The 239,997-nt window shown below is 50.9% G+C and overlaps 16 protein-coding genes across 36 annotated transcripts; 9 read left to right on the forward strand and 7 right to left on the reverse strand.

Annotated features, from left to right (window-relative positions):
* Positions 1–220: 220 nt before the first annotated feature.
* On the reverse strand, positions 221–42,995 carry BCL7C (BAF chromatin remodeling complex subunit BCL7C). Of its 2 annotated transcripts, none has more exons than XM_055340872.1 (6): positions 42,705–42,995; positions 42,125–42,203; positions 41,715–41,823; positions 41,451–41,612; positions 39,934–40,019; positions 221–8,512 (listed from the first exon to the last, which is right to left on the reverse strand). In XM_055340872.1, exons 1-6 carry the CDS (start codon positions 42,794–42,796, stop codon positions 8,312–8,314), a joined length of 729 nt encoding a protein of 242 aa, XP_055196847.1. In that variant the 5' UTR covers positions 42,797–42,995; the 3' UTR covers positions 221–8,311. The 2 variants fall into 2 exon arrangements, with proteins under 2 accessions (XP_055196847.1, XP_055196848.1); XM_055340873.1 differs by lacking the exon at positions 221–8,512 and adding an exon at positions 39,173–39,367 and having other exon boundaries at positions 42,705–42,968.
* Positions 42,996–45,554: 2,559 nt separating this feature from the next.
* On the forward strand, positions 45,555–48,915 carry CTF1 (cardiotrophin 1). 3 transcript variants are annotated; one of them, XM_055339226.1, is made up of 3 exons: positions 45,555–45,612; positions 46,808–46,926; positions 48,431–48,915. In XM_055339226.1, the coding sequence occupies exons 1-3, from the start codon at positions 45,588–45,590 to the stop codon at positions 48,899–48,901; spliced, it is 615 nt and encodes a 204-aa protein (XP_055195201.1). In that variant the 5' UTR covers positions 45,555–45,587; the 3' UTR covers positions 48,902–48,915. The 3 variants fall into 3 exon arrangements, with proteins under 3 accessions (XP_055195201.1, XP_055195202.1, XP_055195199.1); XM_055339227.1 differs by having other exon boundaries at positions 45,562–45,612; positions 46,811–46,926; XM_055339224.1 differs by lacking the exon at positions 45,555–45,612 and adding an exon at positions 45,632–45,753.
* Positions 48,916–50,311: 1,396 nt separating this feature from the next.
* Positions 50,312–74,985, reverse strand: LOC129519870 (cardiotrophin-2-like). Its single transcript, XM_055340698.1, has 5 exons — positions 74,940–74,985; positions 74,620–74,819; positions 73,813–73,868; positions 52,255–52,351; positions 50,312–50,805 (listed from the first exon to the last, which is right to left on the reverse strand). Exons 1-5 carry the CDS (start codon positions 74,983–74,985, stop codon positions 50,317–50,319), a joined length of 888 nt encoding a protein of 295 aa, XP_055196673.1. The 3' UTR covers positions 50,312–50,316.
* On the forward strand, positions 71,657–92,933 carry FBXL19 (F-box and leucine rich repeat protein 19). Of its 6 annotated transcripts, none has more exons than XM_055341000.1 (12): positions 71,657–71,790; positions 72,296–72,465; positions 76,128–76,328; positions 77,645–77,788; positions 77,892–77,978; positions 78,078–78,296; positions 78,804–78,965; positions 80,089–80,600; positions 87,172–87,335; positions 87,543–87,704; positions 92,146–92,364; positions 92,469–92,933. In XM_055341000.1, the coding sequence occupies exons 3-12, from the start codon at positions 76,152–76,154 to the stop codon at positions 92,645–92,647; spliced, it is 2,025 nt and encodes a 674-aa protein (XP_055196975.1). In that variant the 5' UTR covers positions 71,657–71,790; positions 72,296–72,465; positions 76,128–76,151; the 3' UTR covers positions 92,648–92,933. The 6 variants fall into 6 exon arrangements, with proteins under 6 accessions (XP_055196975.1, XP_055196976.1, XP_055196974.1 ...); XM_055341001.1 differs by having other exon boundaries at positions 72,310–72,465; XM_055340999.1 differs by lacking the exon at positions 71,657–71,790 and adding an exon at positions 72,048–72,211.
* A 1,698-nt stretch (positions 92,934–94,631) lies between these two features.
* On the forward strand, positions 94,632–99,673 carry ORAI3 (ORAI calcium release-activated calcium modulator 3). The gene is made up of 2 exons (XM_055340368.1): positions 94,632–95,085; positions 98,184–99,673. Exons 1-2 carry the CDS (start codon positions 94,858–94,860, stop codon positions 98,841–98,843), a joined length of 888 nt encoding a protein of 295 aa, XP_055196343.1. The 5' UTR covers positions 94,632–94,857; the 3' UTR covers positions 98,844–99,673.
* Positions 99,674–101,304: 1,631 nt separating this feature from the next.
* SETD1A (SET domain containing 1A, histone lysine methyltransferase) lies at positions 101,305–123,751 on the forward strand. Of its 5 annotated transcripts, none has more exons than XM_055341066.1 (19): positions 101,305–101,909; positions 102,694–102,858; positions 103,077–103,172; positions 104,931–105,201; positions 106,315–106,436; positions 106,668–106,897; positions 107,173–108,028; positions 108,183–108,968; positions 109,310–109,486; positions 109,607–109,694; positions 110,405–110,562; positions 110,721–110,808; positions 112,802–113,143; positions 119,026–120,075; positions 120,501–120,673; positions 120,765–120,875; positions 121,057–121,176; positions 122,766–122,903; positions 123,002–123,751. In XM_055341066.1, exons 2-19 carry the CDS (start codon positions 102,709–102,711, stop codon positions 123,173–123,175), a joined length of 5,130 nt encoding a protein of 1,709 aa, XP_055197041.1. In that variant the 5' UTR covers positions 101,305–101,909; positions 102,694–102,708; the 3' UTR covers positions 123,176–123,751. The 5 variants fall into 5 exon arrangements, with proteins under 5 accessions (XP_055197041.1, XP_055197039.1, XP_055197044.1 ...); XM_055341064.1 differs by lacking the exon at positions 101,305–101,909 and adding an exon at positions 101,996–102,114; XM_055341069.1 differs by lacking the exon at positions 101,305–101,909 and adding an exon at positions 101,996–102,114 and having other exon boundaries at positions 112,856–113,143.
* A 496-nt stretch (positions 123,752–124,247) lies between these two features.
* HSD3B7 (hydroxy-delta-5-steroid dehydrogenase, 3 beta- and steroid delta-isomerase 7) lies at positions 124,248–127,856 on the forward strand. 3 transcript variants are annotated; one of them, XM_055339267.1, is made up of 7 exons: positions 124,252–124,383; positions 124,767–124,934; positions 125,150–125,305; positions 125,568–125,676; positions 125,953–126,052; positions 126,227–126,389; positions 126,869–127,856. In XM_055339267.1, the coding sequence occupies exons 1-7, from the start codon at positions 124,263–124,265 to the stop codon at positions 127,282–127,284; spliced, it is 1,233 nt and encodes a 410-aa protein (XP_055195242.1). In that variant the 5' UTR covers positions 124,252–124,262; the 3' UTR covers positions 127,285–127,856. The 3 variants fall into 3 exon arrangements, with proteins under 3 accessions (XP_055195244.1, XP_055195242.1, XP_055195243.1); XM_055339268.1 differs by having other exon boundaries at positions 126,320–126,389; XM_055339269.1 differs by lacking the exon at positions 124,767–124,934 and having other exon boundaries at positions 124,248–124,383.
* Positions 127,857–127,952: 96 nt separating this feature from the next.
* STX1B (syntaxin 1B) lies at positions 127,953–145,788 on the reverse strand. 4 transcript variants are annotated; one of them, XM_055339200.1, is made up of 10 exons: positions 145,553–145,787; positions 137,495–137,569; positions 137,179–137,278; positions 136,981–137,055; positions 134,422–134,495; positions 133,926–134,034; positions 133,707–133,780; positions 131,907–132,044; positions 131,694–131,804; positions 127,953–130,115 (listed from the first exon to the last, which is right to left on the reverse strand). In XM_055339200.1, exons 1-10 carry the CDS (start codon positions 145,580–145,582, stop codon positions 129,963–129,965), a joined length of 939 nt encoding a protein of 312 aa, XP_055195175.1. In that variant the 5' UTR covers positions 145,583–145,787; the 3' UTR covers positions 127,953–129,962. The 4 variants fall into 4 exon arrangements, with proteins under 4 accessions (XP_055195175.1, XP_055195178.1, XP_055195177.1 ...); XM_055339203.1 differs by lacking the exon at positions 145,553–145,787 and adding an exon at positions 139,555–139,635; XM_055339202.1 differs by lacking the exon at positions 145,553–145,787 and adding an exon at positions 138,281–138,331.
* Positions 145,789–158,733: 12,945 nt separating this feature from the next.
* Positions 158,734–164,165, forward strand: STX4 (syntaxin 4). Its single transcript, XM_055341063.1, has 11 exons — positions 158,734–159,010; positions 159,199–159,300; positions 159,412–159,511; positions 159,648–159,722; positions 160,019–160,089; positions 161,958–162,066; positions 162,139–162,215; positions 162,452–162,589; positions 163,510–163,620; positions 163,713–163,811; positions 163,907–164,165. Exons 1-10 carry the CDS (start codon positions 158,981–158,983, stop codon positions 163,791–163,793), a joined length of 894 nt encoding a protein of 297 aa, XP_055197038.1. The 5' UTR covers positions 158,734–158,980; the 3' UTR covers positions 163,794–163,811; positions 163,907–164,165.
* A 17,419-nt stretch (positions 164,166–181,584) lies between these two features.
* On the reverse strand, positions 181,585–189,931 carry ZNF668 (zinc finger protein 668). The gene is given in 4 exon segments (XM_055339621.1): positions 181,585–182,809; positions 182,811–183,018; positions 183,489–184,152; positions 189,898–189,931. Coding segments are annotated over 4 exon segments (1,911 nt in total). The 3' UTR covers positions 181,585–181,804.
* Positions 189,932–191,156: 1,225 nt separating this feature from the next.
* On the forward strand, positions 191,157–199,037 carry ZNF646 (zinc finger protein 646). The gene is made up of 2 exons (XM_055339620.1): positions 191,157–197,319; positions 198,616–199,037. The coding sequence occupies exons 1-2, from the start codon at positions 192,009–192,011 to the stop codon at positions 198,735–198,737; spliced, it is 5,433 nt and encodes a 1,810-aa protein (XP_055195595.1). The 5' UTR covers positions 191,157–192,008; the 3' UTR covers positions 198,738–199,037.
* A 98-nt stretch (positions 199,038–199,135) lies between these two features.
* On the reverse strand, positions 199,136–204,072 carry PRSS53 (serine protease 53). 3 transcript variants are annotated; one of them, XM_055339623.1, is made up of 11 exons: positions 203,940–204,072; positions 202,997–203,017; positions 202,731–202,893; positions 202,374–202,639; positions 202,097–202,251; positions 201,715–201,934; positions 200,815–200,965; positions 200,479–200,723; positions 200,292–200,398; positions 199,804–200,020; positions 199,136–199,525 (listed from the first exon to the last, which is right to left on the reverse strand). In XM_055339623.1, the coding sequence occupies exons 1-11, from the start codon at positions 203,995–203,997 to the stop codon at positions 199,506–199,508; spliced, it is 1,623 nt and encodes a 540-aa protein (XP_055195598.1). In that variant the 5' UTR covers positions 203,998–204,072; the 3' UTR covers positions 199,136–199,505. The 3 variants fall into 3 exon arrangements, with proteins under 3 accessions (XP_055195598.1, XP_055195597.1, XP_055195599.1); XM_055339622.1 differs by having other exon boundaries at positions 200,253–200,398; XM_055339624.1 differs by lacking the exon at positions 199,804–200,020 and having other exon boundaries at positions 200,253–200,398.
* A 1,221-nt stretch (positions 204,073–205,293) lies between these two features.
* Positions 205,294–207,533, reverse strand: VKORC1 (vitamin K epoxide reductase complex subunit 1). Of its 2 annotated transcripts, XM_055339625.1 has the most exons (3): positions 207,286–207,511; positions 206,210–206,319; positions 205,294–205,734 (listed from the first exon to the last, which is right to left on the reverse strand). In XM_055339625.1, exons 1-3 carry the CDS (start codon positions 207,456–207,458, stop codon positions 205,526–205,528), a joined length of 492 nt encoding a protein of 163 aa, XP_055195600.1. In that variant the 5' UTR covers positions 207,459–207,511; the 3' UTR covers positions 205,294–205,525. The 2 variants fall into 2 exon arrangements, with proteins under 2 accessions (XP_055195600.1, XP_055195601.1); XM_055339626.1 differs by lacking the exon at positions 206,210–206,319 and having other exon boundaries at positions 205,629–205,734; positions 207,286–207,533.
* Positions 207,534–214,824: 7,291 nt separating this feature from the next.
* BCKDK (branched chain keto acid dehydrogenase kinase) lies at positions 214,825–219,111 on the forward strand. Its single transcript, XM_055340344.1, has 12 exons — positions 214,825–214,917; positions 215,495–215,876; positions 215,996–216,064; positions 216,156–216,266; positions 216,593–216,640; positions 216,721–216,840; positions 216,923–217,021; positions 217,214–217,287; positions 217,589–217,717; positions 217,807–217,896; positions 218,371–218,529; positions 218,623–219,111. Exons 2-12 carry the CDS (start codon positions 215,682–215,684, stop codon positions 218,765–218,767), a joined length of 1,239 nt encoding a protein of 412 aa, XP_055196319.1. The 5' UTR covers positions 214,825–214,917; positions 215,495–215,681; the 3' UTR covers positions 218,768–219,111.
* A 2,397-nt stretch (positions 219,112–221,508) lies between these two features.
* On the forward strand, positions 221,509–233,261 carry KAT8 (lysine acetyltransferase 8). Its single transcript, XM_055340218.1, has 11 exons — positions 221,509–222,604; positions 223,964–224,038; positions 224,125–224,300; positions 228,599–228,652; positions 228,753–228,917; positions 229,692–229,781; positions 231,941–232,081; positions 232,179–232,272; positions 232,366–232,516; positions 232,656–232,810; positions 233,090–233,261. The coding sequence occupies exons 1-11, from the start codon at positions 222,394–222,396 to the stop codon at positions 233,152–233,154; spliced, it is 1,377 nt and encodes a 458-aa protein (XP_055196193.1). The 5' UTR covers positions 221,509–222,393; the 3' UTR covers positions 233,155–233,261.
* A 72-nt stretch (positions 233,262–233,333) lies between these two features.
* PRSS8 (serine protease 8) lies at positions 233,334–237,516 on the reverse strand. Its single transcript, XM_055340219.1, has 5 exons — positions 237,167–237,516; positions 235,252–235,414; positions 234,668–234,939; positions 234,414–234,580; positions 233,334–234,286 (listed from the first exon to the last, which is right to left on the reverse strand). The coding sequence occupies exons 1-5, from the start codon at positions 237,249–237,251 to the stop codon at positions 233,978–233,980; spliced, it is 996 nt and encodes a 331-aa protein (XP_055196194.1). The 5' UTR covers positions 237,252–237,516; the 3' UTR covers positions 233,334–233,977.
* Positions 237,517–239,997: the final 2,481 nt, after the last annotated feature.

Below are 239,997 nucleotides of genomic sequence, written 5' to 3' on the forward strand. Positions count from 1 at the left end.
AATAAATGATGGAGCTAGGGTTTAAATCCAGGTTGTCTTGACTCCACAATTTAATTAATTTATCATGTGTTAAATAACAAAGATCCACGAAATAAAATATTGAGTAATATTAGGAGAAATAGGAGCACCTGGGTGGCTTAATGGTTGAGTGTCTGCCTTTGGCTCAGGTCATGGTCCCAGGGTCCTGGAATTGAGTCCCACATCCGGTTCCCCTCAGGGAGCCTGCTTCTCCCTCTGCCTATGTCTCTGCCTTTTTGTGTCTCTCATGAATAGATTAAAAAAATATTTTAAAAATATATATTAGGAGAAACATGAGAAACAGTTTTATTGGAAATATTCTAATACATTTTCTGAACAAGAAATCAAAAAATAAATAAGGACATAGCAGATATGAACATCCAAAGTTTTTTAACCTGAAAACAAATAGTGTACCTTCTATTCAAGTTCCATGGACAGTGACAAAATTCAAGAATATTAAGTTACAGAGAATATTTTGGTAAATTTTGAAAAGTGGAAATTCTAAAAGTCAGTCTCTGATCAAAATGCAATACAGCTAACAATAATATAAAACACACCACTTAGAAATGGAAAAACATGAATAGCATATCAAATTACAAGAAGTAAATCAAGAGTAAAAAAACAAACCATTAAAAAATAATTTTAAAAACAGGATACAGTCAAAACTATCTGCAGAGGTAATTAACACCATTAAATGCTTTTAGGGTCAAAAAAAATAAAATGAATGAATTAAGCACATAAGTTGAGATTTTGGAAAAGAGCATAAAAATAGCCTTTCCTCCCCTAAAAAAAATGGAGAAAGGAAATACTTGAAATAGAAAACAGAAAAAAACACACACCCAGAAGCTTAAGAGTAGGAGAGATGTGCCTTCCAGCCTGTTGACAGAGAGGTATATAGCGGCACTCAGCATGAACTTGGTCCTCTGACAGGTGTCCTCAATCCTCCCCCTCCTCACTGTGCATGCTCTGCTTGGTGTGCTATCTACTGCTGAGTTAAGTTACCCCAGTTCTCATTTCTCCAACTAGTAACAATTTCTCTATGTCAGCACCACATCTTGTACACAATGTGCCTGCATGGTGGCATTTTCACATGCTTTACAACAAATTCTCTCCACTGTGATTCCTGTTCTATTAGACTTGCAGTCTTTAGAAGAGGAACTATGTCCTGATCATCACTGTATCCTCAGGACCTGGGACAGGTGAGTCCTTAATAAATGTTTGTTGAATGAAGGAATGAGTGGATGGGCTCAAGCACTGATTCCTGAGTTACATTTGGTCGTGGGTTGCTTCTGTCCCCACTACCCAACCACAGGCTCCAAGCCAATGTCTTGAGGCCTGGAAATGAGTTATTCCAACAGTAAGAGGACAAACCATAACGTAGCTGACTAATGGGATATTTATGTAACTGACAATGATTGTGTGGACAATGTCAATAAAATATGAGGAAAAAGGGCTTTGATTTTTTCCCCTTATTTTTTTCTTCTGCTTGAATGATCAAATGTTTCCTTTGTGAAATGGAAAATAGTCCTCTCTGTCCTCAAGACTTAGTTCAAATGCCACCTTCTCCAGAGAACTTTCTCTCATTTCTCCAACTAGTAATAATCTTGCCATTTCTGGCCTTCCAGAACATCTGCCCCTCCCTCTGGTCTCTTGAAATTCTACCTTTGCTTATTTGTGTCTCCATGGGCTGTGGATATTCTCTAGACAGGATTGTGGGTCTTCTGCACAGCACCACCCCTGATAAGTAAAGGATGCACTAGGATGTTCATCCAGACTCAGCCCATTTTCCTTGGCATGTGCAGGGGTGCAGACAGGACAGCATACTTTGAATGGGTGGTTGGTTGCCTGGCTGACAGACTACACTGAACTCAAAGCATGTGAGGGCACAGAATCACAGTGACCAAACAGACTCCCGCAAACCTCAGGATCAGCTTCCACCTACAATGCACCTGGCTTAGAAAAGATCCCAGAGGGAAGCTGTGCAGCTCCAGCTAGAATGAACCAGGGAGATGAGGGATGCTATCATTACCAGAGGCTGAGAAATAGCACTGAGGCAGATGTGTTGGTCATCTTTTGTGCCCAGGTGGATAAGGAGAGGGCATTCCAGACACAGGGATCCATCTGAACAATCGTCAGTGGCAAGAGGATAGCAAATTTACTTTAGAAAGAACCATAGTGTTAGCCACTGCCATGACTCTCCCTCTTTACTTGGCTGTCAGAACAGTCTTTCTAAATCTCAGATCATACTGTGGCATTCACTCCTCTACTCAGAACTCTTCAGTGGTTCCCCATAGCCCTCAGTATTTGGTCTGACATTATAGGCTTCACACAACCTGGCCCCCCATCTCTCCATTGCCATCTCCTGCTACACACATCATGCCTCCAAACAGTGAACTCCCTTAGGATTCCTAGTCTTGCCTCTCTCTTTCCTCACTATACTTACAGCATTTCATCCAGGACCATGCATTCAAAAATCACCCATACATGGCAACTCCTAAATTGTCCTCTGCTCTGGACTTCTCTCCAGAACAAAACATATCCAATTACTACTTGACATCTTCACCTGAATGTCAAAGACATCTCAAACTCAACTATCTAAAAATACCCATCTCAACTGAATCCCTTACTCTGCTTATCTTCCCCATATCAGTAAATATCTCCACCAACCACCCAGCCTCTTCCTGGTCATTCCCTCTCTGTCCACTTGCACTTTCCCACACCATGAGTTCCCACTGATTCTATAGCCCAAGTTTCTTGAACATCCAAATTCATTCTCTGATCTAAGCCACATATCCCACCTGGACTACACAAGAGCCACCTGCCGGGTCTTCCTGCTTCCTCCTCTGAGCCCCTACAACATATTCTTACACACAGTCAGAGTCTAATACGCAAATTGAACCATGCCACTCTACCAAAGCAGGGTAAAATCCAGGCTTCTAGTTTTAAGAGGCTCCTAAGAGGCCAAATCTGAGATAATTTGAGCACCAAAATAATTAAGGTTAATAACTAAGATTATTGGAAAGCAGTAGGAACCCAAAAGTCCCTGCTAATAATAAATATATAAATAAATAGGCAGAAAAATGTCAAGGGGAGAGAGCGCTGAAGCCATTCTGTAACCCTCCTAACACTGATTTGCTCCAGGCAAGAAGCCTCGTTGGATATTAAATCTCATCTACTTAGTAATCTCTGGAATAGGATATTTGCACATTTGTAACTATCTCCCTGATTGCTTATCAGTGACAAGGGAAAACCAGTAAGTACAGCTTAATCAGACAAAATTTAAATCACCAAGGAGGAGGAGATAGACTGTGTATGCCTTTTGTTGTCTCACCGGGAAAGACACAGTAACATTTCTATTATCTTCCAGCAGGAATGTGTGATGAAGAAATAGAGGACAAATGAGGAACATTCTCTTAATGGGGAAAACTAAATTTTTCCATCATGTCAATGTCATAGAAGACAAAGCCAACTATTCCAGATTAAAGGAGACTAAAGAGAAATAACAATGGAATGCATCACTTCATTTCTGGACTGGATTCTGGACTAGAGGGAAAATGCTATGTAAAGGACATTATTGAGCTAATTGACAAAAAGGTTGGTAAATGAGATATTGTTTTGCATTATAGTTCAAAATAAGGGTCACATATAACACTTCATACAGAGAAAGAATTGGTAATTTTAACAGGTGAATTTGGGACAAAGGACAGACAGATGCCCATTGTACTATTCACCTCTCTTTGTAACTTTGAAATTATTTCCAAATAAAAAGTTAACCCAAAGAATCCAGGCTCCTTAACATGACCCACAAGGCACCTGCCACCCCCTTCCCCCCAGCCAGCCTGTCCAGTCTTATCTTTACCAGTCTTATAACGGCCAGCATACTCGGCTTCATTGATCCATTGACATGGCTGCCTTTCAGGTTCCCCAACATACCAGTTCTTGCTCACCCCTGGGTCTTCATGCGCACACCTACTATTGCCTTTATAAGGACTTCTCTTCCCCCAACTCAGTTCTCAGTGATACAATAATTATCATTTCTCAAAATGGTTTTTGACCCCCACTCTGACCTAATACAGACCTATTATATTCTTTCATAGCTCCTCGACTTTTGCTTCATGATATTTATCACAGTTTGTAATAGTTTATATTTTGGGAGGATTCCTAATGCCATCTTCTCTAGTAGCCTGAAAGCTCCCTAAAGCCAGGGATCCCATTTGTTTCACTCCTGAATGTTGTCCTCCATCCCTGCTACTGGACCTGGCACACTGCCAGGCACTTAGGACACAGCTAATTAAATGATGAATTCCACCCTCCAAGTTCACCTGCAAATTGTTGACAGCTCTCAGAGAACATACCCTACAATCCACATCTAATTCCAGGAATGGATTCATGAGGCTCTGTCTATTCAGGCTTCTTGGATTCCCTATCACTACACCAGTACTTGAAACTAAGAGGCCATGGTAAGGAAGAAGGGGGACTTGGGGGAAGGTGTATGTTAATGGAGAGCTGATGAATTCAGCTGAGAGCCTGGAACCTCAGAGGGGGATGTCAAAGAGGTAGTTGGCTGGATTGAGCTGGTGCTCAGAGGGGCAGTTGGGATTGGAGAGGTGACCCATGGCCAAAGCTGTGGGCATCATCAGGAGGATCCCTCACACACCTGTATGTGCAAAAGAAAGATAAAAGAGTCCAAGGAATGGGGCCTGAAGGACGCAGACTTAAGGGTTACACAGGAAAAATGTCTCTGGAAGCAAAGAAACAGTGTCCAGAAAAGTAGGAGTAATATTGGGAAGGAGAAAGAGAAAGAGCTGTCATAGAAGGCCAGAGAGGAGGCCAGTTAGGCGCTAAACCCCATACATTTGTGTTTCCTTTTTCCTTGTTCAAGCTCAGCATCTGGCATCCCATGAGTTAAGCTGGACTGGTGGGGACTAAGGGCTTGGACTCTTGCCTGAATCTTGACTCGACCACAAATAGGCTGTATGACTTGGGGCCATGGACTTAATTCCCAGACTCCAAGCCCCTGTCTGTAAAACAGAAATTGTGCTAGTATTCACTTTTCAGGGCTGCTGCCAGGATTACATGAGCTCATCTCTGGAGAGCTCTTTGATCCATGTTTGGTTTATAGTCTGGGGAATGAATGAACATCGTAGGTGCACACATGGCAGGAACCGGATGCACGGCCCAGCTAAGAGGATTGTTTCCTAGGATTAGCCAATGACAGGGCTTCAGACAATAGTCAAAGAACCCCCTCACCACCTTCTATCCAGGTCCCCTTCCCCTGATCCAATCCCTATTAAACAAACCTATAGTGAGCAGATTCTATTTAACACAGTCCCTTCTCCAAAGCTTCTTTCTGAAAATTCTTTCCTTCCACCCTCCAAAGCGTGCCCAAGTCAGACGATGCCAGAGTCTGTCCACTTGATTGCAACTAAACCCTGTTTCCCAAGTAACCATGGTGACACCTCTTCCTCAACACAGCCACCTTCTGTGAATATCAGTAACTATTCCCAGGCCTCTTACTCCCAGCTCTAATGTCTGCCAGTAACTTCTGACCATCCCATCTCTGAAGGAAAGAGAAGCATGTGGATACCACTTCACAGCTTAAAAAGCAAACATAACCCTCCTTTCATCCTCACAAAAGCCCTGTGAGGTAGATACAGCAGATGATAACTCCTCTGGCCCACGTTTATTGAGTATTTAGACTGTACCATGCTCTGTGTGAGTCATTTTCATATGTGATCTCATTTAAACTCACCCAAATCCTATGAAGTGGAAGTTTTTCCATTTTACAGAGGAGAAAAATGGGGCTCAGAGTGGCTAGAACTTGGCCCATATCAAAGAGGTAGTAAGTAATGGGTTCAAACCCTCAGACCATCTATTTGACTCTAAAGCCACACTTAACCCTTCGACAGTCTGGCCTCACAAAACAAGTATGTTATTTCCAGGCACCATCCTACCCATTAAATTGAAGCTCAGAGAGGTAAAGTAACTTGCCCAAAGTCTCACACCCAGGAACTAGCATGGAGCTGAGATCCACAATTGGATCTTCTGGCTCTGAGAGCCCTGAAACCAGGGAGCATCAGTGACTGGTCCTGATGATATACTAGGTAATTATTTCTGTAGCCAATTTGCCTTGCCAATCCTGCTCAGCCCAGGATAGTATTTCTATGCAGGAAGTCCTTCCTGATATTTTCTGGGAAATTTGTGTTTTTCTGAATCCCAAGACCAATCAGTCAAGAGACTGGGAAAATAGGAATAAGTGTTCTAATTCTCCTGTGAGAATTCATGCTTAGCAATAAACATAGGGGCATTCCTGGTATGAAAGAATCACTGACATCCAGTAGAAAGCATGAGAAGAAAATGCTGATATACAGAGTCCAAGATTAAGGCAGACGTGTCGGAAACTTGGGTCAGGAGGAGAGAAGTGGGGGTGCCTGGCCGGTTCAGTAAGAGGAGCATGTGACTCTTGATATTGTAAACAGAATATTAATCTGTTTACATGCATCATATATCTCATACAAATTCTATGAATGATGCTCCCAGAAATAAATTTTGGAAACAAGTCTTCAAATTGGCAATTTCAACACATACTTCTGTGTGGTACAGTTATCTTGATGAAGATTTAACATTTTGTTATTAAAATACTACCCAATAATGTTCTTTGATATTTTTTGGTTTTTCAATATTTGCTCTAGCCTACAGTTCTTTGTAACTACTCTCATTTATTTTAAAGAATACAGAAAATTATGAAAAATACAGAATAATATGATTTCAGGAATTCCAAAGAATTGCAATTTCTCATTTCTAAACCCTGAAGATGAGCATCTGTTGGGAAATTAGAAACTTTAGCCCAGAGGAAGTGGATGAGCTTCCAAGCAGCTCCTGGGATGGCAAACTACGAGGCCATCTTTCTTGGTTTTCAGGAAGTCTCTGCATAGGAGCAGATCCAGGAATAGAGCTTCCTTGGCCAATATCCCTCTAAAGGCAAAGATTCTGAGAAGAGGTTACTTCAGGGATCCATGGGCTGAGCCTGAAGTATTGGTCTTAATGTGGGATGTCTGAAGGCTCAAGTTTTATCTCAATCTCATTCCAGAGAGTATCTGCTCATTTTAATACACAAAGTTTTGTGCAATTATCATGAGAAAAATGGATGCTCCATAAATGGATGCCCTGTCAAACCTGCACTTTCACTCTTGTACCCGAAGAAGGGCTACAGCAAGCAGGGTGAGCTGTGGAATCAGGTGGGCAGACCTGGATCTGTATGCTGGTTCTGTGCCACATATGGGCTGTGTGACTTTGGGCAGGTCCTTTAACCTCTCTGAGACTTAGTTTCTCCATCTGTAAAATGTTGATAATGAAAACACCAGTGTCACTGGGATGTTGTGAGGATTAAATGAGATATCGATGTAAATCACAATGCCTAGCACAGAGTAAGCTCTCAATAAACGGGAGACATTATTTGCTAATGTGACAGGCCCAGTGGTGGAGTCCGTGGAAGCCCTTGGAACCACTCAGGGCTCCTGTGCCCCCATCCTTCTGCAGGTGAGGATTTTCCAGGTCTCTGGGCTCTGCCAGAACCCTGGGATACCCCCTCCCAACACACACACACTAGCCCAGGACGCCTTCTCTGGTCCCTGCGGGGCCAGGCTGTGAGGAGAGTGGGCACCAGGGCAGAAAGGCCTCTGTCCCACGTGGTTCCCAGGGGACTGGCGAGGTTGGCACCAGGCGGAAGCTCTTGAAGCATGTCCTCTGGTGCTTGAGGTAACCCTGCCCCAGGCCTGGCATCCATGGGCCCGCCCAGGGTGGAGCTGGGTTTGGGGTTGAGGTGGGGCTGGAGTGGAGGTGGGGGAGGTGGTGTTTGGGGTGGGAGATGGGGGTTCAGTGGGGGCGGGGTGCTGCATGGTTTTCACGTGTGCCCCCCCCGGGGGGGGTGGCTGGCAGTGTCACAGGAGGCTGGAAGCCAGCAGACGCGGGGTGAGCGCGCTGGTGACAGAGGTGGGCATGGCGGAGCCTTCGTGGCCAAGTGTCCTCAGGCGCTGGGTGTGGTCCCAGTTGTGCCCGAGCCCTTTTCACACTTGGGGTGCCAGGGGAACCCGCTCACTGCGCGGGGGTCAGTGGCAAGCAAGATGGGTGCTGTGACCTTAGGTGCGGGGCAGGCTAGGGCAGCTCGCCCCCCGAAGTTCCTGCTGTAGCTGTAGGGTTGGGAGGCTCCTTCCACCCTAGGGCATGGGCAGGTGGCTGGATCTTGGGGCGGCCAAGAGAGACCTAGGGGCCTCACCTTGCCTGGGGAGCCCACTCACCTCCCCTTCCCCTGGGGGATCGTCCTGGGTGCCCTCGGGGTCTTGCTTCCTCCCCCAGGGGCTCTGGTGTCTGGCAGCACCATGGAACCTGGCCGGGCATTTGTCCGGAGGCCTCTTCTGGGAAGGAGCCTCCTGAGGGGCTCTGTCTTCAGACCTTTCTCGTGGAGGGCTCTTCTGGTCATTCTCACTCCTGAATCCTGCAGGAGGAAGAGAAGAATCTGGGTACTTATTGTTTTCTCCTCCCTCCACCCAAGACTAGGAAAATTCTGCCTTGGGAATCTTCAGTGCAGCAACTTGGTGGGAAATCTGCCAAGGACAGAGTTTGGTGTTTCTTTTTTTTTTTAATTTTTTAAAATTATTTATTTATGATAGTCATACAGAGAGAGAGAGAGAGAGAGAGAGAGAGAGACAAGGCAGAGACATAGGCAGAGGGAGAAGCAGGCTCCATGCACCGGGAGCCTGACGTGGGATTCGATCCCAGGGCTCCAGGATCGCGCCTTGGGCCAAAGGCAGGCGCCAAACCGTTGCGCCACCCAGGGATCCCGAGTTTGGTGTTTCTGACAGCAGGTGGAGGTTGAGGTAGGGGTTTGTGGGAACCCAGATCCTGAAATTTGACAGAGCTGGGCCACTCTACACTTTGTTGCCATGTGATTGGAGGCAGGTTACACAACTTCTTACAGTTTCAGTGGGGATAATGGTGAAGGCAGCTTCAAAGGACTGTCAGGGTTCAGGGAGTCCACAGACCCTCAGGAGGGCAGGGCACAATAGTGATACTTTAAATTGGAAAGGTCAAATATAAATCTGTGCCTTAATATTTTTTCCAATTCTGTCGTTACCAGGTGAGGTCCAATATCCCCTCTCCCCCTACAAACTATCATGTATACCCCTAATGCCCAGATATCAGTGTCTTATATTATTTAGCATTAAAATAACTAGGAGTCCTTGGAGAGTAGCTGATTCCATTTCTTTTTTCTTTTTTTTTTCTTTTTTTGCTGATTCCATTTCTTAAACAAGAAAAATCTACAAGCATCTTGTTGATGCCAAAAAAACAAGGATATTTTCAAGCATGTTAGGGTAGTGTTACAAAGACAAATATCCTAATTTTTTTATTTTTAGATTGTATTTATTTATTCATTAGACACACACACACACACACACACAAAGAGAGAGAGAGAGAGAGAGAGAGAGAGAGAGAGAGAGAGAGAGGCAGAGACACAGGCAGAAGCAGGCTCCATGCAGGAAGCCCAATGTGGGACTCGATCTCAGGACTCCAGGATCACGCCCCAAGCCAAAGGCAGATGCTCAACCGCTGAGCAATCCAGGCGTCCTGACAAATATCCTAATAAAATGGACTACCATTTTCAAAGCTATTACGATTTGAGCACCCTAAAATCTATAACAATCATTCTGCACAACTGAAATATCTGGGGAGGGCTGTGAGTCTCTCACCTACTCAAAAGTAGAAAGTTCATATAAAATCTTCAAAAAGGCAATTGTACTACAGGTACACTCTACTATAGGTACTAGGGGTACTCCTCTAAGTAGTTGTACTAGAAAGGTGATGAGAATAGATATATATAATTTTGATGTTTTTTTTATAAATAGAATATCAATATATGGATATATTTGTTAAAGATTTTATTTATTTATGAGAGTCAAAGAGAAAGGGAGAGACACAGGCAGAGGGAGAAGCAGGCTCCCTGCAGGGTGCTCTATGTGGGACTCCATCCCAGGACCCTGGGATCACAACCTGAGCCAAAGGCAGAAGCTCAACCACTGAGCCACCCAGGTGCCCAATATATGATATTTTGGTTCTTCTATTATCCCTCTACTTCTATTTATAAGGCATAAACATGAATTCATTTCTATCTGTGCAAGGAGGGAAGAATAGACCCAGAGAACTGTAAGCCCAGTGACCCTGGGAAGAACAGGTTACCATGACTGTACAGCACTGATAAATACATATAGTAGCCAGGTAGGAGGAGATGTCAACACTGTTCTGAGTTGATGATGTACCCATTTGTCCTGATGAGAACTAACTTCAACATACTTATTACCTTATCTCCTAAGAAAATAGTTTTCAGGGGCATCTGGGTGGCTCAGTGGTTGAGTATCTGCCTTTGGTTCAGGTCATGATCCCGGAGTCCTGGGTTCGAGCCCCGCATCAGGCTCCCCAAAGGGAGCCTGCTTCTCCCTCTGCCTATGTCTCTGCCTCTCTCTGTGTGTCTCTCATGAATAAACAAATAAAATCTTAAAAAAAGAGAGAGAGAGAATAGTCTTCAACCTGAGGAGCTTAAAAAATACTGGGCTACTGGGGATCCCTGGGTGGCTCAGCGGTTTAGCACCTGCCTTTGGCCCAGGGTGCGATTCTGGAGTCCCGGGATCGAGTCCCACGTCAGGCTCCTGGCATGGAGCCTCCTTCTCCCTCCTCCTGTGTCTCTGCCTCTCTCTCTCTCTATGTCTATCATAAATAATAAATAAATAAATATTTAAAAAAATACTGGGCTACAAAAATAAAAAATAAAAAAAACCGAGCTACAGGTCCCATCACAAAAGATCCCCAGAAAAAAAAAAAAGATCCCCAGATTCTATAATAAGGGATTAATATTCAGGATAAAGAACTCTCACAGCTTAACAACCACAAAAGTAACAAACATTAAAAAATGGGCAAAGGACTCGAACAGACATTACTCCAAAGAACACCACAAATGGCTAACAAGCACATGAAAAGATGCTCAACATCGCTATTAGGGAAATGCAAATCAAAACCACAATGAGAAAACCACAAAACCACAAAAATCACACTCATTTGAATGGCTACTATTAAAGAAAACCCCAGAAAATAACAAATGTTGATGAGGGTATGGAGAAATTGAGACATTTGCAGACGGTTGGCAGGAATGTAAAATGGTGCAGCTGTTGTGGAAAACAGTATGGCAGGCCTTCTGAAAAGAGCTGGCAAGGGGATCCCTGGGTGGCGCAGCGGTTTGGCGCCTGCCTTTGGCCCAGGGCGCGATTCTGGAGATCCCGGATTGAATCCCACGTCGGGCTCCTGGTGCATGGAGCCTGCTTCTCCCTCTGCCTATGTCTCTGCCTCTCTCTCTCTCTCTCTCTCTCTTTCTGTGTGACTATCATAAAATAAATAAAAATTAAAAAAAAAAAAAAAAGAGCTGGCAGGGAAGCCCGGGTGGCTCAGTGGTTTAGCGCCGCCTTCAGCCCAGGGCATGACCCTGGAGTCCCGGGATTGAGTCCCGCATCGGGCTCCCTGCATGGAGCCTGCTTCTCCCTCTGCCTGTGTGTGTGTGTCTCTCTCTCCCTGTGTCTCTCATGAGTAAATAAATAAAATCTTAAAAAAAAAAAAAAAAAAAAGACGGGCACTGAGGGGGACACTTGTCGGGATGAGCACTGGGTGTTATTCTGATGTTGGTAAATTGAACACCAATAAAAATTAATTTATTAAAAAAAAAAGAAAAGAAAAGAGCTGGCAATTCCACTGCTGGGTAAACAAAAATAATTGAAAGCAGAGTCTTAAAGAAATGTTTGAACACCTAGTCAAGGGATGGAAGCAACCCAAGTGTCCACTGATGGATGAATGGATAAACAAAACATGGGATATTATATACAATGGAATATTATCCACTCCAAAAAAGGAAGGAACTTCTGACACGGGCTGCAACATCGGTGGATCATGAGGATATTATGTTAAGTGAAATTAAGCCACAAAACAAAACAAGTACTGCATGATTTCATTCATAGGAGGCACCTAGGGTAGTCAAATTCAGAGCCAGAACGTGAAAGAGTGGGGGTCAGAAATTGGGGGGAAAAGGGAAAGAGGAGTTACTGTTTAATGTGTACTGTTTCAGTTTTGCAGGATGAAAAGAGTTCTGGAGATTGATGGTGGTGATGGTTACACAAGATTAATGTACTCAATGCTACAGAATTTTCCACTTAAAAATGGTTAACATGGGGGTGACTGAGTAGCTCAGTTGGTTAAGCAGCTGCCTTTGGCTCAGGTCATGATCCCAAGGGACCTGGGATTAAGCCCCGCATCGGTGTCCCTGCTCAGTGGGGAGCGTGCTTCTCCCTCTCCCTCTGCCTGCTACTCCCCCTGTTTGTGCTCTCTGTCGTCAAATGAATAAATTTAAAAATCTTTTTAAAAAAAGATTTGCCTCAAAATAATACGGGAGGAGAATCAGTAGCCATGAGTTGAAATTGTTTGAGTAGTAGGTGAGACACAAGCTGGGGGAGAAGCTGGCTCCATGCAGGGAGCCTGATGTGGGACTTGATCCCGGGACTCCAGGATCACAGCCAAAGAACACCAAACCGTAGGCAGGCACTAAACCGCTGAGCCACCCAGGGAGCCCTATATTTACCTTTCCATTTGTTTGACATTTCCTTTTTTTTTTTTTTTGTTTGACATTTCCATAAGTGTTTCTTTAAACATACAAAGGAAAGAGAGAGAGAAAAAAGAAAGAAGGAATAAACAAGAAATAAAGACAGGAAAAGAAAGAAACGTAAAAGCTACCCAAGGTAACAAGAAAACTTGATATAAACAGGAACCGGGGCTAAAAGATCCTCAATTTTGAATCTTCATAACTGTGCAACCTGATCCCACGTCTCTGGCCAGAACCTGCATCTTGAGCTTATTCTGAGACAGTTTCCTTTTTCTTTTGGGTCTAGTAGGATTACAAAAACTCTATAATGACTGTAGGATTACTGAAACCCGAGAAAGGTATAAAAATGGGAACCTCAGGAAGGTGTTGGAATTAAGTACAAGAGAGAAGGCTAAATCCATGGTTTTAGCACTTTTATAATCAGTTTTGATGGCCAGGTTTTAATAAATTCTGTAATTACTCCTTGTTTTGGGTTTTTAAAAAGATTCTGTTTACTTATTTGACAGAAAGCGAGAGTGCAAGAGCACAGCATGGGGATCAAAGCAGGGAGAGAAGCTGGCTCCCCACTGAGCAGGGAACCATAAGTGGGGCTCAATCCCAGGATCCTGGGATCATGACCTGAGCTGAAGGCAGGCACTTAGCTGACTGAGCCACCCAGGCACCCCTGCAATTACTCTATTTGTATATGCTTAAAGTATATGAGTAGTCAAAAGAATCCACCATATTAACTTTGTCTTTCTAGTTAAATTATTTAAAATAACTCAATCAGTTAAATTTGTAATCAGACCCTAAGTCCCCTATGGGGGGGAAAATGGCTTTCAATTGTTTCTTTTTGTTCTATAGAGTCTAACAAATTGAGCATATTTCTCTCCATCCCAGAACTCTCAAATATGAAATCATCTATCAGGGGATTCTTACTTCACATTAATGAGCAGATGCAGGTAGGACACTTGGCACAGGGCCTATAGCATAGGATGACCTCAAATCCAGTTCAGATGAGCTCATTTACGGGAAAGGGAAGGGGTGCTGGTAGGGGTGGACATCAGAGAGGCGAAGCACAGAGAGGGGCTCTCACAGACGTGTGTCTGGTTGACTGAGTAGCTGCTCAATCCTTCAGCAAATGCTAACTGCACCAAGAGGGTGCCAGGTGCCAGAGATGTCATAGTTAAAAGGAGAGGCCCACCATTTCTCCTCCTTCCAAATCCCACAGGCCATCCCTGTCTTTCAGCCACAAACATCAACCTACCTTACTTTTTCCCTTTGGGCCACTCTCATGAATACAGCTATGATGTTCCAGGCCACTGAGGAGAAGCCCTGGCTTCTAGTCAAGAGGCAGAGAGTTAAGGTCTCAATTCAGGGCCTGGGAACTTAGCTAATCTCCACCTAAGTGGTTAGAAGCATGGGCTTTGGATCCAATGGCATAGGTGTGAGTGAGTGAGTCCTGACTCAGTTGAACTTTTTGTTTTGGTTTGGGTTTTTGGGCTAGGTGGCTCAGCTTCTTTTATCCTTGACCTCCAGCAAGTAATATAACATCACTAGGCCTGTTTTCTTGCCTACCTCATCAGGGTAATAATCCCTACTCAACAGGGTTCCCAGGAAGATTTTTAAAAAATATTTTATTTATTCATGAGACATAGGGAGGCAGACACATAGGCAGAGGGAGAAGCAGGCTCTCTGTGGGGAGCCCGATGCGGGACTTGATCCCAAGAACCCGGCATCATGACCTGAGCCAAAGGCAGAAGCTCAACCACTGAGCCACCCAGGCACCCCTCCTGGGAGGATTACATGAGTTTATGTATATATGTGATAGTATGTAATAATCTATATCTATATATCTATATATAGATATAAATATATCTGATCTATATCTTTATGTAGGTAGAGATATAAGCACTGAGGAACTTTAGTGGCTGTTATTACTTTAATATTGTTACTTCAAAGTTGGCTCTTTAAAATATCTTTAAAATATCTAATAGATTAGATCAAACCCCTGGCAAAAAGTATTGTTTGTTTTCCTGAGTATTAATTCATCACCCTATTCAGGCCAATTGATGGCTATTCTAGTTTACATTTTCCCCAAATCAACAACAGATAAAAATAGATGAAGAATGTCAGAAAGAAGGTTCTGGGAAAACATGTCTCCAGAGACGACAGTGTGGGCAAGTGGTTGGAATGTAGAGGATGTATCTGATCTCCCTGGGACCAGGGCCACTGCTGAAAGCTTTGCAACCTATGCATGGCACAACTCTGCTTCCTGGTAACCAGAAATCTGTATAGTTATTACAACAGATTTCCAATAGATGGCAGTAGATTGTTTTAAGGAAAGGGTACCTTTTCCTAATTCATGCAATCATGTTAGGAATTTATGAACCATTTGAAGAGTTGATTGTGGTCTGTCCAGATGAGAGGGCATATAACATACTTTACTGCCTTGTGTACCAGGCCAGGATCTAAGAAACCTGTGGCAGAGAGGAACTGCCTTCCCACAAGGTCTAGAGCAAAGATGAGAATTCCTGGTGTGGTAGACAGAATTCTAAAGATAACTCCCTAAAATTCCTGGCTCCTGGTTTTTCAATCAAACACTAAGCTAGGCACTGCTGCGAAGGGATTCTGAGGATATAACTAAAGGTGTAATTAAAGTTCCAAGACAGCTTATGTGAAGATATGGAGATTATTACCCCATCAACTAGTGACTTAAAAGCAGAGTTTTCTCCAGCTGGTAGCAGAAAAAGAAGTCAGAGACTTGAAGCAGACTTGAAGCAGGAGGAAGACTGAGCTACTGCTGGCTTGAAGATGAAGGGAGCCATGGGATGAGGAATGTGACAGCCAGCAAGGAAACATCGAACACAACCCTACACAGCAAGGAATTGAATATGGCCAACCACCTGAACTCCTTTGGAAGTGGATTCTTCCCCCAAGCTTCTAAGTAAGAACCCAGCCCAGCCAACACCTTGACTTTGACCTTAAGAGACTAAGCTGAGAACCTCGTCAAACCAAGACACTGAGCAGAGAACCCAGCAAAGTCCATAGCACCTGTAAAGGGGTGTTGGTTTAAGCTGCTAAATTTGAGGTGATTTTTTATGCAGCCAGATAAGACTAATAGGCTTGGTTTCATGAAAGAGCTCAGTGGAAAGAACATGGGAACAGAACCTCTTCAGGAAAGGACTGCAGCATAACATTGGTGGGGAGGACACATTTTCCCCACTCCCAATATTTCCTTCCACATAGAGGGAGGACAACTGGTCTATACTCCTGCCTTTCCTCATCTCCTGGCTTACTTACGAAGGAGAAATCTATTCATATACCAGTTCCTTCCTCTACTTTCCCTTGAGGGTACACCAGCTGGCTGAAACTTGGGTTCTCTTCTACTCCTCCACCTTCCAAGTTTTACAAGGGGAGAGTGGTCATGGTCCAGTGCTGCCAGTGACAGTAGACAAATAAATCATTCATTCTGGGAATTAATAACATGGCTCAGAACTCAAGAAGGGGGTAAAAATATGGGATCCCTCCTCCTTCCCTGACATGTAACCCTGGCAGAGCCTACCTAACCTGCTCACCCGGAAGGGAGCTCTATGGGTAAACTGCTTACAGTTGACTGTGTGCTGCCTACATAAAAAAACGTATATGCCAAAGTTCTAACCCCTAGTACCTCCAAATGTGACTGTATTTGGAGAGAGGGTGTTTAAAGAGGCAATTAAGTTAAAATAAGGTCATAAGGGAGGGCCCTAAGCCAGCATGACTGGTGTCCTTAATAGGGAGAGATTAAGACACAGACACAAATCATATGCAGACACAGGGAGAAGATGACCATCTATAAGCCAAGGACAAGAGGTCTCAGAAGAAACCAAGACTGCTGACACTTGGATTTCAGACTTCTAGCCCCTAGGACTGTGAGAGAATAAATTTTGTTGCTTCAGTCACCACTGCGGCACTTTGTTATGGTAGTCCTAGCAAACTAATACACTGGCCCCCATACCACTTCCCTGTTGGCAAGGACCTAGTATCCTGTTCTGGCTACTAAGAGTAAAAAAAAATCATGAACAGTTAAAGAAAAGCTAACAGCCCACCTAAAGGGACCATGCCGGACCCCTGGATGAAACAGTTCCAACTGAAATAAAAGGTGTTTGAAAAGGTCTGTTAAAAAAAAAAAAAGGTTACAAGAGTTCAAACTTCCTTGTCACCAGTCTTCTAATCCTATTCCTTCTGAGTCCCAGACTATCCAGCCAAATCATTAGCAACTGCCCCTGAATTAGTATAGTTGTGTACTTCTGGCCCTTTCTCATGCCACACATACTGAACAACCAAAAGCACTGCTTGAAGTTCTGTCCACTGCAAGGACTTTTCTTCACTGCCATCCTTCAGGTTCACCCTAGTCGGGTTGCGGTCCCACAGCTGTCCCTGTCAGGTCACAAGAGCATATCAGATAGACTCATCTGTATAGGCTTGAGTTTTTTCTTCCTCAGTCAGCTGGGAATAAGGGCCACCCCAGCATGTCACAGGTACTGATTGAGGGAGAAAAGATGATGCAACAGGAATCACCTGCTCGTGTAAATGGCTCATGCCATCTGGATCTTTCCAAGCCTGGTCTCTTAGATATCATTTTCACTTGATAATACATTACTGCTGTTCACACCCAACCATACGGTTATATTGGCCAGACAACACTTCATTTGTGATGAGAATCTCAGGTTTCATGGTCACCTGAAGTCACCCAGGTAGGTGTTTGATCCCTACCAAGTCCCAATAGCAAACCAGAAACTGTTCCTCAAAAGAATGGTTGTCTGCGGAAGAGGGCCTCCATTTATCAAATATCCTGTGAGTCTTTGCTTTAATTTTGCTATTAACGAATACTGACTGGTTTCTGCTAAAGGATCCATATGGCATCCCTGTTTGCCATGGACACTTTGGGTGTCACTTGCTCTGCTAGATCAGCACCAAATGATAGGGCAGCATGTACAGCAGCCTCAACTGGTTGTAGGGTCTATTCTTATTCTGGTCCCTAGTCAAAACTGACCCCTCACGGTGACTCTATTGATGAGATGTTATTTCCAAAATCCATGGGCCTACCAACCTTTGTGCATCTTTTGGAGTAACTAGCTGTATAAGGCGCAACTCGTATTTCTCCTTGGAGAAGACATCCTTGCATACTCTAGACCACTGAATTTCTAGACACTTTCCTGAGTTGGTAGGCCCCTGAATTTTTTTGTGGAGTTTATCTCCTACTTTCTAGTTTGCATTTGTCTTACTATGGCAATTAAAGTATTTTTAAAAAATAAAGTATTTGTTACTTCCTGCTCATCAGCTCCAATAATATTGCCAATATAATGGGTCAGGGTCATGTTTTGTGGAATGATAAGGTGATCAAGATCTCTGCATATTATATTATGTAGAACTGACATAGCCCTGAAGATACATGATGGCCCTGCCAGCTAAAAGGAAAGTGCCCTGGTGAACCCTTCACACTGTCACTGAGAGGAAGCCAGGTGATAGCTACATGCCAAATATCCAGGGCTGTGCTGACTTTCCCTGGGAAAGACACTAAATCTGGGACAGTGGCTGCAAATGGTATCATCACCTGACATAAGTTCATGATGGTCCCCAGTCATTCTCCAAGACCCATCTGACTTCTGCACAGGACATACTGTAGATTGAGTGGGTATGTGATAGGTCTCACTACAACTGCTTCTTTCAACTCTTTGACTGAGGCATCTGTGGCATGATGCACTTTTTCCAGGGATGTGGTATTTTTACTGGGTTGTTTTCGTAGGGAGGGGAAATTTCCGAGGCTTTCATTTAGTCCTTCCTACTCTGTTGGTTCCCAGTCTATGGATAAGAGAGCCTATATGGGGATTCTTCTACTATGTCAGTTTTTAATTTATTGCCTCTCATCTCCAAATTCACCCTCCAGTATCTGCCCTGAGATAATCAGTTGGACTATTTACGCATTTCTTGGCGCACTGGACGTGATGTTAAGCTTTGCCAGTAGAGGGCACCCGAGGGCCATTGAACGAGGAAAGGGATGCCCTTCCTGGTTCTAGTTCTGTTGAGGTTTCTGTTTTCTCGTTTTTTGCTGCGCAGTTTTGCTGCATGTATGTGGGCACATCCTTAGATATGTGTCCAGAGTAATGAATCCTTTGGTGGACCCCATAGATCCCAGCTTGCAACCACCTTGCTGCACCTCCTCTTCCCGGACTCAGACACCAAAAGCCGGAGACCACATGCTGCCTTTGCGGTAAGTGGATTCCTTACCTCCTCCTTTTACACACTCACCCACCCGTCTTGACCCTCATACAGCTTTTTCTAGCACTGAAGTTCTGCAGAGCAAGCTCTGTCTGGCCCTTGACTTCTATAGCGATCTGGTTTTCTCCTGCACTGTGCTCTCTCTCTCTCTCTTTTTTTTTTTTTTAAACCAAATGCACTTTCTCTTTGACTCCCGCAATGGCTTGGCTTGCTACAGCGCTGGGCTCCTGTGTTGGCACAGTTTTCTCCAGCACCAGTCTCTTGCATAGTAGTCATGCCCTGGCTCTTGACACCGGTAATGGCATGACTCTCTGCAGTGCTTAATCCCTGCACTAGCAAAGCTCTCTCGCACCCTGGGCTCCTGCAAAACACACTTCCTATAGTCTTAGTTCCAGCAATACCCAGTAATTAACAACTTCACCTGACACTCTAGAGGACAGATTTCCAGAAAGTTCTATTGTGGGGAAAACATTGCTGACTTTCCTGCCATGCCCTTACCTTTTTTTTTTTTTCTAAGTTTCATTTACTTAAGTAGTCTCTATACCCAGCATGGTGCTCAAACTCACAACCCCAAGATCAACAGTTGGATGCTCTTCTGACTAAGCCAGACAGGAGCCCCTCTGCCAAGCCCTTTCAAATAAAGCCTGGATGTTACCTGGTGGAAGAGGACTCTTCTATGGGTGTTCTATCTCAGCCCTAGCGATAGGTAGCTGATCTTTATGCCTGCTACTTCTATATTCTTTAGAATTGTCTTTATTTTATTTTTAAGATTTTATTTATTCATTCATGATAGAGAGAGGCAGAGACACAGGCAGAGGGAGAGGGAGAAGCAGGCTCCCTCCTGGGAGCCTGACATGGGACTCGATTCCGGGACTCCAGGATCGTGCCTTGGACCAAAGGCAGGTGCCAAACCGCTGAGCCACCCAGGGATCCCTAGAATTGTCTTTAGCTCTCAATAGCCTATTCTCTAATATTCCAAGCCCCTATTAATAATTCTTTATGTTAAACATTGTGGCTTCTGTCCCCTGATTGGATCTTGAATGATCTAATAATTGGTACTGGGAGTGGTCCTCGGAGACAGACCCACAAAGATGGGGTTTTGCAATTGATTTGGCCACACCCGGGCTTCAGCAGTGCTGAGTTCTTTGCCAGTGGGAAATGGTATGCTAATATTCCACAGTATGCAGCAGCATCACAGTTAAAGCTGTCACCTGTGGTTGATGGTGGTTGTGATGAAGCACATGCCTTAGGAACCCAAATGACTTCTACCCTTGACTACAATGGCAGTAGTAATGACTAATGACTGTGGAGTGGGACAGATTCTTTTCAGTGCATCTGCATGATCACAGAAAATGACAAGCTCAGGTCTACTAACTCAACACCAGTCTGAGAACCAGGGTGCTTCCATGACAGTCCTAAAACAATCTCTTAATTACATAGATCCAGTGCTAATACTGCTAAAAGTCAAACACAAAATGTGATTGTGCAGGTTGCTGAATTATAATGACAGTTGAATGCAGTATTATCAAATTTGTAATGGGAAAACTAGGGCATTGATCAGGAAAGAATAGGATCTAGAAATCTGGAATAGGGGGCAGCCCTGGTGGCTCAGAGGTTTAGCGCCACCTTCAGCCTAGGGCATGATCCTGGAGACCTGGAATAGAGTCCCTGCATGGAGCCTGCTTCTCCCTCTGCCTGTGTCTCTGCCTCTCTCTCTCATTCTGTGTCTCTCATGAATAAATAAATAAAATCTTAAAAAAAAAGAATAGGAATCTGGAATGGTGCATCTGGTTGGACCCAAATGAAGTGGACAGTATTGGGCAGCCTGGGTAGCTCAGCGGTTTAGCACCCCCTTCAGCTCAGGGTGTGATCCTGGAGAGCGAGTCCCATGTCTGGCTCCCTGCATGGAGCCTGCTTCTCCCTCTGCCTGTGTCTCTGCCTGTGTCTCTCTCTCTCATGAATAAATAAAATTTTTAAAAAATGAAGTGGACAATATTAAACTTCCAAGTCATTTTCCATCTCTCTTGCCGGGGAAATAGCTTACCTTCCTGTCTGAAGAGACCAGCCTTCCTGTCTGAAAACTGTGATAACTTCACTTGAGGCAAGTACCTTAATAAAGGATGCTCATCCCCTCAAAATCTATCACAAGTTCCCTGTTGCCATCAGACCTTTAACAAGACCTTTAACAAGGATCAAATCTTAGTATGTTCCAGGAGGAGAGGTACACACTACAGTCCAGGAGAAAACAGTTAATATACCAAAAAGAATTGCAATATGTTGCTGATATGTTGGCAGAAACCTGGGAAGTGTGTGAAAATGGATTCTCGGGGTCTTAGACCAATGAGAGTAGAGCACTAAATAGGGCCAAATGCATCAATATGGGTGTATTTACTAGGGATTCCAGACTTTTTATTTTATGTATTTATTTATGAGACATAGAGAGGCAGAGACACAGAGGGAAAAGCAGGCTCCTGGCGGGGAACCTGATGCAGGGCTCAATCCCAGCAACATAGGATCACAAACTGAGCCAAAGGAAGATGTTCAACCACTGAGCCACTCTGGCATCCCACCTTTGTATTTTCTGATAAGAAGTCAAGTGTATAGGCTCCCTGCTCACTGGGGAGTCTGCTTTGTCTTCTCCCTCTGCATGGTTGCTCTCTCTCTCTCGTTCTCAAATCAATCATTTTTTTTAAAGTCAGCTGTTAATCTTATCGAGGAGCCCTTGTACATGATGAATTACTTTTTTCTCTCGCTGCATTCAATATTCTCTGTCTTTTAAAGTTTGGCTATGATATGTTTAGATATGAAACTCAGTTTATCCTATTTTGAGCTTCTTGGATATGTAGATTTTTTAAATCAAAATTGGGAGGGTTTTATCTATTATTTCTTCAAATATTCTTTCTATCTCGTTCTCTCCTCCCCTCTGGGACTCTCATTATATGTATGTTAATACACTTGATGTTGTCCCACAAATCTGTGGGGTGCTATTCATTTTTATTCATTCTTATTTCTTTATGTTCCTCAGACTGAATAATCTCAGTTGACTTGTCTTGAAGTTTGCTGATTCTCCTGCTAGGTCAGATATGCTACTGAGCCTTAGTGAATTGTTCATTCCAATTATTGTACTTTTTAACTCCAGAATTTTCATTTTACATATATATAATTTATATTATTATTTTTATTATATACAGACTGTACATATGTAATTTTATCCACTTATTAATATTCTCTATTTGATAAGACATCCTTATACTTAAAATTTTTGAGACATGATTTTAGTTCTTTGAATATATTTATAATAGCTGATTTAAAGAATTTTTCTAGTAACTTCAATGTCTAGACTTCCACTAGGACAGTTTCTTTTTACTGTTTTTTACCTTTGCATGGGACACACTTTCCTGTTTCTTTGCATGTCATAATTTTTTGTTGAAAGTGACATCTTAAATATTTTGATGTGGCAACTCTGCAAATCAGATTCCACCCCTCCCCAGACTTTATTGTTGTTGCTGTTTGGTTGTTTAGTGATTTTCCTAGAGTAATTCTGTAAAAAACTGTATTCTTTGCTGTGTGGCCACTTAAGTCTCTATTCAATTAGCTTAGTGATCAGCTAATGGTCGGACAGAGATTTCCTTAAATGCCTTCAACCAAGAAGTCTCCTGTGGGGCCTTGTGTGTCTGTGTGTGCAGTACTGCTTTAATCTTCACTTCTTGCTTGTACAAGACCCTCAAGGTTAGCTAGAGGTAAGAGCTTAGGATCTCCTCAGGTTTTTTCTGGGTATGCACACAACCCTACATTTGCTTATGAATGTCTAGGAATTTCCAGTAATATGACAAAGCTTTCAAGGGCCTACATATCTCTCTCATTCCTTTTAAGTTGTTTGGTCAGCTTCTTGTGACCACAAACTGGTACCAGTCACCTTAGGCAGCTGAAATGTTAAACAATTGCCACTGATTGTTTTCTACACGTGCCCCAGAGTTATGGTCATTAGCATAGATAGAATTCTGATTTAGGTCAAATAAAGACAAACTCTGAGAATAGGCTTTCTGGAGAGCTAACAGGTCAAATAGTGGCACTTCTCTGAGGAAGGAGCTGTTGGAAAGCTCCAAACCTGTTCTGTCTTCTCTGGTGGCTGCTAAGCCATTGGTTTTCACAGCTCCCTTAGTTATAAGGCTTTTAGTTTTCAAGGTTTCTGTGGACCTGGAGAGAGGAGAATGGGACTAGGGCAAGTTAAAATTTCACAGAGTTCAGTGCTCTCATTAGAATACAGCTATTTTTCTTAAATAAACATTCCTTCAATTGGAGCTAACCTTTGGTTCATTTCCAGAGTTCTGAAAAAGCTTATTTTGACAATGTTTTTGCAGAGTTCTTGTTGCTTTTATGGAGGAGTAGATTTTTGGAAGTCTTTACTCCACTATTCTGGAAGTGTTTCTCTCCTGCTTGATCTGTCTATACAATAGGAGAAATCATAGGTCTGGCAGCCAAAATACGAAGTGGAGAGTCACAGCCTCTTACCAGTTCCCAGACACAAGTCAATCATAGACCGAGAGCGCCTTGATTGAAGGTGATGCTAAGTCTCCTAGAGGAAGGAACCTGCATCACTGCTGCAAGTACTTATCATAAACCTTCTTCCCAGCCTTCCCCAGAAGGACCTACAGCTATTTAGTAGGGTATCTATGCACTGGGGAAAGAAAAATCCCAGATATTTCTGGGATTATTAGACATTTGGCTCTAAATAATAAGTATTCCTGGAGACCTAAAATGCCACTGTGGTCCACCATTCAAAGTAGGGGCTTACTGCAATCAGGTGATAGATGGAGTCTTTTTACTCCAGGCCAATTAGTAGGCCCAGGTGGCTCATGGGTCGGCCCATGCTGTGGTTATTTCCTCAATGCCTGAATTTATAATTAGAATAGATACACTTGGTAATTGACACAGACACAAATGAGAGACTCAAAGATGCTGGAAGAAATCTTACAACACCTCAGACATATAAAGGAAAGGAAATCATGTCATTACATGTAAATTTTAAGGACAAATCCAAAAGACCTAACATGCAAATAGGAGTCCCCTAAGAAGAGAAAAGTAACGGAAGGAAAGGGAGATTTGAGCCTAGGGATTAAAAGGAATCACATGAATAAAGATAAGTATCTAGACATTGCCTGATGAAATTCCTGAACTTCAGAAATAGAAAAAACAATAACAACAAAAAACTCACAAGCTTCTGGACTAGGTTATTTAAAAAAGGAATGAGAATCAGACTAGTTTTAAAGCCACCCATCTGCAATACTATGAGCTAGAAGACAGTAGAATACAGACTCTAGGAGAAAAGAACATAAGCCAAGAATCAAAAATGGCAATCATATCATTACCCAGCCAGGGCAAAAGAAGGACATCTAGCATACAAGATTCAGTGCATATATCATGTGCATGACCTTTCTGAGGGAAGTGCTCAAGAGATCCTCAGTAATGATGGAGAGCTCGAGAAATGACAGATGAAGAAGTGAAGTAGCAGAGGTGAACAATGAATCTTGCAATACATACATACATACATATAAATATAGTTCAGCTTAAATGTTAGCAGTAGAATGCGAATTTGTGCTTTTTTAAGTGTTAAATAAGGATTCTTTTGCATAAGTGATTAACTTTAATGAAGAACCTAATAATAGATGAGGACAAAAAAAATTGTAAAGTATCTTAGTAGTACTCTAGGAGAGTGAGGAAGGTCAAAGCATTCTAGAACTATCATCTTTTTGGGGGTTTGTGAAAGAGAGGGCAAGTAAAATACTTGATGAAGGAGAAAGATTATGACCATGCACTGATAAAACAGTTTAAAAACAATTATGATTGGGATGCCTGGGTGGCTCAGTGTTTGAGTGTCTGCCTTTGGCTCAGGGCGTGATCCCAGAGTCCTGGGAGCAAGTCCTGCATCAGGCTGCCTGCAGGGAGTCTGCTTCTCCCTCTGCCTATGTCTCTTTCTGTGTCTCTCATGAATAAAATAAATAAAATCTTTAAGAAAAATAAAAACAATATTATCATTGGGAAAAAGAAGATAAACACTAGCAGGTTCACAAAGAGGGGGAAAGGTTAGTAAATAGAAAATTGACCAAACCCATAAAAGTTTTTTTTAAGCAAACAGGGAAACATTAATGAAAAAATGAATAGTAAATATAAAATAAAGTGGCATGAAAAAAGTATGTAGATTAATTCAATAAACAGGAACACACTGAATTACTATCATGAAAGAACTTGTCAGACTAAGTTACTTTTAAGATCTGCTATAAGCAGAAAAAAAAGTTAAAAATTCCTTTAATCTGCTATAAACAATTTATATGAAACATACATAAAACAAAAGTGAAACAATATCTCAAATAAATAGATGGACAAAACAATTTCAGGCAAATGCAAACAGAAAACATGATTACGTAGGGGGTTTGCTGAGATTCTGGCAATGTTTATTTCTTGGTTTGGACAATGGTGGGTAGGTTACTTTAATAATATTATGCTAAAATGTGTATTTTCCTATGAATGTTTATGCATGTGGATGATATTTCATAACAGCAATAGGCAGAATAATCGCCCTTGCTCTAATTCCTAAAATGCCCATGTCCCAAACCCCAGGACCGGAGAATGTGTTACTTTACATGGCATAAGGGACTTTGCAGATGTGATTAAGTTAAAGACCTTGAGATAGGGAGATTATCCTGGATTATTCAGGTGGCTCAGTATAATCACAAGGGTCCTTAAAATCAGAACATTTTCTGGCTATGGACAAAGGGAGATGTGACAGTGGAAGTAGGGTCACAGGGAAGTGACATTGCTGCTCTGAAGATGGGGGAAGAGGACGATAAGCCAAGGACTGTGGGTGGCTTCTGGAAACTGGAAAAGGCAAGGGAGTGGATTCTCTCCTAGACTGTCAGAAGGAACATAGCCTGGCCCACATCTTGACTTCTGAACTACAGAATTATAAGATAATAAATTTGTTGTTTTAAGGCACTAAATTTGTAGTAATTTGTTACAACAATAAAATACTAATCCCACAACAAAAAAAGATTTATTTTTTTTAAGATTTATTTATTTATTCATGAGAGATACAGAGAAAGAGAGGCAGAGACACAGGCAGAGGGAGAAGCAGGCTCCCTGCAGGGAGCCTGATATGGGACTCGATCCCAGATCCTGGGATCAAGCTCTGAGCAGGAGGCAGATGCTCAACTGCTGAGCCACCCAGGTGTCCCCAAAAAACGATTTAAAAATTTTGCCTTCCTGGGTAGCTCAATAGGTTGAGCAACGGACTCTTGGTTTTGGATCAGGTCCTGATCAGGGTCTGCTTCTCTCTCTTCCTCTGCCCCTCCTGCTCATGCTCTCTCTCTCTGAAATAAATAAATCTTTTAAAAAATTATCTTCTTGGGGCAGCCCGAGTGGCTCAGTGGTTTAGCGCCGCCTCAGCCCAGGGCCTGATCCTGGAGACCAGGGATGGAGTCCCACGTCGGGCTCCCTAGCAGGGAGCCTGCTTCTCCTTCTGCCTGTGTCTCTGCCTCTCTCTCTCTCATGAATAAATAAATAAAATCTTAAAAAAAAATTATCTTCTTGTTAGGACTTCTGCTTCACCTTCCTTCTCTTCTCAGCATCACTTTTAATTTACAGTTTTCTCATGACTATAGCTTTGTGAGGCAGCAGTCAAGGGGAGAGGACAAGTGGAGAAAGCATCAAACCTGAAGGGGACTTGCTGAGTAACTCAGCCTTTTGCTTTCCCTCTCTGAGCCCATAACTTTTAATTATTTTAATTGGATTTGTAATTAAAAAGTGAACAAAATATTTAGCTAGGCATTGTTCAGGAGTATAATCCTTTCCCAATCACAAAGTCTGCTTACACAAAATTCTTAAATATGTGGCTAACTACATACCTCTAGCATCCTCAGAACTTATGACAATTAAGTCTCCCCTCATAACTTTCCTAATGCTCAGGGCTAGGACCACCTTGTTGAGAATCCTTGCTATGGAAAGTTGGGTTCCTAAGCCTATCGATTTGAGAGAGAAATGGTTCCTTTACTCTGAATGAACTGCAGATGTGGCTGCCCTTTGAATTAAGGAGACACCTAATATAAGGCCTTGACTTCTTTAACTGGGACTTCTCCCACCATGGGGGTTTGGAGGCATGTAATCATTTAAATTGGAGAAAGGGTACTATAATAAGTAGAGGCATTTCTATAAGGAAAGGGAACTGATTTTTATTTCATTATAAAAGCAGTGTACGTGCATTGTAGAAAGTTAAGAAACACAGATAAACAAAAATAAGAGTAACACTATAGTCATACCACCTAGTGATCCCTATTGCTAACACCTGGAATTGGTCTTTTCTAAGAGCCTGCCATGGATACTAGCAGAGATTAGAACCTCCATGACTGGGATCCCTGGGTGGCGCAGCGGTTTGGCGCCTGCCTTTGGCCCAGGGCGCGATCCTGGAGATCCAGGATCGAATCCCACATCGGGCTCCCGGTGCATGGAGCCTGCTTCTCCCTCTGCCTGTGTCTCTGCCTCTCTCTCACTGTATCTCTCATGAATAAATAAACAAAATCTTAAAAAAAAAAAAGAAAGTTGAGAAACTAGAGGCGGGTAAAAAGAGATTTTGCAAATAAGGAAATGGAGCCAGAGAGGGTGAGAGGCTCACTCGGGGCCACAGCCAGTTACCACCTCCCAGGAACCCACTTATGTGGTTCTCAACTCTGTCAGGTCACTAAAGCATGAACAGAGCAGGAGACTCAGAGATGGGCATTCAGGTTCCAATCCTGTTGCTCCATTCACTAGTTGTGTGATCCTGAGCAAGTCACTTGGGCTTCCTAAACCTGTTTGCTTGCCTATAAAATGGGGATAAATCCTTATTGGGCTGTACCAAAGAACAGAGAAATTACACATTTACCCACCCATGTGGACACATAACAGTAACTTGGGTTAGCAGTCTTGAGGCAGGGTGAACACCTTTAGTTAATTTATGCCCAGAGGCAGGAGCTGGGGAGGGAGAAAAGTGTCCTGAGTGAGAGATCCAAGTCTCAAAGTGCTCTGATTCCTCTTTGGGGAGGAGAGTCCTCAATTTTGCTTCCCAGGTAGCTACTTTCCAATATATGGAATACTAAAGTATTGCTGTAAATGATGGAGGAGACAGTCTGACTTCTGAGTATGTGCTCTGTGTTTGAAACCACACACTCTGAAGTCAGATTATGTGGATTGAAACCTGTATTTACTATTTACTACCTCTGGTGCCTGGGACAAAAGACTTAACTTCTCTGTGCCTCAGTTTTCCCATCTGTAAAATGGATACAATAATAGTACTTACCTCACAGAGTTGTTGAAATGATTTTTGTGAGATTATGCATATAGAGCTCTTAGAATAGTACCTGGATCAAAGTTAGTTATCTTGTTTTATAATGGTCAAGAATTACTCTTAGATCTAAGTTGTTTGGGCGTTAGGGCTGAGATTCACTCAAGCTAACAATAGATGGACCTTTGATTGCCTTTGAAGGAGGACAGGGTGTAGTTAACTTCAAGTTTGGGTCCAAGCTGAATTGCACAGCTACAAGATGAGAAGACTGAGTTACAAAGGTGTTGACAGCAGTGTGACAGGACTTGGTTGTTTTGTCTTCTATTTGCTTTTTGCTTAAGTTGAAGTTTAAAAATTAAACTCTCTCTGCCCTTGAGGAAAAGGAAACTAGTTTTATTGGAAATGGGCTTTGAGGGGCACCTAGGTGGCTTAGTCGGTTAAGAAGGTGCCTTTGGCTCAGGGCATGATCCCAGGGTCCTGGTTTTGAGGCCCACATCAGGCTCCCTGCTAGATGGGGAGCCTGCTTCTCCTTCTCCCTGTGTTGTTCCCCCTGCTTGTGCTCTCTCATTCTGTCAAATAAATAAAAATCTTAAAAAATAAAATAAAAAAGGAAAATGGGCTATGAGTTTAATGTGTTATTGAAACCCAGAGTAAAAAAAAAATTGAAGTGGAATAAGAAAGGTATATTAAGGGGAGAGGCAGAGTCCTGGTGCATGCCATGGCTGTGCTCCAGAAAGTAGCCAGTCTTGAGAGCAGATGGCTGCCTGGTATTCCAGGAAACATGGAAACCCTACATATAAGGAGTCTTCGCCCACCCAGAGATTCTGGTGTCCCACACAATATAGGGCAGAAGCCACTATGGGCTTGGATGGTGATTATCAACAGCAATCAAGATGAACCAGAGATTAGAGTCTCCTCAGCACCAAAACATGAGTGCTCAAGCACGCTCTCACACGCACATACCCCTCGTTATCCAGGCAACACCTCCTGGGTTCTGATGTGTCCTTAAGAGAGGAAGAAAGCCCCAACAGTGACTGAGATGGGATTTCTGTTTAATCACAAATTAAGTTACTTTATAGAAATATGTGAATATTTGTTGGGATACCAAGAATAACAGAACCAGCCTGGGGACGCCTGTGTGGCTCAGCGGTTGAACATCTGCCTTTGGCTCAGGGCATGATCCTGCAGTCCTGGGATCGAGTCCCACATTGGGCTCCCTGCATGGAGCCTGCTTCTCCCTCTGCCTCTCTCTCTCTCTCCATTTCTCATGAATAAATTAAATCTTAAAAAAAAAAAAAAGAACCAGCCTGGTTCCCACATATTTTGGTATTTTGGCTAGAATCTTCCCTCAAAGGATCCCTGGTGGCGCAGCGGTTTAGCACCTGCCTTTGGCCCAGGGCACGATCCTGGAGATCCAGGATCGAATCCCACTTCAGGCTCCCGGTGCATGGAGCCTGCTTCTCCCTCTGCCTGTGTCTCTGCCTCTCTCTCTCCGTGTGTGACTATCATTAAATATAAATAAATAAATAGATAGATAGATAGATAGATAGATAGATAGATAGATAGATAGATAGAATCTTCCCTCAAGCCTGCTAATCCATTCTTCTCCCTCAGTTTTAGGTCCAGATTTGATAAGTAGTAGTGTTTGGAATTAAACCTTAGGTTAAGTCTAGGTTCTGTCACTGGTTGGGTGACCTTGGACAGGTTACCATACTAACTTTTCTGCGCCTGTTTCATGAGTAAGATGATGTACTGGAGAACCTCAAATCAATCTGGTGTTTCCCAAACTTCATTCATGTCTTACCTTCCCAACTTTTGGACATAATTGTGTACTATCTCTACTACTATTTATTTAATCTTGTCCTTTAAAAATGTTAACTCACTTTTTTTTGGGAAGCAAATTTATTCAGAAAGGAAATTTCATATCACTATCATAAAAATGAAATACCTATCATTCATCCCAGAGTGATAAAAATAAGTACAACAAAATCAAAGCAAGACTATTCAATTCTAGCTGGGTACGATTACAGGCCAAAGCTCTGAGCTGAGGCCTGGACTTTGTTTAAAAAAAAGATGATCTCAGTCACAAAAGGCCATATATGGCCTTATAGGAAATGGCAAATCTATAGAGATAGAAAGTAAATCAGTGATAGTTTAAGACTGAGGGACAGGAAAGGGGGGGTTGTAATAAAAATGTTCTAGAGTTGACTAGTGATAGCTGCACAATTCTATGAATATACTAAGAACCACTGAACTGTGGTGAACTGTATGATATGTGAACCTTATTTTAACAAAACTGTTATTAAAGGTGTTAAATCTGATTCTTTCACCTTGAGGAAAATGAAGGGATGCAGACACCTGACCCAAGCCCACTATTATTTAACCTGGCCAGGTCTGTGACACTCCCTCCCGCCCCCTTCACCTCTCAGCTTTTGCCCTTTGTGCAAGGATTTGGTCATAAGCCCTCAGTATTCCCCCCGCCCCCCCCAAACAGATCTGCCAGTCAAGGGAGACAAACCTGAGCTTACAGATCTCGCTACTCAGCCACTGACCTGCATCATCATGGCTTTGGAGGAAATCGCTCTGAGCCTCACTTTTCTTACTGGTAAAGGTGGATACAACAGCACCTGCCTCAAGAGGTTGTAAAGAGGATGAGAGGAGATACTCAGGTAGGGCTCCCGACACACAGAGATGTCCTTAGACTCCCCCTGCGGCGGCCTCAGTTTCCTTGACTGTGCGGTAGGAATACAGTGGATCCCGGGCTGCAAGTAATTTGAAGAAACCGACTCTCCTCGGCCTGTCCCGGGCTCCTCACGCCCCGCCTTACAGCAGGGGAAACCAAGGCAGCCCACGGTCGAACACCGCTAGTCCGGAACTCAACTCGGGGGCAGGGAGGCGGGGGCCCGGCCTAAAGGGCCCGGGGGGGAGGCCGCCGCGGGGCGGGCCTCAGAGGCACAGTCCGCCGCCGCGGCGCCGCCGGCCTACGGGGAAACCGCGAGCGCGCGGCGCAGCGCCACAGCCAGCCAGCGTCCTTCCCGAGGCAGCGGCGCGCTGACCAGCCCCTGGGGCGTCCCGCGCCGGAAGTCCGCCCGCGGCCGCTCTAGGACTGGAGCGCGGCGCTCGGTGCCCTTAACCCCCGCGGCGCCGCGGCGGGCTCGCCCGCGCTCGGCCGCTTCGGAGGCACGCGTCCCTCCTTTGTTTCCTCGGAGCTTCACAAAAGGCTGTGAGGGGGGAGAGGGCCTGGGGATCCCATTCTACAGGTGAGGGCACTGAAGTCACACCGCAGCTGAACCAAAGCCCAGGCGCCTTGTTTGGAGCTGTTTTCATTTACACCAACCGCCTCTCTCGGCATCCCTTACAGTATCTTAAAAATATACACATTAAAACCTCAACTGGGGTTATTACAGATTACCACGGGCTTTTACTTTTCTTTGGCACTGAATTTCCTAATTTCCTAGAGTGCCTGCAATCCTACCCGTGATTCTCAAAATTAAAGGTTGGAAATAACTAGTACTTTCCAAAAATTTGGTTTACATACAGCTTCTCTCGTGTGCTGCAATTGGTTCCCACTGTTCCTGACATGTTCGAGGATGCTGGACCCCAAACATGAGGAAAAGATTATTGGCTCCAAGTTTCAGATGAGGCAACTGAGGTCCAGGCGGGGTCGTGACTTGCCCAAGATCACACAAGTTCATGCAAATCAATTGCATCTGAAAAAACCTCCATTCCTATCCTATCCCGACCATCCACTACCCCACAGCTGCCTCTCAGAGCTGATAGGAGGAACAAAGGAAGGGACTGGAAGAAAAGCCACTGGCCAACTGAAAATCAATAAATCGTAAGGGAATGGAAAGTTAGTTATTAGGCTCTACCCTTGTGCTTATCTCCTATGGGGCCTGGGTGGCCAACCGGACACAGCCCTGCCTTCACAGGCATGCAGAGACCCAGTCAACTGATGTGGGGATTCTCCCCATTGCTGAGTATGCCTATTCTAATTATGCATTCTGACACTGAGAAACAACCACAGAATGGGTTTGGGGACCCACTGGATTGTGAGATAGACCTGAGCTTAGTGAGGTTTGGGTCTCCAGGAGAACAGAGTTGAATACTATAGTAGAAGTGCAACCAGAAGGTAGAATTTTGCCAGTGGAGAAAGGAAGATGTGCTTCTTTCCTTCTTATATTCATTTGTCATTGATGAACACCTACTATTTACCAGACACTACACTATTTACCTAGATCCTAGGAGGACAGAGATGAGCAATGTAGCCTTATTCTAGCAAGGGAAGTGGGATGTCAAGCAAAAGAGGAAGTGCAGTGACTAACCAGTGACCTGACCTAGTTCGAGGGTCAGGGAAGTTTCCTGAAGGAGGTGAAATCTAAGCCAAGGCCTAAAAGGTAAGCAGGCATTGGCCAGGAAGAAAGAAAGAAGAGAGGAAGGGGAGAGTTCTCCAGGCAGAGGGAGCTAGCCTGGCCAGCCTCAGTATTAGAAGTTCTGTGTGTTGGATGAATTTGGGAAAGAGGGGAGAGAGGGGTGGCTGTGGGCAAACAGAGCAAGGCCTTGTCTGCCTTGATAAGGAGTTTGGAGGAAGTATTGCATGGGCAAGAGCAGGTGTAGAAAGGTCAGGCAGCCCGTGTGGCTCAGCGGTTTAGCGCCACCTTCGGCCCAGGATGTGATCCTGGAGACCAGGGATCAAGCCCCACATCAGGTTCCCTGCATGGAGCCTGCTTCTCCCTCTGGCTGTGTCTCTGCCTCTCTCTCTGTGTCTCTCATGAATAAATAAAATCTGAAATAAAGAAAAGAAAGAAAGAAAGAGAGAGCGAGCGAGCGAGAGAGAAAGAAAGAAAGAAAGAAAGAAAGAAAGAAAGAAAGAAAGAAAGAAAGAAAGAAAAAGAAAAGAAAGGTCATGGCGGCAAGGCCCATGTGGCTGGAGGGCAGGAAGTGAGATGAGGGTACTGGTACAGTTAGCAAAGAGGCTGTGGAGCCAGGATGTTAGCCTATAGGCCACGCAAAGGAACATAAAGGGAGCAGAGTAAGCACTAGGTAGTGGTGGAGATTGTGGTGATCAGAGAACACATGCTTTGTCTCCAAGAGCAGCAGAGCTCCACACCCCCTGGTGGTTACCATACTTGGAAGCACTCTATGTCTCAGACCTGCTTTGTCAAAAGTAGCTGGGAGTTGGTGGGCCTGGGTGGCTCAGTTGGTTGAGCTTCTGATTGGTCGTTTCAGCTCAGGTCAGGATCTCATGGGTTGTGAGATCGAACCCTGTGCTGTGCCAGGGCTTGGAACTCGGTGCTCAGTGAGGAGTCACTTGGGATTCTCTGTATCCCTCTCCCACTGCCCCTCCCCTGTCATGTGCATGCAAGTGCTTGCTCTCTCTCACTCTCTCTAAAATAAATACATATATCTTTTTTAAAAATGTAGCTAGGAGTCTAGATTTTTCTATGGAATCTTTTGATTTTAAATGTTGACAACATAAGCAAGCAAATCATATCTATAGGCAGGTGGTTCCCAAACTGTGGCATATAAGCATCACCCATGGAGCTTTTGAAACTTTGTTTTGTTTTGTTTTGTTTTGTTTTGTTTTTGAAACTCCTAATGCCCAAGTCACATCCTATACCAATTAAAATGTCTGGAGTAGAAGCCAGGCATCAGAAATCCCCCGGTGGTTCCATTGTGCAGCAAAGTTCGAGAGCCACTGCCATAGGTTCAGTATATCTTTTGGGTTGCCAGGCAAAGCCATGAAGAGCCATGGGAGGTTTTAGAGCAGGGAAGAAGCAGATCAGTTTAGAATTTAAAGACAATCAAAACTTAGGAGGAACAAAGTATAGTCCGGGGTGAGAAAAGGCCTGAGGCCCTAGGGACAGTGGTGGGATCCTGCCAGGACAACCACCCATTGCAGTTTTCCCAGGGATTCCCAGGAACAGGACTTGAAATGCTAAAACTCGGAAAATCCTGGGCAAACCAGGATGCTTGGTCACCCTACATCCTGCTCCTGAAATAGTTCTGTCTCTCCAGATTTCTGGGGGACTGAGGTCATAAACTACATTCTGGAAAGGTCGTGGGGAACAAGCTATCTGTCTTCCTAGGATATAGTCATCCAGTGCTCTGATCCCTAGGCTTGACAGGCTTGTGCAGGGAGCTAGAAACAGGGAGAGGACTTGGACCTATCTGTTCTCCATCCAGCAGAGCATTCCTAGTCAAAGCAAAGCCTATGGGCTATAACCTAGCAATAGAAAAGAGCATGCTATTAATCTAAGCAATGGTACAGATAACTCTCAAAAACATTATGCTGAAAGAAAGCAGATGCTAAGAAGTACATACTGTATAATTCCATGCATATGAAGTTCTAGAACAGGTTAACCTAATTGAAACAAAACCAGAACAGTAATTGCCTCTGGGGAGTTGGGGGTAGGATGAGGGGCAACAGGAAACTTTCCAGGAGGGATAATGATGTATTTGATAAGAGCTTGCATTATGCAGATGTGTGCATTTGTTGAAACTCACTGAATCATACAGTTAATAAGTATGCATTTTGCTACGTGGATATTTTGTTTCAAGGGCAAAGAAAGACAAACCTGTAAGTTAATGACTGGCATACCGAAGTACTTAGAGGGAAGCACACCACTGTCTGCAACTTACTTTGAAATGTATCAAGAAAATACACTAGATGGGGGGATCCCTGGGTGGCGCAGCGGTTTGGAGCCTGCCTTTGGCCCAGGGCGCGATCCTGGAGTCCCGGGATCGAATCCCACGTCAGGCTCCCGGTGCATGGAGCCTGCTTCTCCCTCTGCCTGTGTCTCTGCCTCTCTCTGTGTGTGACTATCATAAATAAATAAAAATTAAAAAAAAAAAAGAAAATACACTAGATGGATGGATGGATGGATTAGGAGATGTGATAAACAGATACAGTAAGATGTTATAGAATCTATGTGGTGGGTATATGAGTGTCACCTTTATAATTCTTCCAACTTTGCTGCATGCTTGAAACTTTTATAAAATATTGGAGGGGGGCATCTAAGTCTGATCATGTCACCCCTCTTCTCAGACCTCTTCAAAGCTCTTCATCTTGCCCAGAATAAAAGCCAAAGTCTTGACAATGGCCTCCAAACAGGATAGCCATACATTCTGGTTATCACAGGTATTAGCTATTATCGGGCATAATTATTAATATATCCTCTTTTATTCTTGAAGTTTGATAGACATGTTATGTACCTGCTCTGCCTATGAGGTCCTACATGACCTGACCTCACTTCCCACTGCTCTCTCCCTTCTTCCCTGTGCCTCAGTCACACTGATCTCATTTCCAGGCACACTCCACCTCAGGACTATTGCACTTGCTATTCCCTCAGCCTGGAATACTCTTCCCCAAGATATCTGTATGGCTCTCTTCCTCATTCCTTCAAGCTTTTCTTCAGATGTTTCCTCAGTAGGGCATCTGATCTCCCTATTTTTTTCCATCTCCCTGACTTGATTTTTTTTTTTATAAAGTAAAAAGTACTTATAACTTCCTAAGATGATATAATTTATTGAAGTTAAACTCCATGAAGGCAAAGATTTTTTTTTCCGTTTTGTTAATACTTTGTTCCCAGGGTCTAGAAGAGTCCCCAGTAAACAGCGCACAATAAATATATATCCCTATGAATAAATGAATTCTCCTGCCTTTGTTGAGCAGGCTATCTGGCACCAAAGATTGAAGCCAACTTGGACCATCACAAGGGAATATCTGATGTTCCAGGAAAAGGCAGAGGTGGAGGCAAAGGAGGAGGCAGGGGTGTGACAAAGGAAATCACCAGGAAACCAAGGTTAGAAAAAAAAAAGAATGCATCTCCAGGTGAAGAGAGGGGCACTCCTGGCAGAGCAAACAGCATTAGGAAAAATCTAGAGGTGAGCACAGCAGAGTGGATTACAAACAGTTCTGGGGGAGCAGGGTGGTATGGGGTGGAAGTGGCAGGGACAGCTCCATCCTGCCGGGAAGGAGGACAGCTATGGGGTTTTCACCCAGGGCAGGCACATGTGGGTTTCTGAGACTGCCCAGCTGCTGGGGCGGGGGGCGGGGGGAGAATGGACTGGAGGTGGGCAAGAGTGAAGCAGAAAACCCACCAGGAGGCATCTAGCAATCGAGAGCACCCTAGAGATAGGGGCAGATGGGAGACATACTCAGGGAAGAGACCTAATGAAACATGGTCACTCACAGGACTCTGACTTCTGGGGGCTCCAATCTGGGCCAACTCCTGGGATTGACAGGCCATTTCTGAGTATAGGCGATGGTAGGGACAGATTGGGAGAAGGAGGAGGCTGAGGGTCTGGACATCCCAGGGGTCTCTGAGTCTAGAGGTGGGGTGCAGCGTTTGGATGCTGAGACTTGGGAGCCATTAATTCAAAGAGTAGGTGGACTTGGCAGGGAGTATTCATGAAGAGAAGAGCTAGGCCAGGACAACATATATTTAAGGGCTCAGGAGGAGGCGAGAGTGACAGAGCAGAAGAGAAGGGGGGAGCACTAGAGGCCAGAGTCTGAGAGCCAGGAGTGGAAGAATTTCCCAAAAGAGAGTATGGACATTGGGAAGGAATGGGAAGAGGGGAGGCAGGGAGGGAGAGGGAAGGTGATGACTAGGGGTGTGGCTATGGAAGAGGTGGATTTTATTTTACTTTATTTTCTAAGTCGTTATTTATTTGACACACAGAAAGAGCGTGCACACAGAAGCAGGGGGAGCAGCAATCAGGAAAAGGAGGCTCCCCACTGAGCAAGGAGCCTGATGCGGGCCTCCAACCCAGGACCCTGGGATCGTGACCTAAGCCAAAGGCAGAGAGCCGCTTAACTGAGCCATCTAGGGGCCCCAGATGAAGAGGTGGATTTTAAACCAGGTTACAGAGTGGATCACAGAGCTGGAGGGGAGAGACTTGGGAGTAGGGACAGATGCCTGGGGTCTGGGGCCAACAGAGGGACAGGAATCAATGGGGGTGACTCAAACTTTAGCCTTTCAAGTGTGCTCAGAAAAGGACTCTTCTTCCCCAATCTCACTGACAGGCAAGTCTCTGGCCTCCATCCCTACACCCTAGTATCCTCACCTGTAAAATGGAGTAATAGGAAAACAGCTGTCATTTATTGAATACTCAATATGTGTCAAGCCAAGGACACTCTCCACATACTTCCTCACATAATCCTTACAACACGCTCACCAGGCTGTTAATATTATCCCCAGTTTACAGATGAGAAAACTGAGGCCTGGAGAGGTTAAGTCCCTTGGCTCAAGGTTATAAGCGAACAAATGGAGATGCTGATATTCAAACCCAGAGCCTGTCGTCTGGGCTTTAACACTGTACTGCTAACCCATACAAGGCACTTACAGTTTACAAAGGACTCCCATCACCTACTGTGGTGGTTGAAGGCAATAATGACCTCCACACCTCGAAAATGCTGAGATTACCATATGTAGTAGGCTGAATAATGGCCCTCTGAAGATGCCCCCGACCTAATCCTCAGAACCTGTGGAAGGAGCCCCAAGTCAAGGAACGTGGGTGGTGTGTAGAAGCTGGAAAGGGCTGGGAAACAGATACTCCCCTACAGCCTTTTGGAGGAACCAGCCCTGCTGATACCTTGACTTTAGCCCACTGAGACTAATTTTGGACCTCTGGCCTCCAGAAGGGTAAGATAATAAATTTGTGTTTCTTTAAGTGACTAAATACATTTATGGTAATCTGTTGCAGGAGCAATGAATATACCATATCACCCTACATCTGGCTCCTCTGGCTAGCCCTGGTTCAACTATTACAACTTCAGCCGCTATCAGTAAACAGCCCTACATTTTAAAATAGTTCTTTAAAGTTCCAGTTTGGTCCCTCTGAACCTCAGTCTCTTTCTTTGTTAGAAATAAAAATAGGGCTAATACACCTAAGACTCTTTGCCAGGCACAGAGTGAACGTACCTTCTATTATTTGAAGGTTTCCACAAACCACTAGGGCGGATAAGGCCTAGTTATTGTCCCCATTGCTCAGATGAACAAACTAAGGCTCAGAGAGGGGGAAAGGCACGCATAGGGCCATACGCCTAGTGAGTAAACAGAGCCAGGATTTGAGCCAGGACTTCTGACTTCATATCTACCACACTGAGGTTCATATCTCACATTCCACTTCCTCAGGGAAGCCTTCCTGGATAGCCTCAGCACATTCATTTACTCATTCATTCACCAAACAGTTGCTATGATTGCTCTATGCCCAGTGTGGTTGCTAGATAAGGCTGGAGACTAAGTTCAGCTGTCAGGAGCCCAAAACCTAGTGGACAAGACAGACACACAAACCAGCCATCCCAAACAGCCTGATAAATGCCAAGACAAAGGGGGAGGAGGCACAGCGGGTGATGGAAGCCCAAAAGAAAGGAAACTGATTGAGCCAGGGGTCAGGGAAGACTTCCTGGAGGAGGTAGTGATTGAGGTGAGGACAAGTAAGTGTGAGAAGGGGTTCCAGTGGAGTAATGGGTAAACGGAGATGGGGGCAGGGGTACAATGTTGTGGCTTCTTGAGGACATGGAACGGGTTGGGTCATCTGAGACCCCAAAGTCCCTCTGGGCCTCTGTGTTCCTGTGTATGAACAGGAATCATGGGCCAGCTTCCCAGAGCTTTGGTAATTGCTGAGCCCAGGGGAGGGCTGAACAGGAAGAAGACGGGTCCTGGGTTTCCTAGAGGAGGAGGGCTGAAGGTCAGGAAGGGTCAAAGGTAAGGGGACAGGGCAGGGTGGAGGGAGTTCTGGAGAGGCAGGGTCCTGGGCTCAAGCTCCCATTCTATGTCTGACTCATGGTATTACAGAAAAGTCCCCTTGGAGCCTCAGTGACTCCATCTGAGAAATGGAGCATGAGACAAAACTGTCTCCAAAGACCCTCCCCAGCCCTGAGGGGGAAATGACATGACACAAAATTACAAAAGGGTCTTTATTTGTAAAAAGCCAAGGGGCCCTTGGGGCAACAGGACAGGCAGGCCGGCTTCTCAGGGGTCAGGGGCATTTGGGCAGATGCGCTTGAGTGGGGGGGCGCCCTCCGAGTCCTCTGTGTCACCCTGGGCTGCCTCGGGGACAGGTGGCACTGGCTCAAAGACGGGGTAAGCTTCGGGGGCCTGGAGAGGAAGGGTGGACAGGCGTGAGCTCCACCCAAACCCAGGAGTGCAGCCTCCTAGCCTCTGCCTTCTCCAAGCCTCCACTCCACTTCCCTTCTGCACCTAGGAGTCTAGCCCAGGGCTAGGGACCCAGGAAGCAGATGAATAGGGCACCGGAAATAACAACACTGTTTTGGGGAAAGAGACTGGCGATACTTGATATTTCTGGAAAATGCCTCAAGGGAGTCCTTGGGAGAAAAGTCAGAAGTTTGTGGGGGACTCTCTTAAGCTAATTTTATAGTTTAGGACTAAAATAAATAAAATAAAAATAAAATACTTGGAGGAGCACCACAATCTTTTCAGGCTTTTAATGGTCTTAAATCAGCCCCGATCCAGCCCACAGGACTTTGTCTTAAAACACCCTTTCCTTTTCAGACCCAAGAACCCAGCCTCTGAGACTTTGAGCTGTGTCTGAGGTCTATATTTCCTGCCTGGACCTCAGGAGTGCAGCCCCCAAGCCTTCAGCTGCCCGAGAGCCCCCCACTGCCTCTGAGACCCAGGGGGCCCAGCCATCTGGCCTCTCTCACCTCAGCCTCCAGCAATTCTGGAACAGGCTCCTCCTTGGTCAGCATTGGGGGTTCATCCGTGCTGCCTGCAGTGATGCCCCCAGGATCTGGAACATCAAGTTAACAGAATTCCCTGAGTGGCTCCTCCATGCCACAGCACAGACCCTGGTTGGGGACACCAAGGAGTGAGCTGGGAACCTTGCTATTGGCCAGAGGAAGACACAGCAAGGACATTTAAGTGGGATCTTGATGGGTGAGTAGGATCTGATCGGGTAGACAAATGGGGAGATGGAGCACATTTTAGGCAGACAGACTATATGTTTAGTGAGAACAGATTCTGAGGTTGAATTCCTCCGGTTCAAATCCTGACCTTGGGCAAGTGACTTAATTCCTCTGGACTTAGTTTCCCCACCTGCAAAGTGGGGATAATGATAGTAATTACCACATGAGACTGTTGTGAGGATGCAATGAGATAATACAGGTAAAGCCCTCAGTACAGTGTCTAGCACATAGAAAGTGCTCAATAAATGCCTGTTGTTTTTGTATTAGTAAAGGTACCCAAGTGCACGGTACAATCTAGACATAGCCCATAGGCCCAAGTCATGGTATTCCTCGAAAGGAACAATGAGACCAGCAGGGATAGTTCACGAAGGGCCGAGAGTGCCAAGTGGAGGAGTCAAAGGCCATAGGAGCCATTGAAGGCTTTGAAGCAGGAAAATGAGCCTGCCATATCTATGCTTTAGAAAAAGTTGCTCTGGCAGCTGTGTAGAGGTGACTAGGGAAGAGGAGACCCACAAGGAGGCTGGAGCCAGGCACAGGTAAGAGATGGCTCTTAGAGGAAGGGAGACACATTTGCAAGGTGGTTCCGACCAGACAAGGGATTGACTATATGGAAGAAAGAGGAGCTAAGGCAAAATTATGCCCAAGATGCTGGCTCATTGGCTATGTGAGCTTGGGAGACTTCTCTGGGTTTCAGCTTCTCATCCACATGTGGGGATTATAACTTTCATAGGGTTATAGTGAGGATTAAATGAAATCAAACATGTTCAGTGCTTAGAATGGTATCTGGCACACAGAGCTCAATAAGTCTTAGCTATCATTATCACTTATTAATCACCCTCAGGAATATCACTATTATTCCTTAACAAATATTTATTGAGTACATTCTATGTGTCCCACATTGTTCTGAGGATCTAGTAATGGACAAGAGCAACATGGGCCCAAAGTTCAGGAAGCCAACATGAGGTGGGAGTGGGGGAAGAAATTTGAGTAGTAAAAAATAAAATTTACATGAAAATCTCAGACAGTGATTAATTACATAAAGACCCAAAGGGGGAAAAAAAAAATACCCAAAGAAGCTGGATGAATGAGACAGTTAGCTACTGGAGGTAGGATGGTGACTTTCTGCAGGAGTCAGGGAAGGCCTCTGGAAGGGGTAACAAGGAGGGGAGCAGGTGTAGGTAGGGGTAAGCTGATGGCTCCAACTCAGCCACCAGCCGACTCAGAAGAGAGGGCTGCAAGGAGGCACCTGGTCCTACCTCTCTCTTGGCCCAGCCGTGGGGGCTGAGCATCCTCTGGGACCCCTTCTGGTGGTCCAGCAGGTGACACAGGGCGGCTGGGCTGGGGGGTACCCCCAGGGCTGGGCTCGGTGCCCTTTTGCAGGGAGCCTTCCGAATGGAAACTCTGGTTACTGTTTTCATCTGTGGGAGCAAAAGCCGAGAGCATTGGGCCTGAGAGCCCCAATCTGCTCCCTCAATTCCCCATCCCACAGCACCCCCCTAAATCCCAGGATCCCTACATACCATTGAGATCCAGCAGGATGAGGGGACCACCCCCTCGGGGACTGGTGCCCCTGCCCCGCCGCTCCCGGCCTCGGGATCTCTCTGTCCCGCCACCTGCCCTCCGTCGTTCCTGGGGGTTAGAGGGATAAGGGTCAGCTCCAGCTTTCCAGTTAGTGCTTGCAAAGCCCCCACTGTCCAAATAAGGAAACTGAGGCACAGAGCAGCAAAAGGCCCTGCAGGAGGCTGGCACAGTGGGTTAGGGCTTGAACTCAGGGGTCTGAAGCAGGAAAAAGGGAGAAGGGGGTGGAGTTGCTAATAATTGTTAACATCTGTCTTGGCTGCTGCATTTGAGGTCTCAGAGCAGGACTGGAGGTGGAGGCTGGGATTGGAAGAGGCTTGCCTGAGGGTGCACAGTGGGGGAGTTTGCTCACCTCCTCCTGGGGGTCCACCACTGGCACCCACTTGAAGATACGAAGGGAAGTGTCGCCCACGGTCACCCAGCGCTTCTCCCTGTGGGAGGGGCGGACTGGGTCAGAATTCTGAGGAGAGAGCTCCCCCCCCAGGAGCTGAACACATCTGGGGAGACCTGTAGACTTGGGGGTGCTGCGGTTTCGCTAATGGGGCATATGGTTAGAAGGAGAAAGAGAGTCCTGCAGACCCCAGGGCATAAACAGGGGTGCCTCTAAGGAGAGAGCACGGTTTGGGGCCATGGCTCTGCAGACCCCTGGGGTATACAAGGGAGCAAGGCTGAGGGCCTGGCTGGGGACCATAGCAATGAAGATCCTGGACATACTTGAGGGAGGAGTGTCAAAGCTTAAGGGGGCGGGGCAAAAATGAGGGTACGGCTTGGGAACACGCTTTGTAGACCCTAGGGTGTAGCCAGAAGGGGGACAGAGCCCTGTAGCTCCCACCTAACACCTTGCGGCCACGGCCGGCGAAGGGGAGGTTAGACGCATTTGGGGGAGGAGTGGTCCCGCCGGGTCCCATCCCTGGCCCCCGGGGAGCGCTCACCATCTCCGGACCTTCTCGATGGTCGCCATCACCTTCTTGATGTCATCTTTGGCCCGGCTCCGGGTCTCGGCCCGCACGGTCCGGCCGGCCATGCTGGCGGGACTGGGGCCGAGGCCGAGCCCGCGGCTGGGCCGCCTCCCGTCCGGCGGGCTCAGGCTCGGCGCCAGACCCGGGCGCCGCTCTCTCGGCCTGCCGTCCCTCCGGGAGTTGGCCGCGCCCTCCCTCGCTCCCCAACGCCTCCGCGAGTCCCCGCCCCGTTTCCTGCTGCCGCGCCCCGCCCCGGCCCGTCCCCGGAGCGGCCGGGCGGTGCGGGCGGCCAAAGCCCAGGCCTGGAAGCCGGCCGGCCCCGCCCCGACCGGGCCCGCCCCCTCGGGGCGCCCCGACGCGCAGCGCCCCCTACCCGCCGCCAAGAGGGAGGGTTGGGGACAGCTTGGCGCCAGGGCGCGCGCGGCCGGGCCGGGGAGGTGCGTTCAGACCACGTGGGCGCGGGGACCAGGAGCGGGCGCGAGAAGGTCACTATCACGGCGAGCTTCTGTGGCGCGGGGGTGGCCCTCGTGCTGCGTGCAGAGCGTGTGTCCAGCCTCCCCTGGCTGTCGCTCCCGCACTGTCCAGCTCTTCCTCAGCCATTCATTCAGCAGTCTATTCAGAGTGCCCATTCCTGGCCAGATGCTGCAAATATGAGTAGGTCTCCACCCACCAGAATGGCTAAAATGAGAACGACAGACCATATCAAGTGTAGACAAAGGAGTAGAGCAACCAGACCTCTCGTGTTCCTGGGGTAGTGAAGATGGATAGAGATGCTTTGGAAAACTGGCAGGTTTTTTAAAAATTATTTATTTATTTATTCATAGAGACACTGAGAGAGAAAGAGAGAGGCAGAGAGACAAGCAGGCACCATGCTGAGAGCCTGACGTGGGACCTGATCTAGGGTCTTCAGGATCACGCCCTAGGCTACAGGCGGCGCTAAACCGCTGTGCCACCGGGACTGCCCAAACTGGCAGTTTTCTAGAGAAGCTGAACTTACACGATACAGCAATGCTACTCTTAGGTCATCGACACTTGAGAGAAATGCATAGGTGTGAGCACCAAGTGATGTGTACTGGAATCTTCATAGCACCGTAGAGAACAGCCTCAAATTGGAAACAGCCCATCAGGAGTTGAGTGGAAAATGAATTGTAGCCTGTTCACACAGTGGACACAGCAGAGAGTGATATCCTGCTACACAGACAACAGGGACAAGTCTCATGAAAGAAATCAGATACAACAGTACGCATTATATGATTCCTTTTATATGAAATTCAAAACAAAACTAATTTGTGGTGTGAGAACTCAGGATAGTGGTCACCCTTGGGAGAGGCCAAAAGGGAGCTCTTGGACTGGTCACATTCAGTTTCTTAATCTGGTAATCTGGTGCTGATCCCCCCCACCACCACCAGTGCATTTACTCTGAATATTCACCGAACTGTACACTTTTCCCTATGTATATTATATGCTTCAATTAAAAGTTTACTTAAAATGTGTGTGTTTTGGTTGATTTTATTTGAATCTGTTTGCCAGTGTGTGTTGCTCTATGTGTGTGTTTCAAGGGTGTGTGGCTCTTGTCTCTGTGTGTTTTGGTGTGATTATGTCCAGAGGGATTAAGGTATAGGAGGGTGATTATGACCAAATTTCTAGAGCCTAACTGCTCCTGGGAAAATCCCAGCTCTTCATGTCCAGTGACCTTGGACAACTCATTTATCTTTATTCCCTCAACTATAACATGAGAGTAAGTTAATATGTAATGCAATTCCTGGAGCAATGCCATGCACATAGTAAATGCCCAATAAATATTCACTGTTAATGACTGTGTGATTGTGGCCTCTACCAACAGTCTGGCTTCAGTTGCACCCACTTCCTCTAGTTAATATCTTCTTTTATTCTGGCAATTGTCTGCTCATGGTCACAGGCCTCCTTCCCAGTCCCTTCACTCATAAACCCCATTACCTGCTGTTGTTTATGGTTGCCTCCATAAGACTGTGGGCCCCTAAGGGGGCCAGAGACCACGTATGGATCATCTCTGGGTCCCAGAGCCCAGGACAAGTAGGTGCTTGGGAGCGTTTAAGTGTGCACAGACCTTTCATCATTTATCTGCACCAGGACAGGGGTTGACATGTCAGTGTGACCCCCTGTACCTGTCTCTGAAGTTTGTTCCTGGGTGAGAATGAAGGTCTATATGCAGTAGATGTGGCTATGTCAGAGGGTTCTCTTACTGCGCCTGGTAAAGTGAGGTGAGCTGATGTATCTCTTTCCCTTTTAAGTGTGACAAGAGAGGGCGAGCAGAAAGTATCTAAAATAGGCCAGGAGGTATTTGTCTGGGCAGGTGTGGCCCAAGCCTGACGGCCCTCCGCGACGTAGCCTCTCTCGCACCCAGCTTCCCCCTTCCCCCTAGACAGGAGGGAGGACCAGCACATTCCGGTCTTGCCAGCTCCACCCTCTCTTATCAAGCCCTCTCCCCCCACCCCCACCCCTACCCCCACCCCCTGCCTGCTTTCTCCAAAAAGAAGCTCGGTCACTAAGCCTTGCCTCAGGTCAGAGCCTGAGCCTCCTCCTCTCGCCGGTACAGGGCTGCCTCCCAGGCCCCAGCACACGCAACCTCAAGGTTTTGAGCCCACTACGCAGACAACCTACCAACCCCCCGCCGGCCCCTTTCCTGACTGGGCAAATCACGGAAGAAGCTGAGCTCAGAGCCAAGGAATCCTGCCTGGGGCGGGCGGTGTGTGTGGGGGGGGATTGTTTGGGGTCTGAGTCCTGATTGGCTGCGCCCGGGCCACGCCCCTACCCCTTTCCCCATCTCCCCCTTCGGAAGGGGGGCGTGGAGGCAACCGGGAGCAGCCTGGGGCCAGCATGAGCCGGAGGGAGGGAAGTCTGGGTAAGGGGCTGAAGGGCGGGATGCCGAGTGCCCGAGGGGAGCAGGGATCAGAGGGGCTGGAAGCTGGGGTCTGGGTCCCCGCCACCCCCGGGTCCGGGAAGGGAGCGGCCCGAGCTGGGGAGAGCAGGGCCCTGGTGTCAGGTAACGAGCCGGTGAGCTATGGGACAGGACAAGCGCCAGAGTTTAGCAGAGGCCTGGGCTGTGACTTCAGGGACTTGGGCTCAGGGTTTAGATCACAGGTTCGAGTACACCCTGAGAGAGAGGACTGGGGTCGCAGCTGGGGCTGGACGCCTGAATCCTCTGAGTATTGAGAAAGAATCCAACTGGGGAACAGAGGAAGGATAGAGTTAGGGAAGGAAGTCTTTGGGCCACAGGAGCTAGTGAGTGACAACAGGAGACGAAAGTCAAGGCTGTTACGAATAGAGCAAGCGGTGGGAAACTCAGGCGCGGGGGCGGGGGGGGGGAGGACGGGGGCGGGGCGGGAGTTGCTGGGCCGGGACTACATTCCCCAGTATGCCTTGGGCACACGCGCTGGGCATCTCGGAAAATGTAGTCATCCTTCCGGGGCTCCACCCCCTAGCTTGCGCTAAGAAAGGCTAGTCATTGATGCTGCAGGTGCCCAGCCCAGCGTCTTGCACAGACGGTCCATCCGGGAGGAAATGGGACTTCAGTCTCCCAATCTGTAGGATGGGCTTAAAGGAGCATTCTGATTTGAAGTTCCGTGCTTCAGTGATGGTAAATTTCACCAAAAATCAGTGAGGTATGGAGATATGTGAAACCTTACCTCAAAGGGCTCCCAGGCTGAAGCAGATGCACCCAGATAAAAGAGCAATTAAAAAAAAAACTACCTTGGGAGTGTGAACAAATGGCCTTAAGTAAAAGGAAAAAGTTAATTTAGGGGAGGGGTGAATCTGGAGGCCACACTGAGAAGGCAATATTTGAATTTGGCTTTAATAGGATTTCAACAGTGATTTGGAGTATACATATCAGGCAGGACAACTGTTTGGCAAATGTCCGGTTTGGTAAATGTTGGCCTCATTTACCATCACTTGAAATGGGACAGAGGCTGCCTGGCTTAAAAGTTGGAGAATTCAAAGCAGAACTTCTGGATTCAGGAAGGAAGAGCTAGCCTGGAAGAAATAGTCAAGGAGCAGGGGTTTGGGCTGCCCTCATTCATCCCCCTTTTCACCACCAGAAGATCCACAGGCTGACTCTTCCATCTCACCCCTTCCCCACTTGGAGGCCAAGATCCATCAGACACACAGCCTCGCCCGCCTCCTCACCAAATATGCTGAGCAGCTGCTCCAGGAATATGTGAGTGGGAATGGGGACGAGGGTGCCAGGGGCCTGAGGAATGGGGAAGTACAGATCACAGAGGTTCCTGACTACCCATTTCTCCAACCTCATTTCCCAGATGCAGAAATTGGGGCTCCTGGCCATACAGCAAACTGGAGGACCCTCTCTGTGCTCCAAATGCCCCTCTCTCTGTCTCAGCTTGGAGGTTCCCCCCACAGTGCCTTAAGGCAGAAGCTGAGAGAGTGAAGAGAATTCTGGTCTGGGAGTCAGGAAACCTAGGTTCCAGGCTCTCTATGATCTTGTCACCTCCCCTCCATGGGCCTTGGTCTCCCCAACTATAAAAGGAGACAGTTTAACAAGATGAGTTGTGAACTCTTCTACCTATGCTATGCAGAGAGACCAAGGAGTTTCAATCTGGAGCAAAAGTTCCAGCCCAAGAGGGGACTTTTACAGAGGAGGAGGATCTGTCAATAGCTTTGGTAAGGCATAGGGCCCTGCCCAAGAAAGGAGAGTATTTCCATCAGTTACTCTGGCGTAATGGAAGAAGGGTGTGGTTTTGAGTCAAATAGACTTGTAGACCTGCTAACTTGCTGTGATGTTGGGTACTAATGATAAAATGAAAAAATAATGATGTAACAATCATGAAAGTGGGATAATAGAACTAGCTTTATAGTTCTATGAACTTTGGTTCAAAATCCAGCACTGTCCTTTCCTAGATGGATGACCTAGGGCAAGTCAATTTACCTCTTCAGCTTCAGTATCCTCGTTTATAAAATCAGCGGCATCATAATCACCATACCCATTATTGGAAAGATTAAGAATAATGTGTTTAAAGCAGCAAGCATGCCTGAACCAGAGACAAGATGTTAGGAAAGAATAAATGGTATTGTTGTAGATTTTTACAAATTACCAATCTCCTTCATCTCTAATTTGTTCATTCATATATCAGTTATTCATTGAGCCCCTACTGTGTGCCAGGCAGGTGCAGAAGTGGTAGCGGATAGGAGGAGAGAGTGAAACAGGTCGAGTTTCTGCAGTATCTGTGTGATTCTCAGGAGATCCCTGATAGAAAGACTGGCTGGGGATCTGATCCCCCATTTTACAGATGACAAGACTGAGACTCAGAGAAGGGAAATGGTTTTGTATGAAACTGCACAGCTAGCAAATGGGGGAGACCGGATTTTCACCCTGATCTGTAAGATAGCATTAATAAAATCGCTAACGTTTGTTGCGCCCTTCCGGTGGGCCAGGATTTGCCTGAACCATTTCAACATGCTCCTAACTATCCTAATGAAGTTCAGACTGTTACCTCCATTTTAGAGATGAGGTTACACAGGCACTGGTGTAAAGCCCACTTATTTTGTGGTTGTTTTGTAGTACCTCAAACACAACAGCTGTGTTGGGAGGAAGGCGTCATTTGAAAGCGGGGAAACTGAGGCTCCAGAGAGATAGAGGAGCGGAGAGCGCAGGGGTTCCGTCGCTCCTCGTGGGGGCTCCCCCCTGACTGCCTGTGTCTCCGCAGGTGCAGCACCAGGGAGACCCCTTCGGGCTGCCCGGCTTCTCGCCCCCGCGGCTGCCGGTGGCGGGCCTCAGCGCCCCGGCTCCGGGCCACGCGGGCCTGCCCGCGGCCGAGCGGCTGCAGCTGGACGCGGGAGCGCTGAGCGCGCTGCCGCCGCTGCTCGACGTGGTGCGGCGCCACCAGGCTGAGCTGAATCCGCGCGCGCTGCGCCTGCTGCGGCGCCTGGAGGACGCGGCGCGCCAGGCCCGGGCTCTGGGCGCCGCGGTGGAGGCCGTGCTGGCCGCGCTGGGCGCCGAGACCCGGGGGCCCCGGCCCGAGCCCGCCGTCGCCGCCGCCGCCGCCGCCGCCGCCGCCACCGACGCGGGTGTCTTCCCTGCCAAGGTGCTGGGGCTCCGCGTGTGCGGCCTCTACCGCGAGTGGGTGAGCCGAACCGAGGGCGACCTGGGCCAGCTGGTGCCCGGGGGCCCGGCCTGAGCGCGGGGCGCGGGGCTGAGCTCGCTGTCCGCTCGGCGGCCGTCTCCGTCTCTCTGTCTCTGTCTCTGTCGTCTCCCTTCGCTTTGTAAGCGCTCGCTCGGTGTCTCCTCCATCGGACCAACTTGCGTTTGTGACTTCTAAGCCCCTGGCTTTCTTGCTTTCTCCCTCCTCTTCCCCGTCGCTTGGGCCTGCCTCCGCCTCTCTTTGACTCCCCCTTCTCTGGGGGGGCCTCTTTGTCTCCCCTTTTATCCATCCTTCGGCTTCCCTGAGGCACCACGTGAGCAGGCGTACCTCTCAGCCTCATCTCCAGGAGGGGACCTCTCATCAGCTCTGTTTCCCTCAGTGCCTCGCTCTGGCCTTTGCAGGCTGGCAGGGGACTTGCCTGCCAGCCCTGGTTGGAGGGCTACTCCAGACAAATTTCAGCCACTTGCCCGCAGCGTCACTCCGCCTGTTGCACCCTGGCTCCCCGATCCATCCGGGCCCCTTGGGTGGGCCCTGCTTGCTTCCCCCTTGGATGCCCTTCCCCTCCTCTGCCCCATCCCTACCCCTCCCCTGCCTCCCCACCCAAGCCAGGTCTATTGAAAGGAAAACCAACACCTTAAAAGAGTTTTATTTCTGAGAATAAATTAATTTTTTGTAAATAAAATGTTTAAAAAGAACACTAAAGTTACCAGTATATATAGTTGTTGATAATGGGGAAACTTTTGAGGAGAATAGGATCCTTGGGGCACAGCTGATGCCCCCGCTATACCCGAAAGCCACAGTATAAATAGGAGATTCACAAATGCCCCCAGGACAAGGATATCAGTCACTCTAGAATAGGAAGTAGATGTGTCCTGAGCAGGAAACATCTACACCAGTCCTTGTTTTTTCAACTGGACTTCCATTGATCAGGAAGTGAAGTCCTTCAAGATGAAAATTGGAACAGTGGCGGTAGTCAGGGAGGTAGACTAGGGGAGGCAATGAACTCCAGCAAGAAGGGAGGCCTCTCTGCTTGGAAAGCCCATAGCTTCATACAGGAAGTGAGGTAGAGACAAGAAGGCAGCCCTTGGACCTCCCAAAAACTTACAGGAAGAGGAAGAAGACCAACTGTCCTCTCCCTGTAGAGTGGGAAGTGAAGCCTCTTCAAAAAGGCACTTTTTTTCCACCCAAGATGTGGAGAACCAGGACCACTGGATTGAGAATCCACAAAATGGTATCTGTAGAGTCCCACCCAGATCTGGATGGGAGGCCATAGGACCTAGGCAGGAAAGGCCAGGGGCAATAGAGACATGAGGCCTGGTTCCTAGGAAATGCTCCCAAAACATGCCCTGTATGCTACACAAGACGTGTCTCCTTTCTAGCCAAGAAGCAAGCCAGAAAAAGAGTAATTGGGAAAGAAGTATTACAGCCTCTGACAGGAAGTCCTGCCTCCTCTATCCAGGGTATTTGGCTTTGAGCAGAGCCAAGTCCCTCACAGCTCTGTCCGTCCACTGGCCGTATTCCCGGGTCACTACATAGCCTCTACATTTCCTCTCAAAGGCTGAGGCCCCAAAGGGGACAACCCCAAGAGTGTCCTCTTCTGGGGGGATGGGCAGGCCCAGGGCAGTCATGATGGCAGCCATGTTGCCCAGCAGGCCTTGGGCCCTGAGTCTTGCTGCCCCAAGCTGAGCCAGCAGGATAGGACTGCCAGGGTTCAGGTCTCTCTGGTCGTCCCCCACGAGCTGGAGGTGCTGGGTCAAGGCCAGGAAGGCCCCCTGAGCATGGCCCAGCCGCTCCTCGTCATCCAGGGCATGCCAGATCTTGAAAGAGACAGCGGCAGGAGGCAGGCTGCTGAGCTGAAGCTCAGGTGCTGAGAAGCCAGGGTCGCTGAAGGGGCTGCCCTGGTACTGGAGCTGTATGAGAGAGACAGACAGGAATGCAGACTAATTCCTGGGGCTCCCCCTGACTTCACATCTGTCTTCTATAAGACTGGCATCTTCCCAGGGAGCGTTGGTGGCCATCTCCTAGCACAGAGCCCGGCCTCTGTTAGGTTCCAGGTTCCTGTACAAGTTGTACAACTTTGAATCACAGCTTCCATAATTCCCATGCATCAGCATTATTGTGCCAGTGATAAGAAGTAATATATATAAGGCACTTAGCACAGCACTTGGCATACAATAAGGCATGATAAGCCACTGTTTATAATATATTAATATCACGATGCTATGATTATATTATTTATTATATACTATTTTCACTCTAGATAATTGACAATGTGGTTATAGTCTATATGGTTCCTTTCTCTTTATAGCATTTAGTCATTTATGTTTATTAATTTTATTATAATATTTAATAAATAATTCTTAATATTATTAAATTTAGTTGAGTGCCTTCTCCATTAAACTTCTTGCTTCCACAAACCTAAACCCATGGAATCTTGGTGCATCCTGATAAATCCCCAAATGAATAGACCACCTGTTCCCATGTCCCTGTTTCACAGGTGTGCCCAAAAGGGTGCCCAAAGCTACCCAAGGAATGGTGGCATCTATGGGACTAGAAACTAGATTTAGTAACTTCACATGGTCCTGGAATATAGTACAGCAGAGGAATCACAAACCCCAGGGCTTCTAGGGGCCAAGCAGATTGTGTAACTTGGGGAAGAAAGCAGAATTAAGATGGGATGAGGAGGGGGGCCAGGAGGGTCCCTGGGCCTGTTGTAGACAGGCCGTCATGTTCATAATTTGAACAAGTATTTCATGGCCCAAACAGAAAACATCTGTGGGTCAGATTCAGCCTGGGCTGCTAGTTTGAACTTCTGGACAGTGTGGGGGGTGGGAGAGGATTGGCATCTAATGCCACAGACCTGGTTTAAGATCCTGGCACTGCCAGTGATGAGCTGTGTGACCTTGAGCAAATTATTCACCCTCTCTAAGACTCAGTTTGCTCGACTGGATTCTAATTCCATCTCTCAGAACTGTTTGAAGAGTCAGCAAGATAACGGGGATGAGTGCCTAGTGCCAGCATGTGGCTCCAGTAAGCACCCGGCACAAGGTGGTTGGGGAAGTCATCATAACCCTGTAAAGTCTTTCTCTGCATGGGCTGTCTTTGAATCTTGTAACAGTCCTGAAAGATGAGCAAATGCAGGATCACAATTCCATTTTGCAGATGAGGAAGCTGAGACGGAGATAGAGAAGGAATGACTAGCTCAAGGTCACCAGCCATCAGTGACAGTGTTTGAGTGAGTCTCTAGTTGACAGAGCTCCTGTACTCTCAAACTCAGAGAAGAGCTTTCTCCTGGCTTTGCTCTGCTTCCCCTACCCGGGGCTGGGCCAGGAGGGCAGTGTCCCTCTCCCCTCAACCCCTGCTGGCGCCGTTTCACTCATGTCACTCACGTAAGTCTGCAGCAGTGTTGATGTATTCTTCTGCATGTAGAGGGCCAGGCTGTAGGCTTGACTGATGGGCTCAGCTGGGGAGATGGGGGCCCCTGACCTGGGAGGTGGCAGCAGCAGGGTCAGCAGGCAGAGCGGGGCTGGCAGAGGGAATCAAAGGTCATATCAAATCCCCGAGCCTGCCTGCTGATTCATTGATTCTTTGTCACAACTCCTCAAATGGGCACAGTCCTTGTGGGCTGTAATGATTTGGTGTATCCAAGTCGGGGCAGCATCACCCTGTAAGTAGATTATTTCCAGACCAGACATTCCCCTGAACTCCAGACCCGATCTGTTCAACTTCCTGCTTGACATTATTGGATATTAATAAGCATCTTAACTCAAAATATCCAATACTCAACTCTGGATTCCCCTTCCACACTCCTCCCACAGTCATCCCCATCTCACACAAGGGTGCTTCCATTCTTCCAGTTGCTCAAAACCTGGGGTCCTCTTTGGTGCCTCATTCTCTCTTGCTCTCCACATTCACCCCCACAGTAAATCCCATCGGCTCTGTCCTTAAAAGGTAACCAGCACAGCTCTGTGTTTTTTGACCTGAGTGCTCATGACATGGATACGATCACTTTGTGAAAATTCATGGAACTGTACACTTTATAAGTTGTGTCCTTTTCTGTTTGTTCTTTTTTTTTTAATTTTTTTAAAATTTATTTATGATAGGCACCCAGTGAGAGAGAGAGGCAGAGACACAGGCAGAGGGAGAAGCAGGCTCCATACACCGGAAGCCCGAAGTGGGATTCGATCCTGGGTCTCCAGGATCGGCCCTGGGCCAAAAGCAGGCGCTAAACCGCTGCACCACCCAGGGATCCCCTGTTTGTTCTTTTTAATGAAAAGTTGTAAAAGTTGAAAAGCTGTATCCAGAATCTACCCACTTCCCCCCTCCTTCCATTGCCATCAACTGAGTCCCAGCCACCAGCCCTCTCACCTGGACTGTTACAGGCAGTAGCCTCCTTGCACCCCATCTCTGCTTCCACCTTTGCGGCCCAACCCCCAACAACTAGATCCCTCCTGTGCCCTAACACTCCCTCTGCTCCCACCTCACACAGAGGAAGTGTGGAAGCCAAAGCCCTCTGGTGGCCTACAAAGGCCTGGCCCCACTAGACTGGACTCCCATCCCATTCCTCCTCAGGCCCTGGCAGGACCAACCCCAGACCTTCCCAAGGCTGGCCCCTTCTTGTACTTCAGGCCTCCACTCAGATAAGCTGTCCTGACCATATATCAAAAACCCCTTCCCCCTCCCTGATTTATAGTCTTCAGAGACTTTTGCTATTTTGTTTATTTATTTATTTGTCTGCTTGTTTGTTACTGTCTCTCCGCCTAGAATGTTGGCTCCAGGAAAGAGGAGACCTCCCATGATTCATTTGTTGCTGGTTCCCCAGCACCTAGCACAGAACTTAATAAATATTTGTTGCATGACTGAATGCTGCCGTAAACAGCCATATCACAGATTCTTTGGGCACTTTTGAAAGTGGGGATATGCCCATTTTAAATTTGAGTAAAGGCTGCGAATTGTTCCCTTACAGGTCAGGGCCAATTATATTCCCAGCGTAAGGCTGGGGGATGGTTACCTAAGGTCACCAGCAGGAAGCAATGGAGATGAGAGGCAAATCTGATGGCCTCCATTGTTCCCCTTTCTACATTTCTGAGTTCCCTAAGTTCAGAACTTAAGAGAAGGCTGACAGTGAAGGCCCATTCATTCATTCCAAAAATTGGCTCGTTCCACTCACCTTCTATCACACTGACACTATATTTCACTTACTTTTAAAAAAGATTTTATTAAAAAAAAATAAAATAAAATAAAAAAGATTTTATTTATTTGGCAGGGGAGAGAAAGAGAGAGGACACAGCCGTGGGGAGGGGCAGAGGGACAGGAAGAAGCAGACTCCCCACTGAGTCCCAATGGGGGACTTGATCCCAGGACCCTGGGATCATGACCTGAGCTGAAGGCAGACGCTTAACCGACTGAGCTGCCCAGGTGCCCTGTAATTTGCTTACTTATGACGATGATGTGTATTGTCTGTCTGCAGAATGAAATCCCCATGAGGCCGTAGATTTTTGTCTGTTTGTTCACTGCTGTATCAAATGTGCATAATAGGTGCTCAGTAATTCTTCTTGAATGAATGAATGAATGAATGAACGAATGAATGAATGAATGAAGAATGAAGCCTTCTGTGTGTAAGGATTTGGAGGTTCCTAGCATTCAAAGATGGCCAGTCACAGGATTTCGAAGGGCCAGAGAACCTAGTGAGTAGCCCCCCTCCTGGTCTCTAGGCTCTGGCACTCCATCCCCCGCACTCACCTAGCTGATAGCTCATGCTCTCTCCTTGGCTCCTTCTTCTCTCCAGGCTCAGGATCCTTCTGGGGCACCTGTCCTCCCACCCCTCAGGTGGCTTTATACCTGAGCTGAGTGCTGAGGCCTCCCAAGGAGGGAAGGAGTCACACCCTAGGGTGTGTGTGTGTGTGTGTGTGTGTGTGTGTGTGTGTGTGTGAGGGGGCACAGGTGCAGAAGTTCCAGAAACAAGGGACAGGCAAGGAAGGGGACACTGAGGTGACACCCTAGTCCCCAACAGTCCCCAAACTCGACCTTAAACCCTGGTTGCTAGGAGGGAGGGGTCAAGGCTGGGAGGGGATTATCGGGGGACAAAGGGGCCGCCCTGCTCCCTGCTGCTCCGCACGTCCTGGGATCCAGTTTCTTGTGAGGAGGCGGCCTCCTGCTCCACCCCACTGGGACCCAGGCATTGGGCCCTGGCTTTCCTAGGAGTTTGGAAAAGGAATGGGAGTGGTGGCATGTGAGCAACATCACCCACAACCAAGGTACGCCCTTAGACACAGCAGCATGCACACGTCTACACACACACACAACACACACACACACAGAGGCATAGACACATACATTGGCACACAGGCACACACCAGACGTGAGCACTTCCCTACCTTAATTCATTTAAGCATTACTGGTGCCTACTATGTGCTGGGCCCTGTTCTAGGTGCTGGGGTAGAACCAAGAACAAGCTAGACAAAAAGCCCTGCCCTCGTGGAGCTGACACCCTCGGGGACTCAGCCTGCACGTGTGTGGAATCACACACACCCTGCCAGGCCTGCACGTGTTACAGAGGCACAGTGCACACGTGTCCCCACTGACACATGCAGACATGCAAACACATAGCCACACCCAGAGGCCCCACCAGAAGTACACGCGTGGAGCAGACACATACATACGTGGGGTGTGCACACATCATGGTCACATGCACACACAGATACACACCTGTGGCTGGAGGTCAGGAATCCTGAGATCTTGCCATGTCTTAGTTCCTGCTATCCTGGAAGATCTTGGGCCAGTGGCTGCCCTCTGCCCAGACACAGCACATACAGACCACAGACACATAACCTAAGGCCCTTTCTACTTGGGGAAGACTTGCGGCAGAGGAGGACATGGGGAGATTGGTGCTGGGTTCTGATCCTTCTTCAAAACTTTGCCAGTCTCTCCATGAGGGGGCAGTTTTGTTCTCAGTCCCTGCCCACTCACTGGGTCAGAGTGCACGGTCAGAGCCCCACCCCACTTCTATCCAGTTGGGGGATGGACTACTGCTCTACCTTCCTCCCTGGTGTGGAGAAAGAAGGCCCACACCCTTCCTGCAAAGGCAGGAGATACATCTGTTCATTCATTCATCCATGTATGCATTCAGTGGGCAGATACTAATGGAACCTCTTCTGTGTGCTGGTACAAGGGTGGATGTAAGATGGGCCGGGTCCTTGCCTCACAAGAGTGCACAGTCCAGAGGGGGAGAGCAATAATAAAGGTGTGACCTGATAAAATCAAAATGTTCTGAAGCAACAAAGTGCTGAGAAGAAGCCAACATAGGTTGCTGTGATTTACTGGGGAAGCAAGGAGATTTAATAAGGAGCTTGAGGCCCAGAGAGGGATAGCTACTTACCTGGAGTCACACAGCAAGGCCAGAACTGATCCTAGACTCCTGCCCCCCAGCTCGGGACCAGATCTGGGGTGTCTCTGATCTGAACTGTGAGCTAAAGGAGGGAAGAGTTTGAAGGAAAGATGGGCTCTGGGGTAGGGGATCCTAAATGAGATCTCTGAGGTGGGGGGGGGGGCTGCCAGGGCTGCCAGGGCTGCCAGAAAGGGCCTGTGCTGGGCAGCGGTGATGTCAGAGGATTAGACTAGGCCCTTTGAGTGGGTGCACTGAGGCGTAGGCCAGGCTAGGTGGTGAAGGGGGAGGTGGTGGAGGAGGAGGAGGGCAGGAAGGGAGGAGGGCAAGAGGGAGGCAGATACTCGATCTGGTGCTATTCACAGGTAGATGGTGGACGTGGGGCTGGGCCTCACCCCAGAGGGCAGGCTTACCCTCACCCAACTCCACTGCCTCCTACCTCTCATGGGGGCTTCACTTTCTCTCTCATTGGATCCCTAGGTGCCCTTCACAGCTGGAGGGATTGGCCCCCAGCCCAGGCCCTGATTTATCCCAAGACATCTGTCTTGGCAAAGGCCATCAGCTCTGCCACCCTGACTGTCCCCACCTCACAGCCCATCTGTCTCCATCTCTGTAGTCTCACCAGAAGCTGATGCTGTTCGTTGCCATCCCCAGATGAAGCTCCTTTGCTCTCCCATTATCTGCACCCCTTTCTGTCCCCAAGGTGGTTGGACACCACAATGACCAAGCAAGACCCACAAATCCACCAGTGTTCTGCCCATATGTCCTAATCCAGTCCCAACTCGGCCCTTTGCAACCTTTGGAATCCAGCCAAACTTGGCCTCTGCTTCCTGAGCAGCCCAAGGCCTGAGGAGGAAGGTCAAGGGAGTAGGTGTAACAAGCCCTGTCTTAGGAGCAGAGGCTTCTGGTAGGTTAGGGTGTTGGATTAAAAACCGGGAGAAAGTGAAGTTAGAGCCAGCAGGGCTGTCCTTTATCCAGAGGTTACACTCTGAATTCTCATTCTGTGACCTGAGCTTCCCAAAGACATAACACATAAACAGAGTCTAATCAAATGAGCAGACTCTACCAAAAAGAAAACTTACCCAGGGTATTGACACCTGGGTGGCTCAGGGGTTGAGCATCTGACTTTGGCACAGGTTGTGATCCTGGGGTCCTGGGATGGAGTCGTGCATCAGGCTCCCCCACAGGGACCCTGCCTCTCCCTCTGCCTGTGTCTCTGCCTCTCTCTCTCTCTCTTTCTCTCTCTCTCTGTCTCTCATGAATAAATAAAATCTTTTAAAAAAGAAAAACTAGGGACACAGAACATAAAGACTTCTAACTCTGGGAAATGAACTAGGGGTGGTGGAAGGGGAGGAGGGCGGGGGGTGGGGGTGAATGGGTGACGGGCACGGAGGGGGACACTTGACGGGATGAGTACTGGGTGTTATTCTGTATGTTGGTAAATTGAACACCAATAAAAATTAATTTATAATAAAAAAATAAAAAAGAAAAACTACCCCAAAACTCTACTATATTAAAACTGTGTGATGGAGATAAGGAACTGGACAAGTAGGTTAATGGAACAGAATAGAATAGAAGAAACTGGAATAGACCCATGTATACATTGCAATTTAGGATGTGATAAAAGGGCCATTTAAAATAAGGGAGGAAAAAAAATAAAAATAAAATAAGGGAGGATAAGGATAAACCATTAAAATAAAAGGCAAGGTGCTGGGATAGCATAGTTCCTTGAGCGTCCAACTCTTGGTTTCGGCTCAGGTCCTTGATCACAGTGTGTGAGGTTGAGCCCAACGCTGGGCAACAAGATCGAGTAGTCTGCTTGAGATTCTCTCTCTCTCCTCCTCTGCCCCTTCAGCTCATGCTCTCTCTCTCAAACAAGTAAATCTTTAAAATGAAATGAAATGAAACAATAAAATAAAAGGTATTAGGACAGCTGGAAAGTTATAGGGAAAAGTTTGAATGAGATCCTGTAATGCATGCAACTGGTGTCCCACTCAGATCCCTTTTCTTTCTTTTTTTTTTTAAGATTTTAAAATGTATTTATTCATGAGAGACACAGAGAGAGAGAGGCACAGACACAGGCAGAGGGAGAAGCAGGCTCCACGCAGGGAGCCTGACGTGGGACTCGATCCCGGGATCACGCCCTGGGCTGAAGGAGGTGCTAAACCGCTGAGCCACCTGGCTGCCCCAGATCCCTTTTCCTAGCAGGGCACCTATCTCCTGGCTGATAGGACTGCAGGCAACCAAGGACTCATAGCTGCCTCCTTCTCTGTCTGACCAAGGGACACATTTACAGTAAGGAAATGCAATGGTGGACACACTGCCATTTGATGTACCATCAAGAAGCTGCTGGCCTCTTAGGATAATGGAACAACCTCTGGAAGGTGAAGCTGAGATGCCAGCATGAAGAGGACACTGCAATATCTTTTAGTATGCAATATATACCTTAAAGCAATGCTGCTTTATGGTGCCGTGCCCCAGAACATAGGTATATGAGTCTGGAAACCTAGGATTGAAAGCAGGAGTGGCCCTGTTTACCATTACTCCCAGTAACTTCCTTAGAAGAATTGTACTGCCAGCCCTCTAACTTTAGGCCCTGTGCGTCTAGAGATCACAATTCCCGGAGTAGGAAGGGACATTTCTGCCAGACCATGGAAAGAGTCCCAATTACTTTTGAGCTACATCTGCCACCTGGTCCGTTTGGTCTCCTTATGCCAACAGACCAGCAGACAAAGAAAGGTCTTGCCGTACTGGCAGGGTTAATAGATCTCGGTCGTCACCAGGAGATAGGACTGCTGCTATGCAGTGTGGTCAGCAAGAATATGTTTAGTGCTCAGGTAATCCACTGGGATATCTCCAGAGAGCCATGCTGAGTTTTAATTGTAAATGGGCAAGTACTATAAGCCATGGCCTGATAGGGCATGGTAACTAGGGACTCAACCCTTCAGATGAGGGCCAGGATCAACCCACCAGGTAGGCTATGGAGACCAGCAGAAATACTAGCTGAAGCCAGGAGTAGAAGGGAAGGGACGGCTAGAATGAGTGAATGTCAGAGGAAGGAGATGATGACTATCGGGAGGTTGTAGAACTAATTCTCCTCTTCTACGTTTACCTAGAAATTGTGACCAATCAGGGACGCCTGGGTGGCTCAGTGGTTGAGCGTCTGCCTTTGGCTCAGGGTGTGATCCTAGGATCCGGGATCGAGTCCCACATCTGGCTCCTTGCGGGGAGCCTGCTTCTCCCTCTGTCTGTGTCTCTGCCTCTCTCTGTGTGTCTGTCATGAATAAATAAATAAAATCTTTATTAAAAAATGAGTGTGGATGTGAATATTAAAAAAAAAAAGAAATTGTGACCAATCAGAATCCTGGAGAAATTGTACCTGCATGGAGTGAACTTTACGGGGAAAGCAAGTAGGTGTGAACGGTGCAAAAGTGAACTGTAGTGCATGCTGTGGGTGCCCCACCAGATCCCTTTACAATAGTACACCCATCGCCCAGCTGCTCCCATCTCTGGATACCTGCCCAGCACTCCTCCTCCTGGCAGACCTTGGTCAATGGCAGACTGGCACAGATGTATGAAAGGCCTCACCTCCAGGTGGAACTAACCTGGTAGTACAATTTGGGCTTCAGAGCTTTCTCCAGGATCAAACCAAAGCTAATAAATAAGTGATTAAATATTTACATGTAAAAGAGATCTCTGAAATTACTAAGCAAAAATATAGAAGAATATTTTAAAAGCTTGGGCTTGAGCATTATTTACAATAGCTAAGACAAGGCAATGACCTAAGTGTCCATATGGATGAATGGATAAAGAAAATGTGGTATGGGCATACAATGGAATACTATTCAACCATAAATGAGACGGAATCCTGATATTTGCAACAACATGGATGGACTTGAAGGGCATTGGCCTAAGTGAGGTAAGTCAGACGAAGAAAGACAAACACTGTATGATCTAATTTATTTGTGAAATCTCAAAAAACTGAACTCATAGAAAAAGAGATCAGGGCAGCCCCGGTGGTACAGAGGTTTAGCGCCACCTTCAGCCCAGGGCGTGATCCTGGAGACCAGGGATGGATGAGTCCTGCGTCCGGCTCCCTGCATAGAACCTGCTTCTCCCTCTGCCTGTGTCTCTGTCTGTCTGTCTCTCTCTCTGTGTGTCTGTCATGAATAAATAAATTAAAAATCTTTAAAAAAGAAGAAAAAGAGATCAGATTTGTGTTGTGAGGTAGGATTTGGGAGGGGGCGGGGGGTGGAGGAATTGTGTGAAGATGGTCGAAAGGTCTAAACTTTGGTTTAGATAAATAAATAGTAAGGATATGATGTAAAACGTGATGACTATAGTTAACACTGCTGTGTGATATATTGGAAAGTTGCTGAGAGAGTAAATTCTAAAAGTTTTCATCACAGGTAAAATTATTTTTGTGTAACTACATGAGGTGATGGATGTTAATTAAACTTATGGTGGTAATCATTTACATAAATATATATATATTTATATGGCGTCTGGGTGGCGCCGTCAGTTAAGTGGTTTCAACTGTTCACGATCTCAGGGTCATGAGATCAAGCCACATCAGCTCAACATCTGCTTGAGATTCTCTCTCTCCCTCAGCCCTTCCCCCTGCTTGCTCTCTCTCTAAAATAAATAAATAAAATCTTTATTATTATTTTTAAAGATTTTATTTATTTATTCATGAGAGACACACAGAGAGAGGCAGAGACACAGGCAGAGGGAGAAGCAGGCTCCATGCAGGCAGCCCAATGTGGGACTCGATCTCAGGACTCCAGGATCATGCCCTGGGCTAAAGGCTCAACCGCTGAGCCACCAAGGCATCCTAATAAATAAAATCTTTAAAATGTATATATATATGTCAAGTCATTGTGCTATACACCTTAAATATATAGATGTCAAGTCATTGTGCTATACACCTTAAAGTTATATGTCAGTAATATCTTAAAACTGGAAGAAAAGGGCAGCCTGGATGGCTCAGCAGTTTAGCGCTGCCTTCAGCCCAGGGCCTGATCCTGGAGACCTGGGATCAAGTCCCATGTCAGGCTCCCTGCATGGAGCCTGCTTCTCCCTCTTCTCCCTCTGCCTCTCTCTCTCTCTCTCTCTCTCTCTGTCTCTCATGAGTAAATAAATAAAAATCTAAAAAAAAAAATGGAAGAAAAAAAATCAAAGAAAAGCTTAGTCTGAGAGAAAGCCTTCTAAATCAAGTCATAAAATGCAACACCCATAATGTAAAAAATAAAAGGTTGATAAATTTAAGCACATCTTTCTTTCTCTCTCTTTTTTGTTTTACTGTCAGTACATCCAAATATTGCTCATAATTACTGACACGCACTGTCTCACAATACAGAAACACTGATGGGTTATGCTTCTACTGATATTTTCGTTCATAAAAAGATTTAAAAATATGTCCATTGGGCAGCCCGGGTGGCTCAGCGGTTTAGCGCCACCTTCACCCCAGGGTGTGATCCTGGAGACCCCGGATCCGAGTCCCATGTCGGGCTCCCTGCGTGGAGTCTGCTTCTCCCTCTGCCTGTGTCTCTGCCTCTTTCTCTCCCTGTGTGTGTCTCTCATGAATAAATAAAATCTTTTAAAAAATAAATAAAAAATAAAAATATGTCCATAAATCCTTTGGTACACCTCCCTTCAAAAGGAGGAAGCTGAATTCTCCCACCCTTGAATGTGCACTTGTTTGAGTGACTCACTAGTAACAACCAGAATGAGGCCGAAGTGCTGGTGTGTGGCTTCTGAGGCTAAGTCATGAGAAATGTCTCTCTGGACACTTGCCCTTAAAACCCAGGCCCCATGTTGTGAGGAAAGCCAGGCCACATGAAAGGCCACAGGTGGGTGACAGCCCTAGGCTAGACCTTCAACCAGCAGCCAGCATTCACAGCCACACGTGTGAGTGAATGAACCTTCAGATGCCTCTAGTCCTCTTGCTTTCAAATCTAGCTGAGACGCCAGACATGGTGGAACAGACACAAGCCATTTCTGTTATGCCCCGACTCAATCGTGACCTGCATGAGATATCATAAAAGATTGTTGTTTTGAAGTCATTAAATTTAGGAAACAATAGAAAACTAAAAGAAGGACTGTGTGAAATATTTGGCATAAAGATGAAGAATAATTGAATGACATAGATTCAGTAGCAGTTTGCAGAAAGAATCCAAAGAAGTTCAAAAAAGGGTGTTTAGGGGCAGCCCGGTGGCTCAGCGGTTTAGCGCCGCCTTGGGTGCAGGGCGGGTTCCTGGAGACCTGGGATCGAGTCCACGCCGGGCGCCCTGTGCAGGGCGCCCTGCATAGGGCCTGCTTCTCCCCCTGCCTGTGTCTCTACCTCTCTCTCTCTCTGTGTGTCTTTCATGAATAAATAAATAAATAATATATATATTTTTAAAAGGGTGTTTAGGGATCCCTGGGTGGCTCAGTGGTTTGGCGCTTGCCTTTGGCCTACGGCAGGATCCTGGGATCCCGGGATCAGTCCCGCATGGGGCTCCCGCCCTGGAGTCTGCTTCTCCCTCTGCCTGTGTCTCTGCCTCTCTCTCTCTTCTCTCTCTCTCTCTCTCATGAATAAATAATTTTTTTAAAAAAAGGTGTTTAACTTTTCAGACTTCCAAGAATTTCTTAAGTCTTCAACAGTTCAAATGCAATTAGGTCTATTTCCCCATAAATAGTGGAAGTTGCCTTAGAACGCAGAAGAAACTTCAGCAAACTGAGAAACCAAATTGGCTCTCCTGTGCAAGGACTTGAGTGTGTACATGTTTACTTGAGTGTGTACATGTTACTCAGTAACACTGAGTGTGTGAACCAGTAACACTGAGCATGTGAGGATGTGTGTGAGAACATCTCTAGGCCCAATTGCCCCACTCTACCTATAACTTATTCCCTTTCTCTCTCATGAAAGAGGGCAAATCTGTGAACCAAGAGAGTAGGAAACGGAACAGCAAGGCACATCCTCCTACAGAGTAAATGCGACGAGGATCCTATCCTGCAGGTGAGGAGACAGAGGTTCAGATGATGAGAGAGGTGAGGCCACACAGTGCCCCACAGGTAGTGTTAAAGCCAAGCCTCCAAACCAACTTTGTCTGATTCCAGCCTTCAGCAGACAAGAGAATCCCCTGGGATGCTCTTAGCAGTAGAGTCCTAGTCCCCTCAGAGATTCAGGAAGTTCCAAGGAGCCCAGGCATCTGTATTTTTAGTATGGGAGCCACTGCCACCCCATCTCCCAGGGGATTCTGGGTCCTGCTTTGAAGGACACTGAATAATACAACTTTGTCTTCCAAACAGGACCAGGCCTGGCAAGAAAAAGACCACAACAGGTAAGTGAACTGTTGTAGATGAAAGAGATTCTGGAGACATCACAACAGGGTTAGTTATCTACTGCTGTGTAACAAGTTACCCCAGAACTTGGTTTAAAATAATATTCATTATTTCCATTTTGGTCAGTCAGGGATCTGGGCTGAGAGGCTCTCACAACCCTGCAAACAATGTCAGGGATGTAGTAGTCATTTCTCTCTTTTTTAAAGAATTTATTTATTTATTTTTGAGAGAGCACAAGTGGGAAGGAGGAGAGGGAGAAGCAGGCTCCCCACTGAGCAGAGAGCCTGAAATAGGCTCCATCCCTGGACCCTGACTTCATGACCTGAGCCAAAGGCAGATGCTTAACCAACTGAGCCACCCAGGTGCCCCTAGGGCTGCAATCATCTCAAGGCGCACACATATCTGCTTCCAAATTCACTTACGTGGTGTTGGCAGGATTCAGTTCTTCAAGGCTTGTTGGTTTAAGGGCCTCAATCTTTCCCTGGCTTTTAGCAGGAGGCTGCTCTCAGTTCATGTGGACCTCTCCATAGGGCAGCTCACATGATGCCTTGCTTTATTTTTTAATTTTTTAAAAAGATTTTCTTAATCATGACAGACACACACACAGAGAGAAAGGCAGAGACACAGGCAGAGGGAGAAGCAGTTTCCATGCAGGGAGGCTGATGTGGGACTCGATTCCGGAACTCCAGGATCACGCCCTGAGCCAAAGGCAGACACTCAACTGCTAAGCCACCCAGGTGTCCCTGATGTCTTGCTGTATCAGAGAAGCAGAGAAGAGCCAAAGAAGAGTGCCAAGATGGAAGTCACAGTCTTTCGTAGCCTTATCTTGGAAGTGTGGTCCATCACTTTTTCTGATTCTATTCATCATACAAGCAAGTCACTAGGTCCAGCCTACAATAAGGGGAGAGGAATACCAGCCAGCAAGGATCATTGGAGCCATGTCAGAAGCTCCCTATTTCTTTTCTTTTTTAAAAAGGATTTTATTTATTTATTCATGAGAGACACAAAGAGAGGCAGAGACATAGGCAGAGGGAGAAGCAGACTCTCCCCGGAGAGCCTGATGTGGGACTCTATCCCAGGACCCCAGGATCAGGACCTGAGCCAAAGGCAGATGCTCAACCATGGAGCCACCCAGGCACCCCAGAATCTCCCTATTTCAACAACCAAATACAATGTGTGAACTTGCTTTGGATTCTGATCTCAATAAACCAATTGTACAGAGACGTTTATGAGATAATCAAAGAAATTTGAACATGGACTATGTATTAGATAATATTAAGGAATTATCATTACTTATTTAGATGTGACAAACTTCTGTGGTCATGTTAAAAAAATTCCTTATGTCTTAGAGATATATCCTGAAGAATATATTTTTAAAGATTTTATTTATTTATTTGAGAAAGAGTATGTGAGCTACAGGGTTGGGGGCACGGGTAGGTACAGAAGGAGAGAAGCAGACTCCCAGCTGAGCTCAATCCCAGGACCCTGGGATCATGACCTGAGCTGAAGGCAGACTAAGCCACCCAGGTGTCCCTATCCTGAAGAACATTATAAAGGAAACGTTATGAAGTGTAGAATTTGCTTTTTTTTTTTAAGATTTTTATTTATTTATTTGACAGAGAAAGATAGCACAAACAAGGGGAGCAACAGGCAGAGGGAGAGGGAGAAGTATGCTCTCCGTGGAGCAGGGAGCCAGAAGATGCTGGCTAGGCTCGATCCCAGGACCCTTGATCCCAGGACCCCAGGATCCTGACTGAGGTGAAGGCAAATGCTTAACTGACTGAGCCACCCAGGCACCCCAGGGATTTGCTTTAAAATAATACAATAGGGGCTGGAGGAGGGGAGGCCTGGGGGTACAGTTGAAACTGGATTTGTCATATGGGGGTAATGGTTACGTGGAATGAGGGGCTGTTATACTGCTCCTACTTTTACATGTGTTCAAAACTTTCCACAGTAAATTATTAAAAATCAAAGTGAATTGAAGCTAAAATTGGTACACGCAAGTTGAAAAAACATATAGGTTCTAAAGCTGTTGCATATTGACTGTATTTTAATTGTTAGAAAAGACAATAACAAAAGAAATATTAGATGACCATAAATATGAAAAGGGAAAAAAAAAAGGAAGAGTGGAAAAAAAGAAAGGAACGATGGAATTAGGCTTGGCAGGTAGCCTGCTATGGAAGGTGGCTGATTCCTGACCTCTGTTTAACCAAAGGAAGTGGGATTCAGGTCATTCTTGTGGAACTGAGAGCTTTAGACTGCACCAAATCCAAGTCCTCAGGGATTTCTAATATCTGTGAAGAACCAACTGGAATTTAGAATTTGCCTTGAGCCTAGAGGGTTGGGGAAGCTGGACTCATTTCAGAAAGGGCATGGAGGCAGGAGGCCCAGTAGCAGCTGGTGGGGAGGTATTACATGGGAGTTCAGGGCTCTTCATAGTGCTTTAGAAGGATGCCATATTATGCAGGAGGTCATGGTCTGTTTTACAGATCTTAGAGTATAGGAGAATAAATCCCAAACTCTCCTCTTTAGACATTCTGAATTAGGTCAGGAATTTTGCATCCTAGCTACCTAGCATGGGGCTTGGCATACAAGATGTGTTTAATATCCATTTATTCAATCCAGTGGTAGTAGTCCTTAACCAGATGGGTACCTCAGAATTTTCCAGAAAGATTGTAACACATTTTGAGTCTTTACAATTGTGTGTGGTTCTTTACAAGGTAATGTAGGTAATGTAATTATTTGGGGACAGGTAGCTCATTTGGTTCAAGATGCAAAAGGGTCAAAAGACATTTGATTAGTACAAGGGTTTCCTCCCACCTCTGCTCCCCAGCCACCCAGTTCCTCTCCCTGGACACAACCAAGGCTACTTGTTTCTTCTGAATACTTTTATGTACTTTTTATGTACTTTTTATGTACTTTTATGTACATGTAATCAAATACATATGTTTGAATTTTCCTTTTTTAAAATTTTTTTTATTTTTTATTTTTTTTTAATTTTTTTTATTTTTTATTTTATGGTAGTCACAGAGAGAGAGAGAGAGGCAGAGACACAGGCAGAGGGAGAAGCAGGCTCCATGCACCAGGAGCCTGATGTGGGATTCAATCCCGGGTCTCCAGGAGCACGCCCTGGGCCAAAGGCAGGCGCCAAACCCCTGAGCCACCCAGGGATCCCCACTTGGAAACTTGTCAAATTTATATTCCAGTCATGTTCACTTTCTTGCAAAAATAGAACAAATAGATAACATTGGTTTATTTTTTTAAGATTTTATTTATTTATTCATGAAAGATACAGAAAGAGAGGCAGAGACACAGGCAGAGGGAGAAGCAGGCTCCATGCAGGGAGCCGGATGTGGGACTCAATCCCGGGACTCCGAGATCACACCCTGAGCTGAAGGCAGTCGCTCAACCGCTGAGCCACTCAGGTGTCCTGATAACATTGGTTTAAAAACAAACAACTAGTATGAGATAATTTTGAGCAGCATTTAAAAATTTTTTGTTTTTAAAAAAATTTGTTTTTAAGTGTTTCTTTTAATTCCAATTAGTTAATATACAGTGTTGTATTAGTTTCACATATAAAATATAGGGATTAAGCAATTCCATACGTCCATACTTTTTTTTTAAAAAAAAGATTTTACTTAGTTATTTGAGAGAGAGAGAGAGAGAGAGAGAGAGAGAGAGAGAGAGAATGAGCAGTAAGGAGGGGTAGAGGGGGAGGGAGACAAGGACACTTCATGCTGGGCAGGGCCCCGACACAGGGCTCAATCCCAGGACCTTAAGATCAGGACCTGAGTGGGAGGCAGACATTTAACTGAGTGAGTCACCCAGGCACCCCTGTAATTACATTCTTAAAAATATACATCTAAAAGCCTAAGGACTTTATCATTTTTGTTCAAGTGATACGTGTTCATCATAAAAATTCAAGCAAACTAGAAAATAACAAAAAAAGAAACCAACCATCCTATTTTAGCACTGAGAAATAGCCATTATTGTACTAACATTCGATGAACATTATTTTAGACATCTCATAGGTTAAAAAAATAGGAAAAAATGATCAATTCATACTATGTTCTATTTTATTTTTATTTTTTTAATTTTTTTTGTTCTATTTTAAAACAAAAACATTACCTTGAACTTTATTTGAATTTTTTTTAATTTTTTATTTATTTATTTATTTATTTATTTATTTATTTATTTATTTATTTATGATAGTCACACACAGAGAGAGAGAGAGAGAGAGGCAGAGACACAGGCAGAGGGAGAGGCAGGCTCCATGCACCAGGAGCCTGACGTGGGACTCGATTCTGGGTCTCCAGGATCGCGCCCTGGGCCAAAGGCAGGCACCAAACCGCTGCGCCACCCAGGGATCCCTTTATTTGAATTTAATAGAAGAAAGAGATCGAAATGAAATTGAAAGAATGGTGGAACTTTAGATAAATGTTTCCTCCTAAAAAAATGACATTTCCTGTAATATTCCTCTGAACTTAAGCAAAAAAGATTTTGAAAAACATGGGAGGATGGACTCATTATTATTAATCACATACTTTCAAGGTAAGCAGGCTAGTTGACTTCCTGCCCCAGTAGCCATTGCCAGTTAATTCCTAATCCTCTATGTCCAAATTTTTGTTAGTTATATTATTATTGTTAGTTTTCTGATATTTATAACATCTATAGTATATTCTATTCTGCAACCTTGATTTCCTTAATTGTTTAGGATTAGACTGATAATTAAATATTTCTTCTCTTTAAAGATTTTATTTATTTATTCATGAGAGACAGAGAGAGAGAGGCAGAGACACAGGCAGAGGGAGAAGCAGGCTCCCTGCAGGGAGCTCACTGTGGGACTCGATCCTAGGACTCTGGGACCACCCCAGAGCCAAAGGCAAATGCCTAACCACTAAGCCACCCTGGCATCTCGATAATTAAATATTTTTTTGGTAACCAACAATTTTTTTTTTTGTGAGTACCTGTCTTGTGGTTTAGCTAGATTTTATCTTCAAATAGCTTTTTTTTTTTTTTTAAAGATTTTATTTAGGAATGCCTGGGTAGCTCAGCAGTTAAGCATCTGCCTTCAGCTCAGGGCGCGATCCTAGAGTCCTTGGATTTAGTCCTGCATCAACCTAGGTGGTTGTTGGTAGAACATGCAACTCTTGATCTCGGGGTCATGAGTTTGAGCCCCACATTGGGGCTCAAACTTAAATTTAAAAATTTTAAAAGAGGGGGGACTTTTACAATGTCCAGAGCCCTTGCTGCAGGAATCCACTTAGAGCACAGATCCTGGCTCCCAAATGGAAAGGTACATCTGCAAAAAGAAATGATATTATGGGGCATCTGGGTGGCTCAGTCGGTTAAGTGGCCAACTCTTGGTTTTGGCTTGTCATGATCTCAGGGTCCTGGGATCAAGCCCTGCATTGGGTGCCTCACTCATCAGGGAGTCTGCTTGTCCCTCTCCTTCTGTTCCTTTCCCCACTCACTCTCTCTCTCTAAAATAAATAAATAAATCTTTAAAAAGTGATATTATCTATATGATAAATTTGAAGAAGTTTAAGCTCATGCTTCCAGTAGAAACTCAGTTTGCTGTTGACATCAGATCCTCTGGGAACACAAGCAGAGCTCTACTGAAGGGTTGTGGGGCCACCTGAAGCCACGCTCATTGCTGAGCATTTCACTTCTGGGATCTTCACTAATCAGATCCAGGCAGCTTTTGCGCACTTTGGTGTTTTGCCCCCCCCCTTTTTTGAAATTTATTTATTTATTTCTTTATTTAGCAGGGGGAGGGATAGAGGAAGAAGGAAAGAGAGAATCTCTAGCAGACTCTGAGCTGAATGTGGAGCCTGACGTGGGGCTCAATCTCATGACCCTGAGCACATGACCGGAGCCAAAACCAAGTTGGATGCTTCACCAGCTGAGTCACCCAGGCACCCCATGGGGCACCTTGCCTTTTGTGATGATTGATCCCAGAGCTGACCATCAACCTCTCACAGAGGGATTTTCCATTATAGTTCAATGTATATCAGATTCCTCTCTACTTTATGTGGATGTCCCCATACCATATGATAACAAAAGAGCTCATTCACTGGGTGTCTCCTAGTGTATGCTTGCCCAGAAAATCCTCTAGATGGTGGCACTTTCTCCTAGGGCCCTTAGGAAGCTGTATTTGTTATTGGGGTTGCTCACAAGTATTCCAATTCTTCTTCCAGGCATGTGGCGAGATCTCTGTTCTGTCCCCTTCTGCAGTTAGGTGAGATTATGTACAGGTTGGTACAATGTGAGCAGAACTGTCACATGGAAGCTCGTATCAAGATGAAGCCTCTCCCCTGAGTGAATAGAATGAGCAGACCATCCCCACTAGCCATGCAGCAGGAGCAAGAAACAGACCTTTGTTGTTATAAGCCACCCAAGCTTGTTGTTATTGCAACTTAACCCAGCCTATCCTGGCTGATACAGAAGCTATGAACGTATACAGAGATCCAGAAGAGATCAAGAAGAGAAGAGTAGCCATTGCTCCTTAGAACTTCCAAGATAAATGGGCTGCTCCAGCTCCTGAATTCAGTGTGCTCATTCCAAGGTTTCAGATAGTTCTTTTTATTTTTTTAAGATTTTATTTATTTATTTGACAGAGAGAGAGAACACAGGCAGAGGGAGGAGAAGCAGGCAGGGAGCCTGATGTGGGGCTCAATCCCAGAACCCTGGGATCATGACCTGAGCCAAAGACAGATGCTTAACCAACTGAGCCACCCAGGCGCCCCAAGATAGTTCTGAAAGTAGGAAGGTACCCTTCATTCCTTTTTAGCGGTTCCTCACTAGAGACTGAGTGGTCTGACCTGTTTCTGAAACTGGTCTTTAGTTATACCACCCAGGCCCTTACAAAGAAAACCACCACCACTGAGTGGTCATAAGCCATCCTTCCAAAGTGTCTTATACAAAATGCATAAATAAGGTTGACAGAAAACAACCATCATTTTTGTACAAATGAAAAGGACTCATGAGTGCCGGATTCCTTGAGTTCACTTATTTTGAGGTCTGTCATTTTCATATTTTAATGTCAACATGGTTGGATTATAGTATTTTCAACTCCTGTAAATGTTAATAATATCTGCTCATGGTAAAAATGTTAAGCTGTAGAGTGGGGTACAAAGTGCAAAGTAAAAGTTTGTTTTTGGTTTTAAGATTTTACTTACTTATTATTCATGAGAGACACAGAGACACAGAGAGAGAGAGGGGCAGAGACATAGGCAGAGGGAGAAGCAGGCTCCACTCAGGGAGCCCAATATGGGACTCGATCCCAGGACAGAGCCAAAGGCAGATGTCTGCTCAACCACTGAACCACCCAGGTGCCCCAAGTAAAAGTTTTTTTATATTATTTATATGCAATTTCATTCTGCCGTCCCCCTAACCACCCAGCTGTGGGTACAGAAATGGGGTCTGGCACAGGGGTGCTATATATACAGCATAAGAAATGGCCTGACCCTCAATAGGCTTATTATGGTTGTCTCAGTTAATGGAGTGGGGCCCATAATGCTTACATTAGAACTAAAGCAAGCTAGTGGGGGTGGGTGGTGGTGGTGGGTGGTGGTGGACCCGACGAACGAACGGTGTTGAACTGGTGAGTACATGTCTTATCCAAAGCGGCAGCCATTTGCTCAGGTCCAGTTGTTTCTTGTCCAAGAAACAGGGGCTCGGTATTGCTAGATTTCAGGATTTCAAGTGAAAGTGGAAATTTCAAGAAATTTGTTGCTGTTGTGTCACATTAAGCACACACATTTGGCTGATCAGTTTGTGGATGTTGCAGTAGTCCTCAGGATGGGTCTGGAGTTCTGGGTTTGAATCCTGGCTCTATCACCCATTTGTTATAGCCCAGTCCATTTATAGCACTCATCTATAAAATGGGATTTCTACATCATAGGATTCTTCTGAGGATCAGATGAGATGTTGAAAACACTGACTTAACATGTGAGGTGGACACCTCATAAAGCTTACAATGTATTGAGTCAGTAAATAAATTTCATCTGGGAATTACAGGAAGACTTCACTGGGACAGTGGCATTTAAACAGAAACATGAAGGATGAAGAGTAGAGAAGTGGGAAGGAGAAGGGGAAGGACCTAACAGGCAGCGGGAAAAGCCCTTGAGAAAGTCCTGATCACGGGAGCCAATGCTAAAGCAGTGAGGACACGGAGGAGACAATCATCTGGGGGCCAAGGATTTCCAGACAAGTAAGGAACTGGAAGGAGCTTCAGTTCAGCCTCAGGCCAGTCCCTACAAACTTAAGACCACATTAAACTGGCCAGCGTTAACTTCCCAGACAGAGAGACCACACCCACCGAGTCTTCCGCAGGGCCCCCTAACCCTCTTCTATCAAACACAGAAGAGAGAGGGGAGCAGGGGTGCTGCCTTGGGGTCAGAAGTGAGTAGTTTTCCAGGCAGAGGAGGAAGATCAAGAAGGCAGGTAAGAAGGCACAAAGGTGGGAAGCATTCCCATTTGCTTTGGCAGCTGAGATGTCTGGAGGGATGCCTCCAAGCCTGGCTGGAGATGAGGCTGGGCAGTACGCAGAACCAACTTCAGGCTGAGGAATCTGACCGGGCTTCAGGACCTCAGTCAAATGGAGAATGGGCGCCCCCTGGGAGCAGTGCTCGGTAGTGGACGCTGGAGGACCCAGATGCGAGGGGAGGGCGGGGGAGGGGGTGCGGTTCAAGATGGGGGTAGATTGCCTGCCACAGTTTTCTTCTCACAGGAGCTAACCCCTTCCGGCGTGATGGATTCCTGGGATCCCAGAAGAGCTGGGCAGGAAGGGAACTCGAAAAAGGAACTACCAACACGTGCCCTGTGTCAGGCCCTGAACTGGGCACTTTCGTGAACACTGTCCTAACACACCTAAATCTACTTGGAGGTAGGTATCCTTATCCCCATTTTTCAGATGAGAAAATTGAGGTTTGGTGACTTCCCGAGGAGGGTAGGGGATTTTGTGTGACTTCAGAGCCTCTTTCCTGGAGTCCTCACGACCTGGAAGGTACCGATTCCATGAGGTTTGGGGGAACAAACGTCGGGTGTGAGGCGCCCAGGGATAGGAGCGTGATGGTACTTTCGGGAAGAACCACGCCTCCCTTGTCGCGACAATACTGATTACTGTTGCTTTCCTTTAAGAGCCTGGCCCTCAAATATGAAATCCTTGCTACACGCGGGGGCGGGCATTATATATATTCCTTAGATCTCCTGGACGTCTTTCTCCCTCACCCGCATTGAACCCCACTGGTGACATAAATTCTCCCTCTCCACTAGCGAGTGAAGGCGTGGGACTACAATTCCCGGCAGGTCGTTCAGAAAGAGGTGGTGGGGAGAGGAGGAAAGAGACTCTCGCTTCCCGTAGGCTCGCAATTTGCCGTGTCGGCGGTGATGCACATTTTAACAGCCCAACGTCTTTTCTCTGGCGAGCTAATGAAGGGACTACGTCCCCCAGCAGGCACTGCCGCAGAGAGCAAGTGATGGGCCGCCATCATTATTGTAGTCCTTTCCCCCGTTTTCCCAAGGGAGCGGCCCTAGTGCGTGGACTACAAATCCCAGATCGCCGCCTCCCCTTCCCTTCGGCCGCCATTTTTGCTGGTTGTCCCCGCCCCTTTCCCCTTCCATTGTCTCCACCAAAGATAATAGAGCGGAGCTGGGAAGACTGCAACTCCCGTCAGGCTCTGCGCCAGCGGGAGGGGGATTTCGATGTTACAGGCGGGCGAGGTGCCCAAGGAGTAGAATGAGGCGACGGGGAGAGGCCAGGTACCCTGCCATCTTTATGGTAGTCTTCTTATTCTCGTGGTTCCGCCATTCTTAAGGCACACTAGAAGGCTAGAAAACTACTATTCCCGTCGCACCTCATAAGACCGACTATTAGGTGTACGCCCCTCTTCCGCCATCTTGCTTGTAGTCCTCGTTCCTTTTCACCTTTCCATTGTTCCCGACCAGTAGAAATGGCAGCGGGAAGGCAGCAGATGGACTGCGACTCCCGTCAGGTACCACACACGCGGAGGGTTGTGGATAGGAGGGCGTGTGAGTGCCTGGGAAGGAGGTCGGGTCCGGGGAGAAGGCCATCTTGTTTGTAGTCATCGTTCCCGCTCCTTCTCTATCCTCTGCAACGGGGAGCCTCGGGGCAACCGGACTATAACTCCCGGCATCCTTGGCTCCCGGCTTGGCACGCCCTCCGCCATCTTGTTTGTAGTCCCCGCTGGCCCCAGCATCCCATTGTTCCCACGGTATCCCCGGCGGCCGCAGGACTACGATTTCCGTCGTGCCCTGCGCGTGTTCGTCCTGGAAAGTGGAGGTGGTGGGGAAAGGAGGGGGCAGGGGGCGGGGTTCCTCTGGGAGAAGGAGGGAGTAAAGAGGAGGAGGAGGAGGGAAGGAGGAGGGAGGGGTGGGGGAAGAGAGGAGGAAGGAGGAAGGAGCTCAGGAGGGATGAGAGAGGCGGCCAGGGCCCCGGGCCGAAGCAGCGCGGGGCCGGGGGACCAGGGGGGCTGAGGCACCCCAATTGCCCCCTCCCCCTTTCCCTGCCCCCTTCCATCCTTTCCTTCCACCCTCCGGCTTGAGGAAGGGGATTTATTCAAATTTTATTTAAATCCCTATCTCTGGAGGGTCGCGCGCTGGGGGGGAGGGGGAAGAGGGCGGGGGCGCGCGCAGGCTGGGGGGGCGGGGCCGGAGCAGCTTCCTTCACCCCCCTCCACTCGCCCCTTAGCCCTAGGGCAGGGGGCCGCAGTCTAGGGGCGGGCCCAGGGGAGGGGGGCAGGTTACAGGGACCCCCCCCTCCCCGGGAACCGGCGGTGGGCGGGGCTTGAACCCCGGAAACTGTGGGGGGCCCAGGCCTGGCCCTGGACCCCTGGGCAGTGGGGGCCGGGAAGGGGCCAGTTAAAGGGCCGGGGGCGCTGGGGAGAGGCGGAGTGGGGGGAGGGGAGCTGTGACTCGGACCCCGGACTGAGTGGGGCCCGGGCAGAAGCTGAGCACCCTGCGCCCGAGGAGCCCCCGTTGGCCTGGGGGGGCTGAGGGACTGAGCCCCCCAGAGCAGGACCTCCCCCTGGAAGGGCCGCGCCGCAGCCCGTGGGAGGGCCTCGCCCCCGGCGCCCCCCATCTCCACTCGCCGCCGTCCCGGCCTCCGCCGGAGGGAGGGGCCGAGCGCCCTCGGGGGGCCGTGGACCCCGGCGTTCTGAGCGTTCCGCGCCCCGCGCCGCCCGGCCCCCCCGCCGCCGATGGCCGCCGACCCGCCGGGAGCTGCCGAGAAGGGAGAGATGGCTCCCGGGACACGTGTGAGGTGGGTTCATGCGGCTCCTCCTCACCCCCAGACCTGGGCAGCTCCCACTCCCATTCATCCTCAACCCGGCCTCTCTCTACCTTCCCCGCCCCCAGCCTCGCCCTCTCCTTGCTCCAAACTCCTCATCTCCAGCCCTCCTTCCTGTTACCTCTCAACCCTGGGGAACTGGCCTTCCTTCCTAGACCCTGCTTCCCCTTGCAGACCCCCATCCCCGCCTGCAGTCGCCGCCCTCCAGGCCCCTCCCCTGGAGCGCTGGAGGGCCCCTTCCCCCCATGGATGGGGCTGGAAGTCCCTGGAAAGGGGGAAGCTAGGGTAAGACTCTGGCCACGAAGAGACCCCTCCAGGCCTGCTGAGTCTGTATGGGATCTTGGAGGATCTGGTTTCCATGGGAAGGGGAGCCCGAGGGATTCTAGACAATTAGGGATGGAAAGTAGCTTGGGAAGCTTGGGGGTGGGGGGGAAGACATGTAGGACTGAGTTCCGTGGAGATGTCAGGGTGGATTCTAGAATCCCAGGGAATCTGGGAGATTGCCCAGGCTGACCTGAGAGATCCAAGAGGAGGGTGTCTTGGGGCAGAAGGAGCTCTGTGGGGAACAAGCAGTTGAGATCTTGAACTGAGGAGGGGCTCTGAAGCAGCATGGGGGGGGGGTGTTTCAGAGCCCTAGGGATGGGGGAGGGCAAGCATCCCATTGGATCTGTTGACAACGTATGGGTTTTGGGGAAAGAGAGATTGGGTGGTAGTTGTGTGTGAGAGTGAGAAAGGAGGGAGGAAGAAAGGTCTGGAGCTTCTACTCGGGAATTTGGGTATCTTGGAGAGAGGTAAGTCTGGGGAATTTTAGGTTGGGAAATGCATGAGGTGTAGTAGATTTGGGTAACGGGGGAAGAGTGGGGCCTCTCTAAGGTAACTGCACAGACAAGGAGCCCTGGATTTCCAAGGAACTTTGGTGTAGGAATGTCAGTGCAGGGGCCCCATTCCCTTCCTCCTCCCTGGGCTAGGCAAGGGGCTGCTGAGGAAGTGTTAGAGTAAAAAGAGTGAGGTCTGGAAGCCAGTTCTCCTGAGGAGCCAGGTGAGCTGCTTTGGGAGAGAGAGGCTTTGAGTAGAGGGACTGGTGCCCCCCCCCCAACCCTCTCCACCCAGGGATGATCTCCTTGTTCCCTGCCTCCCTCAGGAGAGCAAGCTCCGGCTGCCTAGGAATGGGGGGAGCTGCCAGGAGTTTCCAGGCTGGGGCCTCAGTGGGCCCACCTGACCCTGCCACCATTCACCCACAGCCCTCGGCGTTGCTGACGCCCCCAATGTCGTCGAGCAGCCGAGGGCCGGGGGCCGGAGCGCGCCGACGCCGAACCCGCTGCCGCCGCTGCCGGGCCTGTGTGCGAACTGAGTGCGGGGACTGCCACTTCTGCCGAGACATGAAGAAGTTCGGGGGGCCCGGGCGCATGAAGCAGTCGTGCCTGCTCCGGCAGTGCACTGCCGTGAGTTCTGTCCCCAGTGCATCGGATACATTGGGGCTTTGGGTGTCCTTCTGGGGTGGCTGCTTCCTAGCACACTCTGTAGAGTTGCTATTTGTTCACCCGTTCATTCAGTGTTTTGTTCAGATGTTCTCCAGACCCATTTTTGCCTCCATTTCCAAGCTGGGGCCAATGTGAAGGCACCCAGAAGTATCTAATGTAGTGCTTACTTTTGTGTTTTTCCCAGCGTCAGAGGCACAGACTCCTAGAGAGCTTGCCTGTCTCGTACTGTTCCTTAGAGGAATCTGTACACAGGGGCCCACTTCCAGAGCTGGCCCAAGTGAACAGATCTTAGCCTTCTTTGGCCTCATCCTTACCTGCCAGAGTGGTCTTGGATTTGAGGCCAGGCTTACCCTTTGTGTGACCTTGAACAAACATTTTGAACCTTGAGGTGCCTTTTCTGTGAAACATTTTCTTTGCTGAGTTGTAAAGATTCAGCAATAGCACGGATGTCAGTGTGCCCAGCACACAGTAGGTATCGGAGAACAGGAGTTTCTTCCATTGAGCTCTGCAGGGCTCCAGAATGTGGCCCCTTTCCCTCTAGCCCCTCTGCTACCTCGGTACCCCACAACCCCCCTCTTCTCTCCCTTTGTCTCTCAACCCTTGCTTCACTTTCCTGTTCCTCTTTGCCCTACCTCCTTTATCCTTGGGTCTGTCTCCCCACTGTCAGCATCCTTCAGATGATTCTCTATTACCCTGCCCTCCCCAAAGTCCAATTGTCTGAGGGCTGCTCTCCCCCCTAGGACCAGCCAGCTGCCTTTAGTGTTCCCAGGAGTCTTGCCAAAACCTGATTCATTGTAGGGTCCAGTGCAACCCTTGGGCTGCTCCCTGTTTAAACTCAGAATCACCCAGAGCTGCGGCCACATGCCCTGCAGTGCTCTCTCTCTCAACAGTATTGTCCTATTTGCTGTGGTTTTTATCCTTCCCCAAAGCCAGCTACAGTTTCAGGGTCACACACACAGACTCTGATTCCAGCTGCAACATTTTCAACAGTGATAACAACTATGTATCCAGTGTCTCTGGGGCATGATCTCATTCTTCCAAACGTTTTGCAAAGAAAAATGCCTAGCCCCATTTTACAGATGCACAAACAGACAAGAGAAGGTTAAATCACTTGCTCAAGGTCATACTGCCAAAAAGGAACAAATTCAAGATTTGACCTAGTTTGACCCATGGGTTCTGAACCTCATCCAGTGGCTGGCCAGGCTTCCCAGAAGGAAGGGTCTCCCCACCCCTATTGCTTGCTTTCGGGGTCCCTAATACTCCCTCTTCCCCAACAGCCCGTGCTCCCACACACAGCTGTGTGCCTCTTGTGTGGGGAGGCTGGGAAGGAGGACACAGTGGAGGGAGAGGAAGAGAAATTTGGTTTGAGCCTCATGGAGTGTACAATCTGCAATGAGATCGTCCACCCTGGCTGCCTGAAGGTGATGGGCCTGGGGGCCCTGGAGTCTGAAGGTGATGGCCCTGGGGAGCACTGCCTCTGGGTTTACTGGCGCCCTACATGCACTCCCTGCCCTCTGCCTACAGATGGGGAAGGCTGAGGGTGTCATCAATGCGGAGATCCCTAACTGCTGGGAGTGCCCTCGCTGCACCCAGGAAGGCCGGACCAGCAAGGTAGGGGTAGGGGTAGGGGCTGAGCTGGGTGCTGGGTTCTGGGTAGATAGTGGATTGGGGAGCTGGAGAGAACCTCACCCCCAGCTTCCATCTCCCCAGGATTCAGGTGAGGGACCAGGCCGCCGCAGGGCTGACAACGGCGAGGAGGGCGCCAGCCTGGGGAGTGGATGGAAGCTGACGGAGGAGCCGCCGCTTCCACCACCCCCACCCAGGCGCAAGGGCCCCTTACCTGCTGGGCCCCCCCCAGAGGACGTGCCTGGGCCCCCCAAAAGAAAGGAGAGGGAGGCAGGGAATGAGCCCCCCACCCCAAGGAAAAAGGTGAGCAAGGGAGCATGCTCGTGAGGCCCAGCCCAAGGGATTCTGGGAGCAGTAGTCTAGTTCCTTTTTAGGGAGGGTGGGCCTGGGAGGCTGCGCTCTGTGGGTTCCCCAGGGGGTGTTGGGAGATGTAGTTCAAGAGATAGGAGTGGGGGAGGATGGAGCATGCTCAATGGGGAGGAGAGGTACAGGTGAGGGGCAACTGGCACTGGGCAGGGAAGGTTTGGGATTCTTGGGTGCTTCAGGTAGGAGGAAAAGAGCATGCTCAAATTAGCTGCTACAGAAGAGGAAGGAGGGGCTGGAAAGGGCCTGAGGGGGAAGAAAGAGAAGAGGAGAGCATGCTCAGTGAGTCAAGACACTGGTTGGAAGGTGAGCATGCTCAGAGTTCTTCCTGAGATGGGGGCTTCTGGGATTTGTAGTTGAAGAAGACAGCATGGATCTTAGTTTTGTGGACAGTAAGGGGCTAATGGGGTCTCTCCCTTTCCCCATATTTCCCTCTTGCTCTGGTAGGTGAAAGGAGGCCGAGAGAGGCACCTGAAGAAGGTGGGTGGAGACGCCTGCCTCCTCCGAGGATCGGACCCAGGCGGCCCCGGCCTTCTGCCCCCCAGGGTTCTGAATCCGAGCCAGGCTTTCTCGTCCTGCCACCCTGGGCTCCCTCCCGAGAACTGGGAGGTGTGCCGGGGACCTCCTCCCTCCCCCTCCCACCTTTCCTTGCCCCACCCTCCACCCTGGAGAAGAGATCTGTCCCTTCCTACTCACCTTGTCCTGCCCCTGCCCCATTTGGCTACACTGGGCATCTGGACCCCTGGGAAGAGTGGAGGGGGAGGGGTGGGTTGGGGCCAGGCCACAGGACTTTCCAAGAACCCTTGAGGTGTCATCTGACCCATTTGCGTCATCTTTCCAAACTTAAAGGGAAAAGAACTGAGTTCAAATCCCTGCCCACTGACTCCCTGTGTGGTCTTGGCAACTTGTCAGCTGCTCTGAGCCTCGCTTCCTCATCTGTGAAGGAGATGATACTACCTACTTTATCCACCCATTCCACAGAACTGTTTACATCTAATGAAAGTAAATGAGATTTGTGAACTGTGAAATGTACCTAGATTTGAGGAAGACGAGGCCCAGAGAGGTTAAAAGACTTGCCCAAGGTCACACAGCAAAGTTAGAATTCACGTGTCACTTTGCACTGACACGTGAATGCAAGGGTCTGCCTGATTGTGTTCAAATTCTGTTTCTGGCATTGGTCAGTTTGTAACCTTGGGTAAGTCATTTAGTCTGTCTGAACCTCAGTTTCTTTGAGTGTAAGAGTGGCCCAGGTTGCCACTCCGTTGGAGCACTGTGAAGATGTGAGTCTGTGAGTATGAGGTGCTCTGTCACTCTCATGTCGTCACTCTCACGTCGTTGAACAGACACGTGGAATCATCTAGTCCAGTGTTGCGTGTTATAGATGATGAGGCCGGGGCTTCCCAAGGTCCCACAGAGAGTTGATAGCCAAGCTGATACTCAAAACTCCATCTCCAGCTCTTTTCAATATTTGACTGCCTTTGGAGATTCATAAGCTATTGAAACCCATAAGGCTTCTAATTCTTTGAATCAGTGCCTTCATGTGACAGATAAGGAGACTGAGGTCCAGAGAGGGACATGATGATGTGGCTGAGGCCTCACATTGTTCAGGGGCAGAGCTATGGCTAGAACTCGGGACTCTCTTGGGCTGCTCATCCCCTGCTGACTCCTCAGGGCAGGGAGGTGGGAGAGTGTGTGTCAGGCCCTAGAACAGCCTCCCCTTTTCTCCTTGCAGAAACCAAAGCCGCCTTTGGCCTCTGCTGAGGGCCCGGCAGTACCATCCCCATCACCACAGAGGGAGAAGCTAGAGCGTTTCAAGCGCATGTGCCAGCTGCTGGAGCGGGTGCCTGACACCTCCTCGTCCTCCTCGGACTCGGATTCCGACTCTGACTCTTCAGGCACATCGCTGAGTGAGGATGAGGCCCCTGGCGAGGCCCGGAATGGGCGACGGCCAGCCCGGGGCGGCTCGGGCGAGAAGGAGAACCGCGGGGGGCGGCGGGCTGTGCGCCCTGGCAGTGGGGGGCCCCTCCTCAGCTGGCCCCTGGGCCCCGCCCCACCGCCCCGGCCCCCACAGCTGGAGAGGCACGTGGTACGGCCCCCACCTCGAAGCCCTGAGCCCGACACGCTGCCTTTGGCTGCTGGATCCGACCACCCTCTGCCCCGTGCCGCCTGGCTTCGTGTCTTCCAGCACCTCGGGCCCCGAGAGCTGTGTATTTGCATGCGAGTCTGCCGGACTTGGAGCCGCTGGTGAGTGGCCTAGACAGCCCTGGGTTCTCATTTGCTGAATGCCCTGTAACAGCAGGTTATGACCTTTCTGGGTCTTGGTCTTAGGTTGGTAATACTATAGTACGTACACGTTAAAGTCTTCCATATTTGTTGTGCACAAACTACATCTTTGAGCTCGTTTGACCCTCGTAACAACTTTGTCAGGGTAGGTTCCCCTTTAAAGATGAAGCTGAGGTCAAAGTTGTGGAGAGGAGATAGTAGAACTAGGAATTTGAATCCAAGCACTGTGGCTCCAGCACCTTTTCTCTTCATAACCATCATTTATAAGTGTGTGTGTGTCAAGCATAGCACTAAATGCTATGTATGTGTCACCTGATTTGCTTTTCACAGTTCTTCTCCTGAAGACAGTCTTATTAGAGGTCCCATTTTCACATAAGAAAGCTCTCTGGGGAGGTGGCCCCTGCCTTCTCAGAGATAGCCATACATGAGGCCCCTGACCTCCCCCCCCATCACTTCTCTATGCCCCAGAGCCACTGCAAGCTCCCTATGCCTCTCTTCCACTCATCTTCCCACTGCTTCCTGAACCCTATTTGTTCAGAAATGTTGGTCATCCTCTGAAGCCCCTGGTCTTCCTCTTCAATCCTGCCCCCGACATAATCCCTCCCCAGTCCCATCAAACTGCCACAGTACCCTGTCCTCCTCACAGAGCACGTAGAGACCTTCCCCAAGTTGATGAACTTTTACTCATTTATTCATCCTCCCGTTCATATCGCTTGTCAGAGTGGGGCAGATACTGTGTCTTTATTATCTGCATGTTCCTCAGTGTGGGATGAGGGCAGTGTATGTGCCCAAGAAGTATTTTATTAAATGAATACATTCAGGGTTTTTCCCAGGCACTTACTGTGGGGCAGGCATCCCGGTGGACACTTTGTAGATTATTGGCCGACTTTTTCCTCATAATAGCAACTCTGTGAGAGAATGAGGGATGCCTGAAGTCACAGCACACGCTGGTGGCTGAACCCAAACTCCACTCCTTTTCCTTGGGACTCTGGGGCACTATTCACCGCTCTGATCTCTGGAGGCTGGTGAGCTAAGAGCATGGGAGTGCAGGCTCTGGAGGCAAATCTTGTTCTTCCCCTGATAAGCTGATGGCTGCTGGGCTAGTTTCTTAACTTCTCTGTGCTTCAGTTTCTTCCTCTGTTAAGACAGGAGAACTAAAGCATTTACTTGATAGCATCTTTGTGAGCTAACATGTATAAAGAACCAAGGACAGTACCCAAGAAATAGGAACTACTCAGTGGTTTAGCCAGTGTTATTCACTCAGTTGCAAATATTGGCTGGAAGCACAGACTTTACATCCTCAGAACATAGGTCTGGGCCCTTGAGGAGCTCCCAATCAGCCTGCAGTATAGAAGCAAATAGAGCAATTGCCAGAGATTACTGCCTCTGCTCACATAGTGGTTGAGGGCATGTTTGCTGAGGCCTCTTTGAGGCCAGCTCTGTGCTTGGCACATGGGATCCAGAACTGAAGAGGACTTGATTTCTACCTCAAGGAGAGACTTGTGACCAAAAGTGGACGAAGCAGAGAGGCTGGCTTGCACAGTGATTTCTAGCATGGGCCCTGGAGTCTGTCAGCTGTGGGTGTCCTCTGCTGTGACTCCTATACTGCCTGGATGTATGGCCATGGGTAGATAGCTGTACCTTTCAAGGCCTGTTTTCTCGTCTGTGGTCTAGGGTTCATACTAATACCTCGTGAGGCTAAATGAGGTGGTTTTTGCAAGGCACTTAGCACAGTACCTGAAAGGGACTAAACACTCCGTAAAATCATGGTTTTTCCAATAGGGGTGAAGGTAGGGGAAAAAAAAAAAGGATGAAGGTAGGGCAGAGCAGAGCTACAGTGGGAACAGGGAGGAGGCTCTGTCAGACGTAGGGGCAGGAGGGGTAGAGGAGAGGAGGGACTCAGGCTGAGAACTTTTTTTCTTTTTAAAGATTTTGTTTATTTATTCATGAAAGACAGAGAGAGAGAGAGGCAGAGACACAGGCAGAGGGAGAAGCAGGCTCCATGCAGGGAGCCCGACATGGGACTCGATCCCGGGTCTCCGGGATCACGCCCTGGGCTGAAGGTGGTGCTAAACCGCTGAGCCACCAGGGCTGCCCAGGCTGAGAACTTTTTAAGAAGCAGAATGGCTTGGCATTTGGTGACTAAATGGCTATGAGAGCTCCGGGGTATCTCTCAGCTGAGTTTCTGGCCCGTAAGCCTGGGTGGGCAGCAGTGCCATTCCCCAAGCTCAGGAACACCAGAGGAGGACCAGGTACCAGGAAAGCGAAGTGCTCAGATTTGACATGTTTGGTCCAAAAGGCCTGTGGGCCAGTCAGAGCTAGCAGGGCAGCAGATGGGTGTACAAGTCTGACGCTTAAAAGATCCAGCTTTGGAAGTTCTTGCCATATAGGTAGCAGCTTCCAGAAAGGGAGAAGACAAAATGTCAGTATCTGTGAGTTAGAGAAAGAGCAACCAGAGACATGGAGATGGTAGAGGTGTCCTGAAGAAGAGAGATTGAGGAAGGAGTGAATGATAAAGTTTAGGATGTTGGCAGGAGGTCGTGGGAGACCCAGGACCAGAAATGGCAGTTGGATTTGCTACAAGAGGTCTTGGTATCCTTGGGTGTGCTACGTGGGAGTAGGAGACCAAGCCCAGTCTCATGAAGCTAAGGACATCAGCTCCAAGGCAGGGACTTAATCTGTTTGCTGCTGTGTCCCAGGTTCCTAAGATGTAGCCTGGCATACAATAGATTCTAAGACAATACTTGTTGGAGGGATGGATGGATGGATGGATGGATGGATGGATGAATGGATGGATGGATGAATGGATGGAAGTGAGGAAATCAGGACGGAGTGTGGAAAGAGGTAGTGAGGGTGGAGCCAGAGAAATTTGTAGGTGGGAGAGCAGGAAGTTTCAGGCTTTCCTGTCTGGTGGCTTTTATCTCTGTCGGAACTGGGAGGCAAAGTGAACATACCAAGAGTGAAGGGAGGGGGGTGGGCAGAGGAAGCATGACAGAGTTGTTAGTTGTAGAAAAAAGGGTTGGAGCTTGGAGGACTGAGCAGAGAGGGTGACAAGAAAGGGACTGGACCACAGGGTGAGGATCAGTGGATCTGGGAATAAAGGCCTGAAGATGGGTGGATAGGAGGACAGTGGTGGCATCAAGGAACCCAGAGAGCTGAAAATCAAAAACCAGTTTTGGCTGGAGCTCCTTACAGGCACCAGTTGGGCTGCTGCATCTGCATCCCCAAAGGGCCTCTGCAACACAGGCTTAGGCCCAGAATTTCGAATTTTGGAGGCGAGCTTAATAGACAGCTGAGTCAGCTGGGGTGGCTGGAGTCTAGGAAAAAGTGAATGGGTTAGGGAACTCAGACTCGAGCCCTGATGCCCCTGGATGAGGGCATGCCGTGCCTCTTAAGAATTCTTTCTGTTTCTCACCGTAGTCATTCCACAGCTTAGAAAGAACCAATCCATGGTTACCTGCTACCTTCACAGTGAACTCCCACAGCCCTCTTGGACATTTGGACACATACAGTACCTTAGTGAGTGCATTAAATGACAGTCTAGCCTGGCATTACAGCCTGCTGTGACTTGGTGTGCCCACCCTGGGCCTCCTCTGCAGTCCTGTCCCTGCTTCTTCCCCAGACATGGTTCAGGCTCTCAGTCTAGAGCAGCTTGGGTTAAAGCCTGGCTTTGCTGCTACTTAGTAGCTGTGGGACCTGGGACAAGTTTCTTGACCTCCATGGGCCTTGTTTCTCTTAATTTGAAAGAGGAGATTATAGTAACAGTATTTATCTCCTAGGGCTGTTGTGAGGTTAACTGGCTATGCACAGACCAGTACCTGGCACGTAGTAAACCCTGGATAAACACTAGGTATTAATGCCATAGTCAGCCCCATCTTCCTCATTATTAAGGCAAGGGAATGAATTACCCTTTGTTCCTGCTGCCTGGGTTTCTCAGAGTTTTCTGTCTGTGTCCTAGGCCTGGACGCTGGTTCTTCCCCATCTGGAATGTACTCTCTCTTCCCTCCCCTTACGGTCTCCCTAGGAAGCTCTCTGTCAGATCCTATCATTGACTGTTTTGTCCCTTGCTGCTTCAGTTACCGTGGACTGCCTATCTTTCCCTTGTTTCCTGACAGCCCAGTGGAGGCCCCGAGTGGATTGTTGGCCACAACTGAGGTTTAAACCTAGTGTCCTAGTTGTTCAAGGGCAAAGGGACCAATTAGTTCAAGCGAAGAAAAGTCATGGGAGACTTCCTGGAAGAGGAAACACTGGAGCTGAGTGTTGAAAGCTCTGGGTTGGTTGGCATTTGTGGCAGAAGCACAACGTGTGCTAATATATGTTGGCACCAGGCAGCAATGTGTGTCTATAGGCGGGCAGGTGGTTTGGTCTGGCTTTTGTGGAGTATGATACAGAAACACTTGGTGGGGGGGCCTTTGTGGGCCCCTAGGGGGAAGAGTTCCTTTCTAGCCATGGAAGATCCAGGTCTTCTTCAAGGTGGGATAGTGGCAATTGAACTGAGACTCCAAACTGGATTGGAATGGGCAATTCCACTGGATGGAAAGTGGAAACGGGCGGGACCTAGGGACAGAAGCTGGGTTGAGGGTAGGTTGAGTTTTTTTTCCTTTTCTGTTTTTTTTAGGATTTTATTTATTTATTCATGAGAGACAGAAATGTAGTCAGAGGGAGAAGCAGGCTCCCCATGGGGAGCCCAATACGCAACTTGATCCCAGGACCCCAACTCGATCCCAGGACCCCAACTCGATCCCAGGACCCCGGGATTGTGACCTGAGTCAAAGGCAGACCTCAACCACTGAGCCACCCAGGCACCCCTTCCTTTTCTGTTTTATAATCGGAGAGATTTGCAAATGTTAATTGGTTGAGTGGAAGGAACCAGGAGAGGGAGAGGCTAGAATGCCAGAAGAGGCAGGGAAGGGGTAAGAAGCAGCAGGCAGAACAAGAAGTGGATTTGTTGGGATTGAAGCCTTAGTGTTTGTGCCCCCAGTGATTCCCTAAAATGTTGTACAGGGCTCTATGGAGAATGCCTGGCAGTTTCAAGTGGCACAAAACCATGCCTTAATCCTTCTATTAGTTTTGAAAAGGAAGTCTCACCATTGGGTGCTATTGTATCTTTAACACCTCTCTAATACTTATCTCCCTGTTTAACAAAAATAGTCTTCAGGTGGTAGCCTAAAGCCACACCAACACCTGCCTAGAATTTAATAGCCCCAGTGTGTTTTTATTGTATGTATTCCTAAGGTTAACATTTTTATGCGAAACAATACTGGTTTTAAGTGCAAGGAGGGGATCCATTTAAAGATGAATTCATGTTCTGCAGAGAAGGAGATAGCAACTAACTGGAGTTGGTAAGCACTGCTCCAGCCCAGGGCTTCTCAAAGGGGGAACCCTTCAGGATGAGGGGAGGGGTGGGAGGGAGGTGAGACAGCTTCCTGGGCCTTCCTCACCCCTGCTGCTTCTGAAACAGCCCCTCTAGCCCAGTGGGAATTTCCGGACATGCATTGAGAACTGGAAGAGGCTTTTCAAACTAAGTCCCAAGGAGCTTTAGTGGCCACAGGGTATTCACAGATGACCTTGGGAGAGGAGGGGAAGGGGTCCCTGGTGAAATAATTTTGGGAAGCCCATCTCTGGTTTGCTGTACCTCGGACCAGTCAAAGTTGTCAGGGATCAGGAAACCTGTTTAACTTTGTGTAGGCCTCATGTTTCTTTGAAACTTTGATTCTTGGCCCTACCAGGCCTTCCATAAACAGTGAGTGAACAAATGAAAAGCTATAGACGAAGCATATTGTGGGGGAGTGCTCAATGGAAGCTTCAGGGACCTCACATGGGCTTCGCAGCATTCATTCATTCAGCACACGTGCAGTAGATGATCTGCTATGCACCCGGCATGGGCTAGGCACTGGTGCTACCAGAGGGGAAAAGCTATACCTGCCCTTGTTGAGACTGTGCTCTAGTTGGAGGGACATAGCAATCCAAGGGAGGAGATAACAGGGCTGTAAGTCAGGCCTTGGGCAGCTGGCCACCAGAATGGGGCAGATAGGGCTCAGCGGCAGAGATTAATAGGGTAGATGAGAAGTTCCTACGAGTCACCATAACTTAGCCAAGGAGAACTCCAGAAGTGCAAGGTGGGGGGTTTGTGGGGGCTGCTGACAGATCCCTTTGATGTTACATCAAATACAATGTGTAGGGTGCTTGTGTCTTTGGCAAAATGCTTTATGAGCTGTAAGGTCTGTGAACTGCAGTGACCTCATTTGATCTGACAGTAGCCCTGTGGGGCAGGCTGAGTCTGGATCATTATCTTCATTTTACAAATAGAGCGTCTGAGGCTCAGGGAGAGGAATGGACCTGCTTGGGGTCTCGCATCCAGTTAGTGATGAAGTTGAGCCCCAAATCCAGTGCTCTTGGCCTGAGGCCGGGAACTTTCTGCCACCCCTGCTGTCTCTGTGAGCCTCGGCAGAGCTGTGGAGGACCCTTGAAGTAGGGAGTTTGGCAGGCTCCAGAAGAGCTGAGGGCTCTGTCTCCCTCTTGTGGCTGGCAGGTGCTATGACAAGCGTCTGTGGCCTCGAATGGACCTGAGCCGTCGAAAGTCACTGACCCCACCCATGCTCAGTGGTGTGGTTCGTCGCCAGCCCCGAGCCCTGGACCTCAGCTGGACAGGTGTCTCCAAGAAGCAGCTCATGTGGCTTCTGAACCGTTTGCAAGGTAGGGGGTGATGGCAAGGTAGGATAAAGGGGTAAAGGGTAAAGATGGAGATGGTCCTGACCTCCCCACCAACTTCCCGACCTCCCCACCCCCTGTCCGTTTGCAAGGTAGGGGGTGATGGCAAGGTAGGATAAAGGGGTAAAGGGTAAAGAGGGAGATGGTCCTGACCTCCCCACCAACTTCCCGACCTCCCCACCCCCTGTCCAGGCCTGCAGGAGCTGGTGCTCTCCGGCTGCTCCTGGCTCTCTGTCTCTGCCCTGGGCTCTGCCCCACTGCCGGCCCTGCGGCTCCTGGACCTCCGCTGGATTGAGGATGTTAAAGACTCACAGCTCCGCGAGCTGCTGCTGCCTCCGCCAGACACCAAACCAGGTGTGGCCTCTGGTGGCTTATTTGTAAAATGGGTTGGGCAAGGGGCAGGGGGAGGTATGAGGCCTCCACGGTCTCTTCTGACTCATGCTGAATGTTAAGAGATGTCAAGAAAGGGTAGAACACATAAGTTTGGTTAGAAGGCCTTGCTTGGCCACCGTTTGTTCATTTACTCACCTGCTGTGCATTGGGCCCTGTGATAGGAACTGTGAGGGAACAGGGATGAAGGGGATGTAGCTTCTGCCCTCTAGAGGGGAGATGATGATGGGAGGAAACATGGTATAGGACAGGAGAATGACAGAATTCTGGGATAAGCCAGGAGCATGGCCGATGGCAGATGAGAGTAAAGTCATAGGGTATGGTGGGCCTTACTGGGGAGCTTCCTCCAAAGGGAGCAGCATCAGTTGACATGGAAGAGCGCAGGCCCAGTATGGGCAGTCCCTTCCATTTGTCAAGGAGAGCCAGACACGTGGATTTTTCTCTGTAATATCCTTGATTTTATTTTATTATTTGTTTATTCTATTTGAGAAGGGGAGAGCGAGAGAGTGAGTGAGCATGAGCAAGGGGAAAGGCAGAGGGAGAAACAGACACCCTGCTGAGTGGGGTGCCTGAGGTGGGGCTTGATCCCAGGACCTTGAGATCATGACCCAAGCTGACGCTTAACTGACTGAGCCACCCAGGCTCTCTGAAATATCCTTAATTTTAAATGATAGCAGTTAATTTAACATTCTTTTAAAATTCATGTGTGGACCAGTACAAATATGGCTGAGAATAGATTTGGCCCTTCTGCCCCCCTTGCCCTACACTGAAAGGTAAGGGTTTTCCTGAGGGAATGGAGCAGAAAGGCAGAGCCAGTTGCCTTGGAAAGTTGCATAGGGGCGGTGGTGTCCTCTCCCAAGTGAGGCTAGCTACCTCTCTACCCCTGGGTCAGGCCTAGGTACCCTGCCAGGTAGAGACAGCTTTTACTATTGAACACATACTCCGGCCCTGGCCTGCTGGAAGGCCTAGAGACTTCAAACAGCCTTATTCCCTACCCTGTAGAACCCCAATAATGCAGAAAAGAGAGGATCAGAAATAGAAGGTTATGGGATGATATGGTTGAGTCTGTGGTTAGGGGTGGGGGGGACAGTAAGACAATCCCTGCCTGAGGAGATGCTGTTGGAACGGAGTCCTAAAAAGGGTAAGGGTGTCTCAGGGAGTGTGAGGCAGGAGTCAGCACCTCCGTAGGGCATGAGGTCCATACTGGCGGAGGGGCATGCTTGGAGCATAGGCTGGTCACAGGAGGTGCAGGTTTAAGAAGCGCTGAGGCCTAGGGATTCCTTGTCTGGCCAGGAGATGGGATACTCCCAACAGCTTCTCTGGCCCCCACTAGTCTATTTTCCACACTGATGCCAGGAAAACTTCCAGAAAGGCAAATCTTCATGTCACTCCTAGGCTCTAAACTTTCTCATAGCCCCCCAGTACTCTTTGGATAAAGACTGATATTTTTTGGGTAAGGCCTGGCATGGTCTGGCTCCCACTGATCTATGCCATCCCCACATTTCAGCCTCTTCAGCCTCTTTACCAGGGTCCCTCCAGCCTAGGGCCTTTGCTTAGTTCTCTTTGTCTGAATGCTTTACCCCCCTTTGTGTCCTTTGTCTATTTAACATCTAACCATCCTTCAGGCTTCAGCATAAATGCCACTTCCTCCTAGAAGCCCTCCATGATCCTTCCTCCCACTGAGATCAAGCTTCCTTTAGAGCTTTGAGAGCAGTTTTCTCCCAGCTGTCCCTGCATGGTAGTGAAGTGATTTAATGAAAACCCATTTCTTCTCCCTGAGTTCGTAAGCTTTGGGAGGGCAGGGACTGTGCTTAGCCCAGAGCCTTGTTTTCACAGCTCACTTTTCAGTGCCCTTCTTTCCACTCTAGTCCCCTTCACAGCAGCCTTGGAAGGACATAGAGCAACATCTAGGATTTTTACTATCTGGACAAGGCACCAGAGGCTCAGAGGGGTTGACAGCTACAAGTCACATGGGGATAGCTAGGCTGGAGAACTTCCCTGTTGCCTGCTCTTAGTGGAATGGGACTGAGCCAGGAAGATTTAGGTGGAGGTGAGGGTGGGCATTAGGAACCATGGATTCCATGAGGTGAGAAAGTGCTGGTTGGCTGGCACACTGACACCAATTCCTCCTGCCTGATCTACCTCAGGAGCTTACAGAGATGAGCCTTCCAGGCACTTAAGACCAAGATTGCATATAGTGTTGGGACTCTACACTCACCCTCCTTACTTACCTTGGCTCTTTGGCTCTGTGCAGCATTCCTGGAGCAAAACTTAAAGTTCTTCTATTTCCCTGCTTTTGTCCCCACTGCCCTCTGCCTGGCCTGCTCTTAATCTCACTTCTTTGCACATTCAAATCCTTGGAATGCCACCATAAATGCTGGCCCCTTGATGAAATCCTTGAGATGCCCACTTCCCCTGCCCAGGCCAGAAGTGACCTGTCTTTCCTCTGCTTCCCTCTAATGGCTTTTAGCTGTGGCCCAAGATTGAGGGTATCTGCAGATGTATCCCCTTCCAAGGCCCTCAGCTCTTTGAAGGAAAAAACGAGGTGGAATTCAGAGTTTGCCAAGTCAAGTGCCCATGAAGGTGGCCAGGCAGGTGACAGGAGGGATGGGCTTGGTGAATGACTTTAGGGAGTAGCATCTTGCAACCCAGTTTCCATCTAGTCATTTTCAGGTGCAAGGGATAGCCCAGTGGTGACAGATCTTAGAGCTTTTCAGAGAAAAGCTCTATCAAGATTTCTTTATGAAAAAAAAAAAAAGATTTCTTTATGGAAATTAGTCATTAAAAATTTCAGCACTATAAAAATTTCAGATTCCATAAAATACTTCTATAGGCTAGTTTCATGAGTTTGTGATATCTGATCTAGTTTATCTATGGGCTAAGCTCGTGCCTGGGAGGCAGATAGTATTGTGGTATGTTTGGTCTGGTGTCCTACTCTGTTTCTTCGGTCCTGTGACCTTGGACAGCTTGCTTAATGATTGGAGCCTCAGAATTCTCATCTGTAAGCAGGAGTGGTAATCGCACAGCTGTGGTTCTTAAAGCAAGGTCCAGACCAGCAGCATCACCATTACTGGAGAACTTGTTAGAAAAATAAACTCTGAGGCCCTACCTTAGATTCCCTAACCTCTGATGGTGGGACCAGCAACCATCCTAGGCAGCCCTCCAGGGGACATAGAAGAGCTGCTGGCCTAGGAGTAGGTTGCCACTTGGCCCACTTAGCTGGTGCCTGGCCCACACTGAGTGCTCAATTAATGGTGGCTAGTGTACCAGAGGCACTTAGTTTAAAAAAAAAAAACCAACAAAACAAAACATAGGGGCACCTGGGTGGCTCAACCAGTTAAGTGTTTGACTCTTGATTTTGGCTTGGGTGGCTCAGGTGATATCAGGGGAGCCTACTTAAGATTCTTTTTCTCCCTCTGCCCCTACCCCCTCCTCTCAAAACCCCAAAAATGTAATGTAGGAATGTGGTAGACACAATAAAAGAAAAGCAGGCCACATGCCAGATGCTTTGGGTGTAGAGATGAGGGACATGAGCTCTTCTACCCTGGAGATGAGGGAAGAAGAAGTCTCTAAGCTCAAATCTAAAAGCCAGGGACACTGTCAAAGCCCAGGACAGAACATTGATTTCCATGGTCAGAGTCTAAGGGCAGTGTCACCTATGGAATCTGGCCCCAGTGTTTGAGAGTGGGAGGGGAGTTAGAAACTGAGACAGGGATGAGACCTTATAGGAACTGGAATGTTCTAGCCAAGGAGGTGCCCTTAGAGTTTTTAGTAGAGGAGGGATGGCGTCCTACTTGTTTTTGGGCATGACTCAGGAGAGGCTGGACTGAGTGCGGAGGCTGAGGCTGGAGTTCAGGCAAGAGTGGTGGTTGTCCCAGAGCAGTGACCAGGGAATGGAGAGCAAGTGATCCAGCAGGTGATGTTACTAATGGAAGGAGAGGGAAGTAGGAGGGAGCCTGGGGTGGCAGTTCCATTAGGGACAGCACTTGTTGGATGAGTGAATATATATGGAGCACCTCTGTCCCGATTGCTAAGGATAGAGCAAGAGCAAGAGAAGAATTCTTGCCTTTTTGGAATTAACATTCTAGTGGGAAGAGAGGAAAAAATAAGTCACATGTTGAGAGAAGGGGAACCATAATGGCAGGAAAGGGGTAGGACTGTGTGGAATGTTACCATATCAAACAGAGTAATCATGGAGGGTCTCACTGAGGAGGTGATGTGAGCAATGGACAGATTAAAAGAGGTCTGGTTATGGGGGTGTTTGGGAGAAGAACAGGTGGAGGCTCTCTTGTGGGAGCAGGTTTAGGGGGTGGTGAGGACTCAGAGTGTGGAGACAGCTGGTCCGGATGCCTCGGTGCAGGCACAGGAGCAGCCAGGAGTGCTGACCTCTTAACTACCTGCCCAGGGCAAACGGAGAGCCGTGGGCGGCTGCAGGGCGTAGCAGAGCTGCGCCTAGCAGGCCTGGAGCTGACAGATGCCTCCCTGCGGCTCCTGCTGCGCCATGCACCCCAGCTGAGTGCCCTGGACCTGAGCCACTGCGCCCACGTCGGGGACCCCAGTGTCCACCTACTCACAGCCCCCACTTCCCCACTCCGCGAGACCTTGGTGCACCTCAATCTTGCTGGTAAGCATTCTCTGTGTCCATCCCACTAGTGTGTTAAGTCCCCATCACCAGTGTCCACTTCCTACACACCTTCATGGTCTCAGCTCCCACTGCCTCACCTCCAGGGTGCCACCGCCTCACGGACCACTGCCTCCCGCTGTTCCGCCGCTGCCCGCGCCTCCGCCGCCTAGACCTGCGCTCCTGTCGCCAGCTCTCACCTGAAGCTTGTGCCCGGCTGGCAGCCGCTGGGCCTCCTGGCCCCTTCCGCTGCCCAGAGGAGAAGCTACTTCTCAAGGACAGCTAGTTGGGTGCCCCCCACCCTCCCCCAGGACTCATCAGGAGCCTGGACCTCGGGCCTTCATTTTATCCCTGCCAGGAGGCCAGGTTACCCACCTCATGACTTGGGATTCCTGCCCAGGGACTCGAGCCAGCCTCCCCCTTCTCTACCCCCTGCACTGATATCTCTGGGGGTCTCTCCTTCCCATCCCATCTCCCTTCCACCTGCTTCATTGTCCATCCCCTGGGGGGAGTGGGTCAGAGGTACTGGGGGGTGCTGAGCCAAAGGGATGGTGGGAGGGGGGTAAGGTGCAAGTTTGAGGGAGGGAAATGGGAAAAGGGTATCTGCACACAGGATACTGGGAGCCAGGGGGCTGGGGGAGGTGGAAGATGGGCTGGGGGAGGGGGGCAGAAAGCAGACCACCAAGGGTTCAGGGAACCGTGACCAGATACTTGGAGTTGGGGGGTGGGGGTGGGGCCAAAAAGGGAAACGAGAGGAGCAATTGGGGATCCAAGTGTCAGAGATGGGGGGGGGACTTGGGGAACCAGGGGAAAGCTAGGGCTGAGTGAAGGGTGGGGGCAAAGAGCAGGTGTGGGGGCAGTAGTACCCCCTCAGGGGGTCACACCCCTCTCCTTACTCCCTCCCCAGATTTCAGTTCCTCCCCCCCAACCCTGACTCCTTGAACGTCACTGACAATGGCAGCTATTGCGAGGAGTGGGGGCCGCAGGCCTTCCCGCTGTTCAGCGTGGCCCAGGGGAGTGGTGAGGGGTACCCCAGCCCCCTACCTGCCTCCCTGCACAATACTTGAACATTCATCTGTACTGAAGTGTTACTTGAACCGGGGGAACCTCGGACCTGGGGGAGCCGGAGTGAGGGGACTGATTCGCTTGGACTGAGACTGGACTGGTGGGCACCCAGCTTGGACTGCGCCACCCCCAGGCTCTCTCTTGCTTTACTGTATTGAGCAGCTCCACCCCTCCTGACCTGAGGTGGGGGTGGGGGTGGGGTGCCAGCCCAATGATGGGGAAGATGGGACTCCTCCAGCTTGGCTCTTCCCACTCTTTCATCGTCATGGAAACTTGTATCCCATTTGCCCAGGGAACTGCCACTCCTGGTTGCCATGGAAATAGCAGCCAATGGACACCTCCCGAAGCCAGTGCTAAGGCTGGAAAAGGCCCCTCTTAGTTGCCATGGGAACTTAGTAACAGACTCTTGGCCCGCCCCTCCTCCAGGGCGGGGGCGGGGCTTGGGGAGCCGGGGGGGGGAGTTGGGGCCAGATCCCGCCCCTCAGCCCAGGCCTCCCGGGGGAGCCGGGTTGTACCATGTAGGGGAGGGGGGATCTATCCACATACCTCAGGTAATAGGGAGGTGCGAGGGTGGGGGGAGGGACTGGGCGGACCAAAGGCCGGAGGGGAGGGGGTTCTGGGTATTGCGAAAGGCTTGAGGATGGGGCCGCTGGAGGGAGGGGGAGGAGGCAGCCCGGCGGGGTCAAGTGGGGGGTCCCAGCCGGGCTGGGCCCCTGGGCCCGGGTCTGTACAATACGGTTTGCTATAAAACTCAAAATCTTCCAGCCAGGGCCGCCGCGTTCGTGTGTCTCTCTTCGGCGTTGAGGTGTGGGTAGAGCCCAGAGGACCGAGTGCTCATCTTTTGGGCCTCTGGGAGAAGGGGTCTGTTTGGATGCTTCTGGGGGTCCTTAGAACCTCCTACGGCTTCTCGGGACGGAGAATGCCGGACCCCTGGTGTCCCTACAGGTGGATGGATTCACTTTCCTCCGGCTCACTACGGGGAGGGGCTTGGAGGTCTGGGCACCTAGGGGTGTCCGTGTACGCCGAATTGTCCGGGGCCCGGGAACTCCCAGTCACAGGCTGGGACTAGGCGTTCCCCGGGGCGGGGCTCGGGCGCCGGGTTGGTAGTGAAGTGGCCTGGGGTCGTGATCCCTCGGGATCTCTGCCGACGGCGCCCCTTCCCCCCGGCTCCACCCCATCATGTGGCTGCTCGGGCTCCGCCTCCGCCCCAGTTCCGGTTTCGGCCTCTGCGATCCCGCTTCCGCCCCGAGGGCTACCCGCAGACGCCTGCTTTCCTGCTGCGCCCGGGCTCCTCTTCCTGGGCGACCGCATCGCCGCTCGCCCGGCCGGAGGATGGGGCCTTCCGCCGGCCTGGGCCGGCCCTTGTGGGGCTCCCGGGGCGACTCGGCCCCCCCGTGACCCCCCGGCCCGCCCCGTGCTGCGGCCCCCAGGATGAAGGGCGGCGAGGGGGACGCGGGCGAGCAGGCCCCGCTGAACCCGGAGGCCGAGAGCCCCGCGGGCTCGGCCACGTACCGGGAGTTCGTGCACCGTGGCTACTTGGACCTCATGGGGGCCAGTCAGCACTCGCTGCGGGCGCTCAGCTGGCGCCGCCTCTACCTCAGCCGGGCCAAGCTCAAAGCCTCCAGCCGCACGTCTGCCCTGCTCTCGGGCTTCGCCATGGTGAGGGGAGGGAAGGGGCGCACCGGGTGGGGGTGAGGCACATGGGGGCATGGGGTCGTGGGCGAAGTGGACGGGGGCACCCAAGGGAGATGGGACAGAGGAAAGGGAAAGAAGGGTTAAGAGGTGGAGGAGTACAAGCAAGGTCCCAAGGGACCATACAAGTCCCTTTTTATGGGAGTGTGTGCCTGCGCGGGTGCGTGCGTTACAGACCTCTAGAATAAGCTGGACCGTAGGGAGGATAAGCAAGTCCCACAGGTGTCATGAGGGGAGACAAATCACCAAGGGGGAATGCATATGTAAGCGTGGGGCAAAGAGATCCAGAAGGAGCATGGTTCCAGGCAGAAGTCATCATCAGGTTCCCACAAGAGGTTCAAAGAAATCCGAGCCATGTGGGGACTATTAAGCAGGGCTGGGAGAGTCCAAGAAAACTGGTCGCAGTAGTCCCCATAACTGAAGGTGGCCCCATCCCCGGGGCCAGTCCCTAGCAGCCACAGAGTGCTTAGTGGACACTTTGGGCAGAGAGGATGCCTGTGAGGAAGCTGCTGGGGAAAGAGGGTGATTAGGAAGCTGATACATGATTCCTGATCTGATAAACTGCACGTCTGGGAGGATACCAGCTAACGGTCCCAGCAGAGGCCCCATAGGAAATGGGACCAAGGGAGTCCCAGGGTCAGGAGGAATCAGCAGACACAAATCCTGCCTCCTCTGGGCCTGTGGCCAGCTGTGTGACCCTGGTCAGGCTTCCAGCCCCTCGCGGGCCAGTCGGGAACTGTGACATCACAGAGAGTACGCCCTCTGTAGCCTGCAAGTACCCGCCCCAGGAGCTAATTCTTGTCAAACTCTAGATCCCAGCATGTCAGAGCAAGACACATATAAGAGATGGCTCAGGCTACCAGTTTCTTGGGCAGGCATTGGAAACCAAGGCCCAGAATGGGGCAGTGTCTCTGCCAAGAGTGCCCAGCAGATGAAGGTTGCAGAATGAACTAGGACCTTGGATCACTGAACTAATGGCCCAAAGTTTCTCCACCATTATGACAGCAAGGAGAAAGCAAGCTGGAAGGGAGGGGGTCTTCAGAGGAACATATGGAAATGGGGATGGAGGGGCCACAGCAGTAGGTGATTTGGGTTCATCACTGCCCCCGCTCTCTACTACAGCCTCTGTATTTGAATGATGAGAGGAAAAGTCCCTGAGGGTCATCCAGGGTCTATGGTTTTCTAGGTAGGGGCCCAGTATCCACAGGCCAGCCCACTCTTCCTGATGTGGGGCAGCTAGGGACAAGGAAGTGGCTCCCTTTAACCTATACAGACTGCACAGGGAAGGAAGCATCTCCATGGACCTAGCTGAGGGAGATCCCCCACCCCCATCCATCCCACGTTCCCGCCGGTTCCCAAGGGGACAATCCAGCTTGCTGCTGGGCTTGCACGTTGCTGGGGTGACAGCTTAAATGCCAGGACCTTCTCTGCAGGATCAAAAGGCCAGATGAGTAGGTTCTGGGGGCAGGACTGGCCCCAGTCCTACCAGAGGAGAGCAAGGCTGGGTCGGGCTCTGGGAGAAACCAGGCCTGGGCCTGGCCCAGATCTCTCTGGGAAACTGCTAACACTCGCCATGGCCCAATTTCCCAAAATACTTAGCCTTGTCTTCCTACTACCACCCTCCAGGCTCTGTACCTTCTTCTTTCCCCCAGGCCCAGAGCAATCTAATGGATCCTGCAAGAACCAGGCATGGGGAAAGATCCAGATCCTGGTATCTGGGTAGACTGGGTTAGAATAACATTATACAAATTGTATTGCCCTGTCATGCAGTATTAGGTAAGAGCTTAGAGCTTTAATGTGTATCACACTGATTATTCTATGAAGTAGGTACCACTACTATGGCCATTTTACAGATGAGAAAACAGGATCAGAGATGTTAAGACACCTGTCCAGGATCCCACAGCAAATAAGTGGCAGGAATTTGAGCTTAGGTAGTCTGGCTCTAGAATCCGAATTTATACAAGCCTAGAATAGGATCACCAATGCAAATGTCTGCAAGGGACAGGCAGGTATTACAGTTGCCAAGTTGGCTGAGTGGAGACTGTGACTATGAGAAGACCCCATGACCTGTCCAAAGGGAGCAGTCATGACTCGACTCTAGCTGATACCAGACATGTAGGAACGTGACCTGGTGTAACCAGATCTTCCAAATTTTCTTTTTCTTTCCTTTTTTTTTTTTTTTTTTTTATAGATTTTATTTATCCGTGAGAGAGACACACAGAGAGAGGCAGAGACATAGGCAGAAGGAGAAGCAGGCTCCCTGCAAGGAGCCCAATGTGAGACTCAATCCCAGAATCCTGGGATCATGACCTGAACCAAAGGCAGACACTTAACCACTGAGCCACCCAGGGGTCCCCAGATCTTCCAGTTGTTGAGAGGATCTGGAAATTGGGATAATTCATGAAATCTCTTGAGTTTCTAATTCCTCAAAAAATACACCATATAAGCCAAGCAAAACGTGTGCAAAGCTGGCTTGGGTTCATGCCATATCAATTTACAACCTCTGGCTTGGACTTGTGTTCTTAACATTGTTAACAGTTTTAGTAACTGTTACTAACACTAGTGTTATTAGTTATTAACACTAATAGTAACAAACACCTAGCGCTTACTGTGCACCTTACACTATTCTTATCGCTTGGTGTATGTTATCTCATATTTTCACAACAACCCTGTAAGGCAAGTAGGTGCCATTATCAATCCCCACTTTCCAGATGAGGAAATTGAGGCAAGAACTAAGTCACTTGCTCAAGATTCCACAACTTCTAGAGCTGAGAGTGAACCCAGGCAGCCCAGCTCCAGAAACTGCCTTGTAACCCCTATAACAAGGTAAGCTTTTTGGAAATGTGTCAGCTCTCTCGATACCCAGGTGCAGAAGCCAAAGCTAGAAGAGCACAGAGCCTTACCAGGGTTGCCAATTCATTCATTTAGCAGAGACTAAGCACCTTCTGTCAGGCACCCTTCTTCGAGGTCCTAGGGATATACTGGTGACGTATACCAACAGGCAAAACAACCCTTTACTGCCAAAGAGGTTATGGGCACTCAATCCATCTCCTCTGTTCCCACAGGTGGCCATGGTGGAGGTACAGCTGGAGAGCAACCATGAATACCCGCCAGGCCTGCTGGTGGCCTTTAGTGCATGCACCACCGTGCTAGTAGCTGTGCACCTCTTTGCACTCATGGTCTCCACGTGTCTGCTGCCCCACATAGAAGCCGTTAGCAACATCCACAACCTCAACTCTGTCCACCAATCTCCACACCAGCGACTCCACCGCTATGTGGAGCTGGCCTGGGGCTTCTCCACTGCCTTGGGCACCTTCCTCTTCCTCGCTGAAGTTGTCCTGGTTGGCTGGGTCAAGTTTGTGCCCATTGGGACGCCCTTAGCTACACCAGCTCCTGTGGTGCCTGCCTCCCAGGTGCCTGGGACTCTGTTACCACTGACCACCTCCCTTAGTCCAGCTCCCAAGCCATCCTCTACTCCTGTAGCTCCATCGCAGGCTGAGCCAGCTGAGGCCTGCCCACCCTGGCAAGCATGTGTTGGTGGAGGGGCCCATGGACCCGGCTGGCAAGCAGCCATGGCCTCCACGGCAATCATGGTACCTGTGGGGCTTGTATTCGTGGCCTTCGCCCTGCATTTCTACCGCTCCTTGGTGGCGCACAAGACAGACCGCCACAAGCAGGAGCTGGAGGAGCTGAGTCGCCTGCAGGGGGAGCTGCAGGCTGTGTGAGGCTGATGTTAGCCACCATTGCAAACACCCGCCTCCCTCTGGTCTGCGAGAGGACCCAGGTCCACAGACCCCATACCCTGCCCTGGTCTGGAACCACTTCCTGTGGCTGCTCTCAGGTAGAGCCCAGATTCCTGCCTTCAGGGTCCTTTGGGCTGGGCCTTGGGGCAGCTTCCACATTCCCAGGGATTCTCCCTGCCAGTCTATCCCGGTCAATCTACACCTGAGCTGGGAAGAGCAAGGGAGGAAGTAGTATAGTAGGTCTTCAGTCTAAGGATCATAGTAGGTAGAGGGGAGGCAGGGAGACCCTGGTCAGACCTTTGGTGCTGACCCTTAGCCACTTACCCCTGTACAGGCTGTGGAGGTCAGAAGGTTACACACCCACCCAGCTGCCTCAGAAGGCAGCCAACCCTTTATTTTTGTACAATCTACTTTATGGCTGGCATTTGGGGGAAGCTTTTCCCCATCTCCAGATTTTGATGGGTTCCACATTCTTGTTTTAGTTGCTGTAGAGAAGGATTTGGGTGTTTCTATCGCAGACAGAGGTCCAGCCTTTCCTAGGGGGAGCCTTCCTATTTCTGGAGGTTCAAGTGCCTGCCCCACTGCCCTAGACCCACACTTAAGCTTCTATGTCTGGTTCTCACTTTCCTGTGCCAGGGTTGGAGATCTTTGGAGACTGAGGGCTTGTGTGCCCACCTAACTCCCTAGCAAGAGTTATAGGGTGAGGAGGTTTTAAGGTAGAAGGTCCAGTCACTAGCCATTGGAATACAGAGCTATTCTGACACTGAGTTTTTGGTGCACTTTATTTTATATAATAAAATGTGTTTCACAGATGTCCCTGTGGCTATGAATGGGGTGAAGGGGAGGCCTCCTTGGGATCGAGTGATTCATTCGGTGATTTTCTTTTAAGATTTTGAGAGAGGGAGAAGCGGATTCTCCATTGAGCAGGAAGCCTGACATGGGCTCAATCCCAGGACCATGGGATCATGACCTGAGCTAAAGGCAGACGCTTAACCAACTGAGCTGCCCAAGCGCCCCCAGGTGACTTATTCCTAAGAGCCAGGTACAAACAAGTGTACCTGGGGGTGGAGAAGAATGGTTTCATATATGACCCCCTTCTGATGGGCCAGTAGCTCCTGTTTTGGAGATTGAGTTAATCTAAGGCTAAAAATTTTTGCACTCTTGTTCCTGAGCCCAGGCTCTCCATCTCTTCCATTGTGGATTTAGAATAAGTTTCTTTTGGTGTAAGTTTCTTTCTTGAGTGACTCCCCATACTAGAAGCTGGTTATCTTATTTAACTCTCACAACCACCTCAAAGACAAGTTTTAACCGTTTCCATTTGAGAGATAAGGAAACAGGCTTGAGAAAGCTGAGGATCTTGCCCAAAGCCAATGAAAACTTAGACTATTTTTACCATAACATGGGGAATCTCTCTGATATTAGAAAAGAAGCCAATACATTTCAACTGAAAAAGAAATCTGCTCTCCTCACCTATGCTTTCATATAAATTCTTTTTTTAGAGGTTCTAATCCTCCCATCTATTCTTACTGTTTGAGACCTTGGTCAAGTCCCTTTTTTCTTTTCCTATTGCGCAGAACTCTGAATTTGCAGGAACCAGGCCTCAGGGGCCTTTCCTGGAGTGTTCTGACGCCTACAATAGTCCTGCATGTCAGGAATGAACATCTTTTCAGAGGAAGAGTCTTAAGTTTTGAGAGGTCAGTATCTTGCCCAAGGTCACATAGCGAGCGACTAAAGCAGGCCCACTTGTCTGAAAGCTAGGGCATCCTCAGCTCAAGCCGAGGGACCTCCTGGGAGTGCCGTTACCCTAAAACCAATGCCCTTCGTCCCAGCGAAAGAAAAGGGTGCCCAGCCTCGGGGACCTCAGCGCCTGGGCTGATGCTGCCCTCGAGCGGCAGGACCATGTAAGCATAGGGAGCCCCCCCACCCCCAGGCTGAAAACGGAGGGCACTGGGACCTTGATGCTTGGAGAATCGACCAGCCCAGCGCAACCCAGCTCAGGTACATAGTAGTTTATTTTTCACAAGACTTGTTCTAGGGCCTTTAGGCCCCACAAGTCTTATAACATCACTTTGAGGCAGTCTCCGTTTTAGTCACGAATGGTGGGTTGAGTATAGGTAAAATCTTCTTCTGCAGGCCTCAGTCTTCCAATCTGTTAAATGGGCATCTTAAGCAGCTAGAGGCCCAAGGGGCATAGCGACAGGAATACCTTCCCTTCAATATGTGCGACGCCAGGCAAACGGCCTGAGTCACCGCTGTTGGTTGTATTTTTCCACCTCCTGGGCGCCCCTCCCAGCCCGCACGGTTTCGGTGGGTCCTACAGGAAGCGCCCCCGCGACGCCGGGCTTTACACGCCTTGGCCACGCCCTCTGTGCGCGGCGCCTTGGCCCCGCCCACAGGAGGGTCCGCAGATTCGCTAGGCCGGCTCAGAATTACTTGGGCCTCTCTGTACGCGGGCGAAAATTCTCATCGTACTCCGAGGGAGGCTTTGGGCCGTAGCCATCTCCCCAGGGTCGGAGCTGGGCATCCCCTAAGCTGTGCTACTAAGAAAGATCCAGAAAAAGTGGCCAACTCTGCCAACGGGGCTTGGCTAACCAGGCATTATTTTCCTGACTCCACCAAAGCGGGCGAAGGGAGGCGACAACTGAGGCCAGGATCTGTGGCGAATCTGCAGCCTCTTAGGTCTTTGGCCGCGCGAAGAGGCAGGAAAGAGGAGCGAAGGAGCTCGCATTCCGTCCACCGATTCGCCCCGCCCGCCTGACGAATCTGCGCCTGTTCAACGCGCCACTCAAATCTCCCCAGACCTGGCTGGCCTCCTCCCCTCCGCCCCGCCCCCTTTTCCTCAGGGATTAGTCGCTGCTTTCGTCGCCACCGATTCGTCAAGGACCCCAGGCCAGAGCAGAGGGATAGTCTTGGTGAAGCCCACTCTCCGGGGAATGCGGCCAATCTCCAGGCTCCCTGGGCCGCAACTCTCGACCCTTAAACGGTGCCGGCCGAGGCGAAGCCGCTTTCCTCGGCCCCGTGGATCTCCTGGCGGCACCCGTAGCGAAAGTGCGAATGTAGACGCTGTGCCCGCTGGGCCTCGCGCAGGTGGCGGTGGTGTTTGGTGCGCGCGCCGGGGAGGTGGTGGTGGGGGGGCGCCGCCGCCGCCACCGCTGCGGGGCCGGGTCTCGCGCTGCCGCCGCCGCCACCGCCGCCTCGCGCCGCTGAGGTGCCGCGCGGGGTGGGGGGAGGGGGAGCCGCTCGCCACGAGCGGGTGAGTGAGGCCTCGCCGCGCGTGCGCGGAGATGGGGGGGCAGATCGCGCCGGGGCGGGAGGAGAGGGCAGCGGCGCGCGTTCCCCCCACCCCCCCGCCCGGATTCGGGGCCGAAGCCGGGTCTCGGGCTCGGTCTCGCGGTGTTTCCAACGCCCCGAAGAGGTGCCACCTCTTGGCCAGGGGATCGGGGCGCGGGGACGCGAGCGGGTGTGTGGGAGCGAGAGCCGGGCTCGGCCCGGGCCGCTGGCCGGTGAGGAGGCGGGAGGGGGCGGGGCCTGCCAGGGGGCGGGGGAGGGGTCTTGCTCTGAGGCCAAGTGGGGCGCGCGCTAGGCAGAGCGGGAAGGTAGGGGGGCGCGAGATGGGCTTGGGGGCCTGAAGGGAGAGTTGGGAGGTGGAGAGAGAATGGGGTGTTGTGGTGAAAGAGGGTACTTGGGGGAAAATCTAGGGGAGCCACGGGTCATGGTGAGGTGTGGAAACTGGGGTGATAAGAGGACCTGAAGTCTGGGCTAGTCGGTGAGGGGCAGCTAGGGAGTCAGGCCTAAGTCCTGAACACCCTTGCGTATCCCTCTTTCCTAACAGTGTAAATGAGCAAAGATGGATCAGGAAGGTGGGGGAGATGGGCAGAAAGCCCCGAGCTTCCAGTGGCGGAACTACAAGCTCATCGTGGATCCTGCCTTGGACCCTGCCTTGCGCAGGCCTTCTCAAAAGGTGTACCGCTACGATGGAGTCCACTTCAGTGTCAACGTGAGTGCCCCGGGCCTTGCCATCTAGGGAACTCCAAGCCCCATTCTCCTCTGTTACCTCTGTTTAGCACCCTGAACTCCCATACCCTTGGTTTGCCTTCTTAAAAGTAGGCAACCAGAACCCAGCTCTTTTGCATGTGGGACTCCAAATGGGCTTCCTAGAGCTCAACAGCTTGGTTTCACCTTGAGCTGTCTTTCTGTTCCTGCCTTCCTTCCTAGGACTCAAAGTATATACCAGTGGAAGACCTCCAAGACCCCCGTTGCCATGTCAGGTCCAAAAACAGAGACTTTTCCCTCCCAGTCCCTAAGTTTAAGGTATGTATCTGCTAGACTCTTGCTGTGATGGCCCTTGGAGGGGCAGTTGGTACATAGGATCCATTCTGGTAGTTTAGTCTCAAGCTAATAAAAGGGGGAAGGGAGTTCTTCTATAAAAGGGTAACAACCAGGTCTTATAATCTCTGAGGGTGTAAGACTGAGTTGTTCTGTGTTCTGGAGAAGAGTTGTGTTCATCTTCTAGAAAGGTATAGGTGAGGTGTTCCAAACAGGGGTGCTGACTTCTTGAAAGATGAAGTAAAGGCATGCTTGATGCTGTACCCATCATTCTGTACTCCTAGAAATGCACAGCATGGCAGTGCCCTGGTGTGATGCCCATTTCTCAGCAATTAAGAGGACTGACAAGGCCAAGGACTCCATCCTTTGAGTTCTCTACTCTTCTCTCCTCATTTGGCCACTTGATCATCCATCTTGTTTCCTCAGAAGATTCCTATTTCCCTGTCTAGCCTGAATACTCCTCAAAGGCCTTGGACTGGCCTTTGAAAACTGATGGTTCTTGGTTTCCTTCACTAATTCTTTATCTTTCTGCCTTTTTATATAAACCATTTGGAAGGTTTTTCTCACTGCATTTTGTTCGTTTTGTATATTGTTTCCGGATGGTCTTTTTCATGCCCATAATTTTGATTATTACTGAAACATTGGTGATTTCCAAATTTCTGTTTCCAGCCGAAATCAGTCTCTTGAACTCCAGACTTGTATGCCTGGTAGAGGGACAGCTCCATCTGGAGGCCCCACAGACATTGCAGACTCAAGAGATTAAAAACAAGTTATCTTTACTCCTTCTATTTCCGTTTTACTGATGAGGGGTAACACCGTCTATTCAGTTGCACAAACTGGAAACCTGGGAGTTCTCCCGTGATTGTCCTCTTCTTTATTACATAATCTGTCACCAAGTTCTCCTGACTCTTCTTCCTAAATCCATCTCCTTTTTATATTAGTTTTTTTTATTTCTGTTGTTATTGCTATTTTTTTAATGTCTTATATTCATTTTGCCAAGTTTCCTCGTCTGCGTTCTCTTCTCCGATTTCATGATCCACCCTGCCATGTCTTTTTTATTTTACTCCTATTACTTTAGTTGCCAAATCCATGTTTTTGTGCATTGGCACATATGGTTATTGATCTGGCCAAGCCTTGTCTCCCATCTTCAGGTATACACGTGTGTTCTACTCTATTATACATATTGTAGTTTCTAGAAAATGCCAGGTTATTTTATAGTTCCATGTCCCACAAATCCTTATCATCTGTTGAACTCTTGCTACCCAAAAAGCCAAATGGGAACTGACACCATCTTTATGAATTCTTCCATGCCTCCACTCCTTCTCTGGGCTCCTAAACACCCTGTCTGCACTTACATTGACATTGTGCCCTATCGGGACTGTGTGTGTCTGCCTGAATCTGCTTTTCTGAACAGAAGTCTTTTTTTTTTTTCTTTCCATCTTTATATTCCTAGTGCCCTGTCCGTGGCAAAAACTGAACTGTGAGCTGTTCCCTCCAATTGGTTTCTTCCAAGTATGTTTACTTCTTAGTTGTACATTTCTTGTCTTACTTCTTGTGTTATTCTGCAACGAGAAGAACTCAGAGCAGAGAGGGGTTAGACTCCCGTGTCACTTGTTGCAGCACTTCCCTGCATTTCTGTGCCTGTGTTTCCCGGTCCTCTCTCTGTCTGGACCCAAGGTTCCCAAAGGGAACAGTGGTCAGTATGGAGACCCCAACTCAAGACTGCCCCTGTCCTCTCCACAGCTGGATGAGTTCTATATCGGACAGATCCCACTGAAGGAGGTGACCTTCGCAAGGCTGAATGACAATGTGCGGGAGACATTCCTGAAAGACATGTGCCGGAAGTACGGTGAGGTGGAAGAGGTAGAGATCCTTCTTCACCCCCGCACTCGCAAGCACCTGGGCCTGGCCCGCGTGCTTTTCACCAGCACTCGGGGAGCCAAGGAAACGGTCAAAAACCTCCACCTTACCTCCGTCATGGGCAACATCATCCATGCCCAGCTGGACATCAAAGGTGAGGGTTCTCTTGCCTGCTGCCTAAGGTTGAGCTCCAGTAGAGACTGTACATGCAAATGCCTGCCATGGGGCCAGATGAATGATCTAAGTTCATGATTCCTCATCTGAAACTCTTGAGGCCACATGTGTTTCTGAAATTAGAATTTTATAGAGGAATTATGGCTTTTACGCATTTCGCATGTGTATGATCTTTGGCAAGGTTGCGTAGCATCTTTTGGTCTAGCATGCGACTGTATTTGGGAATGTGTGAAGGGTCCCACTAAGTAGGATCAATAAAAACTAACTAGTAAATTGCTTTAGCTTGGGTCAGATTTTGAGATCGAATTTAAAAAATGCTTGTCTGGAGTTTCATGGGGTTTTGAAATTTGGGATGGAGAATCAGGGATCTGTACAGATAAGTGAAGTGGCCTGGGGTTCTGTGAGAAGCAGCTAGGAAGAGTGGGGGGCTTGGGGTATTGTAGAGCACCGTGCCACGGGAAGGAGGCAGCTGTTACTTGGCATTAGCCAGTTTGCAAGTGGGAACGAGGACTCCTGTTGCCAAGGAATGTTTTTTTATTAAGTCAGAAGTCTAGGTTTTTGTGTGCTGTCTCATGTTTTTTAAATGCTGCAATCCCCTTCCCAAAATTTTTAAGAGATTTTATAGGGCGAAGAAGCCACAGACGTGGCTTAGAGTTAGCTCTCAGGCTGTCACTTTGCACCCTTTAGTTTGTAGGCTGAAGAGTGTGATGGGATCTAGCATCAGACCACCTGGGGCTGAGTTCCAGTCTGTCACTGACCAACTTTGTGACTTTGTGCAGGTCAATTTTCTTCGAGTCTGTGAAACAGGGGTACTGATGCTTCTCTCTCCTGGTGATCATCCAACTTCATAGTATAAGTAGAGGCGTTTATTTCTAAGCCGTGAAGTGTCATTTGGTATGTTGTTTATAGTGTCATGAGGTGGAGACGAGGCAGAAGGTCCCAAAGGTAGAGACGAGGTAGAACTGAAATCCCCAGACCCAGGACTTCAAGAAATCATAGGAAGCTTGAGGTCTGAGAAGGAAAGGGGAAAGACCAATCAGGAAGAGGAGTTTCTTCCTTCCGACATTGACACTTCCCACCTCTCTTCCTCCAGGACAACAGCGAATGAAGTACTATGAACTGATAGTCAATGGCTCCTACACCCCTCAGACGGTGCCCACCGGGGGCAAGGCCCTGAGTGAGAAGTTCCAGGGCTCTGGTGCAGCCACTGAGACGGTATGTGGCTGGTGGTTGCCGTAGGCCTAGCCACATGGGCATAGTGCTTGGGTGCCAGGAACACTATTTGGGAGGTTCTGGGCTTCCTTGTTAAGGATAACAAAGCCAAGAAAAGATTGGCTGGGCCTTTTGCTTTCAAAAGGCAGGGGCCCGAGGTTCTTGGTTCAGGGAAGGGCAAGTTGTCAAATGTACTTGATCTTCTTTCCTCCCTGCTCTACTTTTGCCCTCCAGACTGAATCCCGCCGCCGCTCCTCCTCTGACACAGCTGCCTACCCGGCAGGCACCACAGGCGTGGGCACTCCTGGCAATGGCACCCCTTGCTCCCAGGACACGAGCTTCTCCAGCAGCCGACAAGACACCCCATCTTCCTTTGGCCAATTCACCCCTCAGTCCTCCCAAGGAACCCCTTATACATCTCGGGGCAGCACCCCCTACTCTCAGGACTCTGCCTACTCCAGCAGGTACAGAGTAAACACCCTCTGGGGCCCCCAGATTCTGGGAGTGCCACTAGGAAGAAGAAACCTAGAGTCTCTCCAGAAGGGAGCTGGGAGTAATTTGTCTGGTTTCTCTGTGGGTTCAGCCTGTCGTCAGGGAACTCACTGTCTAGCCAGACACCCAGCAGTGTGTAGATTTTCCTATGGGGGCGGTGTTGGGGAGCTTTGGGTACTGAGAACCAGGACGCTAGGGTTTGGTCCTTTGGAGCTGAACCCCACTGACTCCTGCGCTTTTTCTCCAGCACCACTTCGACCTCCTTCAAGCCCCGGCGCTCAGAGAACAGCTACCAAGATTCCTTCTCCCGCCGCCATTTCTCTGCATCCTCAGCCCCCACGACCACCTCCGCAGCTGTCTCAGCCACTACTGCAGCCACTGCCTCGTCCTCGTCCTCGTCCTCCTCCTCCTCGTTGTCCTCATCCTCCTCGTCGTCCTCTTCATCTTCATCCTCTCATTTTCGTGGTACTGACTCAAACTACCCGGCGTATTATGAAAGCTGGAATCGCTACCAGCGCCATGCTTCCTACCCTCCCCGTCGGGCCACGCGGGAAGAGCCCCCTGGGGCATCTTTTGCTGAAAACACAGCTGAGCGCTTCCCACCTTCCTACACTTCCTACCTGCCCCCGGAGCCCAGCCGGCCTGCTGACCAGGACTACCGGCCACCTGCCTCAGAAGCACCACCCCCGGAGCCCCCAGAACCTGGTGGAGGTGGGGGTGGGGGGGGGCCCAGCCCTGAGAGAGAAGAAGCTCGGACCTCCCCCCGCCCAGCTTCACCTGCCCGCTCCGGCTCCCCGGCCCCAGAGACCACCAACGAGAGCGTGCCCTTCGCTCAACATAGCAGCCTGGATTCCCGCATCGAGATGTTGCTGAAGGAGCAGCGCTCCAAGTTCTCTTTCCTGGCGTCTGACACAGAGGAAGAGGAAGAGAGCAGCACCACAGGCCCTAGTTCTAGAGACACAGGGAGCGAGGCGCCTCCTGGGTCTGGTCACGGGCCCTGCACACCTCCTCCAGCCCCTGCTAATTTTGAGGATGTGGCACCCACAGGAAGTGGGGAACCAGGGGCTCCCCGGGAGTCTCCCAAGGCCAACGGACAGAACCAGGTGAGGTTGGGGTCAGCTGGCAGAAGTACCGGGTTCCGGGAGGCAGGGCTGGGCCCGAGGTGGGGGTCAGGAAATTAGACATGAGAGCGGGGATTTGAGGGAAAGCCCTGGAGCAGACAGAGGCTTTCTGTGACCCTCGTCTGCATCCCTACAGGCTTCTCCATGCTCTTCTGGAGAGGACATGGAGATCTCCGATGACGACAGGGGCGGCTCACCCCCTCCGGCCCCAACACCCCCCCAGCAGCCTCCACCCCCTCCTCCTCCCCCCCCTCCTCCTCCTCCATACCTGGCTTCCCTGCCCCTTGCTTATCCTCCCCACCAGCCCGCCTACCTCCTCCCACCGCGCCCTGATGGGCCGCCTCCCCCCGAGTACCCCCCACCTCCTCCACCCCCCCCCCACATTTATGACTTTGTGAACTCCCTAGAGCTCATGGATCGACTTGGGGCTCAGTGGGGGGGGATGCCCATGTCCTTCCAGATGCAAACCCAGATGTTAACTCGACTGCACCAGCTGCGGCAGGGCAAGGGATTGACTGCTGCCTCAGCTGGCCCCCCTGGTGGCGCCTTTGGGGAGGCGTTCCTCCCATTCCCACCCCCCCAGGAGGCAGCCTATGGCCTACCCTATGCTCTGTACACACAAGGGCAAGAAGGCCGGGGGGCATACTCCCGGGAAGCCTACCACCTGCCTCTGCCTGTAGCAGCCGAGCCCCTGCCCTCCTCCTCCGTGTCGGGAGAAGAGGCCCGGCTGCCTCCCAGGGAGGAAGCAGAGCTGGCAGAGGGCAAGGCCTTACCATCAGCAGGCACCGTGGGGCGTGTGCTGGCCACCCTCGTCCAAGAGATGAAGAGCATCATGCAGCGAGACCTCAACCGCAAGATGGTGGAGAATGTGGCCTTTGGAGCCTTTGATCAGTGGTGGGAGAGCAAAGAAGAGAAGGCCAAGGTGAGGGACAATGCCTGGAACTGAGGAACTCTTGGGGCTTTGCTGGAGAGAGTAGATTTCTGGCTTATATGGCCCTCAAGTCTCAATGAGCTTGGATTTTCAACATTTCCGTTTGTAGAATGGGAATGAGAGCTGCTTCGTAAGGTGGGTGGACTGAATGAGTAGACTTTGGAGAAAATGCCTGTACAGGGGCTGGTGCAAGGGAGGTGTGGCATAGATCTGTGTCAAATAGAGGAGTGAGTAGATGCATTTCTGTATTCTTGGGACCTGGGAGTAGTTCTCAGGCAGGAGGCAGGAGGGAGCGCCTAGGTTCTGGGGCTCAGTCCCCCTACTGCCTGCAGCCATTCCAGAACGCAGCCAAACAGCAAGCCAAGGAGGAGGATAAAGAGAAGACAAAACTCAAAGAGCCAGGCCTGCTGTCCCTCGTAGACTGGGCCAAGAGTGGGGGTACCACAGGCATCGAGGCCTTCGCCTTTGGGTCAGGGCTGCGAGGGGCCCTGCGGCTGCCTTCTTTCAAGGTACTCAGAGCTGGTCTCGCCTCATAGGGAGGAGAGGGTGTGGTCTTCCTTGGGGGAGAGGTGGTTGGGATCTGTGACCGTTTGAGTTTGAAACCAGCCCCATCTCTTCCCACACCCCAGGTAAAGCGAAAAGAGCCTTCGGAAATTTCAGAGGCCAGTGAGGAAAAGAGGCCCCGTCCTTCCACTCCAGCTGAGGAAGATGAAGATGGTGAGTGAGGGGTCAGGTGGGAGGAGACAGGAGAGGGTACCTGCTGCTGATAGGAATACAGAAGGCAGGGACAAAGGGGCAAGGTGTCTGGGGGCAAGTAGCCAAGTAGAGAGATAGAAAGTAAAGTGGTGCTGAGAAGTATGAAGAGCTTAAGAGAGAGTCATCCTTGAGTCCTAGTTGTGGTTCTCACTGTGTGCTGATAGAAGTTTCCTGTATTTCATTTTTCCAATGGAAAGTGGAAATGGTTAATTTCAACATCTAGGATCTTAGGGTTTCAAGGTTAAACGGGTCACTTACCCAGGTTTCCCATCCAGTGCTTAAGCTCTTCTCCAGCCTTCCTTCCACTTTTAAGTCTGAGCTGTTGGTTGATGGCTTACATGGCTAGGAAACTTCTTAGTCTGATTGGCTTCCCCAGAGACCCTTGGGCCTTAGTGCTGTTTTCTTGAGGCAGGCTCTCTCTTCCACCTAACCCAGAGAAGGATAAAAGGTTACATGGTTGCAGTGTGGCCAAGCTATAGAACTGTTAGGTAGCTCTGAGGTTTTTGTGTTCTCCTGTGGAACTTTACCTTCTTGTCTGTCAAATGAGGTTTGTCTTGTTGGACTGTTGGGAAGATCAGCAGTGGTGGGTGCAAAGCTCCTTTCAGGCCAGGGGAACAGGAACTGTTACTACTGATGGTAAATTGCCCTAACTGCCACTCCACTGGGTCTAGACCCTGAGCGAGACAAGGAGGCTGGAGAGCCTGGGCGTCCGGGGACCAAGCCCCCAAAGCGAGACGAAGAGCGAAGCAAGACCCAGGGCAAGCACCGCAAGTCCTTTGCTCTGGACAGTGAGGGGGAGGAGGCTTCCCAGGAGTCCTCCTCCGAGAAGGTGAGGGGCCATGATGCCCAGTCCCTGCCAGAAGCCTACTTCCTGAGTTCCCGTCCCCATAGCTGCTTCCTCTCTGGGCTGGAGCCCAGGCAGCGGTGCCTCCTGGAGGACCATTGTCCTTTACTTGTTAGTCCCTATTTTTTGTCCTTTTTTTTAAGGAGGAGGAGGAGGAGGAGGAAGATGAAGAAGATGAAGAACGTGAGGAGGCCATGGACGCTGCAAAGAAGGAGACGGAGGCATCTGATGGTAAGTATAGGCAGGAGGGGAGGATTCTGGCTTGGGGAGGAAGGGATTCCACTGCCTTCCTCGCCCTTTCCTGAGTCCACACAGAAACTTCATGCTGGATTTATTAGCCACCTTTGCTCCTTCCAAAGTAACTGTCTCTCAGCCCCATCTCTTGGAACCCTTGGCCTATTGTAAACAGTTAACTCTGATGCTCAACAGTTCCCTTCTGCTTAGCTTCTGTACTGACATGTGGCTGTCCCCTGAAGACCACCCAGCAGAACTTCCTTACTTTTCCCAACTCCTCAAGACGTGGGGTCCCGAGTTCTCCTGCTACCCCACCCCCCGATACTACCAGACTGTGCCTTTCTGCCTTCAAAGAAGAAGGCCCAGCCACCAAGCCGTGCTTCCCCTTCCTCTCCTCTCCCCTCAGCTGCCATCACCAGATACGACTCCACTCTTCAGTTGAACACCTGTTTGTCCATATGCATCCATTGAGTCTTGAGTACATAGTTTAGTCTTGTTTCTCGTCCATTTGTTCAGAATTAGCTCTTGAGCCCTTACTCGGTACTGGTAACCATTCTGGGTATTGGGGACACATCTTTTATGGGACTTGGGATCAGTTGGAGGGGAGGAGGAGACTTGACAGATGAACAAATAGTAGCACCTCGGATAGAGATACGTAGTTTAAAGAAGAGAAACTAGGTTACTGGGGTAGAATAAACGGGTGGGGGAGCTGGGGAAAGATGGGCTGTTCTAGATCTCTTGGAGAAGGAGCGCCTCTGAGAGGTGCTGTCTCAGCGGAGGCCAGATGGGGAGAGTGATGATCTGAGAGCCTGCCTTTTCAGGAAGGCAGAGGGCAGGGTCAGCTGTTCTAAGGGTGCAGACTGCTGCATGTCTGCTTGGTCACCACTTTCTGACTGTTGCACCACCTCAGTGTTCCTGGGATTTGTTGCCTTCTTTGTTCCTGCTGGCCTTTCTCACTGAGTCTTCTGCAGCAGTTAGACTGACTTCGGTGTCTTTAGTCCCATCCTTCCTCCTCCATTCCAGTCCATTTTCCAGTCTGCTGATGGAATTCTCTTTCCTCCATTGCATACTTGACCCTGTGACTTCCCTCCATAAAGTCTATTTCTAGCTCCCTGTTTTCTAGAAGAAGACTCTTCAGCCCGGTATTGTAGGCCATTTATAACCTAGCTTCTGTTTATCTGTTCAGTTCCCATCCTGCCATTCTCCAGACCCATCCCTGGCCACCCCATCTGTTCTAAATTCATCCAGGTGTGTTCCTCGGACACTTCACGGTTCTTAAAAGTCCTTCTGACATATTGCCATTTCCCAGAGGCATAAAGCCAGAACTTTTTTAAAGCTTACTTTCCCCCAGGAATCTTTTTTATTAGTCTCATCCGGGTAGCATCTCTGAGACCCACCTTGGGAAAAGGTTCAGTGGTTAGAGCAGACCACTTACGGTTTCCAGGTCTCCCATCTCCCTGCACGTCTGACTGCCCTGTTCAGCCTTCACGTCTTCCTCATGTTCTTCTACTTGTCGTTTCTTGATTTCAGCATCTCCCTCACAGGGATCCCTTCCCTAACTGGATCTTCCAGGCAGAATCTAGGACTTCCCTTGGCCAAGCTCCTGTGGTCTTTCTTTTTTTTTTTTTTAAAGCTTTTATTTATTTATTCATGAGAGACGGAGAAAAAGAGGCAGAGACACAGGCAGAGGGAAAAGCAGAGAGCCATGCAGAGAGCCTGATGTGGGACTTGATCCGGGGACTCCAGGATCACGCCCTGGGCTGAAGGCAGGCGCTAAACTGCTGAGCCACCCAGGATCCCCTCCCCTGCTCTTTCATACTGAAATTGGTCTCAACTGTGAACAAAGAGTGTGCTTACCTAACTCCTTGAGGGTTGGACTTCCCAGCACAGAGCGTTACCCATCCGTAGTAGTGAGTCAGTGAATGAATCCATGGCTTGACCAAGTGAGGAGTGTTCCCACCTCGCCTGATTGCCCCTTCTGGATTTCTAGGCGAGGACGGGGAAAGCGATTCGTCCTCCAAATGTTCTCTGTATGCTGACTCAGATGGTGAAAATGATAGCACGTCGGACTCCGAGAGCAGCAGCTCCTCCAGTTCCTCATCTTCCTCCTCATCGTCCTCATCATCCTCATCATCCTCATCATCATCTGAGTCCTCCTCGGAAGAGGAAGAGGAAGAGGAGCTGCCAGCAACTGTACCCTCAGCATCACCTCCCCCCAGAGATGTCCCTGCGCCCCCACCAGCGCCTGCGGAAGAGCCTGAGCCAGAGCGGGTTGCAGGCTCCCCAGCCATGCCTCTCCCCGAACAGGAGAAGTCTCCAGCAAGACCTGCAGGTGGGTACTACGGAGCTGGTGATTTGGTCTCTGTTGATGCTGGTATCTGTCTTTGTGAGAATGGTGGGGTCAGTATTTGTGAATTATGTACAAGTGCAGGGCTTTGTTTGAACGTGTGCAAGTTGGACTGAAGTCACTATCTCCTGTCAGTCCTCCCTTGGAAACATTAACAGCCATTCAAACTGTGCTTCTCTGAGCAGCTCACAGAGCCATAGCAGGGTGTACATCTACTAAGGAAAACGGTGGTCTCACCCCCTACCCCACCCATCCCAGAATGGTCTCTTTGTAAGTTAACTAAGGAGAAAATTCCCAACTTGACAAGTTCCTCCTACTGATTTTTCCTGAGCTTGTGCCTTAATGTGTAGTGTGTGCTTGCAGGTGATTACATGGACAAACAGGTGGAAGATAGGTATTGATAGTATTGGCTCGGAAGTTAAATTTACCTTTGCTTTTCCTTTGTGAGTTTGTTCCTTTGTTGTTTTGTAGTACATACACGTAATTTGTCCTTCTGAGTGAACTGTTCAGGCAGTATGTATTTGTTTACTGAGTACAGTTGACTCTTGAACAATGCGAGGTTTAGGGGTGCTAATCCCCTGTACAGTTGAAAATACGTCTACAACTTTTGATTTCCCAAAAACTTAACTGTTAAATAGCCTACTATTGACTGGAAGTCTTACTGATGACTTAAGTAAGTAGTCGGTTAGCATATTTTCTGTACGTTATATGTATCGTATGCTACGTTCTCACGAGAGAATAAGTGTGAGAAAAAGTCTTTAAAATCTTAAGATACATTTACAAAACTATACTGTATTTGTCAGAAAAAGCATGTGTATAAATAGCCTGCACAGTTCAAACCCATGTTGTTCTGGCATCATCTGTACTTAACAGTAGGTGCAGGGGGCCCCGTTCTCCCCTCCTGAAGCTTATGGTCTATAGAGAGAGAGAGTTGAGTTGAGTAATAAATACCTAAGAAAGTCTGTGATGGCAAACTGTCAAGCACAACAAGAGAAAAGTACAGGGTGCTCTGAAAACCTGAGCACGTCTGCAGGGATGTCTTTGCTGGTCTTTTCTGCTGAAGCCTCATCAGACTGAAATACAGGCAGAGCAGGTAGCCGGGCATGAGTAATACGTACAAAGGCCCAGAGGGCAGAGGAAACAGCATGTTGGAAGACAGAAACCTTATGGATGGTGAGAAGTGAGGGGAAACTGGGATGGCTGAAACTGGAGAGGTGAGCAAGGAGTGGGCCGTTCAAGGTGAATTGGCCATATTAGGAATTTGGTCTTTATTTTGAGGGCATTAAAATGCCATCAGAGGAGTGTGACAGGATCTTATTTGTGTTTTGAGGAGATGCAGTACAGAGAAGACTTGGAGACGGGCTAGAGCCCGTGTGGGCAGCTAGGAGGCTATGGTGGTTGGTGAGGAAGGCACACGATGGCGGGCACTGGGAGTCAGGTGTTCTTAGGTGGTGTCTATCAGTTCTCAGACTGGACGTGGCCTTCCACATAGCCCTCCCAAATGTAACTGAGAATCTGTGGTCTGAAATGAGCAGTGACCACGGGAAGAACCCCCAGCACTGTTGCACTCTTCTGGTGCAGACCTTGCAAGAGGAGTTGAGGCTCTCAGTGATCTAAGATGCCTCTCCTGGCCTCTTTGGGCTCAAAGTTGGCTTTGAGCAGAAGAGCTGATGATCAGAGGGCATCGCTCTCAGGGAGGTAGGAAGAGTAGGGCGTGGTCAATTTTGAATTTTGCCAGAAAGATCATTCTGGTAGGAAGGAGAGGGACTGGAAGAGGTGGGGAAGGAGGTAGGATGACCTATGGGAGAGTTTAAGAGAATGCAGGTGAATGAAGGGCATGAACCCAAGCAAGGCAGGTTACAGTGAGCTGCATGGAGCGGAAGTGGGGATGAGGATTTGAGAGACATTTAGGAGATAGAACCACTTGCTTAAACTACTTCCCAGGAAAGGGAAGATAAAGGAGGAGGAGGAGAAGCAGCATTAGGAAGAAAGCTGATGCACTTCCTTGGGGTTTAGTTTGATATGCCTTTGCGACCTCCAGGTAAGAAACATCCAACAGGCAGTTGGATCAATGGATCTGAGGGTCTGGCAACAACAGCAGGCTGGAAACGAGGTAGGCAGATATTTGAGAGGAGCCCAGGCGTGGGTGTGAGCACATTTACACACCCTAGAACAACTCATGGATCAAGAGAAGGGGCCAGTGCATTGTATCTATAAGAGATAGATGGGCAAAGGGGAGCTGGAGGAGGCCGAGCAGGAGCTATCAGCAGGACAGGAAAGAAAACCAGGGAGCTTGGTTTTCAAAAGGAGGGAATGGTGTGTATCAGCAGGCCAAAAGAGAGATGGTAAGATAGGAAAAGTTTCTGTTGGATTTAGCAGCTAGGGGGTCACTGGTGACCTTATCAATTTCAGTAGAGAAGATCAGATCTGAGGCAAGTTAGGAGTGTTAAAGGAGTGAGGGCAGGTGACAGAGAAAACCAGTCTTCTGGAAGGATAGACTACTCCTGTGAAAGAGTTGAAAGGTTGTGATGAATATTATTAGTTAAGTGCTTGAGTGCTTCCTGTGTGCCAGGCTCTAGGCCTAGCACACTGCAGATTTGTTTTCTCATGTAGTCTTCATACCATCCCTGTTACTCTCATTTTCCAGATAAGGAATTTGAGGTTCAGTGAGATGCTCAAGGTCACCCAGCTGGGATTGGAGAGACAGGAGAAGGCAGGGTTGATGGAGGGTTAGTTTTTGCAAATAGGTGAGGCTTGAGATACAGATATGGGGCAGGAAGAGGGACAGGCAGAGAGTGTAGTACCTGTTGGAGTGGCCTCCCTGGGGGTGCACAGGTGGACTCGAGGTCTGATACACATGTGCCTATAATTGGGGTGGCAGGGAGATGTGGGCTTTCATGCCCAAGGACCCCCTGTTTCACTCTGCAGTAGGAAAGAAGCATATTTTCTCAGCACAAGGGGGTGGGTGGAGGAGGAGCCTTGATGAAGGAAGGAGAATGAGGATGAAAAGGTTTGTGACTCAGATTCCCTGCTTGAGACTGGGGGTTCAGGGGAAAAGGTGGAGAAAATGCAGGTAGGTCGGTTGGGCAGAGTCAGGTCAGGGTTGGGGGTCTCCAGGGTGGCGGCAATGGCTGAAGAATGTGGAAAGTGCTGTGAAAGGAGATGGTAGAGTGAGGGCCCTGTGGGCAGGCACAAGAAGGAAAGCAGCTGGTTTAGAAGGATGGTGACAGGCTAGAGGGAGCCAGGAGGTGGGGTGAACTGAAGGGACCTGGGGAACTGTGATCAGAGGGGAAGCGGTCCCAGTTGGGGCTCTTCCGGGGGTTAAAGAAGTCAGGTGTGTGACTTGGGGGCTAGCTGAGAACGAGTAAAGGAAGGCATGGGAGAAGGGAGAATGAGGGGAACGAGGCAGATGGCAGAGTAGGGAGGAGAGAGGTAGATGGCAGAGTAGGGAGGAGAGAGGAAGGGTAAGGATGTTCATGTTCCATGGATGGAGCTGGAAAGAGGGAAATGTGGCCCGATGACAAGAGAGGGCTTGTGTGGTGGAACCCAGAGATGGGACCTGGATGCCTTTGGGATTTGCCTTTCTTCTGTCTTTGGTCTGATTCATTCCTCTCTCCTGAAGATGGGCTTCCCCTGCTTCTGTCCAACCCTACAGAGAAACCCACTCCTCTCTTAGATCCTTATTTTCACGGAAGTCTCTCGTGACACTGGCTTGGGTCTAGTAGTCATCAGTTAATGAACGCCAGGGGCAGGGAGTGGGGCAGGTCATGTAGTAGAAACCTTGGCTTCTGGGAGATATATAGACTGGGTAGGTACCCCAGAAGTTATGTCCCTAAATGAAAGGCATGGCCAGGTTTCTTTCAGAACAGGAAGCAAAGAGAACTCTGTGTGAAGAAGCTAAGCCAGGAGAGGAATTTGTTCCTAAGAGCCAGGCTTCCAGAGGGCACCGTGGCTAGGTTGGGATGATGGGTCAAAGGCAGGGCTGCCCCAAAACAGAGAAGAGAAGAGGCAAGGAGACTTGGAGAAGCTAGAGGATCTGGGACAAGCACCCAGGGCCTCACTAGCTTCAGAGCGTGGTTCACTGCTGGCTGAGACCCCAGCTGCTGTGCAGTCTTGGGAGTTGGGGCTGAAGGCCTTGCTCAGGGTGCCTGGCTGGGGAGTGTCTGTTAGGGCAGCAGACAAGTGTTGCTCACTGCCTGCTTGGGTCAGACCTGGAGCTGGCCGCCTTTTAGCTCTGGGAGTGCCAGAGCCAGATGTGAAACCACTGACTTTCCACTGCAGGATGTCCAGGGGAGCATGGGGCAGTAGATGGAGCTTGAAATTCAACCCAGCCTGCCTGGGGTGCAGATCTTGTTCTGGCATTTGTGAGCTGTGTGACTTTGGGCAAGCTATTAACATTTCTCTGTCTCAGTTTCCTTCTCTGTAAGCTGGGTTTAATAATAGTACCCACCTCACAGGGTAGTTTTTGAGGAATGAAATGAGTAGTTAACACACGTGAAAGAAAGTCTTGGATTGATGCTTGGCATGAAGTATTAGTTATTAATCTGCTGCTGCCATCCTGAAGACTGGCACTTGAGAGCCGCCGGCCTTCTGGTTCTGAGAGGAAGTCACTACCAGCATAGCCTTCACAAAGATGGCATTGATCTCGGTGAGCTTTTCCAGTAGGCAGGAGGGGAGAGGCACGTGTGAAAGGCCGCAGCTGTTCCAAGTGGTTGAAACCTAGGAGGGGAGAGGGTTAGTCTGCAACACAGGGTCTGCCCCAGAGAAAGGGCAGTGTAGTCTTGAGCTGTATTCAGGCTCCCACATTCAGTACCAGACTTGAGGGCCCCAGTAGAGGGAGGACAGGCTCCCTGTCTGGGGGACTGGGGAGAGAGAATGCCACCTGCTCAAGATGGTGTGTCCCCTCCTCAGACCACTCCCTAACCTTGGGGTCTCACCTTCACCCTCAGCTTCTTTAGGGGAGTCTTCCTGACCCCTCCCCACTTTGGCAAACCCTGGTGCTCCTTGGCAGGTGGTGGCAAGGAAACAAATATTATGCAGTGTTTCAATACAAAGACTCAGTGCTTACATTGTATCTTTACCACCTCACTGAACAGAGAACATTGTTTGTAGTTGAAATAATGGATACTTTAGTTCAGAGAGGGTTAATTGCATCATCATACCAGGCGGTGGTCTTCCTCTGTGCTCCTAGTCCTTGGACAGAATTCAGTCACCACTAGTCTTGGTTAAAAGGATAGAGCTTGGGCAGCCCAGGTGGCTCAGCGCTTTAGCGCCTGCCTTTGGCCCAGGGCGTGATCCTGGAGACCCGGGATCGAGTCCCACGTCAGGCTCCCAGTGCATGGAGCCTGCTTCTCCCTCCCCCTGTGTCTCTGCCTCTCTCTCTCTCTCTCTCTTTCTTTCTCTCTCTCTCTCTCTCTCTCTCTGTGTATGTCTCTCATGAATAAATAAATAAAATCTTGAAAAAAAAAAAGATAGAACTTAAGTGTGTGTCTCCCTAGAGCCCCCACCTCAACTCTCCAGAGTTTGGGCTGGACATTGGTTTCCTGTCACAGTCCCCATTGGACTGTAATCTCTGTGAGGGCTTTGAAAGTGCCCAGCGTGTTGGCCTTGTGCCTGACACACTTGTGCTCAGTGAATGTTTGTCGAATATATGAATGAGCAGGTACAGAACCTCCTGCCAAGGGGAGCCCACAGTGCAGAGGACTTGCTGCAGCTGTGAAGCCTCAGCGTGTTTGCTGGGTGAGCACATGTGTGCCAGAAGCAGAGGAGAGCCTGCAGCCTTGGTGTGGACTCCCCAGTGAGGCGGGCCAGTACCCTGCCTTCAAGCTGCTGACCTTCTCTTTTTCCCTGTGTGCTTCCTTCCCCAGGTTCCACTGAGGAACCACCTCCCAGTGTGCCCCAGCCTCCCCCTGAGCCTCCAGCGGGACCCCTGGCCCCCGTTCCACGCCCTGATGAGCGCCCCTCCTCTCCTATCCCCCTCCTGCCCCCACCCAAGAAACGCCGGAAAACGGTCTCCTTCTCTGCCCTGGAGGAGGTGCCAGCGCCAGAGCCTCCCCCAGCCACCCCGCCACAGATCAAGTCTCCTGGCCCTGTGTCCCGCAAAGTCCCCCGGACTGTGGAGCGGACCATTCGAAACCTGCCCCTGGACCATGCATCTCTGGTCAAGAGTTGGCCTGAGGAGGTGTCCCGAGGAGGTCGGAGCCGGGCTGGAGGCCGAGGCCGTTCTACTGAGGAGGAGGAAGCTGACCCAGGGACCGAAGTGGACCTGGCGGTGCTGGCCGACCTGGCCCTGACCCCAGCCCGTCGTGGGCTGACTGCCCTACCACCGGGTGATGACTCGGAGGCCACAGAGACATCGGATGAGGCCGACCGCCCAGGCCCCCTGCTCAGCCACATCCTCCTGGAACACAACTATGCCTTGGCTGTCAAGCCACCGCCCTCCACTCCAGCCCCTCGGCCTCTGGAGCCAGTTCCTGCCCCTGCGGCCCTCTTCAGCTCTCCAGCAGATGAGGTCCTGGAGGCCCCCGAGGTGGTGGTGGCTGAGGCGGAGGAGCCAAAGCAGCAGCAGCAACAGCAGCAGCAGCAAGAGGAAGGAGAGGAGGAGGAGGAGGAAGAGGAGGAGTCCGAGTCTTCCGAGAGTAGCAGCAGCAGCAGTAGTGACGGGGAGGGCGCTGTCCGGCGGCGCAGCCTCCGCTCCCACACCCGACGCAGGCGGCCACCCCCGCCCCCTCCACCCCCTCCACCCCCTTCCTTCGAACCCCGCAGTGAGTTTGAACAGATGACCATCTTGTATGACATTTGGAACTCGGGCCTGGACTTGGAGGACATGGGCTATCTGCGGCTCACGTACGAGCGGCTGCTGCAGCAGACAAGCGGGGCTGACTGGCTGAATGACACCCACTGGGTCCATCACACCAATATCCTGGGCCCTAGAGGCCAGCTTGCTCCGCACAAGAAGGCAGGCCCCAGGGGTGGGGGCAGGCTGCCCTGGGGTCGCACAGCTAGGGAGCAGCCCTCTCACATCACAGCTAGCGTCTCTGTTTGCCTCCCTCCTTGTTCTCTCTGCCACATTCAGCCTGGCCATTCTCCTCTGGCCCCCAGGCCGTTCTTTTCTCTTTGCCTCTTGCCCCTTCTCTACCTCCCAGAGTTTTTTCTGGCAGAAAAGGTGAGATCTAAGGCTTCCTTCTCTCCATTTTTCTGCCCTCCTCATGCTAAATAATGCTTGGGCCCTCCCGCTAAGGTCAGTCACCCTTTCCATGGGCTGGGACTGGGTGGACCGAGGGGAGAGGGCCCCAGGGATCTGGCCAGCAAGGAACCCATTTTCTTCCTTAACACCCTGCACTCACCAACCTGAGCACTCCAAAACGCAAACGGCGGCCCCAGGATGGGCCCCGTGAGCACCAGACAGGCTCAGCCCGCAGTGAAGGCTATTACCCAATCAGCAAGAAGGAAAAAGACAGGTACCTGGATGTGTGCCCTGTTTCGGCCCGGCAGCTGGAAGGAGCAGACACTCAGGTAAGGCTCTGCCCTCATACCTGGCCCATTGGCGTCACTGCTCACAGTTGCCCCTGTCACTTACCTCCCCCCTGCATCCTGCTTCTCCCAGGGAACTAACCGTGTGCTCTCAGAGCGCCGGTCTGAGCAGCGGCGGTTGCTGAGTGCCATCGGCACCTCCGCCATCATGGACAGTGATCTGCTAAAGCTAAACCAGCTCAAGGTGAGGAGCAGGGACTTAGGGGAAGAGAGGCCCGGTGGGCGGGCAGCATCATGCAGTCTCCTGGGGTTGGGCATGGAGGTGAGTGGCCGAAGCACACTTCTCCCCTTGGAGGACTGCAGCAAAGGCAAGGAGTTAGGTTGAGGGAGGCGCCCAGCAGCACAGCCTGCATTCTGCCCTCTAGTTCCGGAAGAAGAAGCTCCGATTTGGTCGCAGCCGGATCCACGAGTGGGGTCTGTTTGCCATGGAGCCCATTGCAGCTGACGAGATGGTCATCGAATACGTGGGTCAGAACATCCGCCAGGTAAGGCCCTGTACCTGGCTCCCAGTAAGATGGCAGCATAGCAGCTGGCATGAGAAAACACCTCATCTCTGGATAAAGGTCCACATAACCTCGCAGTTCCAAGACATAGTTGGTGAAACCTGCCTGTGTTTCCTTCGACAATTAGTGATGGGTCCTTGTAAACTAGGTGGTGACAATCCAGCAAGGAGGAAGGGCCAGTATTCTCTCTGGCTATGAGGGTCTCATAGTTCAGTGGGGGAAGAGCCACTGCATAAAGAACTGCACAAAGGATGATATTTGGTTGATGGGGAAGAGGAAGCTTGGGGAGGCAGAGGTGGTGGGGCACAATGACGTGTAAGCCGGGAGCTGAAGGATGATGACTCCCCAACTCAGAGGAGGGGAAGGGTGCTCCCAGCCACTGGACAGCATGTGCAGAAGTCCGGAGGCAGGATAGTCTCAGTAGGGCAAGGAAGTCAGGATGGCGAGTTGGAAAAACCAGGACTGGTGGCCACCAAAGAGGCAGATGGAGGCCACACTTCGTGGACCTTAGGAGCTTAGAAGCTGTGTTGTTGAGCTGGGGCCAGCGATAAGGGGAGGGAAGCCATGGCCAAGTGCCCAGCAGTGACAGGCTTTGCAGTCAGTAGGCTCCCTCTGGCTGCAGTGTGAAGGGACAGCCAGAGGCGGGGACCAGTGGGGGTGCGGTCACAGAGATCCCAGCAGAGGCCCAGGGGACCCAGACTAGGCAGTGGCAGCCAAGGTAACAGGAGTCTGTGGGTCCAAGGCAGCTGGCAGGACTGAGCAGCGAGTTGGCTCTGGAGAGTGGGGGAGGGGAAGAGGGGAGGCCATTTCTTGGGCTGCCGGTGAGGGGGGTGAGGAGGAGAAGCAGCTGTGTGGTGGAGAGGAGTTCCAATCAGGGCCTGTGAAGCTGCAGGGCCCCGGGGACATCTAGAAATTGACGCCTAGCAGCTCCATTGAGGTGGATTTTGGCTGGAGATGGAAGTTTGGGAGGAGGCCCCATCACTTATCTGGCAGTTGAAGCCCTGGAAGAGAGTGAGATCACCCCAAGGAGAGAGCGCAGAGGGTTTATCATGCCATGTTCTGGGAAATAGGAATCACTCCTCACACAAGAATGTGGACCTTGAGGGCATCAAGCGGCAGCCTGGTGGTGCCTGTCTTGGACAGAGGGTCCTGGGAGAAGAGACGAATAGGGTTCGGGCCCCAAAATGACCATGTCACATCAGGAACCGGCATGGCTTCACAGGAGGCTGGGGGCTCCACCGTGGGCCAGGCAGAGGCTCCAGGAGGAGCCAGTGGCTGCTGCTCATGCCCACTGAGCCCGGCACATTTTCCTGAGATCCCCTTTGGGAAACTTAAAGTGGCAGCCAAAGGTGTCGGTGTGGGGGGAACCTTGAGGAGGGGGCCCCTGGAAGCAGGTGGTTGACTCCTTGGGTGGGTGGGAGCCAGAGGAGGAAATGCTCACCAAGACAGGTCAATGTGCCCCCCACCCCAGGGTGGTAACTGGAAGGCCAAGCGGGTCCCCTTCACCGGGGCTGGTGGGGTCAGGCCCAGTCTGGCAGGAAGCTGACTGGGACGGCACCCCGTCCTACCAGATGGTGGCCGACATGCGGGAGAAGCGCTACGTGCAGGAGGGTATTGGCAGCAGCTACCTGTTCCGGGTAGACCATGACACCATCATCGACGCTACCAAGTGCGGCAACCTGGCGCGGTTCATCAACCACTGCTGCACGGTGCGCAGGGGGGTGGGAGAACGGGGTGGGAGGTGCTCAGGGTGGGGCGGAGACTCCAGGGCCAAGGGCACAGCTCACATGGCCCTCCCCTCCTACAGCCCAACTGCTATGCCAAGGTGATTACCATCGAGTCCCAGAAGAAGATCGTGATTTACTCCAAGCAGCCGATTGGTGTGGACGAGGAGATCACGTATGACTACAAGTTCCCTCTGGAGGACAACAAGATCCCGTGTCTGTGCGGCACCGAGAGCTGCCGGGGCTCCCTCAACTGAAGTGGGGCGGGACCGGCGCCCACGCCCCTATTTATTTCCCCGGGGTCTGGGGAGCCCTAAGCCCAGTGAGGGAGCCTCAGTCCCCGGAGGTAATTCCTGCCTCCCCTGTCGCCCCTGCCCACCAACCCCCTAACTTTTTTTTCTTTGCGGAGAAGAAGCTGTAAATGTTTTGTAGCTGCCAGCAGCTGTTTCCTGTGGAAACCTGGGGTGCCGGCCTGTACAGATCCTGTTCTTGGGGGGCTGCATAGCCCCCTTGCTTTGTGTTAATGGGGACTCCCCCTTTGTGCCCTGCGTGCACCCCTCCCCAGTTCAGGGGTCTCTAGGGGCAGCGGCCATGTTCTCCCCCTGGGGGGGGCCCTGTGCCCCCAGTCCTAGGGACTCCGTGCCTGGAACCCTGCCTCATCTTTTGTTCCTGCCAGACCCTGTGGGTCACCCTCCCACCCTGGTGCCTGGAAGCTTCTGCTCTGCCAGGCCAGGATGGTGGGGGGTGGGTCCTTCCTATTGGGCTGGATTGTACATATGTTAATAGCGCAAACCCAACGCCACATTTTTATAATTGTGATTAAACTTTATTGTACAAAAGTGCTTGGTCAGTATCTTTGGGGAAGAGTAGGTGGGTGGCGGGGGGTTGGGGGTTCAGGACAGAGGATTGGTTGCAAGTGAAGAGAAGGGGAAATGGGTGGCCTGCAGGTTGGGTGGGTAGACCTGCAGACTCAACCACCATTGCTCTGGGTCACCTATTAGTCTGGAATAGTCATCCAGAAATCCCCCACCAAGGTCAGCCAGAGCTGGGCCAAGGTCAGCCTCCCTTCCCTTCCCAGAACCACAGCCGCTGCTGGGCTTCTGGTATCTTGGGAAATCCAGCAAAGGGGAAGGATTGACGTCATGAGGTGGGAGTGAGGTCATCCCACCTGTCCCATCCTCTGTGCCCACCCAGCGGGTTCTGGCTTCCCCGGGCCGGCCGAATTCCCCAAGTTCTTTGCCGGAAGCAGACGCCCGCGGAGCGCAGAGTGGCCGCCAGGGGGCGCCCTATGGCAAGAGCTCAGGGGACGGAGGGGTGGAGGCTGGGCTGGTGTCTGTTCCTGGAATGGGCCAGGAGGGAGGAGGAGCAAGCGGAAGGGGACGGTGTGTTGGCCGACCGGCTGGGGCTCCGAAAGAAGACGGCCCCTCCGGGGGCCAGTTTGAGTATCTCCGGACCGTGGCTGCAGGTAGGCAGAGGTGATGCCAGGGCTCCCAGGTCCCCTTCCCTAGTCACAGCCCTTCCCATCTCCCTCTCCCTTCCTCTTCAACCCTTCACCTCCTACCCTCCATTTTTGTCTTGGAACCTTCCCCTCCAGCTCAACCCCTGAGCCCTTCCTAAAACGCCAATCCCTCACCCTTCCGGTCGCAGTAGCCGCAGCTGGCAGGGTCAGAAGAAGAAGACAGGTGGGGTAGCCTGGCTGCTGTGCCCACAGCCCCAGCTTTTGGGAGCCACTGTGGCCCGTGTCTCGGCTCCCGTCCCCTATGCCAGAGGCCCCATCTCGGGGTCGCAGGTGTGCTGCTGTCGCTGGATGGGTGGTGGCAGGCAACTCAGGTTCTCTTCCCGAGCCAGGCATGGCAGACTCCACAGAGGTCCGGGAGCTGGTGTACCTAGTCACAGGTGGCTGCGGCTTCCTGGGGGAGCATGTGGTGCGGATGCTTCTGCAGCGGGAACCCCGGCTCTTAGAGCTGCGGGTCTTTGACCTGCACCTGGGTGCCTGGCTGGAGGAGCTGAAGACAGGTGAATCACAGTGGGGAGGGAAGGAGTGGGGTGGGCGGACTCCCTTTGCCGTGGTGGAAAAGATGATGCCTGTTTATAACTTCCAGCGCCCATGGATGGGATGAATGAGTCACTTTGGGAATATGTGGCTCCTAAGGGTGTAGGCTGAACCCAGCAGCTGGCCAGAGGCCCCAGCTCAAGACATTGCTTCTGGCTGCCTCTCCTATCCTTCCCAGGGCCTGTGCAGGTGACTGCCATCCAGGGGGATGTGACCCAAGCCCACGAGGTGGCAGCGGCTGTGGCTGGAGCCCACGTGGTCATCCACACAGCCGGGCTGGTGGATGTGTTTGGGAGGGCCAGCCCTGAGACCATCTATGAGGTCAACGTGCAGGGTGAGGTGGCTATTTGTTCCCTACCCCCTCTTTGACCTTGACTTGTGGGATTCTCTTGTGAAAACCTGTCCTCTGGACACTCCTGCCCCTGTAATGGCAATTTGGCTACCCTCACTGACCTGCTGTAGTTTTCCTTGGACCTGGGGAAGGAAGCCACGGGCCCTCATCCAGAATGATGGGAAAGATGGGGGGTGGGAAAGATGCTGCGAGGGAGGAAGTTTTAGCTTCAGTACACTCTTCCCCTCCCTGCCACCTCTCCCAGGCACAAAGAACGTGATTGAGGCTTGTGTGCAGACTGGAACACGGTTCTTGGTCTACACGAGCAGCATGGAAGTTGTGGGGCCCAACATTAAAGGCCACCACTTCTACAGGTAAGCTGAGTTTCCCCCCAGTACTTGAGAGCCCCATCTCCCCTCCGCATTAAGAATTTTCCTTCTTGGGCAGCCTGGTGGCTCAGCGGTTTAGTGCTGCCTTTAGCCCGGGGCGTGATCCTGGAGCCCTGGGATGGAGTCCCACGTCGGGCTCCCTGCATGGTGCCTGCTTATCCCTCTGCCTGTGTCTCTGCCTCTGTCTCTCTCTCTCTCTGTTTCTCATGAATTAATAAATAAAATCTTAAAAAAAAAAGAATTTTCCTCTTCCTCAACTAGGGGCAATGAGGACACCCCATATGAAGCAGTACACAGGCACCCCTATCCTTGCAGCAAGGCCCAAGCTGAGCGGCTGGTCCTGGAAGCCAATGGAAGGAAGGTGAGATAGGAGGCGAAGAGACAAAGACGTGGTGGGCAGGGCTGCCAGTCAGAGGCAGAGCCAAGGCCAGAGGGACTACTTTACATCCTGCCCCAATCATCGATTTCGGGAGGCCAGGGCAGAGGGCAGGCTGCTGGGTCCTAGGTCTTAGCTATGCCTACCTCTTGCCCCCAGGTCCATGGGGGGCTGCCCCTGGTGACATGTGCCCTGCGTCCCACTGGCATCTATGGTGAAGGCCACCAGATCATGAGGGACTTCTACCACCAGGGCCTTCGTCTGGGGGGTCGACTCTTCCGGACCATCCCCGCCTCTGTGGAGCATGGCCGGGTCTATGTGGGTAAGGCCCAGGCTACACTGGGGGCGGGGGGGTTAAGGCTGAGAACGGGGCAGGACCCACGTGGTCCTGGGTAGGCAGTGTGCGCCCCGGCTAGCAAAGGGAGAGCCACACATGGGCCAGAGTAGCCGGATACTCGGGCATTATCTGCATGGCCACGGAGGACACAGCAGCTGTGTGAGTTGGGAAGGCTAACATAAAATAAAAAACACATCACAGGCCAAGGACAGAACTGGTTATGGGAACAGCATCTCTCCAGGAGAGGTGAGGGGCAGCGTCTACACAGGACCAACAGAAGTAGCAGCATCCACACAGGCTGGCCCAGGAGAGCAAGTGGCCACAGGGCCTGGGGAGGAAGCAGCCACACCTACGTGAGCCCCAAGAAGGGGCAGCTTGGACACTGGCTGGCTCAGGAGAGCACAGGGTCTCCACAACCTCCAGGGACTCAGGGCCACATCTGCCCCCCCTTCCCCTGCTGGCAGGCAATGTGGCCTGGATGCACGTGTTGGTGGCTCGAGAGCTGCAGCAGCGAGCTGCCCTGATGGGCGGCCAGGTGTACTTCTGCTATGACCAGTCGCCCTATAAGAGCTACGAGGACTTCAACATGGAGTTCCTGGGCCCCTGCGGACTGCGGCTGGTGGAGACCCGCCCGCTGGTGCCCTACTGGCTGTTGATGCTTCTGGCTGCTCTCAACGCCCTGCTGCAGTGGCTGCTGCGGCCGCTGCTTCTCTACGCGCCCCTGCTCAACCCCTACACGCTGGCCGTGGCCAACACCGCCTTCACTGTGAACACCGACAAGGCTCAGCGCCACTTCGGCTACGAGCCCCTGTTCTCGTGGGAGGACAGCCGGACCCGCACCATCCGCTGGGTGCAGGCCATGGAGGGCTCGGCCCGGTGACGGTGGAGCAGGGAGAGGAAGCCCCCCCCCCCCCCCCCCCCCCCGAGCCCTCAAACCCTGGGCAAGGAGGGAGGCCTGCCTCCTAGCGCTGGAGGGGCGTCTGGCACCGCACTGACGCACCCACAGCCCTCCACATCTTTAATCCAGCCCGGTGCCTCTGAGTTCTAGGGCAGGGTTTGGCAAATGTCTGATTCCCCTAATGTTCCCACCTGCCCTGTCCCATTTCTGGCTTTTCAAGCAGGAAGTGAAGAGTTCCACGGGCTTCATGCTGGCCTTCTGACGTCCAGGCAGGACCCTTGGGCCTGCATTTGGACTGAAGTTGCTTTGTGGCTCCTCCCACCACCTTTGGCCCTCCTTGGCGGTCAGCATCCCATTATTTTAAGATTTTTATCACCTTCGGACAGCTCTCTTTTCTGTGAAGCCTAAGCAAATCCGTGTACTTTCCCTTCTTCCCACCCGTCCACCCAAATTTGTTCCTATAATATTGTCAGAGCTCTGCCTGAGGGATCTGCCCCAGGAATGCTATACCTGGCCGAGCCCTGGATTAAAGCTCCTTACCCAGCCTGGGTCTATCCACCTGTCCGGCTCTGTCTCCCACCACGTCTCCCCCTCCCCACGGCGCCTGTCCCACGTGGGACAGAAGGAAGTGACCACACAGCACGCCCGCTGTTGGATTGGTTGCTATTTCTCCCGTCCCACGGGGCCCGACCCGGCCCGGGGTGGGGGTGGGGGGCTCTGGGGACAGGACATGCAGGGCGGGGTGGGGGGGGGCAGAATTTTCCTGTGTTTTATCCATTTGCAACTTGGTCACCAATAGAGAGAAATGGGACTCTGAGGGCTAACAGGAGAGGGAGGCCTGGCTCTGGGCCCCCAGCCAGGCCCCAGGAGTCCTGTCCCCTCTGGGAGGAAAAGGAAGGAGCTCTAGAAACCAATGGAGAAACAGAAGGGGCAAGGGCTCATGTCAGCAAACACGGCTACATCACGTGACACGCCAGCGACACGGAAACACACGCCAACGCACACGGCTGCACAGCGGGCAGGGGCAGGGGGAGAAGGGAGCCGGGGGCCACCCATCTTGTCCTCTGCGGGGCGGGCTGGGGGGACAGGGTGAATGCATAGAACACATGTACACACGCTCAAGGCGTGGCAAGAGCGTGCATCGACCCACAGGCACATGGGATGGACACTCAGTGTGCTTCGTGAGAGGCAGGGCTGGGGAAGGCGGGGAGGGGGAGCAGCGAGCCCTGGCCAGGCCCAGGACCACCCACAGGGCACACTCGGGCTTAGTGGGCTTAGTGGTGGTAGGTGTGTGGAGGGGGAGCAGCACACACTCGTCCAAGAACATGCAAAAGACACCGGCCCCCAGACAACGTTCCAGGACATGGGTGGACACAGCGGCCCATGAGCAAATACATCACGGGACACGTGGGACTCAAAAGAGCTGGGGTACAGCGGACCCTCAGGGATCTGGTGCAGCTGAGACCCGGAGAGGGGCAGCTATGGGTCTAAGGCCACCAGAGGAGGCAACGGCATCACTCGGCCATGGCTCTAGCCTCGGCCTTTGTGGCCTCAGGGCTGTGGGAATTCCGGAAACACCTGGGCTGCGAGGGTGTCCTGGCTCGGCAGCAGGAAGGAAAAGGGGTGGGGGTGCTGGGGCCTGTTCTGATGTCCCCAAAGAAGCCTGAGAGGGCAGCAGGAGGGTTGTGATCACAGACCAGGGGCAACTTCCTGTTCTGCAGGACATTCCTGAAAGGGACAGGGAGGTTCCTCTCTGCAAGAAAGCCCACCTGGGGGGTCGTTCCATACACAGGCCTCACACAGGACTCCAACAGCTCAAGTAGGGAAGAAGTCAGCTACATGAGCTGGATGGGAGAGGGAGGGGTACTGTGTTCTGGAAGGCCACATCTGCACTGTCTCCCTGTCTCCGTGTCTCTCTTTCTCTCTCTCTCTCACACACACATGCACACACGCACTCATGCACTTACTTCACATGAGGTGGGACCCTGGAAAACCCTGGAAAACCTCCTGCACACACATACCCAAGTCCTTCACTTTGCACACACGTATGCCCCACCCTGGGTGTTCAGTCCTGTACACATAGGTCCTTTGCTCAGGGACTCCTGCCTGCCACCAACCTCGCAAACCCACCTGTGCATTGTGCGAATGTTGTCTACATGGTGAGCGAGGCGCTGGCCTTTTCCTTGCCTCAGTCTCAACCCTCGGGGTTGGGCAGAGGTGGGGACACCTATCCCAACATCTAGCAGGCGATGTGCCCCGGGGAGAGGGCACAGGACTCAGCTCCCCAGCCCCGCCACATTGGCCATTTCAGGATGCCTGAAATTACCATTCCAGTCCCTGAGGCCGAGCCCAGAGCATCAAATGGGGGTGGTGAAGACAAACGCTAGCCTCTCCCAGCTCTGAGGTAAATGTGTGGAAGGCAAGAATGCCCTAATTCTCAATCTGTCTGGGGCAGCCCTCGACATTCTCTTCATCAATAACATTTCCCACAAATTGACCTTCCGGGGGCATCTACGTGCAAACGAGTGCAGCCTCTGTGGGCACCACGCCCGTGTCAGCATGCACCTGTGCTCCAGCGGACACACATGTGCCTGGGTGGGCCTCCTGCATGAGGCCTCCTCAGCCTGGGCCTGTGTGAGCACACTGAGGTATACCAGCTTTCACAGATGAAGGTCTACCCTCTGCAGAGACACAGAGAAAGACTGGCATGTGGGCCTGTGTGCACAGGGGCTCTGAGACCTGGCAGGGCAGGAAACTCCAGTTGCACAATGTTGGTGAAACGGTGTGTAGCCACACCAGATGTTGGTCGGCAGCTGTAGGGAGAGAGGGAGAGGGCAAATACGTCTGGATAAACAAACCTGGATGGCGCACGTGTCTTTAAAGAACACGTGTGTGCATATAATACACAGGCGGGCAAAAATACACAGCGTAGAAAGCTTCTATACATACACACACTCTCACACAGACATATCTACATAGCACAGAAATATAAATTTTTGTCCAGTGCACAACATGGAAGGTTCTGAGGAAACCTATCAACATTTCAAGCACATCTTTGACACACACACACACACACACACACACACACATTCCTCACATTACCTGCTGGGAGAAATGCACATGTATATACAGGCTGAGCTAGGCTCTTTATACGTGTGTGCTTCCACTTACCTGCTTCCGCTCACCTTGGTTAGACTCCACAGGCTCACAATGCACAACATGCACACACACACACACACACTCCCTGGGGTGGCTAAGCCAGAAAGCTTTGCTCAACATCACACAGGTGTCTGCCGTGGCCTATGTGTATCTGGGCCTACCTGGATCCTCTGAAAACATGAGTGTAAGCATCTGCACACTCCCAACCCGCCTTATCTATAGCAGACGTGGGGACGGCGGGGATCAGCGGAGGAAGTGCTGTTGTATCGGATTCAAATACTCAAACACAAAATTCCACGCACACAAATTGTGTCTGTGGATCCGTGGCCACCCACACATGCGCATGCGTGCGCACACACACATACACACATCTATTCACAGAAGACAGAGGAGGGCTCAGTGGGCTGCTGTGTTACACCTGGCCACAATCTATACACAACAACCCCAGTGAAGGGGGAAACTCAGATGACACAGACTTGAGGTGGGGACCAGAGGGTGATTTGGTGCTTCTACACACATCTACACACATACACACACACGCTGGGGTGTCCACACGTCTTGAGCATGTGCCGGCGGCGGCATGCATGTTGGTGTGCATGTGTAATCACGCCTGCTGCTATCTACGTGCGGGGGCAGGGGTGGTCCATGGTGGGGCGAGGTCCAGGGACTCCAGGGTCTGACAGGAAGGGGGGAAGGGGGGGCTGCCTGGGTCTGTCTTGAGGGTGAGCCTGGAGCAGGGGAGAGTGAAAGGGGTGGTGGGGGTATTGCTCCCAATGTGGTGGGGGAAGGGTCTGGGAGAGAGAGGGGTGAGGAGCCTACAAGCCCAGCGTCCCCCCAATGGATGACGCCAAGACCACCCCCAGCACCACACAGCAAATGATGATCATGATTTTCTTCTGCAGGCAGAAAGGGTGACAGGGAAGAAGGACAAGAGAGTCAGAGAGATAGAGATAGATGGGGGGGGGAACGATGGGGGAGGAGGTGTGAGGAAAAAGGAGGGGAGAGAAAACAGAAAAAGGAAGAGGTCAGAGCCAGAGATAAGGCCTCCCTCTGGATTTCATCACTCACCTCAGCCCTGGCCTGAGCCCAACCCCAAGAGCTCACTCCAGCCCACCTGCCCCGCAGGCTCTCCTGCCCCCCACCAGCCTGCTCCCCACCTCCCCACCTCCTACTCCCCCTAACCACCCCCAACACCAGCCTGTCCCAGAGGCCCATCCAGCCCCCTGGCTCACCCTCCGGGCCTTGCTCTGATATTTCACAGCTTTCTTGGTGTCGGACACAGCTCGCTCCACATAGTCCACAGAATGTTCCACGTTGTACTCAATGCGGTCGATCATCTCACCCTGCAGAGGAGACATGCAGAGGATGAAGTGGGGGCTGGGCTGGAAAAGGGGGAACCCCAGGGACCTACAGAAGGCTCCTAGAATGTGCGGGAGGGGCAGTACCTGGCTTTCCACGAGCATGGCCATGTCCACAAACATGTCATGCAGTTCTCGGATGCTGGTTTCCAGTTTGATGATCTCGTTGTGCCTTGTCTCGATCTCATTCAGTGCCTGCTTCGTCATCTGGGAGTCCATTTTGATCTAGGGCAATGGGGGTGGGGGACAGGGGGAGGAGCTGCAAATTCCCCTCTCACTCCCATAAAAGTTTGGATTCTACAGCCAGAGTGGCTGGGTTCAAATCTGTCATTTACTAGCTCTAACTGTGGGCAAATTGTGCAATGTTTCTGGGCCTCAGTTTCCACACCTAGGAAAGGGGGATGATAGCAGTACCCACTTCCCAAGGTTGTTGTGAACTGAGTTAATGTGAAAAGATGTTTAAGTTACAAGAAATACAATTGTTCTGAGCCCACCACCCAGGGCTTCTTCTCTCACACACGTGCACACACACACACACACGCACACACACCAGGGAAGAGCGAAAAAGGTGCAGAGTCATCACTAGTATTGACTGTTTGGCATTGGCAAGTGGTCCACTCTCCCTTTGTCTAGTGGGCCCTTTGCCCAACTCATTATGTCCAAATGTTCCTTTTTTTTTTTTTTTTTTTTTAATTTACGATAGTCATACAGAGAGAGAGAGAGAGGCAGAGACACAGGCAGAGGGAGAAGCAGGCTCCATGCACTGGGAGCCTGACGTGGGATTCGATCCCGGGTCTCCAGGATCGCGCCCTGGGCCAAAGGCAGGCGCCAAACCGCTGCACCACCCAGGGATCCCATGTTCCTTGTTTCTTAAAGCAGAGCTCAATAGCACTTCTCCCAGGAAGCATTCCCTGATGGCAGTAGTTAACCACTACCTTAGGGCCTGTCGGCAGGGTGCACATCCCTCAGGCAAGACCCCAACCGCCTGCATTGTAATGATGGGTTTCCATTGCAATGATGGTGGGTTCATTGGCAGGGATCAGTTCTATCCTCTTAGAACCCACCAGGCTCCCCTCTATTCTCAGATAGCCAGCCTGGGCAGAGCTGTTTGGGAGGGCTCCAGGCTAACTGGTCCTAATAGATTTGCTCAAAGCTAATTTAACAAAGATCAGTTCTCGAAATAACAATATGCTGAAAACTGCTAGACAGTCACTGAACATACTTGAATTCTGGTCTAGAAATCCTAACCAGAGCCACTCTGCCATCAGAAGCCGAGACAGAACTGGGCAGGCTAAGGCAAAATCTACAAAGAGAAAGAAGAACTATAGTAGGGGAAGCCCATCCACTCACATCTAAGATGACTAGGACAGGGCATAAAACTTTAGCAAAACTAAAACTGGTATTTTGTTTTAATTTCATTACATAGGCAAATTAGTCATCTGGTGAAATGACCTGCTTCAGTAGGGAGTAGTGTGTCTTAGTGCTTTAGAGCCCTGACAGGAGACCATGGATCTGAATCCTGTCTCTGAGGCCTTGGGCTAGGTATTTAACCTCTGCGGAGGTATTTAACCTCTCAATCAGATTTCCTCATTGATGAAATCCGGCTCCCTCAGAGGGTGAGGGTGGTGATGAGGACTAAATGAAGTAGCATTTGGTAAATGTAAATATGTAAAGTGCTTAGTGTCTGGCTGGTTTTTAAAAAAGGCTGGCCATTTTTATGGGAGCGCCTTCCTGCTCTTGTTCCCACGGAAATCCCCAGTTCCAGGTCCTGGCGTCCCACTGTTTTTGATTCCAAGGTGGACTTAGGACTTTAGTTTAACCTCAGCTTGGGGAGGGAGGAGAAGTAAATGTTTTCCAAAGCTAGATCCACCCCCACCAGGGGCTCACATCATCGGTGAAGATGGCCAACTTCCCGCTCTCCAGCATGTCTTCCAGTTCTTCGTTCGTCGTGGTCCTGCCAGCTGTGGGGAGAAAGGCCTCCCGGCTCAGGGACTGGGCCAGTCTGGGGACCTGAGGTGGTGGGACAGGGCAGAGACCCAGGAGCCCACCCTCCCCCACGGAGAGGGCTGGGGCAAGGCTGGGCGCTCTGCAGCGGGGCACACGCACTGATCTCCAGCTGCCGCTGGATCCGGTCCTTGCAGCGGTCCCGGTACTTGGACTGGGTCGCGTTATATTCGGTCATTACTTCCACGAACTTCCGGGAGAGTGTGGAGTGCTAGGGTGGGGGGACAGGCAATTAGGAGGCCGGACGAGGTGGCGAGGTGGCGAGGTGGCGAGGAGGCGAGGAGCCCAGCGGAGGGATGGGGCTGGGAGAGGGGGCGGAGTTGGCCTACGCGCCCAAGCTCAAACAGGTGCTGGGTCCCTGGCCGCCCGCCCCCCAGGCCCCCCATGCCCCCAGCCCCCCACGGAACCCCCCAGCCGGCCGCAGCCCCACGGGCGCCGAGGGCCCTGCTCCGCCCCCGCTAGGACCCCGCCCAGACTCCGCCTTGGCCACGCCCCGCGCCGGCCCGCCCGCTCTCATTTCGCGGCTCCCGCCTCCCCGGGGCTCCTCTCCCGGTCCGTTTCGGTCCGGTTCCCGCCCCGCCAGGCAACTCCTTCCTACCTGGGTCTTGCGGATGCGCAGGTCCGCGGAGGAACGGTTCAGCCCCTCCTCTTGTTCAATGCTTTGCTCGATTGCTGCGGGAGAGAGGGTGCAGTGACCGGCGGGAGACCCGGGGCATGTGGGGCGGGGGTCCGGGACATAGGAGGGGTCGACACCCCGAGGCAGGCCTGGGGCCTGTGAAGAGATGTCACACCCATGGCGAGGGCAGACGGTAAAGCGTCCAGGGTGAGGGGGCAGGAGGCGGGTGAAGAGAGGGACAGACGTTTCAAGGGGTCCGGAAGGCAAGTAGGAGGGGAGGTTGAGGGTTGGTGGGTCACCAGGCAGAAAGGGGCTACTTGTTCTGGTGGAAGGATTGGGTCTTGGCAAGTCCCACCGTGGTAACCCCTGGTTGGTCCCCGGAGGGTCCCCGTTATGTGGGGACCTCGCCACTTCCCACAGCCTCTGGAAAGAGGGCAGGAACCCATCCTGTGGTTTTTCTGGCGGGAGGCAAGCACTTCCAGATGGGTCAGGTTCTAGTGGCCGCCCTTTTCTCAGAAAATTCTAGGGTAAGGGGGTATGTTCCAACAGAAAATAGCTCTCCCCCAGCCCTGCAAGGTGATCTCTGTTTCGGGAATTCCCACTTCTAAAGGTTGTTCTGGAAAAGCTCACAGATTAACTGGGATTCCTGCTTCTGGATCATGCATTCCTGACATCTATCATTCAGATTTTCTAAAAAAGAGCTTGCCAGCGATAAGATCTACAGCGCTCTGAAAATGCGCAGGGATGAATCACCAGGCCCTCCAGACCTGGAAGGGCCTCCAGACCATTCCTGAGAACATCAGTTCTCTGTTCTGCTGGTAGCAGGGAGGTCTGGGACTGAACAGCATACCCCAGCGCTCCCCTGCCAGCAATGGTGGGCACAGTGACAGTGACACCTGTGGCCCACCGGAAAAGCACAGGAACACACAGCACACCCAGGGATGTCGGAACCTCTGGCCCATACGGAGACCCTATCGTCAAACTTAGGGGTGCAGCCGAACCCTGTAGTGAAAGGTCTTTTACAGGGTCTCATTGACTTCTTGTAACAATCCTGAGAGTTCAATGATACCAGCCCATGGATCACATCAGAAACTGAGTTTCGACTGGGTAATACAACACACTTAAGGTCACACACAAAACTCCAAGTTCATGCCACCAAATAGCTGGAGAGAAATGGAGGAGAAAAAAATCTTCCCTTTTTCTGGAGGTCTGGAAGGTCAGCTTCTCTACATCCTGCTACTTTTCCTAGCTTCTTTCTTGCTCTATTCCTGGACTCATAATCCATGGAGCCCACCTCTATGGTCTTACAGAGAGTGTTGAGGTCAGAGTTCAGTGGGCCCAAAGAAGTCTTTAAGCCCAGGGATTTTTTTAACGATGTTCCATGGAACCCTGCTTCTGAGAAAGAACCTCAGGGGCTATTGCTGGGAGTAAAGGGGAGACCAGGTGGGTAGGGCCCTGGGCCACCGAACCCCAGGTCAGCCAGAACAGCTTGTCTTTTACGTGTTGTATATATTGGAGTTCTTTGTAAGATGCCATTTAAGGAAAAAAACATATTTACTATTCCTCCCTCGAAAAAAAGTCGGCTTTGAAATTGCTTCTGTTTTTCTTACTGTACCAGTGAGGAAGCCGAGGGTAGGAATGAGTTGCTGATGGAAGTTGTCCAGAATAGAGCTGATGATGGAAGTTGAACTCCCTCTGCCTGGATTTGGATTTAATGTACTCACAGCTTAAGTCATTTTCCTTTCCAAGACACAAGTGTAAAGGGCTTATTTTTACAGATCAGCATTGGAGGCTCACACATGACCTCCCACTGAGTCCAGGAAGGCATGGAGTCGCTATTCTTGTCTCTCTGGACCAAGGTTAGTCTGTTCAAGGCCAGGCATCTGACATGGCACCTGTCCCCCCATCCCTGCAATGTGCCTCAGACAAAGTAGGTGCTTGGCAAATGTTTTCTGCTACTGAATTACCACATCACGGTAACACTGCTATTCCCCTGGCACCAGCAGACAAGGAGGTTCCCAACCCACAATGCTTTGGGGGAAGGTAGTTATTACCAGCACCCAAGTCCTTAAATTAGAGTGAATACATAAGCATTTGGCAGGTCCCTCCTGAAAGCTTGCCAGCTCCTGATGTCAGCCACACAAGTCCAATCTGTCCTGAGCCGAGGATACCAGTTCAGAAGCATTTGCTGAGCCCACCTACTGGGTGCTTAGCGCTATGCCCGGCACCTGTTCTGGAGAAATAAGGATTTAATGAAACTGAAGCCACTCGGAAGACTATATTTTCTGGTGGACCTTCATGCTGGTGGATCCAGCAAAGCTCAGATGCAACTCGGACAGAAAGTTTCCTCTCCCTCATTTCTTTGTCATGTCTGTTTCTCCAAAGAATCTGGAACAAGGGGGGAAATCTGGGGTTTTGTGCTTTCTCACTGTTTAGGAATCTGGGTCCTGGAAACGTGTAGACATTCCTTATAGAAAGGCATGTTTGGTCCAATGAGGGCAGGGTTGTTTGTCTCCTTAGTCTGGGGATTGCATTCCTCACCTTTCAACTTGGACCGAACCTTGTTGGCCGTCTTCTTGATGTCTGCAGTGAGGTCCTCCAGCTCCTGTTTGGTCTCTGAGGGGACAGCCAAAGTGGATGAGATGTCTGGATGGGAGCCCAGACCCCATCCCTCACCCCCACCCCCCCATACGGCCCAGCCCCACCCCCCCCTTCTAGCCACCCAGCAGCAGTACTCACTCTCATCTGGGTTGGGGGCGGCCAGGATGGCACTATGCTGTTTTTTCACTTGCTCCACATCCTCTGACAGCTTCTCAATGCAGCCTCGGATCTCTTCCACCTGGGCCAGCAAATCAGCTATACCCAGCCAAGTCTCTGAGCCAGGCAAGGGGTCCTGGGGGCTTAGTCAGGGTTCAGGTAAATGGGCCAGAGGTAAGGAAGGGATCAGTAGAAGGTCAAGATGCTCCAGGAGTGGAGAGCAGGGGTGGAACAGGGCAAAGGAAATTGTTGGCTGGGGGTTAGCTCCTGAGTCCAGGAGCATCAGAAGCTCGGTTACCTGTTCAAAGAACTCATCCATGAAGTGGTCCCGATCCACATGGACCACCTCCTCTTCATCATCACTGTCTTTCGCCTGGGAGGCAGAGAAAGGCAGATTCCATGAACAGTCCCTACCCTGAATCGGATGCTCCCAGCTCTGGGTTCAGAGCAGAAATCTTGGGAGGGGTCCTATGCAGGGGGCAGGCCACACACAGGTCAAATGCAAGGGCACCATGCAGTCAGAATGAACCCCCAATATCTTGTAAAACAGGGTCTCAGAGGCCAGGTAACTGAGAGCCCAAAGGACGCCTCGGAGGGAATTAGCAAAAGGCACCCCTTCAAAGGTGGAAGTGGCCCTGTGAAGGCAGTCACCTTGGAGGTGGGTGGTACCCAGGACAGCTGCCATTAACCGGTATCCTCCCGAGCAGCTAAATGTCAGCCTTGCAGGAACTGGCTCTGGGCTCCCAGAAGGGGTCGGGATTAGACACCCAGGAGGCTGACCCTGTCCACTGTCTCCCCAGCCCCTTCTGTCCAGGCCTCACTCTGACCCCCCATCCCTTTCCCTCCAGCTTCCACCCAATCGGTCACGTCCCCTATGCAAGGTCACTTCACGGCCGGGGGCGGGAGCCAAGTTGAGCAAGCACAGTGAAGCCCTGGGAGGGCTGGAGGAGGGACCCAGGCAGCACCCTGAGACCCGGCTCCCCGTGCCCGCCTCTACCCCCTCCGCTGCTCTGCCCCTCTCGCTGCTCTGCCCCTCTCGTGTATTCACTTGCTTTCATCTACCCTCTCCCAACTTCACACCCACCTACTCTCACTTGCTTGGATTTCCCAGTTGCAACCTGCAGCTGCTCAGCCCTCCACCCCCAGGGCTCAGAGACACAAAGGGATTTACCCACCCACACCGCCACCGCCACCGCCACCGCCAGACAGACCAGTGACACAGACAGAAGGGCTGACACACAAGGCACACAGAAATAGGCCCAATGACGCCCACACAGAGATACGCTGCCACGCTGATGCGCACCCACACATGGCCCCACAGTGAAGCCGCTGCTGCCACCCGTGGCCACACAGTCACCCACACCCCTGGGGATGTTCAGGAGGGCCCACTGGGCTCCTTCTCCCAGCCTCCCCGAGCCTCAGGGCGGAACACTCATCCAGAGCCAGGAAAAGAAGATGGGACAGAGTGGGCTCCCCTGTGCTGCAGGCTCCTAACTGGACACACTTCTCTGCTTGGGGCAGAAATCTGAGGATAAAAGCTGAGCCCATCAAGCTTAATTACAGGCGCAGCCCTAAATCAGCCTCAGTGGAAATTGGAACAGAGTTCCCCCTGACTTCCAGAAAGAACCTAGCCCAAACAAGACGGATTCAGACTCCCAGAGTCCAAATGATCTCCAGACAGGACCCCAAAGTGTCTACCTGGAGCACCGCCAGTTGAAACCCAAAGGGAAAGGCTCCCATGGAGCCTCGACAGGGGCCAAGCCGATCGCAGACAGGACCTGATGGAAACCAGACAGGCTCAGACCCAACGAGACTCAGGGCAGACAGATCCCAGACAGCTTGGATCGAACCTAGACAGGGCCAGATGGGACCTGGATGCAACCAAGGCAGCCAAGTAAACTTGCAATCAGCAGAGCCCCGATAGCTCCGGGAGGAACCCCCCGGCTGCACGCCCTTCAGGCCATGCCGGCTTCCTACCCACATGGAACTTGAGGGATTCTCCCCACAGATGCTGGGCCCCACCCCACGGCAGAAAATGTATTTAGCATTTACATTTAATTTCCAGACAATCGCAAACATCTGCTAGGGAAGGGAGGCTCCTCTGTCTCTGCCCACAACTGCCCTCAGAAGGCGAATAGGCACCAGGGGGGGCTTGGGTACTCTCAGAGCACTTCTGGCTTCTCAAGTCTCCGCCAGACCCAGGGCGGACCCAGGGCTACCCGACAGACCCTGGCTCCAATAGGCTCAGCCCCTCTCTGAGGAGCCACCAGCTTCCCCTGATGCCCTGTCCTCAAGCTGGCCACCCTACAGGGTCTCCTGCCCCTGGAGCCAAAGCCATTCCTCCTGCCCCTCCCCTACCTTCTGGCCTCTGCCCCTCTGTACACAGGTCTTGAGGTGTCTCTCTGGTCCAGGTGCCCAGAAGCTTTCCCAGTCTTTGTCTCTTCCCCATGCTGACTTCCCACTTTCTGAAGTCTAATTTCCCTCTCTCCTGTTTGTTCCCAGAGCCAGGTCCCTTAGAGTCTACCCTGGGGCATCCCGAGCTGCCTGTTTACTTGTCCTTGAGAAAGGAAGAAAGGTAGAGACCCAAGTATGACTTATTTGGTATAATAATTACAGGGAGCTGAGAGCTAATAATCCTCTACAGTTCACAAACACTTTTACATCTATAATCCCTTTTGATCCTCACCACACGGCCCTGAAAGAAAGGCTGAGCAAATATCATTGTCCCCATTTCACAGATGAGGGAACAGGAGGTCGGGGGTGGGGGGTGGAAGGGAAGTGACCTGTCCAAGGGCGCCTCGGCTGAATGGGCTGGAAATCATAAGCATCTAAATACACCTCCCCCACAGTCCCTTCTAGGGCTCGAGGCCAGGCCACCTCCTTCCAGCAACTCTGACACTAGCTCTTCTCCCTGTCAGCTCAGCTCCTGCTAAGGCCCAATCTGGTGGGGCTCTGTGCCCTGAAATCCTAGGAAAATATCTTTTAACAGCATCTTCTAAAAAAAAAAAAAAAAAAAAAAAAAAAAAAAAAAACCAGCATCTTCTACGTGGGTCTTACATTCTTGTTATCTCATTGAATCTTTATTTAAACTCTATAAGGACCATTGGCCAGCATAATTATAATTGTGGCAAACCATTTACACAGCATGTTATAGTGAGCTGGGCACCGTTCTATGCCTTTGTGAATATTTGTCTACTTAACTCTTACAAAAGCCTCCTGAGGAAGGTATTATTATAGCTCCCTTTTATAGATGGGGAGACTGAGGCACAGAGAGGGTAGAGAACTTGCCCAGGTTAGCAACTACAAGGCCACATGAGCTTCAGCCTCTGCTGGATGGTAATACATCTGCCCCAAATGCGGGGCAGGTGGAGGCAATGAGACGAGGTGGGGAAAATGCCTAATGCTGCCAGAAGACACAGTGTTTGGTGAGGCTTGGCTAGGACCCCCTGCCCCTCCCATGTTACAGCTGAGGAAACAGGCTCAGAGAGGTTGCCTGACCTGCCGAAGGCTTCACAGCAAAGAAGGCCAGAGGTGGGATGCGACCTGCTAGTGCTTCATCCCAGGCTCCCACCCTGTCCCACTCTGCTTGTCCCCAGCACTGTGGAACTCCTGTGGCCAGGAGAGAAAACCAGGAAGATGGGCTGGGCTGCAGGAAGTGCCCAGATAGGAAGCCAGGCGTCCTACCTCCTCTCACCCTGCTCTGTGATTCGAAGCAAATCGCAGCCCTTCTTGGTGCCCCCGTTCATCTGCAGAAAGGGCAGGCTGGTGCACCAGGGCCCCCGCCCCCGGCTCTGAGGGGTGCATGTTTAATAATGAGCGTGGCCTCCATTTCTGGAAGAAGTTGGCCAGCCTAAAAGAATGCAAGCTGTGGGCAAAGGAGATCACCCAGAAAAAGGTGATCGTAGGTGCATGATCCACTTTATGGACAGTTCAAGCCTCAGTTTATTCATGTGCAAAATGAAGAACATAAGAAATCTAACACATGTGTACTGATTACAGTGAGCTGGGCCCTGTGACCAGTGCTTTGTGTGTCTCGTTTGACCCTTAGAAGCACTCCACGAAGCAGATACTATTCTTATACCCATTTGACAGAGGAGGAAACTGAGGCATGGAGAGGTTAAGCGACTTGCTCAAGATGATACAGCAGGTGCTGTCTGGGGTGGCGGCAGGGTGGCACCTGGGTTGAACCCAGGCCCTCCGCTCTTCCTGCTTACCAATTCCTCGGGCGCTGAAGAGGATTACATGAGAGAGTGCAGAGGGCCCAGGCACCTTGTGGAACTGCCCTGGGCATTGGGGGCCTCAGATCCAGCTTCAGCCTCTTCCCATCAGAGATACCAGGGGCCCCCGTGTGTGTCAGTGTGGGGAGACAACATAGACAGATGTGTGGATGGAAGGAGAGGGACACAGTGAGCCAGCAAGTCAGGGACCAGAGACAGATGGTGAGAAGGTGACTAACACAGAGGCAGAAAGAGCCTGGTGTTGGGTGACAGAAAAGTCATAGAGTGCGCACGCGTGTGTGTAAACACATGTGCACCCATGCACACGGCATACACGTGCATGCTCCTCAGCGGCGCAAGCATCATTTGATCTAGAGGCAGCAGCCTCTCTCCGCTGCACCCCTGCTCCAGTCCATCTGTCTCCTGACTGGGCCCTTCCGCCCTCCCGGCACCCGGCCTTGCCCTCCCCACCACTCCGCCCTCCATCCTGACCCCCCTACTCCCTTCCTCGTCCTCCCTCCGCCCCACGCCCCACTGAGTCATTCATTCACCTAGCGGATATGTCTGAGCCGAGCCAAGTTCTCTGGCTGCTGCTGAGAACACAGTGGTGGACAAGACAGGAAGAAGGTCCTGCCTCCAAGTGGAGGGAGATGAACCCGACGTGAGAGACAGAAACGGCTCTCAGGATGATGAGGGAGGGCCTGTCCAGGGGGTGGGTGACGTTTTAACATTCAATGACACAGAACTTAAGGCGGAGGGAACAGTGGTCCAGGTGGAGAGAAGAGCGCTCAAAACAGGGCAGAGGGAACAGCAAGTGCAAAGGCCTTGAGGCAGGGGTGAACTTGGTGTGTCTGCGCCACAGGAATGAGCCCTGTGCAGCGGGTGACAGCAGCCCTTCGCCGGGCCCTCCTGGGCCCTGCCCACTCACGCTGGGCCGCTCTTCCCTTCTGTCATGCAGGCGTACCCGTACCAGCTCTAGCCCTTTCCGTGCCTATCCCATGCCCAAGCGCTACACAGATGACTCAGTCTCTGCCTTCAGGGTGCGTGGCTTGTCCCCTACCAGCCCCCATGCCCACCCGGACTCAAATTCGGGCCTCACGTTCCCCACCCCCCAGGCCTCCTGCCTTCCCACTCCACGGTCTACAACGCGACCCCACATGCTTCGCTCTCTCACCAGCCCTCCTCTCTGCCTCACTTGCTCTCCCTTCTCTCCTCCTCGTGAGCCCCATCCCTGGCCCCACCACCCCTTGGGCCGTGGGACCCCAGTCTAGCTGATTAACTCCACTCCAGAGCTGGCGCCCAGAGGTGCTGGGTGAACTAGAAAACAGAAAACCTTGGTACCACACCAGCTCTGCCATTACCAGATGTATGACCTTGGTCAGGTTGCCTCTCTGGCCCTCAGTCAACTCCAGAATAAGTTAGGAGTTACATCCTGCCCATCCTGGGGGGCTGAGGTGAGGTTGAAGGGAAATAAGCAAGTCCACGTAGAACAACAAGCACTCACAGAGCACTGCTCTGCCCACGTCTCTTCTAGGCACTTTTTGCATCTTATCTAATTTCAGTCCTTAGGACAACCCTGCGAACAGGTACTATTCTTACTCCCAATTCACATGTGAAGAGGCTGAGGACCAGAGAGGTTAAGAAACGTACCCAAGGTCACACAGGAAGTTGCAAAACTAGGATCTGAACCCAGACAGTCTGGCTCCCAAATCTGTGCCCTCACCGGCTGTGTGATAAACAGATCTGAGAACCCCTTGGGAACACGGAGGTACTGCTGGAAAGATGATCAGGTCCCCTGAGCTGACATCCCCTCCTGCCACTGCCCCCTCATCCCTCTCAGCCTCTCAGAGACCTCTTTACCAGGCCTCTCCCACACTCTGCCCACTCTCCCGCCTCCTAGTCTCCTCGCTTTCAACTCTGGTGGGGAGACCCTTGCACTCCTTGCATCTGGCAGCTTCCCCACCCCCTCCCCAATCTCGTCTCCCTGAGCCCTGACTAACACCAGAGCCATTTACCCAGTTCCCTTTACCTCTCCACACCACCTCCCACCTCCCCCACTGACTGCCCACCCCCTGCAGCCCCAGCAGCCAAGACTCCTTGCCTCTGGGCCGGGGCTCCTTGACCCACTCAGATGAGGACTCCAGGCCGTGCCTCCCCCTCCATCCACATCTTAGAGATTTCCCTCCCTCACTGTAGTTATACCACAATTTCGCCACCACCTCACCTCAACTGCTTTCCGTTTCTCTGGGTTTTGGAGTCATGGAATAGTCTTGGCAGCAGGGGACCTGGGTTCAAATTTGCATTCCTCACTGGAGAGCTGTGTGACCTTGGGCAAGTTATTTAATCACTCCGGGCCTCAGTTTCCTCAGCTATAAGATGAAGTGGTCTCTCAGTCTACATACTTTACCAGGAGGTCAGTGAGGGTCTAGTGAGATTATGGGTGGCAACCTGCTTTAAAAACTGCATGGTGAAAGAAGGGGAGTTTGGAGCACCCATGCTGGAGCCAGCCTGCCAGCCTTTTATTGCCTATGTGACGCTGATCAAGTTACTTCCTCTCTGGGCCTCAATTTCCTTACCTATAAAATGGGTTGCGGCAAGGATCAAAATGAGTAAATATGAATAACACGCTTAGGACAGTATCTGGCACTAGAGGGTTGATTCTTTTTATTATTGTCACTTCACGGTTGCTTGGCCCAATGTTCAGTGAAAGTTGAATACAGAAACCTTTAAAATTCCCTCCTTCAACCACCAGTTTCTCCTTCCTTCCCATTTGTCAGCCCATCTTTCCCAGGAGACAACAGTCACTTTATCTTCGAGCCCCTTCCTCTCAGCTTTGTCGCCTGGTTTCCCACACCCATATCCCAGGGGCTCTCCAAAGACGAGATTTCTACCCGTAGGGTTGAGGCTTCTCTTTCAAAGACCAAAAAAAGCAGAGACACATGTCAATTTGCCAGACTGGAAACCCAGATTCCAGTTGGATCCTCCCACCCACTGGCTTGGTGACCTTGGCCAAGCTCCTGTTATCTCCAGACCTCAGCTTCCTCATCTGTCAAATGGGGAAATAACCCTGGGTGAGGGGAGGCAACCAACAGGCTCCTCCAGGTAAAGACCTAGCGCATCAGGATGCATCCTGGCTGAGGCTAGTGCTTTATTAACAGACCACCAAAGGCCCTGAGCACACAGCAGGCTGTCAGCTCCCAGCACCTCCCTGGCCCCCAGGTCATTTCTACAAATCCCCCAACATTCTCCCTACCCTAGAAACCATCCTCATCAAGCCCCCACTCCCCAGCCCCTCCAAACAGCAGCTTTCACTGCGGACATCCATGCGGCCCTCCTCCCTCTGTCACCCAAACACAAACTGCCTTGGCCAGCCTCCTGGAGCTGGGCCTCCTCAGGCCTGCCAAGCAGGAGGCCACAGCAACCTGCCCCTGACTGTTCAGGATGCCCCAATTCCCCCCAGCAGAACACAGTCCATGTCACACAACCCAATTCCATGGCCCTGTGCATGGAACCTGCTCCCCCCTCCTCTGCATCCTATCTCCCACATCTGGGGTCACCCCATCTCAGGCCCTGGCCCTCTGGCCGGCTCCTGAGGCCACCCCTTCCCTCCTCACCTCTGAGCAGTGCCCCCTCCCCACTGGGAGCAACACACGCGTGCACACACACACACAGACACTTCATTCACTGCCAGGTGTTGGCATCTCTGTCCCAACCTGTGTCCTTCCCCGAGCACCCCCCAAATCTTGGTCCCGCTAGACAGCCTGGCCCAGTAACCACCCCCATCTTTCTAATTCTGCACATCTGCCCAGGGGATGACAGGACCCTCCAATTCTCTGTTGATATTCACTCTCTCCCCTCCCCAGATTAGACCCCAGGGCCCTCCGGGAAGGTGGGTACCCAGAGCCCCTGAAACCTCTCCTGCCCCCTTGAGTCTTCATGGCCTCCAACCTCTTCCAGCCACTGTCCCCAAAATGCAGGTTCACTGGAGACATCAGGTGCCTCCAGATAGCCGGGTGCCCCTACCACCAACCTCCAGTCCCATCATTTGGCCCCATGTCCCAGCGCCTCCCCCACACCACCCCCACGCGCTCCCCCAATATTGGGGTCCCGCCCCCCCATTTCCCCACCCCCAAGCTCACACTCCGCAGCTCCTGAGTCCGATCCTTCATCCTGCGACGGCTCCTCCTCCTCCTCCTCGTCCTCCTGCCTCTGCTGCTGCTCCCTGCCTCCTGCCTCGGTGCTGGAGGCCGGAGTCTGGGGGCGCCGGGGGGCACCGGAGCCGCTGGGGGGGCCCGCGGGCGGGGGCGGGGCCGGGGGCGGCGGGCCGAAGGCCGGGCAGGGGCAGGGGCCTGGGCCGGGCTCGGCTCTGCCGGGGCTGCGGTGGCGATGCGGCTGCGGCACAGGCTCGGATGGAGGGATGCGGGAGCCGAAGCGCGGGGGAGGGGGGCGGAGGGAGGTAAGGAGGAAGGGAGGGAGGGGGGAACCGGGAGGGGGCGGGGAGCAGGGGGCATGCGCAGCGCCCGGGGCTGGGGGCGCCTGGGGGTTGTAGTCCGGGGGAGGGGGGGCCCCCGAGGAGGGGGTGGAGAGGCCTAGAGGCGGGTGGGAAAGGGCAGAGCCGGAGAAGGAGGGAGAGATTCGCAGAAAGACGGAGGAGATGCGGCGGCGGGAGGCAGCGAGCTGCTGGGTGGGGGGTGGGGGGCCGGCAGACAGGGGGTACGCGGGTGAATTCAGGGAATAACCCGGGGAGGGGTGCTGTGCATCCCTTTATACCAGGAGATAGAGGTAGATTTTATGTGTGGTGTCCGCGAGTATCTGTGGGAGCCAGGGCACGACCACCTCTGTGTGTGTGTCCCTGCAGGAGGTTCTTTGGACACTAGAAATAGCAAAACTGACCCTCTAGGTGGCTTTTGTGATGCAAGGAATCAGCCAAGCCTGAGAAGGACAGGGACTTGTTTGTTTTGGGGTTTATTTTGCACAGCCTTCCCCAATCTAACTGTGACAATTTTCTCTAGGCAGCAGTGGGTCTCAGAGCTCTGCTTGTCTACCTCCGAGGACAGGGGGCTCACTACCTTTCCAGAGCCCTTGGCCCATCTTTACATGGCTCTGACTGTTGAAAACGAAATTCGCCCTTATTGGGAGAGGAATGCTGGTGTTTCTGAGGGTCCAAGTACCCCTGTTCTTCCTGATGCCCACCTCTGCTCTCCCCATCTCCATATTTTAACATCATGTCAACTACGCTACCCCTGCAGCGGGGCTTTGGCCCCCGCAGGCCTTGAACCTGCTTTTGCCAACTTACCCGACTACCTCCTTGATGCCAAATCCATCGCCCAGTGGTCAGGCCTGACCCTTCATGATCTTTGAACGACATATGACCCTGATGACCTCTCTTGACTCTCAGCCTGCTTCCTGCCTCCCTTCCCACCAACCCCCCAGCCTCTGAACATTGTTTTCCATCCTCCTTCCAGATCCACCCTTTCTCCCACAACCCCTCTACAACCGGGTTCCCTGGGGACCCACCACCACCACCACCACCACCCCGGGTTCTCTTCTCTGCTTTCTTTACTCTATCACTTCCCAGGGTCAGCTGTACCTACATGCGGCAGTACCCACATCTGCACCTGCAAGCCAGATCCTCCTCCTCAGAGGCAGCACCTACTATGAGCCAGAGACTGAGCTGAGCACCAAGGACACAGGCGATGTCCTCAGAGACATAAGTAGATCCGTAACCGAAGTGAGTGAGGCCAGGGCTTTGATGGAACTTCCGAGACTGTAGTGGCCTGCCTTCTCCTCCCATAGTGTTTCTTCCTGTGTTCTCCATCAGAGATGGCACCTCGGTCAGCCAGCCACTCAAAGCAGAGGGAAAGCTGACCTTGGTTCCCTCCCCCGTCCCCGTAATGCTGCCCTGTCCTGAGTGTCCACTGTGTCCTAGGTGCCAGGCTGAGTGACTCCTAGAATCTTCCTGACCACATAGCTGCTCCTGCCATGATCCCAAGTGCACAGATCAGGAAACTGAGGCTTGGAATGCTCGAATAATGGACCCGAGTTCACAAGGTTAGCAAAGGGCAGGGCTGGGGCTCTCAAGGGCATCTTGATTACAAAGCCTATTCCTGTAAAACCACAGTGTTATCACTCGTCCCTCAACTGCCAAACCCAGAGCTGTCCCCTGGGTCCTCTCCTTGCTCGCCACCTGGGGACAGGCTAAACTCTCACTGGCTTTCACCTGGGGCATCACAACAGCCTTCTCTGTGGTCTTCCCACCTGCAGCCCCTGCCCTGCGCGTCCAGTCTTTTCCCCAGGTGTTAGTGATTGCCCCTTAAAGGGATGTGATAATATCAATCCCCCACCCCAATGACTCCACCCCCACCCCCATCCCCACCCCATGGCCTTCTGTATCACTGCCCTGGTATTTGAATCCCACCACCCTCACCTCCTCTCTCCTACCACTTCCCTCCCTGGGCTGCAGACCCTAAGCTTTAACCACACCAAGGGATCCCGGACCCCAGGCACCTCGGGGTCTTTCCCTCTGCTGTTCCTCCACCTGCTTCTGTTTTGCCCCTTCGTGGATAGTCAGACTTCCCATCCTTCAGGCCTCTCCCAGCAGTCTAGGCAAACAACCTCATGAGGTGTGGGCTGAGTCAGCTTCTCCACTAGACCAGACCAGGCCTGACTCATGTCTGCTTCTCTCCAACAACCAAGGTCAGGTACAAAGCAGATGTTCACTAAAAATCTCAATGAATAAATGAATGAATGAATGAATGTACGGCATATTCCTTCATGCCCCAGGCATAAAGACAAAGGAAATATGAGCGCCCTGATAACTCAGTAGTTGAGTGTCTGCCTTTGGCTCAGGTCATGGTCCTGGGGTCCTGGGATTGAGTCCCGCATCGGGCTCCCTGCATGGAGCCTGCTTCTCCCTCTGCCTGTGTCTCTGCCTCTCTCGACGTGTCTCTCATGAATAAATATATAAAATCTTAAAAAAAAAAAAAAAGGACAAAGGAAATAAGTTCCATGAAGGCAGGGACTTTTGTTTGTTTTGTTCATGGCTGGTTCTCCAGTGGCATGATGGCACCCAGAGCACAGAATGTGCCAAAATATTTGTTAAATAAATGAGTGAGTGAAAGGTTTACATCTTAAATCTGGCTGTGGCTCTAAAAACGGACACAAGAACATACCATGTGGGAACAATCGTAATTCCTCTCATGGTTCAGTGATTCCTTTTTTCTTTTAAGGTTTTATTTATTTATTCATGAGAGACACACAGAGAGAGAGGCAGAGACACAGGCAGAGGGAGAAGCAGGCTCCATGCAGGGAGCCTGACATGGGACTCGATCCTGAATCTCCAGGATCTCGCCCTGGGCTGAAGGCAGGCACTAAACCGCTGAGCCACCGGGGCTGCCCCCCAAGTCTTACTCCTACCCGTCCTTCAAGTTTAGCTGCTCAGTCTTTCTTTCTTAACCCTTCTGAAGTTGGAAAAGAAAGCCTGTTACATACACAGATTACCAGGGTGCTTCCCTGGAAATTCTAATACCGTAGATCTGTGTTGCAGCCCAGGAATCCAGGTTTTTGAGCAACTACCTCTAGAAATTCTTATGTTTGGTCAAATTTGGGAATAACAGTGTATCCAGGCAGTGCCAAGCCTAGGTTACGCTGCATAACAACATCCCCCAACCCTCAGTGATTTAATAGGGCCCAGGCTTATTTTTGCAGTGCGCTTGGGTTACATCCTGTCCTTCAAGGAAGATTCAGTACTTCGGGTGGAGAAATTTATACGTAGCTGACAAGTCCACCCACTGGACTCTGAATCTGAGTGCCTCATGTTCAAGGATGCCACGTGATCAATCTCTGCCTCCCTGTGGTACCTGGCATAGGACCTGTCTATCACACCTGCAGTGCTCAGGAACAGAAGAATGAATACGCGTTTGACCTATTCATCCATTAACCAGTGAGTAGTTATTGAGAACCTTCTCCTTGTGCCAGGACTATGCTGTGGTGCTGCAGATACAGTGATGAGTAAGACAAACATCAGCCTGTGGAGCCAGTGACCTGATATCTCTAAGTCCTAGGTTCCAAATCTGCAAAATGGGCTGTGATATTTGCCACCCCCACCCCACCCTAGCATAGTGTGAGGGTTTATTGAGAAAATGAGCATGGAAGCCATTTGTAACTAGAAAATCTCCAGTGAAGCAGATGTGAAAGAGCATTGTTGTCCTGTTTTTCCATCCCTCATATCCAGCTTTCAAGTTTTATTCATCAGGGCCCTGGAATTTGGCTGCATAAGCCTTCTCCCTATTTCCACAGCCCATTTGAACCATCGTGAACCTGGAAAGTGAATATGTCAATAACCTGAATAATAGTAGTGATGGTAGGAGCTGGGTCTTACATAGTGCTGGTCATGTGCCAAGCCCGGTTCTATGTGTTTTATGTGTATTACTTGATCTTCACAACAACCATCAGAGGTTACTGCCATTATCTCCATTCACAGACAAGGAAACGGAAACATAAGAATTTAAGTAATTTTTTCCAGGCAGGAGCTGGGATCCAGTCCCGGCAGAAATCCTAGACTATTGAAACATTCTCTTAGCCAATTGGTATCTGGCTCCCAGGGGACTTATTCCAGGCCTTCTCACCACCCATACTAGAGTCCACATCATGCAGCAGAGACTGAATCATGGTGCTGACTTTGGAGAAATATTTTGGAAAAACTTATGCCATTACAATATTGAGTCTTCCTGTTCATTTATGTGGTGTATCTACCCACTAATTTTGGATTTCTTTAAAAATCTTTCTTTTTTTTTTCAATACTATTTTTTTTATTTTATTTTTTTTGATAGTCACAGAGAGAGGGAGAGAGGCAGAGACACAGGCAGAGGAAGAAGCAGGCTCCATGCACCGGGAGCCCGACGTGGGATTCGATCCCGGGTCTCCAGAATCGCGCCCTGGGCCAAAGGCAGGCGCCAAACCGCTGCGCCACCCAGGGATCCCTAAAAATCTTTCAATAAAATTTAATATGTTGTGTCATGGGACACCTGGGTGGCTCAGTTGGTTGAGCATCTGACTCTTGAATCAACTCGGCTCATGATCTCAGGGTCATGAGATTGAGCCCCGCATCGGGCTCCCCACTCAGCAGGAGTCTCCTTAAGATGTTCTCTCCCCTCTCGCTCTGCCCCCTCCCCGCTCTCTAAAATAAGTAAATAAAATCTGTTTTTAAAAAGTAAAATGTTCTGTCATAAAAGACATTAACATTTTTTTTTAATTTATTTATTTATGATAGTCACAGAGAGAGAGAGAGAGAGAGGCAGAGACATAGGCAGAGGGAGAAGCAGGCTCCATGCACCGGGAACCCGATATGGGATTCGATCCTGGATCTCCAGAATCGCGCCCTGAGCCAAAGGCAGGCGCCAAACCGCTGCGCCACCCAGGGATCCCGACATTAACATTTTTTTAAAAAATATTTTATTTACTTGTTTGACAGAGAGAGAGAGCACAAGCAGGGGAGCAGCAGGCAGGGGGAGCCTGATGCAGGGCTTGATCCTAGGACCTTGGGATCATGACCCTAGCCAAAGGCAGACCCTAAGTTAGCCAACTGAGCCACCCAGGAGACCCTATTAACATATTTTAAAAAGGTTTATTTAGGCAGTATATATTTCTATAAATAGTATTTTTACATTTCCTAATAGGCAATTTATTTTATTTTTTAAAAGATTTTATTTGTCAGAGAAAGAGAGCATAAGAAGAAGGGGCAGAGAGAGGGAGAGGCAGGCTCCTTGCTGAGCAGGGAGCCTGATGCGGCTCAACCCAGGACCCAGGGATCATGACCTGAGCTAAAGGCAGACACTTAACTGACTGAGCCACCCAGGCGCCCCTATAGGGTGATTTATTTAAATAATTTCTCTTATTTGAGCAAACTTGCCTCCACCTATAGCAAAAGCCAGATATCCAGGAGTGATCTAGGACCCTCTGATTCCCTTACCAATTTTTCCAAACTGTAATAATGTCTGATAGACTCTGTTACTTTAATGGATGCTCCATAACCACCTCATTATAATTTTTAAAGGATTTTATTTATTTATTCATGAGAGACACAGAGAAAAGGCAGACACAGGCAGAGGGAGAAGCAGGCTCCTCACGGGGATCCTGATGTGGGACTTGATCCTGAAACTCCAGGATCATGCCCTGAGTCGAAGGCAGATGCTCAACCGAGCCACCCAGGCATCCCATCACCTCATTATTTTTGGCCAGGGGGTGATTCATAACTGATTTCCCAATCAATCTTCTCCTGACCAGGGCTATTGCCAACCCCTATTGTGCCTTTGTGCAAATAGAAAAAGGCATCCCTTCCTCAAGATGCTCTACCTCCATCTGCCAGACAATTGTAATAAATATTCAAATATGTAGGTGTCTAAGATGTGGCTAGTGCCTCTCTTGTGTGATAGCCCCCATGCGTCCATAGGCACAGCCATCTGTATGGCCCTGCACATGGCCACTGGCAGAGTCCTTGTAAAATGAAAGTTTGATCATAGTATTCTATTATGGGCTGAATGTCTGTGCCCTCCACCCCAAATTCATATGTTGAAGCCCTAATATCCCCCCCCCCCTGCTGTAATGGTATCAGGATGTGGGGCCCTTGGGAGATAATTAGATTTAAGTGAGGTTACAAGGTGGAGATTCTGATGGGATTAGAGATGTTCTAAGAAAAGGAAGAGACCTCAGGGCTTCTTCTTGCAAAGATGCAGCAAGGCAGCCATCTGCAATCCAGGAAGAGACCCCTCTCCAAGAACCGAATCTTCAGGCACCTTGATCTTCTCCTTCCAGCCGCCGGAACCGTGAGAAATAAATGTCTGTTGTTTAAGCCTGCCAGCCTGTGGCATTTTGTTATAGCAGCCCAAGCTGACTAAGACATATTTCTTTGTTTGAAATTATTCAAAGGTACCTTCTTTCTTTGATACGATTATTTAAAATAGGTAATACTTGCACGTGATTAAAAAATCTAAATAATATAAAAGATTTACAGTGAACATTCTTACTTTTGACAACTGTTCTTGCCAGCTTGTTCTCAGGAAACATCTGTAGGGAACCACTTTTATTAGTTTCTTCTGTAACTTTCCAGGATTTAACGATACAAACAAACATACACACATGTGCGCATGAGTGCACACACTGACACATTTTTTTCTTTTTTAAAAAAAAAAAGATTTTATTTATTTATTCATGAGAGACACAGAGAGAGAGAGGCAGAGAGAGAGGAGCAGGCTCCATGCAGGGAGCCCGACATGGGACTCGATCCCGGGTCTCCAGGATTACGCCCTGGGCCGAAGGCAGGCGCCAAACCGGTAAGCCATCCAGGCATCCCCACACTTTTTTTTTTTAATTTATGATAGTCACAGAGAGAGAGAGAGAGAGAGAGAGAGGCAGAGACACAGGCAGAGGGAGAAGCAGGCTCCATGCACCGGGAGCCCGATATGGGATTCGATCCCGGGTCTCCAGGATTGCGCCCTGGGCCAAAGGCAGGCGCCAAACCGCTGCGCCACCCAGGGATCCCCCCACACTTTTTTCTTATACCACAGTAGCATGATATACTCATGCCACATCTTGGTATTTGACTAATGATATTTTAAAGCACTCTCACATTATTTGTGATGAATATCCTCATCCTTTTTGAAAGCTGCCTACCTGCTGATGGACAAATTTGCAAACAATATCCAAAGAATAACACCGATGTATATGTCATTTCCCATAGTGAAATATAGGAAAGATATATAGGGAAATATAGGAAGATATAGTGAATTAAAATTCTGTTTCTCTCCTTTGCAGCTGGCATGGACTTGGGACTTGCTTGAACTCATTGAATATGACAGAAGCAATGTCACACAGCTTCTGAGCAGGGTCTCAAGAGACTTTGCAGCTTCTCCTCTCACCTTTTTGGAACCATGAGGACACTGTGCTAAGAAGAAACTCAGGCTGGGAGACCTGACTGGCTCAGTCAGTAGAGCATGCAACCCTTGATCTCAGGGTTGTGAGTTCAAGCCCCACATGGGGGATAGAGCTTACTTATAAACAAACAATTAAACAAACTCAGGATGAAATACCACATGGAGAGAGTGGCTCAGCCATCCCTTGATTGAGCCATCAGAGCTAAGGTCTCATACTAGTGAGTGACAGCCATCACGGGCCATCTAGCCCCAGCTGAGGTGCCAGCTGACTGCTACCGCTTGAGTAATATAGGGTAAGATCAGCAGAAAAACCATCTGACCATTCTTAGAATCTGGAGAAACAATAAATCATTGTTATTTTATGCCAGTAAGTGTTAAGGTGGTTTCCTGGGAAGCAATAGCTAAGTGATCCAGATAGATTTTCAGATAGATTTTCACAAGTGAGAAAGCTGATTCAAAGTGTACATAAGTTTATAATTTTGATAAATATTGTCTGATTTGTATCATTTTGCATTCCTACCAACAAGTTTCCCATGGTATTGCCAAAAGAGTGTTTTGTCAGACAAATGGGTTAAAATTGCTAATGCAATAAAGGAAAAAATGGTATTTCAGTATTGTCTTTTCATTTCTCTCATTATGTGTGAAAGTGAACATCTGCATATGTGTTTAAGACCTTATGTATTTTCTCTTTTGTGATCTGTCATGTTCTTTTCCCAGTTTTTATTAAATTGTTGGTCTTTCTTATCAATATGAGGAAGCTCTTTAAATAGTAGAAAGATTACCCTTTGTATATGATAAGAATTGCAAATATTTTTTCTTACATTTATTGTTTGTCTTTTGATTTTGCTTTAATGTTTTTTTGCCATGCGGATTTTTTCCAGGTAGACAACTGTATTAATCTTTTATAGCTTTTGAATTTTGAGATGGAGTTGGAAAGGCTTCCTCACTCCAAGTGTTAGAAAGGATTTTTCCCATATTTTCTTCCAGTATTTTTAGGGGAGCTTATCATGACAAATTGTGTGATCCATCACTTTTAAAATGAAGTTCAAGGCCAAGGTTATGGCACACGTGATTGGGAGTAACCCACAGGGAGAGGCAACAGGAGAAACAGAAGCTTGTTTAGGAGAGTCTCAGGGGGGAGACGATGAAACAGGTTGAATTTAAGGTGCCTATGGGACCTCCAGGAGGAGATGTCCAGTAGGCAGATGGAATCAGAAGTCTGGAGCTCAGGAGAAAACTGAGGCCTGGAGACACGAATTTGGGAGCTAGCATATGCATGCCAGTTAAAGTCACAAGAGTGTATGTAGCGTTTGATTAGAAGTTCTCAGGTAGAACTCTAGGGAGTGGTCAAGGTCAGGCCATGAATATAATCACGAAGAGAGAGCTGTGGGGGCTTGGCACAAAACCAGCCTCAGAGACTTGTAGGATAAACGGATGCCCTTTATATGAAACATGCATAGATATCCTTGGCTTCTGGGGACAGAGCAAACAGGGAGATGGGAGAGGACAAACAGCCTCCCCAGCGGTCAGCCCCACCCAGCAGGTATGGAACAGAGACCCTGTGACAGAGGAGGGGAGAAGGCTCAGTCTTGCAGGAAAAGTCTTCCCCCTCCTCCCCACAGATGATGAGCAGGGCATCAATAGGTGGCAGCAAGTTACCAAAGGTAGGTGGACACAGGGAACCCACGTTTTCCTTGGATCATAGTGGAGTGGATAAGAGCTCAAGAGAACCTCACAGAACCCAGAGCTCCACTCTCTGGGTTCAAATCCCAACTCTGTCCTGCACTAATGTGAAGCCTTGGGCAAATGACTTAATACCTCTGTGGGCCAGTTTCCTCCTCTGTAAAATATGGACAATAACAGTACCTATCCCATAGAACTGCTATGAAAACTAAATGAGTTAGTATTTCCAAGGTGCTTATGTTGGTGCTGGGCACATAGTAAATGCTATATAAAAATTAAATTAGAAAGTAATTTCATTCATTCATTCATTCATATTTATTGACCAGCTACCATTTGCCAGGCACTGTTGGACGTACTGGGGACACAGCAGTGAATAATGCAGGTGAAATCCCTGTCCTCACGGAGCTTATATTCTGGAAGGTAGACAGGAAGGGGTGAAGACAGACAATACATAAAATAAATATAAATAATATTTTAAAATATATGGTGTGTCAGATCCAGGGCGAAACAGGAGAGACGTGCAGACCATGGCAAGGCCTCTAGCCTGGTATCTGATGCACAGTCGGGCACAGATGGAAAGTGGAAGAAGAATCTGAACAAGCCACATTGTGGAATCCCTGCGGAGACACTGGCACTGCTGACACCCTCAGGCAACAATCACCATCATCACCACCATATAACAGCAGCAAACACATACATAGCATTTATTCTGTACCATACTCTGTTCTATTCACTTTACACGTATCATCTCATTTAATTTTTCTGGCAATCCTATGAGGTTGGTACTGTTATGGTTCCCATTTCTCAAATGAGGGAACTGAGGCATAGCAAGGTTATGTAACTTGCCTTGGAGAATTGTGTGATGAGGTGAAGGAGCTGGGATTCCAGCCCGGGGCTTCTGGCTCCAGTATAGGTAGGATGTTGGTAGGATGGCCCTGCAGTGGAGAAGACAGGACAGGCCGCCATGCCTCAGGACTGGGTAGGGCCTGACCTTCCTGCACGCTGGAAGGAAAACACACACATCCCTAGTATCTACCCCTCCCAGACCCAGTATGCTTAATACATTCATCAAGGTTGTTCAGAGGGGCCAAGAGGAATAACGCCCAAAACCATGAAACAGAGATAAGGGCTCAGCTCTGGAAGCTCCATCCCCAGAGCTATTCTCCCTGCATGGCCTGTGCTCCCCACTGTCTCTACATACCACTCCATGAGGCTTTAAGCTCAGCCTCCTGCGACCTTAAGCCACCATTCCAAAGCCCTGTGATCCCACCCAGAGACCACAAATACAATAATGAATATTATAGTCCTGGGAAATTTAACAAAGGCACCAACAACTCTAGATCAAAGCTGGGAACCAAGAAGCAAACCATCAAGAGACTAACAGAGAGGCAAGTGGGCCTGGTGGTCCTAGGGATAGCTGGAATCCACGATCATAACAGCCCCGAGAGTGGGCAACCCTTGGTAGTTCATAGGAGCTTTCCAGAGTCTTTCTCACCTCACTTGATATTGTTCAATTCTTTTTTAAGACTTATTTATTTATTCATGAGAGACACAGACTGAGAGAGATAGAGAGGCAGAAACACCCACAGAGGAAGAAGCAGGCTCCCCACAGGGAGCCCAATGCGGACCCAATCCCTGATCCCGGGATCATGACCTGAGCCGAAGGCAGGCACTCAACCTCTGAGCTACCAGGCCTCCTGATACTGTTCAATTCTTACCTTAGAAATCACCAGACCAAGTTGTCAAATGGAGAAACTAATTCCCAGAGAAGAGCAACGAGTTATTCAAGATCAAGATCATTAAGTTATTCAGGACTGGGAGTCCAAGTTCCTAAAGCCCTTCCACTGCCCCCCCGCCCCGAGAGACAGAGTATGAGAGACAGACAGACAGAAAGAAGGAAAGGGAGGCAGGGAGGCAGGGAGGCTGACATTGAAGACCCAAGAGTGGGGAAACCCTTCATGATCTCCAGGAGACCCCAAGGAGCAGGGCTTGACCTCTGGAAAAACCCTCCAACCCTTCATTTCTCCTGAAGGTTGATCAGAGCAGCACACCATTTTCACTCCTTTGTTCCCTACCCCAGGCGAGCTGGGTTCTGAAGGGGACAGAAGGGAAGGGAAGGATCAAAGCCCTTCTAATAGAATCAGACAGCAGTTTATACTTTCCAACCTCATAATCAATGGACTTCAGAGCAGGGAAAGATGATCTAAAGATGATCTCTCCATCTTGCTATGCCATCTATCCTACAGATGGGAGACTGAGGCCCAGAGACAAAGACATGACTTTCCAGAAATCCATAGCAACTCAATCACAGAAATATAGATTTCCTTACCAGGACATACTAGAGAGGGGCCAGTCTTTCTTTTGCTTGAACCTTCATGTAAGTTCTCTGGAAAGAGTCCTGGCATCCAGGAGACCTGATTTTTATTCTGGCTATGCTGAGACTCACTGAGTGGCCTTGGAGACTGCTCTCACATAATGTTTCACAAGTGAAAGGTTTTTGTCAGTTAGGCCTTGATTTATCTCCGACCCCTACAACAGTCTCTGGCCCATAATAAGTGCCCAACAAATGGATATCCCTTGAATGAATGACCATCTAGTGGGCTAGGGCAGTGTCACCATGAGAGGCTGAAGCCCAAAAGACAAGCTTTATCTTCAGATACATGAAAGGTTAAAGTTCTGTCCACAGATATTTATTGAGGGCCCATATGTGATAGGTACTGAAATAGGCCCTGGGGATTCAGGTAAGAACAAGACTGCGTCGCCCTGACCTCAAGAGCCCACGGTCCACTATAATGGGGAATGTGTGCAGATTTTTTTGTGGGCTTCAGAGGGTAGACCCAGATGCTAGGGAGGGAGGGAGTTAGATGTAAGTGGCAGACTCCTCAATGTAATACAGACACTTTTCTCAGCTTTAGTTGCCCTGAAATGGTCTTATGCTCGGAAGGTGGTGAGTGCGGCGGAACTGCAGTGTTCATGCAGGGCGCCAGCCGCCCACCTGTCAGAGGCTGCGCCAGGAGGATGCGGGAGGAGAGATTTCTGCCTTGGGTGAGGTCACTTTCCACCCCCAGATTCTCTGCCTACAAAACCCTGCAATTCTCTGACGCTGGATCTTATTATTTTCTGAATTTCAAGGTCCCATGATGCTGACAGCCCCGAATTCTAAGTTCTCCGTCTGCCCACGTCCCTGGACCCAAAAGAAAATGAAGCCGAATTCAGCGAGGGTCCTACCACCCACTGCCCCGAACGGTCTCTGGGGGTAGTCAGCAGCCCCCGCCCCGCCTCGCGAGGGCTGGAGGGGCGTAGCTTGGGCGCCAGGGTCCCGGAGACGTCGTGGGGAGAAAGGTGCTCCAGAGACGGGGTTGACAGCGCCGGGGCACGTGACAAGCAAAGTGTCACGTTCCGAGGTCCGCGAGGGTGGGACCGGGCTGGTCATGTGACGTGGGGGGGGCACCATGGGGTGATGTGAGATGCAGGGCCTCTGAGATTACGTTTCGATGACGCATTCCCACCCGGTCTGGCAACTAGATTTCCGTTGGTAGATGCGACAGTTCCGGCGAAGGGGGCGGGTTCTCACGTCCTGGCAGCTTTGCTTCCGTTCGGGGCGCCGCAGCTTCCGACCTCAGGCTCCCTCCGGCGAGGAAGAGACGCGACCCAGTGCGCATGCCCCGATCATCCCAGAGGGGCGGGGCCGAGGCTACGGGAACGGGAGGGGGGGAAGAAAAGGGAATTCCAACCTGTGGAATCTTGGGGGGTCCCCGGGGTCGGCTGCTTCCCACTGACTGTGGATGGTGCCCGGGACGGAGCCTCTGGTGGCTCGTGGGGGGGGCCCGGGGGTCCGCAGGGTGAGGGCGGAGGGAAGTGTCAGTGTCAGAGTGTGAGTGGGGTACGGGAGTTCCAAACTTAGTCTCGAGGCCCTCGGGGCTCCGGCGCCGGGAAGAGGGAGCTCGGGCCGCCATGCGCGACCGGACCCACGAACTGAGACAGGTGAGAGGGGGCTGCAGGGCTGGGGGTGGGCGGACGGGCTGGGGTCTGGCTGGCATACAGGACTCCTGGTCTTCGGGACAGGGAGGGGTGGCTGAGGGCTAGGAAGGAAAGACCCGGAAGTCTGTGAGTCCTGCGGGGAGAGAGCAACCGCAAGGAAGTGATGCCAGTGACCACCCCGGCCGTGGCAGGGGGATGACAGTTCGGACGATGAGGACAAGGAGCGGGTCGCGCTGGTGGTACACCCGGGCACGGCACGGCTGGGGAGCCCGGACGAGGAGTTCTTCCAAAAGGTAAGAGGCTAGGGTCTCCGCCTGTCTTCATGAGGCGGCTGGATGATCCGAGGAGCAGCGCGGTCCGGAGTATCCCCCATCTCCCTCAGCCCTCGCGGTCACCTTCCCCAGGTCCGGACAATTCGACAGACTATTGTCAAGCTGGAGAATAAAGTCCGGGAGTTGGAGAAGCAGCAGGTCACCATCCTGGCCACGCCCCTTCCCGAGGAGAGTGAGTGAAACCCCAAGTGCAAACGCTAGCTCAGCCAGAGGGATTGTGGGGATTGTAGTTCCGTGCAGGTGGTGGCCAGGCAGGTTGGTTTGAGGTAGGAGCTGCTGTCTGGGAGTCATGGCTTTCTCTTCTTCAGGTATGAAGCAGGACCTGCAGAACCTGCGTGAGGAGATCAAACAGCTAGGGAGGGAGATCCGAGCACAGCTGAAGGGTGAGCCCCTAGGACCTCAGACAGACCCTTCCCTGTGGTCCTGCCCAGCTCCTGGTATATCTGGGGACTGTGTGGCTCAGTATTGCAAAGAAAAATACACTTGAGCTACTGTCAGAGGCTCATAATTAGTCATTTATGATAAATTATAATTCCCAAAATAATACTGTGGAGATAAGCACCTCTCTATTGTATGGATGGGGTATGGCCCTGACCCTGTATCCTGGTTCCCACATGATTTTCTGAAGCCACACAGATCAAATCTCCTTCCCCACCAATCCCCTTGTGTCTTCCCACAGCCATAGAGCCCCAGAATGAAGAAGCTGATGAGAATTATAACTCAGTCAACACAAGGATGAGAAAAACCCAGGTGGGTTTATTATTCCCAGAACTAAGACATTTTGCAAGGGTTTCATAGACCATTCGGTGGCAAAAGTAAGGAGAAAGGGCCCTTAGAGATTATCAAGTCCAACCTAATGATTTTCAAGTGGGGAAACTGAGGCTGAGAGAAAAAAATCTCACCCAAAGTCTCCTGACTCCCAATCCACCTAACATCCTGTCACCTTCTTCATTCATGAGAAGTTGCTGAATCCCCAGATGTGATCTGGGCTTGGTTGTGGAAGGCATGCTTTCTAGAAACCAACATGGTGAGTCAAGCTTGACTAGATGACAAAGACATTACTCAGGTAGGGTGTGGTAGCTAATATCCCTGCCCAGGGAAGAAGAGGGAAAGGTCATAAATGACAGGGAGCTTTCCTGCCCATATGACAGGGTTATCCTCTGCCCCATGGGCAGAATTCAAGAAATCAAGAAGAGGAACTTCCCTGGAGGGAGAAGGTCACTGAATCAACATCTTAGTGAGGAGATTTGAGATGATCTAACTGCCCTTGTCTGGGTGCCCAGGGAGGAGTAATTTGGAGTTCCTGGAGGTCAGAGTTGGTGTAGGTGGGCCAGAAAGTACCCTGGATTGAAGATAGGGCAGTTTGGGTATCTTGCAATGATGTGGTGAAGGCAGGAGAGCAAATATGTCTCTAAGGAAGGAACTCCAAGGAATGACCACATTGAAGGAAGCAAGAGAATGGACAAGATAAGAGGATGTTTTAGGGGGAAACTGTGGTAGTCATTGGTGTGAGAGGCTGAGGGTCCAGCCGGACCTGTAAGAGCTGGGCAATGGGCTTACCTCCAGGCATACCTTTAGTCTAAGCTGCAAGGCTGGTGTTCAGCAAGCATTCAAAGGTATTTATTGAGTGCCTACTGTGTGCTAGGCCCTTTTCTAGCTGTTTAGGATGCAGCAGTGAACCAAAGAGCCCAATCTTCATGGAACTTATGTTCTGGTGGGGCGAGACACACACCATAATAAATATGCCCACTATTTTAGAACGTAGGTTTTTTTAAAAAATTTATTTATTCATAAGAGACAGAGACAGAGAGAGATGCAGAAACACAGGCAGAGGGAGCAGCAGGCTCCATGCAGGGAGCCCAACGTGGGACTTGATCCTGGGTCCCCAGGATCACACCCTGGGCCAAAGGTGGCGCCAAACCACTGAGCCAGAGCAAACCCAGGCTGCCCAGAACGTAGTTAAGTATTAAGGGAAAAACTGAGGAGAAGAGGATTGAGAGTGACGGGAGAAGGCAGGTTGCGGTTTTAATAAGGTAGAGAAAACTTCATTCAGAAGGTGACATTGGAATAAAGATTTAAAGGCCTCTGTGAGGCATGAGTATTCTAGGCCCAAAGAGCAGTGAATGCCAAAGCCTGAAGTAGGGGTGGCTTTGGTGGGGGTAGGAAGGAGTCCACTGTGGTCAGAGGGTGCGAGTGAGGCAACAGCTGGAGGACATAAAGTCAGAGGGGAAATGGGGAAGGAAAGGTCCAATAGGGCCTTATAAGCCCTAGTAAAGGCTTTGGCTTTGACCTTGAGAGAATGGTGATCAAGGCAGCAGGCTACTAAAACAGCTTATGCTGTTTGCTCCCTATACTTATGGGGATGTTAAGGCCAAATCCTTCCGGGGTGCCCAGCCTATATTTTCTTTTTTTTTTTTTTAAAGATTTATTTATTTATTTATGACAGACAGAGAGAGAGAGAGAGGCAGAGACACAGGAGGAGGGAGAAGCAGGCTCCATGCTGGGAGCCTGATGTGGGACTTGATCCCGGGACTCCAGAATCGCGCCCTGGGCCAAAGGCAGGCACTAAACTGCTGAGCCACCCAGGGATTCCCCCAGCCTATATTTTCTATCATCAGCATGGGGTCCTGTCCCAGCAATTCGTGGAGCTCATCAACAAGTGCAACTTGATGCAGTCCGAGTACCGGGAGAAGAATGTGGAGCGGATTCGGAGGCAGCTGAAGATCAGTGAGTTGTGGTGTCTGGCCTACAGGGTCAGGTAACCTGACCCAGCTCTGAGCCTGACCTTTTCCTTCACAGCAAATGCTGGAATGGTGTCTGATGAGGAGCTGGAGCAGATGCTGGACAGTGGGCAAAGCGAGGTGTTTGTGTCCAATGTGAGTGGTCATGGCTAGCCTCCCTCTTCTGGGACTCTCATCTTAGCTGAGGCCTGGTCCCCTTTGATTGAGGGAATACAGAGGCCTGGAAGGGAATGACTTAGCATGCCTAGGGTTGCTCATCAGGGTCCTGGCCCCAGTTCTAAGCCTGAGGGCTGCCTGAAAGCTCAACATGAACTTTTGATCTGCTGCTGGATTCCCTGTGACCTGTCTGGCCATTCCTATCTGCTCCCCAGATCCTGAAGGACACACAGGTGACTCGACAGGCCCTAAATGAGATCTCAGCCCGGCACAGTGAGATCCAGCAGCTTGAACGCAGCATCCGTGAACTTCATGAGATTTTCACTTTCCTGGCTACAGAAGTGGAGATGCAGGTGGGCAAGACAGCTGGCTGGGCTTGATGTGAGACCATGTTCAGTCAGAAACCCCACTGTGTCTGTCAGTCCATCTCCACTCTCTAGCCTCTCTCCCCGAGGCTTTCATCCCCCTCCAGGCTGGGCCATGCCCCCAGGCTGGCCCTCACTCCCATCTGTAGCTGAGCCCCAGAATTGCTTCCACCTCCACATTACGCAGATGGCCACTCCTCTACACTCACCATCTTACCCTGTCTCCCAGTTGAGCTACCCAGGATGTAGCCCCAACTCTGGCTCCTCCTCCACCAATAGAATCCACCCTTATACCTCTAAGAGTTCTACTCAAAGATGCTCCTTAGGGGGCATGCCTCCACAAATCTGAATGAGGTTGGGGTGGGAGGTGGTGTTCTTCTGCTGCCCCCATTGTGTGGGGTGAGGTAAGCTGCCGGCCTCTAGTGCTGCAGCCAATGCCCTTGTGCAGCTGGGATTCATGGGGAAGGCATTTCATTCAGTAGGAGTACCAGGACCTGAAGGCTGGCAGTGCCATGAGGAGGCAGGGTTGGGGAGGGCTTCACAGCTGTTGAGAAGCAAGCCTAGAAGAATGAGCAAATTCAGACAGATTTACAAAGAGACAGAAGTTCACCCTCTGTGACAAGGTATGAGCTTCTTAAGGCGCTTGGCTCCAAGCCACCACTGCAAATGAAGGTTGTAGGGGGTAAGGGAGCAGGGCAGAAGGGACTACATAATAAAAGGGAGCCTGGAAGCCACCCTCAGGAGTGTGCACTTTGGTCAGATGTGGTCCTACCCCCACACCTTTGTTAGTGCTGTATTTCCCGCCAGTAAATGTCCTTCAGGCCGCTAGTGTGAGCAAGCAGAGGAGCTGATGGGCTCTCCACCCCCAGTCATCCCTACCTGCCTAAACTGACCCCTCCTCTGAGCAGGGGGAGATGATCAACCGGATTGAGAAGAACATCCTGAGCTCAGCAGACTATGTGGAACGCGGGCAGGAACATGTCAAGATTGCCCTGGAGAACCAGAAGAAGGCTCGGAAGGTGAGCCTTGACACCCCTCCCCTCCCCTCTAGTCTGAGGCCCTGGTTGCCTTCCCTCCCCTTCTGAGTTTGTTTCCCTGAACTCTCCCACAGAAGAAAGTCTTGATCGCCATTTGTGTGTCTGTCACTGTCGTCATTCTGGCAGTCATCATTGGTATCGCCACATTGGTTTGAGAGCATTGCACATTCTTGGTGAGCTATTGTGGGCCTGCCCCCTGGCCTGCCTCGTCCTGGGCCCCTGCCTTTCCTCCTCCCCTTAGACCCTCTTCTCCCTCCTTCCCTTACAGGCTCTAAGAACACCGGGGACCCGGGTCTGCCTTCTCTCCCAGCAGCTGAGGGGGGAGGGCAGGACAGAGCCTCCAACTGGACCCCCTTCCTCACACTGGCCCTGTGCAGAGGGGCAGACAGTTCTTCTGGGGTTGGCAGCCACTCATTCATGGGGGCTTCTCCACTCAGCCACAATGCCTGGGGGAAGGCCTGCAGCGTCCTGTTTGGCTGGGACACATGGTTTTGTAAGAAAGTAAAAAAAGACAAACAAAAAAATGAGCTTGGAGACTGCCCCGTGCATGTATGTTCCTGGAAGAGCTGGCCCAGGGCCTCTACGTAGGCGGCCTCTCTTTCCGTGGCCATCTTTGGGGCCAGGCCCATCCGAGGAAGACTCAAATCAGACTGTTCAGGTGCTGTGACCACAGCAGGCTAGCACTGCCCTTCTACTCTCCCTTAGGAACCGGTGGGCAGGGAGGGACTAACACCCACATCTGGCTCAGTATTGTCCTTGGGGAAGGATTACTGTGAGTACCTAACCCCAAAGCAGTGAAGCTGGGCCTGGTAGGCTGGGACATAGGTGAGGTGTGTGTGGGCATCCATTGGCCTTCCTGAGGCCACGAGGCACAGTTGAGTAATGGAGGCTGTTACTCCAGATACAGTGAACAGGGAAAGTCCTGTCTCAGAAAGGGTGACATTTCAGTGGGCTGTTAAATGAGGAGGAGCCAGTTATGAGAAGAAGCAGGGGAGAGGTTGCAGGGCAGAGCCCAGAAAAAGGCATAGCCTTTGACATAAGAGTTTAGCTTAAAGCACTGGGGACTCCAGATCAACACACCTGGCTTCTAGGGGGTTAGGTGGCTGAAGCAGTAGAGGTGACAGAGGAGCCTGACCCTTGGTTTCTAAGAGCTCTGGGCCCCAACTCTAAATTTCTAAGAGTTCCGAGTCCAGAAGCCTAGCTTCCAGAGCTGGGTGTGGCACCTGTCGCCAGACACCTGGTTTCAAGGGGTAAGCTAGTTCCTGGCTCCGAAGCTTGGTTGGAGTGGAGCAGCGCCTGACCCCAATCAAGTCCTGGAGGCCGGGTTCCAGCTGCCGCAGCCCATCCCACTTTCGATCCCACAGGCCCCTGCTGCTGCTGTCGTCGCTGCTACTCCAAGCTGCCCTTGCCTGGGCCGTCGGGCCAAAGTACCACACGTGTGGGTGCTGGGTGACGCGAATCATAGAAGGGGTGGACGCGATGCCCTGGGTGCAGTCTCGGGACCCAGCCCCTGGACCTGCGGGGGGAAGGGCAGGAGCCAGAGGACGGGATTAGGCTCCAGAGACCCCTGCCTGCTTTGCCTCCACCCACCTGGGCGTCCGCCTGCAGCGTCTCCCAGTGGGCTCAGAGTGACCCTCGCCTGGCAGTTGCAAGGCGCCTGCGCCAGGTCCGAGGGTCCGCTTCGCCCCTCGTGTAGGGGGCGTGGCCTGGCCGCAAGTGGAACACGATTGGGCCGCGCTAGTAAACGCCGCCTCTAAGGAGCAGCGGGATTGGTCCCTAGGACGTCCAGGGACCTCCTGGGGGAGTGAGGAGTGGCTATTCAGCCGCAATCAGCCCTGAACTGACGTGGGAGGAGCCTCGGCGAGTCCTCAGTCGCACCCACAAGTGATTGGATCGCAGGGCGAGGCACGACCAAACCTCTAAAGGAGGCGGGGGCGGCACTGGCTTGTGAGAGTCTGGCGGGGGTTGGTGAGTCAGGGACTTCACCGGAGAAGGCGTGGCTGGGTCCCCCTCCCTAGCCGCCCGCTTGGCAGCTGGGAGGGTACCCACGCCTTCGTCACGGGCGTGGGTACCCTGGGATCCTGTGTACAGATGAAGCCCTAGATACCTACAGGAAAGAGCTCCTCATTCTCCCCAGTGTGCAAACACAATCTGGATGTCCGCTCGAGGGGAAAACTGCGGGGCGGCACAGATCCTGCCCCCGTAAAACATTGATTTGAGTCCGGGGCTTCTGGGCTTCCCTGAATCTCCAGCTCTTCCCCCTGCGGCCTGCATCTTCGGCGGAATCCTGTCCTGTAGGTCGCCTTTGTCCACCCCTCACCTTTCTGCCTTCAGAGGAAAACTGCCCCACCCGTGGCACCTACTGGGATCTGATAGAGACTATCAGATGTGTCAGTGTGCGTTATGTGACTTCAGATTGGCTTTGCGGGACGGCGCCACCCCTGAAAACCTGCTTACTTGTCCTCCTTACCCAGGAAGCCGTGTGGAACCTCCTGACAGGAGTATCTAGATGGCCGAGTGAGGCTTCAGATGCCGGGCCCAGTAATTTGAACTTTTCCTGTGGGCTAGGGGACATATGCAAGGTTTTTGAACAGGTGAGTGGCAAGTTTGGGGCAGACCTAGCAGTCAGGTGGACTCATGCATTGGAGTTTTCACAGGTTCCCTTGTGTATACCCTTTCCCTGGGGGAAACTGAACTGAATGAGGAGTTATAGGCAGATTTTGCACTGAAATCCTGTCTTTGCTGTCAGCCCAACTTTCAGGGAACAGGGTCTTGGTTGGGTGTGGCTTTTCCGAATCCATCTTGCATCATAACTTTTCAGCTGTAGCTCCCCCCATTTATTGCCTCATTCATTCAACATTTTGTGGTTCAAGTTACCAGGAAAAGGAACATGGTTGTCTGAGTCAGGCTACTTTGACCAGCCTATAAATTGTCTAATTCAAGTCAAGACTTTAACTTTGATCATGATGTATGTAAAGTGTTTACATGGTACAAAACACTGCAGCAGAGTGTGTATAAAGGAGGAGTAGACGAACTCAATGATATACATTTCTTGTGCAGCCCTGTGATACACTGTATTGTTGTTCCAAATATATACTGTCCTTCCTACTGGACCACTCACTATAGGATAATACACATTCATGCCCCACTTACAGTAGGCTTGGCTATATGATTTGCTTTGGCCAGTGAGATATGAGTAGAGATGTAAAGTATCACTTCCAGATAGAAGCTTTAAGCATCAGTGAGTAGTCTGGTAGCTTGCCTTTTCTTTTCCCACTTGCTGTGAACCGCTGATATTTGGAGACTAGTTGTTGCCACATCAGAATAAGTTTAAACCAACTGTCCCAGAACTAGTACCCAGAAGTGGGGTGCTGCCACACTAAAAATTAACCTGAATTATGTGGCATTGGCTTTGGAGCTGGATGACGGCTGATGAGGAAACCATCAGTGGAAATTGGAAAGATGGTGTTGTGTGTTAGGCAGTGGTGAAGCATTTGGTTAAACTGTAAGCCAGAAATAAGTAAGAATTGTAAATAATGTACAAATGAGCTTGGGGCTTTAGGGGGAAATTTTTTAAAGATTTTATTTATTTATTCATGAGAGACACACACAGAGAGAGAGGCAGAGACAAAGGCAGAGGGAGAAGGAGGCTTTATGCAGAGAGCCCAATGAGGGACTTGATCCCGCGACCTCAGGATCATGCCCTGAGCCAAAGGCTGAAACACCCAGGTGTCCCTAGGGGAACATTTTTTTGAGAAAGAATATTAGTAGCATAACTTGATTGCTTTGGCGGTACATTTGACAAGCTACTGTAAGAAAGAGATGACTCCGAAAATCATTGGCCAGTTTTTAAGCAGAAATGGAAGATATCATAGAAACTCCAGGCAGGTGATCTACATTTTTAACCATACAATTGACATGGCCATTAAGCCACAAAGTTTGAGTAAAACTCATCTTTGTAGCAAGGGCCTTATCAAGTGTATGGCTCTCATGCCTTTTGTAGAAACCTCTGAATTGGTCAAAGTGGTTTCCCTTAAAGCCTTTCATTTAGTCAGGATGATTCAGAAAAGAGAGATTAGGAGTACAACTATCCCAAAGGAGCTGGTAGGCTCCATTTGCTTACAATTAAGTCTAAAGACAGAGGCATATCTGAAAAGAATTGTGGTTTGGCAGTTAGCCCATAGAACTGACTGGAATCAAAGAGATAAGAAGCTTCTTTCCCTCTTCACAAAAAGCCACCAGCTTGGATTTTTAAAAGACCATGAGTGTTCAAGACCTTGAAGGCTCCCAAATTTCTATGAGCATGAAAGAAACAGCTGCTTTGCTTCAGAAGGGCATAACCTCTGGTGTTTTCTCAAGTGTGGCCAAGGAGGATAAATGGGAAAGGATGAGCTACTCTGTGGAACTAGAGAACCAGTCCCAGGAAGCACTCCTACTCCCGGGTAAAGGTGGGGGGCCTTTGCAACATCTGCCCAGGAGGATGTTGCCATTACTATGGACCAGTAAGTGCTGTGTGTCTTCCATTCTTCCTTCTAAATGGGGATGTTTACTGCTGTTATCCTGTCCCTGTTCCATTTCATGTATTGGATGTGTATGAGGAGGTGGGGCAGAGATAACTTGTGATGATGGTGATGATGATGGTGATGATTTTGGTTCATAGGTCTCTGGATCAAGGGATCCCTGGGTGGCGCAGCGGTTTGGCGCCTGCCTTTGGCCCAGGGCGTGATCCTGGAGACCCCGGATCGAATCCCACGTTGGGCTCCCGGTGCATGGAGCCTGCTTCTCCCTCTGCCTGTGTCTCTGCCTCTCTCTCTCTCTCTCTCTCTCTCTGTGTGTGACTATCATAAATAAAATAAAAATTAAAAAAAATTAAAAAAAAAAAGAGAAACCACCTCTGGACCTGATACAGAGACTATTAGTGGTCCTGGACTTGAGCCTGATGCCATGATTAAATGGGTCATTTGAGTGGTCTCCCTTGGGAAGGATATGTATTTATTTTGCATGTGGAAGAAACACAAAGGTTGTATTTGTGACAAAGATGACAGACTAGGAAGATTTCACAATTGTTCAAAAATCCTCATTCATTAACCCTCTCTGTGGGGCACCTCATGCAAAAAGATTATATATCCCTACTCCACCAACATCAGCTTTGGGCATGTGGCTTGCTTTAGGCAATGGAACTCGAGTAGGAGTAACATGTACCACTTCCAAGAAGAAGCTTTAAGAGCGATCATGGGGCCTAACACCTTTCTTCTCTTCTTTGTCTTGAGATTGAGAATTCCAGATTGAGGCTGTTCCTTTAGGTTCTAGAATGAAGATGATGTAGAAAAGACCCATAGCTGTTTCATTGAGGATGTTGTGAACCAAGTGAAATCTGAAACCAGCCCCTGTATGCAGAGGGCAGGGAGAGATTGAAAAAAGAGACAGGCCCCTGCAGATTGGTAGGTGGCAGGGTAAAGAGGCAAGGGGACTCACATGCAATGCTTGTCTTGGACGACCACCAGATGAGTAGATTCTGCACCTCCCACCATATCTCCCATATCACTTATTTTCTTTTTGTATCTCCCATCAATATTAAAAATTTATATAGAAGCCTCAGGGTGCCTGGCTGGTTTGGTCAGTAGAGCACATCAGGGTCATGAGTTCAACCCACATTAGGCATGCAACCTACTTTTTAAAAATGTTTTTAGGGATGCCTGGGTGGCTCAGCAATTGAGTGTCTGTCTTCAGCTCAGGGCCTGATCCTGGAGTCGGGGAATGGAGTCCTGCATCAGGCTCTCTGCAAGGAACCTGCTTCTCTCTCTGTGTGTCTCTCATAAATAAATGAAATCTTAAAAAAAATTTTTTTTATATAGGCCTTAACTAAGCTCACGTATACCATCCTAATGGTCTCAACAACCCATTGCTCTCTCAAGGCTGCATCCTTGGGGCAGCCTCTGGGGGCAGGGAAGGCAAGCCTAGTGTATATCCCAGGGATGGGGGAGGGGTATGAGGAGCCTTTGATTATGAGGGTGCCACTCATAGATCCACTGGTGGTCACATCCTCTTGATGACCTCCCCCAACAGAGGACATGGAATATGAGTGAGAAAAACACATTTGTTGTGAGCCACTGAAATTTTGAGATGGTTGTTACTACAGCATAATTGATCCTAGCTGACTAATAAAGCTCCCTCCATGTTGTAGAGATTCTGTATTCAGTTTTCCTTTCCTATCATCAGGACAGTTGGCATACCCTTAGAGCTGTGGTGGCACTCTGAGGTCTGAGGCTTGCCCCTTGTTTGGAGGTACTTACCCTCAGGTCCAGTGAGCCTTCTTGATTCTATTTTTTTTTTAAAGATTTTATTTATTTATTTGAGAGAAAGAAAGAACATGACCAGGGGGAGGAGCAAAGGGAAAGGGACAAGCAGATTCCTCGCTGAGCAGGGAGTTGGATGCAGGGCTCGATCCCAGGACCTTGAGATCATGACCTGAGTAGAAGGCAGACACTTAACCTACTCAGCCACCCAGGTGCCTGAGCCTTCTTGATTCTTACTGGTTGTTGGCAACTTGTGGTAGCTGTTTACATGGACTGGAAAAACATCTGGGGGGATGGGGTCCCAGACCTTCTAACATCAACTTGGTGCCTAGTAAATGCCAATCTCACATATATTCTAAGACCACAATGGCATTATTACAAAGGACTTGTCCTAAAGGAAAAAAAAAAAAAAGAAAGTAAAACTCAAACTTGCCTTAAATGCATGGATGTCTGCCCTTCCAAGAAGCCCCAATGTCATGGATAGTAAGTGGAAATTCTGTGTTTGTGTATGGGTAGATCTACATGAAACAGAGATCCAAGCTAACCATGGCTTAAACAAGGTAAGAGTTTTATTTATCTCTTACATAAAAGTCCAAAGTAGTATGGTGGGTTTTTGCATGAAGTCATCAGGACCCATGAATAATAAAATAATACTAATAATAATACTTGTATTTCTCTCGTTGCTATTTGATATGGCCCTCACTCACATGGTCTAAGATGGTCCACCACCACTTCCACAGCTTAGCCCTTGTAAAGCAGAAAAGTGAAGGGCATGTCTTGTCCTTTACCCTAAATTGCAGAAGTTGTACCCAGAATTTCTGCTCTAATCCTATTGGCCAGAATGTAGTCACATGGCCAAGAAATAGAATCTTCAACCTGGGCAAGCTTTTTGTCCAGATAAAAGTTCTAGGGGAACAGAGGAACTATTCCCAGGAAACAATCTAACTGTGGAAGAATGAGTACTGGAGGGCCACCAGCAGTTACAGCCATACACCATTGGTGTTAGCCCATCCCAGTTGTAGGAGTTTCCTATTACTGCTGTTACAAATTACCATCAGCATAGTGGCTTAAAACAACATATATTTATTCTTTTATATTCCGGAGATCAGAAATCCAAAATTAGTTTAACTGGACTAAAGGAGTTAGCAGCGCTGGCTCCTTCTGGAGGAAACATTTGCTTGCATTTTTTCAGCTTCTGTTGGATGCTGCATCCCTTGACTAGTGGTCTCATCCTCCATTTCAAAGAACGTTATTCCATCCTCAGCTTCTGTTGTCGCATCACCTTTTGCTCTGATTCTGACCTTCCTGTCTCCCTCTTATTTTTTTTTTAAGATTTTATTTACTTATTCATGAGAGACACAGAGAGAGAGGCAGAGGGAAAAGCACACTCCCTGTGGGGACCCTGATGCGCAACTCTATCCCCAGGGTCCCAGGATCACGACCTGAGCCAAAGGCAGACGCTCAACCACTGAGTCACCCAGGTACGCCCCCTGTCTCCCTCTTATAAGGATGCTTGTGATTACTTTGAGCACACCCAGATACTCCAGGATAACTTCCCATTTTACAATGCTTAATTACATCTGCAAAGTCCCTTTTGTCACATAAAATGATATTCTCAGGTTCCAGGGATTAGGATGTGGACATGTTTAGGAGGTCATTGTTAGCCTACCGTACTGCCTCATTCTACATTTAAGTCATTCATTCACTTATTCATAAAAAGTTTATTGAGCAAGAGTTACGTACTTGGTATTATGGAAAGTGCTGGAGAATCAAAGGTGAAAATACAGACAAGGTCTCTGCCTCTCATGGAGTTATATTTTGGAAGGACAAAGAAATAGCTAAGAGAGACACCTGGGTGGCTCAGTGGTTGAGCATCTGCCTTTGACTCAGAGTGTGATCCTGGAGTCCTGGGATCAAGTCCTACATCAGGCTCCCCACAAGGAGCCTGCTTCTCCCTCTGCCTATGTCTCTGCCTCTCTCTGTGTCTCTCATGAATAAATAAATAAATAAAATCTTTGAAAAAAGGAAAGAAAGAACTAAGGTATCAAAACCATGACATGTGTTATTAAAAATTAAGCAGCATGCTATGACAAAAAATGACAAGGAGTTGGAGATGTCTGTGCTAATAGGTAGTCAGAAATGGTTTCTTAGAGAATGTGACTAATCCAAAGGGCAGACCTGAGAGCTCAGTGCAGAATAGAGCTATGGAGGATTCCTTCTAGGCCTGGAAATGTAAGGGAATTTGCTTAGCTGGATTCTGGAATTGCTTTGGATCAGTGACTCCTTTTTACCTTCCATTTCTCCTAATTTTGAACCAGAATGTCTATATTATCCTATACATGTCCCACCATTGCACAATGGGAGTACATGACTCGTCTCTTTAGTGTCATAGGTCCACAGACAGCAGGAATAGTGCTCCAGGAAGGATTATACCCAGAGCCCTCATCTGCATTTACTTTTAGGTAATGAAATTTAGAACTTTGGGCTTGATAATATTTGTATGGGATTTTTTTGGACTCTGACTTCATACTGTAATAGGATGAGACTATTTTTTTAAGATTTTACTTATTCATGAGAGACAGAGAGAGAGGCAGAGACACACACAGGCAGGGGGAGAAGCAGGCTCCTTATAGGGAGCCCGATGCGGGACTCGATCCCAGACCCCGGGATCATACCCTGAGCCAAAGGCAGATGCTCAATTGCTGAGCCACCCAGGAGTCCCGAGACCTTTTTTTTAAAAACTATTTTTTAAAATTTATTATTCGACAGAGAGAGGAGGTAAAGAACACAAACAGGTGGAGCAGCAGGCAGAGGGAGAGGGAAAAGCAGGCTCCCTGCTGAGCAGGGAGTTGGTTGTGGGGCTCAATCATAGGATGCCGGGATCAGGGATCACAACCTGAGCCAAAGGCAGACACTGAACTGACTGAGCCACCCAGGTGCCCCTGGAATGAAACTTTTAGGGACTTGGGAGGAAGTGAATGTATTTTCCATGTGAAACAGATACAAAGCTTTGAGGGCTAGAGATTGAACTGTAGTAAGGAGAATAATGGCCTCCAAAGATTCCATGCCCTAATCTCCTATGAACATATTACCTTAAATGGCAAAAGGGACTCTGCACATGTAATTGAGTTTACTAATTGGTTAAACTTAAGGAGAGCATCCTGAATTATTCAGGTGGACCCAATGTAATTACATGAACTCTTAAAAGCAGAGAAGCTTCTCCAGCTAGCAACAGAAGAGGAAGACAGAAGTCAGAGAAATTCAAAACAGGAGGATTCGATGTGTCATTGCTAGTTTTGAACCCCCTCCCAAACACACACCAAGTAATGTAGACAGCCTCTAGAAGCTGAGAACACCCTCTGACTGGCAGCCAGCAAAGAAAATAGGGACCTGAGTTCTACAGACAAATGGAGCTGAGTTCAGTGAATAAACTGGATAAGTCTTGAAGTGGACTCTGCGAGAGCCTCCAGATAACAGCCCAGATTGGCCAAGACCTTGACTTTGCCTTTGTGAAACCCTAAGTAGAGGGCCCATCTGAGTCAGCCTACACTACTGACCTTCAGAACTATGAAATAAGCACCTGTGTGGCTCAGTCAGTTAAGTTTCCAACTCCTGATTTCAGCTCAGGTCATGAGCTCAAGGTCTGGGGATCAAGCCCCACGTTGGGCTCTGCACTCAGGGGGAGTCTATTTCTCCCTCTGCCCCCCTTCTGGTGCTCTCTCAAGTAAATAAATGAATCTTTTTTATTTTTTAATTTATTATTATTTTTTTTAAGATTGTATTTATTTATTTGACAGAGAGGTAGAGCACACCAGCAGGGGGAGCTGCAGAGAGGGAGAAGCAGGCTCCCCACTGAGGATGGACCATAGATGGGGGCTCAATCACAGGACTCTGGGATCATGACCTAAGCCAAAGGCAGACACTTAACTGAGTGAGCCACCCAGGGTCCCCAAATAAATAAATCCCAAAAAGGAAAGAAATGGGTGTGTTTTTTTTTTAAAGAGGATTTTATTTATTTATTCATTAGGGACAGAGAGAGAGAGAGAGAGGCAGAGGGAGAAGCAGGCTCCCCCAGGAGCAGGGAGCCCAATGCAGGACTCAGTCCCAGGACCCTGGGATCATGACCTGAGCCAATGGCAGACACTTAACCGACTGAGCCACCTAGATGCCCTGGGTAATGTTCTTAAAATGCTAAGTTTGTAGTTATTTAATATGTAGGAATAGAAACCTAATGCAGTGTGACTGGAGCTGAGACTTGAATGAAGAGAAAGAACATCAGGGATGAGCAAATCTAGGGCAGTGTGTTCTATCCCCAGGGAAGAGCAAGTGCAAAGGCCCCAAGAATGGGAAGAAACAAACAAATTTCTTTGTTTGCTGGAGTCTGCTAAGTAGTAGTAGGTAGGTAGGTCAGAGCAGGGATAGGGGCTGAAAGGAAGGATCCCAGGTGGAAGGATTTCTGTTGAGAGTGGACTATGTGTAGATAATTGAGAACTGGCCTCCAAATTTCCTTGGTTGAATCCAGAATGACTGCCCCACCTACAAAGCTTGATGCCTTCCCCTATTTCCTCCTTGGCTCTGGTACTGGAGCATTCTCTTGTGAGAAGCCTGTAATTCATCCAGCCATTGGGCTGGGAAGGGGATGATGACCGTAGTCCATAATACAGACTGAGAAGTGGTACTACTGCTCCAGCTGCAGGGCATATGATTTTGCATTCCCAAGATATACTCACTACCTGGGACCATCCTGGTAGATAGCCAGGGAGGCAAATGAAGTTAGGACAGAAGAAAAATGAAGGCCAGAAGTCAGACTGGACATTTTCCATATAATAAAACTGGACAAAGACATCACAAGAAAACTACAGATCAATATTTCTTATAAGAATCCTCAACAAAGGGATCCCTGGGTGGCACAGCGGTGTAGCGCCTGCCTTTGGCCCAGGGCGCGATCCTGGAGACCCGGGATCGAATCCCACGTCAGGCTTCCGGTGCATGGAGCCTGCTTCTCCCTCTGCCTATGTCTCTACCTCTCTCTCTCTCTCTCTGTGTGTGTGACTATCATTAAAAAAAAAAAAAAGAATCCTCAACAAAATACTAACAAACCAAATCTATCAATATCTAATAATTATTATACACCATGACCAAGTGGGATTTTTTCCTCAGGAATGCAAAGTTGGTTTAACATCCAAAAATCAATGTGATTTTTTTAAAGTTTTATTTATTTAAATAATCTCTACGCCCAATGTAGGGCTTGAACTCATAACTCTTAGATCAAGAGTTGAATGCTCTTCCAACTGAGCCAGCCAGGCACCCTTCAATTAATGTAATTCTGAATGTTTTTAAAGATTTTATTTATTTATTTATTTATTTATTTGAGAGAGAGAGAACATGAACAGAAGGGAGGAACAGAAGGAGAGGGAGAAGCAGACTCTCTGCTGAGCAGAGAGTCCTACATGGGGCTCAATCCCAGGACCTCAAGATCATGACCTGAGTCAAAGGTAGACACTTAACTGACTGAGCCACTCAGGCACCCCTAATTCTGAATATAATAAAGAACAACATTTGACAGAATCCAACACCCTTTAATTACAAAAATAAAAAGGCTTAAGAAACTAGGAATAATATGAAACTTCCTTAGCTTTCTAGGTATCAAAGGGCATCTATAAGAAATTCATAGTTATTATCATACTTAAATGATGAAAGACTGGATGTTTTCCCCCTGAGATCAGGTTATCTGTTCCCTTTAACATTGTACTGAAAGTTCTAGCTGGAGCAATTAGGCAAGAAAAAGAAATAAAAGACATCCAGATTGGAAAAGAAGAAGTAGATTACCCAGATGACATGATCTTGTATATAGAAAACCCTTAGGAATACACATACAAAAACTATTAGAGCTAATAAGCTAGTTTAGCAAGGTTGCAAAATATAAGTAATGTACAAAAATCTGTCTTACTTCTCATTGCTAGCAATGAAACAATCCAAAAATGAAGTAATAATGCCATTTCTAATAGAAACAGAGGGAATAAAATACTTAGATATAAATTTAACAAAAGGAGTAAGATTTTATACTGAAAATGACAAACACCCTGTGAAAACAAAATTTAAAATTGAAATAGATTTTTTAAATCTCAAGTTCAGGGATCCCTGGGTGGCGCAGCGGTTTGGCGCTTGCCTTTGGCCCAGGGCGCGATCCTGGAGACCCGGGATCGAATCCCACGTCGGGCTCCCGGTGCATGGAGCCTGCTTCTCCCTCTGCCTATGTCTCTGCCTCTCTCTCTCTCTCATTGTGTGACTATCATAAATAAATAAATAATTTAAAAAAAATTAAAAAAAATAAATCTCAAGTTCATGGGTCCTGTGACTCATTAAATGACCCATTTAATATTGTTAAGATGGCAACACTCCTCAAACTGATCTACAGATTCAATGAAATCCCCATCAAAATCCCGGCTTCTTTTTCTTTTTTGAAAAAGTTGGCAAGTAGATCCCCAAATTCTTATGGAAACGCAGGAATCCAGAAAAAAATGAAATGGAAGAATAATTTGGAGGAATCACTTGATAAAACTTACTACAAAGCTACAATAAGCAAAGTAGTATGGTACTAGCATAAAGAAAGCAAAGATATAGATAGGTAGATGATATAGATAGATAGATAGATGATAGATAGATAGATAGATAGATAGATAGATAGATAGATAGATAGATAGATTCATGGAATATAGTTGAGATTCCAGAAATAAACTATGTGTGCAGTTACTTTATCTTCAACAAGGGTATCAAGACCACTCAATGGAGAAAGAACAGTCTTTTTAACTAATAGTGCTGGGACAATTGGATATCCATGTACAAAAGAATGAAATCAGACTCCTCTCAAACACATACAAACATTACCTCAACATGGATCAAAGACCCAAACATAAGAGCTTTTAGCTATAAAACATTTATAGTTTACAAAATATTTTATAATTTTTTAAAAGATTATTTTTAGAGAGAGAGCATGTGTGCACAGGGGGTGTGGGGAGGGACAGGTGGAGAAGGAGAGAATCCTCAAGCTGACTCCTGGAGTTCCATCCCAGGGCTCTGAGATCACGACTTGAGCCAAAATCAAGAGTTGGCTGCTTAACTGACTCAGACACCCAAGTGCCCCAAAACTTTTATAAATTTTTTAAGCTTGTAACTTTATAACTAGATTGTAAACTTTATAAATGTTTCTAACACTCTTTTTTAAAAATTTTTTTTATTTATTTATGATAGTCACAGAGAGAGAGAGAGAGAGAGAGAGAGAGAGAGAGAGAGAGAGGCAGAGACACAGGCAGAGGGAGAAGCAGGCTCCATGCACTGGGAGCCCGACGTGGGATTCGATCCCGGGTCTCCAGGATCGCACCCTGGGCCAAAGGCAGGCGCCAAACCGCTGCGCCACCCAGGGATCCCTGTTTCTAACACTCTTAAATAAAAACATAGGCATAAATCTTCATGATCTTGGGTTAGGAAATGGTTTCTTACATATGGCTCACAAAGCAGAAGCAACAAAAGAAAAAAATAGGTAAATAAGATCTCAAAATTAAAAACATTTGTGCTTCACAGGGCATCCAGAAAGTAAAAGTTGGTTAAGCAGCCAACTGTTGATTTTAGCTCAGGTCATGATCTCAGGGTGGTGAGATCGAGCCTCTTGTTAGACTTAGGTGCTGAGTGTGGAGCCTACTTAAGATTCTATCTCTGTGACCTGGATGGCTCACTAGTTGAACATCTGCCTTTGGCTCAGGTGGTGATCCCGGGGTCCTGGGGTCAAGTCCTACATCCGGCTCCCCGCAGGGAGCCTGCTTCTCCCTCTGCCTATGTCTCTGTCTCTCATGAATAAACAAAAAATCTTTTTAAAAAATCTCTCTCCCCCTTCTTTTGCCCCCCCCAAAATAAATTTAAAAAAATGTATCTTCATGCAATGGACTATTATTTGACAATGAAGAGGAATGGAGTACTGACATATGCTACAGCATGGCTAAACCTTGAGAACATCGTGCTAAGTGAAAGAGGCCGGTTACAAAGACCACATATTGTTTGATTTTGTTTGCATGAAATGTCCACAAGAGGCAACTCTAGAGAGAGAAAAAGTAGATTAGTGATTGACTAGGGCTAAGGGAAAGGAGTTGCGGCGGGGGGAGGTTGGTGATAGGTAGTGACAGCTAATGGATACGGAGTTTCTTTCAAGTGATGGATCTAATTCTAAAATTAGATTGCGATGGTTGCATAATCCCATGAATATACTAAAAACCACTGAGTTGGATAATTTAAATGAGTTAATTGTATGGCATGTTAATTATATCTTAATAAAGCTGCTAAAATAATTTTTTTAAAAAGTCAGATTGAGTCCTTAGAAAGCAGGAACTGGGGCTGGGGTATGGGATGTCTGGGGTATCAGAGAAGGACCAAGGGATGGGTGCGCTGTCTGGTCCCATGAAGGGAGCAGAGGCTGTGGACCCCTTCTAAACATTTCATAGGACCCGGTTCATGCTTCTTTGTAGATACTCATGGGTATATGTTGATCAGGGTATATGGTATCTCCATTCCAACTTTTAAAAAGGTTCCTAATCATTCCCGACATAAATCACACTGCTCAAGGTCACAAAGCAAGTTTGCTAATTAGCAAAATCCCCGTTTCCAATACCCCAGTCCAGTCTGTTTCTGTCCTGGACTCTAGTCAGCCTTTGGGTCCAACCTGGACAGGTAGAAGGCCTGGGGTCAGTGCTTATCCTGCTTTGGGCAGTGAGTGTCCTTGGACAAACTGGTGTCTCTTCATGCAGCCATGACACCCTAGTCCCTGCTCTTGCCATGTGGGCCCTCTGTCCTGCCATGGGGAACAAGAATAAGAACACTTTCTAAAGCTACCGTCTGAGGACTGGGCATGACAACCCTGAGTGAAGTCCCTGACATCAGAGAGATCCTTGATACTTCTGCTCCTGAAAGCCACCTGGTGTTAACAGTCCTGACTCTGCCAGCTGCAAAGTCCCCTATGACTGGCATGTGGGCCTGGAGATGGGCTGTGCACTGGTCACTTCCTGAGGCTGCCACCTTGGTCTAGCGCTGATAAGAGCATGGAAAGGAGGATCTGCTTCACTCTAACCTTTGGCTTCATTTTGGCTTACAAATTGGGAAGGACCTTGTGGCTGAGCTTTATAATCCAAAATCAGTTATTGAGTGTTCTTCTAAAGATACTCTATAGGAATTTGACTACTAATGTGTAATTTGGCCCAGATGGGAGAATACTAACCACCTTATTTTTCTCACTTGACATATTTTTGGGGTATCTTTCAACAATATGGGTTAATAAGTCTCATTTTTTTTTAAACAGCTGCATAATATATTTTAGAGTGGCTAGCCTTCATTAGTCCTTTGCTAATGGACACTTAGGGTATTCCTCGTTATCACAAATTTTGCTGCACTGAACAATGTTCTCTTCAATTTTGCCATGGAAGTGGAAAAAGAACTCTGGTGTAAATTCTTTGACGAGTGCTTGCCGAGTCAAAGGGTATATGCATTTAACTTTTTTTTTTAAGATTTTATTTATTCATGAGAGACACAGAGAGAGAGAAAGAGAGAGAGGCAGAGATGCAGGCAGAGAGAGAAGCAGGCTCCATGCAGGGAGCCCAATGCAAGACTCGATCTCAGGACCCCAGGATGACGCCCTGGGCCAAAGGCAGGTGCTAAACTGCTGAGCCGCCCAGGGATCCCCTGCATTTAACTTTTTTTTTTTTTTTGGCATTTAACTTTTTAATACATGATCAAATCATTTTCCCAAACGGTTGTACCAATTTACACTAAATATGGGGCTTTTTATCTTTAAATAGTTATGTAGCAGTCCAGAAAATGGATAAGATTGTAATTTAACAGTCTACTTTCCCCTACTGATTTGAATAATCATATTTATCATAAACTCCCCAAAATAAGGCTGTTTCTAAATCTTTCCCCCCACTCCATTGGCTAATTTATTCTTGTGCCAATAATAACCTGTTTTAACTTCAGTGTGTTGGTGTTTATCTAGTATGTCAAATACATCACCCCCATTTGTTCTTAAAAATGTATTACATACGAATTTTGGGTGTTCAAGTTGTGTTAAAATACTTTTTTGGGAGTGCCTGGGTGGCTTAGTCCGTTATACCTTCAACTCTTGATTTAGGCTCAGATCACAATCTCAGGGCTGTGGGATTGAGCTCCATGCTCAGTGCAGAGTCTGCTGGAGATTCTCTCCTCTCTCTCTGCCCCTCTTACCCCCTCCCCACTCATGCATGCTCTCTAAAATTAAAAAAAAAAAAAAAGGACACCTCGGTGGCTCAGCGGTTGGGTGGCACCCTTTGGCTTAGTGTGTGATCCCAGATTCCTGGGATTGGGTCCCACATCAGGCTCCTTCCATGGAGCCTGCTTCCCCTCCCTCTGCCTGTGTCTCTGCCTCTCTGTGTCTTTTATGAATAAATGAATCAAATCTTTAAAAATAAAATAAAAACATTAAAAAATCTTTAAAAAAAAACACAAAAAAACCCTTTTTGGATGATACTGAGTTTAAGGATTAAAATTCCTTTTTTAAAAAAAGATTTTATTTATTTATTAATGAGAGGCCCAGAGAGAGAGAGAGAGAGAGAGAGAGAGAGGCAGAGACACAGGTAGAGGGAGAAGCAGGCTCCATGCAGGGAGCTACCTGGGCTGCCTTTTTTAAAAAAAAGATTCTACCCATTTATTTGACAGAGAGAAAGTGAGAGAGCACAAGTGGGGTGAGCTGCAGGCAGAGAAAGAGGCAGAAGCAGGCTCTCCACTGAGTGGGGAGCCTGATGTAGGGCCTGATCCCAAGACCCTGGGATCATGACCCAAGTCAAAGGCAGACACTTAACTGACTGAGCCACCCAGGGACCCCAAAAATCAACATTTTTTGATAAAGTCTTTCCATTCAGGTACATGGTATGTCTCCATTCAGTTAGGACTTAGTGATAGGGGCAGTCCAGGTGGCTCAGTGGTTTAGCGCTGCCATCAGCCAAAGGCATGATCCTGGAGACCCACATCAGGCTCCCTGAATGGAGCCTGCTTCTCCCTCTGCCTGTGTCTCTGCCTCTCTCTGTGTCTCTCATGAATAAATAAATAAAATCTAAAAAAAAAAAAAAAAAAGACTTAGTGATATACATTTCTTCATATGTGTTTTGCATATTTCTTAAAAGGTTTATTTATTCCTTCACCGTTTACGGGTTTTGTTGTCACTATGAATGGAACCCTTTTATCCCACAAGTAGATTACTGCAGTATACAGGAAATGTACTGATTTTGGACCTCAGTGTATTATCTGTAAAAGGACAGAAATACTCAGTAAAAGGTTTCCATGATGAAATAACAATGGACTAAACAAAGATAAGTAGATTTGTTCATTTTTGGACTTATCAGTGACTTTAATACACTTTGGATCATCAATAATCCCCAAGAAGGGCACAGGGAATTTCCTGCACTTCCCTGACCAGGGGACCTTTTGTCAAGATATTCTGAAAATATATGTTGGGAAACATTGCAGCCAAAGACCCTCTAGTTTCTAATCTGTCAATCCAGCAGTCTCACTGAACCTTACCTGATGCCCAAAATCCCACTCCCTTTCCCCCAACTGAAACACAGAAGACAATTCAGTGTCAAAGTAAATGCTTTAATGAATGTTACTCAGAGTGACACGTGTCTCTCAACAGCTGCTGCCCGCCTCCATCGTCCCCAGCTCTTTGTTGGCAAGTAAGAGCTAGCGGCCTGGGAGGGGGGCAAGGATCTGGAGTCTAAAGAGTGAGCTAGGGCAGAGAGGTTCAGGAGGCCTCCTAGGAGGTCTGGGCTTCTGGGAGTGAGGTGTAGGGGACATGGGCCTCAAGCTGGTCCCTCTTCAGGCATTCCTAGCAAAGCCACAAGGGGCTCCAGGGGCGTGGGGGTCCCGATGGACACAGGGTGGGTGCGCTCGTGCTTGCGCAGGTCGCTGGCACTCAAGAAGGCCTTGGGGCAGTGGGGGCAGGTGTAGGGGCGCACAGAGCTATGGGTGCGGCTGTGTTTGCGCAGCCCTGCCCGGTCAGAGAAGCTCTTGCCACACTGGGTGCAGGGAAAGGGCCGGAGCTCTGGGTGTGAGCGCTCATGCCGTCGCAGCAACGTCAGAGTGGAGAATGTCTCCTTGCACTCCCGGCACACAAACTGCGGTGGCTTCTCATCCACCTCCTCGCCCCCCACCTCACCTGCCCCTCCCAAGGGACCAGGAGCCTCCCCAACCCCAGCATCTTGGCACTCCACGTGTTCCACCGTCATGCCCACCACTTGCCACTGGGTGGCCATCACACCACCTGATTCCGGTGGCAGCCCCAGCAGCCCTGCCGGAGGGTCCCCTAGGCCTGCACCTGCCCCCGGGGCTGCAGAGCCCTCGCCAGCCACGCTGACCGGCAGCGCCAGCCCCACTACCAGCTCCTGTTGCGGGGGAGCCCCTGCAGCCTCACTACTTCGATGGGTCCGCTCGTGCTTCCTCAGGCTTGAAGATACCACGAAGGACTTTCCACAGGCATTACAGTGGAAGGGGCGCTCACCTGAGTGCACCCGGCTGTGCTTGGTGAGGCTGGCTCGCTCGGCAAAGGCTCGACCGCACTCCTCACAGCGGAAGGGCCGCTGGCCTGAGTGCACCAAAGCATGGCGCTTGAGGTCCCAAGACGCCACAAACGTCTTGTCACACTGCAGGCACTTGAACGGCCGGTCACCCGTGTGCACCCGCCGGTGCATGGCCAGGTCTGCAGGCTGCCGGAAGTCTTTGCCGCACTTCTCGCAGCGGTATGGCTTCACGCCCTCGTGGGCCCGCTGGTGGCGCCGGAAGCTCGAGGGGTCGGAGAACATGCGGCCCGCAACGTGGGCACAGGAAGGGCTTCTCGCCGGAGTGGGTGCGCTCATGGCTCTGGTAGGAGCTGAGCTGCGTGAAGCCCTTGCCGCAGGCTGGGCAGCGATAGGGCTTCTGTGCCGCATGGATGCGCTGGTGGCACGTGAGCGAGGATGAGCGGGAGAAGCTCTTCCCACACTCTGAGCAGAGGAAGGGGCGCTCACCCGTGTGGGACCTGCGGAGTACGGAGGACGGGACGTGAAGGTGGCAGGCCTATCACCTGACCCCTGCTGCCTGTCTGCACGGTAGGACAGGGGATCCTGACATCCCTGGGGACCACGAGGCTGCACCCCAGAGTAGGAAACCTTCAGGATGGGTGCCTAGGTCCCAGAGAAGACCCCGCTCTGCACACCACAGCCAGGCTCCACTCCCACCTACTGGCCTCCACCAGCGATCCTCTGAGCTGCACAACTTCCAGCCCTGCCCCCTCTCCAGCTGTCCAGGGACCCAGGCCAGTTAGGTCCCAGCAGCTCCCTCCCGAGGCAGTCTGCCCCACCCCACCCACCTTCCCATTGGCTGAGACTGAGGCTCCGCCCCAGGCCCTATTGGTCACAGGGCAGCCTTGCCCCACCTCCGCCCCACTGGCCAGCTCTCCCCGCCCCCCCAGTCACCAGGGCCCGGTCACCCCAGTTCAGGTGTTCTCACCGCTCGTGGTTGCGTAGGTCCTTGAGCTCCGCGTAGGCCTTGCCGCAGCGCTCACAGCTGTAGGGCCGCAGGCCTGCGTGCGTGCGCCGGTGTTTGCGGAACACCGAAGGGTCGGCGAAGCTCTTGCCGCAGTCCGCACAAGCGTAGGGCCGCTCACCAGTGTGACCGCGCTGGTGAATCTTGAGCTTGGAGAGCGCGCCGTAGGCCTTGGGGCAGTGAGCGCAGCGGAAAGGCAGCTCACCAGCGTGTGAGGCCAGGTGCACGCGCAGGCACACGGGCTGCATGAAGCGGCGGCCACACTCAGGGCAAGGGAAGGGCTTTTCGCCAGTGTGGCTGCGACCGTGACTGCGCAGCTCGGGTGCCGTTTTGTAGGCCTTGGGGCACAGCGGGCATGCATAGGGCCGAGGCTTAGCCGATGCACCTGACACCTTGTCCCCGCCCGCATCCTCTGCTTTGGGTTCTGTCTCTGGCTTCAGCATCGCATCCGCCACCTCCTCCGCGCAGTCTGCAGGACCATGTGTGGCAGCATGTCGCGCTGCCCTGGGCGCATTTGGAAATGTCTTAGTACAGGACAGGCACTTGTAGCGGCGGCCGGAGCGCTTGTAGCCAGGGGCAGAGGACGGGGCCTCCGCAGACTCCACCTCCATGGCTTCAATGGGCGGAGCTTCTCTAGGAAAGAAGCAAAGTGAGACACAAGCCACATCTCTCTGCAATTTGCTAAGGCCTCAAAGGGGGAAAATTCTGTCTTATCTGCATTTCCTGCCAGGGATGGCCATATCCCTCCTTCTAAACATTCCTGGCTTGTACACTCTGCACTGGATTTCCTCCCTGGTCTGTTCATTGATGAAAGAAGTTGGACCAGGTAACCTCAGAGGGGCGCTCTAAACCCCGTTGCATTCCCAGACAGCCCAGATTCCATCCATCTCACCAACTTCCTCCTTCAGCTCAGGGTCTAAGGCCTGTGCCAGGGCACAGGGTCCTATACAGGCTGCAGACACAGAGGCTACCCAGATGCGGGTCTGGCCTGAAGGCTCTCAAGTGCCCAGGGAAGACAGAGGTAGGTCCAGAAGAAGGCAGAGCTAGTGGGCTAACTGGCGACTGGCACTGTCTGTCTGAAGTGATAGGTCCCCAGCAGATGTATTTTGTCTTTCCCCTCTGGTTAGTCAGAGGCAGCAACTGTTCCCACTGAATTCTGGCCTTGCACAGCTGTAAGGGACTCCACCCCAGACAGGAATCCTGGTCCACCCTCTGCTCTGGCATCGCTCTTGGGCTCCTGCTCCCATAGCTCTGGTAATGGGGAGCTCATTACTCTCAAGGCAGCTTGAGCCATTTCTAGAAGTTTGAAGTGTCTCAGTCATAATCAATATATCTGATTTAGCCTGGTCTCCTGGGGCACTTGCTCTAGCTAAAGCCGCTTCTTTCTCATTCAGTGCCCAGACACCCCCCACCCAGCTGCTCCTGGGGATCATGGCTGGGAGGAAATAGGATTAATGGATGCATTAGTCTTAACACCAGCTCATCCTCCCTAGGGGATGAAAAGAAGAGGATTATGGGCAGATCCACTTAGGGAATGCTCAGCACCAGCTGCTGGGGGGGGGGGGGCAGGGTGAGGGGGAAGGATGCAGCTAGAGGCAGGGGAGGGAGCCAGGTGTGTCCAGAAGCTAGGCTGGGAGGCAGAAGGCCTGAATCTAGTGCTCCTTTCTAGACCTCTTTCCTCAGCTGTATACCTCAGGGGTGGGTAGCTTCAAAATTATGACCCACAGGAGCCCTTGGGGTAAGTGGCAAGGGCTGCTGCATCTTTAAAATCAGCACTCTTCTACCTAGTGGCCCAGCATCAGTCTTCTGCCCCTAGACACATACATGCTATGTATACAGGCAGCCAGAATCTTCTTCGTAAAGTTTCATGTATCCCCTGCTCAATAACTTTCCATGACTTCCATCACATCATGCAAACCCTTAGGTCCTTCCTGTCTATTACAAATCCCACCAATCCTTCCTTTGAGCCCCACTTTCCCAGGAAGCTCTTCCTGCATCTCCTCTATGCTTTTCAGCCCCAATCCCACACAACTCTGTTCCAACCTCAGCTTGTTTTGTTTTGTTTTATGTTCCCTCCCCTGCACTTTTCCTACTAAATGCTGGGGCTGGAAGGTGAGTTAAAGGGCATGAGGCTTAACCTTCCCTGGGCTTGAAACCCCCTAGAGTTTTTTTTTTTTTTTTTTCATTTATTTTATGATAGTTACACACAGAGAGAGAGAGAGAGAGGCAGAGACATAGGCAGAGGGAGAAGCAGGCACCATGCACCGGGAGCCCGATGTGGGATTCGATCCTGGGTCTCCAGGATCGCGCCCTGGGCCAAAGGCAGGCGCCAAACCGCTGCGCCACCCAGGGATCCCACCCCCTAGAGTTTCCAGAGGATCCTTCGCTATCTCTGGAGGAGGCAGTCACTACCTCCTTTCCAGACATCTCTGGACAGTCTGACTGGTTAAGTTTCTCTTTAATAAAAATGATAGTTCATATTTACTGAGCTCTTGCTAAATAAAAGGCTGTATCCTAAGCTCTTTATATGTATTAACTCAAACTTCATGTCAACACCATGAGAGTTCTGTTATATATATTCCTTTTTTACAGAGAAGGAAACTGAGGCCCAGAGAAACAATGTAGCTTTGTGGTTAAGTGTCCCATCTCTGAAGCCAAACTGCCAGGCTTCCAATCTTGTCTCACTCACTTCCTAGCTGTAACCTTGTGCCATTTACTTCATGCCATAGTACCTCAATTGTCTCATCTGAAAAATGGAAGTAATATTAGTACTTACTTCATAGTGTTGGGTGAGTTATATCAATAACTGCCCTAAACTATTAGGAGTCTTCTTAGAGCCAGACACTTTGCTGAGTGTGTTGCTACATTATTTAATTCTCTCACAGTTTCCTAAGATGGAGGTTCTTGTCCTCATTTTATGAACAAATGAACTGAGGTTCTAAGAGGTTTAGTGACTAGCCCATGGTCACAAAGCTAGACTCATAGCTGGGACTTGAATCCAACTGCTTAACTTGCCTTGAGTTGCTGGGCTCTTGATTGGCTGTCTGGGCTTCCCACACTTGTCTGCTGCCTGGGCCAGCCCTACACTTACCAGAACCCTGAGTTCAGGCCACATCTTATCTTCTCTCATTCCCGGGGAACTGCCTTGAGACCAGAACCAGCACCCTTTATGCTGCTGTTTCCCTCTCAGAAGGCTTGACCCCTGGGTTCCAAACTCCAAGCCTCAGTATTTCTCTCTGTGAACCAGAAACCAGATAGCTAGAGGTATACATCTCTCCTCCTAAAGCACTTTCCTGAGGGAAAGGAAGGGACACACCAGGTGCCCAGCTCCATGAAGAGCAGAGGACCACGTAGGGGAGGCCCTAATTAAAATCCCACCAATAGCTCACTTCATTGTTCACTAAGGGCTCTTCCACCCATCACTCCCTAGACTGATGTTTCTCCAAGTCAGATGTGTGACCCCCCTCCCCCGCATGAGAATAATCATCCAGGGAATCTGGGGTTGGATTCACAAATCTGTACTTCAGATACACTCTTGGGGTCATGCCAGCCAACACAGAAGACTTAAGAACCAAAGACTTATCCTTAGGTCTTCACAAAGCCTCTCTGAGAGAGGCATTTTTACTACACCTCTCTTTCAGATATGGAGATTAAGGCCCCCATAAGGGACAATACTTGTTCAAGGACACCTAGCTAGTCAAGAAGCCCAGACTCAAATCCAAGTCTTCAGGTGCGTGGACTGGGTTCTTTCTCTACCAGTCTGTATTCATTTGGGGTTTATGAGTCAACTCAGGAGACTTTCCACTGCTCCTAGGACAAAGGCCAGGATCTTTTCCCTGGCCAGCAAGGCTCTAACTCCTGCCTACCTCACTCTCACTCCTCTTTGTGGTCTCACTAGGCCTGACCTACACAGGCTCTCTTTCCCTTCCAAAAAGAGCTAAATTCTTTTCCACCTCAGGGCCTTTGTACCAGTAGTTTCCTCTGCCAGAAACACTGTTTCCGGAGGATCACTGTGTAGCTATCTCTTTGATTTCATTTGGGGCTCAGCCCCGTCACCTCCTCAAAGAAGGATTTCCTGACCACCTTTCTTAACGCTATCTGCATCCTTGTTCATCACTGTCCCCTCCTCTTTAGTCTCTCTTATGGTGCTCATCTGGATAACATTCCTTGCAAGCTTATCATGGGCCAGGTATCATTCTATGCATTTTGTTTGTATTACTCAAGCTAACCTTCACAATTGCCTAGAAATTTCCAATGGACTGAAGGTGCACATGCATGGAGAAGACCATGTGAGGACATAACAAGAAGGTGGACATCTACAAGCCAGAAAAAGACTCCTCACCAGGAGCTAAATTGGCCAGCATCTTGATCTTGGACTTCCCAGCCTCCAGAACTGTGAGAAATAAATTTCTGTTCCTTAAGCCCCTCAGCCTGTGTGGGGTTTTGTTGTTGTTGTTATGGTTAGCCTGAACAAAGTTAAACAGTATTATTTCCCCCGTTTTATAGACAGGGATACTGAGGCACACAGAAATGAAGACTGGTCATGGTCAAAGCCAGGTGGTCTGGCTCTCAAACTTCTTCTTTCTCTCCTGATTGTTGCTTTGGTAGCACTTACACATTTTATGGCTGGATTATTAATTCTTGGTCTCCAGCAGCACCAGAGTCTAGGCTGGCAAAGAGCCAGGAACCTTTATTATTTTGTATCCCCTACACCTAGAACTGTGGCTAATGCCCCAGAACAAAGTAAATGAATCAAGCTCTGAGACAGAATTCAAACTCAGGTTGGGGTGGTATGGCCTCTGCCTCCCCCATAGTAGGGGTTTGTGAGAATATCTGTCAACAACTATTTATTAGCTGAATTTCTCTGCTGATCCAAGTTCACAAGGTCCAAATATCACCCCAATATCCCACGGTGGCTTCATTGCTCTGGTGAGGGAGGCTTGACTTTGCTTCACTACTGGCTTAGAAGGGAGATGCAGGCCTGCTGCCAGAACAGCCTGTAAATGCCAGAGATGCACTGATTTCATTCCCAGACAACTTAGGCTAGGACCCTGCAAGCTGGCATGAAGTGAAAAAGGAATCACTTTTTATCCCTTCTGCACCTTGGTCTCCCCATGTGTACACAGGTAGCCCTGAGACCTGCTGAGATGGTGAATAGGGAACTGTGAACCATGCAGAAGTGAGTGCTAATCATCTCCTAGACCTCCAAACTGGCCAATTCACAATCTAACCCTAACCCACTTCTTCAGCCTCAGCTCCCGCAGCAGTGTTCCCGTCCCAAGAGCAAACTAAGCTCCAGCCTCAATTCTCAAACTTTCTCACCTAAACGCACCTCCACCTGCAGTTCTCTCTTGTCGCCGGAGCCTCGCTGGCCTTCTCCTATGGGGAAACTCTTTTGCATCCTTCAAATGCCCCCCTTCCCCAGTGCCCTCAAGAATACTTAATAGGCAGTAGAGGTAAGGGTGCCACGGCGTTCTGGGCCTCAGTTTTCTCATCAGTAAAATGCGGTCTCTGAAGTACGTGGGAGTTTTTGAAGGGCGTTAGGGCCTAGGAGACGCGCTGAGAGGGGGCCTAGGGCTGCAGAAACCCTGCGCCTCCTGCTCCCTGCAGCTGTCCACACGTCGCCGCCGCCACTAGACAGCCCCGCAGGGCACAGCCCTGGGCTGACTCGTCTCGGAAGGCTAGCAAAACGTTGCCTTGGAGAACGAGTCAAGAAAGCGAACGAAGAAGAAGAGAACGAGCAAATGAATGGGCCAAAGGCCGGGCGCTGGACAAAGGCCTGCAAGATGGCGTTCTCTAGGACCGCGGGAGGGGCGGCCAGGACCTCGGCCGGGGAGGGGTGGCGCAGACGCCGGGGACCCGGTTAGGCGGCCCGCGCGCCTGGGACAAAAGCCCGCAACATGGCGGGCTCTAGGACCCCCAAGGCCCGCACCGCGCAAGGCGGGCAGCCGCGCCGGCCGAACCCTGGCGTCCGCAGCAGCCGGCCCGCGGGGACAGCCGGCGGGTTCTAGGACCCGCTGGGCCGGAGCCCGCCGGCGCCCTCCCGGGGCCGCACTCCTCCCGCCCCGCCCGCGCTGCTCGCGCCAGGCCAACCCCATCCGCCCTCTGCAACCACAGGGAAACTGAGGCCTCTCAGACTGCGTCCGGGCTGGGGCGGCCCGGGGGTCCCCGCGGCTTCCCACTGGCATTTCCTACCTTAACGAACTTGGGCTGGCTCCGCGGCGTCAGCGGCGGCCGCTCTCGCCGACGGAGCCCGGGACACTGCCAGGGAGAGGCAGGCACTAGGACCCAGCGGGGGGGGAGGGGGGGAGGCGGGGCTGGCAAGCGGAAGTGGGCGGGAGCTCTTCTCGCCCGGGAGGAAGGCAAAGTTTACCTGAACACAGCAGGCGAAGGTGGCGGAGAAACATCTTGCAAGGGTTTCTGTGGGTGCTAATGACAGGGGACGCCAGGCAGGTTTACGGTATATACCGGGCCATTGCTAGCTTGGGGCCAGATCACCAAGAACTGGAAGGCGGGAGGACAGAAGGGCCATGCGCAAGCTTTGTAGTACCCAAATCCGCTTATACTCCACCACGTTTCCCTCAGTACAAGGAGTGAATGAAACTCCCTCCATCTGCCTTGGGAAGTTTTTCAGGGAGCCGCACGAAAAGTGTCGCTAAAGTACCGAGGCTAGCGCAGCAGAATCCTTTTTTTCCTCTTCTGCTTTGAATCAATATGCACCGGAACAATTTTAGCAGCTCTTGCCGGAAGTGTGGCTAAGACTAGCGCAAAACAGCGCGGTGCTTTGACCCTCGTGGGCGGGGTCAGAGTCGCGTTTCGGCTCCCTCTCCCTTAGCCCCGGAACTGTGTCTGTGTAGAAGCGCTGCTTGGAGGCGGCACAGGAAGTGTTCTCCAGGCAGAGGTTTCGGGGGGAACCTTTTGCGGCTAGGACACTTCCTGTTTCCTAGTAACAATAGGAAGTGTCCGCGGAGCTGGGGGTAGACTCTGGCTCCGGCCAGCTGCGCCCTCTTTCCTTTGCCTCCTTCCTTCTCCCTTTTCTCCTTTCCTTCTTTCCATCCCTTCCCGCCTCCCAGGAGCCCTGGCGAAGTGTGCGTGTGTGGGAGCGCGAGAGCCCCCACAGCCACCCCTTGGGGCGCGCGGCTGCAGTTAGGGTCCCAGTGCGCAGGCGCGCTCCCGTTCGCGGTCCCCAACGGACTCACCCGCGGCGGGAACGGAAAGGGGCCACCCGAGCGAGGTAGGGGTCCTGAGAGGAAATTGGCCGAGGAAATGAGTGAGGGGAGAAGACCTGGTTGGTGGTTGATCAGGAGAAGGGGCTCGAGCAAAGGAGCTTTGTGAGGTGAGAAGTCGGGAAGCAGGTTGAGTGAGGGGGTTTAGATCCGGAGGTTTGAGTTGTATGCGCGTAGGGGGTCCCATGAGAGTGAAGAATCAGAGTCCGCGAAGGCCAAGGTGATGGAAGGGGCATGGGGGCCTGCTATGGAGAGAGTAAGGGCTCCGGAGAGAAGATCGCCGGAGTCATTGGGTTTGCTCCTGTGAAACTGGGATAAGAGGAGCAGCAGTGTGTTGCGAGGATTAAGTGACACAAGAATATTCTTTACTTAGCACAGTACCCCGCGCATGCCCAGTAATGCCCAGGTAATGCCCAGTTAGTGTGAGTTGATGTCAACATAAGTATTTTAAAAGGGGATAGGAGAAAAAAAATGAAAAGGGTATATATAGTGAGGATGTGTATGAAGGAAAACGGTAGGGGGTGAAGACCAACCAGAAACGGATTGGAATTTTCCAAGGTGCAAGATAATTTGGGTTCAGGGGCAAGTAGGTGAAGGAGGTGGCTCACATAGTCTTTCAGTGACTCTGAAGGAATAAGAGGTTGGGGAACAAGCCAGCCCTTTCTCTGAAGAGGGCTCCTACCCTACTTCTCAGGTCCTCAGCTGTCACCTGGAGAAAAAGGCTGCTTTTCAGTGTCTCTAGGCTGCGCTGTTTAGCTGAGGGGTCAGGGAGAGAAGACTGAACTTCTCATATTGAAGGTCCTAGAAAAGGTTCAGGTTTCTTTGAAGAGCTCTCAGGAGATAGGTTGGTTCAAAAGTATACAGAAAAGAGGGTTAGAGACAGTAGGTTTTTTTGATTTTGGTCTGTGAACAGAGGTAGGTAGGACTGTGATCAGAGATAGGTTGCATCCCTCTAGACTCGTTTCCTTATCTATATCTCTAGGGATGAATTAGGCCTAGGAGCTTGTGTGCAAGGAGGCCTTAAATGATGCTTTCAGATTAGATACAGCAGAAAGCAAGTCCCGGGGGTTACTGCTTGGGGAACATCTCTGTGACCTCTGTGAGCTTGTTGCTTATAGAGCCAAGAGGCAAAGTTAACTGAGGCCTGCCTTCTGACCACTGCCCCCCTCTTCCTAGGCCTTGGTCCCACCACCAGAGGAAGATGCTGTTGCCACCTGCCTGCTCTTCCTGAACCTCCAGGTTTCTGCCACACTGCCCCATGGAGGACACACCCACCTCACTCAGCTGCTCTGACTGTCAGCGCCACTTTCCTAGTCTCCCAGAGCTGTCCCGGCACCGAGAGCTGCTCCATCCATCTTCCAAGCAGGACAGTGAGGAGGCAGACAGTATCCCTCGGCCTTACCGCTGTCAGCAGTGTGGGCGGGGCTACCGTCACCCAGGGAGTTTGGTCAACCATCGGCGGACCCACGAGACTGGCCTTTTCCCTTGTACCACTTGTGGCAAGGACTTTACCAACCCTGTGGCCCTCAAGAGCCACATGAGGACTCATGCTCCTGAGGGCCACCGGAGGCGCAGGCCTCCCTGCTCCAAGGAAGTTGTTCCACACCTGCAGGGAGAAACAACATCCTCTGACTCCAGGGACCAGAGGCTCAGCCCTGGGGAAAGCTGGACAAGCCAGGAAAAACCTGTTGAAGAGACATCTGGCTCTGGGCCTGACCCCAGGGAAGATCCATCCACCAGACAAAGAGGCTGGGAAAGCCAGCCAGATTCCGAAGAGGGTGCGGAGGGCTGGGGGCCCACCACCAATTCTGCGAGAGCCACCCCGCTGCCAACCCCAGCCAGCAGCCTCCTTAGCAATTTGGAACAGTATTTGGCTGAATCAGTTGTGAATTTCACAGGGGGCCAGGAGCCCGCTCAGCCACCTCCTGCTGAGGAGGAACGGCGGTACAAGTGCAGTCAGTGTGGCAAGACTTATAAGCATGCCGGGAGCCTCACCAACCACCGGCAGAGCCACACCCTGGGCATCTACCCTTGTGCCATCTGCTTCAAGGAGTTCTCTAACCTAATGGCTCTGAAGAACCACTCCCGACTCCATGCCCAGTATCAGCCTTACCAGTGTCCCCACTGTCCCCGTGCCTTCCGGCTCCCCCGAGAGCTGCTGGACCACCAACAATCCCATGAGGGGGCAAGGCAGGAGCAGCTATGGGAAGAGAAAGGGATGCCCACAACCAATGGGCACACAGATCAGAGCAGCCAGGACCAGCTCCCTAGTACACAGATGCTGAACTGCTCCAGGGAGCTCAGCACCTCTGGGGAGCTGGAGGACTGCGGCCCTGAGGAGTACCGGCCTTTCCGCTGTGGGGACTGTGGCCGTACATACCGCCATGCCGGGAGTCTCATCAACCATCGTAAGAGCCACCAGACAGGTGTCTACCCCTGCTCCATCTGTTCCAAGCAGTTGTTCAACGCAGCTGCCCTCAAAAACCACGTGCGGGCTCATCACAGACCCCGGCAAGGAGCTGGGGAGGATGGGCAGCCATCAGTGCCATCAACTCCCCTGCCTCTGGCAGATACAACTCACAAAGAGGAAGAAGTCCCCACCACCACCCTGGACCACCGCCCCTATAAGTGCGATGAGTGTGGTCGGGCTTACCGCCACCGGGGGAGCCTGGTGAACCACCGCCACAGCCATCGGACTGGAGAATACCAGTGCTCCCTCTGTCCCCGCAAGTATCCCAACCTTATGGCCCTGCGCAACCATGTACGAGTCCATTGCAAAGCTGCTCGCCGCAGTGCAGGACCAGGGGCTGAGGGACCCCCCAGCCACCTCAAGGTAGAGCTCCCTCCTGATCAAGTGGAAGCAGAGGCAGCCCCACATATGGATCAGGGGCATGGGTGCAAACGTGAAGAGGAGGCCACAGGTGTCTCCCCAGCAGCAGAGAGGACAGCACCACAGATGTGTAACCTCTGTGGGATGCTCTTTGAAGACCCTGAGAGCCTTGAACATCATGGCCGGACTCATGGGGAAGGGGAAGACAGTAGGACAGAGACCAGGGTGTCCCCTCCTCGGGCATTTGCCTGCCAAGATTGTGGGAAGAGCTATCGCCACTCAGGGAGCCTTATCAACCACAGGCAGACCCACCAGACAGGGGACTTCAGTTGCGGGGCCTGTGCCAAGCACTTCCACACCATGGCTGCCATGAAGAACCATTTGCGACGCCACAGTGGGCGGTGGAGCAGGCAGCACCGGAGGAGGGCTAGCAGTGCTGGCAGTGGCGGGGAAGCCAAACTCCCATCAGGCGGGAACTGGGTGCAGGAGTTGGTGGAAAGCAATGAGGGCCTGGACAGTCTGCAAGAGCCTCCAGGTGGAGGTCCTAACGGAGCCGAAGGCAGCTTGGAAAGTGACAGGGGCTCTTTGCAGGTTGAAGCCGAAAGAAATAGATGTGGGCTTGAGCGGGCTGAGGCCCATAGCCAGGGTGATAAAGAGAGCAGCGGTAGTGAGGAAGGGCTGGAAAGGAAGGAGGCATGTTTTCTTGACAACTCAGACATCCCAGGCCATGAGGAGAGCAATGGGACTCGCTTCTGTGATGGTGCCACGGGGGTGAATGAAGACCAGAAACCAGCCACTGGCCAGTGCAACTCCCCTCGCCGAACTCCTGAAGCTGTCACCACCTGGCAGGCTGAGGTCTCCCACACGTGTTCTGACTGTGGGCATTCTTTCCCTCATGCCACTGGCCTGCTGAGCCATAGGCCCTGCCATCCACCAGGCATCTATCAATGCTCCCTCTGCCCGAAGGAGTTCGACTCTCTGCCTGCCCTGCGCAGCCACTTCCAGAACCACGGGCCCGGGGAGGCAGCCCCTGCGCAGCCTTTCCTCTGCTGCCTCTGCGGCATGATCTTCCCAGGACGGGCTGGCTACAGGCTTCACCGACGCCAGGCTCATGACTCCTCTGGTCTGACTGAGGGCTCCGAGGAGGAGGGGGAAGAGGAAGGAGCCTCAGGGACAACCTCCACCCAGAGCCCTCCGCTGCAGCTCTCGGAAGCAGAGCTGTTGAATCAGCTGCAGCGGGAGGTGGAGGCACTGGATGGAGCTGGTTATGGGCACATCTGTGGCTGCTGTGGTCAGACCTATGATGACCTGGGGAGCTTGGAGCGTCACCACCAGAGTCAAAGTTCTGGGAACACCACAGACAAAGCTCCCAGCCACTTAGGAGAGTCAGATGATGCCATGGGAAGGATTGCAGATGGTGACTGTGTCTTTGAGGGCACAGCAGTGGCTTCTCTCTCTGGGGAGGGTGGGGACACAAAGTCTGGAGAGGAAGCAGGTGCCATGGTTGTAGACAGCGTTTGCCTGCAGGGCGGGGAAAGCCCACCTGAGACCCAACCCCGCCCCTTTCGCTGCAATCAGTGTGGCAAGACCTATCGCCATGGCGGCAGCCTGGTAAACCACCGCAAGATCCACCAGACTGGAGACTTCATCTGTCCTGTCTGCTCCCGCTGCTACCCCAACCTGGCTGCCTACCGTAATCATCTGCGAAACCACCCACGCTGCAAAGGCTCTGAGCCCCAGGTGGGGCCTGTGCCAGAGGCCGGAGGCAGCAGAGAGCCTCCGAAAGTGGCAGAAGGACCGGGGCAGGCAGACATGGGAAAATTCCAGGAAGAACTTAAAGCAGAGCCCTCAGAGGAGGAGGCAAAGGTGAAAGAGGAGGAGTGGGAGGAGGCCTCTGTGAAGGGGGGTGAGGCAGAGCCGAGGCTGGAGACGGCAGAGAAGAGCTGCCAGACTGAGGCCAGCTCAGAGCGTCCCTTCAGCTGTGAGGTGTGTGGCCGGTCCTACAAGCATGCCGGCAGCCTCATCAATCACCGGCAGAGCCACCAGACTGGCCACTTTGGCTGTCAGGCCTGTTCCAAAGGCTTCTCCAACCTCATGTCCCTCAAGAACCACCGGCGCATCCATGCAGATCCTCGGCGTTTCCGCTGCAGTGAATGTGGGAAGGCCTTCCGCCTGCGGAAACAGCTGGCCAGCCACCAACGGGTCCACACTGAGCGAAGTGGGAGCGGGGGCACCCGGAAGCTGACTCGGGAAGATCGACCCTTCAGGTGTGGGCAGTGCGGGCGGGCCTACCGCCACGCGGGCAGCCTCCTGAACCACCGGCGCAGCCACGAGACAGGTCACTACAGCTGTCCCACTTGCCCCAAGACCTACTCCAATGGCGTGGCCCTGAAGGACCACCAGAGGCTGCACTCAGAGAGCTGGCGGCGGCGAGCAGGGCTGTCACGGCGGATGGCCGTGCGCTGTGCCCTGTGTGGCCGGGGTTTCCCTGGCCGGGGATCTCTGGAGCGGCACCTCCGGGAGCATGAAGCAGAGACTGAAAGGGATCAGAGGGGCCTGGAGGGCCCAGAGGGGAACCAGGCCAATGGCCAGGGACTAGAAGACAGATCAGGTGATACTGAGGCAGTTCTCCAGCTGGAGGATAGACCCGGGAGGCTGGAGGAGCAGAGTCAGAGCCCCATTGGGGCAGCAGGTTCAGAACCCACTGAGCTAGTATCCAGGGACATGGGGAATGTGGAAGGGAGGCAAGGAGATGGGGGACCGGTGAATCATGGTGAAGGTTGGGTTCCTCCGGGTCATGTACTGACCAAGCCAGAAGATGAGTCAGGGGACAGTATCCCCAAGAGTTCTTGCCACCTTGGCAACAGCCAGCCCAATGGACCTAGTCTGAGTCCTGTGGGGAGCTGGGACAATGGAGATAGACCTCAGCTCCAGCCAGAGAGTCACCCCTTTTCCTGCAGCTGTTGTGGCAAGACGTACTGCCAGTCAGAAGGCCCTCTGAACTGCCATGGCACCCCCAAGACAGACTGCCACCATTGCCTGCTCTGCTCCAAGGAGGTCTCAAATCCTGTGGCCACAAGAAGCCACAGCTGCAACCACATAGCTGCCCAGACCTTTGCCTGCCCTGACTGTGGTAAGGCCTTTCAGTCCGATCATGAACTAGCCAGTCACCTGCACACTCATGCCAGCAGCCTCAGTCAGGTGCCACCCCAGACACAGGAAGCCAGAGGTCCTGCCAGTGGGACTGTGGAGGCTGAGGCAGATCCCTCTGGCCAAGGGGGAATCCAGAAGTCCCCATCAGAACCCCACACAGCCCCAGCAGAGAATGCTGGGAGAGCTAATGGGGGCCAAGGAGTAAAGTCCACGGTGGCTGAAGACGAGGAACGGCCCTTCCGCTGTGCCCAGTGTGGGCGGTCCTACCGCCATGCCGGTAGCCTGCTAAACCATCAGAAGGCTCACACCACTGGACTCTACCCCTGCTCCCTCTGCCCCAAACTTCTACCTAACCTGCTGTCCCTTAAAAACCATGGCAGGACCCACACAGACCCCAAGCGCCACCGCTGCAGCATCTGTGGCAAGGCCTTCCGGACAGCTGCCCGGCTGGAGGGTCACGGGCGGGTCCATGCACCTCGGGAGGGGCCCTTCACTTGCCCCCATTGTCCCCGCCACTTCCGCCGCCGAATCAGCTTCCAGCAGCACCAGCAGCAGCACCAGGAGGAGTGGACAGTGGCCAGCTCTGGTACGGGGGCATGAATGGCTTGGGCAAAAAATGGAAGGGTCCCAGAGGAGATGGGCACAGAGTGGGGGCGGCAAGGAGTGAGGGGGGAGGGTCACATGACTTCCTAGAGGGGGTGGGGCAGGTACGGCTTGGATATGGAGAAAATCAGTTTGAGGATGCCACCTTGGGAGGACTGACGTTGGAACCTCTGGGTCAGGTGAACAGCCTGCTGGGCTGAACTGTGGGGTGGGGTAGGGTGTGGGCAGAGGCTGAGGCAGCCGCAGGGCAGGAACCAAAGAAGAAGGGGTGTTTTGTTTGAGGAGAGGAGGCAGCTATCTGGCTACTACATCTGGAAACTCCTGATCCAGCCAGTCAAGGAATGATTTCCAGAGAGAAATGATCTCCAGAGAAAGGTGGTGCTCTTTCCTTGAGGCAGGGAGCAAGAGTGAGGAATGGGGTGTGGGAGGCACCCCTAGATTAGACTGCTCTGTGCCTTTTGTGCTGACTTGGCCAGGGAAACTGGGCCACTGGTTAGCCCCCCAGCTTCCCGTCCCTCTTCCCTGCATCTTTTCTCTGGTCCCCCTCCTCGTTGCTTGGAAACTAGATCTCTGGTCCTTTGCTACTGATACTGCCCCCTGTCTCTTCTCCCCTTTATTGAACCATTTCTTCTCTCTGCTGTGCATCTCCTTTTTAGGAGCCAACCAAACCACTCTTTCTACCTGCATCCCCCCTTCCCGCCAACACCTTTAACTGGAGGACTGAGTCACAGATAATTGTTTCTTTGAAGCCAGGCCCAGCTGTAGCAACAGCAGGCATTAGCCCCTATCTCCCATCGTCTGTCAGGGGAAATCTCCATGGAAAGCCACCCCACCCAGCCCTGCTGGAGGAGGAAGCTATGGGGGAGTGGGGCAGCCTATTTCCTCAGCCTGTTCCTGGGCCCTCGGCTCATGCCGTCAGCCTCCTCTAGAGATCTGTAGGCCTTGTCCCAGAACCCCTCCCTATGGTGGCTACCAAGGGCGGGTGTCCCTGAGATGGCTGGTCTTTGACCAGGGACTCAGGGAAGGAGGGGATGGTGAGTGAGAGGGCCCTGAGAGAGTGCTGACACGATGGCTTTCAGAATAAAAGATTTCTCGTGACCTCAAGGGAATGAGCGAGAGGCCAGTCAGTGAGGCCTAGAAAAATAATTAGGAGTTCTCATGCAGGCCTCTGGGGCCCCGTGGGGTGCTGTCAGGATGGCCTGTGGGGCTAGGGAACAAGGGGTGCAAGCTGTGTGGGGTTTGCTGCCCTGAGTCAGTGATTTCCTTTCTTTCTCCCCAGGAGCCCCAAAGGCACCAGCAGCAGGCAGAGGGGACTTGTCATTGCCCCCTCCACCCACCCCCACGACCTCACTTCTGGATCCTTCACCCCAGTGGCCTGCAGACCTCAGCTTCTCCCTCTAAACTTCAAGTCTCCAAAGATCAGAATACGGGCGGGGAGGGGGGGCAGGTTGCAGGGAAAGGCTTGATCTCCATGTTTTGCTCAGGAGTAGTTAGGCTTCCCCATCTCTTATTCTCTCCCACTGTGCAGAGGACCCAGATCTGGCTGCTTGCATTAGGAGGGGGTGAGGTATCCCTCATGTCCCTGTCCTTGAAGGCTTTCCTTTCCCCATTCTTTGTCACTATGCTCTTCCTTATGACCAGCCCTGCAAGAAACCCGGTGCCAGGCTCTGCCATGATGTGGGGCCACTGTCACCAGCCAGATTCCAACACCAGGGAGAGGCCATTCAGAGAGCCACAGGTGGGAATGTTGCCTGTGGAAGGGGAGCCTTTTACTACAATTTGTAACTTATTTTCTAAAGTCTATTTTGTAACAATTTATTTAAGTTTTAAAAAAAAGGAAAATTGCTCCCCCTCCCCCAAAAAATGAATTTTCAAAGTAAGTGGCTGGTGTGATCGTATCTGAGGGGATGAAGACTAGGGAAGGCTGGGGACGCCTGCCTCGGACAGCAGAGCTGGGTGTAGGGGAGCATCCACAGGTGACACCTCCCTGTCCTGCAGGGTAGGGAGTGAGGGCAGCAGTTGGTCTGGGCAGGCTTCTTCCCAGAGCCCCCTGGGCTGTTGGGCCTGCCCCGTGCCTGGCATCACATGTGGGTTGGGGAAGTGGGAGAGGGACAAGGGCAGTGACGCAGGGATTGTCTCACTGTGTCTGCAGTATCCCAGAGCCACCTGTTAACAGCCAGTTGGTTTGCCTGTCAGGAAGAGGAAGGAGGATGGGGTTGGCCTCATCCTCAGAACTTTCCTCCCTCCCTGGAAGAAGAGGAAGAAGATGCTACTTAACCCCCATGACATGAGAAAACTGAGGTTTGAAGTTGAGAGGCCTGCTCCAAGTCATAATAATGAAGAACCAGAATTCTGTCCTTCTATCTCAGGGCAATCTAGAGGTGGGTCAGAACAGATCTTTCCCTGGATGGAGAGAGGATGGGTCTAGAGAGGGAAGTGTCAGCAGGGAAGCCCTAGGGCCACGTACTCATGTTGGCCAAGCAGCTTCCAGGCTCAGTCTCAGGCTCTGGCTCCTCAGCAAAATAGACCTGCCAGTCCAAACTGCTGACCCAGCTCTCATAGGCGGGGAGTGCCACGAAGACTGCGGGCCTTGCCGGGCCTTGGCAGGCATCTCCAAAGCTGTGTAGCCCAGCCAGGAACCATGTGCCCCTCACCTCATGTACCAGTGGTGTCCCAGAGAGACCCTGTAAGGGGTCAGGTGACAGTGGGTGACTTCCTCTTCTCCCTAGGCAGCGGTGGGGGCAGAAGGGGCTAGGGGCTGGGCCGAGGCTCTGGCTGCTTGGGAGCCAGCTGGCAGAAAGGCCCGATTTCAAGTGAGAGGCAGGCCTGGAGGCCAAGCCTGGCAGAAGGTCTGTGAGTTACAGGATAAAGATGCCAGGGGTCTGTGGGGTGAGGTCTGGGAGGACTGGGGCTCACCTCACAGTTGGGTGGCTCACCCACAACACTGGTACACACCATCCCTGGCAGAATGGGGATGTTGTTGCTCCCAGGAGTTGTATGTAGCCGGCTGCAGGCCCTGGGTCCCAGGAGGGTCACAGGCACAGTCTGAGGGGAGCTGATGCCTGTAGGGTGAAGGTAAAGACCCAGCTGCCCCAGCAGCCTCTAGGATGGATGGACAGCTGCTGGGGCCTGTCCTACATACCTGCTCCTTGGCGGGGCAGCCCCAGGACCCAGCCACGTTCCCCGTCAGGCAGATGGTGGTCAGAATAGGGCAGGCAGAGGGGCCGAAGGCTGGGGCCTAGTGTCACAGGTTGGGCCAGCAACAGGAGGGCCACATCGTAGCCCCCCTCTGGGTGGGTATAAGCCCCATGCAGGATGAGTTGCTTCAGGCCTCGCTCCTCTGCTCCAGTCCCCAGTGCTATGGTCCATTCCTCTGGAGTCTGGCGCCTGTGTAGAGGCAGCATCGGGTGGTGGGGCTGCCAGTGAGGGCAGGAAAGGGGGCGGGGGTGGGCACAAAGGCAAGAGAGACATGGCTCACCCAATGAAGCAGTGGGCAGCAGTCAGCACTACCTCCTCTGACACCAGGGCTCCACCACAGGCCAGCTTCCCCTGGTGCTTCAGCCTGGCATCCCAGGGCCATGGGGAGGGGGCTCCCGCCTGGGGACCTTCTCTCCTCAAGGATCCACAGGCTGGAACAGACAGATTACATCACCTGCCTTCTTGCTAAGTGCTTACTGCATGCCTGGCCCTGTGCTAAGCACTGCCCACGATATCCTTTAAGCTGGATCTTGTTACCCTCGTTACCGACATAACCAAAGTTCCAGAGAGGTCAAGTGACTTTCTAGCTCATTAAACACAGGCTGGTTGCTGACTTGAGACTCAAAAGCTAAGACCTAAGCTCTTAAACCCTGATGGTCTAGCCTCATGGGAGTGGCCCTGCTCATCATTCTCCTACCCCATCTGTCTGTACCCCTCCAGGCTTGGACTGGCCCCAGAATTCTGGCTCACTAGTACTGCTCTTACCATCAAGACACAGCTTCCATCCTAAGAATTACTTTGCATGAAATTTGCATGTTAGTCACTTAATGCTAGAATTCTGAGTGGGAGCCCTGCCCTATCCATTCTCACTGGGCCCCTGCTTGGAAACTTGCAGCTTACCCCTACAACCTTCAATTAGATCTCAGATCCCTCTTCTCACCTAAACTCTAAATGCACAGAGTTCTGAAGTAACTAAGCCTCTCAGCCCTAAATGGGGGTGTTACTATCTTAGGGGCTGAAAGGGGCCTTAAAAGCCCCCTAATTAGTACGTGAATGTTTTGTCCCAATTTTCTATTCTGAGCTGAAACTTGCTTCACTGTGCTTCTGTCTGCTGCCCAGAAGTCCTTATGCAGGCCTGGGTGTCCCGACATGTCCCACTCCTAACGCGCCCTGCTCATACCTACACAGCTGTCCTCATCACTCATCTCTGGGGTCTCTGGGTTCTGGGACAGGAAAACTGCCCCCTGAGCCTGAGCCTGCAGCCAGGAGCTGTAAGCAGCTGTGTTGGTCAGCAGCACAGGAGTGTCTTCTTGGGCACAGCTTGATGCAAAGCTGATGATCCCAGCCTGGACCCAGTATCCGTCAGGCTCGCGGCACAGCACGGGGCCCCCGGAATCTCCCTGGAGCCAGGCAAAGGAGTCAAGGATAGACACTTGAGCCCCAGCCATGGGCAGACACCCTCTAGCAGTCGCACTGCCACCCATCCCTATGGATTGAGTACCAAGCCCAGGGCTAGGTCCCCCCTCCCCTTCTGTTCCCTTCCCTTGTCTTCCCCATCAGACCTGACAAGGCCCCTGCACCCCAGGCTGGGCGCCCCCACACAGCATCCCAGGCCGAGCTGGGCTGGCCAGCAGACGCTGGTGCAGCTGGTTATAGAGACAGTTACATGTGGGGCGGCTGATTAGACGCAGGCGCAGATTTCGCAGAGTCCTGGGAGCTGGCAAAAGAAAGGGGGTTGGGAGACCAAGGGACATTGAGTAGAGGGACAGTTGGCAGCTGAGGCTATGTGACCTTGGGCAAGCATAGGGCCTCTGGGCTTCAGTCTGGGCCAGTACTTACCACCATTGGTGTCCTGATCCCAGCCAGTGGCCCAGCAGGAGGTCCCAAAAGGAAAGCGATGGGTAGGTTGGGGCAAGCAGAGGGGTGTGTGGGCCGTGGGGTGGGCAAGTTGTAGCAGGGCCAGGTCTGAGCCCTGGCTGTAGTGGCTGTAGGCCTGTGGCAGCTGCAGAGCCGTCACTCCTACCTCCTCAGCCCCTGGGCTCAGCCCCTCACGTTGCAGAGAACCCAGGACAACCGACCAGGAGTTCAGTTCTGTCACTGCTGCCCTGAAAGAGGAGGGACAAGGCCGAGGCACTGAATGCAAAGGGGGACAGTGGCAAAAGCCAGAAGCTCTGCCTGACTCCAGCCACGACTCACTTTTCAAAGCAGTGAGCAGCAGTGAGGACCCAGGTGTCCGCCACCAGGGATCCGCTGCAGATGTGGACTCCCCGCCTCCTCACACTCACTTGCCACGACCACTCGCCAGGTACCGTGATGCCCTCCTGAGGCTCAGGGGGGCCAGGGCCACGCTGCCCACACACTGTGAAGAGGGGCGAATCAGACTGGCAGAAGGCCTGTCCTGCCCTCTCCACAGGCCAGACGGAGCCCCAAGAAAGGCTTGGCCCCATGTCCCCAGAGCTTACCAAGCTGAGCTGCTCGAAGACCTGGGAAGAGAGAGACACAGGTGAGACCTGGGGGAGCCTTACCTGCCTGGCCCAGCCTTGGTGGAAGGCATAGGTTTTGGGGGTCGGGCCCTGGGTCCTTGCCTATGACTGTGCAGCTACCTCACCGGCCCCTCCCAGAATGAAAATATATGAGGTCAAGAAACAGCTTTTATTGGAAGCTATTCAGAGTGTACACTTAGTAATTAATTCTCCTCCCTTAGCTGTGCTCAGCACTCCTGGGCCAGGGTTCAGCTTGGGACCAGTCCAACCCTCCTTCAGGCTTCAGAACCCCCAACTCCAGCCCCCGCAACTGAGTCAGGGAGGCGGCCCATAAATGTGGTGAGCATTAGCTTAATTGTGCTTTCAGCTGTGATGCCTAAGAGGAAGGATTAGAGGCCGACGTCACGTCCAAGTGGGGGAGGGCTCCAGGAGATGGAGACTCACCCCACCCCTGTTCTGACAACTCAGACACCCCCACTTTTCCAGAAACCACCAGAAACTCTACTAAAGGATCCCCTGCCTTCCCTCTTTCCCGTCACAGGCATATCAATATCTGGGCCAGGAGAGATGGGACATACGGAGAGACAGGGAGCCAAAGGAGCCAAAGAGCTCCCAGAACTCGCCAAAGGTCATTCTGGAAGTGGAGGGGCAGAGAGGGGAACAGGGTACACGCACACGGGCACAGTCCCTGCAGATACAGACTAAAGTCTAGCCCAAGAAAGTCACTCCTGTTCTGACATGAGTGGTCGCATACACCTCCCCTGCTACACAGCCAGACACAGTTACATCACCACAGACAGCCTGTCCACCCCACTGGCATGCTCCCTCACACGCACCAAGATGTGAGGCGGCCGGGGCAGAGGGTGGCCCCTGAACACCCACTGCACCACTCCCCTACCCACACAAACATGGGGGTGCTCACCCTTCATGAGGACCACTGCTCCCAGGATGAGCAGCCTGGGTCCCCAGCTCTGCTTCATGCTGCTCCAGGCCACTCTGCTGCCTAAGCTCTGGGTTTCAGAGAGGCCACCTGGGTTTCCCTAGCTCCACCTCTGCTCCGCCCCCAAGTTGGTTCAGAGTCAGGTGTCCTTGCTTTTCCTCAGCCCTGGAAGGGAGCCTGAGCAGCAGCCAGCTCTGGGGCTGTGGCTGTGTTACCCTGGGCTATTCACCACCCCTCTCTGGGCTGTAGCCCTGGCCACATTTTGTGGATTCAAATCCTAGCTGCCCCCATTTACTGCTTGAGTGACCTTGGACAATTAGCCTGTCTGTGAACTCAGAATTGTTGAAGGTCAAAGGGCTTGGACCAGAGTCTGACATAGAGTAGACTTGCTCCCAGCATGGAAGCCGTCTTCTGGGAACTGGGAGGGGCACTCCCTTGATTTCAGCTTTCCCACCTCTCTCCCAGGCCCACTCCCAGAGGCCATGTGTGCAGGGCTGGGTATTGAGGGCCGGGGCTCACTGTTACTTGCTGGCAATGAGACTGACGAATCTCAACACCTCTCTGCTGCCTTCCCAGAGACCAGGGTTATAGTGGTTCCCACCTTTCTTGCAGGTGGTGGAAGACTCAGTTGGGAGGGAAGAACACTCAGGGTGCACTCTTTTTCTCTTTCCAACTTCTAACTCAGGTCAGCCCAAACTTCTAGGGAACCCTGACCCCAACACAGATGCAGCTGTGTTAAGAACATAGACACGAGCCAGATGGCCCCCGTGGATCCAAATCCTGAGAGCCCACTAATCCCCTCCCTCTCTGTCCCCATTTCCTCATCAAGATAGGGATAATACAATTGGATATATAAGGGTTACATGAGTTAACATATGTTCTTAAGCAGTCCTTGGCATGTGGCTAAGTGCTTGGTATATATTAGGAAAAATAAAACAAAAATACTCAAAATGTGTCCCTGGTCTTCCAGGGCTGCCAAGACTGACTTGGGGTGATAGATAAGGCAGCTGAAGGGGTTACAGTTAGACCACAGGAAGAACTTGCCAGCAAGCATGCACAGAAGTAGAAAAGTAGTTTGCCCATGCAGGCTGTCCCTGAAGAGAAACTCTGGCTCTCATTGGGCAGCAAGGATGAGCTGCCAGCCTGTTTCTTAGGGGTGGGGCTGATGGTACACCAACTATTACTGACTATACACGCTGAAGAAGGGACTAACCATCCTTTCCAGGTAGGTCCTCCACTCTCCCTCTCACTCATATGCTTCCAGTACAGAGGAGGCAAGACGGGGGGAGGCCCAACACTAGGGTCCCTCGCAGACAGATGGCTCAGACTTAGCCAATTTATTTAAGAAATTTTATTGCTCAGAACCTTCCCTCCTTGGGCGATGGCAGGAACTTTGGAAACCAGCCCTTGGGGACAGAGCCAGAGGCACTAGGGTGGAGAAAAGAGTGTGGCACATTTGGTCCATTGTCTTGTGTGGGAGTATGGTGGCGTTAGGTTGCAGACTCTTCTAAGGACCCAGACATGGCCCCCTTGGCAGAGCATGAGGTCAGCCTGGCTTGGGTGAGGGCTCAGTGCCCCTTGACCTTGCCCTGCGGCTCCTGGACCTTCCGGAAGCTGAGCACAACCAGGCCCACATTGATGGCATAGGTGGTGATGCAAACGATGCAGAAATCATAGAGTACGAAGAATAGGATCCAGGCCAGGTAGACAGAACCGATAAGAGACACCAGGGAACTCAGCACCAGCAGGATAGATGCCCAGCGGGCCCGGAGGCAACCTGCAAGGCAGACAAGGCTCAGGCATGGGCTTCAGGGACTGGCCACCTCTAGAACACTGCTTTGACTTCAGGGTACCCCCCTAGACTCTGCTGGGGAACAGTCTCTAAGATGAGAGGCTCTGATGGGCCTCACGAAGGCCTTTGTTCTCCTATCAGTTCAATGATCCCTAGAACCAAAATAGTGAATTTTCCTGCTGAGCTCTACATGAGATGAAAGAGAAGCAGTCCTTGGAGTCCCCTCAGAGAGTAACTACGGAGTCTTTTCCACAAAAGTGTGGAGTCTTAGGATCCTTTAAGAGCCCTGCTGGCTTTGACAATACCTAAACCAAGTGAGACTTGTTAGTTCCTGCCCCCAGGTGCTCAGCCATCTGGGTCACCAAGATTGCAAGGGATGGGGTTGGGCTGGGCTGGCCAAGGGGGAGGGGGGCCTGTCAGGAAGAGGCGGGGCCTAAAGGGAAGGGGCGGGACCACTCACCTAATAACAGCTGTAAAGTGTAGAAGATGCAACCGAATATGCTATTGGATTGATTGAGGATGCTGTCCTGGCCGAGCACCTGTTCCACCAGTCCAAAGCCCCGGCCCCACCTGGTGGAGGGAAGGGCCCAGGTGAGGAGTGGTAACCCAGTGCCTTGGCCCTGTCCTGGAGGGGTGATTTTCTAAAAGCCACCTAGGCTGTACTTCCCCCTTCCCTCCCCATGCCCTCCAGAGTCCAACGGTCAATGACCTCCTCGCTAGCCTCCCTTTGGCCAGATCAGGATTCCATGTCACTCCTGTCCTCCCCTACCTCCAGGCCAGGCCAGCCTGGCCATGGCTCCACCATACACGCCCCTCTTTGCATCCTAGACCTTTAATAATTCTTTTTTTTTTAACTTTTATTTATTTATGATAGTCACAGAGAGAGAGAGAGAGGCAGAGACACAGGCAGAGGGAGAAGCAGGCTCCATGCACCGGGAGCCCGACGTGGGATTCGATCCAGGGTCTCCAGGATCGCGCCCTGGGCCAAAGGCAGGCGCTAATCCGCTGCGCCACCCAGGGATCCCGACCTTTAATAATTCTTAAGATGGCAAGTTAGATAGAAAGTTGACCTTGCTTTTACAGAGTTACCAGAGACTGGGCATACAGTGCAGAATCTCTCCGTCCTGGACCTCTAAATCTCCAGCTCCCTGTCCGCCCACTCCTCCCTTTGTATTCGACCCACCCCAGGCCCTCATGCATAGCCAGCCCAGCCCTTATCCCCAGTCACAGCCATCCTCAAGACCATCATCAGTCGCTCTACGCTATTCCATTCCCTCTTCTACCCGGTTACCCTTATTCCTTGTTATCAGGATCTACGTGCTACTCCCCGGAATAAACCCAGTGCCCAACAACACTGTCTACACCCCCCTCACCCCAGGCCCCACACTTCCATCACCAGGCAACTACCCTTCAAGCAGCCCCGCCCCCACGCGTCCGCTCACGGGGCATCCCGATCCCAGGCTCCAGAAGCGGTTGGCAACCTGGCCGCCCAGCCGAGCAGCACGGTTCCCCCAAGCCTTGCACTCCCGCGCGCACCTGGAGGAGAAAACGCGCGAACAGCTGATGGCGGTGCCCACGTCGCAGAGCGCACGGTAATCCCGGTCCCGGGCGCGCGCCGCCTTCACGTGCAGCGCGTACAGGGAGAGCACTAAGCCCGCGAGGCACAGCGCGAGCCTCACCCATCCCGGGTTCCCCCAGCTAGCGCTCATGTCTCCTGGTCACGCCCGAGGCGCTAGTCCGCAGGGAACGAGCCACGGAGCAGGGGCGGGGCCAGGATGTGGCCACGCCTTCTCCCGCCCCTCCGGCGAGGCGATTGGCCTGCCTGGCCTTGCACTCCTTGACCCAATTGGTTGTTCCGGCAACCCGTTTAGGCGTGCGGGCAGGGTAGGAAAACAGGGAGGAATGCTGGGAGTGGAAAACCAGATTGGGGGACCAGGGAATTTCGGCGCACGCGGCCTGTCTGGCATGATGGGACTTGTAGTCGGAGCGGCCGCAGTGCCTCAAGGGAAATGGAGTCTCCGAGTTTTAAAAAATTCTATTACTGCGGCTGACAGTTTAGCGTTTACGCTACACCAAGCTGTTTTAAGCCTTGGCACATCCAAGGCTTAGGGACCGGGGGATCAGGGAATCCAGAAAACGCTGCGATCCAATTAAGAACCAGCATTTTCGCTGAAATTATTATTTCAGATACTCCAATCCTCATAGCTTGCTCAGCCATTCCCTCCTGCCTCATCAGCGCCACCTGCAGGCCAATCTCCCTCCCTCCCTCTCCCCCCTCCTCTCCCTCCTCTCCTTCCACTACTTCTCTCACCCTTAAATTCCCAGGTCCATTACCACCGCCACACTCTTGACATTATCCTAACTTCTTTTTTCTTTTTAAGAATATTTTATTTACTTATTCATGAGAGACACACGGAGAGAGGCAGAAGGAGAAGCAGGCTCCAAGCAAGGAGTCTGATCCTGGGATGGCGGGATTATGACCTGAGCCAAAGGCAGACGCTCAACTGCTGAGCCACCCAGGCATCCCAGACATTATCCTAACTTCTGTTCTACTGTCGTGCCAGCCTGGCAAACCTGAGCCTAGATCGACCCAAGGATACCTCTCTTCCAGGCCTTCCTTGGGTTAGCTGCACTCTTTCCCTTGCAGACATCACGTCTAATGATGATGATTATCATCTCTCCTATACCTCTCCTATACCTCTCCTTCCTTCTCCTCTACATTGGAACTTGCTTCTCTTTCCTCATTTTAGAAACAGTAACAAATCTCCCTTCACAGTCAAGTTTTAGGGAAGATTTTACACTTCTACTTTGTACTTACTCACTTCTTCCTTGCTGCCCACCACACCATAAGTTAGTTCCTGCCCCCAAACTCTTCCCTGACAACTAATAGCTGATGTCATGAGAATGCTAAATCCAATGGATGTGTGTGTGTGTGTGTGTGTATAGTAATTTCTGCATCCAATATGGAGCTCAGATTCACAAACCCGAGATCAAGAGTCTTATATTCTTCCTACTGAGCGGCCAAGTACCCCTCCCATGGATATTTTTGAGTGCTTATCATGCTTGGCCTATCAACAGTATTAGTCACTATTGAGCACTCCTGCCCAGGAACTTTCTCTGGATTCTGTGATATTTCACTCTCCTGCTGGCTCTCCTGTCTCTCTGGCTGTTCCTTCTCAGACCCACTCTTCTTCCAGGGAGCATGGTCAACAGAATAATGGCTTCCAAAGATGCCCATGTTCTAATCCCAAGGACCTATGAATATGTTTGGCTCCATGGCAAACAGGAATTAAGATTGCAGATGGAATTAAGATTACTAATCTGCTGGTTTTAAAACAGATTATCCTGTGCATCCAATATAATCACAAGCATCCTTAAAAATGATAAAGGTTGAGGGGCGAAATGAGAAAGGGTATTAGAAGAAGGGAATCAGAGAGGGGACTACAGAAAAAAGGCATAGAGAGGTTGGAATGTTGTTGGCTTTGAAGATGGAGGAAGGAGGTCATGAACTCAGGAATGTTGGGTGTCCTCTAGAAAAAGCAGAGAAATGGACTCTGCCCAAAAGTGTCTGGAAAGGAACTGTTGATATCTTGGTTTTAGCCCAGTGAGACACTTGTCAGACTTCGGAACTGCAAAACTATGAGAGAATAAAGTTGTGTTGTTTTAAGAGACTAAGTTTGTGGTAATTTGTCACAGCAGCCTTAGGCCATTGTCTCATCTCCATTATCCTGTGGGGGCACATCAGCCCTAGTCAGTTCTGGAAGAGAATACAGAGTAGTGTGAATACCAGAAGGTGGGAATCATTGAGGGTGTACTGCTGTTCAACAAATCATCACAAAAAAGAATGGCTTGAAATAAAAATGGTCATTTTCTTTTCTTTTTTTAAAAAAGATTTATTTATGATAGACTTAGAGAGAGAGAGAGAGAGAGAGAGAGAGGCAGAGACACAGGAGGAGGGAGAAGCAGGCTCCATGCAGGGAGCCTGACGTGGGACTCGATCCCGGGACTCCAGGATTGTGCCCTGGGCCAAAGGCAGGCGCTAAACTGCTGAGCCACCCAGGGATCCCCTTATTTTATTTTCTCTTACAGATTTTATAGGTTGGGAATTTGGGAAGAGAATTTTGGCTGAGAATGCTGGCTCCCATAGTTGCAGTCAAATGATGGCTAATGCTGGAACAATGGGAGTTTGAAGTAGCTGGGGGCTAACCTAGCAATTCTTTCTCTTTTTTTGTAGTCTCAGGATCCATATAGTCTTTCTGTATGGGCTAGTTTGGGCTTCCTCACAGCATGCAGTCTCGAGGCTACAATAGCCAGCTTTCAAAATTGTCCTGAATGAGTTCCATTTTCTAGTATTCATTTCATTCATTATGTAGTCTCTTTCTACGCTAGACAGGGCTGACCTGAGCCCATAGGATAATACAGAAATTATGGTGTGTTGCTTTAATGGCTAAGTCATAAAGATATTGTGGCTTCTACCTTGTGCCCTCTCAGATCACTGGCTCTGTGTGAAGCCAGTTGCCATGTTATGAGGACACTCAGGCAGTCTAGGGAATGGACCACTTAGTAAGGAACTGATTCCTTTTGCCAACAACCAGCATGAACTTGTAAGGCATGTGAGATCCACCCTGGAATTGGATCCTCCAGCATCAGTCAAGCCTTCAGATGACTGTAGTTTTAACCAACATCTTGACTGGAACTTCATGTGAGATCCTGAGCCAGAACCACATAACTTAGCTGCTTCTAGATTCCTGACCCAAAGAAACTGTATGAGATACTAAATGTTTATTGTTTTGAGCCGGGATGTTGTGGGGGTGATTTGTTATACAGTGATAGGTGATTGATACAGGACAGTCAAACTGCCTGCATAGCAGCTCAGGATTCTAGTACAAGCACTCCAGGGAGTAAAGTGGAAGCTGAATCATCTTTTATGATGTAGCTTTAAAAGTCATATAGTAGGGCACCTTGCTCAGTTAGTGGAGCATTTGACTCTTGATCTTGGGGTTGTAAGTTTGAGCCCCGCATTGAGCATACATATTACTTAAATATAAAATGTTTAGGGGATCCCTGGGTGGCTCAGCAGTTTAGCGCCTGCCTTTGGCCCAGGGCGTGATCCTGGAGTCCCAGGATCGAGTCCAGCATCGGGCTCCCTGCATGGAGCCTGCTTCTCCTTCTGCCTGTGTCTTTGCCTCTCTCTCTCTCTCTCTCTCTCTCTCTCTCTCTCTGTCTGTCTCTCGTGAAAAAATAAAAATAAAATCTTAAAAAAAATAAAATGTTTAAAACAAAGTCACATGGTATCCCTTCCACTGTAACACAAGCCTCCTCAGTTCCAAAGGAAGGAACATAGAATTGCGTTTTTAAAAATATTTATTTATTTATTTATTTATTTATTTATTTATTTATTTATTTATTTATTTATTTATTTTATTTATTTTTTCATGAGAAACACAGGGAGAAAGGCAGAGACATAGGCAGAGGGAGAAGCAGGCTCTCTGCGGGAGCCCAATGCAGGACTTGATCCCAGGACCCCAGGATCACGACCTGAGCTGAAGGCAGATGCTCAACCACTGAACCATCCAGGTGTTTCAGATTTTATTTATTTATTTGAGAGAGAGAGAGAGAGAGAGAGAGCAAGTGTGCACATGGGGGACGGACAGAGAGAGAATTCCAAGCAGACTCCACACTGAGCATGGAGTCTGACTTGGGGCTCCATCCCAGGACCCCAAGATTATAACCTGAGTCAAAAACCAGAGTCAGCCACTTAACCAACTATGCCACCCAGGTGCTCTAGAACTTCATCTCTTGATTTGAGAAGTGTCAAAGTAATATTCTAAGAAGTTCATGTGCAGTGGGCCATTCTTGGAAATACAGACTGCCACATGGGACAGCATTATTTTCTCCCATCTCCTCTTACTCCCTACAGGTCACAGCTTCCAACTTCTGACCTGAGCCTAGATCTCTCTCCTCGGCTCCAAACCCCATAATAGAAATACCTCTTGGATGTCACCACCTGGATGCCTCAAGGTCATTCAGATGTAATGCAATTCACCCAAAAGTGAACCCCTGAAACTTCCCCAAACCTGTTTTTCCTATGGGATTTCCCATTTTAATTTTTATTATTTCTTTTTTTAAAATATTTATTTATTTATTTATTTATGATAGAGAGAGAGAGAGAGAGAGAGGCAGAGACACAGGCAGAGGGAGAGCAGGCTCCATGCCCAGAGCCCAACGTGGGACTCGATCCCGGGACTCGATCCTGGGACTCCAGGATTGCGCCCTGGGCCAGAGGCAGACGCTAAACCGCTGAGCCACCCAGGGATCCCCGGGATTTCCCATTTTAAATATGCCCCCTTCATTCACCCAAGCCACTCCTCCTGGACCACTCTCTCAATCCCTGTAATCTATGCAGACCACTACTCTGGTTCAAGCTATCTTCATCTCCTTCCTAGATAAATGCAGTAGTCTCCTTACTATTCTCCCGGGTATACTTGTTCCTCATCCACACTGCAATCAAAGTGATCCTTTCAAAAAAGAATGATTGTAGGGGTGTCTGCCTAGCTCGGTTAGTAGAGCATGTGACTCTTGATCTGGGGATCCTGAGTCCAAGTCCCACGGTTGGTTTAGAGTTTACTTAAAAAAAAATAATGAGGGACACCTGGCTGGCTCAGCGGTTGAGCGTCTACCTTTGATTCAGGGTGTGATCCCGGAGTCCCAGGATCGAGTCCCACATCCGGCTCCCTGAGTGTAGCCTGCTTCTTCCTCTGCCTGTGTCTCTGCCTCTCTCTCTCTCTCTCTCTCTCTCTCTCTCTCTCTGTCTGTCTCTCATAAATAAATAAACAAAACAAACAAACAAAAAAACTAAAAAAAAGAAAAAAATGAGCAATTAATATAATCAACACATAAAGTATGTAATATGTTGGTGACAAATGCTACAATTAAAATAAAAAATTGAACGGGGTGAGGGGAATGGAGGTGACTGCAAATTTAAATAGGATGGTCAGGGTGGGCTTCATTCAGTTGACATTTGGGCAAAAGCTTGAAGGAGGGGAGAGGTAAGCTATGTGGATATCTAGGGGAAGGGTGTTCCCGGCAGAGGGAACAGCCAGTGCAAGGCTCAGAGGCAGAACGTACCTGGTATGTTTAGGGAGCAACAGGGAGATGAGCGTGGCTGGAGCGGTTGCGTGTGGGGTAAGGACAGAGAGAGACAAGAGGGGGAGGAGTCTTTGGATCTTCCTGTAGAGTGAGAATAGTGATCGAAACTGCCTCAGAGAGTTGCTCTGAAGATGAGATTAATCCAACAGGAGGCCCTTAGAGGAGGGCCGGACCAGTCTGAACTGTGACTATAAGGAACCCCGTGGGTGCATGGCCCACCTCCGCCGCCGGGTGACAGCAGCGAGTTCAGGCCGAGCGCGGCTGGAGCGCGCCGGGTCAAATGGGGTGAAGTCCTGCCCAGCCTCCGGCCTGGGGGCCGTCTCGGGCCACGCCGCGGCCGCGTGAGCGCGGGTTCTGGCACCCTGCAAGCCCGGCGAGTCCCTTGCGTGTCGGCGCGTGCTGTCCTCCCCACCGGGGCCACCCGCCCCTCTCCCCTCGTCCCCCGCTCGAGGCGCGCCTGCCTCCAGAGCTCAGTGGCCTCCTGGCCTCGCTCCCGGATGTCGCCAGGCTGCTAGGAAAGAAAGGGTGGGAATGGTGTGCGGATGCGGCGGAAAGGAGGAAATCCCCACCCTCAGGGAGCTCTCTCCTCCTGCTCCATATACAGACCTCCCCAGGCTTCCCCAGGCCTGCTGGCCGGCTGTGGTAAAGAGCCCCACCTCTGCTGAAGTTTAAAGACGGCTCCGAAGATGTTCCCTGCTTCAACTAGTCATTTTTTTAAATTTAAAAATTAAAAAAAAATTTAGAAAATACATACCTACTATGGTAAAGAAAAATCTGATCAGTACAAATACAAGTACACACACACGCACACACACACGGTCTTACACACTGAAAAGTCTCTCCATCATCTCCATGGAAAAAGTAAATTGCTTTTTCACTGGTTTCTCTGCATTTGGTTTCAATCACCCAAACACTACAGCCACAGGGTTCTAAGGAGCAGATAAAATTAAAACCCTTCAGTGACTTCTTACTGTCTCAGGACAAATGCAGGCTCCTTGCCCTTGGTGATCTGGTTCTGGTCGCCCCATTCAGCCCCTCTCCTTCCTAGCCTCCACATGGCTGCCCTCAGATTTTCCAGGCTATCCTCTGTCTTGTCATGCCCTTCCCACTCCAGCTTGGGCACCTGGGCTCCTCCTACTCATTCTGCACCTGTACCAATGTCCCAGATCCTATTTGAGGCTTCCATCATGTGCAGCCTTCTTCAGGATTAATGACGCTAAAACTTTCCTCTGGGGGAGGGAAAAAACACTCACATAGTGTTAATTCCACCTTGGCGCTGTTCTAGGCACTTGACGTACATAAACTCATATATCCACACAACCCCAAGGTTGATACATCCTCATTATACCAACACAGATATTAAAGCATTCAGTTTTTTTTTTTTAAGATTTTATTTATTTATTCATAGAGACACACAGAGAGAGACAGAGGCAGAGAGAGAAGCGGGCTCCAAGCAGGGAGTCCGATGTGGGACTCGATCCTGGGTCTCCAGGATCACGCCCCGGGGCTGCAGGCGGCGCTAAACTGCTGCGCCACTGGGGCTGCCCCATTCAGCAGTTTGTAAGTAAGTTGCCCCGGATAGTAAAAGGCTGAAGTGGGATTTGAACCAGCAGTCTCATTTGCCACAAATCAGTCAAAAAATGGAAGGATGGGACCACAGGGAAGGGAACCAGGTAGGGTTTGGTCTGTGTGCTTTACATCGAAGGGTCTTTCCGCCCTCTCCCATTTCTTTCCCAGGAAGCCCATTTTATAAAGCAGCAGACAGAGACCCAGGGAGACCACAGATAACTCCGAAAGAATTGTAAAAGGAGCTGTGGAATTCACTTGGGGGTCCAGGAGCCTCGAGAGGAGTAGCTGGGATGGTCTGGCTCCGAACTACAACTCCCAGGAGGCACCGGGCCCCCAAAGCCCACATGACGTCACGGCGGCAGAGGGCGCAGGCGGCTCGGCTAGCCCGGCCGGTCGACTGTTGGGCTGTTCCGCTCGGACCTCGGGCCCGGCCCTGGCCCTGGCCCCGCGGTAAGTGGAACAACCCGCGCAGACCCTGCCTGCGGAGGCTCGGCGGCGCGTGCTCGTAGCCGCCGCTATTGAGCGGGACCGCGGCGTGCGCGTGGACCGGGGTGGCATCTACCATACAGGGGGGATTCGGGCCGAACCAAGTGACCCTGCGGAGGGGGAGCCCAGACGGCGACTCCAGGGCTGCCGCTTCGGTACAGCCGGTCCCCGGGGGCACGAAGCTGTGTGCCTTGCACGCGCGGGCCACGCTTGTGGGCGGCCCGAGCCTGAAGGCACTGAATAGGGGTCAGCCCCGCCCCCTGAACGAGGGTGCCCCGGACCACAGGGAGCGTGGGTGGTGTTTTCCGACTGGACGGGTCTGAGGATCCCCTCCCCTCCAGGCACCGGGTAGAGCCTCAAGTTGAAGAGTAGCCTGGGCAAACGAGGTTGTGCAGGCTCGGCCTGTATGTGTTTGGGGAGGTGGTTGGATGGGTGGGTAGAGATTACCCAGGTCTGATGGTACCCATGTCCACGTGGAGAGATGGTGCGGATTGTCTGGATTCAGACCCTTACAACTCCCCCTTCCCCGTCCACCCCGCAGATGGGAGCTGCTCCCTGGGGGCTGAGCTTGTCAGCATCCTTGACCTGCCGTCACTCCTGAAGTCGGAGAAGAGCCCCTGCCCATCCACATAGCCCCTTGCTCCGTTTTGGGGTCGCCTCCGTCTATCCGATCCTCTGCCCTAGCGGCTGCCCAGTCTAACAAAGAAACAAAGGAACAGGGCAGGAAGATGATACTGGCGTCTGTGTTGGGGAGCGGTCCCCGGAGCGGACCTCCACTCCGGCCCTTGCTGGGGCCTGCACTCTCTCTCCGGGCCCGCTCCACGTCAGCCACCGACACGCACCACGTGGAGATGGCGCGGGAGCGCTCCAAGACTGTCACCTCCTTTTACAACCAGTCGGCCATCGATGTGGCAGCGGAAAAGGTGCGCAGCTGGCCAGGGGCCAGTCTGGGCTGGAGTGGGTGTCCAGGGAAGGGGTGGAGCTAATGTGGTGGAGGCGGGGTGTTGCAGATACAGTGCTCAAAGCCCATCTGCCCCTCCAGCCCTCAGTCCGCCTCACTCCGACCATGATGCTCTATTCAGGCCGCTCTCAGGATGGCAGCCACCTTCTGGTAAGATTCCAGCCCCCTATTTGTGTCTTGGTTCCTGGGGCTCTGGTGCAGCCACTGAGGCCCTGTCCCTGACTTCCCTCCTTTTTCCTAGAAAAGTGCCCGGTACTTGCAGCAAGAGTTGCCAGTGAGGATCGCTCACCGAATCAAGGGTTTCCGTAGCCTTCCTTTTATCATTGGCTGCAACCCCACCATACTGCATGTGGTAAGGTGGCTTCAGGAGGTGTGGGGTTCTGGGTTTTTCTAGACAGGACTGTAGATCAATGTCCCCACTGCCCAAGGGGCACATTGGGAGATGGGACTTGGGTGGCAGAAACTTGCCTGCCATAAGGTTTCAGGGCCACAGAGGGCTCAGACCCAAGCCTTCAGAGGCTAAGGCTGCATATTTATCGAGGCTTAAAAGGCCATGATGAGGGTTTAAACCAAGTGAGTTGGGGTGGCTGGCAATCTCTATGGGTAAGCTTGGTGGGTGGCTGTTCTCTATACAGTGCCCACAGCATCCCTGTGAATTCCCACACCTCTTTCTTGCAGCACGAGTTGTACATCCGTGCCTTCCAGAAGCTGACAGACTTCCCTCCGGTGAGGGCTGGGCCAGGGCAGGGTGAGGGGCTGAGAGGTCAGGACTGGAACGTCCATGCTCATGACTCTGTGGCCTGTAGATCAAGGACCAGGCAGACGAGGCCCAGTACTGCCAGCTGGTGCGACAGCTGCTGGACGATCACAAGGATGTGGTGACCCTCTTAGCTGAGGGCCTACGTGAGAGCCGGAAGCACATACAGGTCAGGGGCAGCACAGTGGGCACCCAGGCCTACGGGGGGACTTGGGAAAGGCATGGCATTTCTGAGGCTCCACTCTTCACAGGATGAGAAGCTTGTCCGCTTCTTCTTGGACAAAACACTGACTTCGAGGCTTGGGATCCGCATGTTGGCCACACATCATCTGGCGCTGCATGAGGACAAGGTGGGCTGCTGGGATCTGAGATCTACTAGGTGGGGCAGAAGGGACTGACCCAGGGTCCCCCTTGGACTGAGGACTGGACCAAGGGCCTGGGGAGAGGCCTGGGCTGCTTCAGAGGTCCAGAGATTACAAGCATTTGGTGGCTGAGGTGTGGGTCGAGGTGCTGCTTAATCCCAACTTTCTTTCTCCTGCTAGCCCGACTTTGTTGGCATCATCTGCACTCGCTTGTCACCAAAGAAGATTATTGAAAAGTGGGTGGACTTTGCCAGGTGAGGCGAGAACAGCTAAGGGGGTGGATATCTTTGGCTGGGAAGGCTTGGGCCTGAGCCCTTGCCTATGGCAGGGGTTCTCCAACGTGGCACTCTTAACATTTTGGGTCAGATCATTCTTAGGGGCTACCCTGTGCTTGTTAGGGTCTTTAGAAGAATCCCTGGCTTCTATTCAATGCAACTCCCAGTTGTGGCAAGGAAAAATATCTCTAGAAATTGCCAAGTTTCTCTGGGCATAGTTGGGGCAGCATCACCTTCATCTGAGACTAGTCTAGGTTTGAACCTTTGCTCCTATCCACAGACGCCTATGTGAGCACAAGTATGGCAATGCCCCCCGTGTCCGCATCAACGGACATGTGGCCGCCCGCTTCCCCTTCATTCCTATGCCACTGGACTACATCCTGCCTGAACTCCTCAAGAATGCTATGAGGTGGGCTGGCTGAATATGTTGGAAGGGGGCAGACAGGAACTGGGATGAGGCTGGGGTACCACCACCTACTGGTCTTTCCTCCTGCATAGAGCCACGATGGAGAGTCACCTAGACACTCCCTACAATGTTCCAGATGTGGTCATCACCATAGCCAACAATGATATCGATCTCGTCATCAGGTTTGCCCTGAGTGGGAGTTAGGCTGGGATACGTGGGAGTTCCAGGCACTGTCTCTGACTTCCTGCATGACCTTGAGCCAGTACCTGCCCTACTCTGAGACTTGGTCCCTGGTGGTTCTAAGAATGCCATGAGCTGGATGTGAGTGGATCTGGGGCCAGCTGCAGGTCCCAGAGCGCTATCCTTGTCAGCAACCGAGGGACCTGGAGTGGGGAGTTAGGGTAACTAGTCCACAATGTTGAGTTGACAATAAGTGTAAAATCCCATGAGAATGTAAAAGCAGCCAGTGAGTGGCCCAGGTAGAAAAGTGAGGATGGAAGGATGTTACTTATAAAAAAACAAGGCCCAAGGGTCTAGGTAGATCACATTCCATCTTTGGGTGGAAGGGGCGGGAAGGCAGACCTAGCACTATTTGGGAAGTAGTGAGGCCCCCCCACCGTAGCTGAGCCAAGCCCATGTTATTAACAACTTGCCAGGATTTCAGACCGAGGCGGGGGAATTGCTCACAAAGACCTGGATCGGGTTATGGACTACCACTTCACTACAGCTGAGGCCAGCACTCAGGACCCCCGGATCAGCCCCCTTTTTGGCCACCTGGACATGCACAGTGGCGGCCAGTCGGGGCCCATGCATGGGTGAGGCCCCACCTGGCCAGGGTGGAGGGCTGGGGGGATGCTCAGGAGGCTTAAGCCTCTGAAGCCTCTCTCCTCTTCCTCTGCCCATCCCAGCTTTGGCTTCGGGCTGCCCACCTCACGGGCCTACGCAGAGTACCTCGGCGGTTCTCTCCACCTGCAATCCTTGCAGGGCATTGGCACAGATGTCTACTTGAGGCTCCGTCACATCGATGGTCGAGAGGAAAGCTTCCGCATCTGACCCCATAGCCCTTGGCCCACTTGCCTGTCTAGCCTGGGCTCCACACCCTGCCAGGACCTTCTGGGCAAGGCAGGATGCCACCCTGCTCCACATGCTGCTGCATCTTGGGTCTTAGGGCCCCAAATAGATGGAATTACATGGAGCCCGGTGCCACCCCTCCTCTACAGAGGTCCCCTGCTTCCCTGCCTCCAGGCCTTGGAGGAGAGGAAGTGGGGGCCCCTGAGGCCTCCAGCACCAGCTCCGTTATTCTTGTTCCTGGGGAACCCCACCTTGACCTGCTGTTTGTTATTAAAGTTCACATTTTGAATGCCCTTTTGGGCCCCATGTGTGGGGAGGGCAGGTGAGCTTTTGTTTCCACCCTGTTTTGGTTCCGTGGGCCCTTGGGTTTAAGTAGCTTATGTCCCAGTCTCCAACTGTCCAGACAGTCTGGTAGGCCAGGTATAGAATTGCCTCCAAATCTCTTCATTTAACAAATGTTTCTGGGTCCCAGGCAGTATCAACAGCCCAAGTTGGCACAGCTTCCAGGCCTCAGTTCTGACCCTCCCTTCCTGGCAGTCACAGGTTCTGGAGGTGAAGGTTACCAGACTGGGCAATCTCCTGAGCCACCTGATTCCTGAGCTTGAGTAAGATTAAAAATACTGCCTGCCAGCTGTGCTTGCTTCTGCCAAGGAAAAGGAACACATAAGATTATACCCTGGCAGGCCCTGGGGGACAGTGGGGCCCTGGTAGGGAGGGCAGAAGGAAAGGGCTCCAGACAGCAGGTGGGGACCCAAGGGAGGGGAAGAAAGGCCTGAAATTCTGCTTGGTGGGACTGGTGATGAGGTGGCGGATTGAGGAGAGACAGGAATTGTATCTGGAGGTCAGATGCCACGTGGCGGAAACCACAGTGACCAGGATGAAAATCCTGCTGGCTGCAGCCCAGGGGGTAAGGCTGGAGTACAGCCAGGAAGCATGGGATTTAACCCGTAGGCAGCAGGAATCCATGGACAGATTTTCAGCTAGGAAGGGATGTTTACAGTTGGATTTCCTAGAAGCAGACACTGAAAGGAGGTTTATGTCTATGTGATTTGTTGAAAAAAGGCTCCAGTTAGGAAGTAGGGGGAAGCAGGAAAGGGAAGGGCAGGAGGCTAAACAAGGATGTCATCTCAGGCAAAAGTTCAGAGTTTGCTAGTAAGTTCTGCCTTAGAGTTGGAGGCAAGAGAGCTATGTTCCACAGTCATGGATGAACTCTGCTTGACAATGGTTTGTTAATGTCTGTGTTGGGAAGCAGGGGTGGGTAGGTACTTAAGCTTCCAAACTGAAAACTTCCCTTTGCAGCCTTTTTAAATATTATTATTTAATGATTTTATTTATTTGAGAGAGAGGAGGAGGGGGAGAGGGAGAAGGAGAGAAAGAATCCTAAGCAGACTCTGCGCTGTGCTCTGAGCAGAGCCCAACACAGGGCTCAGTCTCACATCCCTGAGATCATGACCTGAGGCAAAATCGGGAATGGATGGACATTTAGACAACTGAGCCACCCAGGCACCCCTACCCCCTTTTCAATTTTGGGGGGGGGGCAAAACAGCTCTATTAGCCCAAAGGATAGTTTGACAAAAAGCATCTGGCTTTTGAAAGCACATCAAAGGTAATGTAGATCTGAAGAAGCAACAAAAAGATTTCAGAGGGTCTGGGTAAAGCATCTACACAGCTCTAGAAGGAACAGGGAGATTTGCACATTAGAAGGAGGATTAGAGGGAGAACTGTGAGGAGGTTGGTGTAGTAACCTGGATCAGGGATTTATGAAGCCTAGGCTAATCCTCAACTAGCAAGGACAGCCTCCCTGTAACAAGATGTTGGGTGAAGTCAAAAGTGAGGCACCAGAACCCTGGGTGGAGGAAATAACAGTCTTGAAGATAGGGGATGGGATAAGGAGTGAGAGAAAGCATTACAATTCTTTTTTAAAATGATTTAATTATTTATTTTAGAGGGTGGGGAGAGGGAGAGGGAGAGACTGTCTTAGGCAGACACTATGCTGAACATAGCCCTGTGCAGGGCTCCATCTCACAACCCTGAGATCATGACCTGAGCTAAAACCGAGTCCAGTGCTTAACCGACTGTGCTACCCAGGCGCCCCAAGGATTACAATTTTAATTCTTTCTTGCCTGACTTCTTCCAATTCTTATCCAGCCAGACACTTGGCATTCACTGCCCACCTCCAATTCTTTCTAATTTCCCCCAAAGCCAAATTACCAGCACTTCGCACTGCCATCACCTCATCCCCCACCCCAACAAACTCCTCTTTTTCCTTTTTTTTTAAAAAAGATTTATTTATGATAGACATAGAGAGAGGCAGAGACACAGAGGAGGGAGAAGCAGGCTCCATGCCGGGAGCCTGACGTGGGACTCAATCCTGGGTCTCCAGGACCACACCCTGGGCCAAAGGCAGGCGCTAAACCGCTGAGCCACCCAGGGATCCCACTCCTTTATTTCTTGATCTGGAGCCTGGACCCCATCCTTAGGCTTTGAGCATTCCACCTCCTTAGAATTGCTTTTAATCCCAGTAACCATTTTTTGTTGTTGTTTGTTTTTTTAAGATTTTTATTCATGAGAGACACAGAGAGAGACATAGACCTATGCAGAGGGAGAAGCAGGCTTCCTGCGGGGAGCCCAGTGGGGGATCACAACCTGAGCTCTAGGCAGATGCTCAACTACTGAGCCACCCAGGCGTCCCTCCAATAACCAATCTATAAGTCAAAAGAAGATTCAGAGAATGGCCAAAAAGAATGTTTATTAAGCGCCAACCCTTTTTGGCACTGTGCAACACGCTTGTCGTATATACACACGAGATAGGTAAATATATGGCTTGCCCTTTATATAGTTATATGGATCATATAGTTACTATAGTTTAACCTTTACCACGCTGAGAACGGACGCCCTTGTACAATTTACCCAAAGCAGGGTCCGTATGCGGGATTCCTCAGTCACTAAGCCCAAGACGCTCTCTAGTATGTCCATCCACTGCCTTTGACTAGTTTGTTTAGGGGACGTTTGCGGGGGGGGGGGGGCTGGTTTCCTTAGGAAGGTTTTATTCTAGGAGAGCAATTTACTGGCGATCCCAAAACACAGCCGTCCTGTTTCCCTCACCTTGAACAAGCAAGGCAATTTCTTCAATCTTTATAAAAGGGGTGATCTGGCCTAGGATGGCGGAATGAGCGGCGCAGAGGTGCGTGTTAAGCGCAGGCTCAAGGCCCTAAGGCCCGGCCGCCAGGGAGGCCGCTCTGGCCCATCCCGGTGCCGGTAAAGCGGGGGCAGAGCCTCGGGTAACTGACATATCTTGGCTTCCTCAGGCACCAGGCCCTTTAAGAAGATCGAGCTGAGTCATCACATCAGGAAAGTCTTTCTCCTCTTTCCACGCAGGGTTCAACCTTATTTCCGTACGGAAAGAGAATTAAAAAAAAAATTCCAGGGCAATTCGCACAGAAAGGTCAAACTCGTCCCGGGGCCGCTGGAAGGCCGCACCGACCAATGAGCTCCTGCCACGTCACAGACCTCGCCCTCGAGCCGGCAGCGGTCTCTGCCACGCGTCCCTGACCCGGAACTAAAAGACCTGCGCGGCGCGGGATTCTGGCGTCACCTGCAGTACAGCTATGGCGGCACAGGGAGCAGCTGCGGCGGTTGCGGCGGCGACTTCAGGGGTCGCGGGGGAGGGCGATCCCGGGCCCGGGGAGAATGTGGCGGTCGAGGGGACCGCCCCGTCCCCGGGCCGAGTCTCTCCTCCGACCCCGGCGCGCGGCGAGCCGGAAGTCACCGTGGAGATCGGAGAAACGTACCTGTGCCGACGCCCGGACAGCACCTGGCGTGAGGGCGGGGCCCACGGCCAGGGGGTGGGACCTGAGGGGGGCGGGGTCTAAGGGCGGGTTCTCCGAGGGGCTGGGCGTCATGAGGGCGGGGCTTGAGGGTAGAACGCAGAGTTTCGGCCTCTCGGGGACACCACCTCCGAGTGAGGACAGCAACCAAGTTCCTTTAGTGCTGTGTAGAGCTCCCAACCCACTTGCTTGTCCAGCCGGAGGCTCCCCTGCCTTTGCAAACAAAACCGTGGTTTCTTGCTGGTGTCTGTCGTGTCTGCGACTTCCTCTTCCAGCCCTCTACTGCAACCGCCAGCGGGAAGGCCCTCCGGAAACACAGAAACGAGCTTCCCTTTCCCTTCCCTCCCGTTCAACATAAGCCGCAAATTCCTTAGAATGGCGTGCCTCTTTGCGACCTCTCTGGTTTCTGCCCGCCCCCCCATACCCCGCAAAGGCCATTGCCAGACCAGACCACATGGTGCCCCCTGAAGACCATATGCCTTATACGCCGGTGCCCGCTGCTTTGAATGCCCCTGTCCCCCTTTCTCCCGCCTCGCCTCGCCCCGCCCCGCCCCGGCCGGCCAGCTCCTACTCCTCCTTTTAACATACCATAGCTCCTGTGATGTCATTATGGGCTCCCTCCAGGCAGAATGAGTCGTTCCTTTCTGTATGTGCCTGCAACATTTTCTTCATACCTCAGTCAGCCACAGTGTATATGACATGATGTCATTGTCTGTCTGCGTCTTCTATCAAAGTGCGAACTTGGGAGGGCAGGAACCCTTGTGATTCACTGCTGTGCCCTCTCTGCCCAGCAATAACGAGCATAGGGCCGGACACACAGTGGGTGCCTTACTCATCTGGTGAATGGGCTGCTGCTTGTCAGGCACCATGCTAAAAACTTAAAGCTTTAGAGTCATTAACTCACCCTCCGAGGTAGCACTATTATCTCTGTTTTGTAGGCAAAGAAACCGAGGCTCAACCAGAATACTTTGCAGTTAAATAAAAGAAGTGAGGAGCTAGGATAATGTATAAACCCAGAGCCAGCCCTCATGACTCCTGAACAAATGAATAGATGAGTATAAAACAAGCATTGAATTTGGAGCCAGACTTAAACTCAGTTAAATATCAGCTTCTTATTCCTTTCCAAATATGTGAATGTGGGTAAGCCTCTGATTTTCGTCTGCAAAGTAAGAATAACAGCTCCAACTTGGCCCACTTTGCAGGCAGCGATTGATGAAATGGCAGATGAAGCCATGTGATGTTCACTTATATGTGGCCCTGGAATCTGGAAACCGCTCTTCCATGTCAGGGATCCTTTTTGTTCCAGTCCTGCCTGCCTTCCTGATGATCCTAGCCTTTTTTTCTTTCACAGATTCTGCTGAAGTGATTCAGTCTCGAGTGAATGATCAGGAAGGCCGAGAGGAATTCTATGTACACTACGTGGGCTGTGAGTGACTTGCGGGTATCCGGGCCTGGGTGGGGGGTGGGGGGTGGGAGGTGAAAGGGCACCCCCCTCATGGCCCATCCTCACAGTTAACCGGCGACTGGACGAATGGGTAGACAAGAACCGGCTGGCGCTGACCAAGACAGTAAAAGATGCCGTGCAGAAGAACTCGGAGAAGTACCTGAGTGAGCTGGCTGAGCAGCCTGAGCGCAAGATCACTCGCAACCAAAAGCGCAAGCATGATGAGATCAACCATGTGCAGAAGGTCCGGGCCCCCTCCCCTTCTCCAAGGCCCCAGGAGGCTCAGCTCTGCCTCTGCCAACTCCCTTGGGTCCCAGGGCCAAAATCAAAGCAGCTCCCATTTCTTTCTTTCCCTCTTTTTAAAGACTTAATTTATGAGAGAGAGAATGAGTGGGGGGAGGAGCAGAGGGAGAGAGAGAGAGAAGACTCCCCACTGAGCAGGAAGCCCAACTCAGGGCTTGATCTCAGGACGCTGGGATCATAACCTGAGCTGAAGGCAGTCACTTAGCTGACTGAGCCACCCAGGCGCTTGGCAACTCCCATTTCTTAAGCTCCCACAGGGTATCAGGGACTTTACCTGTGTTTTATCAGATACTCTTCACAGAGAAGAAAAGTGAGGCTCAGAGAGGGCGAATACTTGGCTACAGTCTCACCCAGGCACAGCTGGGACTGGAACTTAGACGTCTGCACCAGTAGCCCCCTTTTTCTTCTATTTGCTGTGCCACCTTAGACAAAGAATTGAAATCCAGAAAGAAGGAAGAGAATGAATGATATTGGGCACTTGCTTCTGCTAAACACCTTGCTAAGCCATGCACATACATAAGCTCATCATATTCTTCCTAACAAGTCAATGCCACAGGGATAATGGTTTCTTTCTGTAGATGAGGAAGCAGGATTGGAGAGGTTAGGTAACATGCTCAAGGTTACACAGCTAGTAAAAGGGTGGGTTGGAATTAGAATAATAATGGCAAATATTTATTGGCTTGCGAGCCAAAGTTATAGGCTAAGTATTTGAATACATGATCTCACTGAAGTTTCACAGCAACCTTGTGAGGTAAGCATCATCATTACCTCCAGTTTATAGGGGAAGAACAGAGGTTTAAGAACCCAGTCAGGAATTAGATTCTCCAACTGGATTGTCCTACTTTGGCCCTTAACCATTACTTTGCCACATCCTAGAAACTTGGGCCACTTGTTCCAAAACCTAGAAGGATTCTTCTTGATCCAAAACCTGGATTCTTTTCCCCAATCCATGTTGGTCCTAGGGGTTATGTCCTCCCAACTCTGAGCCTCAGTTTCTTGATTTGTAAAATGGGGAGTGTAAACAAGCCCAGGGTTTATTGAATTCTCAAGGCACTTAGACATTCATTAGTTTCATCCTTCTGAGTGCTCATTGTGTGCTTTGGGGCAGTGTTTTTCCAACTGTGGGGCACAACCAAATTAGTTCAGTGGACTCCAACAGGCTTTGAAATTTAGAAATGAAAGAAAGAGGGGTGCCTGGCTGGCTCTTTTGTTGGAACATGCAACTCTTGATTCCATGGACATGAGTTCTAGCCCCATGTTGGGTGGAGAGATTACTTTAAAAGATATATATGTACATGTATATATACACATATATATGGTGCCTGGATGGGTTGGTCAGTTAAGTGATCTCAGCTCAGGTCTTGAGTTCAAGCCCCATTTTGGGCTCCACACTGGGTGTGCAGCCTACTAAAAAGAAAAGAGAAAGAAAGAAAGGCTAAGATAGGAAATATCAGAGTACATTGTAGTTTATTAAAGGTAAGTGTTGTTTTTGAGAAGCTTTTATTTCACATACAAATACACGTAATGTGTATATACAAACACGTCAACTGGTTTACAGGGCTTCCTACTGTGGGTTGTGATTAAAAAAGAAAGAAAGAAAGAAAGAAATACCCTGAGCTAGAAAGACCCCTCGAAGTCTAAGGCAGCACTGTCCAATTGGCCTTCCTGTGATAAGTGGAAATCCATTTGTACTGTCTGATGGAGTAGCCCCACTAACCATATGTGGTGCCTGAGTACTTGAAATGTGTCTAGGGTGGTTAAAAGTTAAATTTGTGTTAAACTTAATGAATTCATTTAATTTTTTTTTTTTTATTTACGATAGTCACAGAGAGAGAGAGAGAGAGAGAGAGAGAGAGAGAGGCAGAGACACAGGCAGAGGGAGAAGCAGGCTCCATGCACCGGGAGCCTGATGTGGGATTCGATCCCGGGTCTCCAGGATCGCGCCCTGGGCCAAAGGCAGGCGCCAAACCGCTGCGCTACCCAGGGATCCCAACTTAATGAATTCAAATAGCCACATATGGCTGGGTCTCAGTTTCTCTCAGTTCCTCAACCAGGTTGCACTGGCAAATCTCAAAATGTACCTCAAAGCTGGTAGTCAGCAGGGTGGATGACAGTGGCCTGGTGGTGATAAAAGCAAAGGAAGGACAATCTGCGAGTTAATAATCAGCAAGGTTCATCAGAGCCTAATTAATGTTTGATTCTAAATAAATTGCAGCATTTAAGGAAAGTAGTGTTTTTGTAGTTCTTTAACTCATTTGCAGAAGAGGATTGGCTTTTGTGAGAGTTGGGAAGTGGGTTTTTAAAGAGGCATATGAGGAGGAAAATCTTTCTTCCCTCATCTTTGCTAGGGTGAGACTGGGAGTTGGACCAACCAGGGGCCTGTGCTCCGCGGTGCTGTGCTCAGCGGTGCTGGTTACCAGTTCTGTAACCTCACCTCTCTGTGCCTCAGTTTCCTCTTTGTGCAGTGTGGAGAATGAGCACTCTTGTCTCAGGCTCTTTGTGAGGACTAAAGGAAATAATGCCTGTGGAGTGTTTGGCACTTGGAATAAATGGCAGCTAGCTAGTCCCCAAGGGCAAGTGACCTCTGTGCCTGTTTACTTCTCCTCTGTAAACTAGAAATAAGAAGGCTACATCTCAGGGTGGCTGAAAGGTTATGTGTGACCATACAGGCAAAGTGCTTGGTGGAAGGGGGTCTGGGTAAAATGCTGGGTCCTTTCTCCCTTCTTAACCGCAGGGCAAGGCTGCTGTCTGCTCTGGTATAGTTCAGAGACCTTGGGTCCCCTCTCTATTATCAGGCTGTGGTTGCTCCTACAGAGTCTGGCTTAGGAACAGGTTGTGCTGTGAGTGACATGACTTTACCCGCTTTCTAAGGACTTAGAAAATCAGGGGAAGCAAATGCGAGGAGGCAGAGGGGATCATGGTTAGCCACCGCTGCTTGGGAAGGAGAGGGTGTATTCTGTGTCAGAAGAGTTCAGTCAGGCCTCCCGAAGGAGGGAAGGGGGGGCGGGGGCAGGGCATGAGGCCTTGAAGGACAGGAAAGAGCACAGTTAGACACCGTGGCTCACAAAACTGCCTCATCCCACCCTCCCCTGGCTCACACTCTGTTCGAGGTTGAGGATGCAGTTTTTATTGGCAGCCGGAGAGGGAACTGCATGTTCAACGTGGAAAAGCCACAAAAAGAGGGGTGTGGAAAGTGTAGACATGAAGGGACTGCGACCAGAGGCTGGGACTCTGCAGAGGCTTAGTTCATTATCCGGACTTTTTTTTTTTTTTTTAATTTATTTATGATAATCACAGAGAGAGAGAGAGAGAGAAAGAGGCAGAGACACAGGCAGAGGGAGAAGCAGGCTCCATGCACCGGGAGCCTGATGTGGGATTCGATCCCGGGTCTCCAGGATCGCCCCCTGGGCCAAAGGCAGGTGCTAAACCACTGCGCCACCCAGGGATCCCCATTATCTGGACTTGAGATGGTGGTGGTGACTATTTGGAGTTGGACAGAAGAGAGTTCCAGAGAGGGACTGATAGCAGAGACATCAAGAAGGTAGAATCAACAGACCCTGGCCCTTACTTGAGTGCCGGGTTGGGAAGAGGAGGAGTCTTAAGAGCAGACCTGCAATCGGTCTTGGGAAGTTGGACTGGGGGTGACACACCCAGTGAGACGGCGACCCCAGGGGGATGAATAGGTTTGTGGGGGTACAGATTGAGTTCCTTTCTGGACACCTAGAGCCTGGGATACCTGTGGAGGGAACGTCGGGGAGCAGGCCCAGGAGCAGGCGGATCCCTGGATCTGGTGCTCGGGAAAGAGATCCAATCACGCTGGGGAGTCCAGCACCAGTTCCTGCTTTGGGGACAAAAGATCCAGTCTATTATTCATGTGTCTCATGGCAATTTTGGCAGAGCTGGATTGATCCTTTTGTATAGCCGAAGCTTTTACCAGCCCAAGGACTGGAACCAGGCCTTCTGATCCCGCCCTGTTCATCTAGCAAAAGGTTCACACATGGGCATCAGGGATGCAGGGGTGTGAGAGTGGATGGGAAGGTAGGAGAGGAGCCTGGCCTGGCCAGCTTCAAAACCAGGTAAAACAAGTTAGCTGTTCCTGTGGTTCCACTGCCAATTGGGTGCTGAGGCCTGGAAGACAGGAGGGAAGCACTGGGTTCGGGCACGGGGGGTACGGGGGTTGGGGAGATAGCTCAACTGCCACTTCTCTTCACCTCTGTTCATGGCTCTGTCCTTGCCCAGACCTATGCCGAGATGGACCCCACCACTGCAGCCTTGGAGAAGGAGCATGAGGCGGTAAGCTGGGGCAGGGCTCTGACTGTGGGCAGCCCCTCGCCGGCTCTCCTGGGCCCTGGGCTGAGCCAGCTGCCGTCCTCTGCTCCTGCCCTGTCCGCAGATCACCAAGGTGAAGTATGTGGACAAGATCCACATCGGGAACTACGAAATCGACGCCTGGTACTTCTCCCCATTCCCCGAGGACTATGGGAAACAGCCCAAGCTGTGGCTCTGCGAGTACTGCCTGAAGTATATGAAATTTGAGAAGAGCTACCGCTTCCACTTGGTGAGCCGGTGCTGGCCCAGCCTGGCGAGAGAGGCGGGTGTGGAGGCTGAGGGGCTGAGGCTGCAATGATAGTGGGGAAAGACAGGTCCAGAGGAGCCGGGTCTGAGGAAATGCTAGAGACCCGGGTGCAAGGCCTGGCCTGGCCTTTGCCAGGTTGACCTTGGCTAGCCTGCTGCCTTTGCGCAGGCCTCAGTTTCCTCCTCTGTGGAATGGGGACAATAATTCCTACCCTTCCCGCCTCCTCAGGTCAAGCCCAACACTACATGTTTATCAAGGCCAGCCCAGTGCCAGATTCCTCAGTGCAAAAGAGGAAACAAGCACAGCCCCTGAGCAGTGGGGACTGGAAGGTGTGGACAGATGGGAGGCATTGGCAGGGGTGGGACGGGGCTGGGATGCCGGGGGCTCGCAGCACTAGTGTGGTAGGCTGTGTCCCCAAGGGGTGACCTGAGGCCAGCCTTTGCGGTGTAGGCATTGCCATTGTCATGGATCAGAGCCCTCCAGAGCCAGGCTGACCTGAACTTGATACCATCCAGCCGTGTGCTACTCAAGCCAGTTACTTAGCCTCTCTGTGCCTCAGTTTCTTCATCTGTAAAATAGGCTCTGTATCCTCAGGTAGCTGGGAGGGTTGCTTGATGTAGGTAAGGCATGGAGCCCAGGGTCTGTAGATTGGGAAAGAGCAGTGGAGACCTGTTGCAAGCCACGCAGGGTGGGATGGGGACACCTAGCAGAAAACCTCAACGTCTCCAGCCTTTATTTCCCCATCCCCACCCCCAGGGCCAGTGTCAGTGGCGGCAGCCTCCAGGGAAGGAGATCTATCGCAAGAGTAACATTTCTGTGTATGAGGTAGACGGCAAAGACCACAAGGTGAGTTAGGTGGCCGAAGTGCTGTGGGGAGATGGGGAGAAGCTCTAGCACCTCCTGAACGATCCTCCTTGTCACTAAAGGGTAGAGGCCAGTCTTAGGACACCCCCCACCCCCGCCCCAGGGAAAAGCCTGTGGGATCATGTTTAGCCTGGCACTTGGCCTGTGGTTGGTGCATGGTAAACATATGGGCCTGTGGTACCAGCCTTGGGGACTAGGTTTCTGTTCTGTCCCTGAAGACTTTTCTCCTGATGGGCTAACTTACTAGTTTTGGACGGTTCTGGCACCCAGGGTAGAAATTGTCACGCCTGAGGCTGCTTCTAGAAGTGCTTTCTCTTTCTGCCTGAAGGAAAGGTTTCTTTCCTGGGAGGGGACTGCTTTGTGTGAGACTCTGCCTGAGAGCTGTGTGGCAGGACTTCCATGGGGCAGGGTGGGGCATCTGGGGCCTGCATTGCTGCCACGGAGCACCTGGCCTTGCCTGGTCAGTCTGGGAAGGCCTCACCAGATCTCCTTGTTTCCCATGGAAAGGCAGTAGAGGGTAAGGCAGAGAGGGCAGGATTCTGAGTGGCTCCTGCTTCAAATTGTGCTGTCATTTACTAGCTGACCTCGGACAGGTTACTTAACACTGTTTGTTCCTGTTTCCTCATCTGTAAGATAGGAGTCATGATAATGTTTACCTAATAGGACTGTTGGTGGCACAAATGAGACAGCTATGTCAAGTACTTAACACTGTGTCTGACATCAAGTAGGTGCTTAGTAAACATGGGCCTTTGTTATTATTGGTGACCTCCTTCGGTCCAGTTCAGTCAGCCTTGAGTTAAATAGCTCAAGGAGAATATTTGCTCTTAGCCTGGAGTGGGTCCCCTGCTTTGCCTTTCTGAGCATGAACTGGGGGAGTGGCAGAAAGGGTTCCAGCAGGAGGTGTGGGTGTTCTTTCTAGCTCTGCAACGTTGTCCCTCTGCACGTTGAAGCCTCAGCCAAGTACTTCCCCTTTCCAGAACCCTCAGTTCCCTCCGAGTAAAATGGGCTAGCAATGCTGGACTTGATCATCGTTGGGTCACATAAGAGTGGATGCGAAAGATGTCATAAGCCAGAGGGCCTCAGGGTCTTCTTGTCCCTCCTGCTGTTGGTCTCTAGCCTGGGTGAGTGTCTGGGCCTATAGGAAGGCTGCTGAAGTGCAGCAGAGGAGTACAGCCAAGTGGGGAAACAGCTCATCCTTTGTGATCAGGTTTTTTAAAGCTCATCCATTCAGCAAACATTTACCAAGCACCAAGCTTCATGCGTAGCCTTGTACTAGGTGTTGGAGATGCAGCTGTGAACAAAACATAACTCCTATACCAGTTTGAATCTGGTCCTAGTAGTCCCCAGCCATGGGACTTTAGACCAGCCACTTATCTCCTCTGAGCCTATTTCCTGATCTGAAACATAAGAGTTAATGTCCCTGAAGATTGAACTCCTATTTAGCACTCAGAAGTGATTGTGACACTTGGCTGGCTCAGTCGGTGGAGCATGGCTCAGCGGTGACTCTTCATTTCAGAGTTGTGAGTTGCAGCCCTTTGTGGGGTGTAGAGATTACTTCAAAATAAAATCTTTAAAAAAAGAGAGTGAGAGAGCTTTTTCTGTCCATGGGTCCTGTCCCCATGCTATAATTAAAAAAACAAAACCAAAAACCTTTGGGGCACCTGTTAGCTCAGTTGAGTGCCTGACTCTTGATTTGGCTCAGGTCATGATCTCGGGGTAATGAAATCAAGCCCTACATCGGGCTCTGCCCTCGGTGTAGAGTCAGCTTGGGCTTCTCCCTCCCTCTTGCTCTGCCACAACCCCCCATCACTCACACACTCTCTCTTAAAAACAAAGAAACAAACAACAACAACAAAAAAAACCCACCTTTTTGCACTAGAAAAAAAAGCCGTGGTCACTGTTTAATCCAGCTCTCTGGTTTTTAGCTTCCTTGTCCATCAGATAATGACTATAAGAGTCCTTTCAATTCTGAATACTCCTGTTCTGGGAAGGCGCCCACTTTTCACCGGCCCAGCACCAGCTGCCCTCTGGAGCCTGGCATTTGCAGAGCAGGATGGCAGCCATTGCCAGGCCTCAGTGAAGCTAGGTGGGGGTAGTTATACCCGCTCCCTGAGGCTGCTTCCACCTTCCCCACTGCTCAGATTTACTGTCAGAACCTGTGTCTACTGGCCAAGCTCTTCCTGGACCACAAGACGTTGTACTTCGATGTGGAGCCCTTCGTCTTTTACATCCTGACTGAGGTGGACAGGCAGGGAGCCCACATCGTTGGCTACTTCTCCAAGGTGCTGGGTTGGGAAGGCCAGGCTGAGGGTGGGTGGGGACTACGGACTACAGGAGGGGCTGAGCCTCCCCAGAGGTCCTGACCACACACCCCTGTAGGAGAAGGAGTCTCCAGATGGGAACAATGTGGCCTGCATCCTGACCCTGCCTCCATACCAGCGGCGCGGCTATGGAAAATTTCTCATTGCCTTCAGTGAGTGGTTCCCGGCCTGTAGAGGGAGGGGTACTGCAGGGTGGGTGCCAAGGGGGGCTGGGCCTGCAGAATCCTCCTTTCTATCACTGCCAGGCTATGAGCTCTCCAAGCTCGAGAGCACAGTCGGCTCCCCGGAGAAGCCGCTGTCTGACCTGGGCAAGCTCAGCTACCGCAGCTACTGGTCTTGGGTCCTGCTGGAGATTCTGCGAGATTTCCGGGGCACACTGTCCATCAAGGACCTGAGGTGAGGGTCTTGGGACCCTTTGAGAGGGAAAGACTCTTCTAAGACTGGCCATGATCCTGGGTCCTTGTCCCTTTTTGCTGTCCCAGTTAGAGCCCTCAAGAGAACTCTCCTCAGCATCTTCTCTTGTCCCTCTCTGCAGCCAGATGACCAGCATCACCCAGAATGACATCATCAGCACCCTGCAGTCCCTCAACATGGTCAAGTACTGGAAGGGCCAGCATGTGATCTGTGTCACACCCAAGCTGGTAGAAGAACACCTCAAAAGTGCCCAGTATAAAAAACCACCCATCACAGGTAAGTGGGGGGCTGCCCAGGGTGTGTGTGGTGGTGGTGGTGGGGGGTGTTGAGATCTATTGGGAGCCAAGGCTACCTTTTTGCTGTTACATGATCCCAAACCTGTCTGACCAGCTCCCCAGGAAGGACAGATGGAAGCCTGAGGCAGGCTACTCATTCCCAGGCTTCCCTGCCCCCTCCCCAGGACTCAGTATGTCCTTGTTCTCACCTAGAGGTGAAACCTGGCCTGGGCCCAGAGGCCCAGCCCCACCTCTCACGCCTCCCCCCCCCCCCCCGCAGTGGACTCTGTCTGTCTCAAGTGGGCACCCCCCAAGCACAAGCAAGTCAAACTCTCCAAGAAGTGAGCAGCCTGTGTGCCCCCGCTGCCGGACCTGTGCCTCCTTGCCCCCTTGCCTGTAAATATGTACAGACCTATTTCGTCATTTTTTTAATAAAGTGAGTTCTGCCAGTGGTTCTGGACTTTGGAGGTGAGAGGGAGAGGCCAAGAGCTGACATTCTTCGTGGCGGGTCACACACACAGCAGTTGTGCTCAAAAACATTTTACTCCTGCTTGTTCCTTCTAGTCCTCACCCCAGATCCAAGCCCAAGCCCAGTTCCGGTGGGGGCTCAGTCCTCCGGAGTCTAGGAATCGAGGTTCAAGAAGGGCATGGCAGCCGATAGGGCAAGATTGGGGCCTTTTCTGTGCTTGCAAACTTGCTGCCCAGAGGCAGCCCCAGCTCAGAAGATAGGAAGAGGGTGAAGTGATGGGGCTTATCAGGCAGGACTGGTGGGGCGCTGGGGCCAGCCTTTCAGCAGCAATTAGCCTAGTCTTCTGGAAACAAACCAGGGAGCCAGGGCTCATTTTCATAGTTAAGGGTCCTCAGGGGCTCCATAGAAGCCCAACCGGCAGGCTTGTGGACAGCAGGTGGAGGTGGCCAGAGGTTCTAGCCAATGCCACAGGTAGTGAGCCTCCCGACTGTGGATTGTAGTCCCAAAGAACCAACCCAGAAGAGGGGGCTCAAAGGTCAGGATGTACTCCCACAGGTCCTGGGAGGAAGGAGTGAATCAAGCCGGTCCCTAGGCCCAAAAGATGTCAGGGAAGGGCCAGGTCCATTCCCAAGGCAGGCATCTGTCCTTGGGTGCAGTGTGGAAGTCCTGGAAGCAGGGTCAGCTCCTTAGATGACTAGCTTAGCAGAGGAGGCTGAGGGTCAGGCCTAGTGGCAGCAGAAGGATGAGCCCCAGTAAGCTCTGGGCTGGGGCAGAGCTGAAGGCCTGATGGTAGACACAGAGATTGCCATCGGGCTGGGACTCCTGGATTTGGGGCACCACACGAGGCTGGAGCTCTGTCACTTGATGGTGAATCCAGGAGGCATAGCTGGAGGTCAGAGTGTACACGCCAGGCCTGTTGGGGGCCCCACAGGCATCGCCCCAGCTCACAATGCCTGCCAGGTACCACAGGCCTGCCACAGGGCAAGAGAGCGGGCCCCCAGAGTCACCCTGAAGAGAAGAGCCGTACAGTAACTATCAGGATGCGGCCCCAGGCCTCCAGTCAGCCACACCAGCCCCATTAGGCCCTCATCTCCCCCCGAGATGCACTTGTCTCACTGGACCCCCCTGCATTTACCTGGCAGGCATCCTTGCCCCCTCTCACATAGCCAGCACACACCATGTCCTGCTGGATAAAGTGGGGCTCCTCAGGCTTAGCGTTGATGTTGTACAGGCAGTTACAGGTCTCACGGCTGATCAGCGGCACCTCGAGTTGCTGTAGTTGCCGGGGGGCCAGGAGGCTCACTGGAGGAGCAAAAGATGCTTGCCTGGGGCCTTCTGCCCTGAGTTAGGCACCACCCCCATGACTCTGGACATCAGTGCCCACCTCACCTGAGGGCGCCACGTGGCCCCATCCGGTGACGGTACATTGGAGACCATTGGGGAATGAAGCGTTGGCTGCAGGGAGGCAGATGGGCCTGATGTAGCGGGAGAAGGTGACCGGGCTACTGAGTTGGAGGAGTGCGATGTCACCCTGGGAGCCCTCCTGCTGGTAGCTGGTGTGGGAAATGACCTGTGCCACGGTGCGGACCTCAGCCTCAGGGGTATAGGAGTCCAGCTGGTGGGCACCCAGCTTTACCTCATAGTCTTCCTTCAGGTGCTCCCTGCAGGTGGAGGGGCCAAGGCTGGGACCCAGGAGACCTCTCCCACTTCCCTAATCCTGCATTGCCCTGTTCCACCCAACCCCAGTCTGTCTGGTCCCAGGCAAATGGCCTTTCAGGTCACAGACCACAGTTTTATCCTGTGACCTGTGACCTCTGGCCTTCACTCCTCACTGATCCTTTCAGACTGAATCATTGATATCCCTAGATCCCACCCAAGGACCCCAACCTCTGGGCTAGACTGATCCCTAACTTGGACCTCGGCCCACTTTCGACTCCCCGCCCCACGCCCCTCGCCCACCACCCAGCTGGTACCTTGGGAAGCAGTGAGCAGCTGAGAGCACCCACTGCTCAGAAACGAGAGAACCGCCGCACACGTGGACGCCATCATAGGTGATGCTGACCTGCCAGGGCCACTGGCCAGCGGCTGCACTGCTGCCGCCTGTGATTCGTGCTTGGGAGGCCACACCGCAGAAGGCTGTCCAGGGAGGAAGGTCAGGAGGTCAGGTCCTCTTGGGGCCCCTGTACCTCCTGGGGCCTCAGGCCTGCCACTTCCTAACAATCTGGTTTGGAGTCTGGGAAGTGAGTTCCCAGGAGCCAGCCATCCGTTTGTCCTCATCCCACTGCTCAGCGGGCATGGTTAGTTCTGCCCCCCCCTACCGAGCTCATTACCTAACTTGGGTTTCTTCAGCTTCCTTTCTTTCAGGCCCTCCACTCAGGCCACTGAGTGCCTTCCACTCAGTCCACTCCTTACACATCAGAAGATCTTTATAAACCACAAATCTGATCAGGTCAAACCTCAGCTTAAATCCTTTCTGGGCTCACATGGTCCTTAACATACATTCCAGACCTTCCATGACAGGACCATCTGCTCCAGCCATCCCTGGACACTTCCTGTCACACACATAGGGCCACACACTTGTTTGCCTCTAGACCTCTGCTCAGCCAGGCTACTCTGCCGAGCATCCTCCATCCCTCTTTCCTCATCCTACTCCGCTCAGCAAACCTATTTGCCTATGGAGGTGATTCAAATGCCAGCCTCTCCTTAACCTGCCCTGACCCTGCTGGCTGAGTTGGACAATGGCAGGACCGCCCAGAGCCCCCATGCTCCCCCCACCCCCAACTGCCCTATCATACCGCTATTGTGCTGGTGTCTGTGACTGCTTCATCTGCACTAATCTGGGTAAGTCCCTGGTGACAGGGACTGGAGCACAGGGCTGGGCACACGATGGAGTCGTGGATATGTGTCGAACAAACAACAGGACTCCCACACTGAACATCTGATTTCCAGGACGGCCTCACCCCCACAGAGGCCTCCCCTCTGTTTGGAGCAGGACCCAACAGCCCTTCACAAAGTCAACCCCCCCCCCCCAGCAGAGAAAACTGCCCAGCCAAGCTCCTCCTTCGCTCCTCATAATAATGACAATAGCTACTATTTAGTGACGGTCCGGCAGTGCCAGGCTGCGGGAGGGCTTTCACTTCCTTTATCTCCAGGAGTCCTCCCTGGGCCCCAGGAGACAAACATAACTGACTTCATTTTTGAGGGGAGGGGACTGGCCAAGAATACACAGCCAGTGGTTTGCGGTGAAGTGGGGACTGAAAACAGGACTCAGAGTCGAGTGGTGTGCCTTGCAAGGAAGGAAACCCCTGGTTTGTTTTCCTCAAAAGATGTACCTTTGGAGTCAGACCAGGGTTTAAAATCCCAGCTATGCCTCTTACTGGCTGTGTACTCTTGGGTAAGTCACTTCTCTGCATCGGAGTTTCTTTCTCCATAGAATGAGGGCTGTAACTTCCATCTCACAGAACTACTGGGAGGATTTACATAAAGCAGTAAGGGTAAGGAAGAGGGCCCTATGGAGAGAGGCTCAGGCACTCATGAAACATTCCATTGGAATCTGAACCCACGTCCCCTTCCTTCCCCCTCCCCCACACAAGCCTCACCTTCATCCCCTCAGCTCCAGGAGGGAGAGAAAGAGGGAAGGGTAAACAGGAAAGACCCTGAGAAAAAGTTCCCAGATCCCTTAGCACCTGCCACTTCTCCAGAGGCTGTCCCACCCCGCCCTGGGAGGCCAATGCCGAAGGGAGAGGGAGAGGCCCAGAGCTAAGGAGCTGAAGCTGGGGGTTCTTGAGTCCAGGGTAAGGGGTGTGCCCAAAAAAGGGTTATACCCCCAGCCTATGTGTATCACCCCTCCCTTGAGCCCCACACTGTCTGACCACCGCACATACTCACCAAGTCCGGACCGGAATAATCCAAGCAAAAGCAGAATGGCCACAGCCTCCAGCCACCCAGGCCCCAGACCTGCCCTGTGGGCCATGGCCCAGGACCAGGGCCCCCGGGGAGACACCAGGCAGCCAAGGGAAGGTACCTAGGGCTGGTTTCAACGGCAAGTTCCTGGTATTGGGCCCAGAGGGAAGAGATCCTGGAATCCGCGCTGGGAAGGGAGAAGAGATGTCCAAGACAAGATTTGAAGGCAGAGGTAAGGCGCAAAGGGAGACGCTGGGGTCTCCGCAGCCGTAAGGACACGTCTACAACTCGGCCTAACTACGCGGAGACCTTCCAGAATGTGGATCCTTGGAGAAAGGCACCTACCTGCCTGCCCCTCCCCTGGCCCCGCCCTCCACACTTAGCTCCACCAGGTTTTCTGGATTACATGGTCCTAAGTCCTCCCAGATCCCCAGGCTGTGTGTGTGTGTGTGTGTGTGTGTGTGTGTGTGTGTGTGTGTGCCCTCCAGGCGGAACTGGAAATCCTTGATAGCTAGGCTCCCTAGAATGTGACCCAAGTGGCATCTGGCCCAGGTCTTTCAGGTCTCCCAGACCAGTTATGTCCCCCAGGGCCTGGCCCAGCCTTTCTTGTCCTGGGGCCGCTGTGCTCCTCCTTCCTGCTCTCCCTCAGCCTGGTCTCTGAGCCCAGGACCCCTGTCTTTTCAGGCCCTCCTGTAGAGACTGCAGCATCATCTGTGTGCAGTGTGACTGGCCATGCTGATCATCTCACAAATATTTCCTCAGTGCCTACTATGTTCCAGGCACAGGAGACAAAGCAGACACCATCTCTGCCTTCACTGAGCTCACAGTGAAATAGGGGTGACAGCTGCGAATCAAATCATCACACAGGAATTCTAGAATAATTTCAGGCTAGGCATGGGGGCTCTGGAGGCCTGATCACGGGAGATTGACATCGGCCGGCATTGAGAAGGGCTCCCAGAGAAGGTGCTATAAGGACAGAGGCCCAAGAGGCGATGGGAAGTGGCAAAGGTAGTCGAAGGATGGTCCGGGAAAGCGTTCCCGGGTGGAGGTTGCAGCGGGAAGGAGGCACAGGCTCAGGGGAAGAAGGAAGGCCCAGTGGCCCAGCTAGGGGACAGGTTTGTCCTCAGGTTTGCACCTGGGCATGTATGTTGGCTTCAAGCCTCAGAAGAGAGCCCCACTCCCCCACCTACTTTCCCTAAGACTGGGACCTCATAGCCAAAATTTTAGGGCCCCAGAGGGTAGGGAACTCCTGGAGTGGAGTGGGAATGGGTCTAAGCTGGGGAGGAGGGGATGACATTGGACACTGTGGTGGGTTTGGGTCGAGGGTGGGTGTTTATTTATTTAACTTTTTAAAAGATTTTATTTATTCACAAGACACACACACACACACACACACACACAGAGAGAGAGACAGAGAGAGGCAGAGACACAGGCAGAGGGAGAAGCAGGCTCCATGCAGGAAGCCCGACGTGGGACTCGATCCCGGGTCTCCAGGATCATGCCCTGGACTGAAGGCGGCGCTAAACCGCCGAGCCACCCAGGCTACCCGAGGGTGGGTGTTTAAATGTTTGTGGGGGATGGCATCCAGGTACTGGACACAGGTGGGCTATCCTCTTGGGGCTCTGGCAGCCAATGACAACCTTGGCCCTTAAAGAACCTCTGCCATCTCCTCTATCTCCCAAGAACTTCTTCCCTCCTCTCCCGTATCCTCTGCGCACCCCACCTAGAGATGGTGACTCTGGCCCCAAAGGTGACCCCTCTGCCACCTTCATCTGTGGCTTGGACCCCAAGCACTGCCCCCTTCCTGGGTCTCCATTTGCTCTTTTCCTGTACTCAAACATAATCTCTTCTGTGACCCTTTCTTAATCCCCAGCCAGGGATCCCTGGGTGGCGCAGCGGTTTGGCGCCTGCCTTTGGCCCAGGGCGCGATCCTGGAGACCCGGGATCGAGTCCCACGTCGGGCTCCCGGTGCATGGAGCCTGCTTCTCCCTCTGCCTGTGTCTCTGCCTCTCTCTCTCTCTCTCTCTGTGACTATCGTAAATAAATAAATAAAAAACCTTTAAAAAAAAAAAAATCCCCAGCCAGGGACACATATGTGTTCCCTGGACACAGAGCACTACTTCATGGGCTGATCCATCAGACCCCAGACCCCCTGACTTCGGAGTAAGCAGGGAATGCGGTTGTATTCATGCTGGGAGGGCACCAATACATGAGGAGCAAGGGGGGCTGGCTCAGTTGGTTAAGCATCTGCCTTTGGCTTGGGCTTGGATCCTGGGAGTTCAGGGCTCCCTGCTCAGTAGGGAGCCTGCTTCTCCCGCTTCCTCTGCCACTCCTACCCCCCCCATCCCCGCCTGTGCTCTCTCTCTCTCTCAAATAAATAAAATATATATTTTTTAAGATTTTAATTTATTTATTCACAAGAGACACATAGAGAGAGGCAGAGACACAGGCAGAGGGAGAAGCAGACTCCACGCAGGGAGCCTGATGCGGGACTCAATCCTGGGACTCCAGGATCATGCCCTGAGCTGGAAGGCAGACACTCAACCCCCGAGCTACCCGGGCATCCCTCAAATAAATAAAATCTTAAAAAAAAAAAATGGTGAGTGGGGTAGTGGGATGTACACACACAAGGACACATGATGATGCCCAAACTCTGGGGACACTGGGCAGGATGTGAAGGTGGGGAACTGTTAAGCGTGTGTCATGTATATATTGGGGACACTGGAGGTGTACACTCTGGGTCACTCAACAGGGGGCATCTGTCTGTGGATACAGGATATGGTAGCCCCTGGACTCCCAGACTCCAGGACCCTTCT

Source organism: Nyctereutes procyonoides, unplaced genomic scaffold (genome assembly GCF_905146905.1).
Source record: "Nyctereutes procyonoides isolate TBG_1078 unplaced genomic scaffold, NYPRO_anot_genome, whole genome shotgun sequence".
Lineage (NCBI taxonomy): Eukaryota > Metazoa > Chordata > Mammalia > Carnivora > Canidae > Nyctereutes > Nyctereutes procyonoides.

Coding starts and splice junctions, on each gene's coding strand:
- VKORC1 (XM_055339625.1), bottom strand. CDS start 207,458: ATGAGCGCTAGCTGGGGGAACCCGGGATGGGTGAGGCTCGCGCTGTGC. Junction 206,320..207,285: donor TCGCGCGTTTTCTCCTCCAG/GTGCGCGCGGGA, acceptor TCCCTCCACCAG/GTGGGGCCGGGGCTTTGGAC. Junction 205,735..206,209: donor CACTTTACAGCTGTTATTAG/GTGAGTGGTCCC, acceptor TCTGCCTTGCAG/GTTGCCTCCGGGCCCGCTGG.
- HSD3B7 (XM_055339267.1), top strand. CDS start 124,263: ATGGGCCAGGAGGGAGGAGGAGCAAGCGGAAGGGGACGGTGTGTTGGC. Junction 124,384..124,766: donor TCTCCGGACCGTGGCTGCAG/GTAGGCAGAGGT, acceptor TTCCCGAGCCAG/GCATGGCAGACTCCACAGAG. Junction 126,053..126,226: donor TGGAAGCCAATGGAAGGAAG/GTGAGATAGGAG, acceptor TCTTGCCCCCAG/GTCCATGGGGGGCTGCCCCT.
- FBXL19 (XM_055341000.1), top strand. CDS start 76,152: ATGTCGTCGAGCAGCCGAGGGCCGGGGGCCGGAGCGCGCCGACGCCGA. Junction 76,329..77,644: donor TGCTCCGGCAGTGCACTGCC/GTGAGTTCTGTC, acceptor CTTCCCCAACAG/CCCGTGCTCCCACACACAGC. Junction 92,365..92,468: donor GGTGCACCTCAATCTTGCTG/GTAAGCATTCTC, acceptor CCTCACCTCCAG/GGTGCCACCGCCTCACGGAC.
- STX1B (XM_055339200.1), bottom strand. CDS start 145,582: ATGAAGGATCGGACTCAGGAGCTGCGGAGT. Junction 137,570..145,552: donor GGACTCAGGAGCTGCGGAGT/GTGAGCTTGGGG, acceptor TCTGCCTCCCAG/GCGAAAGACAGTGATGATGA. Junction 137,056..137,178: donor CGCCCCCAACCCAGATGAGA/GTGAGTACTGCT, acceptor CTGTCCCCTCAG/AGACCAAACAGGAGCTGGAG.
- LOC129519870 (XM_055340698.1), bottom strand. CDS start 74,985: ATGAGGAGTTTGGAGCAAGGAGAGGGCGAGGCTGGGGGCGGGGAAG. Junction 74,820..74,939: donor CGAGGCTGGGGGCGGGGAAG/GTAGAGAGAGGC, acceptor CCTTCTCGGCAG/CTCCCGGCGGGTCGGCGGCC. Junction 73,869..74,619: donor CGCGGCCCTTCCAGGGGGAG/GTCCTGCTCTGG, acceptor TCCACTTTCCAG/GACGAACACGCGCAGGGCAC.
- SETD1A (XM_055341066.1), top strand. CDS start 102,709: ATGGATCAGGAAGGTGGGGGAGATGGGCAGAAAGCCCCGAGCTTCCAG. Junction 102,859..103,076: donor GAGTCCACTTCAGTGTCAAC/GTGAGTGCCCCG, acceptor CTTCCTTCCTAG/GACTCAAAGTATATACCAGT. Junction 106,898..107,172: donor GACTCTGCCTACTCCAGCAG/GTACAGAGTAAA, acceptor CTTTTTCTCCAG/CACCACTTCGACCTCCTTCA.
- BCL7C (XM_055340872.1), bottom strand. CDS start 42,796: ATGGCCGGCCGGACCGTGCGGGCCGAGACCCGGAGCCGGGCCAAAGAT. Junction 42,204..42,704: donor ATCGAGAAGGTCCGGAGATG/GTGAGCGCTCCC, acceptor CCCCTCCCACAG/GGAGAAGCGCTGGGTGACCG. Junction 40,020..41,450: donor ACGGCTGGGCCAAGAGAGAG/GTAGGACCAGGT, acceptor TTGATGTTCCAG/ATCCTGGGGGCATCACTGCA.
- PRSS8 (XM_055340219.1), bottom strand. CDS start 237,251: ATGGCCCACAGGGCAGGTCTGGGGCCTGGGTGGCTGGAGGCTGTGGCC. Junction 235,415..237,166: donor ATTATTCCGGTCCGGACTTG/GTGAGTATGTGC, acceptor CTCCCTGGACAG/CCTTCTGCGGTGTGGCCTCC. Junction 234,581..234,667: donor GGGCCACGTGGCGCCCTCAG/GTGAGGTGGGCA, acceptor TTGCTCCTCCAG/TGAGCCTCCTGGCCCCCCGG.
- ORAI3 (XM_055340368.1), top strand. CDS start 94,858: ATGAAGGGCGGCGAGGGGGACGCGGGCGAGCAGGCCCCGCTGAACCCG. Junction 95,086..98,183: donor TGCTCTCGGGCTTCGCCATG/GTGAGGGGAGGG, acceptor CTGTTCCCACAG/GTGGCCATGGTGGAGGTACA.
- ZNF646 (XM_055339620.1), top strand. CDS start 192,009: ATGGAGGACACACCCACCTCACTCAGCTGCTCTGACTGTCAGCGCCAC. Junction 197,320..198,615: donor GTGGACAGTGGCCAGCTCTG/GTACGGGGGCAT, acceptor CTTTCTCCCCAG/GAGCCCCAAAGGCACCAGCA.
- PRSS53 (XM_055339622.1), bottom strand. CDS start 203,997: ATGAAGCAGAGCTGGGGACCCAGGCTGCTCATCCTGGGAGCAGTGGTC. Junction 202,894..202,996: donor TCTTCGAGCAGCTCAGCTTG/GTAAGCTCTGGG, acceptor CCCTCTTCACAG/TGTGTGGGCAGCGTGGCCCT. Junction 200,966..201,714: donor TGATGAGGACAGCTGTGTAG/GTATGAGCAGGG, acceptor TGTCTGTTCCAG/CCTGTGGATCCTTGAGGAGA.
- CTF1 (XM_055339224.1), top strand. CDS start 45,633: ATGCCGAGTGCCCGAGGGGAGCAGGGATCAGAGGGGCTGGAAGCTGGG. Junction 45,754..46,807: donor GAGCAGGGCCCTGGTGTCAG/GTAACGAGCCGG, acceptor TTTCACCACCAG/AAGATCCACAGGCTGACTCT. Junction 46,927..48,430: donor AGCAGCTGCTCCAGGAATAT/GTGAGTGGGAAT, acceptor GTGTCTCCGCAG/GTGCAGCACCAGGGAGACCC.
- STX4 (XM_055341063.1), top strand. CDS start 158,981: ATGCGCGACCGGACCCACGAACTGAGACAG. Junction 160,090..161,957: donor CAAGGATGAGAAAAACCCAG/GTGGGTTTATTA, acceptor TTCTATCATCAG/CATGGGGTCCTGTCCCAGCA. Junction 163,621..163,712: donor ACCAGAAGAAGGCTCGGAAG/GTGAGCCTTGAC, acceptor ACTCTCCCACAG/AAGAAAGTCTTGATCGCCAT.
- BCKDK (XM_055340344.1), top strand. CDS start 215,682: ATGATACTGGCGTCTGTGTTGGGGAGCGGTCCCCGGAGCGGACCTCCA. Junction 216,065..216,155: donor AGGATGGCAGCCACCTTCTG/GTAAGATTCCAG, acceptor CCTTTTTCCTAG/AAAAGTGCCCGGTACTTGCA. Junction 217,288..217,588: donor AAGTGGGTGGACTTTGCCAG/GTGAGGCGAGAA, acceptor TCCTATCCACAG/ACGCCTATGTGAGCACAAGT.
- KAT8 (XM_055340218.1), top strand. CDS start 222,394: ATGGCGGCACAGGGAGCAGCTGCGGCGGTTGCGGCGGCGACTTCAGGG. Junction 222,605..223,963: donor ACGCCCGGACAGCACCTGGC/GTGAGGGCGGGG, acceptor TTTCTTTCACAG/ATTCTGCTGAAGTGATTCAG. Junction 224,301..228,598: donor AGATCAACCATGTGCAGAAG/GTCCGGGCCCCC, acceptor GTCCTTGCCCAG/ACCTATGCCGAGATGGACCC.